Source organism: Periophthalmus magnuspinnatus, chromosome 19 (genome assembly GCF_009829125.3).
Source record: "Periophthalmus magnuspinnatus isolate fPerMag1 chromosome 19, fPerMag1.2.pri, whole genome shotgun sequence".
Classification (NCBI taxonomy): domain Eukaryota; kingdom Metazoa; phylum Chordata; class Actinopteri; order Gobiiformes; family Gobiidae; genus Periophthalmus; species Periophthalmus magnuspinnatus.
In genome coordinates, this window is record NC_047144.1 from 16,194,040 (window position 1) to 16,482,397 (window position 288,358).

General features: G+C 40.3%; 10 protein-coding genes across 10 annotated transcripts in view; 5 read left to right on the forward strand and 5 right to left on the reverse strand.

Moving 5' to 3' along the window:
* Positions 1 to 840: 840 nt before the first annotated feature.
* On the forward strand, positions 841 to 15,748 carry kcng3 (potassium voltage-gated channel, subfamily G, member 3). Its single transcript, XM_033984917.2, has 2 exons — positions 841 to 1,628; positions 14,954 to 15,748. The coding sequence occupies exons 1-2, from the start codon at positions 1,027 to 1,029 to the stop codon at positions 15,600 to 15,602; spliced, it is 1,251 nt and encodes a 416-aa protein (XP_033840808.1). The 5' UTR covers positions 841 to 1,026; the 3' UTR covers positions 15,603 to 15,748.
* Positions 15,749 to 38,108: 22,360 nt separating this feature from the next.
* Positions 38,109 to 47,586, forward strand: LOC117387207 (cytochrome c oxidase subunit 7A-related protein, mitochondrial). Its single transcript, XM_033984649.2, has 3 exons — positions 38,109 to 38,264; positions 43,217 to 43,348; positions 47,337 to 47,586. Exons 1-3 carry the CDS (start codon positions 38,193 to 38,195, stop codon positions 47,475 to 47,477), a joined length of 345 nt encoding a protein of 114 aa, XP_033840540.1. The 5' UTR covers positions 38,109 to 38,192; the 3' UTR covers positions 47,478 to 47,586.
* Positions 47,587 to 65,806: 18,220 nt separating this feature from the next.
* On the reverse strand, positions 65,807 to 70,121 carry pigf (phosphatidylinositol glycan anchor biosynthesis, class F). The gene is made up of 5 exons (XM_033984693.2): positions 69,760 to 70,121; positions 68,675 to 68,766; positions 68,473 to 68,589; positions 67,811 to 67,919; positions 65,807 to 66,089 (listed from the first exon to the last, which is right to left on the reverse strand). Exons 1-5 carry the CDS (start codon positions 69,985 to 69,987, stop codon positions 65,976 to 65,978), a joined length of 660 nt encoding a protein of 219 aa, XP_033840584.1. The 5' UTR covers positions 69,988 to 70,121; the 3' UTR covers positions 65,807 to 65,975.
* A 1,413-nt stretch (positions 70,122 to 71,534) lies between these two features.
* cript (cysteine-rich PDZ-binding protein) lies at positions 71,535 to 74,424 on the forward strand. The gene is made up of 5 exons (XM_033984825.2): positions 71,535 to 71,667; positions 71,881 to 71,946; positions 72,257 to 72,311; positions 72,407 to 72,510; positions 73,315 to 74,424. The coding sequence occupies exons 1-5, from the start codon at positions 71,652 to 71,654 to the stop codon at positions 73,377 to 73,379; spliced, it is 306 nt and encodes a 101-aa protein (XP_033840716.1). The 5' UTR covers positions 71,535 to 71,651; the 3' UTR covers positions 73,380 to 74,424.
* Positions 74,425 to 77,433: 3,009 nt separating this feature from the next.
* On the reverse strand, positions 77,434 to 84,699 carry gch2 (GTP cyclohydrolase 2). Its single transcript, XM_033984756.2, has 6 exons — positions 84,351 to 84,699; positions 82,707 to 82,816; positions 81,520 to 81,575; positions 80,469 to 80,500; positions 79,690 to 79,774; positions 77,434 to 78,602 (listed from the first exon to the last, which is right to left on the reverse strand). Exons 1-6 carry the CDS (start codon positions 84,640 to 84,642, stop codon positions 78,473 to 78,475), a joined length of 705 nt encoding a protein of 234 aa, XP_033840647.1. The 5' UTR covers positions 84,643 to 84,699; the 3' UTR covers positions 77,434 to 78,472.
* A 3,125-nt stretch (positions 84,700 to 87,824) lies between these two features.
* LOC117386884 (multidrug and toxin extrusion protein 1-like) lies at positions 87,825 to 96,838 on the forward strand. The gene is made up of 16 exons (XM_033984259.2): positions 87,825 to 87,962; positions 88,640 to 88,741; positions 89,892 to 89,960; positions 90,622 to 90,770; positions 91,089 to 91,131; positions 91,257 to 91,301; positions 91,370 to 91,467; positions 91,584 to 91,681; positions 92,490 to 92,671; positions 93,048 to 93,156; positions 93,229 to 93,304; positions 94,266 to 94,335; positions 94,397 to 94,529; positions 95,076 to 95,170; positions 95,274 to 95,334; positions 95,486 to 96,838. Exons 1-16 carry the CDS (start codon positions 87,825 to 87,827, stop codon positions 95,725 to 95,727), a joined length of 1,710 nt encoding a protein of 569 aa, XP_033840150.1. The 3' UTR covers positions 95,728 to 96,838.
* A 689-nt stretch (positions 96,839 to 97,527) lies between these two features.
* On the forward strand, positions 97,528 to 120,020 carry msh2 (mutS homolog 2 (E. coli)). The gene is made up of 16 exons (XM_033984913.2): positions 97,528 to 97,760; positions 98,572 to 98,720; positions 99,704 to 99,988; positions 101,141 to 101,287; positions 102,564 to 102,713; positions 103,129 to 103,262; positions 103,769 to 103,968; positions 105,239 to 105,348; positions 105,847 to 105,970; positions 108,124 to 108,274; positions 109,252 to 109,349; positions 110,535 to 110,783; positions 111,774 to 111,978; positions 116,192 to 116,439; positions 117,341 to 117,513; positions 119,118 to 120,020. Exons 1-16 carry the CDS (start codon positions 97,553 to 97,555, stop codon positions 119,286 to 119,288), a joined length of 2,802 nt encoding a protein of 933 aa, XP_033840804.1. The 5' UTR covers positions 97,528 to 97,552; the 3' UTR covers positions 119,289 to 120,020.
* Positions 119,992 to 146,931, reverse strand: fbxo11b (F-box protein 11b). The gene is made up of 22 exons (XM_033984216.2): positions 146,543 to 146,931; positions 143,649 to 143,812; positions 142,284 to 142,365; positions 140,454 to 140,598; positions 138,306 to 138,435; positions 136,522 to 136,605; positions 135,131 to 135,263; positions 134,922 to 135,028; positions 132,926 to 133,037; positions 131,749 to 131,855; positions 131,226 to 131,363; positions 130,321 to 130,538; positions 129,068 to 129,248; positions 126,993 to 127,115; positions 126,536 to 126,621; positions 126,027 to 126,103; positions 125,650 to 125,793; positions 122,957 to 123,067; positions 122,146 to 122,253; positions 121,953 to 122,061; positions 121,512 to 121,610; positions 119,992 to 121,047 (listed from the first exon to the last, which is right to left on the reverse strand). The coding sequence occupies exons 1-22, from the start codon at positions 146,628 to 146,630 to the stop codon at positions 120,918 to 120,920; spliced, it is 2,676 nt and encodes an 891-aa protein (XP_033840107.1). The 5' UTR covers positions 146,631 to 146,931; the 3' UTR covers positions 119,992 to 120,917.
* Positions 146,932 to 153,128: 6,197 nt separating this feature from the next.
* On the reverse strand, positions 153,129 to 182,641 carry fshr (follicle stimulating hormone receptor). Its single transcript, XM_033984260.1, has 14 exons — positions 182,478 to 182,641; positions 177,515 to 177,586; positions 175,330 to 175,404; positions 175,090 to 175,164; positions 173,633 to 173,707; positions 170,275 to 170,349; positions 167,279 to 167,359; positions 165,613 to 165,681; positions 165,450 to 165,524; positions 158,847 to 159,023; positions 157,990 to 158,201; positions 156,842 to 157,023; positions 155,138 to 155,329; positions 153,129 to 153,668 (listed from the first exon to the last, which is right to left on the reverse strand). Exons 1-14 carry the CDS (start codon positions 182,639 to 182,641, stop codon positions 153,129 to 153,131), a joined length of 2,064 nt encoding a protein of 687 aa, XP_033840151.1.
* An 8,431-nt stretch (positions 182,642 to 191,072) lies between these two features.
* nrxn1a (neurexin 1a) overlaps positions 191,073 to 288,358 on the reverse strand; it is a 155,400-nt gene continuing 58,114 nt past the window's right edge. The window contains exons 5-23 of the mRNA XM_055229329.1: positions 287,529 to 287,690; positions 280,342 to 280,413; positions 277,571 to 277,795; positions 276,906 to 277,053; positions 274,164 to 274,294; positions 272,003 to 272,255; positions 258,164 to 258,367; positions 254,607 to 254,633; positions 238,761 to 238,883; positions 237,747 to 238,128; positions 236,575 to 236,765; positions 233,326 to 233,499; positions 231,213 to 231,332; positions 228,653 to 228,834; positions 225,468 to 225,639; positions 224,628 to 224,717; positions 223,397 to 223,707; positions 199,580 to 199,658; positions 191,073 to 194,393 (exon numbers count right to left, since the gene is read on the reverse strand). Of these exons, the coding sequence (XP_055085304.1) occupies positions 194,092 to 194,393; positions 199,580 to 199,658; positions 223,397 to 223,707; positions 224,628 to 224,717; positions 225,468 to 225,639; positions 228,653 to 228,834; positions 231,213 to 231,332; positions 233,326 to 233,499; positions 236,575 to 236,765; positions 237,747 to 238,128; positions 238,761 to 238,883; positions 254,607 to 254,633; positions 258,164 to 258,367; positions 272,003 to 272,255; positions 274,164 to 274,294; positions 276,906 to 277,053; positions 277,571 to 277,795; positions 280,342 to 280,413; positions 287,529 to 287,690 (3,348 nt within the window). The 3' untranslated portion in view covers positions 191,073 to 194,091. The remainder of the gene's footprint in view (positions 194,394 to 199,579; positions 199,659 to 223,396; positions 223,708 to 224,627; positions 224,718 to 225,467; positions 225,640 to 228,652; positions 228,835 to 231,212; positions 231,333 to 233,325; positions 233,500 to 236,574; positions 236,766 to 237,746; positions 238,129 to 238,760; positions 238,884 to 254,606; positions 254,634 to 258,163; positions 258,368 to 272,002; positions 272,256 to 274,163; positions 274,295 to 276,905; positions 277,054 to 277,570; positions 277,796 to 280,341; positions 280,414 to 287,528; positions 287,691 to 288,358) is intronic.

Consider the following 288,358-nt stretch of genomic DNA (forward strand, 5'->3'; position numbering starts at 1 on the left):
TCAAATATTATGAGACTTTCTGGGTCAATTATGATCAGCAAACAGTCTTATTACAGTGTATATGTCCAACTATGATATCTCCAGGACCGATATTTGGAAGCAGCTATCGAATCCAGCAATTCTTTCAGTATGATTCAAGTTTCAGTGTAATAGATCTACACTGAAACCTGCATCCTGACCAGAATGCGTTATGAAGTTGACTGCTAAGTCATTGAGTCTTATAGTGAAAATCAATCAATAAAAAAAAAAAAAAAACTTATATGCGTCCTACATAACGAATAACTTAACGATTTTTATCTTTTTAACTTCATGCATGCCCTTATTTGTATTTATAATAGCTATGTTTCTACTTTTTATATTATTATTATTCAGAGTTTTATGTTGCACTTTATCACTGAAGAAAGTTCTTAGTTTGTGAGTTGTGTTCACTGACAATGGCAATAAAAGTCTTCTGATTCTAATTCTGATAACAGATGGGCATGTGGCATAGGGCTATTCCAAACATGACTTTCTTCCTTCAAACTGAGGCATTTTCATATAACCAGGTGCTGTAAACAATTAAGCTGTTTTCTAATGTAGACTAAATCACAACACTGAGATCCCTAATGTGTAATTGAGAGTATTAGTATCCAATAAACATCTGTGGTCCCACGGAAATCCATCATGGCGCAGCCTTCTCTCACTTTGGTAACGCTGTGCCAGGCGTGCGTAAAAAGCGCATCCCTCTCCATCAGCGCCTCTCTGCATCCGCGTGCTTGAGTGTGTTGCGTGCGCGTTAGTGACATCAGCGAGGGGCCGGGCTCGCCCTGTGTTCAGAGGGAGCCTCCTCAGACTTCAGAGGCAGAAGAGGAGTTCACATCAGCGGCAGAGAGCAGCGCGTGGACGGGTCCCGTTTGAAGCGACGAACCACACCCCGAAACACGAGTCTTAAACCCGGATTAAAACCTCTAAACTGGACCAAAGACTGAACCAAACCCAAAGATGGCTTCACGCGCGAGGGAAGAGTCTTGCTGAGCCACAGGTTGAATGATGAAGTTCGGGAAGAGCGTGTGCGTGCTGAACGTGGGGGGAACCCGTTACGCCTTCACCCGCGAAGTGATTAGGGATTTCCCTCTGAGGCGCGTGAGCCGTCTGCACGCGTGCGTCACCGAGAAAGAAGTCCTCGAGCTCTGTGATGACTACGACCGGGACCGAAACGAGTTTTTCTTTGACCGTCACGCGCAGGCTTTCGTGTTCATCATGCTGTACGTGCGCTCTGGCAAACTCCGCTTCGTCCCCGGGATCTGCGAGCTTTCCTTTTACTCCGAGATGCTCTACTGGGGACTGGAGAGCGCGCATCTGGACTCGTGCTGCCAAAAGCGCTTGGATGACCGCATGTCAGAGGTCGGACTGGACACTTTGTCTGTGTCCGGGGAAGAGCCACAGAGTCCGGGGGAGGCAGCGCTCACCGGCCGCGCCAGATGGATGGAGAAAATGCGAAAAACATTTGAAGAGCCCAACTCGTCTGTGGCGGCGCAGCTTTTGGCGACTATCTCTGTGATTTTTGTCATTATTTCTATGGTTATGCTTTGTGCCAGCACTTTACCGGACTGGGACACGGCGAAGAGGAACACCGTAGAGGAGCACAGGTAGGAAGTAAAAGCAGAAAACTGTTGTGCGTAAAAGATGTGTGGTGGTTTGTGGTTTGTGCTTCATCAAGTCAGTGGTCTTTGAATAGGATTTAGAAGATTCTGGAGAAAGTAATTTACCATCAAAACCTGAAACATCCTGAACTAAATCTGCTTTGCAAGGCAGTAGACCATACGTGGGCTTGTATCTTGTGTTTGTGCCCTAACTGTGCGCGCGCCTTGTTCATCATTATTACAGTGTGTTCCTTCCGTTTACACCAAATCCAGCATCGGGTCATTGTTATGGCAACTATTATGTCAACACTAAGTTAGCACGCTTTAGACAAGACTTAGTAAATACGCCATTCATTTCCAGTCATTCATATCACGGTGCGTAAAAGCTATCTGTTTGGACAAAAGTCTAAGGTCATGGATGAGGGAGAAGCTTATCGGGCATTCAGTGTTTTTAAAGACTTATATTTTTACATTTTACTCCCAAAAATGTCATAAAGATGTAAATTGTTTGTAAAAGGGTAGTCAAAAAGACAAAAAGTATCGAAAATCTGACACTAATCGATGTTAATACTAGTATTGGTACTGATTTATGCACGTAACGATACTAAAAAAGTCACAGAAATGAACCTTTCCTGAACAGAATGATCTTGAGCTGAGCTGTTCACAAGCATAAGACACATAGACTCGTGTACGTCCATGGACCACAATGGAGCCAACCTGGACTACTGAGGGTTTACACAGAGGCCACATATAAGGCCACAAGGGAATATAAAAGAAAGTACTACTATTTATTGACTAATCCTGGTATCAGAAACGGTATTGAGTATCGAGGATATTCCTTAGTATCGAAATTGAGTTTGAAATTTTAGTATCATGACAACACTAATTTGTAAAAGCACAAGATTTGATGATTTCAGACCATTTTAATCTCACATTTGGTGTTAAATTAATGATTTATTCAAACAAAAATCGGTGCCTATCATAATTAGTTTTTAATCAAATCACAAATCAAACCATTTCTGCCAAAAAAAATTCTCATCAGTGATAAATTATGTGAATAAAATGAAACAGAATGAGCCAAAACACATTACATGTATTTTCATCATCTGTATTAATGGCTTCAGTGCAGTGTTTAGACTCTGGTTTAGTCCTGGTCCTGGTCTAGTCCTGGTTTAGCCCTAGTCTCGGTCTGGTCCTGGTTCAGTCCTAGTTTAGTTTTGGTTCAGTCCTAGTCCAGTCCTGGTTTACCCATGATCCTGACCTGGTTTAGTCATGGTCTAGTAGTCCTGGTTCAGTCCTGGTTTAGTCCTGGTTTGGTCCGGTTCTGGCCTTGGTTTAGTCCAGTTTTAGTTTTGGTTCAGTCCTGGTCCAGTCTTGGTTTATCCTTGGTTTAGTCCAGGTGTCGCCCTGGTCTAGTCCTGGTCTAACCCTGGTCCAGCCCTGATTTAGTCCTAATATAGTCTTGATTTTGCCCTGGTTTTGACCTGGTCTAGCCCTGGTTTAGTCCTAGTCTAGCCCTGGTCTAGCCCTGGTTTAGCCCCGATATAGTCTTGACTTTGCCATGGTTTAGCCTTGGTTTACTCCTGGTCTAGGCCTGGTTTAGTCCTGGTTCAGTCCTGTTCTAGTCCTGGTTTAGTCCTGGTTTAGTTCTTGGTTTAGTTTTGGTTCAGTCCTGTTCTAGTCCTCATCCAGTCCTGATTCAGTCCTGTTCTAGTCCTATTCTAGTCCTGGTTTAGTTTTGGTTCAGTCCTGTTCTAGTCCTCATCTAGTCCTGGTTTAGTCCTGGTTATTTCTGGTTCAGCCCTGTTCTAGCCCTATTACAGTCCTGCTTTAGTCCTGGTTTAGTCCCAGCTGGAGTCCCTCTTTTGTGTACTCTGTGTGCAGTGTTATTGCCTTAAGGCGCTATTTCTACTCTGTGGTTCTGTGAGTGAATCTGAGGGGAAAAAACATGAAGTGGGATTAGTCTCATGACCAGAGCTGAACGACAGGAACATAGATCAGTGTTCTGCGTCCGCTCGTGTCTTCAATTATGCATGTGTTTGTGGGAACGCCGGGATCCATTTGGAATCTGATTTTTCTTTCTAGTTTTCCCTGTAGTGTTGGAAAATGTTAGTTTTGTTATGTGTATGTTCTAAGTGGAGTTTTAGAATGCTTTTGGTGAGTCCTGTTTAATTCTGATGTAGACTTGGTTTGGTCCGGTTCTAGTCCTGGTTTAGTCCTGGTTTAATCCTGGTTTAATCCTGGTTTAATCCTGGTTTAGTCCTGGTTTATCCATGGTCTAGTCTTGGTTTAGTCCCAGCTTGTGCGGTTTTGGCAACAACTTATATATAAAACGGAATTATATGGAGGAACAAAGTGAAGTACAGTCAGCATTCACATCACAAAAGCCAGAGGGTTGTGAGTTGGAGTCCCCAGTCTGATCTAAATGCACTTAAGGCTGCACAAGGGGTTAAATTTCTCTACGGGGACAATTAGATCTATTTTGACATGGACATTTTGTGTCTTTAAACTTCACAGCATATGCAGTGTATGTATAAATGTAAAACAGCCTATTAAATTATTCTAATGTATTTTGATTGACGGGTGATACAAATTAGGCCTACTATAAAATGAATGTCAATGGGAGAATGTTGTATTGTTTCGTATTAATTGGCTTACTCCTGTCAACCCTGATTGGAAATTTCGAATAACTTTGAGGCTTAGGCAGAAGTGATAGAAAAACATTAGCTCAGCCCTATTGTGCTTGTGTCTCTATAGTTCTCATCTCTGACACCTTTGGATCATTATGTTGTAATTTGCACATTTTAAACCACAATATTCATCTAAAACGACTTAATAAAAGAAACAAGTCCACTGTCATCCATGTTAGAAAACTGCTGTGGCCAATGAGAGCTGACGCCGCCGAAAACACCATCACAATAAAGCGCTCCCTATCAGCGCCCCCCAATGGACGACTGCACATCACAGTAGAGAGCTGCACATTTTTTAAAATTTGTATCAAAATGACTATGTGACGCTGCCAAATCCTACAAGTATTACAGATTAAGAAAATAAAACTAGAGAAGAAAATGCGTATGTCACAGTGGGCGTGTACCTATGAAGGTGACAACAGAGGAAGATCGACAAAATGGCGTTTTGAGAATAAGCAATTAAAGATTACTCAAACATGAATCACTCTAACTACAACTTCAGAGACTTAATGAGAAGAAACAACTTAAAGATGGTTAAAAGTTCTAAAAAGAACAGTTTGTAAAATAGCTCTGATTTAACAAATATTCAGTTTAACAGTCTATGTTAACATCACTGGGGCCTATCCATACAATTGATCAGCAGGGTTAAACCTAATCCGACTTAAAAGTACCCAACATCATTCATCCTTGAGTGAATTAACCCGCTTTGAGAAGAAAGACAAGTTTGAACAACAAATACAATACAATACAACAATACAATACAATACAACAATACAATACAATACAATACAATACAACAATACAATACAATACAACAATAAGAAATCCATACTGCTACCACACACGCACTGGTAATTGTTAAAGCTTCTTTTGATTTGGGGTTTCTTCACACCAGATGTTTGAAAAAGCAAGAGTGTACTGCTAAATAAGATTAAAATTATTGATTAAACAAGAACGAAATCCAATGTAAATAGGAGAATTGGGATTAAACCAGATTAGCATTAGCTGTGCCCTATGATATGTTAGTGAAGTTAGCAAGTTTTACTGATACCAAATCCAGTGTAGGTTTATTCTCATCAGAAAGGTGATTGAGCTCTTTGCTTTGGGTTGCCAGATCCTATGACTAAAGCCAGTTTGTACTAAACCCAAAATAGCTGTGATGTGGCTTTCATATTTAACAGCTAACAACACCACCGCCTTCAGTTGAATTTGTTTTGTAGTTTTAAAGGGCCCATATTACTCTATTTTCTGATCTCTGTTCTAATGTTGTTTCCTCATCTCAAACACACCTGGAGTTGTGTTTTGTTTCATTCACACACGTTTAACACACAAACCCTGCATATTTAGGCTGAGTTCTTCTCTCAAACCGCAAATACTCTGTTCTACCACTTCATGACATCACAAGGTGGAACACAGCATTTTGAGCTTTGTAGATGTAAACAGACTAATAACAAAGGGTTACTCAAACATGTGTGAATGAAATAAAACACAGTTGTAGGTATGTTTTGATGACATTAGCTCCCAATGGACACTGCACTTTAATAATGTGGAACTTGTTTCATTTTTATTAAGTTGTTTTAGATCAGACATGTCAGACTCAGGCCCGTGGGTCAAATTTGGCTCTTGATATAAATATATTTGACCCGCAAGATCATATCAAATATGTATTAGAGCTGGCCCGGCTGCTGCTTCAATATAGAGCATGCACCTTTAATACTATGAATCCCAGAATGCTTTGCAAATGTGTTGGCGCCGGGCTCCACCACTTCTGTTGACACTCATTAGTATGTGCTACCTGTCGCCTCACTCAAATTTAATCCACCCCTTCTGAAAAACATGCAGATGTTGAAAATTTTCAATAAATATTTAGTTTGGCCCGCGATTTAGCCACAGATTTAATTTTGGCCCTCTGTGAATTTGAGTTTGACACCCCTGTTTTAGATTAATGTTGCGATTTTAAAATTATGCTATTTAGAACAATGACAGAGCAGACACAAGCACAAGCGAAAATGTTTTGACGTCTTGTGAACGCAATCTATAATGCGAAATAAAATCCACAAACTTGAAACTCCCAGCTGCCCGAAGTCCCCGTCCCCGTGTTTGAGAACCACTCATATACCTCGCTCAGTTCACCTGACTGTGTAAACAACAAGGACAAACAGCCTGCCATAAACCCGGTTTCACCATCCAGCTTTGACAGTGACACAGGAAGACAAGCTAATGGAAACCAAACAGGAGCTGATCCCAAGTCCCCAGCTCCAAATCCCCAGCCCCGAGACCTCAGTACACAGCCCCAAGCCCCCAGCCCTTAGACCTGAGTACCCAGAGCCGAGCCCTCAGCCCCAAGCCCACAGCCCCGAGTCCACAACCCTTAGACCCCATTGCCCAACCCCAAGCTCTGAATGCTGATTTAAGGTTTGAAATTGGACCATTTTCAGTTTTTGGTTTATCAGCTGCTAAATAAAGATAGAGAGGAGGCTTTTGTCTTTATAAGGTGAGGTTATGGAGTATCTGGAACAGCCACAGTGGTTAGGTAATCATACTAAATGTAGCTTATAATCAAAAGGATGAAATAAAAACAACCACAGACCAAACATGTGTTTTTATCAGGAGTGGTGGAATGTAACAAAGTAAAAGTAAAGTACTGTGTTTAAGTATACATTTTAGGCATTTGTAGTTTACTTAAATGGATTTTAAAGGTATACTTTTTACTTTTCCTTCAGTACATTTGAGAGCAGTATCTGTACTTTCTACTCCACTACATTTTTTGATTGAAAATGAAAAGTATTTGTTATTATTGATTGAGACCTGCTGAAAAGGCTTGGGGTTTATTTTTAACATGTTCATAATCTGAGCAAACAAAATAAAAATCATCACATTTGAAGCTTTATTAGATCTGAAAATCTGAGTGATGTACTTTTACTTTTTAACAGTTACTTTAATAATTTTACTTAAGTAGATTTACTGTGATACTTTTACTTGAATATTTTTTTTGCTCCAGTATTTGTACTTTTATTTAACTAACAAACCTGAGTACTTCATCCGCCACTTATTATTAGCATGAAAACTGCTAGCTGAATTCACTTCATGTTAACAAACCAGCTATTGCTAACTGTAAGCTAAAGGAATGTATTTGCTAAAATGGGACTACTGAACTGTGTACATTGTGTTTTAATGGCATGCTCTACGGTTCATAGTCATTTTTGGTCATTTAAATTTTAGTCGTGTGCTGCCTCTAGTGGTCACTGTGATTTCAAGTACTATGTGACATCACACACTTCTGCTCTGATTGCAGTCAGGTGTTTGTAATCCGAAAGAACGGGGCGAAGTTTTAAGTGTGGTCACCTGATCATGGGCGCGCTTCTGGCTCTATCGACTGGCCCCAATTTGCTTTACGTTGAAAAACTGTGGCCCCTCTTTCTGTAACTGCTGCTGTCAGACTCGTCATGTTGGTATTAAAATGTTCGTATTAACCCGCTCTACATGATCCTGGTGTTTTTATTGTGTTTATAAATCAAGATATGAACATTAATAACAGATAAATCAGGCGCCTTCTTTCCCCTAGGTCGTTCTCGCTAACATTAACAATAGGTTTGATTGACTGCGTTGCTAAGCACTCGCTCAAAGCTAAACCAGCAGTGCGAGCGGGAAGAGGCGTTACGTTCAAGAACCTCACTCCAGATGACCTCTTTAGTTCTTAATAAGTAACTTGGCTCCAATTGGCCGCTATAACTGCTATCCTTGATGAGCTTCATTTGCCTGGAGCCGAACGCCGTTGGTGACGTCACACTCACTTAGTCCACTTCTTGATACAGTCTATGAGACAGAGGTGGGAAAAAATCTAGTTACCAGTTGCCTGAGACACAGCCCTAGAAACAGCATGAAACATCTGATAAGCTAACGAGCTAAACTGTTCTATCCTTAGTAAAATGTTTCTTTTTTGATGTCTGCAGCTCGTATGTCCCGAATAATCGTTTGTTTCCAATGTATCGTCTTTAAAACCCATCTTGACGTGTGTTTCTGACTAAGGTAGATCTAAAAATGTCATCATCCACCTCCAGCGCACCACTGTATTTTAAACTTGGATCATTTCTGACACCTCACCGGGAGGATAGGGGCTTTCAGCGTTCACCTCGGTAACTCCTGCTGGTTTTCAAAGTGGTGAAGCTATAAGGATTTTATATTAGGCTTTTCATTAGTAGGTTTTTGCTGAGTCACTGGGCCAGTTCACGATGGTGCAGAGGAGGGAGAGGGGACATTAAATATATGGTGCAGAGGAGGGACATTAAATATATGGTGCAGAGGAGGGACATTAAATATATGGTGCAGAGGAGGGACATTAAATATATGGTGCAGAGGAGGGACATTAAATATATGGTGCAGAGGAGGGACATTGAATATATGGTGCAGAGGAGGGATTGTGAAAATATGGGTAGAAAGATGCTAATGTTAGCACAGGAAGCCTAGAGGAAGTCCAAAGAGCAGATTTATGACGTAGTGAAAAACAACATGGAGAATGGCTTTAGAGAAACACATTTTTCACTGTGTCAAGGGAGTGGGTGTTGTAAGTGGATACTGTTGTGTCCTTGGGCAAGACACTTCAACTTCTCTGCCTATAGTACTGTGTGTGTGTGTATATATGTATGTGTGTGTGTGCGTTTGTACGTGTGTGTGTGCGTGTATGGGGGTGTGCGTGTATGTGCGAGTGTGTATGTGTGTGTAGATGTATGTGTGTATATGTGTGTGTGTTTGTATGCATGCGTTTGTGTGTGTATATGCATGTGTGTATATGTGTGTGCGTGTGTATGCGTGCATTCGTGTGCGTATATGCATGCGTGTGTGTTCGTGTGTGTGTGTATATGTGTGTGCATGCGTGTGTGTGGAACCACAGAGTGCTTCCTGTGTGTTGCTCTGAAGGCCAAACAAAGGCAGTGCTATATGTGTGTTCATTCATCACTCGTCTCTTATGTCATGTTTTTATTTTATTTATTTGTTTGTTTGTTTGTTTGTTTATCTCTGTCTACACAGGGAGACCCAATGCGAGGACTTTAGACTCTCGTTTTCATGTTTTAAAGTTATATTTTGTGCAGGATTCAGAACACTGTTGAAAACCGCAGCGTTTCACATTTTCATATATAAAATGATGTATTCAAAAAAACTAAGAGGAAGCTAGCAGTTAAATGAGGCTAAAACAATGGCTGCAAACATCAACGTTGCTTAGTAGCACAATGTACCACTTGAACTCCTGCTTGTCGCAACATTACTGCTTTGCCTATAATGTTCCACAGTATGGTATTAAACCCCTTGCATCAAATCTATTTCAGTTTTGCAAAAAAAAAAAAAAAAAAATTAATGCTATACAGTGGAACATTCCAGACAAAGTAATAACATCTACATGGAGACCTTTTTTTTTTAAGTCATATTGAGTCATATTTGTACATCTGAGACATTTCCTACAAAAACATAGACCTACTTAAAGCTGCATTATGTAACATTTCTGGAGCAGCATCCACCACTTGCTTGTCTCCCTGGAGATGTTATTGCTTTACCTGGAATGTTCCACAGTATGACATCTGAAAATCTTAAAGTTTATCCGTGAAGACAAGCAGGTGACAATGTACAGGCAAGATCTGTGGAGAGGTGATGCTGCTCAGAGTTTGTTTGTTTTTTTTATATGAGTTAAAACACCTGTAATTGAAAAAATGCAAGATGGATATGCTTAATGCCATACGGTGGAACATTTTAGACAAAGCATTTCAATTTCTATACCACATTTGAAATAATTTCAGCTGACCAAAGTGCTTCACATAAAAGTCACCAAAAAAAACAACAACAACAAATAAGCAGATACATACTGTACATAGGAAAAGAACAATAAAACATTAACATTTCCATGGAGACAAACAGGTGATGGACGCTCTACCAGAAAAGTTACATAGTACATCTTCAAAATAAACTGCCTCCAGTAGAATAACAAAGCTACAGTATATTGTACATGAGCTAGATCCATGTAGAAGCCAAAGGGTGAATCACTCCCATGAATCCAAAAATCCCAGACAGACAGAATGAGACAATCTGCCCCTCTCCCCCCTCCCCTTGCCCCTCGGGTCCTGTCTGCACCTGCTCCTGCTCCTGCTCCTGCCAGGGCGTCTGCTTCTACAGTGGCCCCTCCAGATTTCACAGTGGTGAGCCATTAGCCAAAGCTACAGCCCAATGGGAGCCAATGGGAGCTCGGACGAGTGGTCAGACACGAGGTACTGAGATGAGACAGTTTCAAATCTGGTTCATTCGATTTACCGTTTGACCATAAAACATTTATAAGTACATTAACAGAACATTGTATTTTTTTTTCTAGAATAGTGTAAATTTGTCCAAGTTCAGACCTAATTTGGTTTAATTTTCGTTCCTTTTTAGAGAGGGGGTATTTTACTTCTATGGGGTATTAAACAGGAGGTATTTCACTTATATGGGGTATTAAAGAGGGGGTATTTTACTTCTATAGGGTATTAAAGAGGGGGTATTTACTTCTATGGGGTATTAAAGAGGGGGTATTTTACTTCTATAGGGTATTAAAGAGGGGGTATTTAATTCTATGGAGTATTAAAGAGAGGGTATTTACTTCTATGGGGTATTAACTACTAACACATAACATATTTAGATCACCATGTTTCCTTTTATTGTTTTGAAAATGCGATATTCACTGCTAAGTCGCTCCTCCTTCAGAGCAATATCACAAAACAATCAGCGTGCATCGTGCTAATGAAACTACTGCACATTACACCAGGTTTGTGAAGTTGTAGTGTACAGTTTTGTATCATGTTTTTGTATATTTATGGACAATTGTCGTGTGGAAACCTGGGTGATATAGAATCTTCTAGCTAACCGTAATGGGCTTGACATACGGGGAGCGACTAACGACAGCGTGCAGCGACACTCATCACATAGGCTTTAAAATCGAACACACGGGCAGCGACAAACTGCGGCGACTAGCGGCAGCTTGTCACGTCGCGCTCTGTTCCAGAGCAGATCGCGAGCCTCCTACACGTCTGATTGGCTGTTTATTTGGAGGGAATTTTGAGGTTAATAGCGGTAGATGGGAAAAAAACGCTAAAATTAAATCTCGTAAAGTTTTGCTTCATTTGACAAAAATATTACAATTGGTTGCACTCTACAAAACAAAAAAAAGCAATCCTGGGTCCACCCTATTCTGCAGCTAATTCTGTTTAATGTAAAAACCTTAAATAAATATATTTTTTTAATGTTGAATCAGTCTTTAATCCATTTGGTTATAAGCCTCCATAAATTTATCTGAATTAACAAATTTGCGCATGTTAACTTACCTCTCATATTCACCCTGGCACCAACGAGTTCCCAGGCAGCTGCTTTTTTTGATATATCTCGGTAGTCTCTTTGAAATATGTCAAAAAGAATTGGGAAATCCGACACCGTGAGTCTCATTTTCTCCTCCATGATGTTTCTGAAGTGGACAGTGCATTGGCTCGTCAATCAAACTCTCGCTGATTGGCTGTTGTGCAGGCGACAGCGATAAAAGTACAACATTTTTCAACTTTCATTAGTCACGTCACAGGCCCACGTGTGCACGTCGACATGCACGAGCGCGAGGTTTTCACGTGCACGACTTTCGCTTGTCACGGAGGTGAGAGAGACGAGCGATTTTCGCAGTGCCGCACAGGTACCATTGAAAATAAATGGAGAGCGAGCAACGTCGCTCCCCATGTGTCGAGCCCATAAGGATGGTTCAAATAGGACCCGGGAGAGATCACTTAATTATGCAAACATGCATGGATGACATCTGAGGCCTCTTCAGGCATGTTTTTGACAAGTGAAGAACATATTACACACAGCACACACTAATTTTAGAAAAAAAATAATGCCCATTATCATGTTCTCTCGTGGGAGACAATTAACCATGTGTGTTTTGCTTGACTCTGCTAATTACTATCAGGCCAAGCTAGTAATTAAGTAGAGCTAATAATACAGGTCAATTATACCATATGTTATTGCCCCAAGTGAATATCAGATCCAGTCCACTCTGTCCATAACACAAAAGCACATGTCATACACAGACAGGGCTGGGCTTTTAATTGCATTTGTGAGCAAATAGTTTTAATTTGTTGAATGAGCAGCTTGGGGCTTTTTAAATTAGATCTATTCTGCAAACTGGACTTTTTAGAGCTTTTAACCATGTTCTAGTTGTTTCTTCTCATTGAGCCTCTGAAGTTGTATTTGGAGTGATTCATGTTTGATTAGTCTTTAATCGACTATTTTCAAGACGCCATTTTTTCGATCTACCCCTGTTTTCACCTCCACTGGTACATGCCCACTGTGACGTACGCACTTTCTTCTCCAGTTTTATTTTCTTAATCGGTGATCGTAGGATTTGGACATGTAGTCATTTAGCTATTTTGCGGCCCCTATCCATAGGGTTTGTTGTGATGACGCTTAGGACGACGTCAGCTCCCATTGGGCACTACAGTTTTCTAACACGGAAGTCAGCGGATTTGTTTCTTTTATGAAGTTGTCTTAGATGAATATTGTGTAAATTATAACATAATGATCCACAGATGTCAGAGATTAGAACTATAGAGACACAAGCGACACAGTATCTTTTAAGGTCAGATCTGTGGAGAGACAGCCTATCTATATTTTTCAAGTTGGTATTTTTTTTATCAATAGAAACACCTGTAATTCCTTTTTAATGTCACACTGTGTAACTTTCCAGTCTAAACAAGTAGGTGAAATCCAGGCAAAAGTATTATCTTGTTCATGAACCTTATTACTGATACTTTACAGTGACATCACGCTGAGTGAGTTGTACATGTATGCCTGTGGTGGAATGTTCAGCAGTTACCAGGGAGACACAATGCACACATTAGCAAACACTGTCTTCAAACTTTTCTGAAAATGCAATAAAAATACAAAGTTAATTTAATCAGCACATTTTCAAGAGTCTGTGATCAACACGAGGGTTCATGGAGAGTGGCTAACTGAAAAACTGTTGGCTAATGCTAGCTAACTGTGAGAGGGACTTGTTTAACAGCACAAATCAGCTGACTTGTTGTTTGTAGTTCAAATAAAGCCAACTGTTTCTGGTCAGATTGTGTTAAAATAAAGCTTAACTTGAGTAACACAGCTTCAGACAGAGCAGTGCCTACAGTTAGCATGACACCCACAGGGAATGTTGGTGACATCAGCTGCAAAGGAACAATTAAATGTAAAAATATGAATGCTATGTTTGTGGCAGTATTTCCTCCACCTGTATTCCTATTTATAAAAACAACAAAATAAACAAGTCTTCCTCCAGCTAGCTTCTCAAGTTCCCATTAAATTAGTAAAAATCAAGCTCTATAACGACCCATGCTTTCGCCTCTGCTCCTCGGGCGCGTTCACACATGCCTCCTGATATGATCCCATTATTACAGGCCGCGTCTATGGCTTGGCGGTGCACTCTCCTCTGATGTGATTTGGTCTAATTGTCCTGACGTTTTCCTGGGTTTGTGGTTCACACTGAGTCTTAATGTCTTCATATCTCCATCATTCACTCTGATTGCCAGATCATACGTAGACATAGTGCAGTGTAATTATGTATATGGAGTTTGGTTCACTGTTTGGTTCTCAAGCTGTGGGACGTGTACAGCTTTAAAGGTCCTATATTACACGAAATGAACTCTTGTGAACTTTAAGCCAGGTTATGATGTTGTTACCTCCTCAAAAACAGACCTGGAGTTGTGTTTTGTTTCATTCACACATGTTTAAATAACGTTTTATTATTAGAGTGTCTATATCTCCAAAGCTCAAAATGTTCTGTTCCACCTTGTGATGTCATGAAGTGGTAGTTTTCAAGTTAACTCCTTTTAACTTTTGCTTAGTAGAGATTGGCAATTCCAGGGCTGAAATTATCCAAATGATTCCAGTGAAGGTGTGTGGAGTTTAAAAACACAGTGGAGCACTTCCTGTATTACCACATGATGACATCACAAGGTGGAACAGAGTGTTTTCAGTCTGAGAGAAGAACTCCTTTTCAGCTGTTTACTACTGTTTTTATTGTCTGTTTCTAATGTAAAATACTTCTGCCGTTAACAGGACTGAAAAGTAAAAAGTACTTTTCATACGATTTGAGGGGTTATTTACCATGTTTGTGACAACATCCTGACAAATTTTTTCAAGTTCAAGCTGCGGCTTTGAACAAAACAAAAATAAATACACAAAATTCATCAAAAAAAAGTTAAGAAATGGATTCATATTGTTACTGTTGAACAAAATATGTTTCATTTTGGTCTATATCACTACATTATATACTTTAACAAAATAACAGCATTTGAGTGAAATACTTTTACTTTTTACTCTTTAAGTACATTTTTAAACAGGTACCTAAATACTTTTACTTTACTACTGATACAACAGTTTAATGCCACACTGTGAAACATTTCAGGTAGAGCATCAACATTACGTCATTGTTTAGAGCACTTACATCCTGTGTGTTCTTTGTACCTCTCATAATCTACATTCCCCTGCTTCCTTTGGCTGGTCTTACCCTTAATATTTACATAATTGCTCACTCTCTCTATCTGCAGCCACTTCCTGTCCTCATCCCTCTCTTCTCTCTCTCTCTCTCTATAGGATCGTGGAGGCCGTTTGCATCGGTTGGTTCACCGCTGAGTGCATTGTGCGGTTTCTAGTCGCTCGGAGCAAGTGGGATTTCCTTCGTCGTCCTCTGAACATCATCGATGTCATTGCTATCACCCCGTACTACGTCACCATGGCATTAGCCGGAGCGGGAATGCCAGGGGCCGGACTCGGAGTAGCCGGAATCATCTTACGAATTTTACGAATGATGCGGGTATTTTGGCTAATGAAGCTAGCTCGGCACTTCCTGGGCCTGCAAACTCTTGGGCTAACGCTACGCCGATGCTACCGGGAAATGGTGATGCTGATGGTTTTCGTGTTCGTTGCCATGGCGATTTACAGCGCGCTAGCCCAGTTGCTAGAGCACGGTCTGGACAAGGAATCACCGAATAGCGATTATGCTAGCATTCCGGCAGCGGCGTGGTGGGTGATCATCTCCATGACGACGGTTGGGTACGGGGATGTGTACCCGATAACGATTGCGGGACGGGTGCTAGGAGGGTTTTGCGTGGTTAGCGGGATAGTCCTGCTAGCATTACCCATAACATTTATCTACCACAGTTTTGTACAGTGTTACCATGAACTGAAACTTCGCTCAGCCCGATACGCTCGCAGTCTGGTTGCCGTGGAGATAACGCAGTGAGATTTTACAAACTTTACAAAGTAGAACACAATGAGGACCTCCATTTTTACCCCTGCTCTGTCCCTTTATCTGTACAGCATAAGACGACTCTACTGTGTATTCAGATAAGATGTCTGTGTAATCCCTCGGTCGTCCAGGTATGACCCATTGTAAAAGAAAATTTCAATTCTGTCAATGGGGCAAAATGTTTTTAGATTGAAGACTTCTCATCCAAGCCACTTCTTCAGTTCTGGCCGGATAGTTGATGGACACTGCCTTATATCGGTCTGAAGGGAAGAGCTAACTACACAGAAAAACTAACACACCTTCAAGGAAAACAATAGTGCTAGCCAGTATGCTAATAGTTGTGAGAGTACCCATTAGGGACTGGAACACGGACTGTTTAAAGAAGTGGACTGAGCGAGTGTGACGTCACCCACAGCTTTCGGCTCCAGTCAAATGAAGCTCATCGAAGGTAGCGGTTATAGGGGGCAATTTGGAGACGAGTCGCATATTGGAAATTCCGACCACGAGTATCATAGCAACCAAAGAGCCAATCTGGAGTGAGGCTGTTGAAGGTAACGCCCCTCCCCGCCCGCACCACTGGTTTATCAGGGAGCAGGTGCTTAGTAACGTTAGCAATTAAACCTGTTGCTAATGCTAGCGGCAGCAAGCTCAGAGAAAGAAGGCGCCTGATTTGTCTGTTATTGATGTTTATATTTAGAACTACGGATGCAATAGTGAAATAAAAACACCAGGATCACATAGAGCGGGTTAATACGAACATTTTAAGAACAAAATGACAAGTCTGACAGCAACTCTTACAGAGAGAGGGGCCACAGTTTTTTAATAGAAAGTGAATTGGAGCCAGAGTCGATGAAGCTGGAAGCTCGCACATGCTCACTTCCTGTCTGGAACGCAGCGGCTAGCAGGTTCGCTATGTCTATTTATATATACAGTCTATGGGCCTGAATGATTATGCTAAATATGACGTAGCCAACAAACAGAAACCATAAACAAACAGGTGTGTTAGCTTCAGTGTAGTTAGCTTCAGATAAATATAAGGCAGTGTAATCTGACCAGAACTGAAGAAGAGGCTTGGTTGAGCTCCTAAATGTCCTCATTCAAATAGCTTTTTGACAGAACGTTTTTTTTTTTTTCTTTTACTACCATTCAAATAAGATTTTAATGAGTAAGAATAATAATATACACAAGACTAGCTTGGCCAGTTAATGAAAGTGCTGTTATGTTCCACACAAAGAGATAAGGTTTCATTTCCTGGAGACAGCACAAATTGAAAGTAGATTAAATTAATTACACGCCACTCAATTAAACAGTTGTCTATCTTTACATTGTCCCCTTTTGTTACCCTTTGAGTTCCAGTGTAATGTAGGAGCCAATTCACAAACCAACCCGAGACAATGGTAGATTTCATTCATTTCATGGGTCAGCTTGGGTCATGTTTGGTAATTGCTAACCACTTCCTGATCTGCTGTTGCTATGCTCATGGCTGCAGGCTCTGCTACATGCGCACTGTGTGGATTATGTTTAAAATGGAAGTGGACATATTGTGCATTATTTCAGCCTTTTAATCAGGCTTTTTGTAATGCCTTTATTTAATAAGAACTCGAAACAATGTGTCAGGAAAACACACTGTATGAGCAAGTATTTCCAAGTAGTTTGATCAGGGTTAGGGGTTAATGTAGGGTTATCAGGTTAGAGTAGGGTTTTATGGTAAAATTAGCGTCAAAGGGATAGAGGTTTAGGGTTAGAGGGTTAGAGAGTTAGGGATAAAGTGTTAGGGGTTTGGGTTAGCAGGTTAGGATTTTTAGGATAGGTTAAGGGTTAGGGTTCGAGCAGGGGTGTCAAACTCATTTTCACCGAGGGCCACATCAACAAAATGGTTGCTCTCAAAGGGCCAAATAAATGTCACTATTTTTTAATCTATCTGATTAATTCATCTCTCTATTTGTTTCTATATTTATTACTTATTCAAGTTACAAATATTGCATATGGATTTGCATACGTTAAAAAAATGTCTGTTTAACTGTGTATCTCCTGATAAACTGGCATTTTGGCATACCTTTTAATTTACTTTGTCGTGGGTCACATAAAATAACTTGGCAGGCCAAATTTGGCCCATGGGCCTTGAGTTTGACACGTGGTTTAGAGGGTTAGGTTATGGAAGGATTGGGGTAAGGGTTAATGTTAGGGAGTTAGGGTAAAGGTTAGGGGGTTAGATTAATGATTAAGGTTAGAGTAGCGTTAAAGGGTGAGCGAATTAGGGTTAGGGGTTAGAGGGTTAGGGTAAGGATTACAGCCATAAAAAAACCTTTAAACCGCCAATGTTGGTTGCCATTTTGATTTTGACAGGGTGTTTGAACTATAAAAATGTGTTCTTGTGTCTGGCTGGCCAGGCTAACACATAAACACATAAAATTCCACTATAAGCACAATTATTTCTGTGTGTAAAGAATAATGTAAACAAGATCAAGCATTTATTAAATTATCATCTCAAATCTAAACACAAATACAGACTTTTTCTGCTGTTTCCACAAATGTAAAAAACACATTTCAAACCGGATTTAAAAAGGTTGGTTGTATAGATAATTTTTTACAAATGTTTTAGTGAGGGATGCTTTCAAACGCTTTGCCTTGACTCAAGTAGTCCAGTTACATCGATGATCATAATACCAGCACTCTATGGCTTTGTCTGTAGTCCCTTTCTACGGGCAACTACTTTGACGTTGTATTGTTTTGCTGTCCTCGGTGTGTGAGACTTTTGTGTTGATAAAATGTTGTAGAACCAGGGGTGGTGCCAGGGGAGGGGGCTTCAGGGGGCACTAGCCTCCCCTAGAATGGCCAGTTACCCCATAGATTTTTCCTCACTTTCATAGCACATCCAAAAATATTCAAATAGCAAAAGGTGTGAGTCTACAATAAAATGAAGAATATTAGGTTCTTAAGTCACTACATTTAAATTTCAACAGCGTGGTTAGGGGGTGTGGATACCTTTTAGATCAATCACGCTGTTCCTTACCACTCCAGACCCCGCCCCTCCTCCCCCGTCACTCATTCTAAATTTCCAAAAGTTTCCATTTTAGCATAATCTTACTTCTTATAATGAATATAACTCAAATTAAAACATAGTTAGCAATCATTATATAAAAGATTTTGCTAAAAAAAAACAAAAAAAACCCAAAAACCATAGCACCCCCTTAGCGCCTCCAACCAAAACTGTCTCCCGCCGCCCCTGTGTAGAACTATATTTTCTAATCAGCTGAATCCAAATGACCACAGTGGAATGTACAAATGTGTAAGTACCACTTTGAACGGTGTAAGGTTAACATGTTATGGTCGTTACTTGTTTCAGGTTTGTGACAATGAAAATATGTTTGTACAAAAAGTAAATAGTTCTCGTTCTGTTCTCTTGTCAGTTATGATCAATATATCAGTACGATTCATTTGATTTTAAATTCAAATATTTTCTTTCTTATGTAAAGCGTCACACATTTTGTCTCATTGAAATGCCACTTTGTCAAATAAAAGCAAAAAAAAAAAAAAAAGTAAATAAACTGAATTTCTGAATGTTGAATATGATGTTTGTTTGACAGTTTGGGGTTCGCATAAGGTCAATATGTGGGGTTATTTGTCATCCGGGGTCAGGGGTCGTGGGGGCTGCAGTCTATGCGGGGACTCCCAGACTTTCCTCACCCTAGACTCTTCCTCCAGCTCTTCGAGGGGCATTTCAAGGCATTCCCAAGCCAGCCAAGAGACAGAGGATGTGTCCGAATGTCTCCCCCAGCTCCTAACCCCTCATTCACTCCACAGGCCCTAACTAATAACTAATAATAATCATACACATTTTTGTAAAGCTGGATGTCATGTTAACAGACTGGATTCATCTGAGTGTTGTCTGAGATGTGGAAATTCTCACTCTGTTAACAACTTAAGCTAAGGTAAGACTAGCATCTTTACACAGCAAAGGTTTATTGTTTAAGAATGTTTTATTCATAATCAGGATCCACAGTGAGATAAACCAGCACCTCTGTTTGCTTCATTCAGTCGTGTTGTGTCCAGTTAATGATCTGTTGCTGTTCGCTGGTGTTTTCCAACTCCTGCAATGCATTATGGTCTATAGTGACTAGTCTAGTAACCAGCGCTGGACACTACTTTTCCAGGTACAATGTGGGAAATTTTGAGTGCACTGTTTTTTTCACTTGTTGGACTTTTGGACATCACTAAAAATTATGTGACTGATAAATAGTTCATTAAGCAGGACCGTCGAAAGAAATTTGGGGGCCTGGTGCACGAAACTTCACATGCCCCCCCTTCATCCCATATATTATAATACCGTGGACAATCGGACACAGCCGGAAACCCTCGGCGTGCCCTCGGTCTTCCCCGGGGCCTCCTCCCGACGGCACATGAGCATCTCTCCAGGGAGTCGTCTAGGAGGCATCCAGAACAGATGCTCAAGCCGCCTCAGCTGATCCTCTCAACGTGGAGGAATTATGTTCGAAACAAAAACATTACATAACTCTGCTCAATTTTTTTTAGACAAAGTATATAAAAAATGTAGAAAGTAGTAAAAATAATGAATGAGAGGGTGTGTCCAAACTGACTGGTGGTGTTTGTCCAATTCTTCTGCGTGGTTCGTGTTTACTTGTGCCTGTCTCATCTGTCGTGCATAAGATTAAAACTGACGTCGTTTGTTGATGTTTTAAGCTTGAATCCTCCTTGTGCCTATTGTGCCCCCATGTGTGTGTGAGCCGTGTGTGTGAGCCGTGTGTGAGCCGTGTGTGAGCCGTGCCCATGTGCGTTGGCTCCGCTCCAGAGTCGACGCGCTCTGCAGATGCCCTCACGGAGATGATACTGAACAAACTGGATTTTATACGGATCTGCTCTGTCCATCATTTCTGCAAGATGTTTTTACCAACATGTGAGATGTGTCTCCTTAACAACGCCACGAGAGAGAGAAAGAGGAAAGGAGGGAGACGGAGAGGGAGGAGAAAGAGTGAGAGAGAGACACAGAGAGGGGAAGGGAGGGAGAGAGAGAGAGGGAGGGGGCAGAGGGAGGAAAGACAGAGGAAGGGAGGGAGTGAGAAAGGGTGAGGTGGGGCGAAAAGAGAGGGGAGAGAGGGAAAGAGGGAGGGAGGGGGGAGGGAGAAAGAGTGAGAGAGAGAGGGAAGCAGAGGGAGGAAAGAGAGGAACGAGAGAGGGAGAGAGGGAGCGAGAAAGGGAGGGGATAGGGAGGAAAGAGAGGGGAAAGAGGGAGGAGAAAGAGTGAGAGAGAGAGGAAGGAAGGGAGAGAGCGGGAGGGAGGGTGGGAGAAAAGAGAGGGGGAGAAGGGGAGAAATAGGAAAGAGGGAGGGAGGGAGGAAGGGAGGAAGGGAGGGAGAGGAGTGTTGGAGACAGAAGGGGGGGTGAGAGGGTGAAAGAGAGAGGAAGGAGAGAAAGAGGAGAAAAAGGACAGAGAATGATAGGGAGGCTGAGAGAGAGAGGGCCAGCAGCTAGAAGGAGGGAGAAAGAGAGAAAATGAGACATAGGGAAAGAGGGAAAGTAGCAATGATTTGTTGAACCACACTCTTCCTCGTACATTTTGATTGATACTTTACAGTGCAAACACGTTGCTAGAAAAATGTTGTCAAAAACAGATTCAGTGGAAATGTCAAACCTTGACTCTCTTTTGAAGTAGTGGAAAAAATCAGAAGGACAAAGTTTAGATCTTTCCTGAACAGTTTTAAAACGCTGCCCCATCAGATCACGTTTATATTTTGTGTCAAAAATGTATTTAAAAAAAGCGATTTTCCTGATCTCAAGAACATTGTCAAATTGTCCCCCCCTCTCTCTCTACTCCTCACATTCCATCACTCTCTCTCCTTCTCAAGCTCCATCTTCCTCACTTTGTCTCAGTTCCCCCTCTCTCTCCCTCTTGCTATCGCTCTCTCTAACACCATTGCCCCCACTTTCCCCTTCTCTCCTCCCCTCTTCCCCTCTTTTTCTCCCTCTTCCTCTCTCTCTTGCTGCCCTCCTCTCACTCTTCTTTGCTCTCTTCACTCCCCACTTTCCATATCCCCCCCTCACTCCCTTTCTCTCTCCCTCCCTCTCTCTCACTCCCTTTCTCTCTCCCTCCCTCTTTCTAATGCCCCTACGCCCTGTCCCTCTTGCCCTCTTTCTAACCCCTCTCTCTCTCTTCCCCTCTTCCTCTCTCCATCTCTCTCTAATTATCACAAGAACATTGTCTGTCTGTTTATATTTACAGAAGTTACACACACTAGTTTTTTTTGTGTGTTTTTACTCATTAGATTTGGCTCATTGTCCTTTTAATAGATCTATGTGGCAGAGGATATGTCTTTTGGAGGATGTGTCCTTTGGAGGATGTGTCTTTTGGAGGATGTGTCCTTTGGAGGATGTGTCTTTTGGAGGATGTGTCTTTTGGAGGATGTGTCTTTTGGAGGATGTGTCCTTTGGAGGATGTGTCCTTTGGAGGATGTGTCTTTTGGAGGATGTGTCCTTTGGAGGATGTATCTTTTGGAGGATGTGTCCTTTGGAGGATGTGTCCTTTGGAGGATGTGTCTTTTGGAGGATGTGTCTTTTGGAGGATGTGTCCTTTGGAGGATGTGTCTTTTGGAGGATGCGTCCTTTGGAGGATGTGTCTTTTGGAGGATGTGTCCTTTGGAGGATGCAGACGGTGAATTGGGACACAGCTCTTGAGTCGTTACATCTCAAAGAACTTTCAGTGCGTCCTAATGTTAAACCAAAGAAGATTTAAAAATGCAAAACTTGTGTTTGTTCATATATTTTGTGTCATAGTGGTAAATGCGTTTAGCAGCAGTGAGCAGCAGTTTGTGGGGTTGTTTTGTTTTCATATTGTGTTTGCTAATGCGTCTCTATGGACACAGCCTGCAGCAAACATGGCCGACTTTTCCATAGTGTTTGTCTAATATCTGGAGTTTGATGCTTATATTATTCCCTTCAAACAGCTCTCACTCGTCCTCCTTCCTCCTTCCATCCTTCTCTTTTATAAAGCCTTATCAAATATGTGTCCTGCTTTTCCTCCTTTCACCCTCCTGTCATTTCTTCCTGTTTCTTTGCCCTCCCTCCATCACACAAGAGCTCTTTCTTTACATCCATTTTGCAGTCTCTCTTGTTTACTTTGTATTCCCAGACACACTCTCGCTCGCCATGTGCTCCTTTCTCTCTCCCTTGAGCTCGCTTTCTCTCACTTTCTCACCTTCTCTCTCTATCTCCTGCTTGCTCTTTCTCCCTCCCTCTCTCCTTCTCTCTTCCTTCCCTTTATCCTCTCTCACTTTTTGTTGCCCTCTAGTTCTTTTGCTTGCTTCCTCTTTTTCTCATCATCTTTTTCTCTCTTTCTTTCTTTCTTTCTTTCTTTCTTTCTAACTCTCTCATCTTTCTCCCTCTATCTCTTGCTCTCTCTCCTTCTCTCTCCACTCCCCCCTTTCCATTTCTCTCCCTCTAACTGTCCCTTTTCCTCCACCTCTCTTTCTCTCATTTCCCCCCTCTCTCCCTCTTCCTCTCTCTTCCTTCTCTCTCTCAAACCCCCTACTTCCTTCTTTCCTCTCTTCACCTTTTCTCCTCCCTCTTCATCTCCCTCCCTCCCTCCCTCCCTCCCTCTCTTCTCTCTCTCTCTGTCTAACCCACCTACCCCTCTCTCCCTTTCTCACCTCCCCTCTTCTTCTCTTCTTCTCTCTCTTCCTCTCTCTCCGCTCTTCTCTTCCTCCTCTCTACCTCTCTTTTTCTCTCACTCCCTCTCTATCTCCTTTTCTCTCTCCCTCTCTTTCCCTCTATTCCCCCCTTTTTCTCTTCCTCTTTCTCTCACTTCTCCCTTTCTCTCCCCTTCTCTCTCCCCCTCTCTCTCCTTGTCCCCCTCTTCTCTTCCTCTTTCTCTCACTTCCCCCTTTCTCTACCCTTCCCTCTCCACCCTCTCTCCTTCTCTGCCCCTCTTTCTCCCCTTCTGTTTCTCTCCTTCTCCCTCCCTCTCTCATCTTGCTTTTTTCCTCTCTTTCTCTCTCTCACCATCTCCCTCTCCCTCCGTCTCTCTCGTCTTGCTTTTTTTCTCTCCTTCTCCCTCTCCTTCTTCCTCTTTCCCGCCCTCTTGCTCCCCCTTCTCCCTCTTTATCTCTCTCATCTTGTTTTTTTCTCTCCTTCTTCCTCTCTCTCCAACCCTCTCCCTCCTTCTCTCTTGTCTTGTTTTTTCTCTCCCTCTCCCTCCCCCTCTCCCTCCCCCCTCTCGTCTTATTTTTTTCTCTCCTTCTCCCTCTCTCCCTCCCTCTCTCTCGTCTTGTTTTTTCTCTCCTTCTCCCTCTCCTTCTTCCTCTCTCCCTCTCCCTCCCCCTCTCGTCTTATTTTTTTCTCTCCTTCTCCCTCTCTCCCTCCCTCTCTCTCATCTTGTTTTTTCTCTCCTTCTCCCTCTCTCACTCTCCCTCCATCTCTCTCGTCTTGTTTTTTTCTCTCCTTCTCCCTCTCCTTCTCCCTCTCTCCCTCCCTCTCTCTCATCTTGTTTTTTCTCTCCTTCTCCCTCTCCTTCCTCTCTCCCTCTCCCTCTGTCTCTCTCTTCTTGTTTTTTTCTCTCCTTCTCTGGTTTAATATTGGCTCATATTCCAGATGGTCTAAACCGGCACAGGCCTGACATACTGTATGACCAGGTGCATTGTGGGTATAGGACAGAGGGGATAAAAGAGTGAATGGAAAAGGGCACCGATCGTAGGGGGCTTTGTTTGAAAATGGGACCCTAAGCTTTTTGTAATGAAAACTGACACAGGTCATCCATCCCTCCATTCATCCCTTTCTGTCTCTCTCTTTTCTTCTTCCTGTGTTCTTCTGTCGCTCGAAGGGGCAAAGGAGAGGTGGAGTGTTGTTGTTTCATAAGACTTGGTTCTTTTATTACTTTAGCTTCTTTCAGGAATATCCAGACGATAATGTGTTTGCTCGTTTGAAGTGGTTCAGGGAATAATTTATTCCAATTTGAGAATTCCAGTGTCTTGCCCAACGACACAACAGCAGCATTCATCTGTGGGAGCTGGAATCGCACCATCGACCTGTGGGTCGATGAATCTGACCGCTCGACCAATGATGTTGATGTCGAGAGTGGGATTCAAACCGACAACCTTCAGATCAACAGGCAAACTGAGCCACTGTCGCTGCTGGATCAGGACACCTCACACGGGTTGATTTTTGAATGTTTTCAGTTGATGTTTACATAATTTACAAGTTGGTGATTGTTCATATTTCCATTTCATTTCAGTTATCCAATCAGAATACAGAAGGAGGTGTTCACTTTAAATCAGCCCTATTCTGCAACTGGACTTTTCAGATTTTAACCATGTTCTAGAGCAATGGTTCTTATCCTTGTTGGAGGTACTGAACCCCACCAGTTTCATATGCACATTCACAGAACCCTTCTTTATTGAAAAATAAAACATGATTTTTTTCTAATTCAAGACACGTGTGTTTTACTGGTGCACAAAATGAACCATGCATTAACATCACTGTGTTCAAAGAATAAATACAATGCATGAACTCACAACAAATTACATACATACCTTTTCACAAAGACATGACCTTTTTTAATACTACCACACTGAAATGATTTTAATTTTAATGTTTTAACGTATTGTATTCATGCTATTTATTATTATTAACATTTTAACACACACCGTAACTCCACAACCAATTGTGCTCTCGTGTAAATTCAGACGACATGTCAAAGCAGAGGCATGAGGCTCTTTAAATACGTTACTGTCATTACGGTAATGTGCTTTCATGGTCCCTTGAAGATGTCCAATCAGAGCGCAATTGTCGCCGGGATCCTCCCAGTCAATGCTGGGGCATCACTCTGGCCGTGTCTCATGCTGTGTCTCAATTCACCAAAGAACGGCACATTTAAGTCGGGCGGGTACTTCGATAGGCACATCGAAGGGTGCATTTGTCAAATTGGGACACGGCCGGCTTCTGGAGACGCTCGCAGTCCGCAAATCATATGAGTCGGGTGCGTGTCTTGACCTCCACCGAACCCCTGAGGCTGACTCACCGAACCCCTAGGGTTCGATCGAACCCAAGTTAAGAACCACTGTTCTAGTTGTTTCTTCTTATTGAGCCTCTGAAGTTGTATTTGGAGTGATTCATGTTTGAGTAATCTTTACTCGACTATTATCAAGACGCCATTTTGTTGATCTACCCCTGTTTTCACCTCCACCTGGAGAAGGAAGTGACGTACGCACTTCCTTCTCCAGTTTTATTTTCTTAATCGGTGATACTCGTAGGAATCAGCAGTGTCACGTAGTCATTTTGGTACAAATGTAAAAAAAATGGGCTGCTTGCTAGTGTAACATGCAGCTATCCATAGGGGGCGCCACCAGGATGCAGCGCTTTGTTGTAATGATATTTATGGCAACGTCAGCTCCCATTGGACACTGCAGTTTGTTTGGTGGTTGAATTAATTTCTCAAATACGAACTAAAATGATATCCAAAGTCTCCTCCTTCTCCTTTACTTTTTTTTTTTAGAAATAGCAACAAAAGGACGCAAGCTTTTTAAACCTGGTTCCATCTTTTCTTCCCAATATATGTCCCAAATATGAGCTAGACATTGTTCCACCTAAAACACCTTATTTATGAGAACATTTTGAAGATATTTTGTGTAACTACCATAGACTATATATATAAATGGACATAGCTAACCTGATAGCTACTTTGTTCCAAATACAAAGTGATCATGTGCGCACTTCTGGCTCCATCAACTCTGGCTCTAATTCACTTTCTATTGAAAAACTGTGGCCCCTCTTTCCATAACTGCTGCAGTGAAGCTCATCATTTTGACCTTAAAATGTTCGTGTTAACCCGCTCTACATGATCCTGGTGTTTTTATTTCAGTATTGTGTCTGTAAATCAAAATATGAACATTAATAACAGACAGATCAGGTGCCTTCGTTCCCTGAAGTCACTCCCACTAGCGTTAGCAACAAATTTGATTGACAGTGTTGTTAAGCGCCCGCTCCCTGCTAAACCAGCGGTGGAAAGGAGCATTACCTTCAACAGCCTCGCTCTTGATTGGCTCTTTAGTTGCTATGATACTCCTGGTTAGTACTCAGCTCCAAATTGGCCCCTATAGCTGCTCTAGCCTCGATGACTTCTTTATACAGTCTGTGGTAACTACAGATTAAGTTTGAAATTGCCATCTCAAAAGACGTTTTTGCCGTTCACCTGCAGCGTCTGATCAAAATCTTGTCCTTGGGAAAAAAAAGACAAATCTACTAAGACCTAAAAGTAACGAGAGTGTGCGTGCGTCCCATATAAATAAACGTAAAAGAGGGATATAAGAGGTGAAGCCAAGTGTAAAAAGATAAAGAACGATTATGTGACCTGAGACGCCCTGGTCGAGCTGAATAAAACATGCTACAGTGATGATGAATGGAGTGAGGGTAGTGCACATACAGTAAAGTGCGTTTCCATCTGAAAATAAGGCCTCGTGCGTCACCACGGCAACCGCCTCATCCTCCAACGTCGTCAATCAAACGAGGCCGCATCTGTGGAGCGCTTCAGTCAACATCGCGGACGGGATTAGTTTGTTGTTGCTTTTCGGTCACTCGTTCTATTTTTTTCTCAGTGAACAAGAACCACATATATGTCGCAGTAAGAACAAAATCAGTTTAATGCTGTAGTGCGGAACATTACAGGTAAACTACAGGCGTGTCCATGGAAACCAAATCCACTCCACACAAAAACCTTACCACTATGAGTCTTGTTTTCATATGTTTGCTTTTATTGTAAGCTAAAGATACACTGTGTAACTTTTCTAGGATCCACCACCTGCTTGTTTCTATGGAGATGTTATTGGGTTGTCTGGAATATTCCACAGTATGACATTAAACCCATCTTGCAATTGGTCTTTTTTTTTAAATTGACTTTTGAAATATGTGGTTTTAATGCAGTGGTTCTTATCCTTGTTGGAGGTACTGAACCCCACCAGTTTCATATGCACATTCACCGAACCCTTGTTTATTGAAAAATAAAATATAATTTTTTTCAAATTCAAGCCATATGTGTGTTTTACTGGTGCACAAAATAAATCGTGCATTAACATCACTGTGTTCAAAGAATAAAACCAATACAATGTATGAACTCAAGACAAATTACCTACGTACCTTTTCACAAAGACATGACCTTTTTTAACACTACCACACTGAAATTATTTTAATTTTCTATTGTATTATGTATTCCAATAATGAACTTATTGTATTTATGCTATTTATTATTTTTAACTTTTTAACACACACCCATCACCTAATTTCCATCACACTAGAATAATAATGAATATTTACTGCAGTGTGACTTCTGCTGTTGCCTTTGAGAGACCAGTTCAGAAATGCAGAGCTTCCCCTTGGCAAGTGCCTCTCATGTCATTTTCACAGCAAAGTCTGTTCCTTTTCTTCGTTTTTATGTCGTTTTATGTTTTTATGCCATTCGAAGTGACAGTATTCAATGACCAATACACACTGAGAGGAATCTGTATCTGCACAGCTGCTCTATTACTGTACATTTACATACCATATCAAAACACAATATATAATGTGTTTTTGTAAATAAATATATTCAAAACAAGTGGTATGGGTCAAAATAAATATATATTTACAAACCACACACTGCTATTGTGTGAACAAACACACACTGGAAACTAGAAATACACTGTACATGTGACTGTGTGACTGTCATTCTGTGACAGAGGTTGGAGGATCGAGTCCCGCTCGAACCAACTATGCTAATGATTACACATAATACACATTTGACCGACAATTAAGTCAATAGCAGAATAAACCACGCATCCAGGAACAGCATCCAGTCCATCAGCACATCAGGTCCTCTGCTCCATAGTCCACCATGAGATCTTCACTCGGTTCCATGAGCCGCTCCGGGTCCAGATGCCTCTAGTTTAACTTGTACAAACATCCACAGTGTCCTCAGTCGCGTACTTCCTTTGTTTTGTCCGTTTAGTCATGTTTCAAACGCAAAACTGTTGCAAAACAGTGCGTAAAATTACGCAATTACGCGCGCGTAATTTTACGCGCGGATCTTTGCCCGAGGGCGGGCCATCGGAACTTAGAATCATCAACGAGTCTTCACTCCACATCGGCTAAAACTCTGGGAGCGGGACATGAGGAGCCTGTCAATGACGTTGATAAGCTGCACAATACGTATGTGAATCACAAAAGTGGCTGGAGCAGCTCGTCCCCGGTCACACTCTGACTCACATTGAAAAATAGCGCAGAATGAATTGTTGTGTGCTTATTTTATTGTCAACTCCGGTTCGATTTTTTTGTGCGCAGCACAGATTTTCTGTGCACGGAGACCGTGTCAGCAGTGCGCAGCTTGGAGTGAGCAGTGTTCGATAGGCACAGCAAAGGGTGCATTTGTCGAATTAGGACACGGCCAGCGTCTGGAGACGCTCGCAGTCCGCGAATCATATGAGTCTGGTGCGTGTCTTGACCTCCGCCGAACCCCTGGGACTGACTCACCGAACCCCTAGGGTTCGATCGAACCCAGGTTAAGAACCACTGTTTTAATGTGAGTGGACTCGCCTCTCCACAGATCAGATCTGTTACATGGACTGGTGGTGTTACTTGCTTGTCTCCAGACATGAGTTGAATACCACATTACAGGTGAAGTGATAACATCTCCATGGAAACTAGCAGAAAAAGTACATACTGCAGCTTTAATGAAAAAAAAAAAAAAGGTTTGTTTTTTCTCAAACCCAGTTTGGATTTGAAAAGACGGCAGAATAAACATTTGAGATAATATTAAAAACTATTTTTGAAGGTGTATTATCTAACTTTTCTGACAGGTCTGCCACATGCTTGTCTGCGTGGAGATGTTAGGGCTTGGCCTGGAATGTTCCACAAAATAGTATTAAACTTATCCATCTCCATGGAAACGAGGAGGTGACCAAGTCAGATCAATAGAGTTGTTAACTGATGATGTCACTTCTGGGTCTGATTTCTAGCATTTTTTGTTTTGTTTGTTATTTTCCCACAATGCTTCCTACTTTGAACCCAGAAGTGACATCACACTTAGCAGCTCTATACAGGTCAGATCTGTGGAGAGGCAAACTCAGTCACATATATTTTTTTCACAGTGTTTTTAACAGCAAAAACACAATCTGGTCTAGAAAACTAACACAGTGCCCCTTTAAGCTGTAAACTGTGCTTGACCTCCATATTTGTTTACTTTGTTGTACTTGTGTGTCTCAGGTGTGTCATTCATATTTTTATTTCTCTTCCAATAATGAAAGTCAAAATGTTGAAAACAGATTTTTTGTTGAATCATTTCTAGTAATTCAATTCAAATCTTCTGAAACTCAAACTACAAATAAACAAAAAAATAAACAGGACAAAAGTCACAGTACAGAAAGAAATTATCTCTGATGTTTGCATGTCTCCAGATTCACCAAAAAGATTTGATCCAAACAAACACCTCCCACACAACTCTCTCCCTCTCTCTCTCTGTCTATCTATCTCTCCGCTCCACTGCTCTCTCTCTTTGTCTCTCTCTCTCCTCTCACTCTCTCTACCGCTCCTCTCCATTGCAGTCTCTCTCTCTGTCTCTCTCTGTCTGTCTCTGTCTGTCTGTCTCTCTCTCTAGCTCTCCATTCCACTGTTTTCTCTCTTTGTCTCTCTCCTCCTCTCTCTCTATCCCTCCTCTCCATTGCAGTCTCTCGCTGTGCCTCTGTCTCTGTCTCTCTCTCTCTCTCTCTCTCTCTCTCTCTCTCTCTCTCCTTCCTCTCCATGCAGTCTCTCTCTTGCTGTCTCTCTCTCCTCTCTACTGCTCTCTCTCTCTCTGTCTGTCTCTCTCTTTCTCCTTCTCTTCCTCTATCCCTCCCTCTCCCTGTCACTCTCTCCCCTTTTTCACTTTCATTTCACTTGTCTCCTTTCCCCCTCTCTCTTTCCTCTCTTTCACCCCCTTCCCCTTCTCACTATGTTCTCTCTCTTTTCCTCTCTTTCTCATTTTTGCCTCTCTTTTGTTCCCCTTGTATTCTCTCTCTCTTTCCATTCCCCCCTCTCTCTCACTCCCCTTCTCCGTATCACCTCGCTCTCTCCCTCCACTGTCTCCCTCTCCCTTTCCCCCCTCTACCTCTCTTCCTCTTTCTCTCTCTTCCTCTTTCCCTCTCTCCCTTTCTCCTTCTCACCTCTCTCCATCTCATCCCTCCATTTGTCTCTCTTCTTCTTGACATGTAGCACATACATATCGAGATCCCCTCCCTCTCATTTCTCTCATCTCATTCCTTTGTTTCTCTCTCTTCTTCTTCTCTGTGTAGCACAGACATATTGAAATCTCTCCCCCCTCCCTCTCTTCCTCTCTCATCTCAATCCCTCCGTTTCTCTCTCTCGTCTTCATGTGTAGCACAGATAAAGTTCTCCCCCTCTCCCTCCTTCTCTCCCTCTTTCATCTTATCTCTCCGTTTCTCTCTCTTCTTCTTCTTCTTCGTCTTCTTCTTCTCCGCGTGTAGCACAGACAAATCGGGTTCTCTCCCCCTCGCTCTCTCTCGCTGTCTCTCATCTCATCCCTCTGTTTCTCTCTCTTCTTCTTCACGTGCAGCACAGACAAATCAAGTTCTCTCCCTTTCCCTCCCTCTCACCCTATCTCCCTCCCTCTCTCATCTCATCCCTCTGTTTCTCTCTCTTCTTCACGTGGAGCACAGGCAGATTGAGACCCCCCCCATCTCTCTCATCTCATCCCTCCATTTCTCTCTCTTCATCTCTGCGTGTAGCCCAGACAGATCGAGTTCTCTCCGTTCTCTGCAGAGGAAGCAGCAGAATTAATGAAGATGTTTTAAAGTGAACGCACACTCACCAAACACATAAATGCACTAAAGGAGCACTGTGGAACTTTTCCTGTGAGGTCTGTCCCCTGCTTGTCTCCATGGTCACTGGTTTACCTGGAATGTTCCACACTATGACCTTGGAAACAAGCAGGTGCCAAACCCCATACTAGAAAATCAACACAGTGCAACTTTAGGGGTAGAAAGTTCAGGACCGAGAGTGTGTGAAAAACCACTTTGTAAGAGGAGATGAAATAGACATGGAGTCAGGGGAATCGACGGGGGAGGGACAAAGGCGTCTGTTGTCCTGGGGCCCAGGGTCTTAGGGGTCCAGAATTGGACCATCTTCCTATGAATTTATATTATTGGGGTGTGAGGTTTTTGCCTCAGGTCCCCAAATTTCTGTCAACTGGTCTGGTCAGAGCTCTTGCATCGGTGCATTTTGTTCCTGTCTCGCTCTCTCTTCTTCTCCTTCTCACCCCCTCTCTCTCCCTTCTCCTTTTCCCTTCTCTCTCTATCACTCTCTCTTTCCCTCTCCCTCTATCTCTCTCACTCCCCTTCTCCACCTCTCTCTCTCTTTCCTCTCACTCCCCTTCTCCCCCTCTCTCCCTCTGTCTCCCTGTTTCTCTCACTCCCCTTTTCTTCCCCCCTCTCTCTTTCTCTCTCTCTTTTTCCCTCTCTCCCTCTCCCGCTCTCTCTCTCTCACTCCCCTTCTCCTCCCCTCTCTCTTTCTCTCTCTCTTTTTCCCTCTTTCCCTCTCCCTCTGTCTCTCTCACTCCTTCTCCTCCCCCCTCTCTTTCTCGCTCTCTTTTTCCCTCTCTCCCTCTTCCTGTCTCTCTCACTCCTCTTCTCCTTCTCCTCCCCATCTCTTTCTCTCTCTCTTTTCCCCCTGTCTCCCTGTCTCTCTCACTCCTTCTCCCCCCCCTTTCTCTCTCTCTTTTCCCCCTCTCTCCCTCTCTCCCTGTCTCTCTCACTCCTTCTCCTCCCCCCCTCTTTCTCTCTCTCTTTTCCCCCTCTCTCCCTGTCTCTCTCACTCCTTCTCCTCCCCCCTCTCTTTCTCTCTCTCTTTTCCCCCTCTCTCCCTGTCTCTCTCACTCCTTCTCCTCCCCCTCTCTTTCTCTCTCTCTTTTCCCCCTCTCTCCCTGTCTCCCTGTCTCTCTCACTCCTTCTCCTCCCCCTCTCTTTCTCTCTCTCTTTTTCCCTCTCTCTTGTATGTGTAGTACTTGTTTAAATGGTTGTATGTGTGTCATGTGTGTGTTTCGTTCTTAAAGTCCCTCTTGTCGTTCCTATATGGTTGGTGTAATGACTGTGACCGATGCGTTTGTGGAGAATGTGCAAAATGAATGTGTAATTACTTTATATTAATGACACAGGGACATGGACTTTAATGGTTTATTAATGCCTCCCATAGACTAACAGCTTTTTATAGAGAGAAGAATGAACTTATCTGAGCAGATGGTGACGTGGACCTGAGCCACAGCACTCACGCCTTATTCTTGGTGTCTGGACCTTTCTGTGTTCTCCCTGTGTCTGTGTGGAGTCTGCATGTTCTCTCTGTGTTTGTGTGGAGTCTGCATGTTCTCCCTGTGTCTGTGTGGAGTTTGCATGTTCTGCCTGTGTCTGGGTGGAGTCTGCATGTTCTCTCTGTGTCTGTGTGGAGTCTGCATGTTCTTCCTGTGTCTGTGTGCAGTTTGCTAGTTTTTCCTGTGTCTGTGTGGAGTTTGCATGTTCTGCCTGTGTCTGTGTGGAGTTTGCATGTTCTCTCTATGTCTGTGTGGAATCTGCATGTTCTCTCTGTGTCTGTGTGGAGTTTGCATGTTCTCCCTGTGTCTGTGTGCAGTTTGCTAGTTTTTCCTGTGTCTGTGTGGAGTTTGCATGTTCTCCCTATGTCCGTGTGGAGTTTGCATGTTCTCTCTGTGTTTGTGTGGAGTTTGCATGTTCTCTCTGTGTCTGTGTGGAGTTTGCATGTTCTCTCTGTGTCTGTGTGGACTTTGCATGTTCTCTCTGTGTCTGGGTGGAGTTCACATAGTCTCCCAGTGTCTCTCTGTATAACACACTTGCTGTATAATCTTTCAAAAAACACATATGTGATATTTTTACATTTTTATTTATTTTTTTACATTTTAAATTAAATTCAAGTTTATTTATATAACATATTTAAAACAATTTGAGCAGACTAAAGTGCTTCACAGAACAGTCAAAAAAAATAAATAAATAAACAAATATTCAGATAACACGAGGGTTTCAGTCTAGTCTTAAACTGCTTTAAAGACTGAGAGGATCTGACAGGCAGAGGGCGCTGTTCCATAGTCTGGGCGCTGCCACCGAAAAGGCTCCGTCACCTCTCGTCTTGAGGCGTTGGGCACAGCAGACCTCAGGGCTCTGGGTAGAGGATAGGTCTGTAGAAACTCCCTCAAATAAAGAGGACCCATAGAGCGCAGACGGGGCCCATAGAGTGGAGACATTTGAACACTTTTGTGCAATACTAGAACATTACAGGCACATTTTCCAAAGAATTATCCAAAAACAACTGAGATATTTATTTTTGTTAACATCCCCCCTGCTTATCCCAGTGCACACATGAAAAGATCCTGACTCAGTGACACACGCAGCAGTGGCAACACCCAAACATCAACTGTCTCTGCTCTCTGTGGATTATATCTCCAGCGCTGTAGTCCTCAACGCAGTCTCGAGAGCACATGTGTCAAACTCAAGGCCCACGGGCAAAATGTGGCCCACCATGTCACTTTATGTGGCCCGCGACAAGGTAAATTAAAAGATATATCATTTTATCAGGAGATATGCATATTTGTGACTTGAATAAGTAATAAATACAGAAACTGTTAATTAACAAGATTAAAAAACATTATATTAAAAAACATTACATTATTTAGTTACATTTATACTGTCTTAAATTTACATCTGGCCCTTTGAAAGCAACCATTTTGCTGATGTGGCCCTCTGTAAAAATGAGTCTGACACACCTGCTCTACAGCTTAAACAGGACGCTCTGATGTTGACAATGAGATGGTAAAATGAAATCAAACACACACAGAGCTAAAGCAGCTAAAGGAGCGCCATCTTAATCAGTGTATTTCATGTTTGGATCTCATGTTTGAAAGGCAAAAAAACAACCAAAAACAAAAAACAAAACAAAAAAATAACAAAAAAATTAAATCCAGTGTTTTATTATCTGCAGTTCAATTATTTCCTATAACTCAGAGTCATTTATATCCACATTTTGTTTTGTCTTTTGGATCAGTCATTAATTAGAACTACTATAGTGTAGTTTTAGATCTTAAACTACAACTAACTAGCAGCAGCAGAAGTAGTAGTAGTAATTTAAAGTACTTTAAACCTAGAATAATCCTGTTTTAGACCTGTCTTAGCTCTGGTGGTACTCAGAAGACCAGATAACTTGAAAGTGTCAAATGAAAACACTTCCCTACTCATTGTTTCCTCGAGTCTGCTCATGTTCTGTGCAGAGGCAACAAGACAAGAGTGTGGACCTTATTCCGCCCCGCCCACTTTTTCCATAAATGTAGCTAAATCGCACTTTCTTGTAGTAACACTTCCCATTCCTTTCGATGGAGAATTTGGGAAAATGTTTGGCGCTAAAATATTATATAAAGTAGTGTTGATTTGCGTCAAACGTTCAATGTTTATGTGCAACAAGTCACCACTGCACCGATTCTCTGGAGGCTTTAAAACGGCTCTGTCCCTTTAAAACTTATTTACTGTCAAGATCGGCAGACTCATGCATAATAATACAACCCAAATGATGATGGCGGCGCCCACTGCAACTTCTGGGATAAGGTGAATACTAAACATGTGCCAAACATCTGTAATCTGAATACTAATTTGAGTAACTGCATTCTGGTGATATTCAGAATACAGTTACTTTTACTTTTCTAAATTTAAATGAAAACATGGAGGTACTTAATCATGTCCTTTTGGCTTTAAACTTCACGGTATTAGTAAAAGAAAACACAGCTCTTGTATTGAGGCATGTACCATTTATCGTCTCTAATTCGACTTAAATTAATGTAGAACAAATTGTAATTGTGACGTTTCTTACATTATAATTTAAACGCAACTCGATACAGTCCTCTGATTGGGCCATGTAACAGAATAAGTTAAAAAAAAATACATGTTAATTGGGGTATTCAGTGTTCTGTGACTAAACACGTACAAGTTCAAAGTGTTCTTCCTGTCACTGCTCTACACTCAAGAAGATTTGGCTGTAGTTTTGTTGTGACACCTTGAGCTGATAACCGGAGATGAATAGATTTGAACAGGTTTTTGATGGAGCCTCGTCATTGCAGTTTAAATGACCCTCCGGAGCCTGAAGAGCGACAGGTATAAGCTCCTGACTCCCAGCGCACGTTTATCTTTTAGACTGACATCTTAATTACATGACAACTCTCCAGCATCTGCAAAATGTGACGCCTGACGATGCCTTTCAGAGTCTTACGTGCAAATCCTTCAGTTCACGTTTGAGTAATCTTTAATCACTTATTTTCAAGACCCTATTTTGCCGATGTACCCCCGTTTTCACCTCCACCGGTACACGGTACACTTCTGCAGTTTTATTTTCTTAATCTGTGATACTCGTAGGATTCGGCCCCATCGCTTAGTCATTTTAGTACAAATAAAAGAAAAATGGGCTGCTTGTATATAAATGATATGGGAAACTTTAAAGTGGGCTAGACAATATTATAATAATGACTTCTCAATAATAAAACACGTACACACAGCACATTCATTACACAAAGTTTTCTATTTTTAGATTATAAATAACCTTCTCCAACAGCCTATTTTCATATTGTCAACTTAACTGTCAGGTACAGATACCAGAGCAAAAAAAGACTCAAGTAAAAGTATCACTCAAGTAAAATCTACTGAAATAAAGGTATTAAAGTACCTGTTAAAAATGTTTAAATAGGTACTTTATAAAGCTTCAAATTGTCAAGATCCCAGTCTGTCCTGCCTTTTGTTGAACCATTTTCCCCCTCCCTTCTGTGTCTGAGGCTGGAGCTGGGTGAAGATTTGGGCCCCCCCCCATACACACCTGCACCTAATGAGTTAAGCTGCACCTGTGGAGGACAAAGGGAGCCAGGACCTGACACTCAGCGCCAGATTGTCTGCGTATCCACTGTGGTACAATTCTGCTTGGTTCAGTTTCATGTTTTTGCATTTTGTACTCGTTTTACGTTGGATAATTTTGCTCCTCGTGAGATTCCGCTCCCTGGCTCCTCTGTCTCTGACCCAGCTCTCCACGACTGGTACAAACCTCATATCTTCCGACGCAGCTCACCTCTACTCCTGGACCACGGCAAACAACCCCGCTCTCAACTCCCTTCATTTGCACATTTAAAACCTGTGAATAAACATTGTAAAACTTTTCCCCGAGTTCTGTCTCTTTGGTCTCCCTGTCAGTCGTTACGACATAAATGTAGTGGTTTTGATAAAGATTTGAGCTGAATTTTGTTGAACAGAAACTACAGAATCAGTCTTTTTTTATTCTAGCTGTTTGCTCAAACTGCAAAAGTGTTAAAAATAAACCCTGAGTCTTTTCAGCAGATCTCAAACAATAAGTATTACTTTTACTTTTCAGTCCTGTTCAAACATGTAGTGGAGTAGAAATTACTGATACTCAAATGTAGTAAAGGAAAAGTAAAAATGCCCAGATATCTACCATTTGTTTTACTTTATTAAATTCCACCACTGGTCCTATATAAACATTACCAGTTTCTGTGTTTTCTAGTTGTTTTGGTAGACTGATGGGGAGTCTATAGACAAATATTTTCAGAAAAATTACTTGGGCAAGTGATTTCCCAATTCCAACCATTTGTCTCGAGTACACACTAAGCTTTTTCTCACACTCCATGCTCTCCCTAGGTCAGGTAAAAGGCAAAAAAAAAAAAAAAAAACGTTTAATATTGTTTGTCTCTATTATATCGCCTTGTTTTTAGGATATTGTTGTCAAAAATCCCCCAAAACCTTAATTTTTTTAGCCTACAATTAATTTACAATTTTATTCTCAAATACTATTACATTTATTTTATTTATTTATTTATTGGTTTATTTGACAGGGACAGTGTACATTAATAGCATTGCTGCAAATGCACCAGAATTAGCCAAAAGGCTATTTTTCATCTGTTGTCCCTGGACAGACCTGTCTCCCTAAAAACAAGAGTAAAATATTATAAAGTGAAAATTACAAATAGTATAGAAAAAACATTAAAAACAGATATAACAAACACTGTAAACAAAAGTGTTCAGAAAGGACAAACAAAACACAGGCATTATACAGACAGTCCACAGCCATTCCACAACATCCAACTCAAGAGAAAACACAAGTGCTTGTCTGGTTAGTCAGGGGGGAGTCATTAGTATTGTTAATGCAGACATGTTTGATGTGTTATGAACCAGTTTTTTAAATGTTTTTTGAACAGAATATAGGTGCTTATTTCTCTGATGTTCTGAGGGACAGAGTTCCAGTCCTGTGCAGCTGTAACTGAGAAGGCACTTTGACCGAACTTAAACTTATATTGAAAGCTAAAAATCGCATAATAGGCATAAGCTACCTGTATTTATGCATTTAAGTCAACTTTACACGGTTTTTATATGTTCTAAATTCATAATCTCTATTTTCACTCAGGCGCTTCACTTAGCTCTGTGTGACGTCACTTTCCAGCGACGGTCACAGTGCGAAGACCCTTAGCGGCTGGACTTTGCTGGACGATAACACCTTTCCGCGTCCTTCAGTAACAAAATGTACTATAAATTCAGCGGATTCACACAGAAACTAACTGGAGCGGCACCGGCCACCGCCTACAGCCCGCAGGTAAGCGCCGACAGCCGGATTATGACCCAAGACCGACCCGGTAACAGATCAGGTTGACCTTCACGTTTCTCGCACAGTTACCGCAAACACCGGGAGTGGAGATCAACCAAATATATGCTACTCCCATGTTACATTATACGTTACTGAGTTAATTTAACATTACCTCGTGTCATTGTCAGCGATTTCAACCGGTTTTATAGATGTAGTGACAAAGTGATCGTAGTTTAAGACTCAGTGCTACATCCTATTAGCCCGGTGCTAATCGGGTGTCACGTTTTTGACCTAATAACTTGACGTGGAAAGTTCAGTATTATTTTAATGTTTTCTTCATTAAATGGTAAATTGTAACCCTTATATCAACTAAACAATTTAAATTAACGCACACGTAAACCGCTACCACCTCAGATGACCCTTGTCTTCTCAAGGTGCTCGAAGGTTCAACTTTACTCCACAAAAACAGCATCGAGTTTCATTTAAGGATCGTTTTAGGATGGCCTAAATGTAATTGGGGCAATGTAAATGTTAAACATGATATCGTTTTACTGTAGTCAAAATAACAGCGGATTACTTATTCCTGTTTGAGTTATGAGTTCAGTTGGGGATTGTGTTTTGTTTGTGTTTTTTTGTTATATATATATATATATATATATATATATATATATATATATATATATATATATATATATATATATATATATATATATATATATATATATAATTTATTATATTTTTTATATTTACCTTTGCCTGTTCTTCTTAGCCTTGGTCAAAACTAAAGTACTGTTTATGTAATTACTCTGAGGTTAGTTCTATGTAGATGTGTTTCAAATGAATATGATTTTGACTTATATTAATAATAGAAATAACTGGTTGTATTTACCATCTGCACCTTTGTACTTCTTCAAAGTACTTCTTTGTACTTTGAAGTACGTGAACATTTGAGCTATTATGAGTTGGGCAATGAGCATTTAAGTTTAAATATTTACAGTTTATTTTAACACATTTTCACTATTCAATTCAATTCAGATTTATTTTTATGGCAGATTTTGGTAAGTTTGTGTAGCACTATTTGTATACAAAGTAATTTGAAAATGCTTTACAGAATAAGAAAGACATAAAACTCACAATACAACAAAGCAAATCATAAATAATCATCATAAAATTAACATTAAAAGAGAATAGTGCAGAATAAAAACAAAAACCTTTCAGTCATATGCACAGCTAAACAGAACCATTTTGAGCCTGGATTTAAACATTGTAAAGTCTTGTCTCACATTTAAAACAACTTCAGCTGACCAAAAGTGCCCCCTCCCCCCAGTATACATATCACATGATACATAGCATACATAGCATAATATCACATTTGAATAATCGTGTTTTGCTTCGTGACATGTCTGCTTAGCTTCATATTAACTTTCTAACCCTCCTTTTTGAATTTGAATGAGACAGAGAACCTTCTTAGCACTGTTCGTTTTCCATTTTACAACTTAATTCCCCACTTGTACTCCTAAAGGTTATCTCCTGTCTGTGTATGTGGCCTTTGGGGAGGTTTTATCACCAGTTTGAGAAAATAGCAGCGTTTCATCGGGCACAGCACGGCCTTTACTGCGGCTTTGTCCTTTATCTCATGGCCCACTGTAGGTCAGACACCTTTTTATCATAATGGGGCTGGGGAGATTGCATGGTTTTGCAGAGAGAATAAGTAATCATGCAAGTAAGATGTTTAACTTTTTATGAGATAACTTTACATCCTTTATTTGAGTTGTTAGAATTAGACACACTTAAAGGCGCGCTATGTAACTTTTCACGTGGAAGGGTCTGCCATCAGCTTGTTTCTATGGAGATGTTACTGCTTTACCTGGAATGTTCCATAGTCTGCCATTTCACTTATCTATATCTGAAGGCACAAGCAGGCGGCGTCACCAGGTCAAGTTACGGGTTACATCTGCGGAGAGATGTCCCCCGTTTACTACGAGAATGCATGCTTTTTTTATGTGTTTTTGAGCAGCAAAAACATGTGGAATTGAATAAATGAAAGATAAGAGAAGTTTAATGCCATACTGTGGAATATTCTTGGCAAAAACAATGTCTTATAGTAACAGAATCTCCACCAGGAAAGTTACATAGTTCACCTTTAATTGATTATTTTATTTTAATTTGTTTCACTATTGTGTCCATAAATCAAGATATGAACATTAACAAGAGACAAATCAGAAGGCTTCTTTTCCTGCTAGCGTTAGCAACAGGTTTGATTGACAGCGTTGCTAAGCGCCCACTCCCTGCTAAAACTGCTATACGGGTGGATAGGGGTGTTACCTTCAACAGCCTGGCTTCGGATTGGCTCTTTGGTTCCTATGATACTCAGGGTTGGAATTCGGCTCCAAATTGGCCCACATAACTGCTCTAGCCTCGATGAGCTTCATTTGATTAGAGTCAAACGCTGTGACGTCACTTAGTCCACTTCTTTATACAAACTATGCCATCGATTAAAAATGGTTTACTGGGATTATCTTGCATTATTTTTTATTGTAAAGTAGTTTCAATATTACCGCTTATCGCCATATATCTCTTATCGTGCTTCATAATGTGTTATCGTGTCCTGCATGTGCACTCAGTCTCACTAAGTAGCTATTCCTTCAGCTTTAGGTCCTCTTGACCAAGGTCCTGGTATCTATTGTATTTATTCTATTTTCGTTTTTCCCTGTCCCTGTAGGCCTCACTCAGAGCCAGATCATTAAGGTCCGGCTCAAATTGAGTTTGAAGTGCCTCTTGACTGTGATGCGCTGATCTGGAGGAAGCTGCAGTTTAGAAATAATCACAATATTACCTTATTTTTGTGTGTGTGGAGGCAGCGAGTGGGAGCCAGTCAGAATTAAATCTGACACATCAAAACACCGGCAGAAGAGGAGCGTTTTAGATTTGCAAACTCGCCAAAAAGACATGCAAATTGAGGGTTAATGACTTGAAACGTATCTAAAACATCATTGGTTGAGCAGTCAGATACACTGACCCACAGGTTCACAGTGCAGTTCCTGCTCCGACAGATAAATACTGTCATTGTGTCCTTGGTCAAGACACTTAACCCCCCTTGCCCCCAGTGTTTGTGTACACTGGTGTGTGAATGTGTGTGTGAATAAGTAAGTGGTTTCTTGACATACAGTGCTTCGAGGTGGAAAAGCTCTATACAAAAAAATGTGACTGTTTACCATTTTTGATTAGCTTTGTTTTGGATTCAGTTCAAACTGCACATTTTAGCTGGTTGAGAACTATTTGAAATATGAGCTGTTACTAAGTCACAGGCATCAAGCTACAGGTTTATTGTTTTTTATGAATAATAATATGGAAAGTTTTCTTTGCAAATGAAATGATGCTAAGCATCTAAATTATTCCAATCTTTATGATTTGCAAATGGTGACCAATCATAGTGTGAATTTGGTGTGTTTAAGATCATGGCCCTGATGCAAGTTAAGGTTTGATTCTGAAAAATATCACACATATTGTCTGTGTAATCCCTCAGTGATCCGGTTGAGATCCGTGTGTGATCCAGGTGTGATCCGTAGCAAAAATCCAGTTGACAAATTGTAATTTTCTTTGCTGTCACACAAATTGGACCGTATTGGACCAATCCTGAGTAGTTTTAGAATTAACTAGTAATATAAGACCACACGATGAGATTCAAACTAAAACATTATAATTACTCTATGTCGTATAAAAAAGTGTGTTTTTAATTACGCTTGTGATCAAACCTTTTCCTTAGTATCAAAAGCAACTTTAAAATGTTTTGCATCATAAAAGTTTTTACTGTACAACTGGTCAGGGCAAAAGTCAAGGAGTAACACATGTTTGGGTTGAGCCACAAGCCAGCGCTCCGACTGATCTGTGGATATAGAGTTCATGTATGGACAGGCCCAGTGCGAGCCTCACACATCACAAACTAGGCCATCACTTATGATCTGCTTTGGACCAAAATATCTCCTGGGTATACAAGAGACTAGGGCTGAACGAGTTTGGGAAAATACGGAATTGTGGTTTTCCTGACAAACATTTTGATTCTATTGTGAGATACATCTTGCAGCCATACAGTAGACGAAGAATTGTGGAAAAACATAAAATTCATACTAGCATCGCAATTTAGATTTTACTTTTTTAATTAAAGGGGAACTATGAAATTGTGGTGTTTTGCCTGGAATGTGTTGACATAAAACTTTACAGTCTCCATGAAAACAAGCAAGCGACTCCACCAAAGTATTTTTTATCAATAAAATGCCTGTAATTGGATAAATGAATACCTTGGAAAACATACATTCCTAATTATGAGTGGGGATATGTGTAACTTGGGCTAATGGTACTATCTCCTTGTCTCCATGGAGATTAATACTATTGTTATCTTTGTTGTTTTTGGCTTGTGTTTTAGAGTCAGTTTAAGCTGTAAAAGTTGGAATTCATAACTTCTGTGACTCATTACAGATGCAAACTAAATGTGAAATTGTTTCATTCTGCTGTTTATTTACTGTAGCTCATGATTTATTTTTTTTTAGTATTGTAGATGTATAATAGTTTTGTGGTTTAAATCTGCTCTTGGTTTTTTTTGTCAGTGGCATAAATTTGTTTCAGTATTATCGTTTATCATCTATATTTACTTCAGCAAAATATCACACAGATGAATACTGCCATTGTGTTCTCATGGACAAGACACTTAACCCTCCTCGCCCCCAGTGTCTGTGTACACTGGTGTATGAATGTGTGTGTGAATGGATGAATGGTTCCTTGATGTAAAACGCTTTGAGTGACTTGAATGTGGAAAATTGCTGTATAAAAATGTGACCGTTTAGCATCAATGATTTGCTGTGATTGCTTTATGATTTCAGACACGCCGATTTGGGGCCCTTCACCAGAAAAGTTCCAAACTTCACATATAAAAAATATCTTTTTCGTGCGTTTTTTTGTTGCAGGGGCTGAAACCAGGTCTGCCGGAGCCTCCCACGATGATCTTTGCAACACCGACCAAAGTGGTGTCTGAGTCGGGAGCCGTGGTCGAGTATCTGGGGACCAACAAGGTGCCAGAACTGCAGAGGTTCTTCCAGGTACAAATACACAGTAGTACTAGATATTACAAATGCACCAATACCGATACTGAAACTGAAACATGAGCTGGATCGGGTACAAGGTACAAGCAGCGATCTCTTGTAATAATCTCGCATTCCAGTGCTTGTAATATTGTGAGCTCAGTAACTAGTAATGCAGCAGTTACAACAGATAAAATGTGGCTTATTTTAACATGAAAATAAATTGTAAAATTCTTCTCATTAGCATATTAAATGAGGCTGACGCAAAGAAAATTTCCATTAACGTAAATAACGTGACTGGCTACAATAATAATAACGTCTCTCTAAGTTCATTTTTAAGTATTTTATAATCCAGTGAAATAATCTAACTTAATTATACAAGTGTAAACATACAGGTGCTGCTTCTGTAGGAGTTTGATATTTAGATGCCCGTTTTATTGCATCTTTTCTAAGTTGCGTTCTCGTCTCTCGGACTGGTACCAAAATAAAAGCACAGATTTCAAAATAAAAGTCTATTATTGTATCTAAATGAACTGGAAAACACCTGAAAGGCAGAATAAGTAATGGGAAGGATACGTGACAGCTGCATAAGTCTATTGAGTCTCCTGTTTAAAACGTTAACAGCATCAGGACTGAAATCGGCTGGATCGTTGCATCAAAACTTAATAGGGCTGAACAATTTGGGGAAAAATACCTAATGATTTTTCTGACATTTTGATTGTTTTGGATTCTGTTCAAAGTTCAGATTCTAAACACGTGCACAAAAATTGACAAAAAGACTGAAATCAAGACTGATAAACTAATACAAGGAGCATTTTTCAGAACATGTTTGAACAGATCTAAACTACAGGGTTAGCAGTTTTTATGAAGAATAAGGAGATTGCAGCCTTTATGATTTGGTAATTATGTCCATTCAAATTGCTATTTAACTTTTGATTGTGGCTAATCTTGCAGCTTTAGAACCAAAAACCTTGAAAATGCTTTAAATCAGCTCTGTCTTAGCATTACTCAAAGCATTACAACAATGGATTGGGCAAGGTCATGTTGTAATTTGTTCTTTCACCTCAGAGGCCTGAATCACTCAACATTATAAAATAGACTTGCCTGGTAAATCCAGACTGATCTCTCTCTGCGCCTCAAGCCTGGTCAAACGTGATCGTCCAATCAGATGTGTTTATTTCAGGGACACATGAAACGAAGGAGCTCATTGGTCACCTGTGATTTGCAAATAAATAACATTTCTCTCACCATGATTCTACAGAAATCCATGTTTTTCAGCTTCAGTTTTTCTTGTGAGATTTTTTTCCTTTATTTTCTACGATACGGGTGGATCATGCCTGTCCCTGATTGGCTAATCCACCTGTCAGTCACGCCCATTTGAAAACAGGGAGATTCACCAGTGACCAGACTTCAGAAAGTATTGAAAATGTGTGTAATCTGGATCTGAGGCAAATAAAAGACTATACTCTACAAAGACTGTAATTTATGAGCGTAGCAGTTGGCAAGTTTGCAGTATTTTTTACCTAGACAAATTATTATTACTGCTTCTAACTTTTTATTTATTTTAATTATGTTCTGCTACATATTTATAATCTATGACACCAGAAGATATTTATTTTATATTGGCGGAATCCTACATGTATTAACAATTGAAAAAAACTAAAAACATACTGAGAACAAAGTACAGAGCAGTAAGCGTGTCTGGAAGGTCAGTGAACTCGATCATTTTTGGAGCAATGGTGTCTTCAATGCAAAGGAAAAAAATATTACTCGGACATGAATTAATCACTCTGAATACAACTTAAAAATGTGTGGACCTATTCTGCAAAAAGGACTTCTCAGATCTTTTAACCATGTTCTAGTTGTTTCTTCTCATTGAGCCTCTGTAGTTGTATTTGGAGTGTTTTGTGTTTGCGTAATCTTTCATCGCTTATTTTCAAGACGCCATTTTGCTGACCTACCCCCGTTTTCACCTTCATCAGTACACGCTCACAGTGATGTACGCACTTCACATGGATATCATATGAGTATCGCATTTGAGTTGCCAGTTTCAATGCTGAAATCCAGCTGGTTTACACCTAAACTGACTCATTCTCTGCTCTGAATCATCACTACTTAAACCCCAGCACCTGCAGCCAATCACTAACCAGTGACCGGAAACTTGGATGTGTCATATCTGCAGGTTTAATCCCATCTATTCTGCAAAAAGGACTTTTCAGAGCTTTTACCCATATTATAGTCGTTTCCCCTCAAAATTTCCCCGCAGTTGCTCGCTAGTGTGATCTGCAGCTACCCATAGGGGGCGCCGACAGCATGCGGTTCTCTGATTACACTGTCAAATCACAAGAGCACATCAAAGCTACACTTTGCAGAATAATTACTGCTGTATTAGCTTGAACGTCGTCATAGTCACCGTTTGAAACAGATTGAGTTTGAGCAAAGCAGATTAAAGATCAACATGATGTTCCATTAGTGATTTGCAGTTTGCAGACTCTTTCATTTGCGGAGAGGTCATGACCTACTCAACAGGCTTTTGATGCTTTTCAAATTGTGATAAATCCAGTCCCCACAGAATTTGGTAACAACAAATGAAAGCAAGATAGTTAATCAATTCTCTTCGCTAATGAGAGAAAAGGCAGAGCAGCAGGCAGACTCCCCAAGGAACTAACATTTCAACTTAATGTTTTTCACTGGTGTCAGAATTAATGCCTTCAAACCATAGACTTTTTAAAGAGGTGGACTGAGTGAGTGTGACGTCACCCACAGCGTTCAGCTCCTGTCAAATGAAGCTCATCGAGGCTTGAGCAGTTATAGGGGCGAATTTGGAGCTTCATATTAGGAAATACGAATGCGAGTATCATAGCGACCAGAGAACCAATCTGGAGCGAGGCTGTTGAAGATAACACTCCCGCTTAGCAACGGCTTCAATCAAACTTGTTGCTTACGCTACCGGGAGTCACGTTGGGTAAAGAACCTGAGTTATTGTTCATATCTTGATTTATGGACAAAGTAGTGAAATTAAAACATCAGGATCATGTAGAGCGGGTTAATACGAACATTTTAAGATTAGATTTTAGTTACAAAATGAAAAAAAAAACATTACAATATAATGGAGTAACCAATCATTGAACCCTGTTGTGTTGTAAGGAACGATGTCACAGTATCAAATTTTAGTGTTGGACATTTTAAATCGAAATATTAAGCTAAAATGACTTAATTAAAAAAAACAAGTCCACTGGGTTTTGTACTTGTCAAAAACCTGCTGTTGACAGAGACTAATCGTTCGTTTAAACATGTCCGGGCAGGTGGTTAATGACCTTATAACTCCCATTTCCACTGAGTGACTGAACAAGCACAAATCACAAATCGACCGGGGCCATTTTCTAATTAAAGTCTTTGCTCAACCTGCTGAGCTGCAGCCGAGAGGAGGCCCCCTGCTGTCTGTAAGAACCAATTACAAAGAATAGGAAATCCCTCTTTATAATTAAACATTGTTCGAACCTGTGAGCTGACTGTACAGACGTGTGATGTGTGAAGTGAATGTGAGACCTGGTTCCTGCTGTAACAATGTGAGATGTATAAATGAAACCTGCCAGAGGTTGTAGACAGGATTTTTAAAGGAGACAAATCATGCAAAATGTACCTTTTCTATACAAGAAATTGGCAAAAAAAGTGAATAAAATGGGCTCTAAACTTGGCAAACCCAGAGAATGAAGAGCTGGCCAAGTGTCACCTGATGGAGCTCACGTACCACAGTTTGAGAAACACCAATTTAGGGCGTTTTTTAAAGGGCTGCACTGTGTTTTTAAACTCCACACACCTTCGCTAGAATCATTTGGATGATTTCAGTCCTGGAATTGCCAATTTGTATTGAACAAAAGGTAAAAGGAGCTGTTAAAAACTACTGCTTCATGACATCACAAGGTGGAACAGAGCATTTTGAGCATTGGAGATGTAGGCAGACTAAATGGCTAGAGTTTAATACTGTTCCTTTTGTCTCTTTCAGCGGGCAGACGGCACCCCAGTCCACCTAAAAGGCGGTTATGCCGACAAACTGCTGTACCGCACCACCATGGCTCTGACAGTAGGGGGCGTGATGTACTGTTTGATGGCTCTGTACATGGCGGCGCAGCCCAAGAAAAACTAATTCGGGAACAACTGGACTTGCCTCCTCCGGTTCACTGCGTTTTTATACATTTTCATTTGTTGGGACTATTAAAATCGAACAACGGTGACCAGCATTCACTTCAGATAAATTATACCATGTTTGTTTCTGTGTAAAAAGATGTCTATGAATAAATTGTAAAAAATGGAAAATGTACTTGAAAGTATTTTGTGGTTTATTTAGTATATTTTAAGAAGACATTGCATACTTAACGGGTGGTATCTGATTTTTTTTCATGTAATAAACTCAAATTTGGCATGTCAGAAAGTAAGGCTGGTGCACTCTTAGCATGCTAGTTATTGGTTGCATTACAATGACAGTAAAACTCAGCTCTGGCCTTTGAAACAAATATCTTTATAAACCATAGATCTATAATAAGAACTGGATAAGACCCTCCGTTTATGTGCCAGTGAAAATTAAAATGGTAACTGTTATCTTTTATATTATGACCTGAAAATTCACAATTCTCGATTAACCAAATAATCAAACTGACATCTCTATTTGTAAGTCTGGATTTCAGCTTCCTGTTCTCACATCTTGAGGACTTTTTCCCCATTCAAAAGACATAATATTTTGCTTTTGAAATTGCCTATCGCTATGGCAACAGGCGTAATTTTCCCTCCTTCTGAAACCCATGGACAGCAGCTTGTCTGGTCCAGTCATGTGTCCGTCATGTTTGAGTGTTAATCCAAACGAGCGCGAGCCAGGTCCAGACGGTATGCATCACTACGCGGCTCTCCATAGAGTACTACCAAAGCCTTTTAGCAGGTGTTACCGCGGAAACCTCTATAATTATATACATCAGGTCAAATCTTATGTTACTTCTGATGTTTTTCATACAGCGGCTATTTTAAGGATGTGTTCTCTGAGTGGAAATGGACTGTTGAAAGGGCTACTGAAGCAAAGGCAGGGGTTGTTTTTGCTAACAGACTTCATACAAGTGTTTTTCAACCATTTTGAGTCATTGCTCTTTTGCTGTTAAAAATATGCTCTGGCACCTGATCCAGTAAAACATTTTCAAATTACACCAACTCAAATGTTAGCTGTGTCTGGCTCTAGTGAATTTTCAAAAGTGGTCATTTTAGCATCTTTTTTTGGTTTAGAAGTTTGCTCAAAGCACTTTAAAATGCCCAATTATTGCATTAGAAAACTTTGCAAATCCACTAACTCAAATTGGACGCTTTTTCAAGGCTCACCTGGCAACCCCTGGTACGTGAACGTTCCCTGGCACGCTGGTTGAAAATACTCTATACTCTGTACTGATTAAAAAGGCCTTGCAGTATACAATCGAATACATGCATTAAGTTTTTTATGAATAAATAAACAGGGGCTTTAATGGAGCTTAAATGGTCTCTGTTCTACTGTTGTTTCCTCGTCATAAACAGACCTGGAGTTGTGTTTTGTTTCATGCACACACGTTTAACACACAAACCCTGCATATTTAGGCTGAGTTCTCAAACTGAAAACACTCTGTTCCACCTTGTGATGTCATCATGTGGTAATACAGGAAGTGCTCCACTGTGTTTTTAAACTCCATACACCTTCACTGGAATCATTGGGACGATTTCAGCCCTGGAATTGCCAATCTCTACTGAAAAAGGTAGCTCTTAACTTGAAATCTACCACTTCATGACATCACAAGGTGGAACAGAGCATTTTGAGCTTTGTAGATGTAACAGACTAATAATAAAGTGTTACTCAAACATGTGTGAATGAAACAAAACACAACTCCAGGTCTGTTTTTGAGGAGGTAACAGTATTATAACATGACTTAAAGCTACAAGAGTCAATTTTGTGTAATATAGCACGTTTAAATGCCATATTGTGGAACTTCAAGGCAAAGCAATAACATCTATGGAGACAAGCAGGTGGTGTACTCTCTCTCTAGAACCCATTACAAGAATAACAGATCAGAACATAGTGTAACATTGGCTCTTTCACATATTTATCTTGCATCATTTAACGTTTTTATTGATCAAAAATACCTTGGAAAAACGTGCATTCTTGCTGTGAAAATCTTCCTCACAGATTCTTTCCATAGAAGTAAAAATGTTAAAATATCAAACTGTGCAGCAATATCAGCAGATCCTCTACCAGAAAAGTTACATAGTGGATCTTTAAGCACCACTCTCCCTGCACATAACCTTTACACGCATCTATTTGTGGAGTTGGCCTTAAAGCCTGTTCTTAAAAGCTCCAGTTCACTTTACATCGTGCTTTTCATTGACAGTGTTGCTAAGCGTCTGCTCCCTGTTAAACCAACGGTGGAGTTTAAAAACACAGTGGAGCACTTCCTGTATTACCACATGATGACATCACAAGGTGGAACGGAGTGTTTTCAGTATGAGAGAAGAGACTCAGCCTAAATGTGCAGGGTTTGTGTGTTAAACATGTGTGAATGAAACAAAACACAACTCCAGATCTGTTTGTGATGAGGAAACAACATAGAACAGAGATCAGAATATGACATAATATGGGCCCTTTAAAAGACATAAAAATCATCAAATGAAATGACCCAGATCTGATGTTTCTGGACGGTTCTGCAGCTTGTATCTTATGAAAGGTGGGAGTCTGGAGGTGGAGTCATTGTGTAATATTTTGTGCAGAGGTAGTACTTGTGTAGGCCAAGAACTGCAGTGGAACATGCTTTTTATAGCAGATTTTGTGATGAAGTGAATAATAATTTTGAAATAGAAAGTCTAAATTTAATTGGGGATGAAACATAAAAACAGACGGATGAGAAGATGGAAATCCTTAAAGACACTTTATGTAACTTTCTTGGTGGAGGGTCCGCTACCTGTTTGTTTCCGTGGAGATGTTATTGATTTAGCTGGGATGTTTCACCGTATGTTTTATTATCTAGGACCCAGAATCCACAGTTTAATACAAAAATGTGAGTCTAAATATTAATAAAATAAAAACAATGTAAAAATATAAATATTGCAGCTTATGGAAAAAGAAAAGAAAGAAATATCACAGGGTATTTCTTAACTCTGAGCACTTAACTGTTAATCTGAGGTGAGACAGAGGTCATTTTGTTCTAAATGGTAGATGGGAATGTATGTAGTTACAGAATATGGAATATCTGCATTAAAATGTCCAATCAGGTCCAATCAGAGTCCTGCATTCTGAATACTTCGAGTAATTTTACATTGCGTTGCATTAAAATGATAGAGTAATGACACAACTTATGATTAAAAACTGCTTTAAATTTGCTTCAGTGTTTGTTTTATGTTTCCTATCACTTATTGGAGAACTTAAAATCTCACCTGCCTCACCAAAAGTTTTATATTTCTCTCACTGATTCTGTGCAGTTTGAAGCCTAAATTGTGCAATCAAATACTGCAATAGTAAAAAAAAAAAAAAAAAAAAAGTATCTGTAACGGTGAATACCACTAAAAATTAACAGAATTGTTCATCTACAGCAGCGGTGTCAAACACATTTTCACCGAGGGCCACATCAGCAAAATGGCTGCTCTCAAAGGACCAGATGTAAAATAAATTTCAAACTAAATTTTAAACTTGTTGATTAACTATTTCTGTTTATTACAAATGTTATATATGCATTTTCCTAGATGTAAAAATATGGCTGTGTAACTGTGCATCTCCTGATAAAATGACATTTTAAGACCATCATACCTTTTTAATTTACCCTGACGAGGGCCACATAAAATGATGTGGAGGGTCACATTTGGCCCGCGGGCCTTGAGTTTGACACATGTGATCTACAGTATGTCCGTTGTATCTCTCTATTCAAATAAAAAAGAAAAAAGAAATATTAGGGGGGGGGGGGGGGGGGGGCAGGCCCCCCAAATTTCTATCGACGGGCCTGGCAACATCATCTGCTTGTTGTTCTACAGTAATGCAATGCTGTGGAATATTTTTGTTCAATCAATCAATCAGACTTTATTTATAGAGCCCTTTACGACACTCAAGATGACGAAAGTGCTTTCTGATAAAAACAAAACAAAACATGAACCAATGAAATAAAAACAAATTGTACAAAGTGTCACTGCATGAGTCTGAATAAATACATTTTGAACCTGGATTTAATCAGGCCAAAGTCTGTGACAGTGGCAAATCAGGGGACAGTTTGTGGTTGAATCTGGCTCTGGGGACTTCCAGTCAGAGTTGGCTGCTTGACCTTAATGCCTTAGTTAAAGCGATCGCAACTCCAGTGAGAAAAGCAGGTGTCTGATGGAAAACTTACACACTGAGGTAATTCCGGTCTGCCAAACGTGGTAACATTTCACGTCTTTCTGAGCAAGCAAATCAGGACCCGCGTAAACCATGGGGCGTCTTCTACTTCCTCTGAAACATACTGTAGAAAAACATTTGACGTTTCGATTGACCTGTAAATGCCCTTCGAGTTTCATCGTTCTCCAAACCACTTTATTTTTACTCTGCTCAGGCTCAAATCGAACTCAAAATCTTCGGGAATGTGCGGCTGCTATGGAAACGGATATTGTGATCTGGAATAACCTCATCGCGTCTTTAGTCCTCATTTTTACGAACAATGAGACATGACTGGAAATGTGCATCGTCTCAGTCCATAAACTTCAACGTAAGAGCGGGGGGACATAAGAGCAGGGTGATTTTTCAACCGTAGACTTCGCATAAAGAGAGGGGAGGTGGTTATTACTTTGTACAGATGTTATATAGAAGTAACAACACATAAACTGGTGGCAGAATCACCCCAAATGACCTAAATATATGGAGCTTGAAGCGATGTACTTTCCATAATGTAGAACTCATATTAGAAAATGCATTATTTCTTTATCTATTCTTAAAGCCCCACTGCGTAACACTTCCAAACAGTAAATCAACTAAAAATAAAAGAGCTTTTTCATTTCTCTAAAGTACCTTTTGAAGAACATGCATTTTCACTGAGAGCGGGCTTGCCTCTCCTCAGACCTGACTGATAATCTGATCTTCACGAGACTTAAATAAACATAAATACTCCCTTGTTTTTTTGTTCAGTGATTAGACAAATGTTTCAGAGGGTTTAACTTTTACAGAGTTCCCACACTTTGCTTGAAATCGTTTTCCAGTACTGTTCCAGGACTTTTCAAACTTTTCCAGGACATTATCACAGCATCTACAAACAGACGCCTCCATTTTTGTACGGGTTTTGTACTAAAGATGTGGTCTAAGTTTAAGGTCGTACCCCAAGGTCCCACTAAGGAGGTAAGTCAAAAGGGGGGGTTTAGGGGTCCTCCTCCAAAAAATATTGGCACAAAATAGGTGTAATTTCCTGCATTTTGGTAAATTTTTGAGGAGTTTTTAAAGACACAACAGATCTGACAGGTGACAGTGAAAGTCTCTATTAGTTTTATATACAATAAAACAGCAAAGCAAAGTGTGGAGACATTTTCAAAGAACAATTTAGCTGTTTTGCTCATTTTCCATAGGTTTTACAAGTCTAGAAAACAGAACGATTATTTTCCAGGTTTTCCAGGATGTGCGGGAAACCTGCTTTACTTACTTTTATTTCTCTTCATTGCATAATAATTAGTTCCTTGAGACAAAGTTCCTTGGGTTTTGTAACAGCTGTTTTATTACTGTTACTTGTATATGCCAGATTGTATTTATTCAAATTTACAACAATTAGGCTCTGACAGTTTTACGACTGACAAAGATGTCCCTAAATCTGGTGTTAATCTGACATAATGAGGCTCTGATTTCAACAGAAAAAGTATTGAAAATTAAGTGGCAAAATATGTTGTCAATAGATTTTAATATAATCTGCTCATTACACAAATATGGCTGCTCTAATTGCATCATCCTGAAGTAAAGGAGCTCATCTGTTCTGATTCTGAAGTGGACATTAACCTTTGACCTTGTGTCTCAAGGACTCTCCAAAACCCTCAAGTCCTTCACATCTGTTTACATTCATTACTGTCTTTTCAAACTGCACTGGAACCTTTTCTCCTTGACAACCATGCCCCCCTGTTCTATTTCTCTCTCTCTTATCTCTCTTTCTCTCTTATCTCTCTCTCTTTCTCTCTCTTCCCTCTCTTGCTTCTCTCTCTTTCTCTTGCTCTCTTCTCTCTTTTTCTCTATTATCTCTATAATAGACTATAATTGGGGTGACAGTGGCTCAGTGGTTAGAGTGTTGGTCCCCCAACCCGAAGGTCAGAGGATCGAGTCCTGCTCAGACCAAGTTCTGTCGTTGTGTCCTTAGGCAAGACACTTCACCCACATTGCCTAGTATGAAAGTGGTGTGTGCGCGAATGATAGGTGGTGGTCGGAGGGGCTGATGGCGCAGATTGGCAGCCTCGCTTCCGTCGGCTACAGTAGTAGCCTACCATCACCAAGTGTGGAAATGAATGAATAATGACTATAGTGTAGCACTTTGAGAGGCTTTGACAAGCCTGTAAAGCGCATTACAAGTGTAAGCCATTATTATTATATTTATCTCTCTCTTCTCTCTCTCTTCTCTATTTTTCTCTATCTTTCTCTCTCTTGTCTCTTTCTCTCCCGTATCTCTCTCTTTCTCTACCTTTCTTTTATTTCTCTGTTCCTCTCTCATATCTCTTTCTTTCTCTCTCCTATCTTTCTGTCTTTCTCTGTTATTTTTGTGTTCTCTCTGTCTTATCTTTCTTTTTCTCTCTCTTATCTCTCTTTCTCCCTGATGGATTCAAAATATATATTCAAGTTATATGATGTTATCTCACTGTTCATTTTAAAGGTACTGTAGGTACTGTAATGTAACTGTAGTTACTATAATCATTATATTCATTTCAACTATGTAAACTATGTAATCTGCACTAATGTTTGTTCTTGAGTCTTGCAGAAAATGTCTTTTGAAACTTGCAGGACCCCACGGGAAGAAGGTCACTCTGAAACCCTGAAACAGAAACATCTTGGGAATGACCTTTGGAAATGCAAAAACAAAATATATTTCTCTGTGAATCTCGTCATATGTTTTTACACTGCTGGCAAAGTATGTAAAGTATGTCCCCCATCCCTTGAGAACGCATTTGTAACTAGGGTCCCTAACTAAATAAAAGGAGGAGAAAGACGGTGGAGACTTCAGAAAGGAGTGAGGTTGTAAACTGAAGGTTTTGCCTCCCCGCTCTTTCTCCTCAATATTGAATCTCTTGTCTTCTCTTCTCTTTTGAACTGTAATATAGGTTAAAAAGGTGAACCTATCACTCCCCTATTCCCTTATCTCTCTTTCTCTCCCCCTCTGTATCTCTCTCTCCCTCTCTTTTATATCTCTCTTTCTCTTTCTCTTATCACTCTCTCACAAGTCTCTCGTTCTCTCTCTCTTAGCTCTTTCGCTCTCTCTTATCTCTCTCTCTTTCTCTCTCTCCTATCTCTCTCTTTCTCTCTAATTGCTCTCTCATCTCTCTTTCTCTTTCTTATCACTCTCTCATAAGTCTCTTTCTCTGTCATTTCTCTCTCTTTCTCTCTCTTATTGCTCTCTCATCTCTCTCTTTCTCTTTCTTATCGCTCTCTCATAACTCTCTCTTTCTCTCTCATATCTCTCTCTTTCTCTCTCTTATTACTCTCTCATATCTCTCTCTTTCTCTCTCTTATTGCTCTCTCATCTCTCTCTTTCTCTTTCTTATCGCTCTCTCATAACTCTCTCTTTCTCTCTCATATCTCTCTCTTTCTCTCTCTTATTACTCTCTCATATCTCTCTCTTTCTCTCTCTTATTGCTCTCTCATATCTCTCTCTTTCTCTCTCTTATTGCTCTCTCTTAACGCTCTCTTTCTCTCACTTATCGCTCTCTCATAAGTCTCTCTTTCTCTCTCTTATTGCTCTCTCATAACTCTCTCTTTCTCTCTCGCGCGCTCTTTCTCTCTCTCTTATCTCTCTCTCAAACTTTTGCTCAAGTAAGAGTACTATTACTTCAATAAAAAATAAAAAATACCATAGGGGTAAAAGTATGCAGCTCGAAAAGTACCCTGAAATGTAAAAAGTTACCGAAAAGTTACCAAGTAGCCGAGTACTACCCACCTCTGAGTCTGGTCACCGCCGCCTCCGTCGCTCCTTAAGACAGATTCAAACTGCAGCGTCCAATCAGATTTGTTTATTTTTTCAGTGATATGTGAAACGAAGGAGCTCATTGGTCACCCATCATTTTGAGCAAAATCTAACTTCTCTCACTTTAGAACAGTTTATGTTTCTCTCATCACTCACTCATTCACTCTTTTTGCAGAAATCCATGGTGTTTTTCAGTCCCCTGTGGTATTCTGTTCTTTTCTTTTTTCCTAGTAAGAAGCCATATTTATTTTGACACAGACAGACCATGCATGTCCCTGATTGGCTAATCCACCTGTCAATCACGCTCATCTGAACTCAGGAAGACTCACCGCTGACCAGACTCACACCATCATAAAAGATGGAAGAAGAAGTGGATCCCAGGCAATGTAACCACACATTTGCAGCAAGAAAAACATCTCCTTGACGTATGCTAATGAACACTCCACAGGGAGGCTAACAGGAAGTCACGCCGGTGCGAGTTTGAAAACACCAGAAGAAGAAAAGCAGAGTGTGATGGAGGTGAGAAGATGGAGCCTATATTGGGAACCTATCAATGGGGGGAGTGTGACCTAAAGTCGCTTTGATTCTTAGTACGGTGTAGATGATATAGTGGTTTGTATTTCTGCCTCACAACAAGAACGTTGCACTTTTGATTCCCGGTGTGAAAGACAACTAGATATCACACTTTTTACCTCGCATGTTCTTAATCCTGCATTTTGTTTAGTTTTTTTGGTTAATCTCATAGACTGTATATATAAATGAACATAGCTAACCTGCTAGCCGCTACGTTCCAAACAGGAAGTGAGCATGGGCACATTTTCAGCTCCATCGACTTTGTAACTGCTGCAGTGATCCTCGTCATTTTGGTCTTAAAATGTTCGTATTAACCCGCTCTACATGATCCTGGTTTTTATTTCACTATTGTGTCTGTAAATCAAGATATGAGCATTAATATCAGATAAATCAGGCGCCTTCTTTCCCCGAGGTCTCTCCTGTTAGCATTAGCATCAGGTTTAAAAATGCGTTGCTAAGTGCCTGCTCCCTGCCAAACCACCAATCTGGGCGAAAAGCGGTGTTACGTTCAACAGCCTCGCACCGGATTGGCTCTTTGGTTGCTATGATACTCACGGTCGGAATTCCAAACCTTGAACTCAGCTCCAAATCGTCCGCTATAACTGCTAGCCTCGATTAGCTTCATTTGACTGGAGCTGAACGCTGCTGTTTGACGTCACACTCACTTAGTCCACTTCTTTTTACAGTCTGTGGTTAATCCGTATCTAGGTGAGTTCGCTCTTGGCCAAATTATACCTTTATCGCACACAAAACTTTGGATCTAACTGAGTTCATAATATTCAAAATACAACATCAATATCACTTAGTTCCTTCCTATATTTTGTACGCAAACACATTCTAACCAGAGCTGACCCATTTTGTTTGCCCCTCTGACACTGCTCTGACAGATCTGGGTCGGGTCTCCTGCTAAGGCTTCAGAGGCAAGATTGATGTCAGATTTTAAAAATATAAACAGCGTGTCTGAGCTCCCTGTGTGCTCGGAATAACAATGTGGAACCCAAACTTTCATATCAAAATATTCTTTCAAATTTCCCTAGGTTTTCATTTTTACATTTGAAAGCATTGGGCAATTTACAAAAAATGACTTTCCTTCCATGTGATGACTTGCATATGTTTAATGCCAGATGCCCTTCCCAAGTCAAGTATGTTGCAACAATGGCCACTCTATGAAACTATTTGTTACATATTTTACCCATCGGTACAAATTGAGTGAATAATAGTAGTACTGTACTGCAGTATCCAACCCATAGACTGCATAAAGAAGTGGACTGAGTGAGTGTGACGTCACCCACAGCGTTCGGCTTCAGTCAAACGAAGCTCGTCGAGGCTAGAGCAGTTATAGTGGACAATTTGAAGCCAATGATCCTAACCCATCATAGCAGTGGCAGTAGTAGTGCTAGTAGTAGTTGCAGTTGTTGTAACATCTCCACAGATCTAACCTGTAACTTGGCCTTGTGGCTTGTTACCTGCTCGTGTTCGTACAGATAGATACTCGTAATCCCATACTGTGAAATATTTCCGGTAGAGCAATAACATCTCCATCTAAACAAGCAGAAAACTTCCACAGTGCACCTTTAAAAACCACAACGGTATTTTGATTTGCCTTTTTATATCGAGGTGAATGATAGTAGCGAACTTATTACTGAAAGAGTCCATTGCGTTTCCATAGCCCATATAACACAACACAGCCCTATTGTTCCTCTTATTAATAATTCAACGTAATAAATGTCCAGCTGCAAAGTTATTCCTCAGGGGGAAGACATTTCATCGAGAATTGTTTCTTTTCAGACAGGTTCAGACGACTGGAAACTCTCACACTTTGATCCTTTGAGTCTGCTTGAAATAAAATCAGTTCTAAGTATGTATATAGTACTACTGTTTTGCATGGGGAGTTGGGAGATTGTACTTGACATTAAAAGTGACAGGTTATGTTTATGTGTAGTATTGGTGGTAGATTTATCAGACAAGTGGCATTTTGTGAAGAAACTATTGACATTGGGACACAGCTTCAAAGTTTGAAATTACAGGAAGTAGAATGGAGTTATATCAGACTCTACAATGTGATAATGTCAGAAGAGCCAGATTTTCCCATTGATTACTCTGTACTTTGTCATGAAATATCCAAAAGGTAAATGCACAACCTGAACCTGATCATTTCTGAATGTATAACAACAAAAATCTGCATTTTAACAATATACATTTTAGCTGCCCCCATCTGTATTAAAAATGATTAGCCTATAGAATGTTCTGAAACCCACCAATACTCAAAATTCCATTCAAAATCCAAATTATATAATATATAAATGGACATAGTTAGTGATCACGGTCTTAAAATGTTCATATTAACCCGCTCTACATGATCCTGGTGGTTTTATTTTGTCCGTAAATCAAGATATGAACATAACAAACTCCTGGTCTTACTGTGTTTAGCCACGTTTTGTTCCTTTAAAATGCTACAAAGCCAAATCTTGTGTCAAGTTTCAAACCCACCGCACAAGTCTCAAGTATATAATCCATCAGTACTTATGGAAGGTCATTTGCATATGTTATTGCTTACAAAGTAGTGCTCGTCCTGCTGTTGACACAAAGACATTATGGGTTTTATATGAGAGATCCTTATAATAGATGCTAATGTTCCTCTGGGTTTTTTATGAACTGAAAACACCATCAGTTATGTTTTAATGGAGAAGCAACAAACCCATTTATGCTCAGGCTCTGATGCGAGTAGTATTAACACAGATGAGGTCAAAACAAGGTTGTTTTTATCTACAATTCTAGGTCACTTAGTATTTAAAAGACAAGTAACCCATTTTTCCCCATGTATTGGAGCTAATTACAGATATATTGTACAAACAGCTCTTCAGTGCTGTCTGCGTGTTTAATTATAAAGCATTGTTTTGTTCAATAATTAGAAAGGGCGTGTTAGCATGCTAGTTGTTGCCAGTGCTTATGAACTCAACGCGGTGAATAATGAGGATGCTCTGAATGCGTAAGGTAAGTGAGGAATAACTTTGGACCACTGCAAATTGTTTAAGCTAGTCTTGTTTTTCATGTTTGTAAGACTTTAAAAGCTGTGTGATAAGACTGTGGATTTTAAAATGCATTTTGTTGGATGAGAAGCAGATGGCACAGTTTGTGAGATTAACTTTTTTTTTTTTTAATAAGGTTTTAATGTTTTATGTTTGTTGGTTTTATCATTTGCATATTTTGTATTTTGTTGCATGTATTGCCTGGTTTTAGTTTAGTTCCCGTGGTTGCTTAAGTACATGAAGTAGTGGTGTTCAAACCTAAGCCTATGGTTGTTAGAGGCGTCCTCTGGGATGGTGCGTGTTGTTGGATCTTTTGTGTCCACAGCCGCTCTGGGGGAAACGCGGAGGCACTGGTGATGCTGGATGCTGTGGTGAAACGTGTGGCTCTCTTTGGGATGGCCCTAGATGGACAAAACTAAGCTGGACTGCCACACTGGTCTTATCCATAGACTGTATAAAGAAGTGGAGTGTGACGATACCCACAGTCTATTATTCATATTCATATTATGATTTACAGACACATTAGTGAAATAAAAATACCAGGATCATGTAGAGCGGGTTAATACGAACAGCAGCAGTTACAGAGAGATGGTTCATTACTAACTAACTCTTGCTTTTATTGGTACATCCACCTTTCCAGCTCTCACTCAAACATGTATTTCTCCTAGTCTCCTTACAATTTAGCTACAGCGTATTTAGCGACCTTTGGCATGAGAACTTTATAGAAGCAACTGAAAGGTACAGATTATTTTTTTGTCCAAACTGAGAAGTGGTTGGATGAGAATCATATTGAAAGAACTGTTTTAAAGATACCATTTGTAATTTGCTCAGTAGACTCAGCCCTGTTGTAATTTTCACACTTCACCACTAGATGCTATCTGCTTTATTGCTGTCTGAAAGTGTCCCAGCTTTGACCTGACAGCTTTGAGCAGGTGACTACCCCATTTGTAAGAAACTTGCAGATGGTAGCTTTTAAAGGAACTAAATGTAAAATTATTATGTGTTAAGAGTTGTTCTAACTAATATAGAACTTCTTTAAAGGGGCCGTATTACTTTATTGTCTGATCTCTGTACTAATATTTTTTCCTCATCACAAACAGTGTTTTATTTCATTCACACATGTTAAACACACAAACACTGCATATTTAGGCTGAGTTCTAAAACTTAAAACACTCTGTTCCACCTTGTGATGTCATGTGGTGATACAGGAAGTGCTCCACTGTGTTTTAAATCTCCACACACCTTCACTAGAATCATTTGGATCATTTCAGCCCTGGAATTGCCAATCGCTACTGAACTAAAGGTAAAAGGAGCTGTTAACTTGAAAACTACCACTTCGTGACATCACAAGGTGGAACAGAGCATTTTGAGCTTTGGAGATATAGACAGACTAATAATAAAGTGTTACTCAAATATGTGTGAATGAAACAGAACACAACTGCAGGTCTGTTATTGAAGCTTAATGTAACTTTAATGTACTTTTCCCACTGATAATCGATTGTGTAACTAAAATAGCACCAACACTATCTTAACAAATCTTTGCCAGATTTTGCACCCCTTTCACAATACCTTACCCACCAAAATGAACAGCTAAATGCCACATGATTTAGCCTTTAGCTAACAGCCCATTATAATTATTTAGACCCATCCATCATCTCATTTATTACCACTGAACCATAACAATGAATGCACACAACCTTTTAGCAACAGAGCAGCTGTTAGGACAAGCATCATTTATATACAGGAAGAGAGCGGCATTAGGACATCTATTATATCTATTATAACTATAGATCTATATTCATATAGCACTCAAACAACTGCAGCTGACCGAAGTGCTTCACATAAAAGTCAACAAAGCAAACTTAAAGATAACAGGAAACACGGGAACAGAACAATAAAACACCAAGATATCCTGTGTAGTATTAAATGCCAGGAAGAAGAGGTAGGTTTTCAGTCTAGTCTTAAACTGCATTAAAGACTGAGAGGATCTGACAGGCAGAGGGCGCCCATACTCTGGGTGCTGGCACAAAAAAGGCTCTGTCACCTCTGGTCTTGAGCCTGGCTTTGGGCACAGCTGACCTCTGGGTGGAGTATAGAGCAACAGTAACTTCCTCAAATAAAGAGGAGCCATACAGGCTGTGTCTCAATTCGCCAAATGCACCCTTCAAGGGTCCTTGCGAAGTACTCTTCAAAAGTGTAGTTTCAAGGTTCCGGTCGAGAATCTGCCCTCCTCAGTGTAGCCGCCATCTTGCTGAAGTGGGACAGGCCTACACCACGGACCGCACTTCCACCTCTGTCTTTGAGCGTACAAAACGTACATTACGTACGTTATTTTTAATGATTTATTATTTAATAGAAAAAAAGTCAAGATGTCGTCGTCACAGCCGTTTCTTTCTGTTTAGATTGAATATCAATAGGCAAATATAACGTTCGAGGTGATTTTTTTACTCAATTGTAGCTACTTCATAACTTAAACAAAATATACCTTGTGAAAACGTAATAACAGAGACAGAGGTAACAATATCATTTCTACATTCATAGTCTATAAACCAGAGAACACTGATTAGTTGTACATATAGTGGGATATTGCAGTTTAATAGTTCGGTATTTTGGCCAGTGGCTACACCACTTTAATAACAGTAGAGGGCGCTGTTTCCCTTCTATGCCATGCCAGTTCTTTTCATCTGATTATTATAAGGTATTTTCTAGCAGTGCAGCGCTACATCAAGCTAGTATCTTGATTTACTAACACAAAGGTAAATGACACGTGCCCACGAGGGGTGCAGACCTATGGAATGTACCGGAACTCATGAAGATTTTGTGCACGTCTCAGGACTCTCCTGTCCTTTCCTCAGAGTCCGTTGCTTCATTGTTCACATTACCTGTGTGGATCATTAAACTCTTCTGACTTTACGTTTCAGTCTCTTGGTCTTTGACGCTTACAATAGAAACAAACATTCTTACATTATTCTTATTGCAGTAATAATTTTTTATGATAAAAATGTCTCTTATTGTCTAGCAATAACTGCACATTCCTTTATTCCATGTAACTCCTTTTTAATCATCAAACACACTGTACAGATCTTTATTCAGATTTAACAGTTTCATGTCGCACTGTTGTAGATGAGGTAAACCAGTACGAACATTTGAACGTATATTGCGCAACGGACTCCATTTTCTTCTCTTTTTTGCGTAGGCGCGGTGCATGACGGGATATAGAAGTGCGTGAAGTGTGCACGGATGCAGGCTTCGGTTACGTCTGATCTCCATGGAAACGGTGCAAAGGGAAGGGCAGGTTTGTCGGCCGCATTCAGTAGGGTGGGTTGAAATGGGACAGCCCTTGTCGCGCCGGAAATTACGTCACTGCCCTTCGAACCGCCCTTCCAATGGTGATTCTAAGGCCAGGTGGGCGAATTGAGACACAGCCACTGTGTAGACAGGACCCATAGAGTGTAGACATTTAAACACAAATGAAGCAGGAGGGAGTGCAGGTCACACAGCACAGGTCTGATGTGTCTTGTCTCTTAGTTTTTGTCCCAGTCGAGCTGCAGCGTTCTAGACATTCTGTAAGTGCTGCAGCTCCACAGACAAACTATTATAATAATCCAGATGCCACATTACAAATACGTGGATTGCTTTTTCAAAATCCGCCCGTGGAGGGTAGAGCTTTACTTTAGCGAGGATGAGACTGATCGCAGCAGTTACAGAGAGAGGGGTGACAATTTCTCAATGTAAAGTGAATTGGAGCCAGAGTCGATAGAGCCTGAAGCGCACCCATGTTTACTTCCTGTTTGAAACACGGCAGCCAGCAGGATAGCTATGTAGATTTATATATACAGTCAATGACTAGGAACAAGGATAACATTGACAAGCCAGACTGAGGACAACTGTAATCATTTAAGTATAATGTTTGTTTTATATATGTCACTATATGGTGAATGGGTTTGGTTGCATAGATACCTCTGCCTCTGACAAGGCTCTGGCCCTCCGAGATAGGGCCTTGGAAGGTAAATGTATATATCTCAGAGATTTATAAATACATTTGCTCTGCCTTGAAATGACGGCTCTATAATACAGTCTTATTGTGGTTCCATTCTTGAAATTCTTGAAAAACGTGTTGGTTACATGGGGTCTATGGGATGTCGCCTCTGCAGATCTCAAGGCTCGAGATAAGAAATAAATAAAGAAGGACTGAAAAAAAGAAAAAAAGATGAAGACAATGTGGTAATAGAGGAGACAGCAGGGGGCAGAGTGAGAGAACGACTGGGGATTGGTGTTGCAAGTCCATATATAACTGTACTTCACATAAGCTTTAATAATAAATTGTTTTCATGTTCTACACCAGGATTAAGCAAGGTCTAAACCAGGTCTAAACCAGGTCTAAAACAGGTCTAAACCAGGTCTAAACCAGGTCTAAACCAGGTCTAAAACAGGTCTAAACCAGGTCTAAACCAGGTCTAAAACAGGTCTAAAACAGGTCTAAAACAGGTCTAAAACAGGTCTAAGCCAGGTCTAAACCAGGTCTAAACCATAAATGAACCAGAAGAAAGCTTAAAGGATCAAACCAGGGCATATTCAAGACATCCAAGACAACAACACTTGGATAAAACAGGTCTAAGGACTTGGAGTAAAGGTGTGTTCACACTTATCTTTGAACCCAGTTTAGTCCTGGTGTAGACTTGGCGGAGTCTTGTACTAGTAGTCCTGATCTAGTCCACTGATTTTAGTCCAAATTTTTATCTGGTGTATGTGTGAACACAGTGTGAGGCATGGCTGGGTACATAGACTGGTTCCTGGTTTAGTCCTGGTTTAGACCTGGTTTAGACCTGATTTAGCCCTGGTTTAGACCTGGTTTAGTCTTAGTTTAACCCTCTTAAGCCCTGGTACATACACAGTCTGACTGATGCTGTAAACCACACTGGACGTTGATGTCAAATTGAATCGTCCCTGGTTCTGTTTCTCCAGGCGTTTCCTTTCTCTCCTGAGTCTCTGTGGTCTAACTGTATTTTATGAGGTTTATGGAGGTGAAGACGCCTGTGCTTTGGTCCTTTGTGCCAATCCTACTCACACCTCAAGCTGTGAAACTGTTGACCTCTGAACAGGTGTAAAACATGCTCATATTCCCCTGGTGGATATGCACTGTACTGCAATAATCTCTCCAATGCAATTACTGTCAGGTTTATCTTGGGACGTTTTGTACCTTATATGTCTCGTGCATTTAACATTATGGTCCTATGGATAGCTGCACATCACACTAGCAAGTAAAAGCAAAGCAGTAAGACCATTTAGCCACCTCAGCCTCTCCATCTTCTCCTCTTATTCTCTAGAAGCTAGTTTAGTAGTTATTTCCCCTTACAAATCTTCAATACACTTTGCATATGCCTCTGTGTGCTGTGGTCAGAACACCAAAGTACATCTATTCAATGAACCATTCCCTTAGCAGTAGTAGTAGTAGTAGTAGTAGTAGTAGTAGCAGCAGCAGCAGCAGTAATAGTAGTAGTAGCAGTAGTAGTATCACTGTGGTGTGGGCCCTGAGGGGAGGGAAGAGCAGGAGACAGGGGCTGGAGACAAGGAGCTAATGAATGTCCCTAAAATAAATCCATGTTCGCTGCTCCAGGAAGTGAAACTGCAGGATACTTGGACAAATTGTTAAGCAGAGAGGAGAAGAGAGGAGGAGAGAGGAGAGAGAGGAGGAGACAGGAGGCGAAAGGAGGAGCAGAGAGGAGAAGAGAGGAGGAGAGAGGAGAGAGAGGAGGAGACAGGAGGCAAAAGGATGTGAGAGGAGGAAGGAGGAGCAGAGAGGAGCAGAGAGGAGAAGAGAGGAGGAGACAGGAGGCGAAAGGATGTGAGAGGAGGAAGGAGGAGCAGAGAGGAGAAGAGAGGAGGAGAGAGGATGAGAGAGGAGAGAGGAGCAGAGAAAAGCAGAGAGAAGGAGAGAGGAGGGAAGAGGATGAGAGAGGAGGAGAGAAGAGGAGAGAGGAAGAAAGAGGAAGAGAAAGGAGGAGAGAGAAAGAAAGAGGAGCAGAGAGGAGGAGAGAGGAGGAAGAGGAGGAGAGAAGAGCAGAGAGAAGGAGAGAGGAGGAGACCATAGACTGTACAAAGGAGAATCATACACACAGTCTGTGGACAGGACAAATACTTCAACATGATGTTAATGAAGTAAAAGGACACTAAGACTTAACTAAAAATAAATACTTAGATTTAGTAGCGGTTATTCCAACACGCTGCATATCTCACCTACTACTTCTACGGATAGTACTACTACTACTACTACTATTACAACCAATACTACTACTACTTTTACTACTACCAAGCTACTCAAGCTATTTCTCCAATATTAGTACACGCTGCCCATCTTACCCCTATCATTGCTTCTATTATGGCTACTACTACTATTGCTACTACTACTACCACCAAGCTTGTACAAGATTTATGCTGGTAATATATTTCTGCACTGCTAGCTAGTACTAGTACTCTTGTACATAAAAACATGATTATATCCAATGAATTTAAATGGCTGTTTATCGATTGGACTGGGATGCAGTTGGATTTTCAGATGAGACGAGGAATTTTCTGAGCCTTAAAAGTCATTAAATAAGTCCTGTGATACAACAGCACCACCTAGAGGTTAGAGAGAGGAGTAGCATCTGCGCAATGAAAATACAGCATGGGATTACTGTACAGGACATGCTAAAAGAAGAGTACGAAATATATACGAAAGCATTTTATTAAAGTTCTCAGAATATATTCCACCAGTTTAACATCATATTTGTTCCTATGTGATTCCAAGACTAAACACAACAGTCCCCTTTCCATTAGAAGCATCAGAGTCCCAATAAATATTAGCAAAAACAAACAGAATGTAGAAAAAGTGACTCTGCTTCACTTGCATTTGTACGTGAGCTGTTTGCGATGGTAGTGGATCCAGGTCGGAGCAGCGAACAGTCCTGTCAGAAACCCAAAGGTGGCACCAAAGCTGCAGGACACAGGCCAAACCTAAAAATAAGGGGGGGAAATGCATTTATTATTTATTTATGCAAGTTAAAGGTGGATTTTGTCACTTTTCTGCCACCAACTTGTCTCCATGGACATTTTACTGTTTTGTGCGATCTTTATTCAAATATACGAGTTTTATAGCAAAGAACTTGTATATATTCACTGTCAGTAAGTTTCCCCTCTGACCCATAATCTGCTGCTTGTCTCCATGGTGATAGATAACATAAATGCCACACTGTGGGACATTCGAGGCTAAGCAATAAGATCCCCATGGAGACAAGCAGGCGTCGGGCACTTGACCAGAAAAGTTACGAAGGACAGCTTTAATTTCACACTAAGCAAGTTTATATACAAATATTTGCCTTGTAAAACAGCAAAAATGTTCGAAATCTAAAAGTCTAAAGCAAAAAAATTTAAATTTACGAAAGCCAGATTCAAACCAGAACCAAAAACAGGACTAAAACCAGGATCAAAACCAGGACTAAAACCAGGATCAAAACTAGGACTAAAACCTGGACTAAAACCGAACATGAATTAAACCAGGACTAATCTGATTAAACTTGGACTTCTCAAGGACCGAACCACACTGCCCATATACAAGTATTTAACTAGAAGTAATGGTGGCTATAGATGCACAAAATAAAAATATTGCATCATCCAAATGACTCTAGTGAAGGCATATGGAGTTTAAAAACACAATGGAGCACACAATCTATGGATAAGACCAATGTGGCAGTCCAGCTTAGTTTTGTCCATCCAGGGCCATACCAGAGAGAGCCTCACATTTCACCACAGCATCACCAGTGCTGAGGCTCTACACAGTCTATAATATATATACACAAAATAAAAATATTGTGATAGAAATGAATGCAAAATGATTGCAGTGAACCTGAATTGAAGCCTTTAGTTAAAAAAAACGTGACTTTGATGAATGAGCTCATTATGACTGTTTACCCACTGCTTCCAGCTTTGAAATTATAATTACCCTTTTGGCCAATATTAAACTGAATCATTATAGCTTTTTAACTCAATATGTTTTAATCAAATTTCACCTCCCTGAAGTTGTGTTTGTAACTGTTTAATTATAAATGAGGAAATTAGGCCAGTGTTGAGCAATGCTTCCATTACTCAAGCAACTTAAAGGTATGAAACTTTCAAAGGCTAAAGTCATACTTTGGATCATTGATACCTTTTATGCCGTACGGCGGAAGATTATAGCCAAATGAAACATATTTCCATGGAAACAAGCAGGAAGAGGCCCTCATCCAGGCCAAATCAGAGTCAGGTTTGTGGAGATGCAAGCCTGCTCAGTGCAAGGATGCTCGTTTTTGCAAAATTTTCTGTGAATACACAATCACACAGAAAAAAAAAAAAAAAGAAATTACAAAAACTTTACACACTATGGCTTTAAATATTGAGTTTATGTTGTTTTTAGATAGCATTTTTATCTAGAATATACTGTATATATTTTATCCTGCTGTTTCTTTGGTGTGATATGTGAGCTACTGTGCACAAGCCATTTTCTTTGTCTAAGGTCACATTTTCACATGGCCTCTAGTTAGCTGGACAAGGTGCTTGGGGCAGGTGCTTGGGGCAGTGCTTGGGGCGGTGCTTGGGGCGGTGCTTGGGGCGGTGCTTGGGGCGGTGCGAAATCAACAGTCGCACTCTGGATCTTTATTTTATTTTTTTTTATTTTTTATTTTTACTAGATGTGGTCTCACCTGCCAAGGCCTGTCCCAGTCCAGAGGAATCGGAAACGCTCCTAACCAGGCGCCCACCAATGAACAGGTCACAGTGATCTGCAGACAGGTGTCCCATACAGACATTGCCCTAAAGAGTGAAAGAGAAACAAAGAGAGAGAGTGAAGACACTGGACATGTTTGCACCGCCAACCTGTGTGTCAGTGGATCTGACCCCTCAACCAAGGACATTTATGTTGTGAGCGGGATTCAAAAAAAGTGTTTGGAGGTAGGTGCCCATAAGCATTTGCTTCAGCCTATTCTTTTGGGCTCTGTATGTATTTCTTACTTTTCATACAATTTGAGGGTTTATTTTTACCATGTTTGTGGTGACTTAAGTTTTTGAGCAAACAAAAATAAATACACAAAATTCATAAGAAAGGTTAAGTCATTGATTAAAATGATGCATATTTTGGTCACAGTAACAATACGAAATCAATGTTACTATATTTAACACTTGTGTGAAAACAGGTACTTAAATACTTTTACTTAAGTAGATTTTTTCATGTGATACTTTTAATTTTACTTGACCACGTAACTTCTTACCCCTGTTGAGTACTTCTTCCATCTCTCACTACAACTACTACAACTATTACTACTGGATGAGAGTACCTCTTAAACTCAACACAGAGACACATATTTACCCATGTCGACTGAAGACTCTAATCCAGGCCTGGATGTTTGGACCCAGAACACAGAGGCATCTCAGAGTGGTCAGAGATGTTAGCAACACAGCGAGGGAGAAAGTTTCCAATGCAGAGCTGGGGAAAAAGAAAAGATTACAGTTTTGATTAAAAATCATAATTACTTCGATGTTTTAAGAAAATAAAACAGGCTAATACTCACTCAATCAGGGGCGCTCCATACAGAACCAGCACAGTGTGGAAGAAGAGGCACGACAAGAAGAAGTAGAGACATGAACGAAACAGCCGGGAAAGCTGAGGGAGAGGGGACACACAATTAACTCATAAAAAACTCCCATTTTTGAGTCTATTTTTTCTATCCATGAGTTTCAGAATGGTGAATTGTTAGGACTGTTACAATAGTAATTAGCCTAACAAATAAAAACAAAATACTATATCTTTTGGACTGTGGAAAGGCCCCAAAATGTCATATGTAACCGGAAGCTGAAACCCATGAACACTCTCCAAATGTTCTTAAATATATGGTAACTCAAAATGGGATTGTGTCAAATCAATCAATAAAATGTATAAATTGATGAGCATATACATTCTGTTAGTACACCTAGCACAAAAAGTACCATTGTAAATCCTACTTAACTACAAATAGTAGTTAAAACTGTCCGGTGTCACACTTGTCGTGGTAAGGTTTGGTACTAGTTGGAGCCCAGTTTAATTTTTATTTAGTTTGGTTCCATTTTAGTCCTGGTTTAGTCCTGGTTTAGTCCTGGTTTAGTCCTGGTTTAGTCCTGGTTTAGTCCTGGTTTAGTCCTGGTGTAGTTTGGGGTTTAGAGTGTGTTCACCTTAGTACTATCATTACATCAATATTGGGACTAAACTGGGACTACTAAAACCGGAACTAAACCTGGACTATAACAGGATTAGTACAGGACCAAACCAAATCTACACCTCGACTCAAAACTAGGACCAAAACCAGCACCACCCGAGTTTTGTCCCGATTTTTATCTGTGTGTAAAAACAGCCAAATACTAACTATATATAAACTACTATAATATGTAAAGTAAAATCATGAATGTCAGTAACAGCATCTTTCCATTAAAATATGATGGATAGATAAACAATGGTAACTCATAGATTATACTACTACTACTACTACTACTACTACTACTACTACTACTGCCACTCTAAAGGCAATTATTATTATTACCAAAAAACAACAACTCTAGTGCAGATAAGACACAAAATACAAAGAAAAAACATAAATATTGACGTGAAATCCAGTCTGTCCACCTTGTATCCGACCGTGTGCTTCTTGGCTGGAGGTGTGATCCCGAACAGCCAGAAGACGGCGGCGCTGACCCCTGTGACCGTTGCGGACACGGAGTAGATCCAGACCAGGTGAGTCCCGTACACGGAGAACCCGGGAACCAGCACCGCCGGCAGCCCCGTGGCCAGGAGGATCGAGGCGGCGAGGATGGCGTGGCACGACCCCATGACGCGGATCTCCTGGTCCCACATGATGGCGATGGTTTCTACCTACAAACCGATACTAATATATTGGCTCAAAAATGCCCTCAAACTAAATTTTAACTCAAAGAGGGAAGGTTCATTCGTCCATTGATAAGCCCTTCAATTTCCGTAAACACGATGGTACAATCATTTCCGGTAGAATTTTCACAATAAAACATTCCTTTTTTTTTTTTTTTTGCAGATACATATGGAAGCCCGTTTCCGCCATGAAAAAAAAAATAAAAGCCCCACAGAAAGTCGAAATTACGAGTTTTAAACTCGTAATTAGGAGTTTAAAACTCGTAATTATGAGTTTAAAACTCGTAATTATGAGTTTAAAACTCGTAATTATGAGTTTAAAACTCGTAATTACGAGTTTAAAACTCGTAATTAGGACTTTTAAAACTACTAATTATGAGTTTAAAACTCGTAATTATGAGTTTTAAAACTACTAATTATGAGTTTAAAACTCGTAATTAGAACTTTTAAAGTCTTAATTGAGCTTGTAGCACACTGCAACTGAGTGTACAGAGCAGAGGAGACAGGAGGAGGACTGTTATGTTTATCACCTACATACTTTTAAAAAATGAATAAATTAAGCTCCAGTAAAGTTTCTGGCGTCTTGAACAAATCAGTGGGCCCTGAGTGCTGTTCTGACCACTCATGAGCTGTGCTCTGTGTCTGTGAGCGCTCGTTTTCCTGGTCTGAGCAGAGTGCCAGCTGGTCACAACCCCGCTGGTTTATTGAGGAAATTATTAAAATACCAAATTCATTTAATCAAAATTGATAAGGTTCACTTTTTGTAAATGTTACATTCCCAAAATTACGAGTTATAAACTCATAATTCATACTTTTAAAAGTCCTAATTACGAGTTTTAAACTCATAATTAGTAGTTTTAAAAGTCCTAATTACGAGTTTTAAACTCATAATTAGTAGTTTTAAAAGTCCTAATTACGAGTTTTAAACTCGTAATTACGAGTTTTAAACTCATAATTACGAGTTTTAAACTCATAATTACGAGTTTTAAACTACTAATTACGAGTTTAAAACTCGTAATTTCGACTTTCTGTGGGGCTTTTATTTTTTTTTTCATGGCGGAAACGGGCTTCCATAGGATACATCTTAATCTTCTGTTTATATATTTATCTCTACACATAGTAAATTATTTTAATACATTTATAATTTATCTGCTTTATAATATAACTTTTTTGTGTTTTAGATTTTTTAGATTTACATTCTGTTAATTTGTAATTGAAGCTTTAAATTTGACTTTGCAAAGGCATTTTAAATGTAATGTATTTTATGTACAAACTCAAACTTTTTTTCCACTCAAATATCTAAAAGTAAAAGAATAAAAAAAAAATTCTTTATGTATAAAATGTATAACTTGAAACTAAAGCTTCAGTTTGTACTTGTTTGGATTTTTGTAATGAAATTATAAACGGAATATCTTTTGTTTACAATCTCCAACTTTACAAAAACAATTTATCCAATCACAAGGCAGTTTTTTGATTGACAATTATATTATCCAATAGTAGTTGAGAATATCTATGACGTATTTACAAGGTGGAACAAAACATACCGGAAGTTTACATATTTCATCCAGAGCTAATTTTCCAAGCTAACGTGTTCTTTTACTTTTGCACTTTTTGTAATTTGAAGAAACGTGAAGATGGTTTGCGAGAAATGTACGTACCACAACCAACAATATAATTATACTATTCAAGTTGTATTTTTGTCGCTTAGGACGAATATAAGGTTAAAAGTTAAAGAAGCTACGCAGTTGGGCTAATGCTAACTAGCTATATTGTGTTTTATCGCTGTCTAATAACACAAACGCTGCTTAGACATATATATATATATATATATATTACATTAACATATATTTTATCTGGTTATAGGTGAGAAGAAACTGGGAAAAGTAATAACACCAGATACGTGGAAAGATGGGGCCCGGAATACAACAGGTGAGACAAGAACAACGTTAGCATTTTTGTCTGCTTTCAGGTTATAAACAAAGAGCTGTTTAGGACTTCTCTAATTCAGACAGCTTGTTACTTCTGTAATATTCATATTTGTGTGGTAGAGTTAATAAGTAAAGTTAATAGTTTGGTCTTAATCTTAGAATCATCAAATTTGAATTCACTGTTTTATAAAAAGTGTTTTGCTCTTTGTAAGGGTTAGGGTTGTCATTCAACTATTTGAAAATAGATTTTGTATTTGTATTTGCATAAGTATATTCATTGTTTTATATGTTGTGTCTTTGTTTTTTATCAGAAAGTGGTGGTCGAAAACTTAATGAAAACAAACTTCTGACATCAAAGAAAGCCAGGTGAGTAGTTACAAATTATACAAAATCAAGTTCAATAAAAAAGTTGTGCTTTATTCAAATTTTACTGATTCAATATTTTGTGTCTTGTCTTGTAGATTTGACCCATACAGTAAGTCAGGCTTCGCCATCTGCCGGATCTGTAAGAGCTCCGTCCATCAGTCTGGATCACACTACTGTCAGGGCTGCGCCTACAAGAAAGGTAAATGAATAATGATAATGATGCGCCTGTTAATATACCTAAGTATTTCTCGATTGATGTACTGCTGCCATTACTAACAGAGCATAAACATGGCATAGTTGGTAAGTTTAATAAAGGTGACATTTGTTCCCCTCTAACCCCCACTGCCAAGTAATATTTTACCCCATTCTCTAAAAACAAGCAGGACTGTAAGGTTGAAGTGTATATATATATATATATATATTTAATTGCTGCTTGCATTCGTATAAACACATATACTGACTCATACAAGGCAACTTAGAAGATTCAATTGAGGCAGAAAATGACCTGAACCTTTTGGGCTGAGGGTCCACCACCTGCTTGTCTCCATGGAAACATTACTGCTTTGAAAGGCTCCACACTAAAAATTAAAGTCTTCTATGACCTTGGACATAAACATGTAGCATTACAGGTCTGTGGAGTGGTGGGCCCTGCTCACAATAAGGGTTTTTTTTTTTAGTTTTTTATTTATTTTGCAACTAATTAAATAAATCCAAGAGAGTTAACCAGACAGTGTTCCTTAAATACAATCTGTGTACTTTCGTCATGCTTTGATTTAGTCAGGTAAATATTTGATTATCTTAAATTTATAAAACTTCAAAACATTATGGTATTTTAAAAAGGATGGAGGAACCTGTGCCTACGAGTCAGGGAAAAATGTAAGTTGTTGAATTGGGTCAACAGGGTCACGCCACCAAAATGATTACACGTATTAGCTCATGCTTTATGGAAGGCAGGAATTTCTTCAGGTTTTTCAAAATTTTGATCCTCTTTGCTTCTTTTCAGGAATTTGTGCAATGTGCGGCAAGAAAGTTTTGGACACCAAGAACTACAAACAAACGTCTGTGTGAAGGAGGCGACCTGCTCGAAGTCGGTCTAGTCCAGTGAGAGGGAGAGAAACCTGTGCTTAGTCTGAATCTTTCCATTATCTGCCCTCACAATGTTGCTTTTGTTATATATTTTTTCCTCATTGCCTCTTATATGTGAAATATTTTGTTAAATTAAGTCACTGTATTTTGCTGCAGCTCCGTAAATAAGCCACAGACAAAATGTAACATCGAGTAGTGTTTAAAATAACTTATAAATCTTCATCTAGATTTGAGTATTTTTGTTAAGTTTAATTTAATTGCTCATATGGCCATTCGTCTTGTCGTCTTGTTTCATGACATTTTAGATGGGAATGCAACAAATCGATAATGATTGGATATTGGTGCCGATGTTGAAAAATTTGATGGCTATAAATTGGTGTAATAAGACGACATTGGCTCAAACTGTCTCATAATATTAAACTGATATTTTATTCTGTTGCTACTTCTAAATACTACTACTACTACTAAATGATAAATAACAGTTAGAAAACACATTTTGATTTTTACCATATACAATTTGTGTCTCTGGTCTTGCGTATCTGCCAATACCTGATACCAAGGTATTGGCAGATATCGGAACAGGAATTGGGTCATCCCTAATTTTACGCTGGTACCAAGATAATTTTGCTTGAAATTAATATGATAAAAATCTGCAAAATGGTTAGGTTCAAGTTCCTCACCCTATTCAGCAATAAAATGGCTTGAAATACAAAGCAAATATATGGAAATAATAATAAAAAAATCATGATCTGGGTGCATAAAGTCATTAAATCATAACTTCATAACTACTCAAATTTAGATAGAAATTCTGTTTTCAAGTTATATTTTATCCAAACTCTATTATCATTTTGATTTTTGCAGTGTGCTCTGAGCTGTTTCCCAGTTACTTTCACATCTTCTGAGGCCAAACCAGCCAATATAATGTGTACATTTTATAACCTTGTAAAGACCTTTTTATTTGCTTTTAAATAGTTTTCAGTTTGTAAAATAGTTCTAATTTTGAGTGAATAAACAATTATGACAACAACCTCGAGTAGTTTATATCTAAATGTAGCTGCTTACGTCAAACGATCGTCATTCACGATCCCCCTCTCTGCTTGTAACAGGTTTAGCGCTGATATAATCGTGTTTGGATATTGCACACAATCATGGCCGCCTTACTGTTCAAGATAGAGGTCAAAGTTGATGGTATTTGAAATATAAAAGGCCGGGTTTTGCCTCAGGGCTCAAGCGGTACATGCACAACACACTGGTTTTTATTATTGATTTAAAACGTCCAGGGCCAGTACAGGTGGTGATGTAAGCTACTTATTTAACAGCATGGAAAGCACAGAGGCATGCTGGGTAACTTTTTTCCTAATTAGGCTGGCACACACAGGTCATTGTGACATATTTGAACTTGGGCACATAGTGATTAAGTTGTATTTATTGATTTTCCTGGGGCCTATTTTTATGAATGAACACTCAAGTTTACATGTTTTGATTAATTTCTGTCAGGAAATATTTGGAAGAGATATACTGTGTGAAAAGGATTAGCTGAAGGCAAAATGACAGTACTACAAAATAAATTAAAAAAAACAACTGATATATATTTTCACTATTATACACATAAGGTATTAAAATAAGTTTCAAAAAATTAATATTATTTATTTTGTTGAAGTTTTTTTTTTCCTTCTTTTTTATATAATATGTAACACAAAGTTGAAAAAAATCTAACAAAAACAGTGACATCCCAGAAGACAAAACAACTTCAAAGCAAAGTCTATCCATGGGTTTTGGAATGATAAGAACTTGGACCGTTGCCATAGCGATTAACAATTTAAAATATATTACAACTTGACCACAGCTCCCTCCCCAACGCTCAAACGTCCCAGCAATATTGATCCTCATTATTAATTATGTATTTGTAATAGTTTGTCGGATTTGCAGCTATCTTAATGAAATTGGTGGTATTTTCATTTGACAATTTTCAATTTCAAGTTGATAAGTAGTTTTGTTATTCATTCATACAAATTACCCATCTTGCTTTTATTAGGTCTGTATTAAACACTTGTTGTAGTAACATCAGTTTTAACATTGAAACCAACTCAATATTTTCTTTGTACATTTTACATAATTGGGTTTATAACATTGCAATGATCTGATTAGTTCCTTTTGCTGTTCTTGTAACTGTTTATTCATTGTTAATATTACTGTTTTTTTATTGACTCTTGGTTGCTATGCCGACAAGTTGATGTGAAGATTCTATTGGCTCTGTGCACAGCCTCAGCCTCACTGTTAGCGTCACTACTTCCTGTCCAATTTTATCTCTATGAGGTTTTTGCCGATCAGCAGTGGACAGGGCGCTGCAGGTTGGGTTAGGGGTCAGAGATCAGAGGTTAGAGGTCAATGCTAACGCTAATGCTAATTTTGAAGCATAATAAATATTACAACCACACCAGAAACTGAAGTGTTCCACATTTTAAAATAGACTTTGAAATGGTTGTTTATGTTATTTTTTTCTGATTTTAATAAGTGACTGGACACCGGCTCTAGTGAGTTGACACTGCTGTTGTTAAACTATTGTTTTGTTCTGGGTTACGGACTATTCTTCTCTTTATTCAGAAAATAAACATAAGAAATTTGGCATGTCGCCTTACAACCAGATCGGTTCTTTTAAAATATCAGATCATTACAAGCTGCTATCTCTATGAACCATTTTATATTTTCAGTGTTGGCTTGAGGTTGCCCCAAATACCTGAGTAAAGTGTACCTTTACTCACCTGTAGACTCTGGCCCGTTACAGGCCCTGACCCAGTACAGGCCCTGACCCTTTACAGGCCATGACTCGTTCTAGATTCAGTCGCTGCTCTACATTATATAAGAGAAGAACACATGGACGTGGCTGTTTGCTCTGTGTAAACGCTGAAGTGATGTAGTCAAAGAAGGTTAAACTGTATCTTGTTTTTTTTAGGTAGGTAAAGTTTATGTCAATAACTGGGATTTTTCATGTTAACGTCTAGTGGTAAGTTAGAAAAATACAGTATTTAGAAGCAGACATTTCAACTATAATACAAAATGTAATCCGGCTGTTTCTCCGTACATTAACAGTTTAAGAATAAAAACACTATATATTGACTCAGCCTTAACTCAGTACTTCAGTGTTACTTATATAATTGACACTTGTTATTGTGTATAATATTGCTATAGGTGAACTGATCACTTTAAAAATACCAAAATCGGTGGTGGAATGTAACACGGTAAAAGTAGTAAAGTACTGTATTTTTAAGTATCTGTACTTTACATAAGTACATTAAGTGCATACTTTTTACTTTATTACATTTGAGAGTAGGCATCTGTACCTTCTACTCCGCTACATTTTGAACAGGACTGAAATGTAAAAGTATTGTTTGTGAAGTTTGACATATTGTTTAGAGTCTATTTACTTCAGTGACAACATTGAAACCAATTTATGCCACTCAAAAACCCTAAAGTAGAATTATCCCCTAAAACTATTTTGAATGTCGTATAGTTAAAAACATGAGCTACAATTCATAGAATTAAACCCGTTTGCATCTACAGACATCTTCAGCACAAATCTTGGAATTTGTTTTGACTAGTGATGGGACTTTTGGCTCCTTTGTCTGATCCGAATCTTTGATACTTTCAAAAGACCGGCTCCTTTACCATTTATGACAGAAGCCAATGTGAGAAATAATTTTATCTACAAACCAAAGAAATGACTAAGGCTCATTTAAAATGGTTCAGAGTGGGAGTGTTTACCCTTTATATTTTGCGCAATGCCAAATAAAATGTTTCACTACAGTAACTGGCATAATCCATGTTTTTTTTTTGTGCACAAAGCGCTCACTCGTGTCACCTGCTTCTGAGCTGATTCTTCTGTGGGTTCAGCATTAATCTGGATAAAAATGAAAGATCTGGTTCCAACCATTCAAGCTAAAGAACCGACTTGCTCGTTCAAACGTCACATCACCAGTTTGTACAAAGAAAAAGTTCTGAACAATGACTTGATATAGTAATTAACAGAAGCTGGAATAGTTTAGTTACTCATTTTAATCCAATAAAGTCCTTAAATTACATGCTAGTCTAGACATCTTTGAGTTATTTAGATTTCAGAAATAATCTTTAGTTTACATCTTAAAAATGTTGTACAGTATATTACAAAGGACCATAAAAATTGTACGCTTAAATAGTTTTGTGAAAAGAAAAAACATTTAAAACCTTTGTAAGAGCACCAGACAGTTCCCTGTGAAAACAAGGAAATGAAGATGTGAACTAAAAAAAAAAAAAAAAAAAAAAGCACTCAAAAACAAAAAGGATAGTTTTAAAAGCTGTACAATATGAATTCAAGGCACCAAATTCAGGTCACAGTGAAAAACACAATCCTCCCCACACACACATGGCTCAGAATCCTGACATGGAAAAGTCTGATGTAGTGGATAGGTGGTCAGATCCTGCATTTATGGAGCCAATTCCTTTTTTTTAAATGTCAAGGATGTTTATTAAAAAAATAAAAAAATGTTTTGTTCTGCAATTGGCCCATGAAGTGATCATACAAGTTTACCATTTATGAACCCAAAAACTAAACCATCTAGATTACATGGACAGCAACTGGTTATTTGAGCATGGATCATACCTGGACCACCAAGGAATTAGACCCATTACTCAAAATATACATGTTTTAAGTTTAGTCAAAGAAAAATGAACATCTGAAGCAGCAGCTGCTTAGATCTTCACTCAACTTTGTCCAGTTGACATAATTTTACAACCTTGAATACCATTAATGAGGTTCTAGTACTTTGGGGGTTAGTGCACTGCCCACAAAATATAGTTCATGTCCTTGGGCAAGATACTCAATGTTCATACTACGAGAATGAAGCAGTTGGCACATAATGGCAGCCAAGTATCATTTAGCCCCAGTGTAGGCATGGCTACATGTATGAAAGTACTTTTAAAAGTGTTATTGCCATTTAAAAGTAAAGTCACCCATGCAAAAACCCAAACTATGACTTTAAACAGTTACATTTTGTTTGCAGGATCTTCAGAGGTGGAGGACTGAATGCTGTGATGGAGTTTTAGAACTTCCGTGTCAGGGTCAGAAACTCCTCCCTCGTCTTGGGGTCCTCCAGGTACACACCCAACATGGCACTGGTCACTGTGCGGCTGTTCATCTTCTGCACCCCACGCATCACCATACACATGTGTCTGCAGACAACAGAAGGCATTACTTTACAAGGCCTCAGTTCAGGCATTTTGACGTCAAGAGCTGCTCATACTGCGTGTCCTGTGTGTGCAGCCAATTAGAGCTAATTATCAGACAATTAAATTCTTTCTAACTAGCATGCTAACATGATCCTGAGTTTTGTTATTAAGCTGAGTTTATAAACTCTTCACAAATCTGAATAATTAGGATGTTTTAAATGCATAAGGAAAGTGAGGAATAGCTTTGACTCCCAAGCAGTGTTTAAGTTTGCAGTGGTCCAAACACCGGACCTTCTTGCTGTGAGAAGAGTGCACTACCCACTGTGTGGCCTTTGGGTAGTTTTACTGTGGATTAAACCCCAGTCTAAACAGGAATTATTCAATACCCAACAATTACTAGGATTCAGATGGTGGCTGCTCTTGTAGCTGACTGGCAGGTACACACTGAGCAGTTTTAAAAAGTAAATTTTTTTTTAATTTTAACTTAATATTTGGAATTTGAACTGCACAACTTGCAGTTGGTGAAAAATGAGAAGTTAAGGACAACTGCATTGTGTGATTTGAGCAGTTTTTTCCCTGCAATTATGGCAACCTTGCTTGGAGTGAACTATGCTAACATGCTAGCACTGAAATGCCACACTGCAACAAACATGGCAGATGTTCTGTTTAAAAGGAAATTGCATCTCATCACCTGAAACCAAGCTGAGAGGCTTTGGTTCAGGAAAAAGGCAGTCCTCTCCTGGAAGCTGAGGGGGACACTTGTCCTGCTGCTACTCTCCTCAAACTGCCCTGACACTGGATCTGATAAACTGTTCAATCCCAAGTCTCAGGTCAAGTACATTGAGTTTTTATTGTTCAAGTAGAAAAAATGCAAACGGTTCAATCCCACCACCTGTCCCTGAAGGGCAATGGAATTTATCAATGGCAGTAGCAGTTTGGTGTGGGGAAGTGTCCCATCTTAAGCGTCACACTTCAAAAAAAAAAAAAAAAAAAGCACACTTTAACTACGGTGACTGAATTGAAAGTTGCTGGCACAGATTGGCATTGTGCCCGAGAGCAGCTGTGTAACATTAAATTAGTTTGTACTCACGTTGCCTCGATGACCACAGCCACTCCCAGCGGCTGCAGAGCCTCCGAAATCCCCACCGCGATCTGCTTGGTCAGACGCTCTTGAACTGTTTAAAAAATAAAAAAAAAATAGTTATAGCTCATTGTAGAGAAATGTATTGAGTGCAATATCAAATTTTGCGTTTCATCTGGAATCAATCATTTTGTAATAATGACAGCTAGTGTAATTTGCAGAAATCTCACTTTAACCTGGTTTGGCACTCATTTTGAATTTTAAAAAAGTTCCAGTTGCATTTTGAGAGTGATGTTTACAGACCCATTCATTCATGGCCAAAAGTATGATACATTTGGACAGTCTTTGTCACTGTCCAGAACCAACCAGCTGAAAGGTCAGTGCACATTATGGAATGGAGATAATATTGTTTATATTTACATTCTGTGAGTCCAAATGTAAATGTTTGCCTTGGAAAAACTACAGACTTTGTATATACCATTTAAAATGGCCTTTGAATCCTGACCTACAATATTTGGTGCACATTTACAGGTCATAGTTTTTATGCAATGATTGGTCTTAAGTTTTGCATGCTTGCACAGTTAATATTGCTGAGTCTTGCTGTAGATCCTTGTTCCGGGTCCAGTTTCAAACTGAGCCCAAAGCAGGACAAGTGGGAAAGATGGTATTTAAATAATTTCTCAATTCTGTATTCAATCTCATTCAGATAACGCCATATTACCATGGGGTAGAATGCAGTTTAAACATTTGTTTGGAATAAACAGTTTAACATTTAGCAGTTTACTCACCTTGAAGTCTGCGGCTGTAGATCTCCACAATTCTGGACACAAAAATAAAATTAAAGATTAATCATTACAGTGGAATTAAACACAACCTTTACAATACTCATGGTGAATTTGCCAATGTAAGCACTGTTAATAATTCACAGTGGCCTCCAAGGTTTGTCTAAAAACCCAGTGACTCCTGTGAGTTTAGGCTGATATTTTAGTGAAGAAAAGAGGAAACATTGTGATGATGGCGGTACGTTATTCCCACAGTTGTAAAGGGCTTTTCTCATGATAAAGTTTGGACTTGTTGGACTGGATCAGACCCTAAGCCTCCAGGTCAATGCACCAAAATAACAGAAGAACGCATTCGACCGGTAATAACCACACAGGCATTTTCTGCACAGAGTGAGAGCAGCTTCTAGCCTTGTGGGCGCTCTACACCAGATGCCATTCAAAAATAAATTTAAGTCCTTAAAAACCTTGCATACAGTCCCTTTTCATTTTCAGAACTAATTTTAAAGTCCATATTTACCCACCTGTGTCCCCAGTAAAGTTTATGTTCAAATAAACAACTTTTTGCATTTAATAAATCAGCATTACAATGGACCTGATGAACTGAAACAGAATTAACATAAATGGGACAAGTCTGTTTCAGCTGAAAATGTTTATCCAATCAGAATCAGCCTCACATGATTCCCTCATTTGGGTTGCCAGTTCCAATGCTGAAAGTCTGTTCAGGTCAGAGAGGTCATTTAGGTTTAAACAGTCACTGCCTAAACCCTGGCACCTGTAGCCAATCATGAAGCTGCACTAGCACTGGGAGTGAATTCTGAAGTTCTGAGCCTTCACATGAGGCATGGCCTGTCCATAAATGTTTAAAAAGGAATCGGCAACCACAGGTCAGATGAGTTTAGAATATGGTCTTATGATTTTAAAAATGCATTGCGCTGTCGGTCTATAGTGGTTTTAAATGCCTGCAATACAACTTTTCTGATGGACTTCCTCATCTCCAAGGTGCCATTTTATAAAATGCTACAGCAGTAAATTCCTGATTGTGATTTTGTGCACGTACCTGGCCAGTTTGCTGAGTCCCACCACTTTCTTGTTTGGGATGTATCCGATGTGAACCTGGAAGAGTGTAACACAAACATGAGGCGTGTGGGCCCTTGTAAATGCAGCTGTATTGATCTGATCATTGTCAAAGTCTAAACATGCAGGAGTCAGTGGCCTGTGTATTTACATTGAGGTTGTGTTTGAACAATGTGAACCAGTGACTTTCAAGAGCACTTTAAAAATCATTCACCAAGTGGGTGAAGCGTCTTGCCCAAGGACACTACTGCAGTATTCATTGCAAACCAGACGAGGTCGTTTCTCCAGTTCCTAAAAGCAAGATGGGGAATGCAAAATTGCACCCTTAACCAGTCCAGTTTGCAAAGAACATTGTGCATGTTTGTTCAACTGAAGTACATAGAATCTAATCACTATAAAGTAAACATGTTTTTATTAAAAGGGGCATTAATCAGCTTCTCTGGTGTAGGTCTGTCACCTGCTTGTGTCCATGGAGATATCGCTTTCCTGGAATGTTCCCAATCACAGTACTGCATTAAAACGCATCCATCTCCATGACATAAGCAGGTGAAGCAATAAAATCGTCCATATAAGCAGGTGGTAGACCCAACCAGATATAATTTGGTGCACATTTTAATTAATGAGATTTAAATGGAAAACGGGTGACTGGTTTATGTGAAAGTGTACGCAGAATAAAAATTTTCAGATCAACATATTACATTTGATTAATTGGCTTGGGATAAAAATTAAATGTACTTTTTTAAATACAATATTTTCATAAAACTAAGCAAAAATGACATTTAGGCTCGTCACCCACACATTTTGAAGCTATGTAAATGTAGATAAACAATAATACTGAAACCAATTTATGCCACAGACAAAAACCCAAGAGCAGATTTAATCTACAAAACTTTAAAAAAAGCCATAAACTGCAATAAATACAGCAGAATGAAACCCTAAGCCGTAAAAGTTTTAAATATGTACTAAATAACAAAATTTCCCAGTAGTGCATAGATATTTTTAGCTATAGTTTGTATCTAATGAGTCAAAGAAAATCTACACACCAAAAAAGGCAATTGTTTGTGTCAATATTTATCAATACATGCTACAGTACTACAATGACTCGGAAATGAACGTATTCATGGAACAATAAGTCCACGTTTCAAAGTGTCCAAACAAAGAGTCTTTTACCCTGCCAAAGAAAGGCACCAGGTGATGTTCGCAGAGAGAGAACATGTCTATATCCTTCACAATCACCATCTCGTTGTGGTCCTCGTCGAAAATCGCATCATTCAAAACGTCTGAAACACAAAACAAACCCATAAATCAATAGGAGAAATGAGCAGTCAGGAGCTACAGCCATGGACACTGGGATTATCAGTTAGCCGGATCAATGGAGGGTGATTCTTTCTGTCCATTCATGCTCTGGGGGAGTGGGGAGGTTTATATAATGACTTTAGCAACTGATTTTAAAATTTGCCATCTGTGTTGAACTCGAGCTTCAAATTTAAACATGTCCAGGTCTCAACTAGAAAACACTGTTCCACCTTGTGATGTCGTGTGGCAATACAGGAAGTGCGCCACTGTTTTTAAACTCCACCTACACTAGAATCATGGGGATGATTTCAGTCCTGGAATTACCAATCTCTACTGAACTAAAAAGGTAAAAGCTGATTCTAGTGAAGGTGTATGGAGTTTAAAGAGCAGAGAACTTCCTGTATTACCACATGACATCACAAGGTGGAACAGAATTTTGAGCTTTGGAGATGTAGATGGACTAATAAAAGGGTTACTCAAACATGTGAATTGATCATATGCATTTCGGAGCAGGTTTGAAGGTCTAAATTACAGGGTTAGCAGCTTTTGCACACAATATACCATGAAATCACATCAGGTTTTCTGCCCCATTATTGCTCCAGACATGGATTTATTATACTGAAAGTTTTGTGCCAAATTGACCATGTTAAAACTGTCTTGTGCCCTTTCAAAGATTGTGGAGGACATGGACATTAACTGGCAAAAAGATCTAGTCGGACATTCTGGAAAATAATTAGAATGTGATTAAATTGGCAATAAAATGTCTAAAGCGAGACTGCACAAAAAAACCCCCAAAAAACTAAAGATTAAAACAGGGCAAGCATAGCCAAATACAGTTATATGCATACAAATTCATTTGGTTAGTCATTCTAAACATTTACATTAGAAATCGTAAGACTTTGGACGTTAAGCCATGATAATCTGATTTCTAGGGTTGCAAAATTTTCAATGAAACGCTTTTCACAGCATGTTTGTACAAGTCTATAAAGAGTTTACATTTTACCAATAACACTGACATCAAGTAGAACAGGCGAACATCCATTAGCCCTACACAACCAAAGCTGCAAAATGAACTTACACAAGTCCTTCAAACACCAACATTTTTCCCTTTTCTGTGTAAAAGTTTAAAGCTCTACAAATTCTTGGATTAGTTTCAGTTCATATTTTTTGCTGATGCTTTAATATGCAGTTTAATCAGAAGCCAACTATTTAAACATGAGGATAAGACATGGCAGCGCTAAACATAGTCCCACCTGCGCTCACCTGCCTCCACCTCTGACCTGCGCCCTCCTGCTCCCCCAATCACTCACTCCTGCTCCCCCAATCACTCACTCCTGCTCCCCCAAATCACTCACTCCTGCTCCCCCAAATCACTCACTCCTGCTCCCCCAAATCACTCACTCCTGCTCCCCCAAATCACTCACTCCTGCTCCCCCCAATCACTCACTCCTGCTCCCCCCAATCACTCACTCCTGCTCCCCCCAATCACTCACTCCTGCTCCCACCCGAGTGACTCACCGTAGATGGTCTCGTGGTATCCCTTGGTGAGAAACTGCATGGCCTTGGCGGCTCTGAGCGGAGTGCGGAGGAGCCCATCTCGGTCCACGTCCTCGCCGAGCTCGCGGAGGATGCACGTGTACGCAGCCTCGATGGCCGGGAGCCGGGACTTGTCCTCCGCCTCTTTACGGGAGGTCTCGTGCTGCCGGTGCACGGGGGACTTTTTGGTGTCTATGATGAGGTCGCTGAAGCCGTTGTTGAGATGGACATCCACGCTCTCGTTGGCGTTGTTGGTGTTGCAGTGGCTGTTCATGTTGAGATAGTGCGTCTTGGCGCGCGGGCAGAGGAGGACAGGAGTCAGGTCCGGTGGCGGAGTGATCGTTCCCAGCCGCACACCAGCCTTTTATAGTCCGCCTCGTGCACGCCGGGGCCTAATTCGTCACAGCACGTGCGCGTCAAAGCCTGTCGTTTCGTCACTGTGGTAAATGTCATCAAAGCCCTGAGCGGAGCGCGCGTGGTTTAGGGGCATTTCTCGCCACTTAAGCGCGCGCCGTCCAGCATCTCCACCGCTTTAATCGTTTCTGATGAAGCTGTGGAACTGCAGACCGTGACCACTGTGTCTTTAAGCGCGTGAGCCCACGTGGAGCTCCTGTTTTACTCGCGCCTGTTACTGTACTTTTTTATGAATTGGGATCCACAGAAAGAAACAGTGCAGCATCACCAACATAAACGAGCCTATATGTGCAACCAGGCAAAGTAAAAGTAAAAGTAAACTGCAGATACCTAAAATATCTGCTTAAGTACATTTCAAACTGGATACTTTTTACTTTTACTTGACTACATTTGAGAGCAGTATCTGTACTTTCTACTCCACTACACTTTTGAACAAGGCTGAAGAGCAAAAGTATGTATTAGTTATTATTGTGTGAAACCTGCTGAAAAGGCTGAAGGTTTATTTTTAACAAGTTTATAATTTGAGCAACAAAAATATACAAATAAAAACAGAACAAAAACTACCAATTCAGGGTTTTTTTTCAAAATTCTGCACAAATCTTAGCAAAATCACCACATTTGAAGCTTTATAAGACTCTACTAAAACAATCTGTGCAAAATACCTTTACTTTTTACTCTTTAAGTACATTTTTGAACAGGTACTCTAATACTTTTACTTAAGTAGATTTTTTTTCATGTGCTACTTTTACTTTTACTTTAGTAGATTTCTGTGTAGACCCTCAGAACTGAAGAAGCAGTTTGGATGAGCAGCCAAACGTCTTCACTCCTACAATGTCTTGTCCAGTTGACAGATTTAACTTTGTTGTTTGCTATTTTACTTGAGTATTCGTGTACGGTGCTCCGATATATGTAACAAAACTGAGTACTTCTTTCACCTCTGGCCAACAGTCCCCAAGGCAAAAGTACCTCTGCAGTGATTATGTTTGCACTTGATGAACTGCAGCAGTGTTGTCTGCCCCAGAGCCACGACACTGTTTAATGCTCTAAATCTTGTTACTTGTGAAAATGACAATACAACCTTGAATCCTTGAACCATATTTAATCAGGGTTATTTACATTATTGGAACTGTGAACAATATATACTTACTTTCCTACAAAGGTGCAAAATGTTCTGTTTCCCATCATGCAGCAGTGGTCATATATCACACTGAGAAGATAATAGCTCTGTTCTGATCATTTTGGTTAAAGCCACATCTCAGTAATGTGTGACCCCTACTCTGCGACGGTTAGTAGTAGTATAAAAACAAAAATGTGTTTATTTGAATGAACCGTGAGATTTAGATTTTTAAATTCAATATAACATGAACTGTGTCCTCAGATGTCCAAATCAAATATATATTATAACAACTGTGATGTGGGTTTATTATTAATCACAAAAACAACTACAATCTGATTGTCTCCCAGATGATCAGAGGGGCCCATAATGACCAGTTTAACTTTACTCATAACTACACCAAATGTATCTGCTCTATGAATGTACACACTCTGTTGACAATAAGTCAATGAGTCTTTATGTCAGCAGACTGTTGTATTAAAGGTACACTATGGAACTTTTCTGGGAGAGGATATGCCACCTCCTCGTAGATTCATTGTTTGGCCTGGATTGTTCCACAGAAAAGCATTAAAATTATGTATTTTATTCATTCATTTGCAGGTGTTTTTAAAGATTAGAATAATAATAATAATAATTATAATTATTATAATTATTATGATTATTGTGATTATTATTGTTATTATGATTATGATTATTATTATTATTATTATTATTATTGTGCTTAAAGACTCCTTGAAAAACATGCATTCTTACTTTGAGTGGGCTTAACTTGGCCTATTTTATATCAAATAAATCTATATTACTATATTTGTATTGCTGGGATGTCTTTGGCTGTGCTCCACCCTGTTTCCATGGAGATAAACAGACACAGTACAAATTGGACACAGTTGAACTTATGCAATTTTAATATAGCCTCTGTTTTAATTAAGAAAAATAACAGAATGAAGGTGGGAACAGCTAATGTCACATAGTGGAACTTAACAGGCAAACTGATACATCTCCATGGAGACAAGGAGACGGCCCCTCCCACAGAAAAGTTACACTGTGCGCCTTTAAGGTTTACAGATGTAGGGGGACACTGAGGACACGTGCAGGGGGCTCGTAGGAGACGTGCACATCTTTTTCTCGTCCTCCTCTCCTCTTTTTCTCCTTCGCTCCCCCTTCTCATCTCCTCCTCCTCCTCTCTTTTTCCTCCCTCCCTCCTCATCTCCTCTCTCCCCCTCCTCTCCCTCCCTCCTCATCTTCTCTCTCGCCCTCCTCATCTCCTCCTCCTCTCCCTTTCCTCTCCCCTTCCTCATCCCCCCACCTCCCTTTCCTCCCTCCATCCCCATCTCCTCTCTCTCCTCCTCCTCATCTCTTCCTCCTCCTCTCCTTTTCCTCCGTCCCTCCTCATCTCCTCTCTCCCTCTCCTCCTCTTTTTCCTCCTCCTCCTCTTCCTCCTCTCTCTCCTCCTTCTCTCCCCCTCCTCATCTCCTTTTCCTCCCTCCCTCCTCATCTCCTCTCGTCCTCTTTCTCCTCCTCCTCTTTTTCCTCCTCCTCCTCTTCCCCCTCTCTCTCCTCCTCCTCTCCCCATCTCCTCCTCCTCTCCTTTTCCTCCGTCCCTCCTCATCTCCTCTCTCCCTCTCCTCCTCTTCCTCCTCTCTCTCCTCCTTCTCTCCCCCTCCTCATCTCCTTTTCCTCCCTCCCTCCTCATCTCCTCTCTCCCTCTCCTCCTCCGTTTCCTCCCTCCCTCCTCATCTCCTATCTCTCTCTCTCCTCCTCCTCCTCTCCTGGTTTGAACACCTGGCTCACCCCGCCCCTCTCAGACGCACTTGTGATCAAATCAATCCCAAATGCCTCGTGTTTGCAGCAGGTGAGGGCTGACACTGCGCATGCTCGTTTAAAAGAGCCCACCTGCATTTGGCCTATTTTTAAATTAAACTTTAACCATGTCTGAAGCAGAGCCCGCAGAGGAGCCGCGGTGTGACGCACAGACTGCGGCCTTGTGCTCCAAACTTGCGGCCTTTCGCCTCCCGGCCGTGTACCGGGATGAGCTCGTGCAGCTGCTGAAACTGGCGGGACCCATGGTGAGACGCGCCCTGCGGCTGAAACTTTACCGGGAACGAGTGATGTGACGTTTGTGAACGGGTCTGGCTCTTTTCAACGGTTCCTTAACGTGAACGATTGGAACTGGATCTCAGTTTTGAAAATAACCGAATCTTTTTCTTTCTAATTTGTATGTATTTTTTATCCTGATTAAGGCTGAACCAACACAAGACTCAGAACAGGAGCAGAGCAGGTGCCAGAGTGAGAGATTTGTGCACAAAAAAATAAATTAAAGAAATGCATAAAAAAACAACATATTTGGCATTATTATTGGCATTATTTAAAAACCCTTTATTTTGAGTAATTTCAGAGAATAAAGACACTCTGTTTCATTTCATTTCTCATTTCTCTCTGTGATTAGTTTGTAGATAAAATAAGTTCTCACTTTGGCTTCTGTCATGTAAATAAATGGTACAAGAGCCAGTATTTTGAAACACTCTTTGACATGAGCAGATCCAAAAGATTCAGATCCCATAAATGAGCCAAAAGTCCCATCACTACCACAGATGAATACTCCACGGGAGAGTATCCTGCTGATTTATCCATACAAATATAACGTGGTAGATGTAAACATGAACAGCGGGCCCAGGGCAACTTTCAGATTGAGGTGAATTATGTAAAAAATTGTATAAACCTGTTTTTTGCTTATTTTCTCTAGGTAATCTCCCAGTCCATGATCTTTTTGATTGGCTTCGTCAGTGCAGTGTTTTGTGGTCACCTTGGGAAAACAGAACTTGCCAGTGTGGCTTTGGCAACTGGGGTAATTTTTATACATTTTATTTTATTTTTTTAAGTTTCATCAGATGTCGGCTGTATAGTAACGTGATATGCAGTTTACCAATCCCTTCATGAATAATCTCAATAAATTCTTCAGTATTCCATCGTTGTAATGGGTTGGGGCGGCAAGATTAATCCGCTGAATTGAAATCACAATTTAAATGATCAAAATTGGTAAATCTCAAAGACCTGAAGTTTTCTAAGTAACATAAAATCTCCATAATCCACAAAATCTGTCTTATTCTGCATAAAAACGCCTGACTCTGTAGTTCAGCTCTGTACCAGCATGTTCTGATATGTCCCTGTGTGTCAGATGCCCTCCCTGTGTCTCCATAGAGTCTTATTCTGCATAAAAGCTGCTAACTCTGTAGTTTGGATCTCTACAAACACGCTCTGAAAAGTGATTCTTGTATTTGTTTCAGTTCACGGTTCAGTTTTTTGTCAGTTCTTCTGGAGTTTAAAATGTGAACTTTAAACATGAATTGTAAAACTATAATCCCATTTGCAAAGCTCGTCAGAAAAATTGGTTGAAAATGTTCATGATTCAGGAGGGCTTGTTGCAGCACCAGGCCTTATGCTCCTCCCATTTTATTGTATTGGCCAATCCTGTGTCTCACCTGCAGCAGCCGCCCCATTTAAGGAGATTCAGTGCACCTGCTCAGGGCTGCCGGTCTTCTGTATGTGTCTCAATTAGCCTACGAACAGAATCAAGTGACAAAATAAATCTATGTGACTTGTGATAAAACTAAGGGAGTGTCGCAGATAAAAACCTGTTTTTAATAAGCCCATGTGACCAGTTTTCCAAGGCACAAAACTTATTAGTCGTGTTATTTTTGGTTTCTTAGTTTAGGTTCTTTACGTAAATGTTTTAGTCCACTTTTGTTACTTTGCCCTTTTTACAACCCTGTGCGTTAAACTACTTGTGTTACTACTTTATTTCACCATTTTTCCATCTTGGTTTTTGTTACTTCCCTGACTCTAGATGAGCTGGGTCATAACACGCTGATTTGATTTGTCTTTGTTTGTCTTATCTCCACTTGTCGCTACTGTATATGACCGGTCACTATGTTTGTCTTGCATTAAATAAAAAAATATATATAAAAAACAAAATCCATTTGTTTTTCTGTTTTCAGGTGATCAACGTCACTGGCATTGTCATCGGCACTGGTTTGTCTCAGACCTGCGACACGCTCATATCTCAGGTAAAAACACAAAAGAACACTGGTTCTTACTAGTGAAACATGTAGTGCCCTCAATGCTGTTTTGTGCCCAGTATTTGGTGCTACACTCCTGCATACCTAGAACCAAAGTACATCGCCCACATGTTGGTGCAAAATGAACCATCTCACACTGAGGACTTCAGGGACCGGCCTCCTGCTGGTGCCCAGAGTGGGTGGGACTAAAGGGTGGGACTAAAGGGTGGGACTAAAAGGGTGGGACTAAAAGGGTGGGACTAAAAGGGTGGGACTAAAAGGGTGGGACTAAAAGGGTGGGACTAAAGGGGTGGGACTAAAGGGGTGGGACTAAAGGGGTGGGACTAAAGGGGTGGGACTAAAGGGGTGGGACTAAAGGGGTGGGACTCAAGGGTGGGACTCAAGGTTTCAGCTGCAGAAAAGTTTAGTCCCACCCGTCTGATGAGAAGATGACAGGCCGCTGCTTTGACAATGTTTAAATTGAGGCTCAAAATGGCTCTGTTTAGCTGTGCACATGACAGGGGTTTTTATTTTGCACTCTTAACATTAAGTTTGACTATTATGTTGATTTGCTGTGTGTGATTTTAATGTCTGTCTTATTCTGTAAAGTACTTTGTGTACAAATTGTGATGTACACAAACTCACCTTACCTTCCTCTTGTCCTCTATAGACCTTTGGGAGCGGTAACCTTAAACGAGCAGGTGTCATTCTACAGCGAGGCGTGCTCATCATGCTGTTAGCTTGTTTCCCTTGTTGGTCCGTACTCGTAAACACAGAGCCTCTCCTACTCCTCGTCAAGCAGACTCCAGATGTTGCCAGGTCTGATCGATATGATCTTTAATCCTTAGAGTTTTGGACAATTTCGACTTTGGATGTCACGTTTAAGCTCAACAGCTCTGTATGTGATTTATGAACCTTAAAGAATTGGTTCATTTTAAATAGTTTGCAGTGGTCCACCTGACTTTCGTTATCCATTCTGAGCTTTAAAAGGCCTGTGTTGCATGCATTATCTCATCAAAAACATGCACATTAAAAAGGTCCTACTTTACACAAAATGGACTCTTGCAAGTTTGTATTAAAAGTTAAAACATTTCATTTGCCAAACCTTAACCCATTCACTTTTGTTTTAAACTGTAGCCTTGCTCAGCTGTACATCAACGTCTTCATGCCAGCTCTGCCAGTAAGTAAATACATTTTTTTTAGTCTATATAAAGTTATACAGCACATATTTAGGCAATGAACAAAGTAGCCAAAGAACATGTTTACTTCAAAATAAGACTTAACTGTTTAATATCGATTTTCCAGGCTGCTTTTATGTACATGCTTCAAGGGAGGTTCCTACAAAACCAGGTGAGGGCCCAACGCTTTATGATATTCATTTTGTTTTACATTTATGAGTTTCTGTTTGTTGTTCACAGGGAATTATCTGGCCTCAAGTTATAACGGGAGCGATTGGCAATATCTTGAATGCAGTCATCAACTATGTGCTCCTGCACATTCTGGATATGGGCGTTATGTGAGTGTCTGAGTACATTTGTTTTAGCATTTTATTTTATATACATTTGTTTTGGATATTTGTTTGGTCAGCTGTAGTTTTCAATGTACAATATTTGTCTTTTTTTTTTTTTTCAGTGGCTCTGCAGTCGCCAATTGCATCACTCAGTATTTGCTGGCTGGTATTTTGTGTATTTACATCATTGTGAGAGGTCTCCACAGAGCAACATGGCCAGGTGGGTCAACAATATATTTAAAGAATGCATTGCAGTGATAAAAGTAGTATTATCCCTTTAAACTCCTACATGAGTAACATTATCAATTACTTCCTACAGACTCTGTGCTTAAATCATGGGTGTCAAACACATTTTCACTGAGGGCCACATCAGCTACTTTAACTTGTTAATTAACTGTTTCTGTATTTTTTTACTTATTCAAGTTACAAATATTGGATATGCGTTTGCCAAAAATATGGCTGTGTAACTATCTCCTGATGATAAAATGTCATTTTAAGATCATCCTGCCTTTCAATTTACCCTGTTAAGGGCCACATAAAATGATGTAGAGGGCCACATTTGGCCCACGGGCCTTGAGTTGGGACACAGGTGGCCTAAATGATTAAAAACAGAACTAGTTTGGGATGTTCAGAACGCTCAAGTGAGGAATAACTTTGGACCACTGCAATTGGCCACTCCTCTGATCTCAGTTGTTTCCTTCCAAACCATTGCAGAGTTTTGCAGTGATGATAAAGCTAACAACTAGCATGCTAGCGGTGCACGTCCTGATTATCAGAAATAAAATGCTGAATAACTGGATGCAGCCTGCACACAGTGAACTTATGAGGCCAAAATGTCTGTTCTGGGGTAAAACTAATTCATATCAAATCCATGGGGAAAAATCTGGTTAGTTGCACTACGAAACTTTTCTGCTCATTTCCATGGTGATGTTGCTTGGCCTGGACTTGCATATCACATTTAAAATTCCTGGTGGTTTTATTGCTTGAAAAACGTGCCGCCTTCACATGGAACCCCGTCCTCTCCTCAGGCTGGTCCCTGGCCTGTCTGCAGGAGTGGCAGCCCTTCCTTTTCTTGGCCATTCCCAGTCTGGTCATGACGTGTCTGGAATTCTGGGTGTTTGAACTTGGAGTGTTTTTGGCCGGACTCATCAGTGAAGTGGAGCTGGGCGCGCAGAGTGTCGTCTATCAGCTCATCGCCATCACTTTTGTGGTAACTTTAAATTATATTAAACATCGTGGGTCGGGAGGAGGCAGGAGCTCGAGCCGTAAAAGACAATTTCCACAAAATTGAGCTTAAACGAGGGAAATTTGTTTTGTCTGTATTGAGGCCAGTCGCAAAAAGTAGTGATAACTTTATTTTGTCATTTTATGTGCAAAGTGTGTAATCCAGTTTCATGTTATTCCACCACTGTTTGAAGGTATTATACTCGAGTACATGTTGGGCATCTATACTTGAGTAAATTGGAACATAATGAAATCTGTGTAAAAGGCCCATATTACACCATTTTTTTAAAGTTTGTTCCACACCATAACATTGGCATATTTATATATTAGCATTACATTCAAATACTCAAATCTTTCCTCAGATTCCTCTTGGACTCTCTGCTGCCGCCAGTGTTCGTGTCGGGAACGCTCTCGGTGCTGGTAACGTGGAGCAGGCAAAAGTCTCCGCCACAGTCCCCATCATTTGTGCATGTAACAGTTTGGGTATTAGACTACATGATTTAACTTTCGATTACAGATAAAGTGACTTTGCTTGGTTTTCAGCCGTTATAGGGGTTGTCGTTGGAGCTCTCATGATCATCTTGAAGCAGTACATTGGACACATCTTCACTCAAGAACGGTGAGTAGTCTTTACCACATCTCTGCTGCTGTTGTGGGCAGTTTATGGTTACTCTACCCACCTACGAAAACACAAGTAATGTTACATCAAACTGATATTCAAGTAGAAGGAATTTGCAAAAAATAAATTGCTCAGAATCTGGAGAATAAACTTGTACGAGAATCTTATTTAATCAAAATTTCAGTGTAAAATATGGAGTTGAAAGTCTAGTCAAACGTAACAAGGTAAAAGTTCACATTTTGGGTAATGAAGTACCTTTTAAAATGGATACTTCACTGCATTTGAGAGCAGGTATCTTTTGTCATAAAAATATTAAGAAAATCGACCTTTTTTTTTTCTTTTTTTTTTTTTACTGGACTAAAAAGGCAGAGGGTTTTGGCAAAAAAAAAACAACAATTCAATTTTTTTTTTTTTTTTTTTTTGCTCAGATTATGAACGTGTGAAAGCTTTTTATTTGTATGTTTATTAAAATTACTATATGTGAAGATACTGGAGCAAAAGTATTAAAAGTACCTGTTGTAGCGATTTTGATAAAGATTTAACATGCGTAAGATAAATGCACTTTTAGTGTTAAATATCAAAATCGCAACAAGGATACATTTATTTTTTTCTCTTTGTATCTACACTTTTACTTGAGTGGATTTTTTTCATGTGATAATTTTACTTGAGTAACAAAAATTGAGTTCTTATTCCACCACTGTTAAAAGAATAAGAACAAAACTATTGGAAAAAAAATTGAAATTTATCCAAAGAATATTTTTACATTCTTGCTAAATGTCTTAAGTTGCGAAATAGAGAGTAATTATTAAATCTCTTTAATCGCTCCTCGTGCTCAGTTTGGGTTTGGCCACTAGAGGCGTCTGAAATGTTTGCATTCCTACAGAGTAACGGTGTTTGTTTTTTTTTCACATTATAATCTCATTTCTAGTTCTAATCTCTTAACAACCTGCTTACTTTTAAGGGAGATAATTGAACGAGTGTCTGAAGTTTGTCTCGTTTACGGGTTCATGTTTCCGGTCGACGCTGTGGCGGTAAGACTCGTTCATTTCGTCTTGATGGGTTAGTGTGTTAAGTTTGTGTGTTTGTTGACAGGGCGTGGCCGGAGGGGTCCTCAGAGGAGTCGGAAAACAGAAGCAAGGAGCCATCTGTAACATGCTCGGATACTACGTCATTGGAGTGCCTGTTGGGGTCTCGCTCATGTTCGCAGCGAAAATGGGCATCATAGGTAAGACTCCGCCCACCCCAAAAGTGACTCGTTTAAAAAGGGGGTATTTTACTTCTAAATATGTTGTGTTAATGCCCCGTAGATCATCATGTTGCCCGTTTTTTATTGTTTTGAAAATGTTTTATTCACCGAGAACATATTCAAATATAATAGGTTTGCTTTTCTTTCTTAGCGCTTCGAAGGGGGAGTGACTTAGCACAGAGAGCAATCACAATACAAGCAGCGTGCATCCTACTAACAAATCTACTGTACATAGCGTCAAGTTTGTGAAGTTGCAGCGCATTTTTGTATCATATTTATGGAGAATTGTCGTGTGGGTGATGTAGGGTTCTTGAGGGTGGAGTCTTGTACAGAATCTTACCGCTAAACGTAAGGAGGGTTTCGAAGGCGCCCCAGAGAGATCACATTATTACTCAAACATGCATGGGTGATGTAAAACCACGTCAGGGAGTATTACGCAACTTTTTTGAGCCTTCTATCATGTTGTAACGTTGTTCCTTCATCAAAAACATGCCTATTTTACTTTTTTTTTGGGTTTATTCTCAGGACTTGGAATCGGCATCACCATCTGTGTGACATTGCAGTCCTCAGTGTTCATTGCCATTATCTACAGAGTTGACTGGCAAAAGGAGTCTACTGTGGTACGAACTTACTTCCCTAGACTGTATTTATCTAATGGATTTCGAGTAAAAGATAACATTTATAAATCTAACAAGCCCGCATTGCGCCCTCCGTCTTGTTTAGGCCCAACAGAGAGCTGGTGTTCAGACCAACGAAGACATGGAAATGTCAAACATCAGCAATGGTAAAAATCTATGTTTGTTCTAAGAGCCGTCTACAAAATTATACAGAATTTTTTAGTAGTATAGATTTATCTTTTTTTGCAAAGCCCAAAAATCACAGCAGTGTTTAATGACCATTCAACATAGTAAATGTTTTTTTTTTTCTTTTCAAAGTTGTTGTTGGTGAGTCTGTTGACCCTCCAGAGGTCGACCCTCCAGAGGTCGACCCTCCAGAGGTCGACCCTCCAGAGGTTGACCCTCCAGAGGTCAGCCCTCCGGTTCAGGTGGTCATTGTGGGCCCCACCCTGCCCCGAAACGCCCTGCTCATACGCCGTGGTTTGGCTTTGTGGTTCATGGTGGCTCTTCTGTGTGCTGCATGTGTTGGAAAAAATTACCTACTCAAACTGCTGCATTGAAAACCACTAGATCATAGTTGGGTGCGTTGATGGTCTAGGATTTGATATGATTTCAGATGGTGAGTATCTCTATGGGAGCGACTGGATTTTTAAACTTTTAATCAACCATTTTAATCATGGCTTACGGTTCTTTCAACTGATATTTGTATTTTTGACACTTTTTTTTAATCATAAAACGAATTTGGCCTTACTTTACACATGCTCATGAACACACTGAACATTGTACCAGTTTTTGTTTCATAATGGGCCCAGTAATTGGAGTAGATATTAACCATAAACCAAGTTGCCAGATCTACTTTTTATACAGTGAAAAAGCAAATTCTAACCTAAAATTGTAGAAGTTTTATAGCTAGTATCTCTGCAATTATAAGGCACATACCTATTGAGTTGCCATCATATTGTTTTAATGCTCATTTTGAACATTTGCCAGTAATGGGAGCTGGAAACTCACAACTGACATTCAGAGCCCTTAAGTCTCAAGTTTCTACGATCGCTTCATGTGAAACTCATTTATGGGCACAAAGTTCATCTTCACTATGGAATTTACTTGGCTAGTAGTGACGTTATTTAATACAGGCAGTTTTTCAGTTGGAGACGGAGTCGACAAATGAGGTTCAACATGTGTAGATTATTTTTAGTGTATTCTTAGTTCAAAATTGTCCTGCCACCGTCCATTTGAAACATAACATTACTTTAGGTTGCAGTTGGAATATTAGATTTAACATGTTTAATTTCAATTGTTTTAGGGTCTAAACTTTTTCAACACAAATGAGCCATGCTGTCTTGCCCTAATGATTTATTTATTATTTTTATCTATTTTTTAATTTTAATATTTTCTTTGTTTTTATAATCATGGAGTTGTTTCTTTTTTAACTGAATGTGCCTTGTTTTCCTTAAATTTTTATACTATTGTTTAAATTGTCTTTTTATATTTGGGTATGTTTTTTATTGTGATTGTAGAGAATGGAATGTTATGTTTTGCAATGAAATTCACTTTTTCTGTACTGTCCTCGTGTACAAGAGATTGCATTGGTGTATGATCACTGACAATGTACAATAGACAATGTGACCTGTCTTTATATATAGTGAATTAAATTTCTTGGAAACATTCAAACATGTGCTTCAATACATCCTAGAAAGCCGTGACAGTGACTTTTCCGGCAATTGCTGTAACCCTGCAATTGTACATAGTAAATATGTTTTTAAATGGCATATCCAGTCCAAATCATTGAATGATCTAATCTAATGAACTTTGGAACACTTAGTCTGACATTTGCTATTTGCTAGTATGCCATTTTTAAACCTGCATTGTGCCTGTACTAAATCTATATAAAAAAAAAAAAATCAGGCTATGGGATTTTACAGGTTTAAACATTCACTATTGAGATGCTGTGATAAATGAGCTACTTTAATCTACCTTCAACAGCCTGTTTTGCTTTTGCATAAACTAGACTTCAATTTTGTAATTGTTACTTGGTCCTATCTTATGCCATTCATTTTTTTTTATGTAAAACCATAGACTCTGTATATATAGTCTTTATGAAAGTATAAAATCTTACAGATGGTCTTCAATCTGTAAAACCATGGTTGCTATAGAAACATGACATCTTGGATCATCTTAGATATTTTGAATTTCCTTCAGGACCAAGTATGTACAAAAAGTTAAACTTATATTTTTTGTTGTTGTATAAAATCAACACCAAACTTAGTATCAACAGAATATATCAAAAGAATACATATATATTTCTCGTTGTGAGGGAAACCGGCGGAAACTCAATGCTACGTCACTTCCGGGTTACGTGCAGCAGACGCGGGAGATTGCAGCATGGCGGTGCAGCCCAAACAGAACCTGTCCATGGACAGCGCAACCGAATCTGGCTTTCTCAGCTTTTATTTCTCTATGCCCGAGAAACCAGACACGACACTCCGAGTGTTTGACCGGAACGACTACTACACCGTGCACGGAACCGACGCTACGTTTGCAGCGAAAGAAGTTTTCAAAACCAACGGAGTTCTGAAGTATCTGGGCTCAGGTACCGCGGCTAACGAGGGACAGCTAACATCCCAGCAAAGCAACATGTGACTTCCTACTGAGTGCAGACAATGACATTTTAATGCTAGTAAATCACGCGCCAATGATGATTTATCTGTGTAATACTATTGAGCCCTCAGCCCACAATCACTGCACTACACTCAAAAAAACACTAGTATCTACTGTGTACAATGTGGACGCTAGTGTAAGGTCATCAGACCTCCCTATTTACCCGGGACAGTCGCAGTTTTGAGCCCTGTGTCCTCTGTCCCAGCAGATTTGTCCAAAACCAGTGATTTGTCCCAGTTTATACTATAAATGTCCCAGGTATCCTTTTTTAATCTGTCTGATCCTTGCCAACAGTAAATGGGGGGCCTATATATTGTTAGTTGTTTAGCCAAAATACAGAAGCCCGTGCTTGATATTGACCAAAATGCATAAAATGCACCGACAGGATTTCCTCAGATTATGACTGACCTACAAGTGAGTCGAGAATTAACAATATTACATTCTTCTTTTTACCGTTTTATTTTTACCAACCATCCCAACCCTTGTGTATGCCAGTTTTTAAACTTTGAAAATCTATTCACCCTACTAATGGAAAAGTGACACATGTGGCATTTCTTGGTGTACTGTACTAAAGAGATTATTAACTGTGATCCTAAGAAAAATAAGCAAATTCGTCCCTTGTAGGCCCATTATGTAGTCTCCATAAACAAAGACAATCATGTAAAAAGAGAAAACATATTTGACCAGAGTAACGCAAACATTTTATTGATCAATTTAAATTTGATGTGTATTTTTGTTTGTAGGAAGCCGCAGACTGGAGAGTGTGGTGCTGAACAAGCTCAACTTTGAGAGTTTTGTGAAGGACCTGCTGTTGGTGAGGCAGTATCGAGTGGAAGTTTACAAGAATCAGAGCAAGAACAGCAAGGAGCAAGACTGGAGACTTGAATATAAGGTCATTTTGATAGATTTGTGTTTTGATTTGTTTAAAAAGGAGGCCTAGCTTACATATCCATTAAAAGCTGCAAATTAGTTGTGTCTTGTGAAGGAAAACCATTCATAATTATTATTAGTTCTTTGTGCAGTGACTTTGCATGTGCATGTCTTGTGTTGAAAGCTGAAACTAACTGATCTTCACACATTTGCTAGAGTAATATGGACACTGTAATTCTTATTTTCAAACTTTCTCAAAATTCATGAGGTCAACATTCAAAGCGCCATTGATTTATGACAAGATTTTGGCCTGTTGTGTCCATGAGCAAGACGTTCATCGACACAACAGGCCAAAATCTCAACAGCAGTTACCTTCCAGGGATTCACAAAATTGTTGATTTAACAGATCTAGAAAATCAAACAATGAAACACATAGGCCTGTCACGATAACACATTTTAAAGTTCGATATATAGTGCTAGTAAATATAGACGATAAATGATCAAATCTGATCATATAGCCAAAAAATAACCATAACCAGAAACTCTTCCCAGTGCAAAAAAGAGTACACTCAATAAATATTGACCTAAAAAAAATATATAGTTCCAACTTTTATATATAAAACAATAAGTTGATGTAGTGATTATTGTGACAGGCCTAGAAACAGGCAGTAAAAGAAAAACAAACAAACAACTGAAACCATCAAACTTTGACTCACAAAACAATGTCCATGCACTGATAGAAATGCAAAGGATCATCATTCAATTCAATTTTCAATTCATTTATTTTTGTAACGCCCAAAATCACAACAACAGTTGTCTCGAAGGGCGTTCATGTTTTGGTTCATGGTCAGTGTTGGACCTGGCTGCTTATTCCACTTGCATTTCACACTCAGGAACTTGTCTTTTGATCATGGAAAAATATTCACAAGTACATTTTAAAAACCTATAATATTATCGTGTTACTTTCAGTTTTCAATAAAAACTTGCTGTCCACTCTCGTCTCAGGCCTCTCCAGGGAATCTGACCCAGTTTGAGGACATATTGTTTGGAGGGGGATCTGGAGCTGAGGGCTGTGCTGGAGTGGTGGCGGTGCGATATGCCACAGCCGCAGACGGACAGCGTGTGGTGGGCGTGGGCTACGTGGACGCGGCGCAAAGAATCATGGGAGTCTGCGAATTCCCCGACAATGAGATCTTCTCCAATCTAGAGTCCCTGCTCGTCCAGATCAGCGCAAAAGAGTGTCTCCTGCCCCAAGGGGAGTGCAGCTCGGACGGGAGTAAACTCAGAGAGGTGTGTGCTTCTTTCGTTTAGGGCAGCCTCATGCAGCAAGCTGGGATACACTTTGTAGTATGGCTCCAGCACATAGACTGTAAAAAGAAGTGGACTAAGGAAGTGTGACGTCACCCATAGTGTTCAGCTCCAGTCAAGTGAAGCTTGTCGAGGCTAGAGCAGTTATAGGGGCTACTTTGGAGCTGAGTTCAATATTTGGAATTCTGACCACGATTATCCTAGCAACCAAAGAGCCAAACTGTTAAAGGTAATGCCCCCTTGTCAACGCTTCAGTGGGAGGGCTTTCTATCAACCCTGGCTTGATATCTGATAAGAAGTTAAATGTTTTGGTCCCGTTTTAACTGCAGGGGGCACTGAAGACACATTTTCAAAGCTATAACTTTAATTCACATATCACTATGCCTAGTTCATCAAAATACGCTAACACTATTTTGGATCTGTTTAAGTCAGATAATGTTTGCAAAAGTTACAGGGATTTTTATTTTCAAAATGGCTGCTTTGTTAGGAGCTCATCATGACCACACCCTGAGACTTACCGAAATGCTTTAACAGCTTTTGACCCCAGAAATGTCCTGATGATGCTGCCTCAGTTCGGAGTCAGTCGGATCAAAACCCTAGAACAAGTTTGTTGTCCCAAGTTTTGAGTATGAGGTTTAAATTTTGGACATCTCAAGTTTGACCCAATATGGCTGACTTCCACATCATTTTTTACATGTCCTGATGTGACCTATTTTTAATGCTAAGTTTCATTTGTCTATGATGATGTTTTTTTGGATCAGGCTCCCATTGGTGCAGTGTAAATCATTTTTGAGGTGGTGCTACTGAGCCGTCTTTCAGTAATTTTGAGTGAAGACTCTGAGAAAAAAATAGAGCTCACTGAACTCTAATTTTCAATACCACTTAACTGTTTATACATTATTGTCTCACACATTTATGCTCGGGCCCTGATAGATGGACAGATGAATAGATGGATAGACAGATACTTTGCAAAGAAAACTGCAGTGGACAATGGTGGAAAACATGGGTAGAATGCCAGATAAAGGAGCTTAACTGAGCTACCATTGACCTGTAAAGAAGGGGACAAATATAGTGGTCTTTGGACAAAGAGACTCAATATGCATATCACCAATACATTTTTGTTTTTTCCTTAAGGTGGTGCAACGAGGTGGAGTCCTGGTGTCTGACCGGAAAAGAGCTGATTTCAACAGCAAAGACATAGTGCAGGATCTGAACCGACTGCTCCGGGCCAAGAGAGGAGAGACTGTGGCCAGCAACACCCTCCCCGAGCTCGACAAGCAGGTGAAGCTTAGTTTGTTACATTGAATTACTATTATAGTTATATTTTCATTATTTAAAGCAATGCACATTTATTATTTCTCTTGTCTAATAATAAAATACATGCATACATGCTCTACTAGTCCACTTTGTAGTGTCTTGCCCATAGACTATATATATATTCGTCATTTTGGTCTTAAAATTTTCATATTAACCTGAATGACCCTTGTGTTTTTATTTAGTTATTGTGTCCATAAATCAAGATATGAACCTAAATAACAGACAAGACGGGCACCTTCCTTCCCTGAGGTCGAACCTGCTAGCATTAACAACAGGTTTGACTGACAGCATTGTTAAGGAAGGGATATTACCTGAAACGGCCTTGCTCCCGATTGCTTCTTTGGTTGCTATAATACTCGCTGTCGTAATTCCTAATATGCAAGGTCCAAATTCACCCCTTTAACTGCTAGCTTCGATGAGATTCATTTGACTGGACCTGAACGCTGTGGGTGACGTCACACTGACTTAGTCCACTTCTTTAAACAGTCTATGGTCTTGCTCAAGAACACAGCATTTTTGGGGCAGGCATTGAACTTCTAACTTCCAGGTTTGTGGGTTAGCAAATTAACCATTGCTGCCACTAGACCTATTAAGATCTGTTAATACAGCTCCAGAGCAGACTGGAAATATGTGTAATAAAAATATGTTTTTTGTGTGTATTAATGGTTCTATATTACACAAAATGGACTCTTGTAGCTTTAAGTCATGTTATAATGTTGTTAGCTCCTCAAAAACAGACCTGAAGTTGTTTTGTTTCATTCACACATGTTTGAGTAACACTTATCAGTCTGTCTACATCTCCAAAGCTCAAAATGCTTTGCTCCACCTTTTGATGTCATGAAGTGGTAGTTTTCAAATTAACCACTACCTTTTACCTTTTGTTCAGTAGAGATTGGCAATTCCAGGGCTGAAATCATCCAAATGATTCTAGTGAAGGTGTGTGGAGTTTAAAAATGCAATGCAGCACTTCCTGTATTACCACATGGCATCACAAGGTGGAACAGGGTATTTTCTGTGTGAGAGAAAAACTCAGCCTAAATATGCAGGTTTGTGTGTCATGAGGAAACAACATTATAAAATAGACCAGAAAATAGTGTAATATATGTGTAATATGGTTTCTTAAATCTTTGCTAATTGTGACCTTTTAAATTGCAAATTTGATTCGATTGTCATTAAGTTAACCTTTTATATAAAAATGCAAAGTATCAAGGGTTTTAAGCTCATAGTCTTGTGTTTGCAGGTCGCCATGTCCTGTCTGGCTGCTGTGGTTCGGTTTTTGGAGCTTCTTTCTGATGAGTCAAACTTTAACTCGTTCAGTCTGAGGCCTCTGGAGCTGGGACAGTACATGAGACTGGACAACGCCGCCGTCAGAGCTCTCAATCTGTTCCAAGTGAGAAACAAGGGGTGACTAGGAACCGGCGAGGGGACAAGGAAACTGAGAAGAAATACTAAGGACCTGGGGGGAAGGACTAATGTCGTAGGGGGGAGACTAGGGTCGTAGGGGGGGAGGACTAGGAACCTGGGAGGAAGGACTAGGAACCTGGGAGGAAGGACTAGGAACCTAGGAAGCAGTGAGATTAGGAACTGGCAAACTGGAAGTATGGCATTGAATCTGAAAACCAATATTGGCGATACATCTGCAGTTGCAGTAAAGTTTTTCCAGTAGAACCTCATAAAATGTTTGGTATCCAGTGTGTCATATTTAGCTGTTTTAAATATGCCAAATGCTGGAATAAAACAAGGCCACACACACACAGAGTGAAATACTTCGTAAAATATTTGGTTAAATATTTGTGTACTTCCAGGGCTCACCAGATGACACCACTGGTTCTCACTCGTTGGCTGGTCTGTTGAATAAATGCAGAACTCCTCAGGGCCAACGCCTCGTGAACCAGTGGATCAAACAGCCCCTGATGGACAAATCCAAGATAGAGGAGAGGTGACGATACAGAAACATATATATACTTATTAACACAAAATGGTTTACTTCAGTGTCCCACATGTTCTGAAACTTTAAGTGATGGTTCCTACATTCGACTTGTAAATTTAACAGTTTCGCACAGTGCTTTATAGGCCGTAGTCTGTGGTTACATGCACACAGGATTTTTATAAATACATGCTATTAAAATGACATGTAAACAACAAAATCATCATCTATTTCTGATTATGGTCGCTCTGATCCATCTCATTAGATTATATAATTTACGTCTAATTTAAATTGTCTTAAAAGTACAGAAATGTAATAATAATCAGATTTTGGTGTGCAGGTCAAAAGTTTAGGAATTCCTGATCTAGAATGTTCCACTGTATACAATTAAACTTCTGTTGGTTTTATTCATTGAGAAATTATGTTTTTAGTGCTAAAGAACAGCTTGTCTCCACTTGAAAAGTTACATGGTGCATCTTTATAAGTTTATGATAATATATGTTCTTTCCTGTCCTTAGGCTGGACTTGGTGGAGAGTTTCGTGTGCGACTCGGAGCTCAGACAGACCCTCCAGGACGACCTTTTACGGCGTGTTCCAGATCTTCACCGATTGGCCAAAAAGTTCCACCGTCACTCAGCAACGCTGCAGGACTGCTACAGGGTCTACCAGGCCGTGAGCCAAGTCCCTGGCATCATCAGCGCTCTCGAAAGGGCCTCAGGTACAGGGACGAGGGGAGGGTCCCTTCAGGGGATTCAGCTTCCTGCTACAGGCAACATTTTGGGGACTTTTTGCCATTCAGAAATGTAATGTTTTGTTTTAAATTGTTACTCCCTATGGCAACAATTCTAATTTGTCAGCATTTTGAAATCCATGGATAGAGGGCCTTTTTTCAGGCATTGTGTTTTGTTGTTTTCTGTTATTGAAATTGCCTGAAATGGACTTAAAACAAAGAAGAGAATCTGGCAGTCCTAGTCCTAGTAAACAGTTTGTTGTTATTGTTAAATCATCTGGCTGTTATTTTGAAACCTGCATGTCAAACCAGCTGTTGATGGCTTTTTTTCACCTTTCACCTTTACCACACCTCGCTAACTGCAATCTCATTCCTCAGTTTTTAGCAGCGTTTTCACACATTTCACATGTACAAGGTCAGATAATATATAAAAATGTAAAAATTGACCTGTTGGACATAAACTTTCTTAGTAGGCTCTATTATCTATACTTAGACTTGATGAGAGGCTGTTGCCATTAGGGCTGTATTGACAAATGACAAAAATCGTGATATTTTGTCAAACAAAAAATGCTAAACATACCTTATACAAAATAAATTCCAACAATAAAACCTGTAAAATCTGTCCATCTTAACTTAACCCTTTAAGGACAGTGCACAATATGGACTTAGACTTTTATTCTTTTTTTTAGCCATAAAAATCATGTTAAAGGAAATAGCAGAATTTACTGCATTTTTTTCACATAACTACCTCTATTTTACACATCCATCTGTATTTTTTCGGAGCGCTCTATCGCCGACGATAGCGTCCGACGCTGTAGGGTTAAAAGATACTTAAATGACTTTGTATACAATGCCCAGACAAAGTAATAAAACGTCTATTTCGTACTTTGCCTAAAACACCAGGGATTCTACACAATGCCTGGATGATCCACTTTACCTGTAACATTATCAGTAGCAATAGTGCAATAGTGAAATGGATTTAGCAGGGAGCAGGTACTTAGCAATGCTGTCAATCAGACCTGTTGCTAATGCTAGTGTGAGCGACCTCAGAGAAAGAAGGCGCCTGCAGCAGTTACAGAGAGAAGGCCACAGTTTTTCATTGTATAGTGACTGAAGCTGGGGACACGCCCATGCTCACTTCTATGATAAAAACACATTTTACAGTAAAATTAAAGTATATAATTAAAGTATAAGTAAAGGGTAAACATGCTGTATTAGTCACTTTCACGTTCTTGAATTTGATTTTTTTATTTTGCAGGTGGTTTTCAAGTCCTTTTGGAGGCCGTGTTTCTGACTCCATTCAAGGATCTGCAGAACGACTTCACCAAATTTCAGGAAATGATCGAAACCACTCTGGACATGAACCAGGTATGATTTTTTTTTCATTTTTTTATTTGGTCCATTTTAGTGTCAAATTCTTAATAATAATCACCTGACTGTTGAATCCTGACCAGAACCAGAAAATAAATTACAAGCTACATCATCACATGCGCTAAAGATTCATTAGTTTTACAAACATTCGTCACCAAACATCAGTAACAGTAAAAGATACAAAACAGTATCTTTTACTGTTTTGTAACACACCCCCCCCCCCCCACTACAACACCAAAATGAAGTGTTTTGAGGAACAGTGTTTTCAGTTTGAGGAAAGAACACAGTCTTAATTTGCAGGATTTGTGTGTTAAGCATATGTGAATGAAACACAACAACTCCAGGTTTTTCATGAGGAAACATTATAACAAAGATAAAAACAACTACCTCAATATGGACCCTTTAAACGGATATTATATTTGATTGAGAAATTGTAGGACTTTTCCCATCATCACAAGTGGCTTGAGTTAATGTGTAATGTTTTCTTTTTTGTAGATAGAGCATCACGAGTTCTTAGTGAAACCGTCGTTTGACCCGGTGCTGAGCGACCTGAGGGAGAAGATGGACGACCTGGAAAAGAACATGCAGAGCGTCCTGAACAGCGCCGCCAGAGAACTTGGTCAGTACATAGACTATATATACATGGATATAGTTAACCTGCTAGAGGCCGCGTTATAAATAGGAAGTGAGCATGTGCGCGCTTCCGGCTCCATCAACTCTGACTTTAATTCACTTTGTATTGAAAAGTTGTGGCCCCTCTCTCTGTAATTGCTGCTATTTCGCTAATGTGTCTGTAGATCAAAGTATGAACATTTACTCTGTAGCGTCGGATGCTATCGTCGCGGATAGAGCGCGGTTACGGACTTTCCAGTTGCGTAACTCCGCAAGCAGTCGTGCTCTCTTGTAAATTCAAACGGCATCTCAAAGCAGAGGCATGGGGCTAGTTAAATATTTTGCCATCATTACGATAATCTGCCTCTGTTGTCCCTCGAAGGTGACGAATGAGAGAGCGGGTGCCCTTAAAGGGCTAATAACGAACAAGAGAGGCGCATTCTTTCCCTGAGGTTGCTCCTGCAAGCGTTAGCAACAGGTTTGATTGATAGCGTTGCTAAAGTGCTAAACCAGTTGTGCGCCCGGAAACACTGTGGGTGACGTCACACTCACTTAGTCCAGAAAGATTCCATCGTCCATTTCTACACATTGATAAAGTTCCAGCTCCTTCTCCCATGTTTGTTTTTTATTATAATCACTCCATCACATCAGTTACAGCTTTAAGATCAGTACTCTTGTTCTACCTTAAAATCTGTATCGTTTTTCCACCTGTACTGTGACCAAATAGTTGAAACATCCATTTAACCTCGCTAGTGTCATGTGGTTTCACTTTCTTCAAAATAAAATTCAGCGAAAAGTTTAGACCGAGCAGCACTTCACATTTTTAAACATTTATAACACCATCTTATTTTCTGAAAGCTGTTCCCCAAAATGTACAAGATTTTTCCACTTACTGTATTGTTCGTTCTTTTGAATATTAATGTGTTCACTGCAACGGGATTGGCTGTAAAAACATCATCCGTCAGTCAGAAGACACCGAGCTGACGATTGTGGACTTTTTTTTTTTTTTTTTATTAATTAAAGGTGAACTAAACTTTTTTACATGTTGCCTCCATAGAGTTGTTGGTTAGCCTGGAATGTTTCACAGTGTGGCATTAAACAAAGCATTCATACTTTTTGTATTTATTCAGTAACAGCCATTTTTGCTCAAATATATATAGAAAAACACACTTACTATGAGTGGGCTCACCTCTCCACAGATCTGACCTCTTCCATGGCCTGGTGGGATATAAATGAGTGAGATGCCATACAGTGGAATATTATCTCCATGGAGACAAAAATTGGGCAGCGTTACATAGTATTTAATAGGTTGTACTGCACTGTACTGTACTCACTAAAACACTTTTTAACGCATGTGCTACTAACCTTAAATCTCCAGCAGAGGGCGATATTTTGTTTTGACCCACATGCTGCCCATAGAATCCACATTAAGCTTTAAACACTTTAATCTGTGCTGTAATCTCTTGGTATTAAACTGCTCTCCTGTAGGCAAAGGTAAAAGGGCTGTAAGTGAGTTGGTACGAAATTTAAACAGCAGTGGAAGAAGTATTGTTTTGTTAAGTAAAAGTACAGATACTGGAGCAAAAGTAAAAGTATCACATGAGAAAATCTACTTAAGTAAAACTGTTAAAGTACCTGTTTGAAAATGTACTTGGAGTAAAAAGTAAAAGTGTTTCTCACAGATTTTGAGATCTAATAAAGCTTCAAATATAGTGAGTCAGTCGTGTTTTGTCTGTTTTTATTTGTATGTTTTTGTTGGCTCAAACTGCGAATGTTAAAAATAAAACCTCAGCCTTTTCAGCAGCTCTCAAACAAAGATAAATACTTTTACCTTTCAGTCCTGTTCAAAAATGTAGTGGAGTAGAAAGCAAAATGTAGGTACTTGTACTTTACTACTTTTATGTCTTTACATTGTACTACTCTATTTAAATGACAGAAAATACAATATTGGTGTAAATAGGCAAGGCAAGTTTATTTATATAGCACCATTCGTACACAAAGTAATTCAAAATGCTTCACAATAATTTAAATCGCCCCAAAAATATCTGTTTCTCCAGATCCCAAGCCATCAATATCGACATCGGCCATGGAAAAAAACAAAACAAATTTGATCTCTATTACACATGATCTCATTTTGTGGTCACTTTGTGCCATTTTTAGGCCTTGAAGCTGGTAAAACGGTGAAGCTGGAGTCTAACGCTCTCCACGGATATTATCTCCGAGTCACATGTAAAGAGGAGAAGAGTCTGAGGAACAACAAGAAATTCACAACCCTGGACGTGCAGAAGAACGGAGTACGCTTCACAAACAGGTGAAATAATCCAACTGAAATTCTGTTTTCATCTGTGCATATTTGGAACTCCGACTGTGAGCGTCATAGCAACCAAAGAGCCAATCAGGAGGGAGGCTGTTGAAGGTAACGCCCCTTTCTGCTTGCAACACTGGTTTAGCAGGGAGCGGGCGCTGTTAATCAAACCTGTTGCTAACGCTACCTGGAGCGACCTCAAGAAAAAAAAGTGCCTCATTGTTCTGGTATTAATGTTCATATCTTGATTTATGAACAAAATTGTGAAATAAAAATATCAGAATCATGTAGAGCGGGTTAATGCGAACATTTAAGACCAAAATGACAAGTCTGACAGCAGCAGCTACAGAGAGAGGGGCCACAGTTTTACAATAAAGTGAATTGGAGCCAGAGATGGAGCCGGAAGCGCAGCCCATGCTCACTTCCTTCTTCCGGCTAGCGGGTTAGCTGTGTGCATTTATATATACAGCCTATAGCAAAAGACGAAGTTTAAATCTGTCAACTGAGCAAAAAGATGTAGGAGTGAAGATGTTCTTTTTGTTTGCTGAGGATGACAGACCTATGATTCCATCCTCAGACCCAAAGCAAACAAAAAGAACAATAGTAGGTTCATTAAAGGTTGTATAGGGTCGTTAAGGCTGAAACTATAGACAGTAGCTGTTTACTGTTTCAGTGTAGTTAGCCCCTCCCTTCAGACAGATATAAGGCAGTGTCCACCATTAAGCTGACCAGAACTGAAGAACTGGAAGAGCAGCCAAACGTCTTCACTCCTACAACGATTTGTGCAGTTGACAGATTTAAACTTCATCTTTTGCTGTGGATCAGACCTGGACAACTGAGGGATTACACAAATACACAGCCTACGTCAATGCCTTATGTCTAATCAGTACAGAAACAGTACTATTAGAGAACATATAGACTTAAAAAACTAGAGCTGGCTGATATATGGCTAAAAAAAAACATAACTTTTTTTTCACCTACAGTAAACTGAGCTCCCTGAATGAGGACTACACCAAAAACCGCGAGGAGTACGAGGAAGCCCAGAATGCCATCGTCAAGGAGATCATCAGCATCGCCTCAGGTTGGATCACATGTCCCTCACTGTCCTGCGCCCCCCGGAGGAGATGATCCACAATTACACACATGCCGTCTTATGTGACCTTTGTTTTAACCAATTGGATGCACATTCTCTCTCAGGCCTTGTGAACAGTAAAAATGCTTTTTGAGGTTATATTTTTGGCAGATGTTAATCAGATGGTATTTTTTTTATCTTTCTCATTTGGCGCCAATGATTCTGCAGAGGTCAGAAGGATACTTACTGTTAGAGGTTCACAATTAATAAGGGATTTCTATGTAGAATTTTGCAGTACTTGTGTGAGGGACAATAGTGTATAGTGATCTATGGGATAATGTTTCCTCATCACAAACAGACCTGGACTTGTGTTTCGTTTCATTCACATGTTTAACACACAAACTCTGAATATTTAGGCGGAGTTCTTCTCTCAAACTCAAAACACTCTGTTCCACCTTGTGATGTCATCATATGGTAATACAGGAAGTGCTCCACTGTGTTTTTAAACTCCACACACCTTCAGTAGAATCATCTGGAGCAATTCAGCTCTGGAATTCACAATTGCTACTGAGCTAAAGGTAAAATGAGCTGTTCACTTGAAAATTACCACTTCATGACATCACACGAGCGTTTTGAGCTTTGGAGATGTAGACAGACTAATAATAAAGTGTTACTCAAACATGTGTGAATGAAACAAAACACAACTCCTGTTTTTTGAGGAGGTAACAGCATTAGAACATGACATATATGACTAATATAGGACCTTCAAGCATTTTCAGCAGTCCGAAATCAAAACAGGATTAAAGCGAGAGTAAGAGTAAAGCAGTGAATTTTCAGACAGTAGCTCAGTTGGTAGAATGCTTGCCTACTGACCCACAGGTTGGCAGTATGAGTCCAGCTCCCACAGATTAATACTGTCTTTGGGCAAGACACTTAACCCAACTCGCCCCCAGTGTCTGTGTACACTTGTGTATGAATGTGAGTGTGAATGTGAGTGGTTTCTTGATGTAAAGAGCTTTGAGTACCTTGAAGGTGGAAAAGCGATGTATAAAAATCTGACCATTTGCTATAACGCAAGGCATATGTGAAGTGTCTTGCCCAGCGACACAACAAAACATGAGGTTGCTGGGTAAACACTTAAACCACTGAGATACCACCACCTCGGAAGTACAGAATTTTCATATCTGCCTGTAGGATACGTGGACCCCCTCCAGATCCTGAGTGACGTCATCGCTCAGTTGGACGCCGTGGTCAGTTTCGCCGCAGCCTCGGTCTCTGCTCCCATCCCCTACGTTAGGCCTCGCCTCCTGGACCAGGATGGCGTCCGGAGGTTGGAGCTGGTCCAGGCCCGACACCCGTGTATGGAGACGGACGCAGACACAGCCTTCATCCCCAACGACATCAGCTTCACACAGGGAGAGAAGAGCTTTTATATTATCACAGGTGAAAAACTACTACTACAAAGACTGCTACTACTACTACAGCTATTAGTACTCATAGTAGCAGTAGTAATGGTAGTGGGTAGAGTAGTACTACTTACATTAATGGCATTGACTTCTACATTATCACAGGGGAACTACTACTGTTACTGCTACTACTATTACTACAATTATTTTTACTGTAACTACTCCCACCTATGAGTACTACTGACACTATAGGTACTATTTAGTAATGAGATTAACTTCTACATCACAGGGGTACTACTACTACTACTACCACCCACCACCTACTACTACCTACTACTATTACCTACCACCTCTTACTACCACCTACTGCTACCACCTACTACCCACCACTACCTACCACTACCTACCACTACCTACTACTAACTACTACTACCACCCACCACTGCAACTATTACTCACTACTACTTCTACCCACCACAACTACAACAACTACTATTACCCACTACTACAACAACTACTACTACTACCCACTGCTTTATATGAGTTGGATTGACTTCAGGGCTGTAAACATTTTAAAATGAGCCCACAATGCTCCGCTGTGGACCCGGGCCTACGTCAACCCCACAGACATCTGACATCAGCCCGACCGCAGCCCAATTAGTTTATTTCATCTCAAATCTGTGTGAAATTTGGTGTAAAAAAACCCTGTACTCATTGAACTGTTTGTCTTTTATAACTAAAGGTTTAAAGAGAACACAGTATGTGACAAAATGAGCGGTGTATAGTTAAAATCTGTATAAAGAAGTGGACTGAGTGAGTGTGACGTCACCCACAGCGTTCAGCTCCAGTCAAATGAAGCTCATCAAGGCTAGAGCAGTTATATGATACTCGCAGTTGGAATTCAAAGTATAGAAACCAAAGAGCCAATCCGGAGCGAGGCCGTCTTACATTTTATTTATTTAAAATTGAAAGTTTTTAAAAATAGCAGTAACTTACTATATTAAACTTTATCTTGGTTTCCTCTCAGGTCCAAATATGGGCGGCAAGTCCACGTTCATCCGTCAGGTGGGGGTGATCGCGCTCATGGCCCAGATCGGCTGCTTCGTCCCGTGCGAGAAAGCGGAACTTAATGTGATTGACAGTGTCCTGGCTCGGGTTGGGGCGGGGGACAGTCAGGTCAAAGGAGTCTCCACCTTCATGTCGGAGATGCTTGAGACGGCGGCCATTTTACGGTAACGGTTATGATCATATGAACAAGTGTTAACATACATAATGCTATGAATATAACTTTAAAGGTCTTATACTACGCAAAACTGACTCCTGTGAGATTTAAGTCATGTTATAATGTTGTTACCCCCTCAAAAACAGACCTGGAGTTGTGTTTTGTTTCATTCACTTGTTTGAGTAACTTTATTATTACTCTGTCTACATCTTCAAAGCTCAAAATGCTCTGTTCCACCTTGTGATGTCATGGGGTGATAGTTTTCAAGCTACATTGATATTTTAAGACCCGAATGACGAGTCTGACAGCAGTAATTACAGAGAGAGGCCACAGTTTTTCAATAGAAAGTGAATTGAAGCCGATGGAGCCAGAAGCGCGCTCATGATCACTTCCTATTTGGAACACAGCGAGCTATGTCCATTTATATGTGAAGTCCCTGGCGTAAAGAAGCTGCCTTTACCTCTGTGTCATGTTGTCAGAGACTAAACCAGTTTTTCAAATAGATTATCAAAGGACTTTTCATTAATTTATCTATCTTTATTTTTACAGGGAGAGCCCAATGAGAGAAAATCTTGTTAAAATACAGAACAATACAAACAAACTAAACTGCATAGGTCCATTTAAAACATTAAAAACAAGAGCTGGTAGGCCTGCAATGATAACACATTTTGAATTACGATATATTGCTTAAGAAATTAGTCAATAAATGATAATATTTAAACCAGTGGTTCTTATCCTTGTTGGAGGTACTGAACCCCACCAGTTTCATATGCACATTCACCAAACCCTTCTTTATTGAAAAATAAAACATGAATTTTTTCAAATTCAAGACACGTGTGTTTTACTGGTGCACAAAATGAACCATGCATTAACATCACTGTGTTCAAAGAATAAATACAATGCATGAACTCACAACAAATTACATACATACCTTTTCACAAAGACATGACCTTTTTTAATACTACCACACTGAAATGATTTTAATTTTTAATCTTATGTATTCCAATAATGAACGTATTGTATTCATGCTATTTATTATTATTAACATTTTAACACACACCGTAACTCCACAACCAATTGTGCTCTCGTGTAAATTCAGACGGCATGTCAAAGCAGAGGCATGAGGCTCTTTAAATACTTAAATGCTTTCATGGTCCCTTGAAGATGTCCAATCAGAGCGCAATTGTCGCCGGGATCCTCCCAGTCAATGCTGGGGCATCACTCTGGCCGTGTCTCATGCTGTGTCTCAATTCACCAAAGTGCCCTTAAACTCTTGTTGCGTTCGAACGGCGCATTTAAGTCGGGCGGGTACTTCGATAGGCACATCGAAGGGTGCATTTGTCAAATTGGGACACGGCCGGCTTCTGGATACGCTCACAGACCGCAAATCATATGAGTCGGGTGCATGTCTAGACCTCCACCGAACCCCTGAGATTGACTCACCGAACCCCTAGGGTTCGATCGAACCCAGGTTAAGAACCACTGATTTAAACAAATTTATTCCACTGGAGCAAAAACCCAACAGCAGATTTAGGCAAGGCAAGGCAAGTTTATTTGTATAGCACAATTCATACACAAGGTAATTCAAAGTGCTTTACAGAATAAGAAAGACATTAAAATCACACAAATCAAAACATAACTAATCACCCAATCTGCAACTCTCTCACCCACTTGTTTGCACCCTTTAAAAACTCTCTCTCACACTCTTTAAACACTGTCTTGCTCAGTTTAAGAACTTTCCCATTACTTTACAAAAAACGTCCCTGTCACTTCTCAAATACTTTCCTGTCACTTTACAATGTCTAATAAAAGTCCATCAGTCCATGTTTCTTTTGTCATCATAAATTTACCATTAAAAGAGAAGAGGCAGAATAAAACCCTTTCAGTCGTATGCACAGCTAAACAGAACTGTTTTGAGCCTGGATTTAAACATTGTCAAAGTAGAGGCCTGTCTCACATCTTCAGGAAGACTGTTCCAAGTTTTAGCTGCATAAAACTTAAACGCTGATTCCCCATTTTTAGTCCTGACTCTGGGCACCAGCAGGAGGCCGGTCCCTGAAGTCCTCAAATTGCAAGATGGTTCATATGGCACTAACATGTCGGAGATGTACTTTGGACCTAGGCCATGGAGAGACTTATACACAAGCAGAGCTGCTTTAAAGTCTATTCTTTGAGCTACAGGAGCCAGAGACCTGATCACAGGACGCATGTGCTCGTACTTCCTGGTTCTAGTCAGGACCCGAGCAGCAGCGTTCTGGATGTACAGCATCTGTGTTAAGGCTCGTTTGGAGAGGCCAGTGAACAGGCCGTTACAGTCGTCTAACCTACTGGAGATAAATGCATGGATAAGTCTCTCTAAGTCTGGTTTTGACAGTAAACAGTGGCAGTGGCAGAGTGAATCCACTGGTCCATATTCACCTGCTGCAGTGAGACATAGATCTGAGTGTCATCTGCATAGTTGTGGTAAGACACATTATTGCTGCGTATTAACTGGCCTAACGGCAGCATGTAGAGATTGAACAGCAGGGGTCCCAGGATTGACCAATGGGGCACCCCACAGGTCAGGGACATTTTATCTGATATACATTTTCCAATTTCAACAAAGTACTCCCTGTTTTCTAAATAGGACTTGAACCAGTTTAGTGCCATACCAGAGATGCCCACCCAGTCCTCTAGTCTCTGTAAGAGGATCCCATGATCCACAGTGTCAAAAGCAGCACTCAGATCTAACAGGATCAAGACTGAGACTTTGCCTGCATCAGTGTTCAGGCGGGTGTCATTTGTCACCTTGATAAGAGCAGTCTCAGTGCTGTGGTGGGGTCTAAAACCTGACTGGAAAACATCGAAGGAGTTGTTCATTTCAAGGAAGTTAATAAGTTGTTGGTAAACAACTTTTTCAAGGACTTTGTCTAAAAACGGCAGATTTGAGATCGGTCGATAATTGTTCAATATTGTGGCATCAAGACTGCTCTTCTTTAGGAGAGGCTTGATAACCGCAGTTTTCAAAGTGCTTGGGAATGTTCCAGATTGAAGTGACATATTAACTATGTGAGTGAGTGGTGACAGCAAACTGTTGAGCACAGACTTTAAAAATTTAGTGGGTAACACATCGAGGCAGCATGTAGATGAACTCAGACTGGTGACAATCTCTTGGACAGTTTTGTCAGTTACAGGTGCAAAGTGAGTCAGCTCTAGGTGTCTAGGTGGGTGCTGGGTTATTTGCGTTGTGGAATTTATGGCATTTTTAATGCCCTGAACCTTGTCATTAAAGAATACTGCAAACTCTTTGCACTTAGATGTGGAAATTAGCTCTAACGGCAGTGGAGCTGGGGGGTTTGTTAATCTGTTTACCGTTGCAAACAGGACACGAGAGTTGTTACTACAACTTCCAATAATGTCAGAAAAATACCTTTGCCTTGTTCTACATAAACTGTGGTTGTACACGTGCATCTTTTCTCTGTAAATTTCATAATGAACCTGGAGCTTTGACTTGCGCCATTCCCGCTCGGCCCTCCGGCACTCCCTTTTCTGTGCCCTGACCAAGTCATCATTCCTCCATGGCGCTTTCTGCTTATCTTTAACCACTTTAGCTTCATCGGGGCAATGGTGTCCAGAACATTCAAAACACTCGAAGTTACAGAGTTCAACAAATCATCAACATTAGAACATGAGGCATTTTCAAAGTGTATAATTTCCATGAATAGTGCACCTGTTTTATCATTTATGTGTCTCCTTCGAACAACTGCAGGACCAGCTGCTGGTTTGGGAATAACAGACAGGTCAAAGAAGACACAGAAATTATCAGACAGAGCAACATCCACCACATTGACATTTGAAATATTTACTCCTTTTGTAATGAGCAGGTCCAGAGTGTGTCCTCTGATTTAAACCACAAAAACGATTCTAAATCTACAATATTGTTAAAAATCATGAGCTGCAGTAAATAAACAGTAGAATGAAAGTTTGCATCTGTAATGAGTCACAGAAGTTATAATTTCAACCTTCTATGGCTCAGATCTTACCATGTAACCAAAAAAATAACAAAAAATTTAGTTATTTGGATGTTTATTTGAAAAATGATGCATCTAATGTAGTTCAAGACCCCTGCCCTCCATCTGGATATTTCGCTCATGTTCCAGAGTTGGTTGATGTCATAATAATAAATATCTAATAAAGATCTCTGGCATGTGCTGTTCTGAATTGTTTTAAATGTCTCTTTTTAGCTCGGCGACACAGAACTCCCTGATCATTATCGACGAGTTGGGCAGAGGCACCTCCACCTACGATGGCTTTGGTCTGGCGTGGGCCATCTCCGAGCACATCTCCTCCAAGATCGACTGCTTCTGCCTGTTCGCCACGCACTTCCACGAGCTCACGGCACTCGCAAACCAACAGGCCACAGTACACAACCTGCACGTGACGGCTCTCACCTCCCATGACACGCTCACCATGCTGTACAAGGTCAAACCAGGTACGAACGGAGACGAGGCTGAGATCAGGATAATGGCAAACATAAAACACAATGGGAATATGTGGGTAGAGTCAGAATAAATTCATACTTAAGTGAGATCCGAATAAAAAGGTTGTCTTAAAGCTTCATTGTGTAACTTTTAAGCCAAATATAGACTAAAATAAATGTTGCAGCTCCACAAGCCATACTATTACTTTGCCTAGAGGAGAGCTGCCTCCTGTTTGATCATAAATCGTATCTATCTCTATGGAGCATGTTCTGAAGTATAGCTTTAACCTGCTATTTCCATGGAAACAGGCAAATGTTAGTTTTGCTTTAAAGGTCCATATTAGGCTGTTTTCTGAGCTCTATCCTAATGTTGTTTTCTCATCACAAAAAGACCTGGAGTTGTGTTTTGTTTCATTCACACATGTTTAACGCACAAACCTGCATATTTGGGTTGAGTTCTTCTCTCAAACTGAAAACACTGTGTTCCACCTTGTGACGTCATCATGTGGTAATACAGGAAGTGCTCCACTGTGTTTTTAAACTCCATACAGCTTCACTAAAATCATATTGATGATTTCAGCCCTGGAATTTCCAATCTGGACTGAACAAAAGGTAAAAGGAGCTGTTAACTTGAAAACTACCACTTCATGACATCACAAGGTGGAGCAGAGCATTTTGAGATTTGGAGATGTAGACAGACTAATAATAAAGTGTTACTCAAACATGTGTGAATCAAACAAAACACAACTGTTTTTTGAGGAGGTAACAGCATTAGAACATGGTTTACAGCTCACAAGAGTCAGTTTTGTGTCATCTAGAACCTTTAAGTAACAGTATTTTTTTTTTCATTTTTGTGCATAAATAAATATTAATAAATGCCTTAACTTGACACTGATCCTCTTGTTTGCATCAGGTGTGTGTGATCAGAGTTTTGGGATCCATGTGGCGGAGCTTGCCTGTTTCCCGGCGGCGGTGGTGGCGGCGGCTAAGGAGAAGGCGTCCGACCTGGAGGAGTTTCAGGAGCTCGCCGCAGAAGAAGAGAAAGAGGAGGAGCCAGAGAGCAAGAGGAGACGCACCGACAAACAGGTGAGTCTGACGTTTACACTTCACCCACATTGCAGTCTCCAGGGCATCTGGCTTAAAAGCTTGTATGCGAGTGATATTAATGTGCACTATTGACGAAAATGAATATATCTTTTTTTAAATATCCCATTATGTCTTATGATCTGATAATACTTTTTTTATCTGTACTAAAATTATAAGACCTGCTTGTAATATGACTGAGGTTTTTTTAATGGCTATTTTTTTTTAGCATTTTAATTGCTTTTGTATTTTTTCAGTCTCTGCTGCTTGTTACAAACTCAAGGAAAAATTACATAGCCATTTCTTTTTTTATTATGCATTTGTTTGATTCTAAATAATTCAGATTTTTTAATTTATTTTTTATTTTTTTGCATTATATTAGAAATTCTAAATAATTTATAGGTTTTTATTTATTTATATATTTTTTGCATTAAATTTAAAATTAAAAATAAATCAGATGGGTTTTTTTTTTTACATTTCATTTGACATTACGCCTATAGCCCATTTGTAATTTTTCTAGTGAGTTTTTTCCTGGAAGATGCTGGACATTTATAGTGTGAGTTCATATGATGCGAGCCGTGATGTGTCTGAAGAATACAGTACAAGTACAATACAGTGACGTCATTACACAAACAATTGCACTTAACCCCTGGAAATCGCTTGGATCCAGTCTGTGCTTGTGACTCATGTATTTCTCTGTCATGACGTGTAATGATTTGATCAAACAATTCCCCAAACTGTGTTAACTGTAATTCAGGTTATAGTTGCTACAAACTGTGCTCCCATTAATATTGTTACCACTGATGCGAAATATGGAGATCAGAAATAGTCCAACACGACAACACAAAGTTACCTGCGTCACAAGACTCACTGAACGTAATTTGATTTTCATGGGAAAAGGTTGTGGAACAGTCCTCCAGCCTGATTCTGAACATTCACTTATTATCTTAATTTTTGCTGTTGTATTGTAAAGTATTTAAAGTTAGACTGTCCAAAACAGAAAAAACACAGTAAAGAAAACACATTTAAAGCCAAGAATTTTGGTATCAATTCATACGTAACAGTGAATCACAGTGTAATATTATATACTCATATTGTGTATACATATAGATATACAAGTATTTGTTCTCTATGTTGCAATACTTATGGAGCAAACGTTCTGATCTTATAAAATGAGACATGTTTATTTTTATTTATTTATACAGGGGGACCCAATGAGAGCACTCACTTGGGCTCTTTTTTATGGGCGCCCTGTTTAAAATACAATATAAACAGAAAAAACAAATAAGTCCAGGATGACATCAAAATGCATTTTTATTGTAGAATCAGTATGTAATTTATTATCAAGCTTTTTCTAAAGAAAGTTTGAAATGTTACTCACACTAAAAGTCCTCCTTGCTGCCAGATGTCCTCCAGATTTGAAATGTGCCTCCATAAAACGAGAAACCGATGCACTGGAGGTAGGAGCCAGTGTTGAGGTTTTTTTTTTTATCAATGTAAATGTAAAAGGCGCCACTTCATAGAAAATGTTTTAATAATGATTTTGCCCCATCTCAGTTTAATATGATCATAGAGTTGAGCAAATTATTTCTTGCCCTCTGTTTCAGGTTGGTGAAGGTCTGATCATGGACTTCCTGCAGAAGGTGAGGTCACTTCCTGTCTCCAACATGGCCGACACCGAGGTGAAGTCAGAACTTCAGAGGATGAAGGAGGAACTGGCGTCTAAAAACAACAGCTACATCTCAGAGATCCTCAAAAGATGTGTTTCAGTTAAGTAATGTTTCCCAAGGCTTTACTGTAACATTAGTGTATAGAAAAAATGCGTTTTGTATGTTTTTTCAATAAAGAAAATAAGTAAATGTGTGTACTTTTCAGCTCTATCTAGTGGCCGATGAGTTAAATACATCTCGTATATTACACAAAACTGACTCCTGTGAGCTTTAACCCATGTTCTAATGTGTTTTGTTTGTGAGGTAACAACTCCAGGTCTGTTTTTGATGGGGAAACAGATCAGCGATATTGGCCCTTTAAAGGAGCCCTATGTAACCTGTGCTATTAGTTCTAACAGGATACAAGTGTCTCATTTGTGTGAACGCTCAGAACCTCCAGACTTCACTCACTGAGCTGCAGCCAATCATTAATCAGCTGCACTAGCACTTAATGATTGGCTGCAGGTGCTGGGGTTAAAGCGTCACATCAGAGTGAGGGAAGTTTTAGGTTTAAAACAACTGGATTTAGTCATAGGAACTGGCTCGGAACAACTTTTTATGTGCTAGTAAATGAGAATAAATCAGCATTACAACTTATCAGTTTACCTCGCATCTGGGGACACAGGTCACATTTATGAAATTTAAAACCAAAGTCTTACACTGTTCCTTTAGGCAGTTGTTTTTGTAGCTATATAAAAAAAAAAAATTCAATATAACTGAGTCAAGGAAACCATATAAAGTTCAATCCACACAAATGCTGACACCACACAACTTTGAACTAATAAAGTTTTATTTTCTTAGAAATGGCCAGTTTCCTGTTCTTTTTTGTCTAAGAAAGTAGACCCCTTTTTGAATTCAACTAGCATCTACATAATGGTTATTGAATACTTCACAATATATTAAGTCTAGATGTTATGATACATGCATACGATCCAGGCCGCATGAGAGCCACAGTCACCACAATACAGGGGGCGGGGCAGAGTCATCGTGTCCCAGTGAGAGGAGCTGTAGCGCCCCCTGCTGACACCTCTCCACTAAACACTGACTGCATTAACACAAATACACACAACGGTAACACACACGCACACTGTACAACTGCCTTGGCGAGGAGAGGGATAGTGTTAAACTCTTTCACAGAAAGAAGTCGACCACTGGGACCACGAGGCTCTGCGTCACTGTGAGGAAAAGGGAGGCTAACCAAAGGAAATAATATAATAATATATAATAAAATAAAAGACATTCAAATACAGTCAGCTTTTCGCTCAAAAATACAAAACTACATGAGAAAAGCATCGAAATAAAACCCATTGATCAAAACATATTTCTTAAAAAAAAGCCCAAGTGCTCCATCACACACACGACCTTTGACATTTGTCCATTTTCAGAGCCACTCCCCCTTTGCTCTGTTGCCTAGTTACGCCCGCCACGCGGCTAATGGGACGGCAGCGCCCGGAAACAGGAAGTCTCTGACAAGTTCATGAAGACGATGTGAGGGGTGACACTAGGGGGCGCTTCTCTTTTCAGACTGCAGAAATACTCTTGGAGGAATCTCTTGTGGCCACTGCTGCCCCCTGGTGGAGTGTGCCGGTACTGCAGCGCATCAGGCCCTACGGGAGCTGTCTGTCAGTCTCTGGGGCCTTTCGCTGTTGAGTTTGTTGTGAGTCGTTCTGGTTGTATTTTATGAGGGAAGTGAGGTTTTTAGTTGTGTTGTAGTGTGTTGGACTCGATAGGGGGCGCCGAGTCGTACAGAGTGTCCGTGTCGTGCGTGGGCTCTCCGGCCAAAGTGCAGGGGTTCGACAACGTCCCTGCGCCACAGTCACAAAAAAACCTGGAAACAAAATAGAAAAGAGTCAGTTAAAGTATTTTATAGAAGAACACAGAGTTTAATTTGGGGGTGGGCATTTACTGTCGAGCTCCCATTACCCCAACAAGGTTTTTGTCACATTAAAGGGTAACTTTTGTGGTGGATGGTCTGTTTCCATGGAGACATGCAGTAGTTGTTTACACTCTATAAAGTTATCAGAGCATTTCACAGAATCTTTCGTTTAAATGTGCTTTTTGAACATAAAATAGCAGTGTAGTGGATATTAATAAGCCTGTAGCTGTTGAGCTCCATACACTAAATGCACTAGCGCCCTCCAGTGGTACTACGGAAGACTAGGAGTCGTCAGTTTTTAGAGAAACGATTTCTTATCACATTTACCAAACTGAAGTGCAAATAAAGCCACTATTTCCCTCTCATTTAGAAAACTTCTAAAACCTTTCAAACCAAACCTGGTACATGTGTCTTACCTATCGTGCCGTATAAACTCTACATCGTGGCCTTGGTGACACTTTTTAATGCAGTTCACACAGATGGCGTTTCTGTCCGTCGTGTTACACGTGTGACACCTGAAACAAATCAAACATAAATATTGCTTACATGGAATTTTGAATATTATTCCAGATGCACTTTTATGAGCTGTTCACAATGTCATTTTGGTGTCCATTTCCACCTATCCCCACCCAGTTCTCTGTACTTACTTTTGAACAATAAAAACACATAAATAATAACCTGCTGCTTGTCACTGTGAAATGCCACTATGAAGAACAGGTATCAGCTCTGCCATTTTGAACAGAGTCAATGGATCGGTTTCTATTATTAAGCCATTTTTCAGCAATACTGAGGTTTGCATTTTAGTTTAAATAATCTGAGAACACATTCATTAAATTTAATAAAAACATGCGACTTACCTGTAGAAGTCGTGCATGGGGTAACTGGTGTAGCTGGAGATTTTATAGAGACACTGCCCTCGACTCACTGCCTTCTCAATGGCATCTTGGTTATTTAATATTTTATTATCTGAAACAACAAAAGGAAGGTTATAATCCACAGTGATGAAGTCTAACCTGTTAAAATCTTGTTATAATTCAAATGTATATTTACCTTTCATAGTTACATTGACTCCTGAGGCCAGAAAAAGACCTCCAAATCTGTTGTTGAAGATCTGGTTTCCTTCCAGAGTGGCGGTGGCGTGGTTTGTGATCTCGATGCCTGAATCAACAAGAAAATTACGGTGAATTCAAATTTAAGCTCAGTCTAAAAAGCCAAATAGTTTTGAATTTGAGGTGAACTAAAATGAGCCATAAAACGGGGCCAAACCAGGGCTAAACCAGAAAAGGTTTTAAAACTAATTTAAACTCAAATTAGGAATAATAGTGATAGTAGTTTTGGTGACCTTGAACTATATAAACTGAAGGCGCATAATAAAAGTTTAGATTTTGTCAATATATTTTCCAAAGACACACAAAAAAAAACACAAGAATCACCAAGAAACTAAACTAAAAATAAATGTACTACATGCATTATATACCCAGATAATTAAACGTGGACTGTCATTTTTTGGAGTGGAGAGTCCGCCGCCTGCTGTGTCTCCCAGTAATATTTCAAGTGCATACTTTTTTTTTTTCTTACAATAAAAATACTTGTAATTGAACATGTGAAAAATAGACCATTTTAATGCAGTACTGTGGAACATTCTAGGAAACGCAAAGACACCCCATAAGACAAGTAGGTGATGGACCCCTCCCCAAAAAGTAAATTTCAAAATGTTCAAAATTATGTAAGCATTTTAGTGAAAAGATTAAGACTAAGCAGTACATAGCAAGTAATTATGATATATTTTTAATATTTATTATATTTATTGATTTAAATTTTTATTAATGCGGTGTTTGTACAGACTGAGAGCAGCTCAAACCTGCAGCAAATCCATCAAAGATCCGGTTCTTTCGGAGGATGGGGTGACTGTTGGTGCTGATGAGGACTCCGGCCTGCGCGTTTCTGAAAATGTCGTTCTCTTCGAGCAAACCTGGACACAAGAGATTCAGAACCATTTTAAAAAATGCCACATTTCACATTAATGTACATAATGTTTATTTTTAGAGCAAAATAAGGCTGTGTAGTCAATGATAAAAATGTTTGATTTACGAGCACCTTTCAAAACCAAGGACACTGTGCAAGACAAGTTAAAAACTTTTAAACAGAATAAAACAAGATACAGTCACATTTTTATACAGTGTTTTCCCACCTTCAAGACTCAAAGTGCTTTACATCAAAGAACCACTCACCCATTCACACACACATTCATACACTGGTGTACACAGACACTGGGGGAGAGGTGGGTTAAGTGTCTTGCCCAAGGACACAATGATAGCATTCATCTGTGGGAGCTGGAATCGCACCGCCAACCTGTGGGTCAGTGGATCTGGCCGCTCAACCAGTGATGTTTATGTTGAGATCGGGATTCAAAATGGCAACTTTCAGATCAGCGGAAAAACGCTCTACCAAATGAGCCACTGTCGCAAATGACACAACACAAAAAATTAAACCCAAACTAACTGTCCTGTTTTCTATATAATACATTTTCTATTTATTTTTTATTTTGATTGGGGGGTGGGGAGTAATTGGAATTTTGAGATTTGGTTGTTGCTTTATGTTTAATTTTTCCCCCTTAGAAGATTTTTTTTTTTTTTTTTAAGAAAAAAAACTAAATTCGTAAAAAATTGAAATTTTGTCTTGTATTACCCTTTTTTTTTTAAAGGAAAAAAAACATTTTTTTTTTTTAATTTACTTGGTTAGTGTTGCTGTCAGAGTATGTGCATGCGCGTTTGACTTTTGCTGCCAGCTTCTCAAACGCAGCATAGCACTTCTCAACTACAGCCTAAAAAACCTCTTGCTGATCCTCAAGCCTTTTCTCGAGGTCTTTGACCTTTGAGTCTCGTTTGGTTTCATCACATCTCGCCTGGTCCAACTCGGCTTTGAACTTTGCCACTGACATCTCCAGCGACTTTGTCTGGTCCAGGAGCCTGTGGGATTTATCTTGCTCCTTTTTTGAGCTGTCCCTGAAGCAAAATCTCCTGTTCGTGCTTCAGTTGATCCTGAAGGTCTTTTACTGCGGCCGAAACTATTTCTAACTCACGGTGGAGATTGACGAGATCATCGTTTTGGACTTGACCCGCGCGATCAGTGCTCTTGGTTGGCTGCGGCTGCTCCTGACCACTGCTCCCGGTTTAAGCCTGCAGTTCTCCATATGAAGGCTCATGACCTCCTCTTTGGCCTCATTCAAGAGCTGTTGAAGCCTTTCTTCCAGTTCTTGTCGGTTCATAGTCTCGTAGGCGGTTGGAAACTCAGAAGGAATGGGTTTGTTTAGGGATGAGGAAGTGGAGCAGCCAGTGTGGGCTTGCATCTCCACAGGTTGGTGCTTCAAGGCTTGAAGGTCACATTTTAGTTTAGTTGTTTTTCCTTTGAAGCCATTCAAGTTCCTCTTCCTTCTTGTTAAACGCTCCCAGGAGTTCAGCATATTATAGGTTATCGTTTTGGACTTGACCTTGAGGCGTTTTCTGCCTGGAGTTGAGACACTTTCTCCAAAGCAGCCTCCAGTTCAGCTTGGACCTTCTTGTAAATGGGAGAATCATTTACAGAGGAAGGGACCAAATGTGTGTCTTGGGAACTGATCCGTTTCTTTCCCTTCTGCTGTGCTTTTTCCAAAGTGCCTTAAAAAAGCTATAAATAGAAAAAGTCTTAAATGCAGATGTAGAGTGTTTTTAGCTTGTTATATAAACTGCTAACTGTACAACTGATTTGAACCTGAATGATCCAAATCAACCAAATTCATTCATTCAATAATGCATTTACACTGGTCTTACTCTAGAGGTCGTTTAACCCTTTAAGGACTGAGCACATTATAGAACAGTATATCTCGCCTAGACTTTTCTTTTTTTGAGCCATAAAAAACATGTCAAAGGAAGTATCAGAATTTACTGCATTTTTTCACACAACTACCTCTATTTTACATATCCATCCATATTTTTCCTTTGACGCATTGAAAAAGTGACTGGGAAAATCCCGCAGCACCTGCGCTCTCATTCGTCATTTTTGAGGGACAACAGAGGCAGATTACTGTAATGACGTTAAAATATTTAAATACCCCCATGCCTCTGCTTTGAGATGCCGTTTGAATTTTCATGAAGCACAATTGGTTGCGGAGTTACAGTAATGGAAAGTCCGCAACCGCGCTCTATGACAATAGCATCCGCCTCTATAGGGTTAAGGTATTTTTCTCTTTCTTTCCTTCCCTTTTATTTGATTTTAAGTTTTTTTTATGACTGTCAAATTTCACATTTAGTTTGTAAAATGTGCCATATAAATAAAGTGGAGTAGGATAAAATTACATGTGATTGTGTCAGATTTTTAAAAACATGTCATTTTTGTATCAGAAGACCTTACTATTAAAAAGGACCGCCCAGACTCGCCCAATCAAACCGTGCCCACAGAACGCCAGTGTGAGTGCAATCCTGAACACGACAAGTGCCATTACATTTTACGTATGAAAACGTGAAAACCTGTCGTCTGCTTAAACTCTTCTTTAAAGTCCAGATCTGTGTCACTGACCTCGTCCTCCGTTGAAGATGCAGATGCCTCCGTCCCTCCCGTCGTGGATCTTGTTCCTCCTCAGAGTTGGATTACTGTCTGTCTTTATCCAGACTCCAGCCATGGCGTTGTCGAAAATCTCATTGTCTTCAATAAAGCCCAAACCTGGAACATTTCACATACATATATTAAAATAATATAAAGTTAATCCTCAAAACCAGTCTTGTGTGAATTTGTGCAAAATAAAACAGACATTTGGATTTTGAACCTTAATGTGAGTACTGTTTTTGTTGATTTTTTTTTAAATACATGAAACTTAAATATTGCTTTTTCTGGTTAGTGAAAAGTTGATTGAGAGTTTCATATTTCTGAAAAAAGTAGATTTATAAGATTGGTACCCGAGTTATAGACTAAAATGCCTCCGTTCTGTCCTCCCCAGATCTTGTTACGTCGTATCTTTGGGTTGCTTCCCGTTCTGTGGATAGAAACATAATTAAATTAGAAGGTAATAATTTTAAACTTTAAGATTAGGCTAAATACATAGGACATACTTATAAATGTATGTGGTAGAAAGATTAATAACATGCTATATGCTAACCAAGTTTATGTCATTTAGCTTAGCCATTTTCACCCAATTAACAACAGTTTATTCTTGCCGCATTTGTTAAAAACTACTCGCATTGTTTGGGCTAGAAAGTTCTGCAGTATGACATTCAACTTATCTATCTCCACAGGTCTGTGGAGATCCAAGCCCGCTCACAGTAAGTATTCATGTTTTTCAAGGCATTTTTGAGCATCGAAAAACAAAAATCAAATAAATGGTAAGTAATTGCGTATGTGTCAACACCCAAGAAAAGGTACACAGTGCACCTTTAACAAACACTTTATTATGAGAGTTCCTGTTTACCTTATTTGGACTCCAGAATACATGTGATTGTAGATGTCATTGTCTTCCAATACGCCATGCCCATTGTCATAGAAATAAACCCCGACCTGTGAAAAAAATAAATAAAATTGTCAGCCTTTTTTCTGATCAGTTCACTTGCTTCTACTGCATTTCAATTTCTTGACTTTTTTTGTAAAATGTACCCAATTTAAGCTTATTTGTCTAGTACAATTGGTACACAAAGTAATTCAAAGTGCTTTACAGAATAACAAAGACATAAAAATCAAAACATAAATAATCATAAAAATTAAAATTAAAAGAGGAGTGAATAATAATAATAATAATAATAATAATAATAATAAATCTTTTACAGTCATATGCACAGCTGAACAGAACCATTTGGAGCCTGGATTTAAACAATCTTAGGATGTTCAGACAGAGAGAGGGGAGACAATTTTCCAGTGTAAAGAGTTTGTACCTGTTTTCCACTGTGGATCCGGTTCTTGCGCAGGACGGGCGTGCTGCCGGTCGTCACCCACACTCCCGCTAACGTGTTACTGTAGACCTCGTTCTCCTCGATCACACCTTGGCCTTTTTCGTGCTGAAATAAAGAACAAACACAAGTATAAAAACTGTACCGTGGTTAATGTGGCTTAACCTGCCGTGTCATTGGATCTGCAGATATTTCAGGGGCTTTCGATTAATTAATGAATGTGATATTTATAAAGGTTTGGCGACTGTTTAATTACAACAGACGAGAAATTGTTATTATAATCCTATGAACAGATTTAAATTCCCAAGTACAGGATTTAAAATGCCTTACCATGGAACATTCCAAGTAAAGCAGAGATGTGCAGGACAAGCAGATGGCAGAGAGAGAAAGTGAGAGGTAGAATGAGGAAGAGAGGTAGAGTGAGGTAGAGAAAGAGGGAGAGAAAGACAGAGTTAGAGAGAGGTAGAGATATAAAGAGGTTAAGTGACAAAAAGGAAGAGTGATAAATAGGAAGAGAGAGAGGTAGAGAGAAAGAAGAGGGTGAGAGAGAAAGAAGAGGGTGACAGAGAAAGAGGGCAGAGAGAGGTAAAGAGAGATAACAAACAGAAGAGACGGAAGAGAAAGAGGGCGAGGGCGGTATACCCTCCTCCAGAAAAGTTACATAGCATACTGTGTCTTTAACTACCGTATTTTCCGCACTATAAGGCGCATCGGAATATAAGGCGCACCTTCAATGAATGGCCTATTTTAAAACAAATTTCATATATAGGGCGCACCGCATTATAAGGCGCATAGAATATAAACTACTGTAGTAGCTGGGGTTGTGTTACGCATCCACGAGATGGAGCTGCGCTGAAGGGAATGTCAACAAAACAGATAAGTCAGTCAAACTCACAAAACAAGTTAATGCATTCACAATATAGTAACTCTCGAAATAGTGCAAAGTAATATCAATAACTCAACGTTGTTCAAACGTTAATGTCCATAGTCACAATATCTCCCAGCCTTGTTTAGTTGTAAACACGTGAAAGAAACACGTAAAGCCTCACTTTTTCAGTTCATTCCTCATTCACGAATCCGTCGAGTTCTTCCTCTTCAGTGTCTGAGTTGAACAGTTGGTCGAGCTCATTCAAAGTGCACGATTCCGTCTCGTCAAAATCGCCATTATCCGTGTCGCTGCTGTTGTCTTAACAGTTCAGTGACATTTCCTGCCTTCGTGAAACTCGGACCATAGTTGAGACTGATATATCAGCCCAGGCATCCGCGATCCATTGGCAGACTGTGGCGTATGTTGCCCGGCGCTGTCTCCCCGTTATCCCTTTAGCGTCGGATCCTATCGTCGCCGTTAGACTCGCGGTTGCGGACTTTCCAGCAGCGTAACTCCGCCCAGTCGTGCTCTCATGTAAATTCAAAAGGCGTCTCAAAGCGGAGACACGGGGCTATCTAAATATTTTACCATCATTACGGTAATCTGCCTCTGTTGTCCTGAAGGTGACGAATGAGAGCGCGGTGCTGCGGGGATTTTCCCAGTCATTTATTCGACGCGTAAAAGAAAAAATACGGATGGATGTGTAAAATAGAAGTAGTTGTGTGGAAAAAATGCAGCAAATGCTGATACTTCATTTAACATGATTTTTATGGCTAAAAAATAATAAAAGTCTAGGTCTAGGTGAGCTATACTGGCCCACAGTGTGCTCAGTCCTTAAAGGGTTATTACCGCTATTACTTCAGCGACGCCTCCTGACTACGGGTGTCATAATTGACCAATATTGATCCATATATAAGGCGCATCGGATTATAAGGCGCACTGTGGGTTTTTGAGAAAATTAAAGGCTTTTAGGTGCGCCTTATAGTGCGGAAAATACGGTAACTAAACAAAGAAAGCCCTTACAGTATCGTATGGTCACTTTTAGACATCCAGACTCCGGTGAGTTTTAAGTACAAACTAATGCTATTTTTTTAAATCCTGGGCTTTTACTCGAGTAAACCTCTTCCTTCCTCGTGCGTATCACAGCTAAAGACACTATTTTAATGGACAGAGACATAAGTCCAGAACATACCACGTAGATGCCTCCATGCTGCCCGTCGTGGATCTTGTTGTGCCGGACAATGGGGCAGCTGTTGGTTCGGATCTGGATTCCCGCCAAAGCGTTGCCATAAATATCGTTACTCTCTATTAAGCCCCGCCCATCCCCAAATATGTACACGCCTCCTTGATTTCCGTTAAAAATTGCATTGGCCCTGGAAAGACAAGAAAAAAAGATTTTAAGCATCATTTTGGGTAAGATTTCAGTTTTCTTGGTCTTTTATGGTCAAATTAAATGGCAAGTTTACAGAATTCACTTCACCAATAGACATAAATCTTTAATTATGCAGGGGTCAAATCACACATAGCCTCAAAAACACAGCTGTTATTTGGCAGCAGCAAAGATTTAGCATCAAATTCATGGTTCAATAAAAGGGGAGTATATTGTCTCATTAATTAATATGTCAAACTATATTAGGCATTTGAATGTGTGTTTAGCTTGATGAACAATAAAAATAACTTTAAAGGTGCACAGTACTACTTCTTTGGTAGAGGACCCGCCGTCTCGTTATGGAAATGCTTTTCCTGAAATGTTCCACAGTATGGCATTACACATATCAAGCTAGGATTTATTCAATCACAGGTATTTTTATTTAGCCTGATAAATCGAAACTGATATCGATAATCTATAAAAAATGGAGAGGGCTCAGTCTGGTTTCCGTTGCGTCTCAAGCTCGGTCAAACAGGATCGTCCAATCAGATTTGTTTTCTTTCAGTGACATGTGAATTTATTTCTAAATCATAGATGACCAATGAGCTCTTTCGTTTCACATTTCTCTCACCTCAGATTAACAGAGTTTAGTGCGTCACTCATAGATTCTGCAGAAATCCACCATGTGAAACTTTTTTCCTTAATTTTTTGTCGATATGGATGGACCACGCTTGTCCCTGATTGGCTAATCCACCTGTCAATCACGCCCATTTGAAAAAGGAGAGGTTCACCGGTGACCAGACTCACATCTTTGCAAAGTATTGAGGAAGTGTGTGTTCTGGATCCCAGGCAGGTTTTTATTGTTAAAAAATTAATTGAAATAGAAAAATATGTATTCTTATTGTAAGCAATGCCACATCATCACAGATCTGACCAGTAACTTAGAGAAAGATGATTTAATGCCTTACTGTGGAACGTTCTCAGCAAAACAGTAACATGGAGGACAGGCAGATGGCGACCCTCCATTAGAAAAGTTATAGTGTGTCTTTAACAAACTGAACAAAGAAAGCCCTTACCGTATCGTGGGGTCACTGTTGGATGTGATCCAGACTCCAGCGAAGTTGTTGGCGTAGATTTTGTTTTCTATAAACTGGCCACGCCCCTTTTCGTGGACGTAGATGCCTCCCGTCTGCCCGTGGTGGATCTCACATCTCACGACGGTCGGGTTGGCATACGCCTTCACCTCGAAACCGGCGATCCGATTTCGGTGAATGTTACAGTTCTCAAAGTATCCCTAAGGATAGAAAGAAAAGACGATATAAATGAGTATGGAAATCTCGCTTCAAATATAGAGAAGATATTGAGAATCTAGCTCCATTGATGTTAACAATTAGCTTACGGTTAGCTTTTTCATGGGCTAAAGTAGTACTCTATTTGTACCTCCCACTAAAAAGAATGAGAAACAAAAGCAATGCCATATTATGTAACACAAAATGTTATCCTTCAAAATACTGGCCAACAAAATATTTAAAAGGAGCTGTATCCAATTGTTTTCATGTAATTAAGTAAAGTTGTCTTATTTGTCCCAGTACAGAAGCAGCTTTTAAGATCAAAATGAAACTGCTGTGTGACGTCTGCATTTAATTATAAGGCGTTCTTATAGTCCACAAACCAGTTAATAGGAACATTTTAAGAACAAAATGACAAGTCTGACAGCAGCAGTTACAGAGAAAGTGGCCACAGTTTTCCAATGAAAAGTGAACTGGAGTTGACGGAACCGAAAGCGCAGCCATGATCACTTCCACTGATCACTTCCATGATCACTATCTGGAATGTGGCGGCTAGCAGGTTAGCTATGTCCATTTATATATACAGTCTGTAAGTGTAATGGCAAACTTTGCTCTGGCCTTTCTTTTTGATGTCAGTGGGAAAAAATATGGATTTTACTTCTGAAACCCAAACACTGACACAGCAGTCTTACCATGCCGTGGTCAAACGTGAACACGCCCACATCGCGCCCGTGGTGAATGTGGTTGCGTCTAATGATGGGGTTGCCGTGGTTTTTCACCCAGATTCCAGCTAAAGCGTTGTTGCTAATTTCATTATCTTCATAAATGCCCTAAAAACAGACACAAGAACAGAAAATGGTTACTTTAGTATAAAAGTATGTAATATAGGGCTGCAGCTAATATTTATTTTAATAGTCAACTTGTCAGTGATTAAATTTAAGATGAGTTTACAAGTCAAATGATTATTTATATTGTAAAATGAGGCTTTTTAATACAATATCAACAAAATAAAGATTCAAATTAGTGATGAAAAGCAGTAATCGTTTATTTTTGACATTTTGATTGAAGATGTTTGTGTAATACTTCAGTCTTCCAGGTATGACCCATAGCAAACAAAATATTAAATTCCATCAACTGGATATAAGGTTTTAGAGTTGACTAGTCCCGCTGCAGCCCTAACTCTAATGGGATTTATAGTAAAGAATGGGTCTTTACCTGTGCGTGGTCCGTGATGTAGAGTCCTACGTTTTCACAGTCGCTGATGTTGCAGTGTTTGATGGTGGGACAGGCTCCTTGACCGCTCACGCACACCGCTGACCCCACTGGAACCACAAAATACAATATATCAGCCAACAGTTACAATATAGTCAATAAACAAGGTCCCGACTGTTTTAACTTGAAATAGTTCAATTGATTTGAATGTAGGCAAAGATATGTCCTGTGGCCTCTACTCCCACATGATCATTATCGTCTCAACCGGCCATCTTAAAAAGTCAATTCAATATTGTGCAAACTGGGCATTCACAGCGCATATGCAGGACAATAATGAACTATTTAATTCACTTTATAAATACATTTTACACAGTATTGTTAATATTAAAGGACTACTTGATAAACTGAATAGCTCACTTGTAGACAATCATGACATCTTGTATTAAAAGTTCCCATAGCAAAGTTCACATTAAAAAAAACAACTGTCCGCACTAGAACCGAAATGGGAAAAAAAGCTTTTGATTATTTTGCCTCCCATAAATGGGTGCATTAAAGTGCATTGGTGCCACTAATGCACTTTAATAAACATTTATAATCACACGTGCTCCTGTTTTTAATGTATTAAATGGATCTATGCAGTTATGTGTTTGGTTTGTTTTTGTTTGCATTGTTCTGTATTTTAACAAGGCGCCCATGAAAAAGAGAGTGGTGCTCTCAATGGGCTCCCCTGTAGAAATAAAATAAATGAGGGAAAAAAAAAGATTTGGAGACTTACTTTACCTGGAATGTTTCACATTTTGGCATTAAACCTACCCATATTGCATTTATTAAATTACATAGCGTGTACAGGAATTCTCACTGTTAACAGGATCTCCTCTCCACAGAGCAGACCTGCATCTTAGCCTGAAGAGATACAAGTTTAATGCAATACTGTGGAACTTTCCAGGCAATGTAATAACATCTCCATGGAGACAAGCAGGTGGCTGAAGCTCCATCAGAAAAGTTATGTTAAATTGGCAAGGAGGTAAAGGTGCAGTACATAAGAAAATTGTTAAATAAAAGTAAATGAGAAAAAAAAACAGATGAATCAGTTGTGTAATCTCCTGTGAGGAAAACACATTACCATGACATATGCATTTATACATTTAAACCCAACGGTAACGTGGTCCGTGTGAGTTACCTGTGCAGGTGGAGCGGATGATGCAGTGGTCTATGTTGGGGCTACAGTTTACGGTGATCTCCAGACAGTGGTGAGCGTTGTGGTGCTGTGCAGACTTATCGTCGGGGTTAAACTGTGGACACAAGGGGGCAGCACCGAGTCAGAGGCAGCGCTTTATAGAGGTTCTGATAACCTATGAAGATATGAGATTTTTCACAAACAAAATGCAAAATAAACTAAAATAATGGTACAATTTGAATAGAATTTTGTTAACTGAATAATACACGTTAAAATTATATTAAATACACATTACAGTTAAACATAAATAGCAAATAAAAATGAACTGAAAACAAAAATAAAACAAACTTTTCTTTATAAATACATTGAATAATGAATAAAATTGCACGTGTAAATAAATGCCATCTGGGACTGAATTAGAGACATTTTGAGGAACCTTCCTCTTCGGTATAGCGTATGACCAGGTTACTTAGTGAGCGAGTTAGGGACATTAAAACACGGGATAAGATAGGCTGCAGTAGGAGATAACTAGCTGGGGGAAGTATGGCAACCTGAGCACTATCCTCTGCTTTGTCCTATTTTCTCATCAGCAATGCTATTCACATGTTGTCCCCTGTCCCACTCCCCCTGTGGAGTGTAACTCTTTCAGATGCCCCGATGACAGCTGGACCCTCTCCTCCTCCCCGCCTGGCCCTCCTCCACCCGCCTCCCTCTCCTCCTCACCTGGCTCTCATCCTCCTCGCCCGGCTCTCCTTCTCCTTGCCTGGCCTTTCTCCTCCTCGCCTGGCCCTCCTCCACCCCCCTCCCTCCTTCTCGCCTGGCTGATTTTTCTTGTTTTGTCTGATCTTTCCTGTTTGATTTTCCTGTTTGTTTTTGTGTGTAGGCAGCACAGTGGCTGAGTGGCAACACTCATGCCTCACAGCAAGAAGGTTTGGTTTGATCCCCGGGTCGCCCAGGCCTTTCTGTGTGGAGTTTTGCATGTTTCTCCCCGTGTCTGGATGGGTTTCCTCCGGGTACTCCAGTTTCCCCCATCAACCAAAACATGAACGCCCGTCGAGACAACTGTTGTTGTGATTTTGGGCATTACAAAAATAAAATGAATTGAATTTTTCACCATTCAAACAATATATTTTTTTATTGTTAATTGCTACGGCATCCGTCCCAATTTTTCATCATTCTAAAACTCATAGAAAAACAACAACTACACCAATAGAGTTCCCATATAGAGAGCTGCTGCTGACGATGTAAATCCAATGTCCAGATGCCAGGGTTTAAAAGTGCAGTGGCCTCAGAGGGTCAGATTTCAATATTTACATATGTTGTTGGAGCCTAAGTAAACAGAGCAGGGAAAGAAAATACAATTTATTTTACATGAACAAACGGATATGCAAATAGTCGTCATATGAAATAGGAGTGGACAATTGTCTTCAAGTGAGATTACGCAAATGTCTTCCAGTGTTTAATGTTAAGGCTATGCACCGATCCAGCTTTTTCAGGTCTCATACCAATTCTGATACTTAAGATTTAAGGATCTGTCGATACCTGATATCAACCGACACCAGTGCAGAGGCTGAAAACAGCATTTATTTCCTTTAAAATGTTACACCTCCTGTATTACCACATGACATCACAAGGTGGAAAGGAGTATTTTTTGTTTGAGAGAAGAACTCAATTCTAATTATGCAGGGTTTGTGTGTTAAACATGTGTGAATGAAACAAAACACAATTCCAGGTGTGTTTGTGATGAGGAAATATTATAACAGATCAGAAAATAACGTAATATGGGCCCTTTAATGCTTATGTTGTTCATTAGTTTCCATACTGTTTCTACTGCTATAAAGTTGTTAAGTGTGGGTCCAACTGGCTCATTTCTAGCATTCTTTCTTTTTTTTGTTTTTTTTTTCCTCACAATACTGCCTGCCTTGGACCCAGAAATGACATGACACTTAACAGATCTATATAAACAAAGTGAACTGGGAAACGCTGCATTTTTACTCACCCTTATGGTCATATATCCCACATAAGCGTCTTCTGAGCCTTCCATAAAAACAAACGTGGAATCTCTAGTATTTTCTATTACCACTTTGTCTGCTACTTTCCCGGGTGCTAGAAAGAAAAAAATGCAGATAACGGTAAGATATTTTGAACGTTATCCATCCATATTTTGAACATTAAAACTATATTTATTTAAATGAATGTGTTTCTGACCTGCTCCTATCATTGTGATGGGAGATTCGATGTAAATCCACTCGTCGGTGTAGATTCCAGAGTGAACAAAAATCAAACCGTCAAAGTGAGCTTCCTGCACCCCTCCGAGAGCGTCCTCGATGGTGTCGTAGTACTGAAACAGAAACAAACCAAAGTACATTTATATCAATATGTCACATGATCAGCGGTGGAACATAAATTTTACAGTGGATACTTTTTTTTTTTTTACTTCACTACATTTGAAGCAGCATCTGTACTTTCTGCTCCTCTACATTTTTGAACTGAAATGAAAAGTTTAAGTATTTTTTTATTATTGTCTGAAACCCTTTAAGTAGGTTTCAGACAATAATAATAATGATAAAACAATAATACATTTTTAACATGTTAATAATTTTTAGCAAATTAAAATATACAAATAAAAACAGATAGAAAAAAAAGATTGATTCAGTTGTTTCTGTTGAACAGAATTCAGCTCAAATCAAAATCACTACAGTTGAAGCTTTATAACACTCAAAATCTGCATGAAATACTTTATTTTACATACATTTTTAAACAGGTATTTTAATACTTTTACTCGTGTCGATTTTTCATGTCATACTTTTGAGTATTTTTTGCTCCGCTATCTGTACTTTTACTTAAGTAATACAACTGAGTACTTCTTCCACCACTGAAAATTATTTACTTTAAAGCTGCCCTGTTTAACTTTTATGGTGTAGGGTCAGCCATGAAGATGATGGACACTTACTTTGCCTGGAATGTTTCACAGTATGGCATTATATATTTATCCATACTGCATTTATTAAATTACAAGTTAAATTACATAGCTCGGACATGAATGTTAATGGGATCTGCTCTCATGGATCAGACCTGTATCTCAGCCTGAAAAGATACAATGCAATCCTGTGGAACTTTCCAGGCAAAGCAATAACTCAGCTTATCTCCATAGAGACAAGCTGAAACTCCACCAGAAAAGTTATGTAATGCAGCTTTAACTCCTTGACAATTCCCTGTTTCCCGGTTTTGAAAGTAGGACGGCACAGATTCATGTTTTCATTTTACAGCCGAATTCACATCCAGACACCTTAAACATCTGAAGGAAATTAGTGGAATATTTAATTATTTACATGACCAGTCAAATGTTTTTACACACCAACCATTCAGTATTTTTTTTTCTTTATTTTTACTACTTCCGACATTTTAGATAAAACCTTAAAATATATGAAATAATATATATGGAGGATTTGAATAAAAAATTTAAATATTTAGTAGATTTAATTGATTTTTTTCTTTACTACATAATTCCATATAACTTAGTTCATATATTTGATGTCTTCTGTGTATATATGAAATGCAGAAAGTAGTAAACAGAGTAAATAAACAGCATGACTCACCAGCATGTTTTCGCGGCCCTTGTACCTCCCGGGGTTACTATAGAAGTGCTCTGCAAAGCCTGGTTTGACATGGGCTCCTTTGTACTGCAATAAACACAAAGGAGAAAAATTATATACCAGTGAAAATGTTTTATTACTAATGGAATTAATTAATGTAGACATTTTAAATCACATAAAATGACTGAATAGAATCCTACTTGCAAAACAGAGGGCACACTAAACACCTCTAGGGCATTAAAGGGACATGTTACACTGTTTTCTGATCTATAATGTTGTTTCGTCATCACAAACAGACCTGGAGTTGGGTTGTGTTTCATTCAGACATGTTTAAACGCACAAACCCTGCATATTTAGTCTGAGTTCTTCTCTCAAACAGAAAACACTCTGTTCCACCTTGTGATGTCATCATGTGGTAATACAGGAAGTGCTCCACTGTGTTTTTAAACTATTTGCCAATCTCTACTAAACAAATGCTAAAAGGAGCTGTTAACTTGAAAACTACCACTTCATGACATCAAAAGGTGGAACAGAGCATTTTGAGCTTTTGGAGATGTAGACAGACTAATAATAAAAGTGTCACTCAAACATGTGTGAATGAAACAAAACAACTCCAGGTCTGTTTTTGAGGAGGTAACAGCTTTAGAACATGACTTAAAGCTCACTTTGTGTAAATCCAGAACATGTTTGTCGACGTCAAAACTAAAAAGGTACAACAAGATTTATCCATTTATTATTTTGTTCTTTGCAGAGAACATTCTATTGTCTAAATAATTCCAATTTCGATTTGATTTGAATAGATTTGTGCATCCCGATAAGACTATTTTTATATTTTGCGAGAGGAAGGAGGAAAGCGGAAATTATACTGCTTAAATGATTGCAGCCTCCGCAATTTGATAATTTCGACTACTTACATTTCAAAACATCTGGTCGCTCTAACTCTGAGTGACAAAAAAACACAATAAACGTCTTAAAACGTCTTGTGCCTGTGGGAAGTGTTAAACCTGCAGGTGCCTCTTAATAGCAGCAGGGGGCACTTTCCAAAGCACAGACACAATGAAGGGAAAACAAAAGGCAACAAAAGTGGACCTAAGCAGCTGCTAACTAAAGCAATTACAGAGGGCAGGATTTGAACAGAAACGAAGGATGGGTCAAATGCAGAGATTCATTTCAAAATAATTTAATACCCAGGTACTAATCAAAACTAGCCTGGCCAATCCAGACTCCTATCTTTTTGTATTTTTTTTATACAGAGGGATACGAGTCTGGTCCCTCCACTTCCTCCATCGCATCTCAAGCTAGATCCAAATGGGATCATCCAATCAGATTTGTTTATTTCAGTGACGTATGTTAAACAAAGCTGCTCATTGGTCATCCCTAATTTTGAATAACATGGCATTTATTTCACCTCCTATTAAAAAGCCCATTCTTTCTGCAGAAATCCACAATGTTTTTCAGTCCCCTGTGATATTTTCCCCCCTTTTTTTCCTCGTAAGCAGCCATATTTGTTTTGATACAGACAGACCCTGATTGGCTGATCCACCTGTCAATCACATCCATCTGAACTCCGGGAACATCGATGAATCAGAACTGAGCCTAAACCACAATAGTAGAGGAATGTCACATACATTCACTATACTCTTGATTGGGAGATTACACTAGACGTTTCTGAATGTTTTAAGGTGATTTTAAAGGCAAAATATATTTAAATATCAAAACAATTATTGGAATATTCTCAACTCTGCCGCTCTAAATGGTAAATGGTATGGATAAGTCTTTTCACTCACCAGCTGCTGAAAGCTCTCCTTCCAGGGGTTTGGGTGCTCGTGCTCCTCGGGGCTGATTTGGTAAAAGCGCCCGGGCTCAGGGTGCATCATGGGACGTGTGTACTCGAATACCTCCATGTAAAGGCGCTTCCTGGAAAGACAATACAAGAGTTAGAGGTTATGAGACCAGTATAAACATTAAGGAGCAAAACTGTAGATGTAAAATGTCAGAATAGTGTAACTGAAAAGATGTATCCTGGAAATGTTCTGGTGGATTATAACTGTTACTGCCTAGAATCCACGGTATTGCATTAAACTTGTATTTTGTAATGTAACCATCTATAATTGAATAAATACAAGAAATAAACACAAATCTCCACAGATCTGACCTGTAAGTTGGTGTGGTGGAGTCCTACGCTTGTCTCCTTGGAGATAGACAAGTTTAAAGGTGCATTATGTAACTTTTCTGGTGGAGTGTCCCTATCCCTATTACCAAGAATGTTTCACGGTATGGCATTAAACTTGTATTTTGCAATAAATCCAGCTGTAAATGAATAAATTCAAAATATACTACTACAACAACAAAACAAATCTTCATCTCCACAGATCTGGCCTGTACCTTGGCGTGGAAGTGGAGTCACCCGCTTGTCTCCGTGGAGATAAGACAAATTTAATGCCATACTGTGGAATATTCCAGGCAAAGCAATAACCTCTACACATTTTTTTATATCTCGGAAAATTGCAGAACTGGCCTACATTAGCCTGACTAAAATGTTATTTAAGAGAAAGTTTATTTTCCAATTGTGTTAAAACGAAGCCTAATTTGAGTGACAGATCTTCAGATTAGAGCTGGGTTACTTGATGAAAATTTTAAAATCTGCCATTTTATAAAGCTCTATGCTCAAATACAGACACTTTTTCCCGCCTCAACAATGCTCTGAGTGAGTGACAGGTGGACTTAACCAATCCTCCTTAAGCCAATATCAAGATCCTAAATTTCACATGAATTGTTACGAAATAAAAACTATAATCTGGCTCCAAAAATCTTGTTATATTCATTTTTGGCATATCGAACATTGCAACTTCAGACTAAACAGTGCCCCAGTTAGCTTTGCACCTGCCACAAAAATAAATAGTAATGAACCTCCAAGTGTAGCCACAGAACAAAAATATAGTTTCATTTTGTCTCGACCTTGTCCAAACCACACTGACACACTACAGTCTATAAAGCTGATATCTAAATGACATTTTTATAACAAGCATTGTGATTGGATTTAAATTTATAAAGTTCACATTTTAAACATGTCCAGAATTGACAAAAAGACTGAAATATGAAATGACAAACCAAAAGAATCAAATGCATTTTGGAACATGGAAGTTTTAATTTTATGACTGGATATTCTGATGTTTGCAGAGGAAGTTATGGTTCTTCAAAAATGGCGGTCTTTGCCATCTGCTGATTGCATCTCCTCAAATTTAGACTATGATTTTATTGTGATTAATCTTGCAGCCCATAGTGTTGGTGCATTTTAAATCCGATCTATTATCCTTGTGTCTCTATAATTTAATCTCTGACACCTGTGGATCATTATGTTATAATTTTCAATTTTTAAAATCACAATATTCATCTAAAACGAATAAAATAAAAGAAACAAGTTGAGAGGAGCTAGCTGAAGTGGCTCGGGCATCTGGTCAGGATGCCTCCTGGATGCCTCCCTAGAGAGGTGTTCTGGGCATGTCCCACCAGGAGGAGGCCCCAAGGCTATCTCAGCTGGCCTGGGAATGCCTTGGGGTCCCATCGGAGGAGCTGGAGGACGTGTCTGGGGTGAGGGAACGGTCCCTGCTTAGACTGCTGCCTCCGTGACCCAGACCCGGATAAGTGGACAAAATTGGATGGAATGGATGGAAAAGGAACAAGTCTGCTGACTTCCGCGTTAGAAAACTACGAGTATCACCAATTAAGAGAATAAAAATAAAGTGCATATGTCACAATGGGCGTGTTCTGAGGTAAAAACGGGGGTAGATCGGCAAAATGGTGTCTTAAAACATGAATCACTCCAAATACAACTTCAGAAGCTCAGTGAGAAGATACAGCTAGAACATAGTTAAAATCTCTGAAAAGTCCAGTTTGCACAAAAGGTCTGCTGTAAAATTAGATAGTAGCCGTACCAGAGGATGGGGTCGTTGGCGAGTTGGCTGAACCTCTTGCAGACACAGGCGGCCTGACACAGGTCCTGCTCCAGGAGGTAAGAGAAGATCTTCAGCACCACCTCGTCTGGGAGCTTCTGCTGCAGGTACTGCTCCGCCGGGGCCACTGAGGAAACAGGAGCCAATGAGTCAATGAGAACAGAGAGAGCAAATGAGCACAGAGGGAACCTTTACTACAGAGGAGCCAGTGGAGCCATCACTGCAGTAGTTATGGGTGTGACTCAACACAGATGAATAGTAAGAATGCAATATTTAATTCCAACAATAAAACTGGGAGGTGGGGCAAAAACAATTTTTAATGATGTACATCTCTCACATGTTAGTGCCATATGGACCATCCACACTCTTCAGGGACTCCTGCTGGTGTCCAGAGTCAGAACTGAACCAGGACTGAACCAGGACTGAACCAGGACTGAACCAGGACTGAACCAGGACTGAACCAAGGGAATCAACATTTCAGGTTCTTCCGCAGCTAAAGCCTGAAACAGTCTTCCTGAAGATGTGAAACAGGCCTCTACTTAAGGTTTTTATTCTGCCTCTTCTCTTTTAATGTTAATTTTGTGATGATTATTTATGTTTTGATTTGTTTGTATTGTGATTTTAGTGTCTCTGTAAAGCACTTTGAATTGTGCTATACAAATAAACTTGCCTTGTCTTGATTTTCTTGCTCCTCGTATAGATCAATCAGGATTTACAATTAAATTTAAAGTTCGTCTTATTAAAATCTATATAATTTAGCTTTCAGTCTTAATTTTACAAGCACAAGCCGGACAAGACTTTTTATTTATGCCATTTGACAAAAACACTCTGTAGTCACTACATCGACTCATTGTTCAATATATGTTATATGGAACAATCATTTTGGGATCAGTATTTATAGTGTGTACTTTTTCTTTGCATTACTGGGGAATTTGTTGTTATTTTTTGGCTATTTGATAAGATTTGAGCCACAGTGGTTTGAATTTCACTTAAATTCTTAATTTGCCATGTAAGTTCAGAAGTTTAAGTGTTGCATTCTGCTGTTTATTTATCGCAACTCATGTTCTTTTTAACAATACTGTAGATTTAGAATAGTTTTTATTGTTTAAATCTGCACTTTGGCTCTTGCATCAGTGGCATAAATTAGTTTCAGTATTATTGTTTGTCATCTAGATTTACTTCAGCGATATATCAAACTTCAAGATGTGTTATTGTGACAGCCATATTTCACTATCCGTGTTTTTGCATGATCCTGCAAGACATAAGAAAATACACTGGGAATGATCTTTGGGAATGTTTCAGTGTAGGACAGTATGAACAAATTACTGTTACTACACACTTGAATCTTAATCTTATTATTTTTTGAAAGGAGACTGTAACATTACATCAGAAGCTTGCTGAGGCATTTTTAGAGAACAAACTGCATTTCTACATCCATTTTCTTCTGCTTATCTGGGGTTAGGTCACAGGTGCAGCAGGTTAAGCAGGGACTCCCAGACTTCCATCACCCTAGACACTTCCCCCAGCTCCTCCGGTGGGACCCCAAGGTGTTCCCAGGCCCCGAGAACACTTTCCTAAAACTTTCTTGAAAACTATAGTCCCCCAAATAAAACACATGGCACTAAACTGTGTGATTTGGATATAGTTACTTCCTCTGTATTCATGGGTTTCACAAGGGTCAAAAGAGCGTTGTCATAGCAATCAACAATTCAGAACATCTTAATTTGAGATAATCAAAATGGCGTTATCCAACAGCAGGCTCCAGCTGATAAATATAGCCTCAGATGTATTTCACAGACAGCGGGTGCTCACCTGGGAGGTCGTGGCTCTTCCCAGACACTCGCGCTCGTTTGGCTCGATGACCAAAAGCTTCTGTCGACGACGTGGAAGCTCCCTGCAACACAGATACACTGGGTTAAACAAACAAACATAGAATGCACCTGTGTGGTTTTGAAATACATTTTAGGAGCCTATTTACTGGGATGTGTTACTCTAAAATGGATATGGTCTAGATGCAATTCCAGGGCGTGTTTAACATGTGCACTTGGAACACTGACAAAGTGAAACGTGACTGTTTAACTGAAACAAGGATCACATGGATTTCACAACATGCACAGTACAGGGTTAGCAAGTTTTACATGCAAGACTTCATTTTGTCCTTAGTATAGTCTACACACTTAGCTGTTGCTAAAACTGATTTTTTTAATTAATTGTGGCAATCAAGACTCAACAGCTGTGTCCAAATGTCTCCTCCAGCCCCTGACCCCTCACTCACTCCACAGACCTTCACTCTTTAGCAGACTCTATAGAGACTTCACAGAGAGATTTGGACACACAGTTTATTACAAATCGGGTCACTTGACTCGAAAACTTGATTTCTGTCATAACTAATGATCAGACTGAACTGGCACAAGTATTTATGCAAAAACAGACTGGATTATTTTATTTTTTTTAAATCACATGTGGAACTGACAGTTCTTTTAACAGCTCAACTTAAGGTTAGCAGCTCCCGCTAGCAACTTTACACAGCAATGGTTTATTTAAGTTTTATTCATAATCAGGATCAACAGTGAGATAAAACAGTGCTTCTATATGACTCATTTAGTCGTGTCGCCGTGCTGTTGTTTTTCCAACCACTCTGCAATGGACACTAATATTCAAGGTGCATTGCGGGAAATTTTGAGTGTATTACTTTTCCACCTACTGGCCATTCAGACTAAAAATGGTGTGACCCTAAATCGTCCCCTAAGGAGGGGACAGTGTGGACAAAGTCATGGATTACAAACCTTTCATAACTAAGAAAGAACAATTTACAACTAATCTTGCAGTACCACATATAGTCCCACTTTTCTATCCTTATAGGGCTGAGGCAGGACACAATTCCCAAGAACAAGATTCTGATATAATAAATTAATAAAGAGTAAAATTCAGTTCACAAATTTTGGATTTTTAGCACTGTGTATTGCAAGAAATACAAAGTCACCAGCATTAACTTTTTTTCTCCTTCTCCAAATTAAGCATATGGGAAAAATATCACAAGATCTTTCTACTCGTGTCTGCACAATCTTGTGACAGTTTCATCTTGTGAGATCTTGTGGCCTGAGATCTTCTAACTTATTTGACAGGGACATTGCATGTCTTGATTCTTTATGATAGCTGAATGCAGAGGGGCCTGACCTCCATGGGGCCCTTGCTGGGGCAGGCAGAGGCGGTGGCAGAGGCAGCAGCGGTTCTTTTGGGCAGCAGTGTTTTCCGGCGGAGCTGGTACGGGCTGTTCTGGGCCCCGGGACCCGACTCTTCAATGGCCATTTCTGCAGCAGCGGCGGCAGGAGCCTCCTCATCTGAGCAACACAGGGACATAGAGGAAATAAGACTTAACACTCAGTAATGGAGAAGGACAGAAAGCCACATGACAGAATATTTTGTTGCTGCAACTAACAATTATTTGAGTAAATGATTATTTCTATTGTACACTGGGAATTTCCATATCAACCAAAGAACAGTTGAAATATGGTGACTGAAGGTTTATAAATAGAGAAGATTTACAAATAAAGTATTGTTCATGAAAATCAGAAATTGCTTTTTGATTTTTGACATTTTGATTTGATAATTTCACTGCTTTTGTAATTAAAAATGTCTTTTTGAAGGTATTTTGAGTCTGTATAGTCTAAGATGATCAAAATACAACCATGGCTATTTTTTCCATTGCCATATGTCCCAAATATTAACTCAACAAATACAACAGTAGTATGTATAGAGAAGCACTCTTCCCAGAGGTGATATTGTTGTTTTGAATGTATGCAGAATTTGAATTACAATTAACATGAATAACATCTATCTATGCCTCTATGCTGAGCTGGCTGCAGTGTATTCTCCCAAACAAAGGCTTACTGTACTATGTGTTATGTTTTAAGATCCATTCACTTTACATTCACTCCCTGAAATTCCACCAAGACATTTGTAGACATGTTGTAGCGAGTTGCAGATGGATTGCAAATTATTGTTATGGTGAACTCTAACTCAATATCAAGACAATATTTTTGTCAATACTACTTTCGCCTTCAGCGTTTGATTGTCACGCAAGAACCGGATTGTAAAAGTTATCTTAAAGACAAATTTCTTTTTGAAATCAAGTTGGCAGCTTTGCAAATAATTTATATTTGCAGACAGATGTTTCAAAGCAATTTACAACCATTTGTCAGAAGTGTGCAAGAAATATGGCATAGTAGCTTGTCAACTTTTGGAGGAGATATCTACACTTTCTAACGATTTAATATTTACCTATGCCAATTTAAGATGCAATAACAATCCTTGTTTATATTATGAAACTCCATGTATAACACACTGCCAAAGACAACATCTCCTTTCCCTCCAAGTCTGTCATCTGCTTTATAACATAATTATTAGCTTCTATTAGCAGCCAAATTAATGATCTTGTTTACTTTCTCTTTAATATAATGACAGAAAATCAAAACAGATGTGCATTTTATTTTTAACCACTGATTCATTACACTGGTCTGGTGCTGCTGACCTGACAAGACTTCAGTCCCTTGTTTACATCTTAGTTGCAGAAAAGATTGAACACTGAAAATGCATATAGACACAAATTGCAGGAAACCATACCCCAGCATACGTTATATATGTTTAGCTGCAAGGTATGCCATGTCGCAATTTTTTACTACACATGTATGGGCAAAAAAAAAGCATTAACAGGGGGTATGTTTTTTGACAAAGCTTGGCATTCATATCACATGCATTACAGCACTACACAAGCAAATAGACTCTGTAGAGATGCAAGACAGCCAAAAGGTTGAAATTAGCAAAGGCATTCCTTGCAAGAAATGTATAACTATGACTCAACGTGTTTCTGTTCAATAATCCATTAACATTTTGCATTTAAATCTCGTTTGATCACAGTATGGCGTGTTACATTTGCAGCTGTCATTTACAAGACCTATAAACTGATGCAATCACAGCTCCTGGCTACAAAATAGTGATGGGACTTTTGGCTCATGTATGGGATCTGAATCTTTTGGATCTGCTCATGTCAAAGATAGTTTCAAAATACTGGCTCTTTTACTATTTATTTGCATGAATCAGAAGCAAACTTATCACAGAGAAATTACCAAGATGTGTTTAAAATGGTTAACACTGAGAGTGGGAGTGTGCTTACCTTTGAAATGAGTTTAAATCATTACAATAATTACAAAAGCAACTTATTATGATGCCAAATATGGATTTTTTTGTGCACATATCTCTCACTGGTGTCACCTGCTCTGCTTCTGATCTGATTCTTGTGTTGGATCAGCAGGATAAAAATGCATTAAAAATAGACAGTAAAAGACTCTCTTTTCAAAACTGACATCCAGTTCCAACCGTTTACGTTAAGGAGCCGTTGAAAAGAGCCAGACTCGTTCACAAACGTCACATCACTACTACAAACTCAACTGCGTAGTAAAGTCAATCTGCGGTGTAAACAAATGAGGCTAGATGCTAATTTTGGTTGCAAACAAGACGCGGGTTGAAAGCGTAGACGTTTAGCATAGTAATAGCATTGTAACCGAGGCATAACGACACACACGGGGCTAAATAAAAGGCACAACAGCTGATTCACGGAGCTAGTAAAAGCCGGGGGAGCTAGTTAGCAGTTAGCCGTTAGCATCGCTCCCGACTGCGGCTAATGTTTTTGTTACACCCCAAAAATGGCAGTAGAAATACGCCGCAGATGTACACCCTCGTAGTCAATAGTGACAGCTGGGAATGCAAGGCCGGGGAGCGTGGAAAACACCGGATAAACTGCATTAAAACCAACTTATCACACCGGAGTAACATTAATACGAGCCAATTAAGTGTTAGCTGCATTACATTACGCGAAGACAACCCCCAACCGTACACCAAAGCAAGCCGAACAAAGCGCGGCCTGTGGGGCAAGAAGCCTCGGGTTTTCCTGCAACTCGTGCGCTTTTATGAGGAGATTATAAACTAAAATGGGGGTTAGTGTGTTATGCAAGGTGTTGTTAAGCCTGACACCAATCGGGTATGTGACATTAGCCATCCGGGGCCTTGCTTACCTCTCTCCCCGTTGTTTCGTTCGGGCTGCACCGGGCGCGGCCTCGACACTCGCCTGGGTCTCCTGTTGGTGGCTCTCAGAGAGTTCATCTGGCGAGCTGGTTTGTTAGGGGAGAAAATGCGTTGCTGTCCTGCCGGAATCAACCCCGAGACCTAAACTACGAGTCGGGTAGCCCTTTTACCCACTCGATCACGCCGGTATTCGGGGTTTTACAGCCGTTTTGTACGTGCTAGCGATGTTACAGCTCCCCCCGAATCGCCTCTCGCTGCCAACTCCGTTTCAGACTGTAGCAGGAGGAGCCATTAACCCACACGGGAAACAATCGCGAGAAAAAAATAAGCACTGAAGGCATTTCGACCAATCGCGTTCGCCATTTTGGAATTCTGCTCATTCTCGACCAATCATATGCGCCGTTGTATAATTAACTACAACCTCCACCAATCAGAAGCGTCGTAGCAGGCGGCCATGACAACCTTCCCTGTTGTGATACAAATCGGGTAGGGGTAGCCGCAGAATGGTAAATAAAACAATAATAGCTAAAATCACGGAATATAACACGCACCGACCATACTGCAGATATCAGTTGGTTTACATTAACGCTACAAATAAAAACTATGCCTTATAAAAACATTGCGCGAGTGGTCTTTCGGTTCATGACTTATTCATTTGCCTGTCACTGTACCTGCCTGATTTGCCTCATTTCATTCATTTCGCATCATTTATTTGTAGTGTGGCTTTGTTCTCTTTAAGTGGATATGCGTGTTTTTTACAGTTTATTTAATTGTAAATATTTGTTCTTATTCTTTTACATATTTTAAGCATTTTAATTGAGTTCATATTGTAATGATCTGATATTTTGTGTTTAGTTCATGATAACGGTTTATGTATTGGGGTTAATATAACTGATTTTGTATGTGACGCTTGGTTGCTATGCCAACAAGTTAAAGTGAAGGTTCTATTCCTCAGTTACTGGTCAGTTTGGAGATCGGCTCTGGTAAATTGAGACTAGGCATGGGACGACAAACAATATCGTTTATTGTGATAAAGGGGTACACAATAATTGTTCATGGGACATTTTATATAATTTTAATAATCACCATTATATCTCCAGAATGTGCAGAAAAAGTTACTTATCCATAGGAGTGTTGACAGGGGGGACAAAGAGGTCTGTTGTCCCAGGCCCCAGTGTCTTAGGGGGCAGAGAACTGTGAGGCTTCTTGACCCGGGCCCCAAATTTATGTCGATGGCCCTGCTTTTTTGTAATATTCTCCGCTAGATGTAGTTGTTGTAGTTGTTCACTGATAGCAGAGTACAATTATATGAGTTGTTTAAATACGGAACTTATAAAGAACATTAAAATTATAATTATTCATAGACATCATATTTTTTAGACTATCAGCAACTTTAATCGTTATCGTGATATAATCGTTAACCGCAATTACTTTGGCTGTGATCATTGTGACACAAAATTTCACTATCGTGCCACACCTAGTCGAGACTGTTGTTGTTTTGCTCTTGTTTTGGCCTGGGTTATGGCCCTCAGTAGCCCTTGTGTTTAGAAAATAAACAACCAGAAGAAATGCATGTTTCCATTCACCAAAATGCTACAATACTTAGCTTTGTTCTGTTAATCAGTCATCTGTAAGCTAACCATACAAATCCTATAATTACACAAAGGCCTAATTAAACACTAGATGGCACTCTCCTATAAGATTTTAATATGACAGATGTCAGGAAATTGTTTTAGGTGATGGCTCAATTTTCAATAATTTTAAACTAGCCTGAATGATCCTGAATATAGCCTAGTCTGTATCTCATCACAAACAGACCTGGAGTTGTGTTTTATTTAATTCACACATGTTTAACACAGAAACCCTGCATATTTAGGCTGCATTCTTCTTTCAAAAGGAAACCACCTTTTGATGTCATGTGGTAATACAGGAAGTGCTCAACTGTCTTTTTAAACTTCATACACTTTCACTGGCATAATTTGAATGATTTCAGACTGGGATTTGCCTATTTCTACTGAACAAAAGGTAAAATGTAGCAGTCAACTTGAAAAAATACTAGGCCTACATGACATCACAAGGTGGAACAGAGCATTTTGAGCTTTGGAGATGTAGACAGACGAATAATAAAGGGTTAGTCAAACATGTGTGAATGAAAAAAAAACAAACGCAGGTATGTTTTCGATGAACTAACAACATTATAACAAGGCTAAAAGCTTGATTTGGTCTAATATAGGACCTTTAAAGTAGTAAACGCAACTGTAAGAAAAATCCTACATAACATTCTAACCAGACCGGCCTAATTACAAATGTTCTGTAACCTCAGCTTTAGCTTTGTCTTCAAACAATCCTAATTTTAAAATGTCAAATAGCCCAGTCACCCCGACCCTGCAGCTTTGCCCCCATGTGGGTCAAAAGATTCTCCACATCTAATAAAACTGGAAAAAACAGGTTCACCAACGTAGAAAAAAGCTGGGAAGCAGTGAAATAACCAGATCTATTGAAATAACCCACTGCAGAGGTTTTGCAGCGCATCAGCTCCATCTAGTGGCTCAAATGTTCAACAGCATGCATTTATTTTCATCTACTGCCATTAAGAGGCGCTGTGTTCATACAGTACTAACAACCAGTCCTGTATTTGCCACAGTCACAGCCTTGAAATCCCCTGAAAGAGCCTGTGTGTTGTGTTGTGTTCGCCGGACTCCTGAATTGGGGCTAAAGCAGCTGCGGCCTCCTCTCTGCACCTTTGTAAACAGCGCTGAGGTGGGCCGCCCCGTCTGTCCTTGAGCTTTTGGATGCTGTGAAGGACACTTTTTTTTTTTTTCCAGATAATACAAGTCCAGAGTTCTGCAAAATAAAACATGCACATTTTACAGATCATTGGCTTTAAAACATTCAAATCATTCAGAATCTCACAATAGGGATGTTACATGAATATCTGGCAACGGGAATGAATGGACGGATAAGTCGATGTCCCAATTCGTTTGTATATTCCCTTTAATTGTCCCAAACCAAAAAAAGGGAAGGGCATCAGGTAAAATTGTCACAGTAGTAGGCAGCTGAAACATCAAACTCAATTGTTTCATTCACACATGTTAAACACACAAACCCTGCTTATTTAAAGTTCACCACACCTGAGTTCAAACACTCTGTTCCACCTTGTGATGTCATAACGTAATACAGGAAGTGCTCCACTGTGTTTTTAAACTCTATACACCTTCACTAGAATCATTTGGATTATTTTAGCTGTGGAATTCTCTACTGAACTAAAGATAAAAGGAGGTGTTAACTTGAAAACTACCACTTCATGACATCACAAGGTGGAACAGAGCGTTTTGAGGTTTGGAAATGTGACAGACTAATAATAAAGTGTTACTCAAACATGTGTGAATGAAACAAAACACAACTCCAGGTCTGTTTTTGAGGAGGGAACAGCATTAGAACATGGCTTAAAGCTCACAAGAGTCCATTTTTGTGCAATGTAGGCCCCAGTTTAGTTCTGATGTAAACCTGGATGATCCATTTGTTTAGCCCTGGTTCAGTCCTGGTTCAATCCTGATCAAGTCCAGGTTTAGTCCCAGTTTGGTTCTGATGTGGTGTGTGTGTAAGACAACGTGAGCGGGAGGTCCAATTTTGTCCTATTAATGTGATGGTTTACTTTGATTACCACAGAGAGAGTGAAAGGCTTCCTGCGGCGCCATCCCCAAAGCTTGTCATGCTTGTTACCATGGTAATTATACAGACATAAAAAAAATAGTACATCTGATGTTAAAAGTCTACACAACGCCTACACATTCACCGAGGTCGTTTTTACCAATCTCATCGGAATAAAATAAATAAACAATGTAAGTGAATATACCACCATCTTGACTTTTGCGGTAATATCAATTCTGTTAAAGGTGCAATACGGAACTTTTCTGGTATAGGGTCCAGCACGGAGATGTTGTTTCTTTGCTTCAAACGTCCCACAGCTTGAAATTAAACTTACTTATCTCCATGGCGACAAGAAAGTGCACCACCAGGTCATGTTGCAGGAGTAAGTACAAGATAGATGTGTTTAATGTCACACTGTGGAACATGAACATCACCAACGATGACTTTAATACACTTGTTCCTGTTTCTCTCGCTGGTTTATTTTGAACCTCTGCTTTGCATATTCACCCCTCTGTGTTCCCGGGGCCCATGACAGATCTGGGACAGCTCTTTGACCCAGATCGAGGAGCCATAGGTGGGCTCAGGATGTCGTCTGAGCCTGGAGACACCCCCCAGTGTTTTCGATGGTCCAAACGCACAAGGCCAAACAACAGGTGGTGAAGGGTTGTTTTTACTTAAGTTATAATCCAAGTAATCCAAGTAATCCAAGAAATACACTCACAATGGGGAAGAATACGAAATAGAAACTTGTGATAAGAAGTAGCCTACGTTTAGATTTATATGGCAGGAAAACACCGTCAACTCTCAAAAAATGATTTGGACACAACATAAGGCAGAATAAGTAAATAACTGTTTAGGTGACTTAATAAAAGCTTCACTAAGTAACTTTTCACTATGTAACTGTTGAACATTCCAGGAAAACTAATCACCTCCATGGAGACAAAAAGTTTGGCAAACCGGTCCACTAGAAAACGTACATAGTGTGCCTTTAAATACATGATCCATCAGCGATATAGGGATGTTAGTAGTACTCCAGTCTCACCACAAGAGGGCGCCTGGTCAAGACATTTAGGGGCTTAATTTGTGTAGTTTGCATGTTCTGTCTGTGTCTAGGTGGGTTTCCAGTTGGTGATGTGGTTTCGGAGTGATAATAGCTCAGTTGGTGGAGTGTTTGTCCAATGATCTGAAGGTCGGCAGTTCAAATCCCGTTTCCAGCTCCATTGACTCTGGCTCCAATTCACTTTCTATTGAAAAACTGTGGCTCCTCTCTCTGTAACTGCTGCTGTCAGACTGGTCATTTTGGTCTTAAAATGTTCGTATTCTAAGTCCACTATTTTATACAGACTATAGTTAAGACCAAGATATTAACTGGCTCAAGGTCTGGTGAAGTATTTTTTATTTTTTTTGTGAATGGGTCAAACGGAGCAAACATTTGGATATCATAAATAAAAGTAATGTTATTTGAAAACCCACAAATCTAATCCAGTCTTTTTTGTTTAGTGTTGGTTTTATGAAATTTGAAAAAAAAACATTGAGGGCTTTCAGATGAAGTCATCGCGGGTCAGACATCTCTTTAGTATTCTCCTCCGTCTCCTCGCTCTGCAGCTCCACGGGTTTATAGCCAAAATCCATCGATAAACAACAAAGTTCAAACACTGATTTTGCAGCAACAAATAGTGAGAAATACAACTTGATTTGAAAACTTTATTTTCTCTCAGTATTGGTAAAAACACAAAATGGAAAGTCAGTCTACAAAAGGAAAAACATACTCACTTATATACAGGTTTATATACAGTTTATAAAGTAATTTAAGTTCGACAATTTTACAGAAAGATGCTACATACAAACTGTAAAACACAAGACAGAAGGCAAAAGTGGATTTTTGATTTTGCAGTTTAAACATGATTTTGTATTTCAACCATAGACTATATATATAAATGGACATAGCTAACCCGCTAACCGCTGCGTTCCAAACAGGAAGTGATCATGGTTGCGCTTCCAGCTCCATCGACTGGCTCCAATTCACTTTCTATTGAAAAACTGTGGCCCCTCTCTCTGTAACTGCTGCTGACAGACTCGTCATTTTGGTCTTAAAATGTCCGTCTTTACCCGCTCTACGTGATCCTGGGGTTTTTATTTCACTATTTTGTACCAAACTCTGTGGGTGACGTCACACTCACTTAGTCCACTTCTTTATACAGTCTATGGTTTCAATCAGAGCTTATTGAACAGTTGTAGTTCTTTCTTATAGTACATAAATCTAAAAACTGGGGTTGGTAAGAAGAGGAGGAAATGAAGAGGCTGAGGAGGCTGTTTATACTTGCATTCATTAAAGGTCCACTATGTAAATTTTCTGGTGGAGGGTATGCTACCTGCTACCTGCTTGTGTCCCCTGAGATGTTAAGGCTTTGTCTGGAATGTTCCACAGTGTGAATATAGCTATCTCCAAGCAAAGTGACAACACAAGGCCACGTTACTAGTGAGATCTGTGGAGAGACAACCCCATTAAGTTTGAATGCATGTTTTTCTAAGATTTGTGAGCAAAAATATAAACCTAATATTGAATAAATGCAAGATAGACACATTTAATGCCACACTCAGGAACACTCTAGACAAAGCAATGCTATTTTTTTATTCAAACTGATGGGTTTCAGCTTCCTGTTTTATACGCAACATTTTGAGGACTTTGTACCATTCAAATAATATGATAGCTTGTTTTAAATTGTTAATTGCTATGGAAACGTTCCTCATTTTACATCATACTGAAGCCCAAAGATAGAGAAAACATCACCACGAAGACGCTCCACTAGAAACGTTATAGCGTACCATTCAAATCTTCAAAGTTTTTTTTCTATTTTGCCCTCCCAGTCTTCATAATGAGAACGTTGTGCTATTAGCTAACATATATTTTTAGCATCTCCTCTATCAGAAGTCTTGTTTACTATCGATACTATGCAGGGTGTTAGCCAGGGAGTATAGCATTATGTGGCTACTTTTGGGAGACGTCCAAGCTGGTTGCTGACACGAGGACGTCTCTGTTCTATAGATCTGCGCTCTCGTTTTGCACACCCCAAACCGCGCCGCCATTACAAAAAAATCCCTCCTAAACGTGCGTGTGCAAAAAGCATATAAAAACGGATTTGAGCAGGAATTAATTGGATAAAACAGGACTAAAAGAAACTTGGCGTCTGTAACTGTGATGAGTGGCAGCTTTAAGGCAGCGGACAAGGCAAAGAAAGAGATCGGAGCCATGCAGAGGAAGTCGGTGAAGATGAGGAGCGCCATTCGTTTAGCTATGCGTGTGTCGGCGTGCGCGTGGGCGGAGCTTGGGTTTCGGATGGTCAGGTAGATGCTCAGGTAGCAGGCGCAGACGCACAAAAACGCCAAAACGTTTAAGAGGAGCAGGGAGACGACGTAGATCTGAGCCAAGATGGACTCAACATCCATCGGGAGACAGATGCTCACCTGGAAGAGACAAGAAAGAGAGAATACGGAGATAAGTGTGAAGCAGAGGAGTCAGCAGGGGGGGACAAAGGGGTCTGTTGTCCCAGGCCAGGGGTTTTAGGAGCTCAGAATTAGACCTTCATCCTATGCATTTATATTAGAGGGGGGCCCATGTGAGGATTCTTACTCCGGCCTCCAAATTTCTGTTGACAGACCTGGTTAGTAACAAGCATCATAACAATGCTTAACATATCGTGAAAAACAGATCTTGGTTTTTAGCTTTTGGGCTTTTTTCCCTTTTTTGTTTATTTTTAGTAATTTCTAGGTTATTTTGAACATATGTGGGTTTGCAATTCATAAAACACCTTATAATTAGATTAGCACAGCAGTTTTGACTATAACATGCTTGTAGCTACTTGTTGACTTCTGTGTAAAGCATTTTGAGCAGCTGAAGTTGTACTTAAATGTGACATATAAATACAAATGAACTGAATTTAAATAAAAATACAGTTTTAAAGAAGAATTTCAAATCATTCAAGGACACTGTACAAAACAATGAACAAATGCAATTTAAAAATACTGATGGGGACATGAGATTTAAAATGTTGCTCTAAACAAAAAGTGGACTGCTGTTCGGATCCTGACTAGAACTAGGACGTCTGAACACATTTGTCCTGTGCTCACGTCTCTGCACTGGCTCCTGTGGCTCAGAGACTTTAAAGCAGCTCTGCAGTCTCTCCATGGCCTTGCATCTCCCACATGTTAGTGCCAAATGAACCATCTCACACTCTGAGGACTTCAGGGACTGGCCTCCTGCTGGTGCCCAGAGTCAGAACTAAACTAGAACTAAAGCAGGACTAAACCGGGACTAAACCGGGACTAAATTAAGACTAAACCAAGACTAAACCAGGAGTAAACATGGACTAAACCAGAACCAAACCAGAACTAAACATGGACTAAACCAAGACTACACCAGGACTATGGAGTGTGCATGTTTTCCCTGTGTCTGAGTGGGTTTCCTCCTGGCACTCCGATTCACCCCATCAACCAAAAACATGCACCATAGGTCAAGTCCTCCAGCTAAGCTAGTCCTGACCAAGGCTAGCAACATGAACACGGCGATAGGTCCTGAGGAGATGCCCCAGAGAGGAGATGCAAAGGACAAATTTCCTTAGTACCTTGATTTTTAGTTCTGCATAAAAATGGCAAAAATGTAATATTAGGCTTTTATAATAGCGCCTCATACAATTTCGTGATATTCACTCAATACTGGTAAATAGTGAAACCACAACTGCAAAGAGACAAACAGATTATTAATGAATTCCATCACTTTTCAGTCAGGATTGCATTTGGACATATTTTAACATGCTGGAGTCGTCTGCCTTAAAACGCATTACAAAACACATTCACCATCACATTACTGACCCTTTAAAACTGCCTCATTGTAACTCGCTCCACTAATGGACCAGATCCCGTCACTAAATCCTCACCTTGCCGTAGCTGCTGACCCCTAGTGTTGGGAGGAGGGCAGCGATGAGAGCGAAGACCCAGCCCCCTGTCATCACAAAGCAGGCGTGCCGGAGGCGGAGCTTCCTGTCCAGGCGAAGTGCGTGTGTGATCGTGTGCCAGCGCTCCAGAGTGATGGCTGTCAACGTGAACACCGACAGCTCGCTTGCAAAAACCTGGAATATATATAGAACATGAGGTAATGGGAAATAGAACCAGGATCAACTAGAACCAAACCAAGGCAAGTTTATTTGTACAGCACAATTCATACACAAAGTAATTCAAAGTGCTTTACAGAATAAGAAAATAATAAAACATAAATAATCCTCATAAAATTAACATTAAAAGAGCAGAGTGCAGAATAAAACCCTTTCAGTCATAATCACAGCAGAACAGAACAGTTTGGAGCCTGGATTTAAACATTGTCAAAGTAGAGTCCTGTTTCACATCTTCAGAAAGACTGTTCCAGGTTTTAGCTGCATAAAACTGAACTGCTGATTCCCCATGTTTAGGCCTGGTTTAGTCCTAGTTTAGTCCTAGTTTAGTCTTGGTTTAGTCCTGGTTTAGTCCTGGTTTAATCCCAGTTTAGGCTTGGTTTGGTCTTGGTTTAGTCTTGGTCTAGTCCTGATTTAACCCTGGTTTAGTTCTGGTTTGGTCCTGGTTTAATTTTTGTTTATTTCTGGTTTAGTCCTGGTTTAGTCTTGGTTTAGTCTTGGTCATTGTTTAGGCCTGGTTTAATCTTGGTTTAGCTTTGGTTTAGTCCTGGCTTAGTCCTGACTCTGCGCACCATCAGGAGGTCCTCATTGTGTGAGATGGTCCATTATTGGAGATGTATGGACTAAACCAGAGCATTTGCAAAAACCTGAAATACAGACTATTCATGGGATAATGGGAATAGAACCAGGACCAACTTGAAACAACTAGAACTTGGACCAGAACAAACTAGGTCTATCGCAGAACTAGTTTCAGTCAATTTAGTTGTGGTTTAGCCTTGGCATAGGTCCTGGTTTACCCTGGATGAGATTCAACCCTGGAATTGCCAATCTCTACTGAACTAAAGGTAAAATGTATCTGTTATTACTAATTTCCACTTCATGACATCACAAGGTGGAACATAGCATTTTGAGCTTTGGAGATATAGACAGAATAATGATGCTGGATTACTCAAACATGTGTGAATGAAACAAAACACAACTCCAGGTCTGTTTTTGAGGAGGTAAAAGCATTATAACGTGGTTTAAAGTTCACAAGAGTCAGTTTTGTGTAATACAGGACTTTTAAGTTTCTCCTTAATCTTTGACCTTTTAGACATTTCATGTTTCCAGATGTAATAATATTACCTTACACTTGTAATGCGCTTTACAGGCTTGTCAAAGCGCTACACTATCATTATTCATTCATTTCCACACTTGGTGATGGTAAGCTACTATTGTAGCCACAGCTGCCCTGGGGAGACTGACGGAAGCGAGGCTGCCAATCTGCGCCATCAGTCCCTCCCACCACCACCTATCATTCGAGCACACACCACTTTCATACTAGGCAATGTGGGTGAAGTGTCTTGCCTAAGGACACAACGACAGAACTTGGTCCGAGCAGGACTCGATTCTCCGACCTTCGGGTTGGGGGACCAACACTCTAACCACTGAGCCACTGTCGCCCCGACAGATGTGTTTTGAGTCTACACTCACAGTGAAGAAGCCCGCAGCACTGCAGCCCAGTCCGGTCTGCCAGTCGATAGCGTAGTTGTAGTATTTCCCTCGTGTAAACATGTCCACTGTCGCTATGACGACCAGGTACACGCCCATACACAGATCAGCGAAGGCCAAGTGACACATCAGGAACCGCGGGACTGTCAACTTGGCTCTGGTACCTGGAGATGATAGTAAAGCTTAATCCAGGTCTAAACCAGGACTAAACAGGCCTAACCAGGACTAAACAAGTCTAAACCAGAACTAAACAGGTCTAAACCAGAACTAAACCAGGACTAAACCTGGACTAAACAGGACTAAACAAGTCTAAACTATGACTAAACCAGGACTAAACTAGGATTAAACCAGGTCTAAACCAGGTCTAAACCAGGTCTAAACCAGAACTAAAACTGTTCAAAAGCTGAATAAAACTGTTGGTGGTTGTCTGATTTGATAAATGGATTCCCAATGATGTTCGTGTCGGTCATGTTTAATGCAGCAGAGACATCACTGCAGTGGTTTAATTTATGAAACAAAAGCCTCAAGAGACTCTTACATTATTAAAAGTGTAAACAGCAGAATTTTCACATTTCCTACACTTTGAAATATATCGTCTTCTTGCTCGGCAGATTCAGCGGTAGAAGACCCTACTAGAAACTGAGATGATCATTTGCAGGGACACTTTATGAGCTAGGCATGCACTTTTCAGTTTAAACATTGATTTTAATTTTATTTGTCATATCATAACAATTGTGCAATTTAGACATGTTTTGGGCCTTATTTGTACTATGGTTACTAGGTGACAGTTATGGCATTACCTCTACGGTTGTCATATCTGGTGCCCGTGTCCAATCAGGAAGTAAAATGATAAAAGCTACCAACATTTTAAAATTAAAATCTTGAATATAATGATGTCAACTTCTGTTTTTTATTGCTAATTTGTAGGACTATAGTTGAAATTTTGACCGCGAGTATCATAGCAACCAAAGAGCCAATCCCGCAGTTACAGAGAGAGGGGTTTTTAGTCACATGGTGTTTTCTGATAATGAGCGCCATTTGTAGGACTGGCGAAATGCTAATTGCTATCCGCTAACAACAGTGCTAAATGTGTACATGTTGAGACCCATAGATGTGGCCTACTTACATACCTAACAGAACCAGCAGTACTGCAGTGTTCCCAAGCAGAGCCAGGACAGAAATGACCCAGATGAGCACCCGTAGGGAGACAGTGGTCATGATGTCCTCACAGGGGTTGAATGCGTCGGGGATGGGGAAGCAGGTGGAGTTGCTTAGACAGACCCTGACAAAGTGAGGGTCTGTGTGGACCTGGTCATGGGAACAAAGCGGATGCTTCTTGGACCTGAAAAACAGAAATGATACTAGATTTAGATTCAATTCCAGTTTGGAGAACAAGCTTTCAGGTTTTTCAGTTTTCAGTTTATAGACATCATTTTGAGGACTCTTGAGGAATTTTCAAATTAAAAAGATATAATATTATGTTTTGAATTGGTCATTATTAATGGTGCTTTTTCCATCACTTAAAAACACATGGATAGAAATGAAGAGTTGAATAATTGATCAGCAACAGCCATTTTCACTGGCTCCCATTGTCTTGCACCTGATTTGTCTGTTATTAAGAACCAGGTAGAATCATGTAGAGCGGGTTAATACAAACATTTTAAGACCAAAATAACAAGTTTGACAGCAGCAGTTACAGAGAGAAGGGCCACAGTTTTTCAATAGAAAGTGAACTGGAGCCAGAGTCAATGGAGCCGGAAGCGCGCACATGGTCACTTCCTATTTGGAACGCAGCATCTAGCAGGTTAGCTATGTCCAATTATATATACAGTCTATGGGCGTAACATGTTTTAAAGTCCAAAACGTGCACAACATGCACAAGACCAAAATTGCGAGTCTATGCATCTCCAGATCTTGAGCTAATCTTGGTCAGGACTACCTTAGCTGGAGGATTTGAATTATAATTTGAGCATGCATACATATTTACCTGTTGTTGATCATTTTGTCGAAGGAGCAGCAGTGGGAGGGGTAGGTGAGCTCGGCGTGGGCCAGTCTGGTGAAGGCGGGGAGCTGTCGTAGGTTTATGGCCGATTTGGCGATGATCTTCTGGAGGCTGTTGAGGATGGAGCTGGGAACGGAGCTCAGGGCTGTATGAGAGATGTTCCTGTGGCAAAAACACTCTGGATTAATGTCACGAACGCCTAGACTGGTTCAAAAATATTCGGGTTTAAGTTCATGATACTTGGGTTATATTCATGGAGACTTAAATTTGAGAGCGTGCTAAAAATATGCACTGATAAAATAATACAAGAATCCTGTACATTTTGGACCATGTTTCTAAGGTGTAAACTACAAGGTTTGTGGGATCTAAACATAATAATAAGAGCCTTTGTATGTATGTGTGTGTTCTTGCTGTGAGCGGGCTTGCATCTCCCCAAACCTGACTTTTAATTGGCTTGGAGGAGCGCCTCCACCTGCTTGTTATTCCTTTGGCATAAAACTAAAACTATCTATATTTAGAATGTTCTGGAGTATGGTTTTAACTGTCTGTTTCCATGGAATGATGCAGGTGACTTTCCGCCAGAAATGTTACACAATGTTCGATGCTTTTACTGCTCGGAAAAACATGCGATCTTTCTGTGAGCGGGCTTGCCTCTCCACAAACCTGACTTTCAACTGGCATGGAGGAGCGCCTTTACCTGCTTGTTGTTCCTTTGGCTATATTATTGCACAGTATGCCATAAAACTATCGATATTTAGAATTTTCCAGATGAGAGCATGTTTTTAACTGTCTGTTTCCATGGAATTATGCAGGTGACTTGGCAGCAGAAAGGTTACGCAGTGTTGCTTTAAACCAGGGGTGCTCAAAGTGGGGTTTAATTCATGTCAGTATTCATTTTGAGGAAAGGAATCGAAGCCCTTTCCAGTCAAAACACAATGTAATCTTTGCAGACAAACTTTATGTGGAAAAACCTTCGGAAGTTTGTCCCTTGGCGCCAGTATGTTTTCAGTTTGGCCCTCGATGAAAACAGTTTGGGAGCTTTACGTCATTTCCATTTTTATTTGCTCATCGGGACCATTCAAAACTCTTTCGTTCCTCATTATGCTCACTCGTTATATTCTGAGTGACTGTTATAAAATGCTGAACATTTGGAGGTGTGATCATAGATTGTATATATAAATGGACATAGCTAACCTGCTAGCCACCACGTTCAAATAGGAACAGGACGCGCTTCTGGCTCCAATTCACTTTCTATTGAAAAACTATGGCTTCTCTCTCTGTAACTGCTGCTGTCAGACTCGTCATTGTGGTCTTAAAATGTTCGTATTAACCCGTTCTACATGATCCTGTTTTTATTTAGCTATTTTGTCTGTAAATTTGGCCCCTATAACTTCATTTGACTGGAGCCGAACGCTGTGGGTGACGTCACGCTCACTTAAACCACTTCTTTATATAGTGTATGGTCTGAAACATGAACCTACGCATGGGTTTGAAACACTGGCACCGTCGTCTCCACCAGATCAAATGAACAAACACGGAAAGAGTTCTTCACAATGGCGTCAAATGAAGGTATTATTCAATCAAACGAGTGCGACTGTTGAAAGCGACAGAACAATAAGAACATGATTAAAAAGTGAGGGACAAAGTGGATCCAATCTCACACAAAAAGACCAGATGACACTCACTTTCTTTATAAAATTACACATTACACAGGTCTAGATCTGAAAGGTGACTTCTCTTTCAGTATATGTGAGATGGAACAAGATTTTTTGGGGGTCATTATTTATCCTGTGAACATTTTACTGGGAGATTTTGGGTTATTTTTTGTCCTGTTTATGTCATTTTCTTCAGTATCCCATTAATCTAGTTCTGAGCATTAATTATGATCTGGTTTTACTCATTTTCTTGAACAATCCTCTCACAGTCAATTAATCATATTGTACCGATGTTTCTAACGCTGCTGTATTGTTTACAACACATAACTGACCTGTGCACCTTCTCTCTCTTTCTCTCTCCTTTTCTCTCCTTCCCTCTTCCTCACCCTCTCTTTCTTTCTCTTGTCCCTCTTCCTCACTCTCTTTCTCCCCTTTCCTTTCGCTTTACCCCCTCTCCCTCTCACCTTCTTTCTTAACCTCTAACCCTGACCCTCTTTCTTCTCCTCTCCCTTTTTATCTCTCTCTCTATATATATCTGTCTCTTCCCTCCCTATCTCTCTCTCTCTGAGAAACCTCCCTCTCTCACTCTCCATCCCTTTCTCTTTACCCTTCTCCTCCACCTTCCCAACCTTCTCACCCTCTTTTTTCCCTTTCTCTCTACCCCTCCCTCTCTTTCTCCCTATTTTCCTCTCTCTCACCTTCTTTCTCTCTTGCTCCCTCTCTTTTACCGTTTCTTACTCTCTCACTTTCTCCCTCATCTCTCTTAACTTCTCCCTCTCATCATCTCTCTCGCCCTCACCTTCTCTCTCGCACTTCCTCACCCTTTCTCTCTTTCTGTCTCTCTCCCTCTCCCCTTCCCTCTTCCTCACCCTACCTCTCTCTTTCTCTTTTACCCTCTCCCTCTCTCACCCTTCCTTACGCTCTCTCTCCCTCACCTTCCCTCTCCCTTGCTCTCACACACTCTCTCTTTCCTTCTCTCTTCCTCACCCTCCCTCTTCCTCTCACCTTCCCTCTCATGCTTCCTTACCCTCCCTCTTTCTTTCTCATACACTCTTTCTCCTTCTCTCTTCCTCACCCTCCCTCTCTCCCACACACTCTCCCTGTCTCTCTCTCTCTTCCTCACCCTCCCTCTCTTTCTTTCTCACACACTCTTTCTCCTTCTCTCTTCCTCACCCTCCCTCTCTCCCTCACCTTCCCTCTCGTTCTCCCTCAACTTTCCTCTCACTCTCCCTCACCCTCCCTCTCTCTCACACACTCTCCTTCCCTCTCTCTCTTCCTCATCCTCCTCTTCTCCCTCACTTTCCCTCTCACGCTTCCTCCTCCTCCCCCTCCCTCTCCCTCCCCCTCTCTCTTCCCCTCTCTTTGTTTCTCCTCCGTTTAACCGCAGTCGTCTTCATTAAATCTCTTCATAATGGAGTGGTATGTGACAGCAGTAGCCTTGACTCCTCGCGCCTCATATTTTTACAGTTGCGGGCGTTTGGGAACACATTTATAGAAGAACTCTGCCGTCTCCATGGAAACGCCATTCACTACATTCTATCAGATTCAGACAGTGTTTGGATTCTGGTAGAAAATAAGGGCAGACATTTTATTATATGGTTTTAAATGAGATAAATTATCGAGGTCAGAGTGCCAGCGCAGGTTTGGATATAAACATATGGGCGAGACACAGCAGGTGAATGTGGAGAAGACGTATCAATTTGAAACTTTTTCTGTACTTCACTTATATAAATGTGAAAACAACATAGGTCTGTTAAAATGCCATGTAATGTTTTCATATACTGGTGCTTAAAGTCTAGAATGAGATAACGTCATACTCCCAGATGGGGACAAGAGTCAGTTTTCTCCAAGACTGTGTAGGGAAGTAAATAAAGATGATAAACGATAATACTGAAACGAATTCATGCCACTGATACAAAAACCCAAGAGCAGCTTTAAACCACAAAAACAATTAGAAATCTATTTATTGCAGCGCATGTTTTTATTTCAACAATATTGTAAACAACAGAAAGAACACTTTTGTACTTAGTTTGAATGTGTAATGAGAACAGGCTCGTGAAAAAAATGAGTTTGCCGTCATCCAGAGAGGAGTTCTTCAATAGAAAGTGAATTGGAGCCAGAGTCGATGGAGCCAGAAATGCGCTCATGATCATTTTCTATTTGGAACACGGTGGCTAGCAGGTTAGCTATGTCCATTTATATACACAGTCTATGGTTTAAATTCACAAATGGACTCTCTGTATTACAACAGAACTCTGCATTTGAACAATATTCATTTTAGCTGCCCACATCTGTGTTAAATATTATTGGCCTAAAGAACGTTGTGATGTCACCTGAAACCCAGCCATGAGGTATTTTATGTAAAAATGACCAAAACTGCACCAATTTGGTACAAAACGGATTGCGGCCAGATTTGCATTTCTCGTGTAATGTTGTTTACATATTAAATAAACAGACGGAAATTATAATCTTTTTCTGAAATTTTAAGCATGTTGTATTGTTGTTTTCCTAAAAAAAACATACCTTAAGTAGCATTTTGTCTCATTTACCATCACGTTCAGTCTGTTCCCCTCTCAGAGCTCAAAACATTTCACTATGCAGCTAGAAAACTTCCAAACCAGCAGCTCTTGTTGTTAATTACACTGTGTTATTCCTAAGTGCACCAGCAGGGGGAGTCATTGTTTCTACCTACCCACTATTTAAGTCATAAAACATGAAATATCTATGCTAATGTGTCTAATCAAGTCTGTTTGTATGATAACTGAGGCACTGCCAAGAATAGCGAAGTGTTCTTCCTCTAATTCAAAGGTTGTTGGTTCAAATTCCCACTCCCACAGATGAACACTGTAGTTGTGTCCTTGTACAAGACACTTAACCCTCTTTTTACAGTGTAGAGAAGCGGACAGGGGGGTGTAATATGTCTATGCAGATATATTTATTTAGTGAAGTCATCAAAACACTTTTTTTTTTTATCAGAAAACCACAAATTATTTTTAGTGTGCACGTACAACAACATTCCATAAGGGAACGTTATGATCCGTACTCAGTGTTCAGACGCCAAACTGTATTGAATTTTGAACTGGTGTGTGCTTCTGTTTTGGTAAATATTGACTTTTGTTCTTCATATTTTCACAACAGCTGTGATCCGGGGAATATTTCACAGTTTGACAAGCGCATTACATTACAATTATTAATATGTTTGTGGGGCTCGCAGTGAGGCAGGTGGTAATGTTTTGTCAGTTGTCATCACTCAAAGACCCATTATTCATTTAAATGTTTATTGTAATGTAAGACTTAGGACATCCTGACTTCCCGATCCGTTCTAAAAAGATCCACAGTCTTTTTCATTTCAAATCATCAGCTTCCAGACAGTCTGAAAACATCTCAATCAAAAACAAATCTTAGTCAAGTTACATAATCAGCTCTGTCTGTGTTTGTAATATTCGCTTGTGTTTCTTTGCTAAAGTTAAATCAGTCCTATTGTGTTTGTGTCTCTATGGTTCTCATCTGTGACACCTGCGGATCATCATGTTATAATTTACACATATCTATACACCGATTAAGAAAATAAAACTGGAGAAGAAGTGCGTACGTCACATGTGTACCAATGGAGGTGAAAACGGAGGTAGATCGATAAAATGACGTCTTTAAAATAGTCGATTAAAGATTACTCAAACATGAATCACTCCAAATACAACTTCAGAGGCTCAATGAGAAGAAACGACTTGAACATGGTTAAAGATCTGAAAAGTATTTGAAGGTAAGTGCCATGTAATGCAAATGGTCAAAGGTGTATTTCTAGACCCCTTTACGACACTGAAGGAGACCAAAGTGCTTTCCAATCAAACCAACACAATTTAAAAACCAGCAGAACATTAAAAGGTGAAATAAAACTGTGCAAAGTGTCTCTGTATTACTGAGTGTTAAAGCCAGTCTGAATAAAAAAGTTTTGAGCCAGGATTTAAGCCAAAGTCTGTGATAGTGCAGAGAGAAAGCCACAGAAAGCCCCATCACCCCAGTGTTTGAGTCTGACCCCGGGGACTCCCGCAGAATCTGGTTGGTCGAACTTAAGGTCACATTTTTATATAGCACTTTTCCACCTTTAAGGCACTCAAAGCACTTTACATCAAGAAACCACTCACCCATTCGCACGCACATTCATACACCGGTGTACACAGACACTGAGGACGATGCCCAAGGACACAATGACAATATTCATCCATGGGAGTTGGAATCGCACTGTCAGGCTTTGGGTTAGTGGATCTGATCACTTTACTTATAATGTTGATGTTCTATAGAGGTCGTTTAGAGTCTGTGCTAAGGTTTGGAAGAGTCAGCGGGTTTGGAAACGTGGCTGTCGAGTATAAACGTCAGATTGTTCGACCGGTCAAACTGGCTGTAACCTCATGGGTGTGTTTAATCTGACTGGACCACACACCAGGGTTCTTTTATTTAAAAATAAAAGGTCTAAAAAGTTGTTGGTGCTCCAATTCATAAAACTGACTAACAACACGGACTGATTTTGCAGATGTGTGAAGCCTGAGTGATTCCCTACTGTCCATTTGTTTTGTGTTGTTTGTTATGTCATGTCATGTGTATATGTTAATGCTAATGACTCCTGCTCTCAGTCAAATTTCTCCAAAGCTCCAAACTGTGCTCCATCTACACCTGGGAGAGTGTTGTATCTAAATCTTGTACAGATCAGGTCCCTGTACATAGTCCCCAACAAATAAAGCATAAATTTATTGAGGATACAACATTAAAACATGCTTAAAACCTCTCAATCTGGCAAAACACACTCCCAAAACCTATATTTTCTCTACAAATCTGATCTCTAAATTGATCTGGTTGTGTTCCCTGCTTCTTGTCGCCATGGAGACAGACATGTTTAATGCCATAATGCGTGCTTGTATGAGTTTCTGTGCATGCTTACAGTACCACCAACTGACTGGATCCAGCAAAGGCGTCGGGGCTGAAGTGAGTAAGGCCGGTGTTGCCGCCTAGAAACCTGCAAACGCCACAAATGCACAAGTTTAAATATACACACATACACTTTGATTTTTGCATATTTTGTGTTTACAGAGCACGTGACTCACAATCTGCGCATCCGGGTGCCGTTGAAGGCGTCTCTTGCCACCCGCTCAATGCTGTTTCTGCTCAGGCGTCTGTTATTTCAAAACAAGAGCCAAAAGTAAAGAGACATGTGGTGATGGAAGGAACAAGAACAGATACCACACAATAAGGGATGATTTGGAACGGAAGAAAACATGCTATTTTTGTCATGATTTCATGGTCAAGGTCAGGTTTATTTATAAAGCACATTTTAAAAAAAAAAACAAAAACTGCCATCACTCCCCCAAAATGCTGTACAAGATCACTGACAATAAATCACTCATAATAAATACACTGTAATGAAGTTCTATGCTCAAACATAAGTGCTTTTCCCCGCCCACTTCTCCTATTGGTCAGTCTGAGTGAGTGACAGGTGGATTTGACCAATCACAGTGAAGCGTGTGAACTTTAAAGAGCCCATATTACACTATTTTCTGGTCTGTTATCATGTTGTTTCCTCATCACAAACAGACCTGGAGTTGTGTTTTGTTTCATTCACACATGAAAACATTCTGTTCCACCTTGTGATGTCATCATGTGATAATACAGGAAGTGCTCCACTGTGTTTTTAAACTCTGTACAGCTTCACTTGAATCATTTGGATGATTTCTGCTCTGGAATTGCCAATCTCTATTGAACTAAAGGTAAAAGGAGCTGTTAACTTGATAACTACCACTTCATGACATCACAAGGTGGAGCTTTGGAGATGTAGACAGACTAATAATAAAGAGTTACGCAAATGTGTGAATGAAACAAAACACAACTCCAGGTCTGTTTTTGAGGAAGTAACATCATTTTAACATGGCTTAAAGCTACAAGAGTCAGTTTTGTAGTAGTAGTAGTAGTTGTAGTAGTTATAATGTATATTTGCAGTATAGCGGTCATGGTAGCAGTTGTTGCAGTAGCTGTTATAGTAGTTGTAGTATATAGTAGCAGTATGGTGGTCACAGTAGCAGTTGTCATAGTAGTAGTTGCAGTAGTTGTCGTAGTAGTAGTATGTAGTAGCACTATGGCAGTCACAGTAGCAGTTGTCAAAGTAGTAGTAGTAGTTGTAGTATATAGTAGCAGTATGGCGATCACAGTAGCTTTTGTCGCAGTAGTAGTAGTAGTTGTAGTAGTGATTGTAGTAGTAGTATTTTGTAGCAGTATTGCGGTCATGGTAGCTGTTGACGCAGTAGTAGTTGTAGTATCTAGTATATAGTAGCACTATGGCAGTCACAGTAGCAGTCGTCAAAATAGTAGTAATAGTAGTAGTAGTAGTAGTAGTTGTTGTAGTATATAGCAGCAGTATGGCACTTATCGCAGTAGCAGTAGTAGTAGTAGTTGTAGTATCTAGTATATAGTAGCACTATGGCAGTCACAGTAGCAGTCGTCAAAATAGTAGTAATAGTAGTAGTAGTAGTTGTAGTATATAGCAGCAGTATGGCACCTATCGCAGTAGCAGTAGTAGTAGTAGTTGTAGTAGTGGTCATGGTAGTAGTATTTTGTAGCAGTATGGCAGTCATGGTAAGAGTTGTTGCAGTAGTAGTAGTAGTAGTAGTTGTAACATCTCGTATATAGTAGCAGTATGGCGGTCACAGTAGTCGTCGCAATAGCAGTAGTAGTAGTTGTAGTTGAGGTAGTTGTGGTATATTTAGGTGTCACTCTTACATCTCGGTGATGGTTTGGGAGCACAGGCCTCTGAAGGCGTTGGGAGGGACTTCTGTGATGTAACTGTTGTCATGGAACTCACTGAGAAGAAACAGGAAATAAATATTACGATTTAGGACTTTAAACTGAATTATTGAGTTGTTTTAACCAGAGGAGAATGTGATGAGTCCAGTGAAGTGATGAAAAATAGGGCTTTAGACCTCAGCAGGTAGAGACAGAGCAGACACAGCAGTAGAAGAAGACGCTGTAAAACTCTAAGCACTTTTTGCCCGTCTTTAAAATGCACAAGACAAGTTCTTTATTAATAAAATATAACTTCCCGCTGGTTTGATTTGAAAGTCAAAGGCACATTCAGACTGTGTTCATGTTTTATTAGCACATTATTATTAAAATTCTGCAAAAGATCGTCTCAGCTCTTACAACTTTCTACAGTCGTCATTTAACCTCACAGTAAAGATAGACTGTATAAAAAAGTGGATTAAGTGAGTATGACGTCAGCCACAGCGTTCGGCTCCAGTCAAATGAAGCTCATGGAGTCAACTTCCATATTTGGAATTCTGACCGCGAGTATCATAGCAACCAAAGAGCCAATCAAGAGCGAGTGTGTTTATGGTAACGCCTCACTGGTTTGACAGGGGATGGGCACTTAGCAACGCTGTCAATCAAAGCTGTTGTTAACGCTAGGAGGAGCGACTTCGGTAAAAGATGGCGCCTGATTTGTCTGTTATTAATGTTTATATTTTGATTTCTGGGTAACACTTTAAAATACGGTCCGGGACTTACCAGTACTTACGGTGGTAGTTAGTAGATACTTGACTGGTAGTTACGGTGGTACTTACAGTGGTAGTTTGTGGTACTTACAGTGGTACCTATAGTGGTACTTACAGTGGTACTTACAGTGGTACTTACAGTGGTACTTACAGTGGTAGTTTGTGGTACTTACAGCGGTACTTATAGTGGTACTTACAGTGGTACTTACAGTGGTACTTATAGTGGTACCAGAAGTGATACTTAGACTAATAACTACTGGTACTAGTACTGGTACTTACTGCAAAATCATATGAAGTGAATGGTATTAAAGAATATGGTGTTATTAGGCATATGAATCTTTGATTTCATTATACGTTCATAGAAAATACACAAGACAAAACACTGTGAAAACACAAACACTTTATTATGACAAATTTCACATTAATACGACAATCAGATTTAAAAGAAATTTCCAATAATGACAATAACAAATAAATGACACGTTTTAAATGAACATGACAGTGATACATACTGTAAAATATCAATACTTTAACTGCTATTTTAAAGCGAGACATTATGGTACTTGCACTATTAATTACTGGTACTTACTGTAGTTTATACTGGTAATTACTAGTACTTTCCGTGGTACTTACTGCTGTATGTTCTGGTAATTACCATAGTAACTATTATGGTAATTACCAGTACATACAGCAGTAAGTACCACGGAAAGTACTAGTAATTACCAGTATAAATAGTATTACTAGTACTTTCCGTGGTACTTACTGCTGTATGTACTGGTAATTACCATAGTAACTATTATGGTAATTACCAGTACATACAGCAGTAAGTACCACGGAAAGTACTAGTAATTACCAGTATAAACTACAGTAAGTACCAGTAATTAATAGTGCAAGTACCATAATGTCTCGCTTTAAAATAGCAGTTAAAGTATTGATATTTTACAGTATGTATCACTGTCATGTTCATTTAAAACGTGTCATTTATTTGTTATTGTCATTATTGGAAATTTCTTTTAAATCTGATTGTCGTATTAATGTGAAATTTGTCATAATAAAGTGTTTGTGTTTTCACAGTGTTTTGTCTTGTGTATTTTCTATGAACGTATAATGAAATCAAAGATTCATATGCCTAATAACACCATATTCTTTAATACCATTCACTTCATATGATTTTGCAGTAAGTACCAGTACTAGTACCAGTAGTTATTAGTCTAAGTATCACTTCTGGTACCACTATAAGTACCACTGTAAGTACCACTGTAAGTACCGCTGTAAGTACCACAAACTACCACTGTAAGTACCACTATAAGTACCACTGTAAGTACCACTATAAGTACCACTGTAAGTACCACAAACTACCACTGTAAGTACCACCGTAACTACCAGTCAAGTATCTACTAACTACCACCGTAAGTCCCGGACCGTATTTTAAAGTGTTACCGATTTCTGTATAAAATAGTGAAATAAAAACTCCAGGATCATGTAGAGCGGGTTAATACGAACACTTTATGACCAAAATGACGAGTCTGACAGCAGCAGTTACAGAGAGAGAGGCCACAGGTTTTCAGTAGAAAGTGAATTGGAGCCAGAGTCGATGGAGCCGGAAGCACGCCCATGATCACTTCCTGTTTGGAACACGGCGGCTAGCAAGTTAGCTATGTCCATTTACATATATAGTCTACGGCAGTATCCCATCAAACATAGTTGAATGCACTTTAAGAACGACAATCCTGCGTTAGCCCTTTAGCATAGCATCATTGCTCTAGTACAGGGGTCTCAAACTCAAATTATCTGCGGGCCACAAGAGGCAGAGTCTAGGTGAAGTTGGGCCGCATCAGGTTTTCCACAAAAAAAGCTTTGTTAAAATCTTCTGAAACGTCATCGCTGTTTTCAACATACATGAGGAAATACGCCAATTCTTGTGGATTTTATGGACATACATCGTTATTTCTTGGATCTTTTGTGATGGGAGTACAAAGAGTCGACCACAGCGCGAGTGACACGTGAGTTTGGGGTTTACAGATTTGGAGGAACCTTCTACACACGCTACATTAAACTTTCAAATTGTCCCGCGGGCCACAAAATATCGTCTTGCGGGCCGCAATTGGTACCCGGGCCGTAAGTTTGAGATTCCCGCTCTAATATGTTTGCATAGCCGCCAAATTATATCAGACACCAACAGAATCTTAAATAATAAATGGTTTTAAATGGAGTTTGGCTACATACAAGATGAAGTCTCTTGCGGCGGAGTGGATGTGTCCGAGGTCTGGGAACATGTTCAGACCGGTGTTGGCGATGAGTCTGTGAAATGAAACACAGTTAGAAAATCAAATCTACCTCCAAAAACAGCCCACGGAACTAAAGCTAAAACAAAAACAAGGAATCTACTGCAGATAATGAGAATGTAATGGAAGTATTTGTGATTTCAGTTTCCTTGGTGAATAATTTAGAAAGGAAGTAATATTATGAAGTAGTAGTAGATAGTTGTGGTATATGAAATGCATAGAGGTGAGAAAGGAACAGTATAAGCTAAAAGTTGTAGTACTAATATTAAAAGGCTCATATTACACTGTTTTCTGATCTATGTTGTAATGTTGTTGTTATGAGTTCTTCTCTCAAACTGAAAACACTCTGTTCCACCTTGTGATGTCATCAAGTGGTAATACAGGAAGTGCTTCACGGTGTTTTTAAACTTCACACACCTTCACTAGAATCAATTGGATGATTTCCACTCTGGAATTGTCAATCTCTAATAAACTAAAGGTAAAAGGAGCTGTTAACATGAAAACTACCACTTCATGACATCACAAGGTGGAACAGAGCATTTTGAGCTTTGGAGATGTAGACAGACTAATAATAAAGTGTTACTCAAACATGTGTAAATGAAACAAAACACAACTCCAGGTATGTTTTTGAGGAGGTACAAGGACAGGACAGGACAACATTAGAATATGACTTAAATAGACTTTAAATAGTATTAATATAGTAAGATTTAGTCAACAAAAAATATAAGTCTTTAAGAGAGTTCTAGAAGTTGTAGTAGTAGTAGTACTCGTAGTAGTAGTAACAGTAGGATTAGTAGCAGTAATAACAGCCATAGTCAACCATAGCAGTAATAGCAGTAGTAGCAACAGGCAGTAGCTTGTAAGACGTATTGAAGTAATAGTTGGAGTAGATTAGTGGAAATTGTCCTTCAAAATGAAACAATCAGTTACACTGTCAGAGCCCAGAAGAAGAAGAAGTAACACCAGACGGATTAGTAACAACAGACTGAAAGAAACTGTCCTTGAAAATGAAACACCATCACATCCCAGTCCAACAGCAGCTGCACAGGACTAGTGGGAGTAGTAGTAGTAGTAGTAGTAGTAGTATTAATATTAGTAGTAGTAATAGTAGCAGTAGTAGTAGTAGGAGTAGTAGTAGTAGTAGTAGCAGTAGTTATAGTACTAGTAGTTATAGTTGTAGTAGTAGTTATAGCAGTAACAGTAGCAGTTGTTATAGTAGTAGTAGAGTTATAGTAGTAGTGCTAGTTAGTAGACGTAGTAGTAGTAGTAGTAGTAGTAGTAGTAGTAGTAGTAGTAGTAGTAGTAGTAGTAGCAGTAGTTATAGAATTAGTAGTTACAGTTGTAGTAGTAGTTATAGTAGTAATAGTAGCAGTAGTTATAGTAGTAGTAGAGTTATAGTAGTAGTACTAGTTAGTAGAAGTAGTAGTAGTAGTAGTAGTAGTAGTAGTAGTAGTAGTAGTTATAGTTGTAGTAGTTATAGTAGTAATAGAGTTATAGTAGTAGTGCTAGTTAGTAGAAGTAGCAGTAGTAGTAGTAGTAGTAGTAGTAGTAGTAGTAGTAGTAGCAGTAGTTATAGAATTAGTAGTTACAGTTGTAGTAGTAGTTATAGTGGTAATAGTAGCAGTAGTTACAGTAGTAGTAGAGTTATAGTAGTAGTGCTAGTTAGTAGAAGTAGTAGTAGTAGCAGTAGTAGTAGTAGTAGTGGCAGTAGTTATAGTTGTAGTAGTTATAGTAGTAATAGTAGCAGTAGTAGTAGGAGTATTATTATTAGTAGTAGTGGCAGTAGTAGTTGTAGTAGTTATAGTATTAGTAGTTAGTTAGTTGTAGTAGTAGTTTAGTAGTAATAACAGTAGTAGTTGTAGTAGTGGTAATAGTAGTAGTAGTAGCAGTAGTTACAGTAGCAATAGTAGTAGCAGTAATTCCGCAGAGTCCGGGTAAGTAAATACAGTAGAAGTATTAGCAGCAGTAAACTGGTGGAGATTGTTCTCCAGATTGAAACAGTTTGTTACATGATCACAGCCTTGTCCAAAATCAGCCCACAGCCTCAGAGTGAGTCCAGATCAGACAATGGAGCATTGAACCAAACAGAGCGTCAGCAGAGCCAGAGCCGCCATCACAACACGTCCCAAAAGTGCAACAGTATCAGGTTTATACAGACAGATCCCAGAGACTTATATAAGAACACAGAGACCAGCGAACAGGGGCTAGGCTGGAGTTTTACCACTGATTTCAACATTTGTCTTGTACCATAGACTGTACATATAAATGGACATGGCTAAACTGCCTGCCGCCACATTTCAAACAGGAAGTGATCATGGGCGCACTTCTGGCTCCATCGACTCTGGCTCCAATTCACTTTCTATTGAAAAACAATGGCCCCTTTCTCTGTAACTGCTGCTGTCAGACTCGCTCTACATGATCCTGGTGTTTTTGTTTCGCTGTTGGGTCCGTAAATCAAGATATGAACATTAATACGAGACATCTGAATCTAATTATAAAGCATTGTACAGTTAGCATGCTAGTTGTGTTGCCAAAACTCCGCTCTGGTCTCTGAAAATTTTGAAAAGCGCTCATCGTGGTGAATACTTAGGATGTTCAGAATGCAAACGGTAAGTGAGGAATAACTTTGGACCACTGCATATTGTTTAAAATCAGGTACATTCATGACATCACAGGGTGGAACAGAGCATTTAGAGCTTTTGAGATGTAGACAGACTAATAAAGTAATAATAAAGTGTTACTCAAACATGTGTGAATGAAACAAAACACAACTCTAGGTGTGTTTTTGAGGAGGTAACAGCATTAGAACATGACTTAAAGCTGAATTTTGTGTAATATAGGACCTTTAACTATGGCAAGAATGTAATTATATGAAGTACATCTACAAGCCTAAGTACATCAATGAAAAAGTATGTGCCCAATCAGCATAAATACTACATAAGCACATGTAAAAGAATCATAAACAGTTCCAAATATGTGGGCCAAGAAACTCAATATTAAAAACTGGATGATTCACTACAAACTAACCCAGCGCGATGTTTTATTTATGTTTCTGTCTATGCTTCTGTCTATTTTCAGGCTTAAATCCACTCTCTTTGGAAGTGCTCCGAGCCGATGGAGAGCAAACTTTTGACACTTTCTGCCTTTTTCTTTTTGAGGAAATCATCCTAATTAAAAAATGATGCAGGAGAGGCTCAGAAATAGTCCTGTTGCCCATGACCCAATTTGGACTCTTCTGGTACAACTGGATTGAAAGATCTGTTCCCTGCTCTGCACAGCGTGTTCTCTGAGATACTCACAGATAGCGCAGTTTCGGGATGTTCTTGAATGCACCGCGGTCCATCTGCTGCAAGTGTTTGGCGTTAGTTATGTGTCTGAAAGAGAGACGGTACAGGTGGTGGGAATGAATCCTCAAATTGTAAACAGGTTTACGATAGAAACAAGGGAACGCTCTGGGGGTTGTGAAAATCCAGAAACAAGTGCAAAGAATGAAGATATGTTTCAGGAAGGAGATCTAGTATAAAATCAACCTGGACAGTACTTATATAAACCATTTTTAATCAGACAGATATGGGACAGATAATGGGATATGCTCACATTTTTATATATCACTTTTCCACCTTCAAAGCTCAAAGCGTTTGACATCAAGCAACAACCCATACACACACACACACACACACACAGATTCATACACCAGCGTACACACACACACTGGCGGCGAGGTGGGTTAAGTGTCTTGCCCAAGGACACAACAACAGTATTCCTCTTTGGGAGCTAGACTGTGGATCTGCTCAACCAATGATGTTTATGTCGAAAGTGGGATTTGAACCGGCAACCTTCACATCAGCGGACAGCGCTTTACCAAATTAACCACTGTCGCCCCGTGCACAGTTAAAGGTCAAGAATAACAGTACGTAAACGGCATATGGAGGACACGTACATGTTTTTCTCAGTTTATGGCCTGATGTGAAAGTGAAGAACCTCCAGAATTCGTTCCCTGAGCTGCAGATGCTGCACTAGCTCTGATTAACACTGGGGTTTAGGCAGTGACCGTTAAGATCAGAGACAGCCCATTTAGGTTTAACTACACTGAAACTCAAAGCACATATTGGATCCAGTTTCTGTTCATAGTCTAGGTCTATTGTGCTGCTCTACGTGTGCACTGTGCCTGAGTCCTGCTTAGTATAGTCATTCATTCACTGAGTAATTTCACACCTATTAGCATCTTTGGCTATTTAGGGGCTTGAATGACTATGAAGAGTAGGACGCAGCCTACAAATAAAACTATAAACAACAGGTGTGATAGTTTCAGTGTAGTTAGTGTAGTCCTCCCTTCAGACAGATATCAGGCAGTGTCCAGCAGTAATCTGACCAGAACTGAGTAAGCGGCTTGGATGAGCAGCAAAACATCTTCACTCCTACGACGTTTTGTCCAGTTGACAGATTTTCTTTTTCTTTTGCTATGGATCAGAGCTGGACGTCTGAGGGATTACACAGATATTTTGCTTACATAAAAAAAAAAATATGTAAAAAATGCAGGAAAAAAGTTACAGTCAGCTGGATCAGGTGCAGAGAAGTGTAAATAAAATATATAAACTAGATAAAAGATATATTGTGCATAAGTCATTTTGAGGAATACTATGCAAAAACTGATTTGCATGTTTTTGGTGACAGATTTAAAGTGGGAGTCTGTGGGCGCCGGTCCAAAACTCGGTCATGTGCACCATCCTGGCGCCATTGTGTGCTTTATACTTACATTTCAGTGAGCTCGGGGAGATTAAAGAAAGCAAGCGCTCCCATTTTCTTTAGCGCTGCATTTCCAGAGACGAATCTATGAGGAAAAAACAGGAAGTATTTCAAAACCTGGTTCAGAGACGCTGCTTTGATCCATAAACGCTCACTTATTTGGCGTATGGTGGAACAGCTGAGCGTCCCCGGTGTGTTCCACTGCTTTTGTTTTCTATATCAAAGGCTAAACAAAACAGAGTAAACTCACACGGAGGAGAGGCGAGGGAGGTTTGCGAAAGCGTAGGGTTCAATGCTCTCCAGCTGTTCGTTGTGTTGTATGGTTCTGCAAAAACAAAGAGGAACGCAACGCTGTGGTTAACTTAAAGGCTCCATATTACACTGTTTCTGATCTGTTCTAATGTTGTTTCCTCCTCACAAACAGACCTGGAGTTGTGTTTTGTTTCATTCACACATGTTTAACACACAAACCTGCATATTTAGGTGGAGGTCTTGTCTCAGACTGAAAACCCTTTGTTCCACCTTGTGATGTCATCATGTGGTAATACAGGAAGTGCTCCAGTGTGTTTTTAAACTCCATATATCTTCACTAGAAACACTGGGACTATTTCAGTTCTGGAGTTGCCAGTCTCTACTAAATACAAGGTAAAAGGAGCTGTTAACTTGAAAACTACCACTTCATGACATCACGAGGTGGAACAGAGCATTTCAAACATGTGTGAATGAAACAAAACACAACTCCAGGTATGTTTTAATGAGTTAACATCATTAGAACATGACTTAAAGCTCACAAGAGTCAATTTTGCATAATAGTTTTGTCCGCCACCTGCTCGTCTCCATGGAGGTGTTATTGCTTTGCCTGTAATGTTCCACAGTATGGCATTAAACATATGTCTATCAATGTTGACTGCTAGATAACGCCAGCAGTTCAAGGTACAGGTCAAATCTGTGGAGAGGTGACGTCATACACAGTAATAATGCATGTTTTTCAAGGTATTTTTGAGCTATAAAAACACTGGCAAATGAATAAATAATGTTTAATGCCATACTGTGGAACATTGCAGGGAACTTCGGAAACAAGGAAGTCGTGTACCCGTCTAAAAACACATAGTGCCCCTATCAAATTAACAATAATAATAATAATACATTGGATTAATATGGCACTTTACAAGGTTGACAAGCTACATAACCAAGCTGGGTGGAGTGTTTTGCTCGTAGGCACAACAGTAGTGTGGTGTTGTCATGGTACTAAAATACTAAGGAACAGGCTTGACTCTCGATACCGATTTCGATACCACATTAATATAAAAACACATTCGGATACAGCTCAAGATCATTGGAAAACTGTTTGAGAAAGGCCATTTTGTCGGACTTATGTGATATTTGTTAGTTTTGATACTTGTTCCAATGAATAAGTTTTGATACTAAGTTGAAAAAACTGAGGCACTCAAAAAGTACAACATAATTAAAAGCCTTTATTACAACATGGCAGAAAAAAAAAAACACATCAACACATTTCGGCCCTTCTGCCTTCATCATTTTGCACAATCTCTGCACATCCAATTAGCTCGTTTCTGTATCTTTTTGCCATGTTTTGATACTAGTTTTGGCAGTCGATTAGTACATAGACATATATGTTAACGCTTCATTCATTGCTATTGACAAGATCCCAGTCTGCCTTGTGTTTTGTGCTGTTTTCTCCCTTCTGTGTCAGAGCCTGGAGCTGGGCGGAGATTCTGACTCCTCCCATGCATTTGCTACTCTTTTCTAAGTTGGATGTTTTTTGCTCCTCATCAGATCCCATTCCCTGGACCCGCTCAGCTCCTCTGTCTCCGACCCAGCTCTCCACGACCGGTACAAAAACCTCACGCCCTCCGACCCAGCTCACCTCGTCTCTGACCCCACTGCCCATGATCTACTCCAGGACTAGTGCAAACAACCCGGCTCTCAACCATCTGATCAATCTACCGTCATTTGCACATTTCAAACTGTAAATAAACATTGTTAAACTCTTCCCTGAGTTCTGTATCTTTGGTCCCCATGTCAAAACGTGGAAACACACCAAGGTTACTCTTCATCACCTCTTCTTTTTATTCTTTTCTGGAGTTTTGACCTGTTTGGATCTTTTGATATCGCAATGATAATAGAAAAAACACGCTATTTCAGATACAGCTTAAGATCATTGTAATTTTTGTCTTATGTGATTTTTCTTTCTTTTTTTCTTTAAGTATTTTTGGTAGTCGATTAGTACTGTATATTTTTGACACATGTAACACTTCCACACGCATTCATTGCTCTAAATTACCTCAAAATACATGTGAAACTAAAACAAAGAAACATGGCAAGGTCACCCTTCATCACCTCTTCTCTCTTTTCTTGTGTTTTGACCTGCTCGGATCTTTATGTTCTCAATCAAAACGTCAACAGTCGCTCACATTTTTTGGAGTTGCTGCAGGCTGGAGAAGACGCCCCCGGGAATCGTTCCAATGAGAGTCTGCTTCACTTCCCTGCAGCAAAAAAACAAAACAAAAAAAAACTAAACAAAAAACCAAAAATATCATCAGGTTTTCACGGATCTGACAATTCAAACATGAGCTCATTAAATAGAACAGTCTATAAATACGACGCATAATCAGATCAAGTTAAAGGTGTGCTGTGTCAGTTTTTGCATGGAGGGTACGCACGTGCTTTTCTCCATGGGGATGTTAGTGTGTTGAGTAGAATGTTCCACAGTATGGCATTAAATGAATCTATATAAATCTCTATATCTAAGAAGGTTTTACTCCACTATGTCTGTTTTTATTGCTCAAAAAAAGCGTGAAACTACTTGTACATGGATTCTATTGTGAATGAGCTCATCCCTCCACTGATCTGACCTGTAACTTGGTCTTATTGGTGCCACATGCTTGTCTCCATGGAGATAGATGTGGACTTTCTAAAATAATATGTCCATAGAGACGAGCAGGAGGGCATCTCACTTATATACATGTTTCTCAAGGTATTTTTGAGCAAGAAAAACACTTTGAATAAACCCAAGACAGATTAATGCCATACTGTGGAGCATTCCAAGCAAAGCAATTACAACTCTAAGAAGACAAGAAGACGTGCACTCCTTCAAAAAAGTTACATAGGTCAGTTTTAAGCAGGAAAATTATCTATGAATTATTATTACAATTTGGGAAGTCTATTCTCCCACATAAAAATATCACATAGAATTTGTACAAGATGGAGCTCATCAGTGACGGCCCCCAGAACCAAATTTCCCGTTCAAAGCTAACAAAGCTCGCTCGGCGCTAATCAGCTATGTGGAAACTGATGACAAGACCCATAAATTATTTAAAATCTGTTTCTGACACTTTATAAAACATGAAGTTATTAAAACATTTTGCAGAATCTTGTGTTTTAAATGGCCTTTTTGGACCTAAAACAACCGAGTTATGGACATTAGTTAGCATGTAGCTAGCATAGACTGAATAAAGAAGTGGACTCAGTGAGTTTGACGTCACCCACAGCGAAATGAAGCTCATCAAGGCTAGAGCTGTCCTGGAGTTACACCTGGTTTATATAGTGTGGATTTCACTTCATTTCTTCAGCGACTCCAGCAGAGCCTCTGTGTTGGCTGAACTTGTAAATACCACACTGTCTTTAGCCTTGACCTGCTGTACTCCAGACCAGAACACACACATCGCTGCATCTCAAACACTGCATCTGGAGAATTTCAGATGTTTTGCTGTCTGCTTCTCATACTTGTCTCATATTTGTTGGATATATGCTACTGTTGTTCTGAAAAACAGACCTGGAGTTGTGTTTTGTTTCATTCACACATGTTTGAGTAACACTTTATTATCAGTCTGTCTACATCTCCAAAGCTCAAAATGCTCTGTTCCACCTTGTGATGTCATGAAGTGGTAGTTTTCATGTTAACAGCTCCTTTTACCTTTAGTTCAGTAGAGATTGACAATTCCAGGGCTGAAATTATCCAAATTATTCTAGTGAAGGTGTGTGGAGTTTAAAAACACAGTGGAGCACTTCCTGTATTACCAAATGATGACATCACAAGGTGGAACAGAGTGTTTTCAGTTTGAGAGAAGAACTAAATATGCAGGTGTGTGTGTTAAACATGTGTGAATGAAACAAAACATTAAAAACCATTAAGTTACTATAAAGTTACAAATGAGCCTCTAAAACAAACATTCACCAGTTAAGGTCAGAGGAAATTAAACATAAAGATATCTCGATTATCTCGTATTTTGATTTTATTTGCAAAATCATAACTATCGTGTGACTTTGTTGTGGTTTGGTCCTTGTTATAGTTGCTGTGTAGTTGTGTAGATGTAATATTAAGTCACATCTCTATTCATGTCTAATCAGGAAGTGAATTTTAAAATTGTAAACACGATTCTCACTATAGGCGAGATCATTCGTGGGTAGGATATATATATGTATATGTCGAAGGGCTCTAACTTGAACAAACGTGTCATATTTGAGTGTTTTTTTTCCTCGTCTCTGCGTCTCACTGTCAACCTTGAAATTCCTCTAAAAATGTCTCAGCTGCAAAAACAACAGGTTAGATTCTGTTTACCAAAATGCCACAAAAAACACACCGTTTCGCCTCAACGTGTCAATTCTGAAGAAAAAATAAGCTTTTGGAGAAGTCAGTGAAGTCAGTGAATACATTGTGCAGCGATTTGAGGAAGATGTTTACAGCAGATGCCCGACCTGACAGACCAAATTTTTAATGCTGGGCTCATGTTATAGAGATCTTGGTAGTGCAATTTCAAATACATCAAAGCAGAAAATGTACATGTTTTATCCATAGACTGTATAAAGAAGTGGACTAAGTGAGTGCGACGTCACCCACAGCGTTCGGCAGTTAAATGAAACTCGAGGCTAAAAGTTATAGAGGCCAATTTGGAGCTTAAGTCCATATTTGGAATTCTGACCATGAGTATCATAGCAATGCTAACAGGGAAAGAAGGCGCCTGATTTGTCTGTTATTAATGTTCATATCTTGATTTACAGACACAATAGAGAAACAAAAACCCTTGGATCAAGTAAAGTGGGTTAATACGAACATTATAAGACCAAAATGACATTTCTGACAGCAGCAGTTACAGAGAGAGGGGCCACAGTTTTTCAATAGAAAGTGAATTGGAGAGCGCTCATGCTCACTTCCTTTTTGGAAGACAGCAGCTGGTGGGTTAGGTATGTCCATTTATATATACAGTCTATGGTATTATCTTTGTTTGAGATTAGGTCTAACATCTTTCCATATTCACCTGCTTGTCTCTATGCGGATGTTCTGTCTGGAATGTTCCACAGTATGGCATTAAACTTATCTTGCATTTATTCAATTACAGACGTATTTTAAAGGTCCTATATTAAGCAAAACTGACTCTTGTGATCTTTAAGTCATGTTATAATACTGTTACCTCCTCAAAAACAGACCTGGAGTTGTGTTTTGTTTCATTCACACATGTTTGAGTGACACTTTATTATTCATCTGTTTACATCTCCAAAGCTCAAAATGCTCTGTTCCACCTTGTGATGTCATGAAGTGATAGTTTTCAAGTCCACAGCTCCTTTTACCTTTAGTTCAGTACAGATTGGCAATTCCAGGTCTGTAATTATCCAAATTATTCTAGTGAAGGTGTGTGGAGTTTAAAAACACAGTGGAGCACTTCCTGTATTACCACTTCATGATATCACAAGGTGGAACAGAGTGTTTTCAGTTTTAGAAAAGAACTCAGCCTAAATATACAGGGTTTGTGTGTTAAACGTGTGAATGAAACAAAACACAACTCCAGGTCTGTTTGTGATGAGGAAACAACATTAGGACAGAGAGAATAGTGTAACATGGACCCTTTAGAAAACACGCATTCTTTTCTACATGGAGATATATAAGTTGAATGCCAGACTGTGGAACATTACACTAAGCAATAGCATCTCAATAGAAACCTGCAGGTGTCAGAACTCAGAACCCCTCACCAGAAAAGTGATAGAGTGCAACTTTAAATCCTTTCAGCTGACAATTTTCATTCATTTTGATAATAAAGAACCCAACTCAAACTCCTCATCATTGTGTACAAGCTCCTCCATAAACCTGACCCCCACCTTCCTCTGAGCTGCTCCACCCCCAAACCCCCCACCTCACACCCCCCACCCACCCGTGCTCCCGTACGCTGATGCCAACCTCCTGTCTCACCCCATCAGGACTAAACATAAGACCTGGGGGGACAGGGCCTTATGCTGCTTCCGCCCCCATCCTCTGGACTGACTCATGTGAGCTTTAAGTCATGTTCTAATGCTGTTACCTCCTCAAAAACATACCTGGAGTTGTGTTTTGTTTCATTCGCACATGTTTGAGTAACACTTTATTATTAGTCTGTCTACATCTCCAAAGCTCAAAATGCTCTGTTCCACCTTGTGATGTCATGGGGTGGTTGTTTTCAAGCTAACAGATGTTAGCTTTAGTTCAGCAAAGATTAACAATTCCAGAGCTGAAATTATCCAAATGATTCTAGTGAAGGTGTGTAGAGTTTAAAAACACAGTGGACCACTTCCTGTGTTACCACATGATGACATCACAAGGTGGAACAGAGAATGTTCTATTTGAGAGAAGAACTCAAAAACAAAAACACAACTCCAGGTCTGTTTGTCATGAGGAAACAATATTATAACATAGATAAGATAATACATTAATATGGAGCCTTTAAAGCTGCACTATGTAACTTATCTCGTGTGGGGGCATGTCACCTGCTTGTCTTCTGAAAATGTTATGGCTAGAATGTTCTGCAATATGGCATTAAAAGTAATTAAAAGTAATTAAGTAATTTATTCGAGGCATTCCCCTCACCGTTCACCTGCTCGTTTCCATGGAGACTGCTAAGTTTTATTACATTCTGAGGAACATCACAGACAAAACAACAACATCTCCATTGAAAGAAGAAGGTTTCGGACCCTCCACCTATAAACATGCACAGCGCCCCCTTAAGACACATTTTAATATTACAAAATGTAGATAACAAATTAGTGTGTATATAAAATAGATGCCAAATTAAATTACAATATTAAAAGTGTACTATGTAACTTTTCTGGTTTATAGCTGGTTCACCACCTGCTTGTCTCTATGCAGATGTTACAGCTTTGCTCTCTGGAATGTTCCACAATATGGCATTAAACATGTCTAACGGATTTACTCAATTACAAGTGTTTTATTTGGGTTCTTTCTAAGCGCGGGGTTGTTTCTCCACAGATCTAACCTATAACTTAACATACCAAGGTCTATTTTAAGCAAAGAAATAACACCTGGAGACAAGCAGGTGGCAGCCCCATCTCTAGAAAAGTTCCATAGTGCGGTTTTAACTGAAGCTGGATAATAGATTTGAATGCACTTACAGGTGTTTGGTGTTGATGGAGATATTTGTAGGAATCTGCTTCACGTCTGGTCCTTTAAGTTCACAGTTCGAATCCTTCTGCCCCCATCTGGCCAAGAACATCTCAAGCCCACAGGTCTGCCCCATCTGGACCATGATCGTCCCCATCACCAAAACCCCAAACATCTTCACGACCTGCATGAGAACTCCGACAGTGACTCGTATTAAACATTGAAATATTAGTCCAGATGTGGGTCGGCTGGAGGTGTGTCCCGCTGTAGTGAGCCGGGGGCGTGTGAAGGGCTTTTATGTGGGATGATCACAGAGGAGGAGGAGGAGGTCCCTGCGACATTTGGGTTATTCACATTTTGTTTGTATTTGAATAAAAGGGATGTTATATTGTAGAGCAGATAAATGTACATTTTTTTGGGCTCTGTCTAGACCTGGAATAGTTCTCTTATAGTCCTGGTTTAGTCTTGATTTAGTGTTGGTTTAGTCTTGGTTTGGTCTTGGTTTACTCCTGGTTTACTCCTGATTTAATCTTGGTTTGGTCTTGTTTTGGTCTTGGTTAGGTCTTGGTTAGGTCTTGGTTAGGTCTTGGTTTAGTCCTGGTTTTGGTCTTGGTTAGGTCTTGGTTAGGTCTTGGTTTAGTCTTGGTTTGGTCTTGGTTAGGTCCCAGTTTGGTCTTGGTTTAGTCCTGGTTTAGTCTTAGTTTGGTCTTGGTTTAGTCCTGGTTTAATCTTAGTTTGGTCTTGGTTTAGTCCTGGTTTAGTCTTGGTTTGGCCTTAGTTTAGTCCTGGTTTGGTCTTGGTTTGGCCCCAGTTAAAGGTGTTGTATCTGATATATATATGTATGTATATAATAATATAGAGAGATGGTGTTTATGTTTTATTCGGATCAGTGATACGATACTTTAAGGCTCTGTTTTGTCACTGACAATATCACACTGTTCTACTGTTGTTTCCTCATCACAAACAGACCTGGAGTTGTGTTTTGTTTCATTCACATGTTTAACACACAAACCTGCATATTTAGGCTGAGTTCTTCTCTCAAACTGAAAACACTCTGTTCCACCTTGTGATGTCATGTGGTAATACAGGAAGTGCTCCATTGTATTTTTAAACTCCACACACCGTCACTAGAATCATTAGGATAATTTCAGACCTGGAATTGCCAAACTCTACTGAACTAAAGATAAAAGGAGCTGTTAACTTGAAAACTACCACTTCATGACATCACAAGGTGGAACGCATTTTGAGATTTGGAAAGCGACTTAATAATAAGGCTTATGTGTGAATGAAACAAAACACAACTCCAGGTCTGTTTTTGAGGAGGTAACAGCATTAGAACATAAACTTCACAAGAGTCCATGTGCCAAAGAAACGGCTGCTGTTTCTCTATGAAGATACTGAATTCTCCGCAGTATGGCATTAAGCTCCAAAGAGCAGGTGACACAACCAAGCCAAGTTACAAGCCAGATCTGTGGATAGGCGACCCCGCTGTTTGTATGTATATTTATAGATGCATATTTATGTTTAAGCATTTTAAACATAAAAACACATGTCACTGGATAAATGCCATAAAAATGTAAAGCTACACTGTGAAATATTCCAAGCAAAGGATTCACCTTTCCATGGAGACAGCAAATTTATTCCTCATTAAGGTCAATGCATATTTATCTTTGTTGAAAGTACATTATCTGCCAGTGAAGTCCCTGTATTTCTTGCCATGTAATGTAATGTAATGTAAATGACTGAAAAAAAGCATTACTAGGGAATATTTTTGTGTTTAGTCTCCTTAAGTGTTGTATTTGTGTAAAGATGTGAGCACACTGCGATAGGGGTCGACACAATGTTCTTAAAGGTCCCACACAAGGCTGCCAGATTCACACAGGTCCTCCCAAGCCCCGTTTCTATCGACCACGCTGCTGAAAAATAATATAAAGTGAAAGATACTAAAATAAAATTAATTTGCTTTGAGATTTTAGAAAGAAAAATGAAGAAATAACAACCCAGCAACCTTGAGCTTTGATAAGTCCTGATTTAGTCCAGGTCTAGTCCTGGTTTAGTCCCAGCGTAGTTCTAGTGTAGACCTGGTTTAATCCTGATTTATTCCTGGTCTAGTCCTGGTTTAGTTCTGGTTTAGGCCTGGTTTAATCCTGGTCTAGTCCTTGTGTAGTCCTGGTTTAATCCTGATTTAGTTCTATTTTAGTCCTGGTCTGGTCCTGGTTTAGTCCCAGTTTGGTCCTGGTTTAGTCCCAGTCTGGTCCTGGTTTAGTCCCAGTTTGGTCCTGGTTTAGTCCCAGTCTGGTCCTGGTTTAGTCCCAGTTTGGTCCCGGTCTAGTCCCGGTTTAGTCCCAGTTTGGTCCTGGTTTAGTCCCAGTTTGGTCCTGGTTTAGTCCCAGTCTGGTCCTGGTTTAGTCCCAGTTTGGTCCTGGTCTAGTCCCGGTTTAGTCCCAGTTTGGTCCTGGTTTAGACCCAGTTTGGTCCTGGTTTAGTCCCAGTTTGGTCCTGGTTTAGTCCCAGTTTGGTCCTGGTTTAGACCCAGTTTGGTCCTGGTTTAGTCCCAGTTTGGTCCTGGTTTAGACCCAGTTTGGTCCTGGTTTAGTCCCTGCAGCCTTGAGCGTTTGCTTGTCCCACACACACAGGAGACGTGTGTTTGCTCCAGCACTCGGGGCAGGAGGCTGGTGGTGGTGCAGACAGATACGGCAGGTGCAGATAGAGGTGGCAGGTGCTCGGAGGAGTGACACGCTGGAGAAATACAGTTTTATGTAATGTTTTTGGGCGGGATAAGTTTTTGCAGACTCATTTTTTGCCCGTTGCTCCGGCTGAGACAGGGTGTGTGACACAGCTGTCTAATCAGGAGATAAGACGTCATACAAATGTGGTGTTGTTTTTGTGAATGAGCTCGTGTTGTGTTTGTGATGTTTTTAAAAAAAGGGAAAATGCAAAAGATATTAGAAAAAAAAGTCATTGTAAATAATAATTTAAAGGGACAATATGTAACTTTTCTGGTGGGGGGTATACGCAGGGCCTTTATGATGTAGACTATTAGTCCCAGTTTGGTATTGATGTGCACCTGGTTACATTCTAGTCCTGGTTTAGTCCTGGTTTAGTCCTAGTTTAAATTTGCTTGTTTCCACAGAAATAGATGCATTTAAAATCATGCTGTGGAACATAGACAAAGCAATACCACCTCCATGAAGACAAACAGGAGACAGCTGTCTATTCAGAGATAAGACAAGTCATGTATAAAGTGGAGTTGTTTTTATGAATGAGCTCATGTTATGTTTATGTTATGGTTTAAAAAAAAATGTGGGAAAAATAAAGAAAAAACCTAAAATGTGCATAGACAAAATACATAATATAAAAATAAAACTGGAACAAAATGAAATGGAATAAATAAATCAAACTTTACACAGATCCTCATTTTAACACGTTTTGTCCTGAATGAGCTGTTGTTCAGGGAGGTTTTATAGCTTTGCCTCAAGGGTTCCACAGTATGGCATTACATTTTTGCAGTAAATGTAATTTTCAGACGAGTATAACTGTTTTAACTGAAGCCTGTGGACAACAGGTTCAGGAAATATTAAAATAAACATTTAAAATGTTTGTGTTTTAACAGTGTACTCAGGACTCCATTGAAAATAAGATTATGTCTCATTTTCAAGGGAGTTTTGATTTTCAAGAATGTTATCTTCCTGATAAATAAAATAAATAACTTGGTGTTTTTCCATTCATCCATTTTTTTCAGCTTATTCGGGGCCATGTCGGGGGGGTAGCAGTCTAAGCAGGGACTCCCATACTTCCCTACGTTGTTGAAATTGGAAAATGTATATCAGATAAAATGTCCCTGACCTGTGGGGTGCCCCAGGGGTCAATCCTGGGACCCCTGCTGTTCAATCTCTACATGCTGCCGTTAGGCCAGTTAATACGCAGCAATAATGTGTCTTACCACAACTATGCAGATGACACTCAGATCTATGTCTCACTGCAGCAGGTGAATATGGACCAGTGGATTCACTCTGTCACTGCATCCAGCAGATCAGTGTGTGGATGCAAAACAATTTTCTTCTGCTAAACTCAGACAAGACTGAAGTCATCATCTTTGGCCCACAGAAACATAGAGAAAGTGTCAGCAGTCACCTCCAGTCTCTCTCTCTAAAACCTTCAAATCAGGCTAGAAAGGGGTAATAATGGACTCAGACTTGAACTGTAACAGCCACATCAAATCAATAACATCTGCAGCTTTTTACCACCTAAAAAACATTGCAAAAATCAAAGGTTTACTGTCAAAACCAGACTTAGAGAGACTTATCCATGCATTTATCTCCAGTAGGTTAGACTACTGTAACGGCCTGTTCACTGGCCTCTTCAAACGAGCCTTAACACAGCTGCAGTACATCCAGAACGCTGCTGCTCGGGTCCTGACTAGAACCAGGAAGTACGAGCACATAAGTCCTGTGCTCAAGTCTCTGCACTGGCTTCCTGTAGCTCAAAGAATAGACTTTAAAGCAGCTCTGCTTGTGTATAAGTCTCTCCATGGCCTAGTTCCAAAGTATATCTCCCACATGTTAGTGCCATATGAACCATCTCACACTCTGAGGACTTCAGGGACCGGCCTCCTGTTGCCCAGAGTCAGGACTAAACATGTGGAATCAGCGTTTCAGTTTTATGCAGCTAAAACCTGGAACAGTCTTCCTGAAGATGTGAGACAGGCCTCTACTTTGACAATGTTTAAATCCAGGCTCAAAACGGTTCTGTTTTGCTGTGCATACGACTGAAAGGGTTTTATTCTGCCTCTTCTCCTTTAATGGTAATTTTATGATGACAAAAGAAACATGGACTGATGGACTTTTATTAGTAAAGTGACAGGAAAGTATTTGAGAAGTGACAGGAAAGTTTTGATGTGAAAGTTCTTAAACTGAGCAAGACAGTCTTTAAAGAGTGCGAGAGAGAGTTTTTAAAGGGTGCAAACGAGTGGGTGAGAGAGTTGCAGATTGGGTGATTATTTATGTTTTGATTTGTGTGATTTTAATGTCTTTCTTATTCTGTAAAGCACTTTGAATTACCTTGTGTATGAATTGTGCTATACAAATAAACTTGCCTTGCCTTGCCTTCCCTCACCCCAGACACGTCCTTAGCAAAGGACCCTGGACCCCATACTCCCGAAGCACCACCTGAAGGGTACCGTGAGGGACATAGTCGAAAGCCTTCTCCTAATCCACAAAACACATGTGGACTGGTTGTGCAAACTTGCATGAACCCTCGAGGACCCGATGGAGAGTATAGGGACGAAAACCACACTGCTCCTCCTGAATCCAAGGTTCGACTATCAGTTGGATTCTCCTCTCCACCTTGGAATAGACCTTACCGTCAAGGCTGAGGAGTGTGATTCCCCTGTAATTGGAACACACCCTCCCGTCCCCCAGTCTGCCAGTCCAGTGGTACTGTCCCTAACCGCCACGTGATGTTGCAGAGACGTGTCAGCCAAGACAGCTCTGCCAGACATTCTCAACAGACCCTTGCTTGGGCCTGCCAGGTCTGTTCAGCTTCCTCCTCCGCCAGTGGAACCAACTCACCAGATGGTGATCGGTTGACAGCTCTATCCCTGTCTTCACCCAAGTGTCCAAAACACGCAACCAGAGGTCAGATGACACGACAACAAAGTTGATCACTGAACTCCATCCTAAGGTGTCCTGGTGCCATGTGCACTCAGGACACCCTTGTGCTTGAACATAGTTTTTGTTATGGACAAGCTGTGACTAACACAGAAGTCCAATGACAGAACACCACTTGGGTTCAGATCAGGGAGGCTGTTCATCCCGATCACGCCCCTCCAGTTGTCACTGTCGTTGCCCACGTGGACATTGAAGTCCTCCAGTAGAACAATGGAGTCGTAGTACTCCTCCCAGGGACTCAAGAAGGCCGGGTACTCTGCACTGCTGTTCGGCCCGTAGGCCGACACAACAGTGAGCGACATGTCCCTGACCCGAACGTGCATGGACGTGACCCTTTCATTCACCGGGGTGAACTCCAACACGAGGCGGCTGAGCTGTGGGGCAATAAGCAAGCCCAGACCAGCTCGCCACCTCTCCCCCAATGCCAGAGAAATGGAGAGTCCAGCCTCTCTCAAGGAGTTGGGCTCAAGAGCTCGCGCTATGTGTGCAGGTGAGGCTGACTATATCTAGTCGGTAATGCTCAACCTCGGATCCTCCTGCAGGTGATGGGTCCAAGAGAGGATGAACCCATGTAGCTCCTTCGAGCTGTGCCCAATTTGACCCCGTGGGGAAAGGCCCAGCCACCAGGTGCTCGCTGTCAAGCACCCACCCCAGGCCTGGCTTCAGGGTAGGGCCCCAGTAACACTGGTCCGGGCGATGTAATTGGCCTCGCTATTGAACTGAAAAATACATAGAAAAACATGCATTCTCACTATGAACAGGGGCGCCTCTCCACAGATCTGACCGGGCTTGGTCGCATACCACCTGCTTGTGCTATCCTGTGGAACATTTTGGGCAAAACAATAAAATCTCCATATAGACAAGCAGATGGCGCTATCACAGTGTGGGGCTAGAGTTTTAGAGCAGGAAAATGTTAAAATCTCAGAATGTTTAAAGTTGTATTATGTAACTTTTCTCATGGAAGGTCGGCCACCTGCTTGTCTCCATGGAGATGTATGGCATTAAACTTATGAAGACGATCATGTGATGCCACTGGGGCAAGTTACAGGTCAGATCTGTGGAGAGGCGACTTCACTCCCAGTAAGATTGCATATTTTTCAAAGTATTTTTAGCATCTTTGGAAGTCGATCCGAAAGAACCAAACCTTTGAAAAGATCCAAACTGTCAATCACTGTGATTCAGTATGAAAGTTACTAAAGTGTTACTAAAATAAAAAAAAAACAAAAAACAATAATGCTAAATCATTTTAACACCTTGAAACATCACAGGTAAAAGCAGGCGGACAACAAAAATGTTACATAGTGCAGCTTCAAAAGTAATATTGTTTCTATTCCACCATGACAACCAATTTAAAAGGTATTTCCTACTTGCCCCATCTCCTGTTTGTATATTTTTATATATTTTTTTAAGAATCTGGTGAAGGACGCGACACAGCGGCAGACGGCTTCTCTTTTCTGGAGTTTGAACTCAAAAACCCCCAAACATTCAAAATGGCGGCCGTGTTGCACCTGAGGAACTTTGTGCAGACTCAGGGATTTTTTTTCTTTTGATCCCAGAAAAAACCTGAAGCCCTACAGAGACTGGGAGCATTGAGTCGTGCTTCAAATAACTCTTCAATCAAACTCTGAGTCTTGTGGCCCAGTTTAAACAAGTTGAAGTGAACAGGGAAGTATAGTGGCTGTCTCTGCCTGGAACTGGCAACAACTGAAAGATAGTGATTGGCAGTTTGGCTTTTTTAAAGATTTGGGTCTTTTGGATCGGCTCCCAAAAACTCCCAAACACCTCTCTATCTGTCATCATGTTGCCGTACCTGCTTGCCTTTTTTAGTCTCAGTTTAGTACTGGTTTAGTCCTGGTTTAGCTCCAGTTTAGACCTGGTTTAGTCCTGGGGTAGTCCTAGTCTAATCCAAGTTTAGTTGTGGTATAGTCCTGGTCTAGTCCTGGTTTAGTCACAGTTTTGTCCTTGTTTAGTCCTGGTTTAGCCCCAGTTTAGACCTGGTGTAGTTCTGGTTCAATCACAGTTTCGTCCTTGTTTAGTCCTGGTCTAGTCCTAGTTTACTCCTGGATTAGTCTTGGATTAGTCCTGCCTGTAACTTTCATACTGAATCATAGTGATTGGCAGTTTGGTTCTTTTCAAAGATTTGGCTCTTTTTGATGGGCTCCCAGAGACTCCCAAACGGCTCTCTGTTTGTCATCATGTTGACGTAGCTGCATGTGAATGACTGATGTTGTCAGAGCTCAGAGGAGAAGCGGGTCGGGCCTGGCCAGTACTTGGATGGGAGACCACTGGGGCTAGAGTGGGTCAGCAGAGGCTCTAGTGTCAACTCTTGTGTCCTTAGGCAAGACACTTCACGCACCTTGTATGAATGTGGTGGTTGGAAGGGCTGATGGCACAAATTGGCAGCCTTTCTTCTGTCAGTCTGCCTCAGGACAGCTATAACTACAGTAATAACTAACCAACTCCAAATACAGATCAAATGCATTGTTATTATCAGTTAGCATTTTATGAATGTAAAAAAGTAGTGTGTAGATTAAGTAAACTTTTGTGTTGTTAAAAGCTAATATCTATACTTAGACTGGCCAACCTGCCCCTGTTGTATTCTCATAAGTCACCACTAGATGCTAGCTACATTACTGCAGTTTGATAGTGTGACTGCTTTGGTCTGACAGAAGATCACAGAGCACAGGTGAGACCATAGACTGTATATATAAACGGACATAGCTAACCTGCTAGAAGTCACGTTCCAAACAGGAAGTGATCATGGGCACGTTTCCAGCTCCGTCGACTCCAACAACGGCCAGGTGAGGGCCTTTGTTCAGTCAAATATACTTACAGATCGTAGCTTAACATATGGGGCTTTAAATGCTGTTCTCATTAGTCCCACACTAGCTCCCCCCTCAGTTCTGTGGAGCTGAAGTGACCGACGCAGGGCTCACTTGGGTAATATTTTATTTACTCAGTAATCTTCAAAACTATTTTTCATAATAAATTTCCACTTTATGTTCATCAAAGAACCGTAACAATAAAAATAAAAGGAAATACTGTAGAAAAATTGTACATATAGAAAATAAACATGGTTAATGAAAAACACCTATAGATGTAAAACTTCCATTTGTTCCAACACAAGAGAAAGAATTCCAGAGGGCGACATTTAGGGAAAAGGAAGTCCGAAAACGGGAATAAGTTTTGTATTTCATGACGTTAAAGTTTGAAAATCTCACTCGCAGCAGTCCCTTGTAGAGGCAGGTCTCTTCGATCCCGTTCCGCATGCATTCCATTGGTTTTGTCGCTTGGAAGAACCAAAAATGGGGGCTTCTCTCAAGTCATGGCACAGTTTTTGTATTGATTAGTTATTTATGCAGCTACAATTAGCAAGAGTCAACACTTTCAAAAATGTCCGAGGAACAACAGAAAAACGAAGCCCATAGGAAAACCATACGTGTCGTCCGCAAACATGTCGATAAAGTTTGAAATATTGAACTCAGAGCAACTCAGGTTTATAGCCAAGTTTTCACCTCCGCCGTTTCACATTTAAAGACACATTTTTATCATTTTATTTCACTTCTTTAGGCCTTGTTCAAAATATCGAGCTTGGAGTGATTGATCGGGTTTATTCATGGGTTTCAACTTTGTTCTACGCAACGTTTTGAGGATTTTTCTCCATTCAAAAGATAGGATATTTTGTTAATTACCATGGCAATGGTCGTCATTTTTCATAATTCTTTCTGAAACCCATGGATAGGCTAAGGTTGTGTTCACACTTGTCCTGGTTTGATCATGGTTAGTCCAGGTATAGTCTTGCGTTAGTCCGAGTTTAGTCTAGGGTTAGACTGGGTCTAGTCCTGGGTTAGTCCAGGTTTAGTCTAGGGTTAGTCTGGGTCTAGTCTTGGATTTATTCTGGGTCTAGTCCTGGTTTAGTCCTGAACTAGTCCTGGGTTAATCCTGATCTAGTACTGGGTTCGTCCGGGTCTAGTCTTGGGTTAGTCTTGATCTAGTATGGGTTAGTCCAGGTTTAGTCTTGGGTTACTCCGGGTCTAGTCTTGGGTTTGTTCTGAGTGTAATCTTGGGTTTGTTCCGGGTCTAGTCTTGGTTTAGTCCTCATCTAGTCCTGGGTTAGTCCAGGTTTAGTCTTGGTTTAGTCCGGGTCTAGTCTTGGGTTAGTCCTGATCTAGTAATGGGTTAATCTGGGTCTAGTCCTGGCTTACTTCTGATCTAGTACTGGGTTAGTCCAGGTCTAGTCTTCGGTTAGTCCGGGTCTAGTCCTGGTTTAGTTCCAGTTTAGTCCCAGTTTTGAGCGTGAACACAGCCTTGAAACTTTAAAATCTGACTCAACCTTTAGTTCGCTCTGCGCTAGAACGAGGCCAAGAGGTTAATGAGGAGAACACACCGTCATTAGCTGAAGCGTCACTCGGCTCGTCTGCTCTTAATGACACACAAAGGTTAACGAGAATTTGAGTTTTTAATCAAATCTTGGGCAGTTTACGAATTTGTAAGCTAATGAAATTCCTTGTACTAAACCAAAAACATTGCCACAATCAAACCCCAATTTCTTTAAGCTTTCCAATTTGGGACATTTAAGAAAATTAGCAAAGAACTTGAGTAAAAGTCCAAATTTCATTGACTTGTTGTGAAGAGATTTGGCTAACGATTACTTCAGTGAGACTATGAGCCATTAATCGTACATGAAGATATTTGAATTCATTTATTTAGTAGTATTATAAGATATTCACGCTTTCAACTTACTGTTTTTTGCAATAGTTTGAGGACTTTTCATGAAATTGTTAATCGGTACGGCAACGGTCATATTGTTTCGTCATTCTGAAACCTATGGATAGTTATCTAGAAGGCAACTCACTTCAAGTCAATTGAAATAGGACTTTCTCTTTTTGTAAAACATTAGCTAGATCTAATTTTGCATATAAGATATTTCTAAATTTTGAATCCATAATCTGTTATTTCCTTTTGGTTTTAGTAGATTACATTGTTAATTATACCCAGTGTTCCAGTTTTGTGTGTCTTGTTATCTTTAGTCTTTTGATTTGCTCTTAGCACAGGGCTACATCACATTACATCATTCGTTCAACTCAATTTCACCTTTTTGTCCCTCTCCTCTGCGCAGACCCATACTTCCTTCACACTCTGCTCTTCCACTACAATTTAAACCATTTTAACACTTGATTCACTCCATTTTTCACCTCCATTGGCTACAAACCAGGTCAAGTTGTTCGGGAGAAGCCAAAGTATTGTAACGTTTTTTGTATAAACCACACGAATAAGATAATTCACGTGCATTGGACCCCTCCCTCCCCAAGTTCTTCAATGTATTTTGCCATAACAACTAAATGGTCTTTTCCACCATTTTGCCATCCTCTTCTCGTAGAGTCCCCAAAGTCCGAAGTTGGCAAGTCTGAGTCTCTTCAAACCGCCGCAAGTTTCCGTTGATTGTTTTATTTTAACATTAACGATATGTGGTGTATGCGTGTGCTTGGTGTCTGTAGGTAGCATAAGAAGTCTTTTTCACGTTCCTATTTTGTCCTTTTTGTAAGTTTTATCTCCACCTGTGCTTTTTTGTCACGTTCAAACCGTTATTTTAGGTGCAAACAAACTCGGAAGTCTACCAAATTGTCCAGAAGTCCGACTACATCGAGGAGAATGGCGTCTTGTGTGGTTGGCCACCGTTCCTTCGCAGCCGATTTTGGTGCTTTTGAAACTGGAATGAAATAATTATAATAAAACTGATCTCTAGTCTTGTACGTAGAGATTCCTCATTGGTAGATACTGTACAGTTGTCCTCGCCCCTTCAGGCTTTGAATGTGTTTATGTGTGCTTCTGTGTAATGCGTTTTGACGTGTGCTTGAGCGATGTTTGTGCTTGCGGTTCCGAGTAAACATTGTGTAGTTCCGTGTATGTTTGGATATATCTATTTATATACATTAATATATAAATCTTCCAGTCTTCAAACGTAGTACTCCTTATCCTTGTTTTTCTTGTTTTTGGATATTTTGGCGATTCCCAGTGGTTTGTCCTTGGCGCTACCGTTGGGCTGGGTGGCAGAGTTGCTTATGTAATTGCGGCTCTCGTCGACGTGGTAGGAGCCTTCGTCGCGGTTGCGGTACTTGTACATGGCGTAGAGGAGGATGAGGATGCAGAGGGCGGCCGCGGCGACGATCCCGACAACCATTCCCGTTGTGCTGCTGCTCTCCCGCACCTCGCCGACCGGACCCGTGAAGACTTTGACCTCAGGAAGCGGCGGGCGGGCTGTGGGGACAAAGAGAGGAAGGTAGTAATTGGGCATGTTTCTTTTGGCTGTTTTTGTTAGTTTTGTTATGTTGTCATTTTAATTTCAGTACCATCTACGCTACCAGTCAAAAGTTTAGACACAACTAGTAAAAATAAAGAAAAATAAACACTGAATGAGAGGGTGTGTCCAAACGTTTGACTGGTAGTGTATTTTTCTGCTCTTTGTTATATTATACTGTGAGCTACAGCACCCCCTTGTCTACTCATACTAAAACTGAAATGACTTAGCAAGTAGATTCTCATTTGAACAAGAATGAATCCTGAAAAACACACACATGGACAGGACCTTTAACCTTTTCGAATAGTTTAAGAATAGGCTTGATCTATAGCAGAATGAAGACCACATAATACACAAAGTTGGAAGAAGTACTCAATTTTGTTGCTTAAGTACAGTATAAAGGAGCAAAAAATACTCAAGTAAAAGTAAAAGTATCACATGAAAAATCTACTTAAGTAAAAGTACTAAAACACCTGTCTAAAAATGTACTTGAAGAGTAAAAAGTACAAGTATTTTGCGCAGATTTTGAGATCTTATAAGGCTTCAAATGTAGGTCGCTGCTCCTGCTAGCGTTAGCAACAGGTTTAACAGCATTGCTAAGTGCCCGTTCCTTGCTAAACCAGCGGTGCGTACGGGAAGGGGCTTTACCTTCAATAGCCTCGCTCCGGATTGGCTCTTTGGTTGCTATGATACTCGTGATCGCAATTCCAAATATGAAACTCGGCTCTAAATTTGCCGCTATAACTGCTCTAGCCTCGATTAGCTTCATTTGACTGGAGTCAAACGCTGTGGGTGACTTCACACTCACTTCTTTATATGTTTGAGACACGGAGGGCTAGCCGTTTCACTCCTAATGAGAGTTTGGCGACAGAGTTGATCTCGATGTCTGCTTCGGAGACATTTTTGTGAGCTCTCCGTCTTGGACACTGAGTGCGTGTGTTTTCTGTAGCGCGGAGGAAACTATGCAGAAGGCCAAACAACACCGAAAAGAGACTCCACCAAAATACCACCTCCTACACTTGGACCGGCTGTAACAGAGTCAGCGCCCATACAAAAACACTGTCACAGGCTCACAGGGATATTCTTAGGCAAATTGGAGAAAAATAGAAAGGGGCGAAATGCAAAAATAATTAACTGGCATCTTGTACTGGATATTTTCTTAAAGGAGCACTATGGCACATCTGACAGAGGTTATACCCATAGACAAGTGGACTAAGTGAGTGTGACATCATCCATAGCGTTCGGCTGCAGTCAAATGAAGCTCATCAATGCTAACAGTTACAGGGGCCAATTTGGAGTTTCGAATTAGTAATGCTGCCAATGAAACCTGTGGCTAACGCTAGTGGGCGCGACCTCGGGAAAAAAAGCCGCCTGATTTGTCTGTTATCTTGAATTACGGACACAGCAGTGAAATAAAAAACACAAGAATCATGTAGAGCGGGTTAATACGAACATTTTAAAACCAAAATGAAGAGTCTGACAGCAGCAGTTACAGAGAGAGAGGACACAGTTTTTCAATGTAAAGTGAATTGGAGCCAGAGTCAATGGAGCGGGAAGCCCATTCTCACCTCTTATTCGAAACGCAGAAGTGCGCCCATGATCGCTTCCTATTTGGAACATGGCTGCTAGCATTAGCTATGTCCATTTATATATGCAGTCTATGGTTACACCACCTGCTCGTCTCCATGGAAATGTTAGTACTTTGCCTGGAATGTTTTTATGTGAAGCGCTCTGGGCAGCTGAAGTTGTATTTAAATGTGATATAAATAGAATAGAATTGAACCGAATGTTCCACAGAATGGCATTAAACTCGTCAATCTCTCAGTGAAGACAAATGTGTAATGCTACCAGGCCAAGTTACAGGTCAGATCTATGAATCGACAAGCCGGGTCACAGTAAGAATGCATGTTTTTTTACAAGGCAATTAAAACACCTGTTATTGAACTAATGAATCAGAATGTTACGCAGCGCAACTTTAGACTGGTAATAAACAATCTCACAACTAAGTGGGTTTTGCTAGCTAAACAAGATCAGATCATAACTGAAATATGAAATCATAAAAACATCAAGTTATGGTCTGAGTTACTTAAACTGTCCTGGAAACTAAAATAATAATTAAAAAAAACTTGCATAAGAACGATTTTGGCAAGTTTAACCCAGGTCTAAACCAGGTCTAAACCAGGTCTAAACCAGGACTAAACTAAGTCTAAACCAGGAACACGTGAAATCTAAAGAACCTCTTATAGATCCTGCAGTTTTGGTGCAATTTTATAAACGCTCCAGTTAAACTTAAAATCCTAAGCCATATTTCCTGTTCCATTCATCCTTTTATATTTCTTTTATTACTACTGTTTGTACAAGTACTATCACTCCACTTTGAATCTCTCCATCCTCTCTCTCGAGAAACAAGAGTGGCCATATTTCCCCAGTGCAATGCTTCATCACTGTCATTTAAATAACATCTAAATGTCATCTGAGCCTCAGCCTGTGCAAAGTAATGAGGCAACGAACAGCAACTGGTCTCACAGTTTTGTATTCAGTGACCATTCCATCACTTAAAGACACACTATGGACGTTTTCTGTTGGAGTGTCTGCCACCTGCTTGTCCTCATGGAGATGTTATTGCTTTTCCTGCATGTTCCACAGTATAGCTTTAACTGTACCTATTTTGCATTTATTCAATCAGGTGTTTTATTCCAAAGAAATACAGTGAAAAACTAGCATTGTGCATACTGTCAGTGGGCTCACTCCTCCACAGATCTGAACTGTAACCTGGCATGGTGAAAATAAATGAGTTTAATGTCATACTGTGGAATATTCTAGGTGAAAAAATGAAATCTACATGGACGCAAGCAGGCGGCAGTCGCTTTACCAGAAAAGTGACATAGTACAGTGAAGTAAATACAAATGTTTTTTATTATCACAACGTTCCCACAATCCTTTTCCAGGATTTTTTCAGGACTTATGTAATCTCAGCATCTACAAACATCTTATTTTTTATGATAAAGATGCAGTCCATGTCTATATATAAATTCATTCTAAGACAAACACACTAACCAAACGTATTTTCTGATGGTAATTCAGACACATCAAATCCATTTATAACAAACGAGAAAGTGCATGACTCATTCTCCACAAGTGAATGGGACTTTGTGAGTCTAGTGTTTCTCAGGAGAAAAGAAACATCTATATATGGTGCCAAAGTCCTGCTAAGGAGGTAAAATACAGAGATGTAGGGGTGTTTGGGGGTTCTCTCCCAAGAAATTTAGTACAAAATAAGTGTAATTTCCTGCATTATGGTGAATTATAGAGGGTTTTTTAAAAACACAACAGCTCTGACAGGTGACAGTAAAAGTCTCTATTAATCTGATATCCAATAAAACAGCAAAGTGTGGAGACATTTTCCAGGAGATTTGGCCTTTTTCCCCCTCATTTTCCATGGGTTCTCCATGTCTCCAGGTTTTCCAGACTTTCCAGGACTCGTGAGAACCCTGTATCGTTATGGTATCAAAATCAGTATCAAGTGTTTTTTCCTTAGCAGAAAAAGTCAGAAATTTGATTCATGACATCATTAGTGACACTTGCAAATACGACATCAAAATTGGACCAAACTCGGACTAAACCTGAACTAGATCGGGACTAGACCAGGACTGGAACAGAACCAAACCAAGTCTACATCAGGACTAAACCCCTGGACAACACCTGGAATAGACCAGGACTAAACCAAGACTAAACCAGGACTAAACCAGGACTAGAACAAGACTGAACCAAGGACTAAACCCCTGGATGAAACCTGAACTAGACCTGAGCTAGACCGGGACTAGACCAGGACTAAACAAGGACTAGACCAGGACTAGAACAGGACTGAAGCAGGTCAATATCAGGACTAAACCCCTGGACGAAACCTGTACTAGATCGGGACTAGACGAGGACTACCCTAGGACTAAAACAGGCGGAAACAAGTCTACATCAGATCTAAGCTCGTTCCCCACATTTGTTTTTCTGTGCATTCTCCTCCTTTTTCTCCACTAATGACATTCGCAGTGTTCTAGCCTTGAACGCCTGTTATTAATTGCAGTGGCACATGGAGGGAGTGGGCGGGGAGCGGCTGGGCCCAAACACAATACATCATCATGACAAACGGTTTGACATGTACTTTCTTGGTTTAATGCGACAAGCTGCAGAGAGTGGGATGTCGCTCGGGGCTACGGCTGTTTGCGAATCACCACATTAAAAGATTATATTTTCACGAGCCAAGAGAGGAGGGAGCGAGCGGAGAGCGAGCCAAGGTACAGGGAGCGTTTATCAATTTTTATTAGCGGTATCTGACACTTCATGACAACAAACTACAAGCCGAGCAGAGGTGTGGAGAATTATGGCGTTGTTAAACCGTTGTGGGTACAGGAATTAGCACGGGGCTAACAAGGTGTAGCAAGCAAGGAGGGGAAACAAATAAAAGATATGCTAAATACGAGGATGTGCGCAGAGCTAGCATAATATTATAACCACCTGCCAAATGTGTAAGGCTAGAGACGAGACATTAGCCTTTAAAGAGCCCGTATTACACTATTTCATGATCTCTGTTCTAATGTTGTTTCCTCATCATGTCATGGTCATGGTGACAATGAGGTACGATGACTCGGGCCAGTTACAGGTCAGTTCTGTGGCGAGGCGACCCAGCTCTCAGTAAGAATGCATTTTTCAAGGTATTGCTTTATAAACCTAAATTAAATGTGAGACACTGTAGATAAGTTTAATTCCATAGTGTGGGACATTTTAAGCAAAGCGATAACATCTCCATGGCGACTAGAATTTTGACGGACAGCCCCAACCAGGAAAGCGACTTTAACTGATCCATACACTTTGGGAAACTTTGGGATATTAGAACAAAAATACTGGTTTCATTTATTTGACCAGTTAAAATAACGTGTTTAAATACCCAAAGGTTTACTACAAAGTTAGTAAAAAGTGAGCAGGTAAAAACTTTAATATAATTTGGACATTACTCTTAAAAGATCCACCATTTTTCTTGCTTGTGTAAATATTTCGTTCCACTCTTCGAGCCATTACACTGACTTTTATCGTCTTTGTTCTCTGCCCTTCTGATCTGTGAGGTTTATTTATAGAAAGGTGCTTTTGGTTTTACCTGAGCTCGGGTCACACGGGTCAATGTCCTCATCATCGCTGGGACACTCGGCCGACGCCACCAAGAGGTCGTCTGTAGACTGCAACCACAAAAGAGGAAAAAAACAAACGGGTCAGCATTTAAGGCATTATAATGTACAGCAGCTGAGTACTCCCATATATCGTGTGATGGAGTTTTTTGACTACGTAGCAGTAACAAAGTACTAAAGCACATCTTATGGATACAGCAGGTCTGACTCAGTTAAACTTAAAATCGTAGCCCGTTTATTCCCGTTTCGAGCACAATACCACAATATTAACTTAGCCCAGTTTGTTCCAGCCACAAGTAGCGGCCATTTTGAGGACTTTATGATGTCACAGTGGTGTTTTGTTCACATTAAAACGTTATATACAGTGTCATATGTTCTGGAGCTACGGAGATGTTATTCCTATGTCTGGAATGTTCCACAATATGGCACTAAACTAATCTCCGTGGACACAAGCAAGTGACCCAACCAGACCAAATTACAGGTCAGATCTGCGGAGAGCGACCCTCTGCACAGCAAGAATGCAAATATCATGTAATAGTGTTTTATTTTCACTACAAAGCCAATAAAAAACAATTCTATTTTCTTGTTTTGATTATATTTACGTCAAAATGATCCGACAGAAACACTTTAAACCATTTATTACTAAAAACTTTTGAAACTTAAATACTTTTGAGCTCCATCTTTCCTTTAAATTTGAAATCATTGAAATTTTATGTCACTGTTATCATTGTCAAAACCTTTGCGATTAACGATTATATCACGATAACGATTAAAGTTGTTATGGATATGAATAATTATAACTTTAACAGAGAATATTATGGATGAACAGGGCCGTCAATGGAAATTTGGGGGCCGGGGCAATAAGCCTCACATGGGCCCCCCAAATATTAATTACAAAAAGTGCAGTTATTTGATTATATAATGTTCTGTAAAATATTGCCCATTGTCATTTTACACACAAAACCTGCAAACCTGCCATCTTAGACCTTTACCAACATGTTCTGAAACGCATGAGATTTTTGTTTAAGTTTTCCGGTTCAAGTCCTTTGCGTATGGAAGTTACACTCACATTTTTCAGCAAAACTGGTTCTCCATCTGGGAGTGTTACATCACATTTAAAAACTAAAAAACATCCAATAGATCTGCTAAAAATGTGTGAAATAATTGTCAAATTGTGAGTCTCGTGTTATGTGATGTCACTCCGCTCCAGTTAAAAGGCCCAACTTGAAAACTACCACTTCATGACATCACAAGGTGGAACAGAGCATTTTGAGCTTTGTAGATGTAGACAGACTAATAATAAAGTGTTACTCAAACATGTGTGAATGAAACAAAACACAACTCCAGGTCTGTTTTTGACGAGGAAACAACATTATAACGTGGTTTAAAGCTCACAAGAGTCAAGTTTTTGAAATATAAGGCCTTTAAAGTACAAATATCTTCCTTCTCTTTTTCTCAAGCTCAAGTGACGCCAACATTTTGAATATTTTTGTTTATTTCTCCCATATGTGAGCAGATCGCACTCCTCACCATCGCCCACCCACTTCTCCACTTTGTCACAAACATGTCCGCCTGTTAGCAACGGGAAAAGAGCCAAAACGAGAGCAAAGATCTGAGACAGAGGAGGAGGAGGAGCTTGATGAAGATGCACACGCGGCTTTACACTGTCAATATGAGCAGAGTGTGAACTGTGTGGAATCAAACACAAGGATTAAGGTTTGAATGGAAAATACAACATCTAATACTTTTATAAACAAATAGAAGAAATTATAAGGTTTAGATCGAGTATAGAGAGACTTGTTTTAGACCTGATTTTGTCTGGGGAGTTTTTCCTGGTTGAGTCTTGGCTTAGTCTTGGTTTAGTCCTGGTTTAGTCCTGGTTTAGTCCTGGTTTAGTCCTGGTTTAGTCCTGGTTTAGTCCTGGATAAGTCTTGGATAAGTCTTGGATAAGTCTTGGATAAGTCTTGGCTTAGTCTTGGCTTAGTCTTGGCTTAGTCTTGGTTTAGTCCTGGTTTAGTCCTGGATAAGTCTTGGATAAGTCTTGGATAAGTCTTGGTTTAGTCTTGGTTTAGTCTTGGCTTAGTCTTGGCTTAGTCCTGGTTTAGTCCTGGTTTATTTCTCTTTTCGTGTTTACACCTTATTTTAGTTCAGTTCTTGTTCAGTTCTAGTTTGGCCTTGTTTTCAACTAGAAAATCTTTTCCTCTCTCTCTCCCCCCTCCTCTTCCTCTTTTTCTCTCTTTCCGGTCCTCCACCTCCTGCTCCACTTTCTTTCTTCCTCTCATTTTCTCTCCCCTTCCCTCTGTCTTCCTCATTTCTTTCTTCATCTACTTGCTCCTCACATCCTCTCCTCCTATTTCTCTCTCCTCCTCTCCCCTCCTTCCGCTTTATCCTCTCCTCCTGTTTCTCTCTCCCTCTGTCTCTCCCCTCCCTCCTAATCTCTCTCTCCTCCTCTTTCTCCTACTCTTCTTTCTCTCCCCTCCAGCCTCTTCTCTCTCTCTCCTTCTCCTCTTTCTCTCCCCTCCCTCCTCTCTCTCCCTCCTCCCCCTCTCCTCCTCTTCCTCCCCTCCCCCTCATCTTTTTTCGATTCTTCACACTCTCATTAGTCGTTCGTTTTGCTCAGTGAGTCTCACATTAATAAATGAAACGACATTTCCCAAAGCTTTCATTAGGAATTCCGCTCCATTCCAATCTCCTGTTATTCCGCCTCCGGTCGATCCCGCGCTCGCCACTGGAACAATCCCACATCCACAGCGTCTCAAACTGGGGTTCAGGGACAGCGTTTTATTGTAGTACTTTTGAACTGCTTTAGAATAAACTCAGAGGTTTGAGGAGATAACTACATAAAATCAAACTTTGATGTGTGTCGTTTGGAGAAAGCCACAGTAAATCTACTCTAAACATAGACTGTATTTATAAATGGACATAGCTAACCTGCTAGCCACCGCGCTACAAACAGGAAGTGATCACGGTCGCGCTTCTGGCTTCATCGACTCTGACTCCAATTCACTTTCTATTGAAAAACTGTGGCCCCTCTCTCTGTAACTGCTGCTGTCAGACTCGTCATTTTGGATTCTCAAAAGAAACCGATGTAGTTTTGATTTATATTACTGTGCTGAGTCAATTTAAAGCTATTTTATAAACGGCTATGGATTTTAATAAAACAGAATTATGCTAAACTGTGTTGTTTTTGCCATAGCAGACACCCTTAAAAATAAAAACACATACACTTTATACTTTCATACCATTTCCAAGTTCAACTAAAAACTTTGTATGAGATCAGGCTGCTCAGAGTAAACTATTTAAAACATTAGATTTTTCAGATTAATGCAAAATGTTGTGTAATAATAATAAATTTAAAGGTGGGAGAGGTGTCTTGCCCAACGACACAACAACAGTATTCATCTGTGGGAGCTGGAATCGCACCGCCAACCTGTGGGTCAGTGGATCAGATGCTCAACCAATGATGTTTATGTCAAAAGCCACTGAGAACAGTCTGCTTTTCGTTCACTTTTTGAATCGATAAACTTCTCCTTCTTACACAACTCTGTTCATTTCATAACTGAACCTGGGATGAGCCAGAAAAACACTGTTCCTATGGAAATGTGGTTGCTATGGCGACACATAAACTATAACTAAAGAGAGAGAAAACAGAGAGGAGAGGGAGAAGAGGGAGGAGCAAGAGATGAATGGAGAGAGGGCATAGAGAGAGAGAGAGAGGGAGGAGCAATGGAGAGAAAGAAGGGAGGGAGGAGAAAGAGAATGGAGAGAGAAAGACAGAAAGAGGAGGAGAGGGAGAAGAGGGAGGAGCAAGAGAAAGGGAATGAGAGAGGGAAAGAGAGAGAGAAAGAGGGAAGAGAGAGGGAGGAGCAAGAAATGGAATGCAGAGAGAAAAAATAAAGAGAATGGAGAGAGGGAGGAGAAGGAGGAGCAAAAGAAAGGGAATGGAGAGAGGGAAGAGAGAGCGAGAACAGAGAGAGAGAAAGAGACTGGAGAGGGGGAAGAGAGAGAGAACAGAGAGAGAGAGGGAGGAGAGAGAGAAAGAGAATGGAGAGGAGGAAGAGAGAGGGAGGAGAGAAAGAGAGAGAGAATGAGAGAGGGAAGAGAGAGAGAAAGAGACTGGAGAGGGGGAAGGGAGAGAGAACAGAGAGAGAGAGGGAGGAGAGAGAGAAAGAGAATGGAGAGGGGGGAAGAGAGAGGGAGGAGAGAACGAGAGAGAAAATGGAGAGAGGGAAGAGAGAGAGAGAGCAGAGAGAGATATATAAACCTTAGTTACATTAAATCAAATAAAACCCAAATAAATGAACAGAATCCCATCCTTTTCCTCTATCCCTGTTCTCTCTCTCTCTCTTTTTTCTTCCCTCTCTTTCCATCCCTGCTCCTCCTGTTGCCATGGTAACACTAAGTTCAGAGCCATGGCTGATAAAAAATGCCTGGGAATAAAAAAGAAAGGAAAAAAAAAAATAGAACATAGAAGGGAGTGTGTGGAATCTATGGGGACCAACAGCACATTGATTTGCGGCTCTGGTTTGTGTTTAGTTCAGGGGTAAGAAGAGAGGGATTGGACAAAAGACAAGAGTAAGATGGAGGGATGGTTTTAAGAAAAGAAAGAGGTTTTTGTGAACATGTTGCTAATGGTGGACCTGTGTAGAATCCTGTCTGATCGTGAGGACACTGGGGCGTTTGGGCTGGAGCCTCGTGCAGATAAATTAAAACTGGATTATGATGCACTGCAGAGGAGAAGAAGACAAATGTGTAAAGAGAGGTGGACGGAGAGAAAGAGGAGAGAAGAGAGAGAGAGAGGGAGCAAAGAGAGAAAGACAGAAAGATAGAAGAGAGAGAGAACAGAGAAAATGAACAGAGGGAGGAGAGAGATAAACAGAAAAAGAAAGGAGAGGGAGAAGAGAGAGAATGGAGTGAGGGAGGAGAGAGATAGACAGAGAAAGATGAGAGGGAGGAGAAAGATAGCTAGAGGTGAGGAGAGGAGAGAGAGAAGAGAGATAGATAGACAGAAAGAGAGAGGAGAGGGAGAGAGATAGAAGAGAGATAGGCAGAAAAAGAGAGGAGAGGGAGAAAAGAGAGAATGGAAAGAGGGAGGAGAGAAATAGACAAAAAAGTGAGAGGAGCGGGAGAAGAGGGAAGAGCAAAAGAAAGGGAATGGAGAGAGGGAAGAGAGAGAGAATGGAAAGAGGGAGGAGCAAGGGAAAGAGAATGGAAAGGGAAGAGAGAGAAAATGGAGAGAGAGAGGGAGAGAATGGAGAGGAGGAGAAAAAGAGAGAAAAGAGTGATAGTATAGAGAGCAAGAACAGAGAGGGGGATGAGAGAGAGAATGGAGGAGAGAGAGAGAGAGGCCAGAGAGAATGGAGAGGAAGAGAGAAAGAAAGAAAATGGAGAGAATAGAGCGATAGTATAGAGAGTGACAATGGAGAGGGGGAAGAGAGAGAATGGAGAGGGGGAAGGGAGAGAGAGAACTGAAAGAGGGGGGAATTAGAGACTACAGAGAGAGTGGAGAGGGAGAGATGAGAGAAAGAATGGAGGAGAGAGACAACAGAGAGAGGGAGGAAAGAAAGGAGATAGAGAGAATGGAGAGAGGGAGAAGAGAGAGAGAATGTAGGAGAGAGACTGAATGGAAAGAGGGGAAAGCGAGAAAGAACGGAGAGAACGGGGAGAGAGTGAGTACAGCAGCTGAGATCTAAATCACAATCAGAGCGTGAAGAGTCTGTAGTGACACAGACGAATGTGTCAAACCAGAAAAAAACACTTTTTGTTTTAATAAAGAAAAATGAACCTCAGCTTTGTCTAAATGAGTCTGGATTTAAACAGAGTCGGAAGAAACAGTCTGTGTCTTTATGGTTCTCATCTCTGACCCTGTGCATCATCATGTTATAATTTACACATTTTAAATCACAATATTCATCTAAAACGACTGAATAAAAGCTGCAGAATCCTACGACTATCACCGATTAAGAAAATAAAACTGAAGAAGGAAGTGCGTACGTCACAGTGGGCGTGTCCAGGTGGAGGTGAAAACGGGGGTAGATCGACAAAATGGCGTCTTGAGAATAAGAAATTAAAGATTACTCAAACATGAATCACTCCAAATACAACTTCAAATGAGACGAAACAACTAGAACACGGTTAAATGTGACCTCACAGAACAATCCAAGTCAAACAAACATAACAGTAGCGGAGAACAGCTGTGTGCTAAACAAGTCCCTAAATCACAATGATAAAAATAAGCATAAAACTCACAAACTAAGTCGTATTTATCCAGCGTTGTGTTCATAAGTTGTATTCCTCGTTTATTATTAATGTGTTTTGAATTTTAAAGTGCACTATTTTGTTTTAACGAGTAGTGGAAGAATACATTTATATGCAGAACTGTGTGCGCTAACTGGTCTATTTTTGGCATTACAAAGACAAGCTAACTTTGTCGTAGCCTTGTTTTGTATTCACACAATTTTTTATATTATTTATTAGAACGGGCTATTATCCAAGCAGCTACTGTGCTCTTTAAAGGGGCGCTGTGGAACATTTCTGGTTTAAAACGGGGGGGGGAGGGGATTCTGCCATCTGCTTGCCATCGATTTGAGGTAATATGTTTGTGCCAGGTTATAGCAAGATGTCGCCGTCGCCTGAAATGTTCCACAGTACTGCATTAAAGAAGACAAGCAAGTAATGCCGGTAGGCCGAGTTAGAGGTCAGATCTGTGGAGAGGCGAGCCCACTCATAGTAAGACTGCATGTGTTTCAAGTTGTTTTTCTTTAGCATTTAAAAAAAACAACAAAAACGTCTATAGTTGAAAAGATAGAAAATGCCGTATTGGTGAAACATTCCTGGCAAAGCAATAGCATCTCTCATATCTCATGTAGAAATGTTACATAGTGCGTCTTTAAGCAACATAGATACTACAGTTAAAGGAGAGACAGCAGTGTAACGAAAAGCACTGAAACCATAATCCACCGATACGTTTTTAATACTTTTCAATATTATGTAAGTCGGGAAAGCGCTGATACCGACCGATACTGACCGATACTGACCGATACCAGCCGATACCAGTGTAGTGACTGAAAAAAGCATTTATTTCCTTAAAACTAAAATAAAATAAGTAACGACAGAACAACTTTGCATAAAAAAACTTAAACATTATGAGACTTTCTGGGTCTTATTAAAATCAGAGTAACAGCTGAACCGATATCTGAAATCCGATATCTGATCCAGAAGTACTTAGCGCTTCTCTTTACATAAGTACTTTTGTCCGCCCCAGCTAGCGTTGTCTCAGTGCACACAAACATTCCCAGGCTTTTGTAGTGGCTCTGCTGTGCTCCGAACAACACGCTCCCTCTGTGACACGCATTTGATTTAAACCGCTCCTCTTCGTCCTCTCCCTCAGATGACTCCTGCCAACTCGCCTGTCAAAAAAACCGTCAGGGGCGAACGTAGCCGCTGGAAACAAACGCGTCGATAATCCCACGTCACGCAGCGTTTGGGCCAGCTTCTAAATTGCATCGGACAACGCTCTGGTTATACAGTAGAAGAGACAAACGGTGACAACACGAGTCCGGCGGCCATGTTGGATTATCGATCGAAAACGCACCTATACATGAACGGAATTAGCAAACAAGCCCCGCCCACTGACCTGTGACATCACCGTGTCAGCTGACCATGCCACCTGCTCGGTTCGTTTTCAATGGGACCCTTGATTAACGTATATGATGTTAGACGATAGTGTAGCTGGAAGAATGCTAACAAAATGCTAATTACGCTTAACGTTTAGTTCATATATGGAAACTTTTAAAGGGCTCGTATTACGCTATTTTCTGATTTCTATTTTCTCTGTTCTAATGTTGTTTCCTCATCACAAACAGACCTGGAGTTGTGTTCTTTTGTTCATTCACACATGTTTAACACACAAACCCTGCATATTTAGGCTGAGTTCTTCTCTCAAACTGAAAACACTCTGTTCCACCTTGTGATGTCATCGTGTGGTGATACAGGAAGTGCTCCACTGTGTTTTTAAACTCCACACACCTTCACTAGAATCATTTGGATGATCTCAGCCCTGGAATTACCAATGTCCACTGAACTGGAGCTAAAAGGTAGGTGTTAACTTGAAAACTTCCACTTCATGACATCACAAGGTGGAACAGAGCATTTTGAGCTTTGGTGATGTAGACAGACTAATAATAAAGTGTTACTCAAACGTGTGTGAATGAATATTTTTGAGGAGGGAACGTCATTATAACCTCACAAAAGTCCATTTTTTTGCGTAATATAGCACCTTTAAAATGCGTTCTACTGTTACTCGTTCTCATTTGCGTATTCAAACACATGCAAAAATTAAAATGAATCTAGCGCAAATTGTTATAAATTATACATTTTGGCATGCGGAAATTTTCAAAACATGTACCTGTGCAGCAGTACAATGCCAGCGTCCATCAATACCGCCCTGACCGCCTATTTCACACATGTTAGCACCTTCAAAGCTAGCACTATGAAAAAAAATATGTTTAAAAACTACAAAAATGTTCAGTGTAAAGCTCCATAGGTCTACTTTCTACTGACACGCATCTACTACGCCGAGCCGGAGCTGAAGTTGCAGAGATGAAGAGATGCGAGGAAAAAAAGAGGAGAGGAGAGTGAAGCCAGCTCCACTTCGCAGATGGTGAGATAGAGAGATACAGCGCCTGCATTAACAGCCTATCAGTGCAGGGTGGGAGGAGGGAGGGAGGAGGAGAGAGGGAGCGGGAGGAGGGAGGGGAAGAAAGGAGTGAGCAGGAGAGTAAATATGGAAAAGATATGGAACGGGAGATAGGAAAGATGGATGGATAGGAGGCTATAGGGACAACAAAGAGATGAGAGTTATATTGAATAGTACGGCTGCAGATAACGAGTGGGATTCTCAAGGGGGGCTGGGCAAAGAGGGGGATGTAATAGTGATTCTTCAGGCAAGTAATCCAAAAATAATTCCATTTGCGGATTTAGTGTATGTTTTAAGTATGGATAGACATGTGAACCGCTAAGCTAACGCAAGAATCAACTGCATTTCAGAACAGATCACATTTTTGCAGAGCGATTTTACACTTTCAAGTCACTCAAAGCGCTTTACATCAGAGGAAACACTCACGTATTCACAGAGAAACCTGGGGGGAGGTGGTGTGAAGTGTTTTGCCCAAGGATACAACGACAGTGTTCATCTACGGGAGCTGGAATCGCGCTGTCAACCAGGGGCGGCGCCAGATATTTTTGGTTGGAGGAGCTATGGACGGAGGGGGCTAAGTTTTTCAATGTATTTATAGTGGTTTATAAAAATTCTATTGGTTTTTTTTTTAATTGTAGCTTCATTTTGAACTCTCTGGTTGCCATTTGAACTTTTTTTTTTTTTTTTTTTATTGTGGATGTGCTTTCAAAGTGAGGGAAAAAATCTTTGGGGAACCATTGGCAATTATAGGGGAGGCTAGGGCCCCCTCAAGCCCCCCTCTTGGCGCCACCTCTGTCACCAGCTAATGATGTTTACGTTGAGAGTGGGATTCCAACCGTCAACGCTCGGATCAATGGGCAAGCGCTCTACCAACTGAGCTACTGGCAGTTGGTGGAGCGTAAAGGTCTGAACCAGAAGATTAGCGAAAGTGAAAATGGCATCTGGATGGGAGCTGAAACGTCCTGGAACACACCGGACGAGATCAGCCTTTTTCTTTCCTTAACGAGGCTATTTTTATGTGTTGTTGCTCGCAGAGGACATCATGTTATTTTGATAATAGCAGCCTTTGCTAATTGCTAACTGTGGCCACTCAAATTTGGATTCAAAAGTGAGGTTGTGTCTTAAAATGTGCGAAAATCACAGACAGATCCAAAACTAGATGCAAAAGTCAAATTCTGCCAATGTTTATATTTTATTTTAAGATAACGTTGCTATATGTAAGCTGACAATGCTATATGTAAGCTAACAGTGCTATATGTAAGCAACTTGTGTGATATGTAAGCTGACGGTGCTATACGTAAGCTAACAGTGCTATATGTAAGCTAACTGTGTGATATGTAAGCTAACAGTGCTATATGTAAGCTAACAGTGCTATATGTAAGCTAACAGTGCTATATGTAGTCTGACGGTGCTATATATAAACTAACAGTGCTATATGTAAATTAACAGTGCTATATGTAAGCTAATGGTGCTATATGTAAGCTGACAATGCTATATGTAAGCTAACAGTGCTATATGTAAGCAACTTGTGTGATATGTAAGCTGACGGTGCTATACGTAAGCTAACAGTGCTATATGTAAGCTAATGGTGCTATATGTAAGCTGACAATGCTATATGTAAGCTAACAGTGCTATATGTAAGCAACTTGTGTGATATGTAAGCTGACGGTGCTATACGTAAGCTAACAGTGCTATATGTAAGCTAACTGTGTGATATGTAAGCTAACACTGCCATATGTAAGCTAACAGTGCTATATGTAAACTGACGATGCTATATGTAAGCTAACAGTGCTATATGTAAGCTAACAGTGCTATATGTAAGCTAACAGGGCTATATATAAACTAACAGTGCTATATGTAAATTAACAGTGCTATATGTAAGAATGTCAACATAATCACTATATCAACTTCTATATATGAAAGATTAAACAACCATTTTTGGGGGATTAGTAGCTTAGTTGGTTGAGTTATTACCCACTGATCAGAAGGTTTGCGGTTGGAATCCTGCTTGCAACATAAACATATACAACTAGGATAGGTATTTACAACAGTTACAGCTACTACCCATCAAAAGTAAGTCATAGTTTAATTAGAAAAAACATGAAAAGCTGCATATGCATTTTAAATATTTATTCTTTCACCAAGTATTATTAGAAAAAACATTGAGACAGATGAACGCTGTCATTGTGTCCTTGGGCAAGACACTTAATCCACCTCGCCTCCAGTGTCTGCGCACACTGGTGTATGAATGTGTGTGTGTGAATGGGTTCTATTCCCAAGTCAATATTGCTTTTCTTCAAGGATTGCATTAACTAAAGTTATATGGAAAAGCTATAGGGAGAGAGGACAACGCAATATAAGCTGGCAGTGGGAGATGGATCGCAGGGTTTAAAGACAAGAAGGAATAAGAAATGATATTGAAAAGGAAGCCTGCAGGAGACAAAGGGCGGTCTGCTGAAGGTCATGTTCTCCACTATATGAAACGCTGGTATTTCGAGATCTGAGCTGTTAATGCAGAAGTGCCTTGAAAAACACGATGTAAGCAGCGCTGCATTTGGATTTCATGTTTAAATATTGTGAAGCAAAGTTCTTTTTGTAAACCAGAACACACAATGCAATGCTATTTCTAACAGCATAAAAGGAACATGTTTAAATCATGGGTAAAAAAAAAAAGAAAAAAAGGCGTCTTGAAAATAGTCGATTAAAGATTACTCAAACATGAATCACTCCAAATACAACTTCAGAGGCTCAATGAGAAGAAACAACTAGAACATGGTTAAAAACTCTGAAAAGTCCAGTTTGCAGAATAGGTTTAGATTTAACTAAAAGAAAACAGCTTAAAGGTACACTATGTAACTTTTCTAGTGGAGATGTTGTTGCTCTGCCTTGGAATGTTCCACAGTATGGCATAAAACCTATCAATCTTGCATTTATTCTACTGCATGTGTCTTTATTACCAAATATTACTATGACAAACATGTTTTTTTAATGTGAGCAGGCTTGCCTCTCCACTGATCTGACCTGTAGCTCGGCCTACAACTTGACCGGCTGGTTGTCTCCATGCAGTTAAGCCACACTGAGGAATATTTAAAGCAATAACATGACCACGAAGAGTGCAGACAAGCAAAAAATGACATAGTGCGGCTGTAAGTTAGCTCCTCAACTTCAAGCCAAGATTACCTCTATTTAAAGAGCTAAACTGGGCCATGTGGTATCAGATAAAGTCATGTAAGACTATGTTCCTTCCTCCAGCCTCTTACTTCACTAAATGTAAAGCTTCAACTTCAAAAACGTAAAAATCTGGCTCTTTTGTGCGTCAGAGCTGCTCCGAGCATCAACACACTCTTTTCACTCGCTCAGCGCTGGGATCGTGCATTATTAACTCTCCACTTCCATCCAACGCTCACAGATTTCAGGAGAGTGGCCTTGTTCAGACAAAAAGAACCCTATGAGTTAAAATGACATGAATGCAAAATATTACTCTATTTAAGTAGTCTGAACTCACTTAGATGAGTTTAGCAGAAGGAGATTTGGGTTTTTGAGACGAGTTTTAGCTCATTTTGACCTTATTTCAAGAAAAAGATGTGGTGTATAGAGATCAGGATTGTGTCATTTCTAAACGTCTAATAGTATTCTATTTATAAACTAGTGTAATAATAAAACAGACGACTTTTTTTTACCTCCCCTCACCTGGCCCCTTCTTCCCTCACCTGGCCCCTCCCCTCACCTGGCCCCTCCCCTCACCTGGCCCCTCCTCCCGTCACCTGGCCCCTCCTCTCCTCAACTGGCCCCTCTGAGTCTAGTGTTGAACTTTAACACAAGAAAATAAGGGATGCCTATAGGACACCAAGGTTTTGCGAAGCCTCCCTCCAAAATTTTGTACAAAATAGTTGTAACTTCTTGCTTTTTTGTGTATTTTAGAGGAGTTTTTTTTATAAACACAACAGCTCTGAAAAGTGACAGTTAAAGTCTCTATTATCTTGATATCCAATAAAACAACAGCAAAGCATTTTTCAAGGACAGAATATGTATTTTCCAGGGCATTTGGCCTTTTTTCTCATTTTCAGTGCGTTTTCGAATATGGAAAACAGGCCAATTATTTTCTAGGTTTTCCAGGATTTCAAGGATGAATAGGGACCCTGATCTATTTACTGTTAGCTTTAATTCAAACATATTCTGATTAAGGATGTGAAAAACCACTATAAAAACCAAAAAAATATTTATAAATGTGAATTTTAGAAGCTAAATTTCAATTAGATCCAAACTATTCCAAATAACTACTAAGTGTTTTTATGTCCATTTACGTCGCTTTAACTTGCACCACCAGAAAGTTCAAGCCTTCTCTTTACTTTTATAACAGTTTTTCCCAATGCTAACTGCCACTGCCCTCCTGTCTGTTCGCAACAAAAATGGCGGCTTTTGCCAATACAACAGCTTTGGATTTATGACAGCAGATCTCTATGGCACAGCACATGGCTTCTGCTGCACAAAACACTTCAAGAAAACCACGCGGGGGCCAGAAATCAGCCGTAAAAAACGTCTGAGGTCGGATGTTGTCTCTGGCGGGTACCTCCTCTGATGCAATGTGCAGCAATTCAAAGCTATTGTTCTGCCTCCACCTGTGCCTTCTGCGCGGCTCGATGCTAGCGCTGGTTAAGGCCAAAGCTGGTTGCCAGGTAACAGTAGACAGCCCGGCGATGGATGAGCGGTGGAGTCATCTTAAACAAGACAAACATAGCAGCGCTGCTTTAGGGGGCCGCTGGGACCAGACTGATTTCACACAAACCGCAGGGAAGAGGCAGAGACACACAGACCGGGCTTTACCAGAGATATGATTTAAAGGTCCTATATTACACAAAATGGACTCTTGTGAGCTTTAAGTCATGTTCTAATGCTGTTACCTCCTCAAAAACACAGCTGGAATTGTGTTTTGCTTCATTCACATATGTTTGAGAAACACTTTATTATTAGTCTGTCTGTATCGCCAAAGCTCAAAATGCTCTGTTCCACCTTGTGATGTCATGAAGTGGTAGTTTTCAAGTTACCAGCTCCTTTTACCTTTAATTCAGTAGAGATTAGCAATTCCAGGAGCCTGAAATCATTGAAATGATTCTAGTGAAGGAGTTTAAAAACACTGTGGAGCACATCCTGTGTTACCACATGATGACATCACAAGGTGAAACAGAGTGTTTTCAGTTTGAGAGAAGAACTCTTAAACCTAAATATACAGAGTTTGTGTGTTAAACATGTGTGAATGAAACAAAACACAACTCCAGGTCTGTTTTGTGATCAGAAAACAACATTTGAACAGAAATCAGAAATAAAGTAATATGAACCCTTTAAAGGTGTACTGTGGAAATTTTCAGCCGTCTGCTTTTTTCCAACCGAGATGTTGTGGCTTTACTTTGTTTCATAGTGTGGCATTAAACATAATCTGTCATAATAAATTAATTACAGGATGTTTTTAGTGCTCGAAAACACATTGAAAAACATGCATTCTTACTGTGAGCGAGGTCGCCTTTTTACAGATCTGACCTGTAAACTGGCCTGGTGACGCTACTTCGTATTTGATTACACACTGTGGAACAATCTCCATGGAGACAAGCAGGTAGCAGACCCTCCACCAGATATTAGATATGGTCACAATAATCATAATATAACTCTAAACAACAACAGCGAAATTACATTTAACCTTAATGCCGTACTGTGAAACATTCCAGGCAAAACATTAACATCTCCAATCAGAAAACAGAAGAGTTACACACTGCACCTTTACTATTCTATCTTTTGTATATCCGAAGTTTTCAAAATGGCGCCCAGTCCATAAAAAATACATAAGTCTGAAACCTATGAATACGCTAAGCAGCAGAGGGGTGGCGTTCAGCATCGAGAGTCAGTACCACGGCTCCGTACACTTCGAAAAGTACTGCTCCTGACTTCTTGTGTTTTCATCCATCACTTTTCTGTCCGTCCATGATCCTCCAGTCAATTATTCTCCACACTCTGCTACCAGTGAATTCTGAATAGTAATTTTAGCTGTTCCCCGGCTCCTCCTTCCCCCCCTCTGCTCCCTCCCCTCCCTCCCTCTGCTGCTGCGGCGGCTCGTTGTTAGTCTGACCTAGTTCCCATACAGAGATATCGACTCCAGCTCACTACGGCTGCATAACGCATGGAAGTATAAGGTACACTGACTGTATTTGAATGTGTTTAAACGAGAAGGACCTGTGTTTAATTATGACGATTATGTTTTGGTTTTGGTTCACTAAATGTTGAAGTAGTTTTTGAATTATACGACCAGTCAAAAGTTTGGACACACCCTCTTATTCAGTTTTTTTCTTTATTTTTATTACTTTCTAGGTTTTATTTACACACAGAAGACATCAAATATATGAGGTCAGATGTATAGAATAGTATGTTTATGTATAGAATAATGTATAGAAAAACAACTTAAAAAACCTCGACTTCTTCAGAACAGTATCCCAGGTGTGTGAGAGTAAAAAGGCCCCCCCGTCCTTAGTTATAGTCCCGTAGGTAGGAAGACAGCGCCACCGTTACCTGTTTAAATCAGCTGACCGGAGATGTCACAGCATCACGTGGCCACTCTGAGGCGCTAGTGAGCAGCCCACACTCTCATGATCATGTTCTGTTTGGATTGCGGCAGTTTTCCCATGTATCGTGTTATCGGTATATTTGTTTTTTGTGGACTTTTATGTCAAGCACTTTGCTCAGCTCAAGTTGTTTTAAATTTGCTGTAGAAATAAACTTAAATTTAACTGAATCCTGTGACTTGAATAACCACAGTGCCTAAAGCTTTGTATGATGCTGGAGGAACAGAATAACCTTCACGACCTCATGTTTTATAGTAAACATACTGCATAAGACCTGGAGGTGAGATATCGAGTTACCAGGGTGATAACCCACATCAGGGTGAGCTGACGTCAGTGTGAAGTGTCATCAGGGTGAGGTGTTGTCAAGGTGAGGTGTCGTCGGGATGAAGTGTCATTAGGATGAGATGTTGTTGGAGTGAGGTGTTGTCAGGATGAGGTGATGTCAGGTTGAGGTGTCGTCTTGCTGAGGTGTCATTGGGGTGATGTGTCGTCGGGGTGATGTGTCGTCAGGTTGAGGTGTCGTCAGGGTGAGGTATCGTGGGGATGACGTGTAGTCGGAGGGAGGTGTCGTCAGTGTGAAGTGTCATCAGGGTGAGGTGCTGTCGGGGTGGGGTGGAGTCAGAGTGAGGTGTTGTCGAGGTGAGGTGTCGTCGGGATGAGGTGTCATTAGGATGAGATGTTGTTGGAGTGAGGTGTTGTCAGGTTGAGGCGTCGTCCTGCTGAGGTGTCATTGGGGTGATGTGTCGTCGGGGTGATGTGTTGTCAGGGTGAGGTGTCGTCAGGGTGACGTGTGATTGGGATAAAGTGTGGTCAGGTTGAGGTGTCATTGGGGTGAAGTGTCATCAGGTTAAGGTGTCGTCAGGGTGAGGTATCGTGGGGATGAGGTGAAGTCGGAGGGAGGTGTCGTCAGTGTGAAGTGTCATCAGGGTGAGGTGCTGTCGGGGTAGGGTGGAGTCAGAGTGAGGTGTCGTCGAGGTGAGGTTTTGTCGGGATGAGATGTCATCAGGGTGAGATGTCATTAGGATGAGATGTCATCGGAGTGAGGTGTTGTCAGGATGAGGTGTCGTCAGGTTGAGTTGTCGTCCTGGTGAGGTGTCATTGGGGTGAGGTGTCGTCAGGTTGAGGTGTCGTCAGGGTGACGTATCATCAGGGTGAGGTGTCGTGGGGATGAGGTGTCGTCGGAGGGAGATGTCGTCAGTGTGAAGTGTCATTAGGATGAGATGTCGTCGGAGTGAGGTGTTGTCAGGATGAGGTGTCGTCAGGTTGAGGTGTCGTAGGGGTGAGGCGTCATTGGGGTGATGTGTCATCAGGGTGAGGTGTCATTGGGGTGAAATGTCATCAGGGTGAGGTGTCATCAGGATAAAGTGTCATCAGGGTGAGGTGTCGTGGGGACGAGGTGTCGTCGGAATGAGGTGTCGTCAGGGTGAGGTATCATCAGGGTGAGGCGTCGTCAGGATGAAGTGCTGTCGGGGTGAGGTGTCATCGGGATGAGGTCTCGACAGAGTGAGGCGTCGTCAGGGTGAGGTGTCGTCAGGTTGAGGTGTCACTGGGGTGAAGCGTCGTCAGGGTGAGGTGTGAAGGGAGAGCCTGGATCCAGAGTTCTGCATTTATTATTGATGCCTGAGGCTTAGCTCACAGCTCTGTGCTCTATTATTCATGTCTGAAACAGCTGCCACTGCATCCACAGTGGAGCCGCTCGTGAGGGAGAGAGGGAGTCCGGATGAGAGGGAGGGAACGAGAGAGGGGGAGAGGGGTTTGCATGGATAAGAGGGGGAGAGAGAGGAAAAGGGGTGAAAAAAGAGAGTAGGAAAGAGGAAGGGAAAGAGAGGGGAGTTGCATGGATAAGAGGGGGAGAGAAAGGGGGGAAAGGGGTGAAAAAGAGAGGAAAAAAGGAAGGGAAAGAGGGGGAGAGGGGTTGTGTGGATGAGAGGGTGAGAGAGAGGGAGGGAAAGGGGTGAAAAAGAAGGGGAAAGAGGAAGGGAAAGAGAGCGCGGGAAATGGGTGTGCATGGATGAAATTGGGAGAGAAAGGGGGGAAAGGGGGAAAAAAGAGAGGGAAAGAGGAAGAGAAAGATGGGTTTGTATGGATGAGAGGGGTAGAGGTGGAAAGGGGTGAAAAGAGAGAGGGAAAGAGGGAGATAGGGAACAAGAAAAAGAAGGAGAGAATGAGGGTGTTGGGATGGAGAGGGAGCAGAGAAATTATTGAGGAAGGAGAGAGAAAAAGGAGAGGGGAAGAGAGTAGAGAGTAAGGAGAATAACAAAGAGAGGGAGGTATAGAAAGAGAGAGAGAGAGCTGGAGGCTGTAAAAGAGGATGGGAGAGGGAGCTCAGAAAGAGGATAGAGAAAAGAGAGGTGGAAAGAGAGTGGCAGATAAAAGGGAGAATATGACAGAGGGAGGTGGCGGCAGAAAAGGAAGCGAGAGAGAGAAAGAGAAAAGAGAGAAAGATAAGAGCCAAAGAGATGGAGGTACAGAAGGAAGAGATAGATCGAGGGTGAGGGAGAGGGAGCATAGAGACGAGAGAAAAGAGAGAGAGCGAAAAATGGGCAGATTAAAGAGAGAATACGAGGTGAAGGTAGAGAAGGCAGAGAGCGAAGAGGAGACTAGAAATAAAAAAGTCAGAATAAGAAGGAGAGAAAGCAATAGAAAAAGTTTGCTATCTCCATGGAAACAAATATAATTCTTGAAATAAATCAAATCTTTGCAAACTGCAGCAGGCGGCTTTTATTACACTGGGATTTATGTTTATCTCCTGAATCATCACTGAACAAACCACCAGTGTGTCTAATGTGTCTGTTTATCTGCTACATGTTCACTACAAAACACAGAGGGGCATCTAAGATCTCCTGTAGACCAGACCAGACCAATCCAGACCAGACCAATCCAGACTAGACCAGACCAGACCAATCCAGACTAGACCAGACCAGACCAATCCAGACTAGACCAGACTAGACCAGACCAGACCAATCCAGACTAGACCAGACCAGACCAATCTGGACCAGACCAGACCAATCCAGACTAGACCAGACCAGACCAATCCAGACCAGACCAGCGCTTAAGGTCAGCGGTGGAAGAAGTACTCAATTACGTTATTTAAAGGTCCTATATTACACAAAATTGACTCTTGTAGCTTTAAGTCATGTTCTAATGCTGTTTCCTCCTCAAAAACAGACCTGGAGTTGTGTTTTGTTTCATTCACACATGTTTGAGTAACTCTTTATTATTAGTCTGTCTACATCTCCAAAGCTCAAAATGCTCTGTTCCACCGTGTGATGTCATGAAGTGGTATTTTTCAAGTTAACAGCTCCTTTTAACTTAAATTCAGTAGAGATTAGTGATTCCAGGGCTGAAATCATCCAAATGATTCTAGTGAATCTGTATAGAGTTTAAAAACACAGTGGAGCACGTCCTGAATCACCACATGATGACATCACAAGGTGGAACAGAGTGTTTTTTGTTTCAGAGAAGAACTCAGAGTAAATATGCAGGGTTTGTGTGCTAAACATGTGTGAATGAAACAAAACAGGCAGGCATGTTTGTGATGAGGAAACAACATTAGAACAGATCAGAAAACAGCATCATATGGCACTTTAAGTAAAAGTACAGATACAGTGGTATAGAGTTACTGAAGTAAAAGTATCACATGAAAAAATGCAAGGACCTGTTTAAAAATCTATTTCCAACCTTCACCAATTGCTCGCTTACAGATTCACTAAAGCAGACTAAGTGGGTTAAGTGTCTTGCTCAATGACACAAAGCCAGCATACGTTTGTCAAAGCTGAGATTGAACCCTGCAGAGCCAATGCTGCTCTGTTCATCTTTCAATCAAAGCAAAACTATTTGAGTTCAAATCAGTCCTATTGTGCTTGTGTCTCTATAGTTCTCATCTCTGACCCCTGTGGATCATTATGTTTTAATTTACACATTTGAAATCACAATATTCAAAGTCGCTGCATGCTCTTGGCGCCCCCTATGGATAGCTGCACATTACACTAGCGAGTAGCCCTGTTTTGTTTATTTGTACCAAAACTACGCAACGCGGCCCAATCCTACGAGTATCACCGATTAAGAAAATAAAACTGGAGAAGGAAGTGCGTACGTCACAGTGGGCGTATAAATCACAGTGGGCGTGTACCTATGGGGGAGGTGAAAACAGAAGTAGATCGACAAAATGGCATCTTGAGAATAGTCGATTAAAGATTACTCAAACATGAATCACTCCAAATACAACTTCAGAGGCTCAGTGAGAAGAAACGACTAGAACATGGTTAAAAGATCTGAGAAGTCAATTTTAGAATAGTTCCTCTCTAATATAATTATCTTTCACAATTCAATCTCGCATAAATTATAGGCAATAGCGGAACTTTCTATTCTATGTTCCCTCTAGGAGCCATTCTTCCTAGTCCCGATGCTAGCGTCTCCTCGTACTCTCATCTGCTCTAATAACAGTTTTGTTTCTATTGCTACGTCCCCATTGCATCGTATTAGGCTAAAGCTATTAAGACCTCCATTAACCCAAACATAACTCTCCCTGTTATTGTCAAGAAGGGACCCACATAAGCTAACGCTACGCCGTATGAGTGCGTTTAGCTCCGTTTGATGACAGGCTAAATTTAAACTAAAAGCACAAAGAGCCGTTAGCATCTCTCAAATCTGTTTAGATCTAAACGATTTAAAACAAAGTGTTTATTTTGGGATTTTAGTGTAGTGGAAGCAGTGATGGACAAAAGAGGTGTTTTATCTTTTAAGGCATACTTTTCTTTAGTAAACTCTTTGATTGATACTTTTAATAGTACTGGTAGTAATATTGGTGGTAATAATAGGAGGAGGAGGAGTTATAGTTATGATACTCATTACAGAAAAAGAAAACTGTATTCGTAGTAGTGTTAGTAGTAATGGTTGTAGCAGTAGTAGCAGCAGTAGTAGTAGTAGTAGTAATGGTTGTAGTAGTAGCAGTAGTAGCAGCAGCAGTAGATGTAGTGGTTGTAGTAGTAGTAGTAGCAGGAGTAGCAGTAGAAGCAGTGGTAGTAGTAGTGGTTGTAGTAGTAGTAGCAGCAGCAGAAGTTGTAGTAGTGGTTGTAGTAGCAAAAGTAGCAGTCGTAGTAGTAGTAGTAGCAGGAGTAGTAGTAGTAGTAGTAGCAGTAGTAGTAGCAGTAGTAGCAGTAGTAGTAGCAGGAGTAGTAGTAGTAGTAGTAGTAGCAGGAGTAGCAGGAGTAGTAGTAGTAGTAGTAGCAGGAGTAGTAGTAGTAGTAGTAGTAGTAGTAGTAGTAGTAGTAGTAGCAGGAGTAGCAGGAGTAGTAGTAGTAGTAGTAGTAGTAGTAGTAGTAGTAGCAGGAGTAGTAGTAGTAGTAGTAGCAGGAGTAGCAGTAGTAGTAGTAGTAGTAGTAGTAGTAGTAGTAGCAGCAGTAACAATAGCAACAGTGACTCATCATCACTATTCACAAGTATTTGTTTGTACTACTACTACTACTGAGATCAGAATGTGTTTCTCCACTTTGGTTTAAACACAATGATTTTTTTTTTTAACTTTCCGAGTTGTTGGAGCAGATCCTCAACAGGGAATTTAAACGGGGCTGCACTGAAAAAAATTCCCATCTCAAGTTTGGAGCGGAAATATAAGGATCTAAGGTTCAAGGATGTAGTTTTAAATGAGTCTATGGGAAAAAGTAAACACAGAACACAGTGTAAACATAAATGGCTGTAATAATAGTAGCAGTAGTAGTAGTAGTAGTAGTAGCAGCAGTAGTAGTAGTAAATATAATGGAAAATATAATGGAAAAAAAGGTTCTAAGGTTCAAGGATGTAGTTTAAAATGACAGCTAAAAAGTCTCAAAGACCAAATTGATAAACATGTAATAATAGTAGTAATGGTTGTAATAGTAGTAGTGGTTAGTAGTAGTAGTACCTGTTATATTCCATAAACCCAGAGGAGAGTGTTGTTTTGCACGTGCTCAGTGCGTTTGCTCAGGTGATGTTTGCAGCACTATTTCAAAAACAGTTACCAAATGTGGAGCCATTTTCAAAACAAAGACTCATTTGCATTAACACGTTTTAAACCTTGTAGTAAAATGAGTCTTATTCAGATGTTTTCACAACTTTCAAATCACAAAATGAAGAAAAATGTTCAGTTTTTTATTTTTATTATTATAAACTTGACCAAACCAAACATTGGCTAAGGCTGTGTCCAAATGTGTTCCTGAATTTTTGTCTGAGACGTGGAAATTATCTTTTTTTTTTAACAGCGGCTAACGTTAGCAACTTTACTCAGCAACAGTTTATTTAACAGTTTTATTCATAATCAGGATCAACAGCAAGATAAACCAGAGCTTCTATCTTTCTACCTGTCGTTTTCCAATTCTTGCAGTTCATTGAGGTAAATTTTGAGTTTTCAACAACTGGTGTAAAAATGGGGTAGCTCCTAAACAGTGCCCCCTGTAGGAAGGAGTGTGGACATCTGCACACAGCCTAATTCACTTTCTAAACATATCTTAATTTTACATTTTATTATTCGATCTTGCAGAAAAAGTTCCCTAAACTCTGCAGCTGTTCTGTGGTTCTTCATTAGTGCTAATCCCATAATCCCCCATGTAAAAGGTGCTATAATTGTCCTGGATAAGTGCGATATGTATCAGTAGAATTACACACACGGAGCCAAAGAGGATTTCATTATGGTTAAAAGGCTTACCTCCAGAACCACAGATAACATGAAGCCTACTGGTCACTTTCACACGAGCTCGTTCACGATAACAGGGTTTAGGAGGATTACAACAAAAGCCGCCATTTTGGTATCAAATACTGTTTTTCTGATAAGCTTTTTAATTGTTACTGTAATATAATTAAGCCTGAACGCGTAAGATTAATGAGAAAAGTCTGAATTTCAAAGTGCGTAGAAAAGGTTAGATTAGACATTTTAAAGGGCCAGTGTCACATTATTTTCTGATCTCTGTTCTAATGTTGTTTTATCGTCACAAACAGACCTGGAATTGTGTTTTGGTTCATTCACACATGTTTAACGCACAAACGCTGCATCTTTAGGCTGAGTTCTTCTTTCAAACTGAAAACAAAATGCTCCGTTCCACCTTGTGATGTCATCATGTGGTGATACAGGAAGTGCTCCATTGTGTTTTTAAGGCTCCACACACCTTCACTGGAATCATTTGGATCATTTCAGACCTGGAATTGCCAATGTCTTCTGAACTAAAGGTGAAAGGAGCTGTTAACTTGATAACTACCACTTCATGACATCACAAGGTGGAACAGAGTGTTTTGAGCTTTGGAGATGTAGACAGACTAATAATAAAGTGTTACTCAAACATGTGTGAATGAAACAAAACACAACACCAGGTCTGTTTTTGAGGAGGGAACAGCATTAGAACATGACTTTGAGCTCACAAGAGTCAATTTTGGGACCTTTAATACAAAAAAAAAATATATATAACACCTTTGTTTTTTTCAAATACATGTTTAAAATGTCTAAAACTCATATTCTCTGTAATTGTCCCAGTTTGAATGTAATCTTGTGTATTGATAGTAAAGATAGAGCGATTCCTTTTAACTGGTAAATTGTCACATTTTTATTCAACTGTCACTTGGCTGATGTAAAACTATAGCGAATATTTACCACAGACACTTTATGCTACATTTGTTTAGAATCCAGAGAAGCTGAAGGGTAGGTCCGATTTTATTTTGCCGAAATATGGTAATTAAATTCACTACAAAAACCCTTTTATTACCATGAACCTTTAAGAGAGCCGTTTTGTCCAGTGTCCTCTTCGCATTAGAGCGTTCAAATAAATCTGTATTTGCATTCTATAGGCAGCAGGTCGGCCATGACTAAATATCGGTCTGTGCTGGAGATTTAAGACCGATAGCTGATACACTTAAAGGAGCGATTATCGGTTCAATATATCGGCCAACCCGTTCCTCTAACCTTGCGTATGATCTGAACCTGCCTGAAAGGTGATCAAAGATTGTTCAAAGGTGAAAGGGGAAAGATGAAATCAAGATAAATAAAACTGAATTCAAGCCTGAACGTGTAGCCGTCGTCAGGACATGTCGTGTGTAACCTAGCAACACAAGGGAAGAAATGACCATAGACTGTATTTATAAATGGACGTAGCCACCGCGTTCCTAATAGAAAGTGAACATGGGCGGACTTCCAGCTCCATCGACTCTGGCTCCAATTCACTTTCTATTGAAAAACTGTGGCTCCTCTCTCTGTAACTGCTGCTGTCAGACTCATCATTTTGGTCTTAAAATGTTCCTATTAACCCGCTCTACATGATCCTGGGGTTTTTATCTCTCTTTTTTTTCTGTAAATCAAGATATGCACATTAACATTCCAAATTTGCTGATATAACTGCTAGCGTCGATGAGCTTAATTTGATTAGAGCTGAACTTTTTTCACTTAGTCCACTTCTTTAAACAATCTATGGTAATGAAAGACAGAACCACACTCTCCATCTTGTACGAAAACCAGCACCGACCTGTTGCGTGGCGCCCTGCTTCCTGTTTGTCGCCGTGGTGGTGGTGATGTCACTGATTGAGGGGGCGGAGTCGGAGCGATTCCCCCCGGCGGCCGCGCTGGACTGTGGCGTCATGGAGGAGGACGGCATATCGCCCACCAGCCGAGCGCTGCCCTCCACCCTGATGTGCGGATGTCCCTCGGCGGCCATATTGAGAATCCTTAGACCGTTGTAATACAGACCCGAGAGCTGGCCCTGGAACATGGCGGCTCCTTGCTCGCCGCCGCCCACCCGCACCGTTGTTTGGCTGTTGAAAATGGTCAACTGACGACCTAGGGCGACGCACACACACAAATCAAACGCACCCAAGGGAGACAGAAAGAGAGGGGGAGAGGGGGAGAGAAAGAGAGGGGGGAGAGAGACACGAAACACAAGTACCAGCGGTCAGAACCAGGCATAAAATACAATGTTTTATTTACGCATTAAATAGTTCCACCCCAAAGCCATGGTAAGAGTATGGGACAGATTGAGCATGGCAGAGCGAATCGTGGAAAGAACCGTGGAGGGAATGTAGAGAAATACATAAGAAACAACAAAAAGCATTGGAGAGGAGAGGAAGAGGAGGAGGGATTGATCGGGAGGAGGGAGGAGGGAGAGGAGGATGAAACAGCAGCAGATGAGAGAGGTCAGAAAAGGGTTGGTGGAGAATTCAAAATGGCCGACAGAGTTGTTATGGAGTTTGTAGACAAGCAGAGACAGAGATCTGAGCGGTACAGCCCTATGAAACATGCACAGGTTTAAGCTAGCATTGTGTTAAAGGGACTAGAGGCTAATTTAAGGCTTTATAAAGTTTAAGACAGGAACTTTTTGTTGTCGTTACATTTTTGTTCAATAAAAAGCTCTATTTCAAATGTACTTAAATATGTTTGGATTTTACTTTGACCATGTTTAGTGAATGCTTTATTGTTTACAATGTGATGATAGAATTATGACGTCTTAATAAAGCATTTTTTTTTATCAGTGTTTCTATTTTTTTGATTTAGTCACATTTATTTTCTCCTTCGTCCCTTTAACCTGTCATTAAAAACAATACGTCCACAGGCACTACAGTTTACACAGGATTACACACTACAGCTGCCATTTTAAACACCTGGTTATGATTTAAGTAGTTTTTAGATCGTTAGTTGATGATAAACTTCCTACATTTCTATTTTAAACTGAAACTTTTAATGAATTTTAATCATGTTTTTACCTTTGTCGAGTAGCCAATCGTCAACTACTCGACCGAGCCGATAGGGGATTCGCTGTCTGGCGATGGCCAGGCGCTCGTTATCATTGTTGCCTTTAATTTAGAGATGAAAAGAGAGTAGTAATTACATCCAAACGTTACAGGAGCTGGATACAAACAGAAGAGCCATGAAAAGGAAGCAATGGTCCACTCATAAACAGGAGAATTCTGATGTGTTTTAATGGGAGCGGACTCACTGCTCTCTGTTCACTGGCTTTAGTTTAAAACAGTTCATTTTAACATAAGCACATCCTGTTACAGTTTAGAGCTACATACACACACACCTCACAACAGTTAGCATTTAGCATTTTAGCTACGGGCTAACCCTCGTCGTGTTATTACCTACTATTACCACTTTATGTCCAAACAACATGAGAAACAAAACAGACCCGTTTGACTCTTTTACTTATTTTGACTCTAGTTAAACATCGACATCTTTTTAAATTATTAAAGTTTGACCAAATGCACCATCTCTTATTATTGACTTTTAAAACACAACCTGCTCCTCTATTTTCATCATTACCTTTATCTCTATTTAACAGCATAACAGAACTGACTAAAGTACATGGAACTATTAACCTAACTCACATTTTAAGGTTTAAAAAGTCATTTTCATATAAGCTCACACATATTTCATTTCCAACACAGTAAACAAAACAAAAGCTACAATATTTGATTCAAAAATAACATTAATAGGAACAATAACCAGGGAGGGTTTGAACTGAAAGTGTGTTGTGTTGTTTGAAGTGTGGGTGGGGGCGGGGCATAAGTGGGAGGGGCTAGAGTGGGCGTGGCTAGGGTTACCTGAGGGGTAGCGTTCGATGACGGGTAAGTCGTCGAGCTGGAGAGTGGCGTTCCCTCCGCTCCGAGTGAACCGCACGATGTGGTACTTCCCGTCGTTCACGAACTTGGAGCTCTCCTCGATGTTGATGTCGTCTGTGCCAACGTTGAACACCACACGGATGTTCCCTTTGTCCTAAAACAGACAGAACGCCATTAAAACGCCCCGTACCTGATGACAGAAGTGCGTATTAGCATGCTAACTCTGCAGTAAGTTGTGGCCGCTCTCAGTGTAATGCATAATAAAAGTGAGGAATAACTTTGGACCGCTGCAAAGGAGCTAATTCTGTTTTTCGTGTTTTTCTTGAGGCTGTAAAATCAGGTACAGCGACTTTAATAACAGGATTTTAATAATAAAACTGTCACTGAGATAGAGTTAGAATTAGGCACTATATCGTCTACAGCCTTGGTTCTCGACTGGAAACCCCACGGAGATTTAAAATTATATCAGGGTGAAAATAGAAACTGTATGCACGAATACTAAACAAGGCTCGACTCCCTGTGGATTTCTATTTGTTGAGCTGCAAAACCACTTTATCGAGGTGTGTGTCCTGGAAATAAAACCAATCATTAGACAGAAGGATAGTTTAACAATTTGGGGGTGTATGTTGTTGTGCTTGGGGGTCGCGGTTATGAGAAGTCAAAGGTCAAAGGTCGTTATTATGGCGGTCGAATCTATGGATGCACCGTTCCAGCGCTATGGCTCTAAGTAACAGGTCACATTTTTATATAGCTCTTTTCCACCTTCAAGAAACTCACATTCACATTGGGTTAAGTATCTTGCCCAACGACACAACTGTGGGAGCTGGAATCGCACCGCCAACCTGTGGGTCAGTGGGCAAACGCTCTACCAACTGAGCCACTGTCGCCCTAATGCCAGAGCAGAGGTTGAAAACGGCCCTTATTTCCTTTAAAATAAAATAAAATAGGTGAAATCTGATCCAAATGTGTTAAGTAACTGATACTTTTCTCTCAAGTAATGACAGAACAACTTTGTATGAATAAAAGTTCAAACATTATGTGACTTTTTGGACCAGTTATGACCAGTGAAGAGTCTTATTATTTAAATTTAAATGTCCAACCAGGATATCGACTGAACAATATTTCAAAGTTGATATCTGAGTCAGCAAATTTTTCAATATCGGGAGCCAAAACTGATCCACAGGTCATCAAATACATGTTTTATCGCCTACTGCTATTTCCCTGTTTTACTATGAAGATTTTGTGCAACTTAACCTGATAAATATCAAACATGAGAAACACATGATTTAAAACTAAGGCTATGTGAGACGGCTAACAAATTTTTAAATGTTGATTTTTTTCCCCCTGTAAATTTAACTTATCAGTTCATAGCACAGAGTGATTGCATATATAAATGGACATAGCTAACCTGCTAGCCGCCACGTTCCAAACAAGAAATGATCATGGCTGCGATCAAGATATGAATATTAATAACAGACAAATCAGACGTTAAATTGTGCGCTATAACTGCTCCAGCCTCGATGAGCTTCATTTGGGTGGAGCCGGACGCTGTGGGTGACATCACACTCACTTAGTCCACTTCTTTACACAGTCTAAGGTTCATACACAACCAAACCCTGTCCAAAAACGAACAGCATTCTGCTGTTTCATTACAAAATCTTGTCAAAACATCGACTCCAGCCTCATTAGTGCATACACGTTTACATTATGATGGATGCCTCGTGTTGCATTACGAATTTTTGCCTTCAGCTAAAACTGTGAGTTGTTTTTTTTTTCTTTCTATTCCTTGTGCCGTTGCCCTGAGACTATTACTGAACAGAACACTGCCTCAGCAATATTAAAACACACTGTCATCAACATGCAAAGAGGCAAAGAGGCAAAGAGGCAAAGAGGCTGCATTCTGCTTTCTAAAAATACAACCTTATAATGGTGTTTCATACAGTGAGTGGAGGAGACAGGCTCTATTTACAGAGATAGGGAGCAAAATGTCAGATTTACAACACATTACTGTCATGGCCGCTCGTGTCTGGGTCCAATTCTAATCATTTTGTGCAGTTAAAAATATATACTGTATTTTTTATGTATTTATTTTATTTTTTTATTATACAGGGAGATGCAATGAGACTCAGACTCTCAATTTCACTGAAGTTCTGTTCAAAATATAGAATAAATACAAACTAATAACGTATATAAACAAGTATATAGGTCTTTAAAACATTAAAAACAGGAGCAGGTGTGAGTTTACATGATGAAACCAGATTATTAAATTGCATTTGTGGCATTTTAAAGCCCAAATCCAGCTCTTGATGTAAAGTTTCCAGCTCCCACAGATGAATGCTGTCATTGTGTCCTTGGGCAAGACACTTAACCCTCCTCGTCCCCAGTGTCTGTGTTACACTGGTGTATGAATGTGTGTGTGAATAGGTGAGTAGTTCCTTCATGTAATGCGCTTTGAGTCTTGAAGGTGGAAAAGTGCTGCTTAAATGTGACCGTTGACCTTCCAGCGGGCTTAAAGGGTCCGATCTGCTACAAACTCTTTACTAAGGCTCATTTAAGTGTAGTTCGTTGTTATAAGTGTTACCAACATTTAATTAGATTCTCTTTACGATAGTCTCTGTGCACAGCAGCGCCCTCTACCTCACTGTTAGCGTCACTACTTCCTGTCCAGTTTTATCTCTATGAAATTTTTGCAGAGTCACGCTAAAATGAATAACTATTAAAAGATCACACAATGGACAGGGAGCTGTGGATGGGTTAGAGGTCAGGGGTCAGAGGTTGGGATCAGGCAGTGAACAGGGAGCTGCAGCTGGGTTAGGGGTCAGGGGTCAGACAGTGGACAGGGAGCTGCAGGTCGATGCCACTGACAACATGTTACACATTACACAAATAAAATGAATACTTCAGAGGACGCTTCTGTGTTTAAAAAGAATGGTAATGCTAATACTAACACTAATGCTAAGGCTAATTTTGAGGCATAATAAGTATTAAAACAGCACAAACTGAAGTATTCTATATATGCAAAATACCACGTAGTCTTTTTTTTTAAATTATGGCGTTTATTTTATATTTTAGTTAGTTTTGAGACGCAGTGAGCTAGCTAGCATGCTACTGTGCACAGGGCCTTTTTCGTAACAATCATTCCAACAGTGCTCAGATGAAGCCCTTACTATCTGAAGCTGTAGGTAGTCCCCGAGCCCCGAGGCGCTGTCCACCCGGAGGAGGATGGCGTGCTTCTGTTGGGTGCTGAAGCCCAGAGCCAGGCGGTCGGCTCGGGTACTCGGGCGCTCGTTCGGGGGCCAGGTGTAGATCACCACACCCCCGTCCCGTCCGAAGATGTACGTGGTCCCAGCTGGAGAGACAAATACAAGCATTTAGTACAAAAGAATCGAAAATCAGATACTCATTTGAGCGAGTATCGATATTAAAAATTCCTCCTCATTCACAAAATAGAAATGAACCTTTCCCGAATATGTGGAGCTGTATCTTTCACAAGTATAAGACACATAGACTAATATACGCCCATGGACCACTATCAAACCTACCTCGACCACTGAGCACTTTTCTCTCTCCTTTCACTTTCCTCTCTTTCCCTCCTCTCTGTCTTTTTTCACTCCCTACCTTCCATCACATTCTTTATTTCCTCCCCTTTTCCTCAGCTTCCCTCTGGTCCTCCTCTTTCCTCTCCCTCCCTCCTCTCTCTTTCTTCTTATTCTTTTCCTTCCTCCCACTATCCCTCTCCTCATCTCCCCTCTATTCCTCCTCTTTCCTCCTTTCTCTCCCTCTCTCCTCCTTCCTCATGGTATCAGATTTGAACAGGGCTGAAAACTAAAAAAGTACTTTTCACATGATTTGACGGGTTATTTTTTACCCCTGACTAAAGTTTTCGAGTTGAAGCTTCGGCTTTGAGCAAACAAAAATAAACACACAAAATTAATAAGAAAAATAAGTAATGGATTCGTATTGTTACTGTGACCAAAATATGTCTCATTTTTAACAAATTAACAACACCTGTGTGAAATACTTTTACATTTTTAGGTACCTAAATACTTTAATAGATTTTTTCATCCGATACTTAACTTTTGTAACTTTTTACCTCTGTATCTGTACTTTTATTTAAGTAACAAAATTGAGTACTTTATCCACCACTGTCTTATAGTACTACTTCTACAACTACTACTACTACTACTACTACACATACTCCTATTTTTGGTATAACAGCAGCGACCACACTCCCTTTACCAGTACAATCTTTACGTAACTTAAACCTGCTTCTAATGTTTGAATATAAATAAGTATAAGTGTAAGTGTAAGTATAAATATAAGTATGAGTATAAGTATAAGTACAGAGCGTGTGTGTTCTATTGCCCTTGTGTGTGTTGTTCCTTTTGCTTGTCAGACTCGACAGATGCCAGCGCCCTCCGGTGGCAGCTTCGGATAAATACACTGACGTTGATTGATGGGAACTGGAGTCTGCTTCCTGGAACTCTTTTTATTTCAGGCTATGGTGTAATAAGTATGTCATTGTCCAAACTTAAAGTGGACCTATTGTGCTTGTGTCTCTATAGTTATAATCTCTGACACACGTGGATCTTTATGTTATAATTTGCACATTTTAAATCACAATATTCATCTAAAACGACTTAATAAAAGAAACAATTCCGCTGACATTCATGTTAGAAAACTGTGGTGTCCAATGGGAGCTGAAGTCGCCGTAAACGTCATCACAACAAAGCGCCGCATGCTGTTGGCGCCCCCTATGGATAGCTGCACATCACACTAGCGAGCAGCACATTTTCATTTTCATTTGTACAAAAATGACTGCGCGACACTTCCAAATCCTACGCGCATCACCCATAAAGAAAATAAAACTGGAGAAGGAAGTGTGTACCTCTCAGTGGGTGTGTAGAGGTGGAGTTGTGTTTTGTTTCATTCACACATGTAACTCTTTATTATTAGTCTGTCTACATCTACAAAGCTCAAAATGCTCTGTTCCACCTTGTGATGTCATGAAGTGGTAGTTTTCAAGTTAACAGCTCCTTTTCCCTTAGGTTCAGTCCAGATCGGCAATTCCAGGACTGAAATTATCCAAATGATTCTAGTGAAGGTGTGTGGAGTTTAAAAACACAGTGGAGCACTTCCTGTATTACCAAATGACATCACAAGGTGGAACAGAGTGTTTTCTGTTCCGCGTAAATATGCAGGGTTTGTGGGTTAAACGTGTGAATGAAATAAAACACAACTCCAGGTCCGTTTCTGACAAGGAAACAACATTATAACAGAGAACAGAAAATAGCGTATACTACTTTAAAGTGGAAACTTTAAAGTAGTATTCGATTTTTCCCCATGTATTTGACCAAAATGGGCCTCATGCCAGTACAGATACATTATAAACACAGACACAGCTCTTGACGTCAAAATAAGTCTCCTGTGTACTGTCTGCATCTAATTAGAAAGATTTTTTGTCATCAGGAAGTGCACATTGGCATGCTAGCTGTTCAAATTGTTGTCTTCTGTATGTATATATTATAGAATGTAGAAAAAGTTGAAATAACAAAAACACTGAATGAGAGGGTGTGTCCAAACTTTTGACTGGTAGTTTATGTCTACCAATGCACTACTACAACTACTACTACTACTACTACTACCTTAATACAAGAACTACTTCAACCCTCTACAACTCAAAAAAAAAAAAATAAAATAAAAATACAAGAACTGTAATAAACTCACCATCATTACAGAGCGGTCCGGCGTATGATGTCATGCTGCAGTCACAGGTAAACCCCTCCCACTGCTGCAAACACACGCCCTGATTGGAGCACGAGTCCTCCTGACATGTGGTACTGGGACCTGCAGGGGGCAGAAGAGAGCAGAGGTAAGAAATGCACCAGTTTAAGCCACATAAAATGGGATATTTTCAATTTGTTCAGAGCTCAGATATGTCAGGACAAGATGAGACATACATGGCCATTCACACAAACAGTGACTCCCTCTTTTCCTTTTGAGGAGAGAGTCAGGCTAAATTATGGACTTAAAGTAACCTAAAAAAATGGATGGTTCAATTCCTGATTGATGTTGTGTATTGTTGTGTCCATGAGCAAAGCATTTATCTAGAGTCCCTCCTTCATGTACCTCCTCTGCACCATCACTGTGTCTCCTCTATACCATTACCAATCCTCCTCTATACCATCCCTGTCCGTCCTCTGTACCATCACTGTTCCTCCTCTGCACCATATATTCACTTTCCCTTCTCTATACCATGACTGTCCCTCCTCTGCACTATATACTCACTATCCCTCCTCTGTACCACATATATAAATACACTCCTCCTCCTCTGTACCATATATTCACTGTCCCTCCTCTGTACCATTACTGTGCCTCCTCTGTACCATCACTCTCCCTCCTCTATACCATGACTGTCCCTCCTCTGCACTATATACTCCCTATCCCTCCTCTGTACTATATATTCACTGTCCCTCCTCTATATCATTATTGTTCCTCCTCTATACCACATATATAAATACACTCCTCCTCTGCACCATATATTCACTGTCCCTCCTCTATACCATAACTGACCTAAATTTCATCCATCTTCAAACTGTTTATATTTTCATACAGTATTTCATCAGAAGACCTTTAAACAAGAAGTTATGAGGATTTTAAACTGCAAAAAAAAAAAAGCCAAAAGTTAAAAAACATGCAGGTGAAGTTTAATGAATGGGTTAGGAACAAGAAAAAAAAAACTTAAAATAAACAAACCATTTTCAAGTTATATCTAAAATATTATTATTATCTCAATACTCCAATACCAATCTCTATTTCTTGTGTCAATACAACACACAAACACAAGGCTAAAGTATTGAGTATTGAGTTTCACTACAGGATCACGCAAAACATGCTAGCATTCAAATCAGGGCTATGCTAGCGTCACTACGGTGGCTGGGAGAGGACATTTCACCTCAGATATTTGGGTTTTGATTACTGAAATCCACACAACACGTAAATAAACAGATATTCAGGGGTTTTAGGCACGTTTTGGAACTTTTTCTCATGCAAAGATCTACCTTGCAAGTCAGCTTTCATCAATGAAACTTTAGCCAGCCAACGAAAAGCAAACAAGCCGGTTAGCTGGTTAGTGAGTGAGAAAAGACGGAACAGACAGAGCGACACAGAGGACGAATACAGCAAAATAAAACTACAAAATAAAAGACTGTAAGAAGTTAGTGAGTTAATTTCAAAATAAAAGCATGGGTTGAATGGATAAAACAGCCATGAATATGTTGATAAGTTTTGATAGTGTGTAAATTTGTGTAAGAAGAACACATTAAAGATGGCAGACCTAATCCAAGGCACTGGTCTGACCTTGCAATGGTGAAAAACTGACTAAACCAAGAGTAAATTGTGTCTAAATAGAACTAAACCAGGACTAGACCAAGACTAAATTGGGACTAAAGCAGGACTGAATGAGCGCTGTATCAGGAATAAAACAGGTCTAAAACAGGACTAAAGCAGAACTAAAGCAGGACTAAAGCAGGGCTAAAAGCAGGACTAAATCAGAACAAAATCAGAAGTAAATCAGGACTAAATCAGGACTAAATCAGGACTAAATCAGGATTAAAGCAGGGCTAAAACAGGGCTAAAGCAGGACTAAAGCAGAACTAAATCAGGACTAAATCAGGCCTAAATCAGGCCTAAATCAGGCCTAAATCAGGACTAAAGCAGGACTAAAGCAGGAATAAAGCAGGACTGTCCTCCACCTCTGTTTTAAACTATAGGGATTCTAGAGAGTTGTGTTATTATCACGTGAACCAAACCTGTTATTTGCATGTGCAGTATATCGTACCTTCACAGCCCCTCTCCACTTGTCCCATGGTTGCTAAGGCATCGGCGAGCAGGTCCGGCAGACGCCCGTTCAGGTCGACGGTGGCGAGGCAGCCCTGGAAGCCCTCCCGAGAGTGCACCAGTTTGGGCAGGTCCCGGTACATTTCCTTGGAAACGCCTCCGATGTACAAATCACCTGTGGAACAAAAAAAAGGCAGCGTTATTGATACTTGCAGTGACGTTACGCTAGGGGGTTCTACATGTATGTCTATGGCGGAATGTTCAGTAGCAACCACGTGACAAGATCTGAAAACTGAAGACAAAATGCAGATTGGATTTAAACAGCACATTTTCAGGAGTCTTTGATCAACACGAGTGTTCATGGCTCTGTTTAGGAGTTTGATTTTACATAAAAAGGGGAGAGTGACTAACTGAAAAAATTGTTGGCTAATGCTAGCTAGCTTCTGAGTGTGTGCTATTTGAGATGGACTTATTTAAGCGCACATATCATCTCAAGTAAGCTCTTTCTGGTCAGTTAAAATAAAGTTCCCATTAAGTCTAACTTGAGTAACAAAGCTTCAGACAGAGTAGTGCTTTCTGTTAGCATCACACCCCCAGGTAGTATCAATACTAAAAGCATAAAAGGTGGATTATGTAACTTTTTAGTGGACGGTCCGCCACCAAAATGTATGTATTTAAACCTCCTTTGGATTATTGACCCTATTAAATGTATCTATCTCCATGGAGAATCTAGGCCAAGTTACGGGTCAGGTCTATGGAGAGCCAAGCCCGCTCACAGTAAGAATGCATGTTTTTCAAAGTAATTTTTAGAAGCAAATTAATAAATGGAAGAGAGAACAGTTTAATGCCATACTTTGGAACATTCCAGATGAAGAAATAACATCTCCAAAAAGAAAGGAGGTCACAAAAGAGCAGAATTAATATAAGTTCTAATTTTAAGGTCATGATCTTTATTGGGGGCGACGGTGGCTCAGTTGGTAGAGCGTTTGTCCTATGATCTGAAGGTTATGCATTTGTCTGTGAACCACAAGGTAACTGGTTCAATACATGCCCAAGAAGATACCAGGCTAAACATGCTAACATACTTCCATTGCTAACTCAAAGTACAATGGCATAAATTGTATAATGTGAAAACTTAAGAATGAAAGAGTAATTTTAAAAAAATGAAATAAATAAACAACATTTTAAACTCTAAATACAGAACTGTCCTATTGGCTCTGCACTAAACGGTTTGCCAACGTCTGGAGCAAGTAAAATACTTTCTTAAGCTACAAATAAGAATGAAATGGTTCATTGGATTTTTTGATTTTTTGAATATTATAAGAAAATGTAACAGAACCGAGACTTATTTCATTTAAACAAATGTACTTTTTTCTATATTTTTCTTCTGCATAATCGATTTGGGACTCTTGGTCATTTTCTCACTGAACGACTTAAAGATTAACTTCCTGCTCATGATCAAAGACGCTGCGGAGCGAGGCGGCCATTTTGTCAGCCCCTAATGCCCACTGTCACTATTGATCATCTCAGTGATTAGTTTCTCTGTTAATCAATTATTCATTTGGCTGAAGTGTCAGAGGAGTTCATGTGAGAAATAACTCCGCAAATGCAAACCAAAGCCATTTTACACTTACATAATGTGGGATACTATCAGCGGTGGAAGAAGTACTGCATTTTGTTACTTAAGTACAAGCACAGATAGACGTAAAAAGAGACTCGAGTAAAAGTAAAAGCATCACATGAAAAAGCAACACTCCCTCTTTAAACTGTCCGAAGTTTAATCAAGGTAGTTTATTTCAGTTTTTCACCATTGCAAGGTCAGACCAGTGCCTTGGATTAGGTCTGCCATCTTTAATGTGTTCTTCTTACACAAATTTACATATTATCAAAACTTATCAACATATTCATGGCTGTTTTACCCATTCAACCCATGCTTTTATTTTGAAATTAACTCACTAACTGCTCCAGATTTGGACGTCATAGCGACCAAAGAGCCAATCCGGAGCGAGGTTGTTGAAGGTAACACCCCTTCCTGCCCACGCCGCTGGTTTATCAATCAAACCTAACCTAAAGCTCGCGGTTATTAATGTTCATATTTCAATTTACATTAACCTGATAGTGAAATAAAAACACCGGGATCATGTTCGGGTTAATACGAACATTTTAAGACCGAAACGACGAGTCTGATAGCAGCAGTTACAGAGAGAGGGGCCACAGTTTTTCAATAAAAGTGAATTGGAGTCAGAGTCGATGGAGCTGGAAGCGCGCAGGTTAGCTATGTGTATTTATATATACAGTCTATGAACACGTCCATTACACCAGTTCAAAAAGCACACTTCGAAACACACTTTAGACATGAATAATTGATATATAATGTTTAATGTGTAGCCGTTTGCACAGAGCACTCTCCCACTCTGCTCTGTGCTTAACCATGACCTACTTAATAATGACCCACTCAGAGCTTAACACACCGCCACCAAAGTGTAATCACAGCTCTGAAGATAACTACACTTAGGATACAGATTTGAGCTGTTTTTAAGCAGATTTTGGTTGGTAAAGTCTTCCTTTGCCTAAAATGTTTCACAGTACAGCATTAAACATATCCATCTGCCAGTCATTTCTTTATATTTCATTTTATTGCTCAAAAATGCCTCGGAAAATACACATTATTATCATGAGCGGGCCTGAGGAGTTTAATGCCATACTAAGGAGCATTCTAGACAAAGTATTAACATCTCCATGGAAACAAACAGCTGGTTCCCTGCACCAAAAAAGTTTCGTAATAGTGTTTTGGGTTTATAAACTACTTTGGGGAACCAGGCCTTTCAAAATCAAAGGTTACTATAATATTTTAAACCTTTTGACGCATATACATTTGTTTAGTTTATTTATTTATTGCAATATGCAAACTAGATAAACTTTCACTAGTTAAAGGTGCACAGTGGAACTTTTTCATGTCGGGGACCCATCAGTGCTTGTTTCCATAGAGATAGAACTGCTTTTTTTCACTGAGATATAATAACTTTGCCTGAAATGTTTCACTACTAAATAAAAAAAGCTGATCAAAACAAAGAAACAAACAAAAATATTCTGATATTTATTCTGAATTTGACTATTTTACTTTGAATTTTCACTTTTAAATTGTCTGACTGGCGTTAGCGTCTTGAGCCCCATCTTAAAAAGGCATAAACCATCATTTGCAAGCTAATTAGACCGAGAATAAAACATGTTCCATATATTTCCCGTTTACCTTTGAGGTCCAGGTTCTTGGCGCCCATGGTGGTCTGAGTGGTGACTTTGGTGTCGATCTTCACCACGTGCAGGTTGTTCGTGTCTCTGGAGATGTGGACGTTGTGCCAGTGGTTGTCGTTCAGGGGAGAGTTTGAGTTTCCTTTGATTAAATGAGCCCCGTTCCCCAGGTCTGAGATGTAATGCAGGTAACTGGAGAGAAGAGAGGACGAAGACAAAAGAGACGTCACACTAGGGTAAAGAAACGGTGAAAGTAATTGATATAGACTGTTTAAAGAAGTGGACTAAGTGAGTGTGACGTCACCCACAGCGTTCGGCTCCAGTCAAATTAAGCTCATCGAGGCTAGCAATTTGGAACCGAGTTTTGCATTTGGAAATCCGACCACGAGTATCATAGCAACCAAAGAGCCAATCTGGAGCGAGGCTGTTGAAAGTAACGCTCCTTCCCACCTGCAACCCTGGTTTAGCCGCGGGGGTTAGCATTGCTGTCAATCAAACCTGTTGCTAATGCTAACGGGATCAACCATGGGGAAAGTAGGCAGCTGATTTGTCTGTTATTAATGTCCATATCTTGATTTACAGACACAATAGTGAAATAAAAACCCCAGGATCATGTAGAGCGGGTTAATACAAACATTTTACGACCAAAATGATGAGTCTGACAGCAGCAGTTACAGAGACAGGCCACAGATTTTCAATAGAAAGTGAACTGGAGCCAGAGTCAATGGAGCGGGAAGCCCATTCTCACTTCTTATTCGAAACGCAGCAGCTAGCATGTTAGCTATGTCCATTTATATATACAGACTATGTAGACGAGGGGGACAAACGACTTCGTTGCCCGTGATCTTAGGGGCCTAGAAATGGACCTTCTTCTTGTTAATTCATATCAGAGGGGGGGCCCATGTGAGGTCTCTTACCCCAGGCCCCCAAATATCTGTCAACGGGCCTGACTGCAAGCATATGCATTTTTCCATCCCGTATTTTATAGAGCTTCTGTTTTGAGTTGAGTTTTATATAACGAACGCTAAATTTGAAATGACATTTAATGAACGTTATGGACTAATTCGGTTGCCTTGTATATTTTTTGTATCCTGTTCTTTTTGTAACGATGAACAGAATAATATTTGTGTCTGAAATAAATAATAAATAAAATAAATACTATTACAAACTCACCCTTTAACCAGCTCCACCACAATGAAGTCGTTCCCATCTCCTCTGTTGAAAAGTATGAGTCCGTCCGGTGAGGTGGTCTTGAACTGCATGAACAGGTGCATGGAGTAATAGGCCTGCAGAGTGGGGAGGGTCACAAAACTGGACCGGGACCTGAACGTGACCGGGTCTGCCACGATGCTTTTGTAACCGATCACGGCGTTCAGCTCGCAGTAGTCGATGTCCCCGTTCTTACACAGGTCGATATAGGGCATGCCGTTGAGGGTGAGGCCTTGGAGGTGACCGATGAAGTTGGAGGGTACGGCGGGCATGAAGCGCTTTTCCGTCACGATGCCAGTCTCCACGTTGTGAAACTCCAGCTGGGTGTGGTCGCCCGCCATTTGACCTGGGTAAACTCAACATGTGAGGGCTAGGGACAAACTTAAACGCATCGCAAAACACAGTAAACATAGTAAATATAGCAGTAGAGGATAAGAGTAGTAGAGGCCACAGTTTTTTAATAGAAAGTGAATTGGAGCCAGAGTTGATGGAACTGATGATCACTTCCTATTTGGACCACAGCGGTTAGCAGGTTAGCTATGTCCATTTATATACAGTCTATGATTTAAATAGATTAAGCAACAGATGTTCTGCCTCATTTGAAATTAATAATTCAACAAAACGCTGGGCTATATTTTAGAAAATCTCATGTATATAAAACTATTAAATAATAAATATCTACTTCAACTTCTACATTTGTGCAACGTAGGTGAAAATAAACTTTTGTATAAACTGAAAACCATTATGTAGTGTGTATTTTGTGTGTTTTGAGTTGTGTGTGTTGTGTCGTTTGTGTTATGTTTTATGCGTTACCTTTTGACAGGCGGCAGGTCGTCCACTGTGTTTGTGTGTGCTGTGTGTTGCGTGTGTGTTGTGCGTTGTATTTTGTGCGTTACCTTCGACAGGCTGCAGGTCGTCCACTGTGAGCTTGTGTTGTGTGTTTTGTCTGTGTGTTGTGCGTTGTATTTTGTGCGTTACCTTCGACAGGCTGCAGGTCGTCCACTGTGAGCTTCAGGCTCTTTCCTCGCCGAACGACTCTCACCGTGTGCCATTCGTTATCATTGAGGGCAGAACCAGCAAAGATGGTCTCTGGACCTTTACCTACACATATAGTCCAGGAGAACATTAACCACAAGCACGAGGAAACGCCAGGATAGACAGAACACTGAGCAGAGAGAGAGGAGAAAGAAAAAAGGGAGAAAGAAAGAGACAGATCGAGAAAGAAGGAAGGAACGAAAGAGAGGGACACTGCAAAAAACAAAATATACATACATGGGTTAAAAACGCTGGAATTCTGAATAATAATCTGGATTTGTTGACTATTTAAAGGTGTACAACGTCGCTTTACACTTGTCTACGTGAAGATAGAATTGCATTGCCTGAAATGTTCCACAGTACGGCATTAAACATTCAATTACAGGTGTCTTATTGCTTGAAAGCATCACGTGTTCTGATGGTGAGTGGCGTCGCCTCTCCACAGATCTGACCTGTATCTAGGCCGGGCGATGTCACTTGCTTCTTTCCATGGAGACCTAACTGCGTTGCCTGAAATGTTCCATAGTACGGCATTAAACGTGTCTTGCATTCATTCAATTAGAGGTGTTGCATTGCTCCAAAGCGTCTGATAAAACATGCTTCCTGATGGTGAGTGGCGTCGCCTCACCACAGATCTGACCTGTAGCTAGGCCTGGTGATGTCACTTGCTTCTTTCCATGGAGATTAAATAACTGCTTTGTCTGCAATGTTTCACAATACAGCATTAAATGTTCACTCAATCCCATGTGTTTTGTTGCTCGATAGTATCTCATAAAACATGCATTCTGACGGTGAGCAGTGTCACCTCTCCACAGATCTGACCTGTAGCTAGGCCGGGCAATGTCACTTGATGGTTTCTATGGAGATATAATTGTGTTGCGTGAAATGCTCCACGGTATGGCATTAAACTTATTTTGCATTCATTCAGTCATTGGTGTTTTACTGCTTGAAAGCATCTGACCTGCAGCTAGGCAATGGTGATGTCACTTGCTTGTTGCCATGGAGATATAACTGTTTAATGCCATACTATGGAACACTCCAGGTATAGCAATGTAGGAGATATATATATATATATATATATATATATATATATATATATATATATATATATATATATATATATCCTACATTGCTATACCTGGAGTGTTCCACAGTATGGCATTAAACAGTTATATATATTAATATCTTTCTGTGGAATAACATGTTTGTTTGTTTTTCATATTTAGTTGAAAAATTATGACTTATGAGACTTTTTCATGGCAATTTGACAAATCCAGTTTACAAAATAGTCAAAAATAGTCCAACTAGTGCAACAAACTGAACAAAAAGTACTAAACTAAACTATATAGAATTAATATTCTGAATTCCAGCCATTTTAAACCATGCAGATGTTTGTTTTTTGCAGTAAAGAAGCCGGGGAGTTTAATGTAAAGGACAAAATTGGTCAGATTGGGAGAAGAGTGAAGAGAAGGGAAAGAGGAACGGAAGGGAGAGAGGGAGAGAGGAAGGGAGGAAGGACAGGCACTCACTCAATCAGACACATATTTGAAGAGGAGACAGAGATGGACAGATAAAGTGAGGCTATAATGGAGGATGACGTGGGTCTCCAAAATGGCGCCCACGTGGTACGACCCAAGTGGGAATGAACCAAAATGATGAGCAGCTACTTCCCACACAATAGAGAAATGACTTTACCATTTGCATGTAAATACACAGGGATTCACTACTGCACTGCTGGAATACTGGATTACTGTTCACTTTATTTTGAGATTAAATGATCATATTAAGATTATAGATTAAACGTCCTATATTACACAAAACTGACTCTTGTAGCTTTAAGTTATGATATAATGCTGATACCTCCTCAAAAACAGACCTGGCGTTGTGTTTTGTTACATTCACACATGTTTGAGTAACACTTAGTATATTAGTCTGTTACATCTCCAAAGCACAAAATGCTCTGTTCCACCTTGTGATGTCATGAAGTGGTAGTTTTCAAGTTAACAGCTCCTTTTACCTTTAGTTCAGTAGAGATTGGCAATTCCAGCTTTGAAAACATCCAAATGATTCTAGTGAAGGTGTGTGGAGTTTAAAAACACAGTGGAGCACTTCCTGTATCACCACATGACATCACAAGGTGGAACAGAGTGTTTTCAGTTTGAGAGAAGAACTCAGCCTAAATATTACATTAGAACAGAGATCAGAAATGGCATCAAACAGGCTCTTTAAGCTGGGTCCTGCTTTAAGATTAAACAAATTAAAACAAGGAAAAAAAAAAAAAAAAAAAGAAGTTTTATGTATAGGACTTAAAAACATATGTGAGACAGACTGAACACCAGTTTCAGGCTTTGTTAAAAAAGTTATTTGGTATACATGAGAATACCAAGAAATAAAAATATAAAATAAAAAAATATAAATAAATAAATAAATAAATAAATAAATAAATAATGATAGGTGATAGGGTGAGGAGCTCGGTCACACGGGAGGAGCTCGGAGTAGAGCCGCTGCTCCTACACGTTGAGAGGAACCAGCTGAGATGGCTCGGGCATCTGCTCAGGATGCCTCCTGGACACCTCCCTAGGGAGGTGTTCTGGGCTTGTCCCACCGGGAGGAGGCCCTGGGGAAGACCCAGGACACGCTGGAGGGACTATGTCTCTCGGCTGGCCTGGGAACGCCTTGGGGTCCCACCGGAGGAGCTGGAGGACGTGTCTGGGGTGAGGGAAGTCTGGGAGTCCCTGCTTAGATTGATGCCCCCACGACCCGGCCCCGTATAAGCGAAGAAAATGGATGGATGGATAAATAAATAAATAAAAATATAAAAAAAATAAAATAAATAAGCCAATGATTATTAATAATAATAATAATAATAATAATAATAATAATAATAATAACTGTCACATTCAGTCTCCCTCCTCTGTACTTGCCCAAATGATCTCTAAACATCTTCTCTAATCCTTATTTTATTTTTCACATAATACAAAATAAATAAATAAAAATAAAGATAATAATAATAATAATGTACATACCACATATGAATTCACTCTCTCTCCTCTGCACTTGCCCAAACCACCTAACCCTTTGTTCTTTTCCGATCCTTCCTCTCCCAATACGTCATTCACAAATTCCTGTCATAAACGGGATAACAGGAGTGTGGTGGGCTGCTTATAATTGCTTTATGTGTACATTTCATGGCTGGCGTGTTCATACGTGTTGATAATCTGTAAGGAGGAGGCAGAAACGATTAAGCTCCCCTGCTGAAATCACCCACTCGTTTTTACATAAATCATGTGCTGTCTCTCTGGAGCGCAGTGCGTCCCACAGCCTCTTGGTGGCACTGTTGCTACACGACACACAGGGGGAGCTATCCAAGGTGCTGACGTGTAAGGAATGAAATATATAAATAAAAAAACGCTAGTAGCTGTCCTTTTATGATGTCTCTCTCTACCGGCTACCCGTCTAACCTCTTCCTATCTGCTTAGAGCTGGTTGCACACACTTGACAGGCCGACAGCAGTTTAAAATCGTGATATTTTTTTCTTGGTGGGTAAAAACGAGGCAAGCTAACCAGCCAGAGCACCACGAGCATGGAGGTATGAGGGATTGCAACCGTAATGGGGTCCAGAAACATCTGAATTTGAAATGGTTTCGCCAAAAATATACATAATTTAGAGGCGAAGGCACCGTCCCAAAATCCTGCTGTACTTTCCAAGATGCTGCAATATAGCGCAGGCTTGGGACAGCAAAAATAATAAGAGCGGACGTCTGGAAACTGGATTTGACATCAAAGTTTACGAGTTGGATAAAAATGGGAACCCAAAAGAAACCAATTTATATCAGATTTACTGCGATATCATGTGCTATGTATCGTATTTTGGTGTTTTGGTTCAAGATGATCAATCAAGACGATCCAATCAGGAAGCAGAATTAACAGGACTCACTCTGATCTGAATCCTCATTACCTAAACTACGGATGCACCGATCCAGGGTTTTCAATTCTGATACCGATTTTGATACTACAGCTTTAAGTATCGGCTGATCCCTGATATCAACTGATACCACACAAATATTAATAACACAATTTTTTCCTTTAAATCAAAATTAAATAAGACTAAACCAATCCAAATATGTTATGTAGCTGTTATCTTTCTCTCAAGTAATGACAAAATAACACTATGAGACTTTCTGCCAATCCGGAGCGAGGCTGTTTACGGTAACGCTCCTTCCTGCTTAGCAATGCTGTCAATCAAACCTGTTGCTAACACGAGCAGGAGTGACCTCGGGGAAAAAAGGTGCCTGATTTGTCTGTTATTAATGTTCATATCTTGATTTAGGGATACAATAGGATCATGTACAGCAAGTTAATACGAACATTTAAGACCAAAATGACGAGTCTGACAGCAGCAGTTAAAGAGAGAGGGGCCACAGTTTTTCAATAGAAAGTGAATTGGAGCCAGAGTTGCTTCCTATTTTGATTGCGGTGGCTAGCAGGTTAGCTATGTCCATTTATATATACAGTCTATGTATGGTCCAACCAGAATATCAGCTGAACAGCAATCGATGGTAATATTATTAATAAAAAACTATGTGTGCTCCATCTGCAGGTTTAGGCGTTCGCTCCATTGTTCAGTCACGCTCCCGTTCCCTTTGAGACATTTTAGACCCATTCCATTTCCATAAAGCAAATCGTTCTTACTGGAATACTGGCTCAAATACACGAACTGGAGTTTTTCTGCTGGCCTAAGCTCCGTTGGTTTTGGGAGTGCGGCCGGTGACCTATACGGAGGTAATGGCATCGAGGAGCAAACTGACCCGAACCAATTCTGCTGTACAAAATGTCAAGGCTCAAGGCTGCCCCCATCAGTCAGAGGAGCACACAAGCACGAAATCAGACCGGGAAATACCGAGGGAGAGAGGGAAAAACGATTCAAATTATCAGGGAATGTGAATAGGAATGTTATTACTGTGTACCATATATCAAAGCACAAGCAGATATATAAAAACACAATATAATATGAAGCTAGTACTATTACTGCTACTACTGCTTATACCCCTACCACTGCTACTACTACTACTACTACTACTATTACTACTACTACTACTAGAAATACAGCTTTTGAAACAACTATTGCGACTACAGCTAAAAGTAAACCAAAAAATATCACAACAGAAGCGACGGTGTGATGCAAACAAGTGAGTGAGTCTATGTGTTTTTAAAGATAAAAGAGGGTTTGAGAGCGGGCAGGGCGGGCGGAGCAGGCGGAGGGGGCAGAGCGGGCGGAGGGTCCCCTGAGGAGACTCAGCTGTGCTCTGGGCACGAGTACCCATCCTGTTACCATGGATCACTGCCTGCTGTGGAGAGAGAGACGAGAGGAGAGAGAAAGAGGGAAAGAGAGAGAAAGAGACAGTGGAGAGGGAGGGAAAGAGAGGGGGGAAGGTTAGGGAGAGAGGGGGGGTGAGAGTACCCATCCTGTTAACATGGATCACTGCCTGCTGTGGAGAGAAAGAGAGACAAGAGGAGAGAGGGAAAGAGAGAGAGGAGAGGGAGAGAAGAGAGAGAGGAGAGGGAGAGAAGAGAGGAGAGAATGGGGGGAGGTGAGAGTACCAATCCTGCTAACATGGATCACTGCCTGCTGTGGAGAGAGAGAGGAGAGGAGAGAGAAAAAGAGAGGAGAGGGAGAGAGAGAGGAGAGGGAAAGAGAGAGAAACAAATAGAGAGAGAGGGAGAGAGAAAGAGAAAGAGGTCGGGGGGATCACTGCCTGCTGTGGAGAGACAGAGACAAAAGGAGAGAAGGGAAGAGAGAGGGGAGGGTAAGAGAGAGCGGGGTGAGGAAAAGAGAGAGAGGGAGACAGAGTGAGAAAGGGGAGAGGGTTAGGGAGAGAAGGGAGGGGGGAGAGGGAGGGAAAGAGAGAAGGAGGGAAAACAAAAGAGGGGGAGAGGGTTGGGGGAGTGGGAGAGAGAATTAGAAGGAGGGACAGAGAGGGAAAGAGAGAGGTGGATGGAGAAAATAGAGAGAGAGGGAGGGGGGCTAGGAGAGAGAGAGTGGAAAAGAGGGAAGATGGAAGGTGGATAAAGAAAAACAGAGTAAATGAGCAGGGGAGAGAGCTGGATGGAGGTAGAGAGAAAAGGAGGGAGGGATGAAAGAGGAGGGATGGAAGAGGGGAGTCTGAGAGAAGAGGAGAGGGAAAGAATGTGAGCGAGAGGGAGGGAGCGAGCAAGGGGGACAGAGACAGAAAAAGAGAGTGCGAGAGATGGAGAGAATGAGGAGGGTACAGCTAGCGAGAAAGTGTCAGCTAGATAGGGAGAGAGGGTAAAGAAACAGAGAGAGGGAGAGGGAAAAAAAAGAGAGAGAGATGTGCCAACCGAGAGCGTAGACGACAGAACAGATGGACACAGGCTCAAAAATATATATTATAATTACTGCGTTTAACACTGTCACATTGTATTGACCAATCATATTTAATACAGATGACATCACCACATTGTATCGGCCAATCACATTTCAGACAGACGGAGCAGATAAAATGAACGCAGATTTGTGTTGTAATACAGTGAGTTCTTGGCTCTGGTCTCTAATCGACATGATCTGGAAAAAGAATCAAATGCAGAGGACAAAATTCTCAACGGAGACAATGAAATGAACTTTGACCTTAAATTAGACCTATTTTACAAACTGTTCTTTTCAGATCTTTAACCATGCGCTAGTCGTTTCTTCTCATTTCGCTCTCAAGTTGTATTTGGGGTGATTCATGTTTGCGTAATCTTTAATCGCTTATTTTCAAGACGCCATTTTGCAGATCTACCCCCGTTTTCACCTCCACCTGTACACGCCCACTGTTACCCATTTTAACAGGTTAAACTATTTAACTCCCTAAAAACGTCCCATTCCAACATGGCTGCCCCTTTTGGTTAGCTAGCACACACGCTAACGCCCATTGGAAGCGCACAGCCTTAAGCTCCCTAATGTCTTTAATCACTTACTTTTACGAGCGCATCCAACGAGGGATTCACTGGCAAAGACCCAAAACCCAAACACGAGACAAGACAAAGAAAGAGGAAGCTGTTCGCAAATATATATTCCAGATCACCATAACCAAAGCTAACACAGATTATAAACAGAGGGATAACAGGAACGACAAAAAGCTTTTCATCTTTCATTAGCTCCAAATATGAAGTGTTTTTTCTGTCGGATAAGCCGGGAATCGCTCTGATGCTGTGGGTTTTATGCAACTGCTGAGTGTGCGATCTGGCTCCGCGCCGGGCTTTTAAAGACATTTTTCACTACCGTATGCCCCCCATCGCCTCCTCCTGACTCCTCCCTCCTCCTCTCTCCTCCCTTCTCCTCCCTCTACCTCCTTCTTCTTTCTCTCCCTTTTCTCCCCTTCTGCCTCCTCCACCTCCCTCCTTCCTCCTTCCCCTCTCCACCTCCCCCCTCCTCCATCTTGAATATCAAATGTATAATTCATTTTATGCACACGCAGGGAAACAGGGAGAGTGCTCTACTAAAATGTTCATTGAGACGAGCCGTGTTTAGAAAATGAACTTTGTGTGTTACAGAGAGTGAGACTTTTGGGGTTTATTTTGGTGTTTAAAGGGCCCATATTACAGTATTTTCTGATCTGTTATAATGTTGTTTCCTCCTCAAAAACAGACCTGGAGTTGTGTTTTGTTTCATTCGCACATATTTGAGTAACACTTTATTATTAGTCTGTCTATATCTCCAAAGCTCAAAATGCTCTGTTCCACCTTGTGATGTCATGAAGTGGTAGTTTTAAAGTAACAGCTACAGATTTGAATTTTTCATTTATTATAACAAAGAATGGCAATTTTAGGGTTGAAAATACACTTAACCAGCTAGCTCCTCAGTCCTAGCTTCTCAGTCCTAGCTCATAAGTCGTGTCTTGTAACTCCTAGCTCCTACATTCTAGCTCGTAAGTCCTAGCTCGTAAGTCCTAGCTCGTGAGACCTAGCTTGTAACTCCTAGCTTATAAGTCCTAGCTTATAAGTCCTAGTTTGTAAGTCCTAGCTCATAAGTAATAGCTCCTAAGTCCTATCTCCTAAGTCCTAGCTTCTAAGTTCTAGCTCCTAAGTCCTAGCTCCTCTCTGCATGATGAAGGAATATAAAGTAATTAGCAATGCATGTTTTTCAATGTATTTTTGATTAGCACATATCGCCTGTAATTAAATAAATCCAAGGTAGATACATTTAATGCCATACTCTGGAACATACCAGGAAAAGTAGCAATACTTTTATGGAGACAAGCATGTGGCAGACTGTACTACAAAAGTTCAAATGATTCTAGTGAAGATGGAGCACTTCCTGTATCACCACATGACATCACAAGGTGGAACAGAGTGTTTTCAGTTTGAGAGAAGGACTCTGTGTAAATCTGCAGGGTTAATGTGTTAAACATGCGTGAATGAAACAAAACACAACTCCAGGTCTGTTTGTGATGAGAAAACAACATTATGACAGACATAATATGGGCCCTTTAAACTCGGACTGAAACACGACTAAACCACGACTCTACCTTTTCCTTGTAAATAAATATATATAAACAAAACATGACTAAATATTCTTTTTAACTAAACTCCAGCCTGCGCACATCCCCCGTTATTCAAATGCACATCTGAAACGGGCTTGTCAGACTCGTAGCAGAGATAGCAGCGGCTGTGATATCCTTGCCTTTGCTTCGGTGTGTGTGGCTAGCTAACACCGTTTCTATGGCAACTGGAGTCGTCCATTTCACCACCTCTTTGCCGTCACCGAGCACTTTTTTTTAATTCTCTCCCCCCTTCCATTTTTATTTTTTTTTCCTCAATGCTGTCGTCGTGACAACAGAGCCACAAGAGGGTTTTAACAAATCCACGTCGTTATGAAGGGATCCGGGAGGTAACAGGGTGAAAATGAGAGAGAAGAAATACGTTAGGAATTACATGTGTAGGCTACTAGCAGCGGGGGAGACCCTGTGAATGCACCATATAACATCTTTAATTTTAATCAAATATTAAAGGTGCTATATTACACAAAATTGAGTCTTGTAGCTTTAAGTCATGTTATAATGCTGTTACGTACTCAAAAACACACCTGGAGTTGTGTTTTGTTTCATTCACACATGTTTGAGTAACACTTTATTATCAGTCCTGCTCCTAAGTCCTGGCTCCTACATCCTAGCTCCTACAGCCTAGCTCCTACAGCCTAGCTCCTACAGCCTAGCTCCTACGTCCTAGCTCCTATGTTCTAACTCCTACATCCTAGCTCATAAGCCCTAGCTCGTGTGCTATGTCCTAACACTCCTGTATGTCACATGAAGAAGGAATATCCCGAGTCCACTTAAACCAGCTAGCTCCTAAGTCCTAGCTCCTAAGTCCTAGCTCCTAAGTCTTAGCTCCTACAACTTAGCTCCTACGTCCTAGCTCGTGTCTGCCACATGAAGGAGAAGTAATTAAAAACATCCGGAGTGCACATAACCAGCTAGCTCTCCTAAGTCCTAGCTCCTAAGTCCAGAAAAGTGACATAGTGCATCTTTACATATGAATGGATATAAAAACGAGACAGCCTTTTGAATGTCGCTTTGAAATAAACTAATCTTAAGGATTTGCATAAAAGAGGTGAAAACTCCCTCACTCCTAGCTCCTTCTTCCTATCTCCTCATTCCTATCTCCTCATTCCTAGGTCCTCATTCCTAGCTCCTCTCTAGTTTATGAAGGTTGTAAAAACTATAAATGTATTAAAATAAACAGTAGTCCAGAGGCAAGTCTTGTTCTCTTAAACCGATTAACAAAAAATATTAAAAGATGTACAAGTTCCTATGTATTAGCAGTATTTAGAGTAATACAAATAGTTATGAATTTGAAATAGTGGTGTGGCTCCAGTAAAAAATATAATAAAAGGGATATATCACAAAAAAATTATAATGCGTTTAAGCTCTGTACAAACCAGGATGTCAAACAGATGCGCTAACAGCAAACTGCTATTAGCACATTCTGAGATTCATCTTTGCTATAGCCAAAAATGTACTTCAATTTCTGAATATTTGGAAAAAAACAACAACAACCAAAATGGAGCCAATAGGACCCATGTATTACCAGAGCACAGCCTAATCATCCCAGAATGCAACACTGTCACCAAAATCCCTCATGTGAAGTTTGTCAAGAATCAAAACAACAAATGCATAAATCCGCTCCACAGCTGCTGGGATAAAGGTGCAGCAGACGGGAGCGAGAGAACGCCTGCCTCATGAAGGAGAGGAATATTTAACCACCTAGCTCCTACGTCCTAGCTCCTCCATCCTAGCTCCTGTCTGCTTCATGAAGGAGGAGAGGAACATTTAACCACCTAGCTCCTGTGTCCTATCTCCTATGTCCTAACTCCTGTCTGCCTCATGAAGGAGGAGCAGAATATTTAACCACCTAGCTCCTATGTCCTAGCTCCTGTGTCCTAGCTCCTATGTCCTAGCTCCTATGTCCTACCTCCTACCCCCTAGCTCATAAGTCCTAGCTCCTGTGCTATGTCCTAACACTCCTGTCTGTCACATGGAGAAGGAATATACCGAGGGCCAGCTAGCTCGTAAGTCCTAGCTCCTACGTTCCTAGCTCCTGTGTCCTAGCTTCTATGTCCTAACTCCTAGCTCCTACCTCCTGCGTCCTAGCTCCTGCGTCCTAGCTCCTGCGTCCTAGCTCCTGCGTCCTAGCTCCTGCGTCCTAGCTCCTGCGTCCTAGCTCCTGCGTACTAGCTCCTGCGTACTAGCTCCAAGGTACTAGCTCCTATCTGCCTCATGAAGGAGTAAGGAATTAAAGAATTAATTATTCAGAGTACACTTAACCACCTAGCTCTCCTACGTCCTAGCTTCCAAGTCCAGAAACGTTACATAATGCATTAGAACTGATATAAAAACGAGACAGCCTTTTGAAATAAACTCATCATAAGGATTTGCATTTGCATAAAGCAGGTGAAAACTCCCGCACTCCTAGTTCCTTTCTCTCTTTGTCAATTAGGTTGTAATTTCCCACAGCCGGCACTTCACCTGAACACCTCATTCTCGGCTCCTGCCCCAAAGCGCCGTTAAAAATCTACTCAAATCTTTCAAAATCTTAAGAGCCCTGGGTGTAATTAAATCAGACCTGTTCTGCAAACTGGACTGAACTGAGTTATAGTTGTTTCCTTCTCATTTATTCTGTTGAAGTTGTTTTTGGATTGATTCATGTTTGAATAATCTTTAATCGACTATTTTCAAGACGCCATTTCGCACTTCCTTCTCCAGTTTTATTTTCTTAATCGGTGATACTCGTAGGATTCAGCAGCGTCGCGTCATCATTTTGGTACAAATGAAAAAAAATGTGCTGCTCGTAAATGTGATGTGCAGCTATCCATAGGGGGCGCCAACAGCATGCGGTGCTTTGTTGTGATGACGTTTACGGCGACGTCAGCTCCCATTGGACACCACCGTTTTCTAACACAGGACTCAGCGGATTTGCTTCTTTTATTAAGTCATTTTAGATTTTAATATTGTGATTTAAAATAGGACTGATTTAAAATGAGATCTCTAATTCTTGCCGTGTCAAGGATTAGAGATGGCGACATTGCGGAAATGGGATGGCACAGTGGTTAGCGCACCTGCCGTTTAGCGAAGAGTTTGTGGGTTAGATTCTCGGACCAGGCTTTCTATTATTCCAGTCACACTAGGGCTGCTGATTCATCAAAATCACTATTTGAATGAATGAAATGATCAATATTGTGTCAGATGCCCTCCCTGCGTCTTACTCTCATAAAAACTGCTAACCCTGTAGTTTAGATCTGTGCAAACATGTTCTGAAATGTGCCTTTGTCAGTTCTTCTTGTTTAAAATGTGAACTTTAAACAGAATCCTATTTTGAAAAACATAAATCGCTAATCTAATCATTTAATTCCCAATTCAAAAATTCAGAACATTCCCAGTTAGACAGTTTTCCCAGTTTGTTCACACATTATTACTGGGATAAGCTTCAACTATAAAGTCATGTGCAGTATTTTAAAAAGACGGAAATGGCTCAATCCATAAATCATCAAAAACATAACTGCTGCTTTGAGTTAAACGTTTTAAAATAATTACTTTGCAAAATGTGATGTATTAGTAGCGATCCATTCCTCCAAAACTTATAATTAAAATCAAATTGTAGAAACTGAAAATTTCTAATATGCAAAACCGCTTTAATCACTTGGTATTATCTATGAAACAGCCATTTGGGGAGAATGGCTTTTCACAGTTTTCATAATAAATCAAAATATGCAACTTTTTTTTTTGAAACTGCAGATGTAAATATGGTTTATTTTCACTGAGTTGTGGCGAAATATTAAGCATTGTGGTTATTATTTTTATTATTATTGTTTCTTTTCAAAAAGCACAGGACGCAGAAGGATCCGAGACAGCGTTTGCGGTGCCTGATTCATCTGTTGTTAATGTTCATATCTTGATTTACAGACAAAATAGTGAAATAAAAACCCCAGGATCATGTAGAGCGGATTAATACGAACATTTTAAGACCAAAATGACGAGTCTGACAGCAGCAGTTACAGAGAGAGGGGACACAGTTTTTCAATAGAAAGTGAATTGAAGCCAGAATTGATGGAGCCGGAAGTGCGCCCATGATCACTTCCTATTTGGAATGTGGTGACTAGCAGGTTAGCGATGTCCAATTTATATATATACAATCAACAATTAACAAATTAATCTAAAGTACAATTAAAAGCTGCACTATGTAACCTTCCTGGTAAGCCATCTGTTTGTCTCCATGGAGATGACAGAGCTTTGCCTGAAATGATCCTCAGTATGGATGGCATGTATTCATTCAATTACTGACATTCACTCTTCACAGATCTGACCCGTAACTTTGTCTGACGACGGCACGTGCTTGTCTCCGTGGCGATAGATAAGTACAAAGCCATACTGTGGAACCTTCTCGGCAAAGCTAGAACATCTCCATGGAGACAAGTGGAAAAGCTACACACTGTACCAGTAATTTTGTATTTCTAGTTTTTATCCTTTATACATTTCGTTCCTTTTGTCCTAAAAGTGGAGCCGTAGAATCAATCAGGAACAAAAATCGGATATTTAAGTAACTTTTCCTCCACAAAAATAAAATAGTCGTTAGAAAAAACTCATTTGCTGTTTCCCAAAAGGCCCAGTCCGACCTTAAAGCTTCGTCCTCTTCTCCCTGTGTTTTGTCCTGGTCTTATCTTCTGTTTGTGTCTTGGCTCTGTTTTCCATTTATCAGATTTGCTCAGAGCAGATAAAACACTTCAACATTTGTCATTTTGAGATGTTTAAAAACGCAGAGACCAACTTCTGCCATAGACCACATTCAGAATAACACTACACCTCCGCTCTCCTCCTCTCCACACCTCCATCTACGGGCTTATTCTTCATTTCTTTCCAGACCTATTCTTCAAACTGTTCTTTTAATTCTACGCAGGGTGGAGAGTCTTGCCAAAGGACACAACAACAGTATCAAACTACACTGTAAGCGGCCTCAAAAACATCATTTCCTTTTGAGCTCTTCTTTGTGTATTCTTAAAGTGACAGTGCGTAACTTTCTAGAGGTAGAAAGTCAACTGCGTGTTTGCATGGAAATAGAAAGTTAAAGCCACTCTTCGGAACATTTTTCATGGAGATAGATGACATACTGTAGAAGATTATACCCAAAGGAACAACACTGCCATGGAAACAAGGCCAAATAAGAGTCAGGTTTGTGGAGATGCGAGCCCGCTGTGTTTTTTACTGCAATAAAAACATCCATAATGAATAAAAAACTAAAAAAACACAACTCATTTTTATTTTGGTCTATTTCTGGACGGAAAGTTATACACTATGGCTTTAATTTACCCTTCTTTCAATCCATCCTTCTTGTATCTTTTTAATTAAATTCATCCCTCCATCCCTCCCTTATATAATTTACTTTCTGTCTTCTTTTCCATCACTCTCTTTCCTCTCTCCCTCCCTTTCCCACGTCCAGCTCCATCACTCTGTCCTCTCTCTCTTTCCTTCCTCTCTTTCGTACATCCAGGTCCATCTTTCTTTCCTGTCTCTCTCTCTCCTTCCTCTCTTTCTCACATCCAGGTCCATCTTTCTTTCCTTTAATGCGTTCTCGAGTCCCCTCTCTGTCCTCACCTCTGCTCCTCTCCTGTCCATCACTCTTTCCTCCCTCTCTTTCTCCTCCCTCTTTCTCCTCTCTCTCTCTCTCAAGTCCAGCTCCATCACTCTTTCCTCCCTCTCCCTCTCTCGCTCATGTCCAGCTCCATCTTTCTTTCCTTTAATGCGTTCTCGAGTCCCCTCTCTGTCCTCCCCTCTGCTCCTCTTCTGTCCATCACTCTTCACTAAAATGGCTGCCCTGGAAAACCCTGGCCCTCAGCAAAAACCTCTCCACTCGTGTGGCGCACAGAGATCAGCTCTCTCCATCCTCCCTTCCCTCTCTCTCTTTCTCGAATCCCTTCCCTCTTCCTTTCTCCCTCCTCCCTTCCCTCTCTCTCCCACCCACCCCTCTTTTTCCTCTATCTTTTCTTCTTCCACCCTCCTCTCTCCCCTTTTAGAACTTTCATCTTTCTATCTTTCACTCTCTCCTCTATTTCCCCCCTCCTCCCCCTTCTCTCCCTCCTCCTCTCTCCCGCCCCCCCATCTTTTCACCTTTCTCTCTCCTCTCCCTCTTTCCACTCCTCTCCTTCTCTCTCTTCTCCCCCTCCTCTTATCCTCTCTCTCCTCTCCTCTTGCTTCTCTCCCTGTTCTCTCTCTCCTTCCTCTCTCCCTCTTTTTTCTCCCTTCTCTTCGCTCCCTCTCGCTCCTCCTCCTCTCTCTCCCCCTCCTCTTTCTTCCTCTTTCCCTCTCTTTTCTCCCTCTCTTCCTGAAGCTAAACCTCACACTTAAATGCTCAGACATGTAGGCCCCTCCTCCTCTCTCCCTGTCCCCCTCTCCCTCTCTCTTCTCTCCTTCCTCTTCTCTTCTCTCTAAACCTCACTCCTAAACGCTCTTCTCTCCCTCTTCTTCTCTCTTTCCCTCCCTTCTCTCTAAACCTCGCTCCTAAACGCTCAGATGCTCACATGTGTAGACTTGGGGCTTAAAGGCTTTCCAAGTTGAGTTTTTTTTTTTTCAGATTTAAAAGCAGAAAAACATTTGAATTCTATTTAAATTCAGTGTAAGAAACGATATGAAAGACGATGATGTAACGCTCAAATGTAACAGGAAAAAGTATTTTAGCTTTTTTATGGTTTTGTACAGCTAAAGATTAAACGCAGACGAGCTGTGAGTTTTACTGTTTGACCACAGCTATGACCAGTGCACAAGTCAGCGGATTTGTTTCTTTTATTCAGTCATTTTAGATGAATATTGTGATTTAAAATGTGTAAATTAAAACATAATGATCCACGAGTGTCACAGATTATAACTATAGAGACACAACCTCAATAAGTCTTTAAAACACACACAAAACAAAAATATTGAGTTTATAAAAAGTAAACATTTGAAGCTTGATCGGAAACCTAACCCAATTATTTTTTATTTCCATGGTAACCCCAGCTAAGGTTTTCCAAATATGATGTTTTGTTTTTCAGTACAGATTCTGGAGTGAGCAGGTCTGTGGGTAGCGTAGCTTTAAAAATCCACAATATGTCGACAGTAAAAATAGCCATAGACCAACACGCGCACACGAAACCCACTCATTCACACACAGAGAACAGAGAGAAGAGGGGAGGGAGGAGGAAGAGGAGGAGGAGAGAGAGAGAGAGAGAGAGAAGGGGGTGAGGGGAGGTGAAGGGTCACTTACTGGCGGTACAGTTAATCCTGATACAGTCTGGAGGAAGAGCAGAGCAGAGGGTTAGAGCTGCCCACAGAACAGAGCCCACGCCTGGGGACGCTCCCAACGACACACCCCTGTTTACCCCCAGGCACCGGGCCACACTGGAACCAACACTCCAATGAAATCCACATTATTTTTAGAGTGTGATTTTCCACATTAATTTGTAGTACTTTGTTTTCTATTACCATGTGGTTTTATATCTACTCTCTTATACTTGTGAAAGATACAGCTCAAGATCATTCTAAACATGTTCAGGACTTTTTGCAGGATTTTTTTTTTAGTATTGATACTTCTTCAAATGAGTATCTAGTTTAGATACTAGTTTTGGTATCGATTAGGAACCCTACAGCTGATAGATTATAAAATGTTTGCTAATTCAAATTCAATATTGTGCAGGGTTTAGGTGTTAGGGGTTAGGGTTACAGGCTAGGGCTAGGGGCTAGGGTTAGGTGTTAGGTGTTAGACGCTAGGGGAAGAAGTTGGGGGCTAGGGTTGGAGGTTCAGGTTAGGTGTTAGGGGTTAAGGGATAGGGTTGGGGGTTAGGGGCTGGGGTAAATTGTTAGGGGCTAGGGTAAGGTGTTGGGGGCTAGGGTTAGGTGTTAGGGTTAGGGGTTAGGGGCAAGGGTTAGGTATTTGTTAGGGGTTAGGGGCTAGGGGCTAAAGTTGGGGTTAGGGGTTACAGGCTAGGGGCTAGGGTTAGGTGTTACGAGTTAGGGACTAGGGTTAGGTGTTAGGGGCTAGGATTAGGGGTTAGGGGCTAGGGTTAGTGGTTAAGGACTAGGGTTAGGTGTTAGGGGCTAGGATTAGGGGTTAGGGGCTAGGGTTAGGGGTTAGGGGCTAGAGTTGCATAATATGTAGCTGTCGTGCTATACCATATATTTTCTGGGAGAGTTTTAGGTCCCAGTGTTCTCCCGGTGCCTATTGGCTGCTTTGGTTTGAGTGACATTTCCAGCCTCCAATCAGAATCCTCCAGAGACTGAGATGGGCCAATGGCGTCAGAGTCTACGCTGAGGTCCGACGCGCCCCCTCTGATGCTGTCGCTCATCCAAAGCACAAATCTCCCCCAAACATGGGAGATTTGAAAACATTTTGGCTATTTAAAGGTTTTACCCAGAATGCCTTGGTGTGTCGTGAGGCGTCAACCACAGAGAGGCGTGGCTGCAAACAACCAGAGACCAAAACAGAACCAAAAATGAACCGCAGATGTATTTATATGTGTGCCTAATGAAATACATACGTCTAAAATATATGGAGAACTCACACTGATGCTAAAGATTTGGAATAGTTTTAAAATTCATGATTCAATTTGAAATTCATGGGTTTCAGATTTCTGTTTATAGGCGCCATTTTGAATTTTTGGCCATTCAAAAGTTAAAATACTTTGTTTAATATTGTTACTATTGTTAATTACTATTGCAACGGCGCTAATTTACTCTTTTAACACCTCAAATCTTGCAAAATACTTTTACTTTTTACTCTTTAAGTACATGTTTAAACAGGAACTTTAATACTTTTATTCAACTAGATTTTTCCATGTGATACATTTACTTTTACTCAAGTATTCTTTTGCACTGGTATCTGTACTTTTACTCCAAAATTGAGTACGTCTTCCACCATTGCCTATACATCATGCAAAACTACGCTGGAGAACTGTCGTAACTGTATTTTGTAAGTTTATTTTTTCTTTTGCGACCCAACTACACATTCTCCAGTCACATGACCTGACCTGTCATGGGCGCCATTTTGAGGACTACACCGGTGGAATCATATACAGTTATTTTCCTCATATTTGAACACTCTGAAACCCATGGACACACCCAAACAGCTAAACTTAACAGCTAAAAACCTCCTCTAGTGTTAGCGTACTTGCTAGCATACATCATTTAAACCGTATTATTGCGTTTGTGTGATTGTGGTTGTCATGGTGACCGGGTGCAGAGGTCTCCTGGCAGTGAGCAGAGAATGCGGCTGAAGCGTCACCCTCTGTTCAACAACAAAACAAAAAATGCTACGACCAACGCTAAAAAAACTGGAAAAATACTGCAAAACTCACATATTATAGATATTTTAACTTTCGCACAAGGTAAGGCTGGACAATATGGAATTATGTGCACATTTATTTACGCTAAGCTAGCTCTAAATATAGTAAAAATCTACAGCTGTGACTAACTAAAGTAAGTACAGTACATAAGTTTAAGTAAAATGAAGTTTTAAGTCTTGAAACTATGCGATGGAACGATGGCTATAATTGGTTAATATGTGTTGTATTTACATTATATTCTTCTGTGTGTATATAAAACATAAAAAGAAAAATAAAAAAATAAAAAAATAAATAAATAAATAAAAACTCTGAATGAGAGGCTGGAGCCAAACTTTCTGAATAAACCCATGTCGTGTTTTTTAAAATATATTTTCCAGGGTCAAATTTCCAAAATTGTTCAAATTCCAAGGACAATCATATCTCATTTCCTGAGATACAAACCTATAAGAAAAGGAATATTTTTTTCAACTTCATAAGGTAATTCAAAGTGTTTTTATACCCAAACTAAGCACTGGCATAAAACTTTCCAATGTTTTTCCAAATCCAAGTACGTAACTCAGAATGTCAAACTGAGGGAGACGTTCCCAGTTCATTCTATTCTATTTACTAACCAAAATACTGTCCAGCCTTACACTGCACCAAACATATGAATAAATAGTGATCTTAAAGGCAGACACTACAGGCAAAACTTTTTGTCCGTTTGGTCTCTTAGCAACAAGCTTTCATGAGGAAAAATGACAAAATGTTCCACTCTGCATAGGAAGATTTTTTATATTTCATTCAATCAACCTGCCTCCATAGAGTTATATGGAAAATGTGTTTTCCTCCATAGGGAAGAAGGGACCAGCCCTTAAAGTAGCACCCACGCACGGAAAACTTTACAGACTTGGACCTAACAAGATTTTGACGAAAAGCACAGAAGGATTTTTTATGTCTAACTCCAAATCTGACTTTTTCAAGTTTTAAGTCCAAAAAATGAGGCGAAATTAGAATTTTTAGGCAAATTTTCAGTCAGATCTAGTTTACTCAAATACTAAATAAGATATCCAAAACCCCCTCTGTATACTTTTTAGGATCTAATATGTACAAAAAAAATGAAGCAATAAATGTAAATCTGGCTCCATGTATTTTTGAGATTCAAACGTCCCAAATATGGTGATTTGTGGCTGTTTTTACACATAAAATGCCTTATTTTTATATGAGAACATGAACTGATAAAAAACATGTAATACATTTTTTTCTTACATTTATATAAGTAAAGTACAGAAGAAGTTTCAAAATGATATCTATAATTTGAAGATTTTTTCCTATTCACCTGCAGTGTCTCCCTTTAAGTGCACTATTTAAACTTAGCAGCACTTAATCTCCCATAAAATCCACTAAAGCTAAAAGTTATTCTCATTACAACTACTATTATCTAAGTTACTTCAAAACTCTTATATTTGAAGTACTATCCATCCATTACATAGTACATAGTGCGTACCCAGGTTGACGGTGAGTCGGACACGCCCCCCGTCCAGCTCCAGCCTCAGCGTATCGGCAGAGTTTCGGGAGGTGGTCGCCATGAGGATTCCGTAGGCTCGCTGAGACCTGAACCGGAGAGACACATCCTCCGCCTCCGTGTGCATCGCCACGGGCAACTGCACCTTCATGAATTTACTGCCGTCGTACGAGAGGATGGTGGCGTCTGGGGAGAGGGAAGAGAGGGAGAAGGAATATATGAAATCCTTAACAAAGTGCTGCAAAAGTGTAGAATGTTATGGAAATGTTGACCAAAACTAGTTAATTTTGTCATTAAACTAGAGTATTAAAGCTCCACTATGGAACTTTTAAGTGTGCCCTATCAGCTGGTCTCCATGGAGATGTAGCTGCCTCCACTGGAATTTTTTACGGTGTGGCATTAAGCATATAAATCACACAGGATACAAGGAAGTGATGCCACCAGGGTAAAACAGGTCAGCTCTGTGTAAAGGCGAGCACGCTGACAGTAGTTGAACAGATGTAGTTGAATAAATACAAAACAGACAGATTTAATGACATATACTGGAACATTCTGAAGCAACTGGGCTAAGAAAGTGGTGGAGACTCAAACAGCAAAGAGTGTAATGCAAAGCTCGGTTGCCACAGCTGCCCTGGGGTAGATTGACAGACGTATGACTGCCAATCTGCACCATCGACCCGAACCACTGCAGGCAAGAGGGGTGTCTGCCGAGAGACTGTATATATAAGTGGACATAGCTAACCTGCTAGCCGCCGCGTTTCAATTCGCTCCAATTCACTTTTTATTGAAAAACTGTGGTCCCTCTCTCTGTAACTGCTGCTGTCAAACTCGTCATTTTGGTCTTAAAATGTGCGCATTAACCTGCTCTACATGATCCTGGAGTTTTTATTTCACTATTGTGTCTGTAAATCAAGATATGAACATTAATAACAGACAAACCAGGCGCCTTTTTCCCCAGAGGTCACTCCCGCAGCGTTAGCAACAGGCTTGATTGACAGCGTTGCAAAGTGCTCTCTGCTAAACCAGCGGTGCAGGCAGGAATTGGCGTTACCTTCAACAGCCTCACTCCGGATTGGTTTTTGGTTGCTATGATACCCGCAGTCAGAATTCCAAATATTGAACACGGCTCCAAATTCGCCGCTATAACTGCTAGCCTTGATGCTAGCTTCATTTGACTGGAGCCGAACGCTGTGGGTGACGTCACACTCTCTACTACTTCTACTTCTTTATAGTCTATGGCTCATTCTGGAGTCGCTGGAGCAGTGAGCGAACCCCTGTTGACTTCCTATTTGGAACCCTGTGGCTAGCAGGTTAGCTGTGTCCATTTATATATACAGTCCATGGAACTTTTTCATACAGTGCTACGTAGAAACAGCAGAAACCTCCATACTATTGCAATACAAATATGCACATAATAAATACTGACCCTCAAAAGTGTATATATGGAAGCAGGTCTAAGTCTAACTACATCTAACCGAGACGGAGCAGTGATTTTCCCGTATATTTGAATTCCTCGCCATAGCGTCCTCTTCTTGCATAGACAGTGTAGAGTGATGGTTCAGTGGGCAGGGGCATTGTCAGCTGTGAGTGGCAGTTTGACAGCTCCAGGCCTGAGCAGACAAAGCCGTTCTGAATCAGCTTTATATATGACATGGGTGTTGTTCGCTCCTCTGCTCCCTCTGCCACGAAATCTCTCAAAATCACAGACGAAAAACTTTCAAATCCGTCAATCTCTTCCTGTAGTCTCCATTTTGGTTCTTTATAGCCCTACACCACAAGAATGTATAAGTCCACACGAGCACATCAGGTTAAATGTGTTGAGTTGAGAATTTTAGTAAGAGTTTAAAGGTGGACTGTGTAACTTTTCTGGAAGGACGTCCGTCAACCGCTTGTCTCCATGGAGATGTTATAGCTTTGCCTGGGATGTTCCACAGTATTGCATTTAAAGGCTCTGGATGAGATTTTTACTATTTTTAAAAGCGAGAAAACAGAAGAAGTTCATTTAAAGTTCAGTCTGCAGTTATTCCTCACTTATCTTATGCATTCTGAACATCCTAACTACTCACCACAATGAGTTCATAAGCACGTTCGGTCAATGGTCACATTTTTATGCAGCGTTTTTCCACCTTCAAGGCACTCTACATCAATAAAGCACTCTCCCATTCACACATACATTCACACACCAGTATACACAGACACTGGGGGGGCGAGGTGGGTTAAGTGTCTTGCCCAAGGACACAACCGTGGCAACTGGAGTCTGTGGCAGCTGTGTGGAACAGCGATGATAAAGTTAGCAATAATTGGCATGTTAGCAGCGCACTTCCTGATTAACCTTAAAATACATAAAACCACCAACAACCATCAGTATTATTCACTGAAGTAGATGATTTGCAGTGTGTCTGTGTGTGTGTGCATGTGTGTGTCTGTGTGTGTCTGTGTGTGTGCGCATCTGTGTGTGCGTCTGTATGTGCGTCTGTATGTGTGCGTGTGCATCTGTGTTTGTGCGCACTTGCATGTATCTCTGTATGTGTGTGTGTGTGTCTCTGTATGTGTGCGCACGTCTGTGTCTGTATGTCTGGGTATGTGTGTGTGTGTGCACTTGCATGTATCTCTGTATGTGTGTGTGCATCTGTGTGTGTTCATGTGTGTGTGCACTTGCATGTATCTCTGTATGTGTGCGTGCATCTGTGTGTGTGCTTGCATGTATCGCTGTATGTGTGTTCATGTGTGTGTGTGCACTTGAATGTATCTCTGTATGTGTCTGTGCATCTGTGTGTATTCATGTGTGTGTGCGCTTGCATGTATCTCTATATGTGTGTGTGTTCATGTGTGTGTGCGCTTGCATGTATCTCTGTATGTGTGTGCGTCTGTGTGTGTGTTGATGTGTGCGCGCCTCTGTGTGTTCGTGTGTGTGTGCGCTTGCATGTATCTCTGTATGTGTGTGTGCGTCTGTGTGTGTGTTGATGTGTGCGCTGATGTGTGCGCGCCTCTGTGTGTGCATGTGTGTGTGCGTCTGTGTGTGTGCGTGCATGCATGTAGAAACAGTCCCAGATGGTCGGCTGGTCTGATTATACGCTGAATCCAAACACATATATCTCTGTGTGTTGCCACCTCTCCTGACATCCTGGACCCTGGAGTCAAATGTAACAAGCTCAGGTGATCCTCTGTTTCACGTATTTGCATACTCACTTGCATACTCATTTGCATATTCATGACCTCATCTTTGGCACTAGCTGGCCCCGGAGCTGTACCTTTGAGGCTTTTATTGCACAATCACACAGAAATAGGTGCTTCGGTAGCGAAACTGACAAAATGAATATCTTTGTATCTGTTTTGTTTTCTCTGATAATAATAATCACAGGACAATTTTGTAGAAATGTGCTAAAATCTGCTTGTAAACATTTTGTCTGAGGTTCAAGTTTTGCACAAAAAAAAGAATGGATAGTAAAATTAAAGTTGCACTATGTATTTTTCTGACGGAGGGTCCTTTATCTGCTTGTCTAAACTGAGATGTTTTGTCTGAAATGTTCCACAGTATGGCATTAAACTTGCTGAAGTTGACTCCACCAGGCCAAGTTACAGGTCAAATCTGTGGAGTGGCGACCCTGCTCACAGTAAGAATCAGACTGTATAAAGAAGTCGACTAAGTGAGTGTGACGTTACTCGCAGTGGTAGAATTCATGTTTTTCAAGGTATTTTTAGCAACAAAAATAGCTGTAATTGAATAAATACAAGCTAATTTAATGCCAAACTGCAGAACATTGCAGGAAACGTAATTCTTCATGATAAGTATGTAGCAGAGCTTTCACCAGAAAAGTTGCATAGTGTACCTTTACCCACACCACATAAAGGCAGCTCTTTAAATATTTCTTTCTATAGACAACACCCCGACTTTAAAACATCAATTTAAACATTATGGTTCAGAAAATATCGGCTTTTCTTTCAGTTCAATCCATTTTGGCTGTTTTTGATCACTGTTACCGTGGGAGACGATTTGAGCCCGGGAACAGGAAGTAAGTGAGGGTTCTTGCATACAGATGAGCGAGTGGATTTTAGAGAGAAAAGAAAAAGAAAAGGATTTTGGTAAAAGGAGACAGAAAGTGAAAGACACAAAAGGCTCTTGGCTAAAATGCAAATCCGCTCTCATTAAGTTAAAGAGGAGAAAGAGCGGGACGTGGTTGGCCTGTTAGAGCTCAGATAACATAACTAACACGTGCACGCTCGTAGTCTCGTGCACGCTCGCGGCCTCGTGCACGCTCGCAGTCTCGTGCACGCTCGCGGCCTCGTGCACGCTCGGCTCTGATAAAAATTGACAGAGACAGCTCTACACACTGCACAAAAGAATATTCAGTGTATGAGTTAAAAGGGCTTAAATACAGGATTACTTTTAAAGGTCCTATATTACACAAAATGGACTCTTGAGAGCTTTAGACCATGGTATCCTATATGTTATCTCCTCAGAAACATACCTGGAGTGTTTTGTTTCATTCACACATGTTTGAGTAACACTTTATTATTAGTCTGTTTACATCTCCAAAGCTCAAAATGCTCTGCTCCACCTTATGATGTCATGAATTGGTAGTTTTCATGTCCACAGCTCCTTTTACCTTTAGTTCAGTAGAGATCAGCAATTCCAGGACTGAAATTATCCACATGATTCTAGTGAAGGTGTGTGGAGTTTGAAAACACAGTGAAGCACTTCCTGTAATACCACATGATGACATCACAAGGGGGAACAGGGTGTTTGTGTGTTAAACATGTGTGAATGAAACAAAACACAATTCCAGGTCTGTTTGTGATGAGGAAACATCATTATAACAGAGAACAGAAAATAAATTATATGATTATATGATCATATAATAAATGTATGTGATTTAAACTGTCACATTTAACTAAACCTTTGGAGTCCCGGTTTAGTCCTGTTCTAGTCCAGGTTTTGTCCCTGTTTAGTCTCAGTTCCAGTGTAGTTTATGCATAAGTTTGAGTGCAGCCATCTGAGTTCATGTGATGTTAACTCCCACGTTTTGGTAAACTTCTGCAGTGTGCTTCTTCACCCCGGGCTGGACTCTTCAAAGATAGACTCAAAATCAGGCGAGGCTCAGCTGTGGCACTGAGCGTTTTAGTTCCTGGCAATGTTACAAAGGGTTCTGGGTAAATCAAAAGTTTGAGAAAAGTGAGAATAAAAGCACAGAATGACCCAGAGCTATACAATCTACTGCCAAACGTTTAGCATTACTCCTACTGCGATTTTTCAGGCGTGGTTAGCGTAGCGCACATTAGCATTTCTTTGTTGTTTTTATTTAAAGGGCCCATATGACGTTGTTTTGTGATCTCTGTTCTAGTGTTGTTTCCTCATCACAAACAGACCTGGAGTTGTGTTTTGTTTGTTTCATTCACACATGTTTACCACACAATCTCTTCTCTCAAACAGAAAACACTCTGTTCCACCTTGTGATGTCATCATGTGGTAAAGCAGGAAGTGCTCCACTGTGTTTTCAAACTCCATACACCTTCACTAACACCATTTGAATGATTTCAGCCCTGAAATTCAAATCTCTACTGAACTAAAAGTAAACGGTAGCTGTTAACTTGAAAACTACCACTTCATGACATCACAAGGTGGAACAGAGCATTTTGAGCTTTGGAGATGTAGACAGACTAATAATAAAGTGTTACTCTAACCTGTGTGAGTGAAAAAAACACAACTCCAGGTATGTTTATGATTAGGAAACAACATTGAAACATAGATCACAAATAGCGTAACATGAGCCCTTTAAACTAGGGCCCTATTAAAATAATAATAATAACAAAAACATTAGTATTAGACCTGATACGACCTGTACAATGTTATGTAATAATATAGAGCTATGTCCAGAATCTATTAAGAAGAAGAATATGGGGCTCTTGGACAGGCAGTTTGGGCGGAGGTGAGTTTGTAAAGCCAGAAGCACTCCGGGTGTTTGAATTAAAATGTATTACGTTCATCTTGTTCATGAGCCCATAAAGTTTTTAATGTTTGTACCTTTAAGTTATGATTTATTTCTTTAAAAAAAAGAGCGATCCTAAAACAAGGGACCCACTTTTATATTGGCTACAGAGCTGAGAGATTTACAGCTTATAAAGACGGAGAAATATTACCTTTAGAACGGGGGCAGTGTGAGGACGAGGGCAGAGTATTATAAAGCTATCAGGAGGCACCACGAGAGCCAAACTATGAGACTGTATTAAACAGAACAGGTTTTTATATATATATTTTTTAGTGTTTTGCAGACAAAAACAAAAAGCAATACAGCACAGGGCATATGTGTGACAACAGCATGGGGGGGTTGCTCTTTATATGCAAACATTAGCCTTGTGGTTAGCTAAAATGACACACATCTTGTAATCGGAGATAGGTAGTCCTCAGTTCCCACTATCTACTAGCTTTTTAAAGGAATTGTACTTTTCAGAGTTTTCAGAGTTAATAACAGCATACTTTTACTATCTCTCAATCCATTTTTTTCCATTTATCAGGGGCAGCAGTGTAAGAAGAGACTCTCAGACTTCCCTCACCCCAGACACGTACTCCAGCTCCTCGTGTGGGACCCCAAGGTGTTCCCAGGCCAGCCGAGAGACATAGTCCATTCAGTGTGTCCTGGGTCTTCCCTGGGGCCTCCTCTCCGGTGGGACACCTCCCCAGAGAGGCATCCAGGAGGCATCAGGGACAAATGCACGAGTTCAGCTGCTCCTCTAGACGTGGAGGAGCAGCAGCTCTCTTCCGAGCTCCTCCCATGTGACAGAGCTCCTCACTCTCTCGCTAAGGATATCTGCCATCTTGTCCTTTTGTTCGTTACCCAAAGCTCATAAGCAAAGGTGAGAGTAGGAACAGAGATCTAAACCAGGACTAAAACAGGACTAAAACAGTCTGTACCTTCACTTAAAGGTCAGATATTACACAAAAGTGAATCTCGTGAGCTTTAAGTCATGTTCTAATGCTGTTCCCTCCTCACAAACAGACCTGGATTTGTGTTTTGTTTCATTCACACATGTTTGAGTAACACTTTATTATTAGTCTGTCTACATCTCCAAAGCTCAAAATGCTCTGTTCCACCTTGTGATGTCATAAAGTACAGTAGTAGCTTTAAAATTAGCATCTACCTTTTACCTTTAGTCCACTAGAGTCGGCCAATTCCCGGGCTGAAAACATCTGGATGATTCTAGTGAAGGTGTATGAAGTTTAAAAACACAGTGGAGCACTTCCTGTATTACCACTTCATGACATCACAAGGTGGAACAGAGCGTTTTCTGTTTGAGAGAAGAACTCAGCGTAAATATGCAGGGTTTGTGTGTTCGTGTGAATGAAACAAAACACAATTCCACGCATATTTGTGATGAGGAAACAACATTAGAACAGAAATCAGATAATAGTGTAATATGGGCCTTTTAAGTTACTTTTACTCGAGTAAAGTTCTTCCATCACTGTTTAAATTGGAAAACACTATTGAAAAGAACATTACTATCCCAAAGCAGCTTGTTAGCAGTAATCCTCCAGTCTATTTGAACACAGCGTCAACTGAACAGACCCTCTCTCCTGAGCCTATACACGGCTATAGGTAATCAATTATGTTATTAGTTTGCAGGGAGCACAGGTGTCTGCGCTTGTCGAAAACGCTTTATTTTGGTACAAAGCAGGTGTAAATGTGGGGAGGGGGACATTTTACAGGTTGTAAGTTGCCAGATGAAAGCGATAATCAGCGTTTTCTCATCCGACTCCCTCTCTCTCCCCTTTCTTCTGTCTGTGGAGAAACACTTTGTTCAGATTGGCACCAATTTCCACAGCAAAAATCGATCTATTTTAAGGTTTTCAGGAAGAAAGAAGAAGAATCAGAGTGGGAAATGCAACCCAGATTTGCGGGTTTGGTCCGATCCAGTGACCCACAGATTGACGGTGCGATTCCAGCTCCTACAGATGAGTTGTTGTGTCCTTGGGCAAGACACTTATTCCAAAGCAGAGCCATTCTTTATACCAAAAAAGCCATGTGAATTGAAATAAGTGTGAGAAATTATTCTTTTGGTGTTACCGTGGCAACAGTATTGTATTAACTGAACTGTGAAATTTTTAGTAGCACGAAATAATCATTGGAAAAATCAATATTTGAATTTAATATCTCGCCGCTATCTCAAATACTGTAAACTGGGTTGCGTGAGAAGGTCAAAGTCAAGAAGTAAAGGTGCACTATGGAACTTTTCTGGTGGATGGTATGGCATCAATCTCCATGCAGATGCCAAGTAACAGCTCAGATCTGTAGAGAGATACAACCAATATCCCTAAAGATATGAAGGGCTGATTTGTTGTTAGCGTCACCGTTAGCGTTCGGCTCCAGTCAAATGAAGCTCATCGAGGCTAGCAGTTATAGCGGCTAAATTGGAGCCCAGTTTGAAATTCTTAACTCGAGTATCATAACAACCAAACAGCCAATCTGGAGAGAGGCTGTTGAAGGCAACGCCCCTTTCCACCTACTTCCTGCTAAACCGAAGGTGCGGGCGACGGGGCTTAGCAACGCCTTCAATCAAACCTGTTGCTAACGCTAGTGGGAGCGACTTTGGGGGAAGGACGGCACCTGATTGGTCTGTCTAATGTTTACATCTTGATTTACCAACAAAACAGCGAAATACAACGTAGAGCGTGGCAATACGAACATTTTAAGACCGAAATGACGAGTCTGACAGCAGCAGTTACAGAGAGATGGGCCACAGTTTTTCAATAGAAAGAGAATTGGAGCCAGAGCCGATGGGTTAGCTATGTCCATTTATATATACAGTCTATGGTTCAAACACTGCCAAACGCCTTTAGTCTGGTGGTCAGTCGAAACAACATATCGACATCGGTGACACAAACGAATTCAATCTCTCTGTACTTTTTAGCGATACACGATTTACACAGAAACGCCAATGGGACCGAAGCGCTAGCACACAGGAGACGGCCACAAGCTGATAGAAGATTATGTTGATGAAGACTACAAAAAGTGGTTGTAAGGTACGAGGGTGTGTGCACTGAACTGGAACCCCCAAAGCTCTGTGAAATCAGGAACAGAGAGAAAAACGAAATGGGAAAAAAGGCTTTGAGATTGGCAGAGAGGGAACTGATAGGGCGCCAGTGTAGAGGCATTCAAGATGGACGCCGACAAGAGGGAGAGAAGAGGAGAAAGAGGAGAGGAGGAGGATTTTTTTTTTTTGTGGCATTGACGCGTTTCGAGAAGTGATTGTACCATCAGAGAACACGAACGAACACTCTCAGAGATATGAAAGTGTTGTCATCGGTTTCGAGAGGTGTGCTTAGGGTAAACACAGTGGAGGAAAGAGGAATCTGAGGTCAGTGTTGTTTATAGAGTTTAAGTACTTCAGAAATATACAACAAGAAGTAAATGTTGTTTTTTATATACACACAGAAGACATCAGATATATGAAGTATGATAGAAGGAATTATGTAGTAAAGAAAAAAAAGGTAAACAACTCGACCTCCCCTCTCTCTCCTGCTCCTCCCTCGCTCTCGTGTTCCCTACCTCCTTCATCTTCTCTCCTCTCCTCTTCCTTCTCTCCCTCGTGTTCCCTCCCTTGCTCTCGTGTTCCCTCCCTCTTTCCTCTTTCTCTCCCTTGCTTTCATGTTCCCTCTCTCCTCTTCTCCCAATCTCCTCCCTCCCTCCCTCCCTCCCTCCCTCTCGTGCTCCCTCCCTCTCTCCTCTCCTCCTCCCTCTCTCCACTTCTCTCTCTCTCTCATAGTCCCTCCCTCTCTCCTCTCCCCCTCTCTCTCCCTCGCTCTTGTGTTCCCTCCCTCTCTCCTTTCCTCCTTACTCTCTTCCTCACTCTCGTGTTCCCTCTCACCTCTGCTCCCCCTCTCCTCCCTCCCTCGCTGTCGTGTTCCCAGCCTCTCTCCTCTCCTCCTCCCTCTCTCCCTCACTCTCATGTTCCCTCGCTCCTCTTCTCGCTCACTCTCATGTTCCCTCCCTCCTCTCCTCCTCCCTCTCTCCTTCCCCCCTCTCCTCCTCCCTCCCTCACTCTCATGTTCCCTCCCTCCTCTCCTCCTCCCTCTCTCCTTCCCCCCTCTCCTCCCTCCCTCACTCTCATGTTCCCTCTCTCCTCTCTCTCACTCTCATGTTCCCTCTCTCCTCTTCTCCCACTCTCCTCCCTTGCCCTCATGTTCCCTCCCTCCTCCTCCTCCTCCTCCTCCTCCTCCTCTCCCTCTCTCCCATGTTCCCGTGTGCACTGTGGGGTCACTAAGTGTTGGTTGGTTGGATTTAAAGGAAGCACAGATGGAGGAGCAGATGGAGCTGGTGATTGGACGTGTTCTCTCCTTCTACCTGCAGTTTCTCTCCTTTTCTGTATCCCTTCTTTCTCTTCTCTTCCTCTTCTCATCGCCCTGTCCCTTCCTCTCCTCCCCTCACCATCTCTCTCACACACACACGCAGATACTTTACATTTTCACTTACATATTGACCCCCTCTCTCTTTCCCTCTCTCTTCTCCCTTTTCTCTATCTCCATCTCTCTCACACACCCATCTCACCTGATTTCTTTCTATATCCCTTTATCTGTCTCTCCTCTTCTCTTTCTCTCCCTATCATCTCTACTTCTCCCTCTTTGACTCCTTCTCCCTAACTCCCTCTCTCACCCCTCCCTCTGATTCTTTCTATGAACATACCTTTCGCTCCCCTCTTTCCATCTCTCTCTCCCTCTCTCATCACACCTTCCCTCGCTCCCCTTCTCTTCCTCTCTCCATCACACCTCCCTCCCTCTCTTTCTCACACAAATCTTTCACTTGTTCTTTGTCTATCCTTTTGATCCTCTCATTTCTCCCTCCCCCTCTCTCATCCTCCCTCTCTTTCTCACACACACCTTTCATTTCTTATTTGTCTCTCCTCCTGATCCTCTCATTTTTCCCTCTCCCTTTCTGTCTCTCTCTCCACCCTCACTCCTTCCATCACATCCTCCCTTTCTCCTCCTCCTCTCTCTATCTCCCTCCCCCTCACCATCACACCTCCCTCCCTTTCTCACACACAGTTCACTTGTTCTTTGTCTCTCCTCCTAATCCTCTCATTTCTCCCTCCCCCTCTCTGTCTCTCTCTCTCCTCCTCCCTCCCATCCTCCATCACACCCTCACTCTCTCTTCCTCTCTGTCTCAATCTCCTCCTCCCTCCATCTCTCCATCACACCTCCCCTCCATCTCTTTCTCACACACTGTTCACTACTTCTTCTTTGTCTCACCTGATCCAAAATGGCGTCCGTGCTGGTCCATAGTGGCTCTGTTTCGTGTGTTGTTTTCACACTTTGTTGGTCTCTGGCCTCGTGTTCAGTTTGTCCTATTTCCCCCGATCACTGTGTCAGAGACTATTAATACTCCACTGCTACTACTACTATTTATCAGGGGCGCACCAATGCATAATCAATATCCCATTTTGGTGTATAAATTCTTCAAATAAGACAATTTACGGGTCAATGTTAATGATAGTATTTTTACAAAGCTGTTCTCTAGCTACAAAACATATTTGGATCATTTTTTACCTCATGCTGTTTGTATTTAAAGTAAACACTCTGTTGATGTCGGGGATCGGCAGATACAACTGCTATTCCTACTACTACTACTTCTGCCAGCACTACCAGCATTAAACTTATTAAGGTAACATAACACTGCAACAACTATGTTTGCATTTTCTTATATCACAAACTGGTACCGCTACTACTGCTACTACTGCTACTACAACTACTACAACTACTACTAATTTTAACATTTTAGACAAGTACAACAAGCAGTAACTACAACCCATATTATAACTACCACCGCAACTACTACTACTACTAGTATAATGATTCTTTGATGCTATAATCCACCCAAAACAGCCCACGATATACTTGAAATACTCGTTACTACTTTTACTTTTTGTCCTACATTTATTGGTGTCTAAATTCAACAACTACTAATACTAGTAGTACTACTACTACTACTACTACTACTACTACTACTACTACTACTACTACTACTACTACTACTACTACTACTACTACTACTACTACTACTACTACAACAATTACTCCTACAACTACTAGTCTTACTACTGCAAGTATAATTACTTTATTTAATATATCATTTCTACTCAGTTAATCCTTTCATATTTAACCTTAGCTTACTTGTACTACTTGTTTTTGCTCTACTTAATATATTCAAATAGCTACTACTGCTACTAATACTACTATTACTGCTAGGCTACAATTACTACTCCTACTGCTACTACTACTACTACTTCAAGTACAATGATTGTTTGATGCTATAAGCCACCAATATGACCAATATGAATATACTAATAATACTACAACAACAACTTCTACTAGTACTACTACTGCTAGTATAATTACTCTATTTTGGTAAATAATTTTTAATTTCTGCTACAAATACCACCACCACCACCACTTGTTCTACTTAGTATATCGGAACAGCTACTATTACTACTATTACTACTACTACTACTACTACTACTGACTGCACCATCGTCACTACACCCTGACTTTATGCAGTACTATTACTACTTCTCCCTGTACTCTCTCTCTCTCTCCTCTCATTGTTGTGACTCATGCTCCGCGGGCTCTCGTTTCACAGAGGTGTTTTTAGACCGAAGCTACGTCCATCGCTGTCAAAACAGGCTCACTCCTCCCACAAACCCACAAACCCCAACACCATTGTTTTTTAATTTTGTGTAAAGTCTTGACCTCCTCTGAGTTTATTACAGAAGCTTTGGCTCATTAGGTGAATCCAAGGACCATTTGAACACATCTGAGTGAGTGATGAAATTTGATCAGATACGTTTTAAAAGTTTGAGGAACAGCGAGACCTTTTGTTATTTATACTGACAGAGACGACGTTGAGCTTTCTGCCAGTTTTTGTTTCATGTGGATGCGCCTAGTAATTACAGAGATATTATCAATAAACTAGGTCAAAACATCTGCAGTTTGAGAGTTAAAGGACCCATTTTACGTTATTTTCTGATCTATCTACATCTCCAAACCTCAAAATGCTCTGTTCCACCTTGTGATGTCATGAAGTGGCAGTTTTCAGCTTAACATCTACCTTTTACCTTTACTTCTGTAGAGATTGACACTTCCTGGGCTGAAATCATCCAAATGATTCTACTGAAGGTGTGTGGAGTTTAAAAACACACTGGAGCACTTCCTGTATTACCACTTCATGACATCACAAGGTGGAACAGAGTGTTTTCTCAACTCCACGTATATAACACAACCCTGTATTACCACTAGGGATGGGACAACAAACAATTACATCGTTTATCGTGATAAAAAAAAGTTGACAATAATCGTTCGTGGGACATTTTATATATCATGATAATCGCCAACAAAGATAATCGCCATTATATCACCAGAATATGCAGAAAAAAACCAACTTATCCACAGGGGATTCAACAGGGGGGACAAAGGGGTCTGTTGTCCGGGGCACTAGAATCTTAGGGGCCCAGAATTAGGCCCTCTTCCAATTCATTTGTATTACAGGGGGGCCCATGAGAGACTTATTGCCCCGGGCCCCCAAATTTCAGTTGACGGCCCTGCTCGTCCTTAATATTGTCTGTTAACCTTATAATTATTCATATCCATTACAATTTGTGTGTTAAACATGTGTGAAGGAAAAAAAAAACAACAACTCTAGGTCTGTCTGTGATGAGGAAACAACATTAGAACAGAGAATAGCGTAATATGGGCCAAGTTTAACATCGTCTCTGTCGGCATAAACAACACAACATCCTCACAGCTCACTTTGACATTTACAAACATCATTTTCTTACCTCTCTCACAAGATCGGCCCAGATAGCCGGTCCCGGAGCAGTCGCACACGTATCTGTTCCATCCCTCTCTGCAGATGCCGTTGTGTTGGCAGGGGTTACTCAGGCACTGCTTCGGGGGCTCTCTGGAGCAGGACGGTTTGACCCCCACCGCCCTCTGCGCCTCGGCCAGTCTGCGGATGTCTTTGCTCTGCCCGTCCACGAACAGGTCCCGGATACAGCCCACGTAACCGTAGTTCAACAGAGCGGTCCACACCTGAGAAAAGAGACGGAGAAGAGGTCCAAGATCGTCCATGTTTGTTTGGATCATAGACTAATCGAGCTAGCAGTTATAGCGACGAATTTGCTGCAGAGTTCCTTATTTGGAATTCCGACCTTGAGTATCATAGCAACCAAAGAGCCAATCCGGAGCGAGGCTGTTGAAAGTAACGCCCCTTCCCTCCCGCAACACTGTCAATCAAATCTGTTGCTAAAGCTACATAAAGTGACGTTTCATGTAAGGGTCCTGCCACCTGCTTGTCTCCATGGAGATGTTCTAGCGTTACCTGGAATGTTCCGCAGTACAGCATTTATTCTATTATATCTATGTTTAATTTGCCTTGAAAAACATTGTTACTGCATGCAGGGTTGAGATTTAAATATGTTTTATGCAACACTGTGGAACATTTCAGGCATATTCACGGAAACCTCCAACAGAAAGGTTCCGTAGTGCTCCTTTTAAGCTAATATAATACAACAGAGACAGTAGAAAAGAATAAACAATACGTAATTAGCTTTGACCCTTCACAAAAGAAACAATCAGAAATAATTAAAGCCGCAGTCACAGAAATGCGTTTTTGAAAATGAAGTGATGTAAAATGGGACATTCCAATCAGGTCTGTTATAGAGGGACATAAAGGGCAGACTTCAGTGCTGAGTTAGTTCCATTGTCTTATTCAAAATCTGAAGAATAGATGGAAATACAGTGTGCGTTCTGGTCTTTTGTGAAATAATGAAACATATGAAGTGAAATGTTTGCGTCGTTTTCCACTCCATTAAAGCATCGTCTCTACACAGTGTTTCAGACCCACTGTTACAAAGCCAATGTGCTGTGAACGAAATATACAAATCAAATGTAAAATTTCAAGCTCTGTTACACAAATGAGTGAAGTTTTTAAAGGTGTACTCTGTAACTTTTTTAGTGGAGGTTCAGCCCATAGACGTATAAAGAAGTGGGCTAACGAGAGAGGGACCACAGTTTTTCAATAAAGTGAATTGGAGCTGGAAGTGCTCCATCGATTATTTGTAACACAGCGGCTAGCAGGTTAGCTGTTTAGATACACAGTCTATAGCCGTGTCCCAATTCAACGGCTGCACACTTCAAAAGGCCCGGCTGATGAAGTGTGCTTCTTCGTGTAGCCTCCATGGACCGCAAAGAGCATCTCGAAATGGGACAGGCCTACACCACAGAGCGTACGTCAACCGCTCTCTGTGGGCTTACGTTATGTGGCCTAGCGACAGTAATGGCTGCTGACTCCATTTTCTCCTATAGAAGAAGTGACGCACGGTGTATGATGGCATATAGAAGTGCGCAAAGTCTGCTCGGATGCACCATTTGTTCATGGCCGATCTCCATGGAAACACAGGGCACATTTGTCGGCCGCATTTGTTGGGTGCATGAAATGGGACAGGCCTTGTCACGGCGAAAGTGACGTAAGTGCCCTTCAAATGCAGGCGACGAAGTGTGCAACCATTCAGTCGGGACATGGCAAATGGTTTAGTCATTTGTCACCATGGCGATTAGACATATCTACCTTGTACTTAATTGAATACAGATGTTTTATTATTATTACTCAAACATACATGCATTGCTACTATGAGCTGGCTACACTCCCCACAGACCTGACCTGTAATTTGGCCTGGTGGTGGTGACATCTGCATCGGTGTCTCCAGAGATAGAAAAGCTTAATGCCATACTGTGAAACATTCCTGGCAAAGTAGTAAAATCTCCAAAGAGACAAGCAGGCGAGGGGCCATACCAAAAAGTTACACAGAGTACTTTAATGTCTCAGTCCACTCTTCAGCTTGAGGACTTTTTCCCATTCAAATGACAAAATATGTAGTTTTGAATTGTTTATCACTATGACAACGTCTTTAAATCCATAGAAAGGGGGTAGTTTTTTACCTCAGTGGGGAAAATGAGGCCAGCGCGGTCTTCAGGAAGTCCCCCGAGGTAAAGAGTGTCATCCAAATCCAAGATCTCACTGTCTCCTGGAGCCGTGTACGCCGTTCGGACGCTGTTCACAGAGATCGTACCTACAACACAAGAAACATTTTATTTCACCTTTATTTATGCATGAAAAACTGATTGTGAATTTAATCTGAGCACAGGGCGGTAGTGGAAAAGCTTGTCTGACAGATCCCAGCTGCAAACTAAACTGCTGTTGTGCTCTTGGGCAAGACACTTCCCCCAAACTGCTTATGTATGTATGAATGTGTGAGTAACTGATGGTGGATGCAGTTTACCTCCACTGCACCAATTATCTCATTGCCAATTAACTGAATGGGTGTTGGTTTGATTCTTGGTCCTACAGTGTGTCGTGTTCATGAGCAAGACACTCAACCAACCTTGTCTAATCTAACCAGAACAGGCATCAGGTTTAATCTTTTGCCAAACTACATAGAATACTGGTAGCACCGTTGTTTGAAAGCATGGGGTACTGTAGGGTCATAGTAATACTAACAGTAGCAGTAGTATTAGTAGTAGTAGTAATTTTGCTGTTTACTTTAGTTGCATTTTAATGACAATATTGTGGATAAATAGTGTGTTTTATGGAGTGGATTTAAAAACAAACATAACTACGGCTCTGTAATTAATAGGATTTTAACTGAGATCGTGTTTCGTTGTGGCTCAGTTTGTAGAGCGTTTGTTCATTGTTCTGGAGGTTGGCAGTTCAAATCCCAGTCTCAACGTAAACATCATTGGTCGAGCGGTCACATCCACTGACCCACAGGTTGGCGATGAAAGCTGCTGTTGTTGTGTTGTTGAGTTCATTAAAAGTAAAATGATTACTTTTGAATATGACGTAACAAAACCAAAAATTACACTTTACCAAAATGAAATATGCCGATGGGGTTTTGTCATAACTACAACCCCACAATATTATAATATAAACCCATTTGATCCATACGCCCTTTTATTGTTACAGCTCCCAGTCTCTGGCGGCCGTCCCCGTGGCCCTCGCAGCTGTACTCCTGACTCATGCCTTACTCATCACTTTGTGCTGATTCAAATTCGCATTATTTTCCACTGGCTCAAGGTAAAAATGTTTTGTCAAGTACAGGCCACGTTTACAATAACAAGACAATGCAACACAGCGCACAAACAATAGGCCCCTGTATCCCTCATGAATCATCTCATGTATGCTCTGACCGCAAAACAACTATTTGAGTTGGTAGAAAGGTGAAGGATGGGGTAAACAGGGTTGTATTCAGGAGGTATTTGGTTAGACAATATCGATTAGTTGGTGTTAATTTACCTGCCTTGCCCAAGTGTCTTGCCCAAGGACACAACAACAGCATTGATCTGTGGGAGCTGGAATCGCACCGCCAACTTGTGAGTCAGTGGATCAGACTGTTCAACCAATGATGTTTAAGTCAGGAGTGGGATTTGAACCGCCAACCTTTGTATCACTTGACAAATAATCTGCCAACTGTCTCCTCGGCAACACAAAATGAATTAGCAGAGGAGTTTTTCAGCTTAATTAATTTATTTGCACAACAACACATACTGTAGGTCCCCTTTAGACCTGGTGTAGTTCTTGTTAAGTCCTCAAGAAGTCATAGTTCAGACCTGGTTTAGAACTCAAATAGTCCCACTTTAGATTTGGTTTAGTCCTTGAATAGCCCTGCTCTTGCCCTGACCCCAGTTTAGACTTGCTTTGGTTCTGTTCTAGTCGTGGTCTAGTTCTGGTTTAGTTCTGGGTACGGTGCCAGATTCGTAACTTAACCATGAAGTGTCATCTAGTCTAGTTTAGACCTGGTTAAGTCCCGAAATAGTATTAGTTTAAACCTGGTTTAGTCCTGGAATAGTCCTAGTTTTGACCTGTCACTCCCATATACTCCTAGTTTAGACCAGGTTTAGTTCTTGGTCTTGGTTTAAATCTGGTTTAGTTCTTCTTAAGAAATGGCTTAGAATCAGTTGAAGAATCTCCCATTGAATATTTCATTACCTGATCGGCGAACCCTCTGGAAGTCCTAGTTTAGACCTGTCGCCCACAGATAGTCCTAGTCTAGACCTAGTTTAGTACCCAAATCCTAGTTTAGACCAGGTTTAGTTCTTGGTCTTGGTTTAAATCTGGCTTAGTCCTTGAATAGTCCCAGTTTAGACCTGTCGCCCCAGATAGTCCTAGTCTAGACTCAGGACAGTACCCAAATCCTAGTTTAGACCAGGTTTAGTTCTTGGTCTTGGTTTAGATCTGGTCTAGTCCTTCGTAAGAAATTATTTAGAAGAATTTCCCATAGAGTAATGCCTAATAAAACCATTCTGTAGTCTCTTACCTGATTGGCCATCTTTCTGGAAGTGCTAGTTTAGACCTGCAGCCCCCAGATAGTCCTAGTCTAGACCTGGTTTAGTACTCAAATCCTAGTTTAGATCAGGTTTAGTTCTTGATTTAGATCTGGTTTAGTCCTTAAGAAACCATTCTGTAGTCTTTTACCTGATCGACCTGATCTCACTGGAAGTCCTAGTTTAGCCTTGTCGCCCCGAGATTGTCCTAGTCTAGACCTGGTTTAGTACCCAAATCCTAGTTTAGACCAGGTTTAGTTCTCAGTCTTGCTTGTTTACTTCTTCTTAAGATATGGTTTTGAATCAGCTGAAGAATATCCCTTCCTAATTTCCTAATAAAACCATTTTGCAGCCTCTTACCTGAGCGGCCATCTCTCTGGAAGTCGACGTGGTACCACTCTCCATCGTTGACTTTGCGATCAATGGCTTTGGTTTTGGTGGTCCCTGAGCCCATGTCCAGTAACAGATACAGATGCCCGTCCAACATCTCAATGGCAAAGAAGTCCACCTGTCAATCAAAGTATAAACATCATCAAACTTTAACATAACAACATCGAAACCACCATGAGCTCCCATATAATGCTATAGCAACGTTTTTGAGATTTTAACCATGTTCCGTGTTTTTTCCCAATTGTACTGAGAAGCTGTAGTATCCTATTATAGGGAATAGCCAATTAGAAGTGTATCCAGTTAGTCAGAATATTTATATTTCATTATTCAGATGTTCATCAAATTTCCCTATTAGACAGATGTACTTTATTGTTAGCTTTTGTATATTTTTGATGCTAGCTTCTATAGGAAAGTTTTATCGGTTTCGGACGTTGTTCTTGGCGTAAATCAGACTTAGCATGTAACGGGTTGTCAAAAGTCGCAAAAATCAGATGCTAATCGATGCTAAAACAAGTATCGAAACTAGACACTCATTTGAGCAGGTATCCATATTAAAAAAAGGAGCGCAAGATAAAAACATGGTAGGAAGCTCAAAAACGCCATTAAAATACCCTTAAACTCACTGATAGGTCTACCTTGACGGTGGGCGGCGTGCGTGGGTCCTTGCGTGCCTGCGTTTTGGGTTTGCCGTGGCTGAAAAGCATTAACCCGTTCGGCTCTGTGGTTCTGAAGTCAAAGGAGATGGAACCAGCCTTCTTTGCCGTCCATTTGCTCAGAGATACAAAAGACTCGGGAGTGTCGAATGTTACCGGGTCCAGAGTTGCTACACTTTCACATTTAAATGAAACCACTCCGCTAACCTACGGAGGGAGGACGGAGGACAAAATTAGTGGATTAGACAAGAGAGATTTACCACAGGGATGAAGTCATGTTAATAGAGTAGTCATAATTATCCCATATTATACACTGCCACACTTCAGAAACTATTTTCATTTGGGTTAATAGCAGATGAGATTCCTATTCTGAATTATGTAGTTAGCTCCTCCTTCAGAAAGATATAAGGCAGAGTCCAGGAGTAATCTGACCAGAACTGAAGAAGCGGCTTGGATGAGCAGTCACTCCTACATTTTGCCCAGTTGTAATTTTACTATAGTATCTGTGTAATCTCTCAGTCGTCCAGGTCTGATCCATAATAAAAGCCAAAAGTAAAATCTGTCAACTGGACAAACAGTTGTAGGAGTGAACTTCACTGTTAGCGTCACTACTTCCTGTCCAGTTTTAACCCTATGATGTTTTTGCAGAGTCACGGTAAAGTGAATAAATATTTAAAGATGAGGAACTGGACAGGGATCTGTGGGTAGGTTAGGGGTCAGGGGTCAAAGGTTAGGGTTAGGCAGTGGACAGGGAGCTGTAGGTGGGTTAGAGGTCAGGGGTCAGAGGTTATGGGGTCAGGGTTAGACTGTGGACAGGGACCAGCGGGTGGGTTAGGGGTCAGAGGTTACGGGGTTAGGCTGGGGACAGGGAGCTGTGGGTGGGTTAGGGGTCAGAGGTTACGGGGTTAGGCTGGGGACAGGGAGCTGTGGGTGGATGCCACTGACAACATGTTAAAACTGCACTATGTAACTTTTGCTCGTCTCCATGGACACTTTAAGGCTTTGCAGAATAGAATAGAATTTTTCATAATACCACAATACACATATGGAACAAGAAAGCAAATTGACAAGTCAGATCTGTGAACATAGATACAAGATATTTTTGAGTGATAAAAATTGGAATTGAATAAATACAAGATAGATCATTTTAATGACATACTGCAGAAGATTCCAAGTTTAGTAGTAACATCTCTATGGAGACAAGCAATTCCACTGCGGATCCTCAACCAGGAAAGTTACATAGTGAAACTTTAAACACTACACAAATAAAATGAAAACTTTGTTTGTGTCTCAATGCTAATGCTAAATTTGAGGCACAATAAATATTAAAACAACGCCACAAACTGAAGTATTCTACAAATTAAAAACAATCATGTAGTCTTTATTTTAACTAATCTGAATTTTAATAGGTTGTTTTTTATGTTTTCCAATCTTAATAAAAGTGACTGTTAGCTTTGAGACGCCGTCAGGTAGCTAGCGTGCTACAGAGCACAGCGCCTATTAGGACCACTGTCTCAGCAGTTGTTATGTAAAAAAAGATAACCCTAACACTAGTTCTATTGTTATTGGTAAAGTAATACAGACATTCACCCTCCAACCTTAGAGTTAGTAGTTCAATCCCTGCATGGACTGTATAATCTCAGATTACATTCATTAGGCAAGGCACTTTTGCACATCTTGTCTGTGTAATTAAAATAAAATAGAATAGGTCAAATCTTGTATTCCTTTGGTAGTAAATGGAGGTGAGAAAAGCACATTAATTGAAAAAAAAAGTGTGAATAAACAAATGTGTATTTAAGTACATAACAATAGCCTATACTGTATATATATATATATATATATATATATATATATATATATATATATATATATATATATATATATATATATATATATATATTTTAATATATCCATTGAAAGTAACACACATTTTTCATCAAAATAACACCTTAAGTCCTTTTGTTTTTACAGAAGCCTTTGACTGGAAGAATAAAAAAAACACAGCACTCTCTGAGAAACATAATCCAATTCCAGTGAGTCAATAGTTTTAATCCCATAGGACGTCTCTGTGAACACGGTGTGACCAGCTGGAGAACGCAAATGTGTCAGGAGATGGAAGATGATGCAACGCTGGAAACAGCCATGGATGAAGTGCCCAATTTTGTTACTTAAGTAAAAGTACCGAGACAGTGGTTAAAAATTACTCAAGTAAAAGTATCACATGAAAAATTCTAGCCAAGTAAAGGAACAGATACAGAGGAAAAATGTTACTCGAGTAAAAGTATCACATTGCTTAATTTTTCTTATGAATTTTGTGCATTTATTTTTGTAGGCTCAAAGCTAAAGATTAACTCAAAAATTTTAGTCTGGGGTAAAAATACTTTCTTTTACTTTTACTCAAGTAACTTTTTCCTCTGTATCTGTACTTTTACTTAAATAGATTTTTTCATGTGATAGATTTACTTGAGTAAGTTTTTACCTCTGTATCTGTACTTTTACTAAGTATATTTAAGTAAAAGTACAGATACTGCTCTCAAATGTAGTGAAGTAAAAGTAAAAAGTATCCACTGTAAAATGTACTCAATTAAAATACACATACCTAAAAATTATACTCAAATACAGTACTTTTACTACTTGTACTTGGTTACCTTCCACCACTGGACTAAAGTGATCATTTACCTGCATATTAATAGTGATACTTGGAGTAATCTGCTTATGGAGGCACAGGTACTTCACAGTAAATCCAAACATACCTTCATCTTTGGGTCTCCTTGCTTGGCCAGCCTCGACAGTTCTAACCGCACATCGTTGTTCTTGTACACAACCTAATTAGAGGCAAAGATAACAACAATATGTTCACTTCAAACTCAGAAAACAGTACTTTGTTTGGAGTTTAATACTGTAAAAGTTGCATTTGTTGTATAGATGTGTCGTACAGAACAAAATGGCAGCGTGTATCCCTGTAGGAAATATCCAATTATGTTTGCTTTTTCTCTAAATCAAAAATAACCTCTGTTGCAGAACTCACAATGTCTTCACTGTGTTTGTAAGTTCCTCTGCTTGGCTTAATGAAAGATTATATGTACTGCTGAGATAATACAAGAATCCCATGCATATCGAGGTCTAAACTACAGAACTTGTATTTGTTTTGCAATAAGCCTTTGCTCAGACCTTTATTGTTAAAAGTGCTGCTCAAATCTGCAAAAAGTAAACACAAAAATGCTGCTGCTGGATCAACAGACGAGCACGCTACCAACTGAGCCACTGTATCAATATATTGCCTGAAGTATTTTTTTTATGTTTTACACAATTATTTTCTGAAAGTGCAACAAATTTTGTTGCTTGGTTAGAAACAGCGACGTGTTTGTTTATTCACATTTGACATATTCACTGGTTAGACGCTTAAAGGTCCTACATAAAGTCATGTTATAGTGTTGCCTCCTCAAAAACACACCTGGAGTTGTGTTTTGTTTCATTCACACATGTTTGAGTAACACTTTATTATTAGTCTGTCTACATCTCCAAAGCTCAAAATGCTCTGTTCCACCTTGTGATGTAGTTTTCATGTGAGCAGCTCCTTTTACCTTTAATTCAGTAGAGATTGGCAATTCCAGGGCTGAAATCCAATCAAAATGATTCTAGTGAAGGTGTATGGAGTTTAAAAACACAGTGGAGCACTTCCTGTATTACCACATGATGACATCACAAGGTGGAACAGAGTGTTTTCTGTTTGAGAGAAAAACTCAGCCCTTTAAAATGGGTGTATGTCATATCAACCTAATTAAGAAATGCTATATCGCAAAATATATACCGCAAAAACATTGTATCATGAACGTAGACTGTATATATACATGGACGTAGCTAACCTGCTAGCCGCTGCATTTCAGATAGGAAGTGATCATGGGCGCACTTCCGGCTCCATCGACTCTGGCTCCAATTCACTTTCTATTGAAAAACTGTGTCCCCTCTCTCTGTAACTGCTGCTGTCAGACTCGTCATTTTGCTCTTAAATGTTCGTAATAACCCGCTCTACATGATCCTGGGGTTTTTATTTCACTATAGTGTCTGTTAATCAAGATATGAACATTAATAACAGACAAATCAGTCGCCTTCTTTCCCAGAGGTCACTCCCGCTAGCCTTAGCAACAGGTTTGATTGACAGCGTTGTAAGTAGCCGCTCCCTCTTAAAGCAAAAGCAGTAGTGCAGGTGGGAAGGGGCATTACTTTCCACAGATTGGCTCTTTGGTTGCTATGATACTCGCGGTCAGAGTTCTAAATATGGAACTCAGCTCCAAATTGTCTGCTATAACCGCTCTAGCCTCGATGAGCTTCATTTGACTGGGGCCAAACGCTGTGGGTGACGTCAAATTCACTCAGTCCACTTCTTTATACAGTCTATGAACGTGAGCCATGTCCCGCATCATGAGAGACCCTGTGATTCCCAGCTCTTCTTTGAAAGAGTCTATAAAACACTGACACTTTAAAATAGCGTTCCGAAGAGCCTTTCCCAGCTCGTATGTGTGACACAGTGAGGTCTCTGAGTGAGCGGGGATAGTGCGGAGGAGGAGACAGTTTGTGCAGTGCATTCTGATGTGTGCAAACAGGCGACGCTTTATTAAGAGTTTTTTTATGAGCCCGCAGCAGCAGCAAACTAAAAAGACGCCTTTACTGCAGCTATTTTTCAAACTGAGCATAAGTTATAGCGAGCGAAATGCTAACGGCGGTTTGCATCAGTGTTAGAATTGTAGATGAGAGCGTGGACAGTATGGGCTAGTTTGACATTTCAGTATTTAAAGGGCCCATATTAAACTATTTTCTGATCTATGTAGTTATAACGTTGTTTCCTCATCATAAACAGACCTGGAGTTGTGTTTTGTTTCATTCTCACATGTTTAACACACAAACCCTGCAGATTTAGGCTGAGTTCTTCTCTCAAACTGAAACCACACTGTTCCACCTTGTGATGTCATGAGGTGATACAGGAAGTGCTCCACTGTGTTTTTAAACTCCATACACCTTCACTAGAATCATTTGGATCATTTCAGACCTGGAATTGCTAATCTCTACTAAACTAAAGATGAAAGGAGCTGTTAATTTGAAAACTACCACTGTATGACATCACAAGGTGGAACAGAGCATTTTGAGGTTTGGAGATGTAGACAGACTAATAATAAAGTGTTACTCAAACATGTGAATGAAACAAACAAAAAAACAAAACACAACTCCAGGTCATAATATCATAAATATTTAAATATTTATTACAAAAATATGTCCAGGGTAGAAATATCAGTTAATTTAAATACAGTTTTCCAGCCTAAAAACATCTGAGCTTTAGAAAAATATAATCTGTGTATTTTTGTAGCAATGCAGTATTACCTAAATTCAAAGTTTGGGTGAAAAATGTTGGACTTAAGCTACACTGTGCAACTTTTCTGGTGGAAAACTCATCACTTTTGTGTTATGGTGATGCCTAAAATGTTCCACAGACCAAACTGAAACACTCTGTTCCACGTTGTGATGTGTGAAGTGCTCTGTTGGGTTTTTAAACTCCACACACCTTCACTAGAATCATTTGAATAATCTCAGCTCTGGAATTGCTAATCTCTACTGAACTAAAGGAAAAAGGAGCTATTAACTTGAAAACTACCACTTCATGACATCACAGAGTGCACTGGTGTATGAATGTGTGTGTGAATAGATGAGTGGTTCATTGATGTGAATCCTTGAAGTTGGAAAAGCGCTATATAAAAATGTGTATTTGCATATTTCCCTGCCAAAATAATTTAACCTAGAACATTTTTGCTAATTGGCTAAAACGCTAAACCTTTACAAAGACTTACAAAGCATTTACTGCACTGTCTAAATGCAAATTAGAATGGCAGCATGTTTTGACCTAGGTTAAAAAGTAGCCGGTCTCCATGGCAACGAGGTTAATTGAAGTACACCGTTTAAAGCTGTATACTGAATTATTAACATGAGTTCACACGAGCTACATGAAAGTCTTTACACTTTTATGCTCCTCTTTGTTCTGCCCGCCGTTCATTCGTTTACCCTTTACATTATGCATTTGTGTGTGTGTGTGTGTGTGTGTAGGTTCGATCAAAACGGTTCCCTGGCATCTTAGTGGGCGTGAGTGTAGGAGGCCAACAGCCAATCAGGGCTCAAGCGTGTGATTCGTTACATAAGTCTTAATTTCGCTCCCCTGGTTTATCATATCATCGTATTAAGTATGTAAATGTGGCGTGCAGAGGAGGGTTGACTTTGAGGTTGGTTTAAACTGGATCAAATGGAGTCCTTGAAGAAGCCCTCCCCCTGCTGGTCATGGAGACGTCTCTGTGTGGAACCTGCTTATTCAGAGGTTTCAGATACAGCCTGTTGTGCGCCATATTTTGACTTTTTCCTCTATTCAAAAGATAATATATTTTGCTTTAAATTGGCTCTGTGCACAGCTGCGTCCGGCAACCTCACTGTTAGCGTCACTGCTTGTCCTGTCCAGTTTTATCTCTGTGAGGTTTTAGCCGAGTCACGCTAAAATGAATAAATATTTAAAGATGAGGCAGTGGACAGGGAGGTGTGGGTGGATGTCACAACATGTTAAAAAGTACGTAAATAAAATTAATACTTCACCAGAGACACTTCTGTTTTTAGAAAGAGATATGTTTGTGTCTCAATGCTAATGCTAATTTTGAGGCATAACAAATCTTAAAACAGCACAAACTTAAGTATTCTACATGTAAAAACAACTGGGTGGTCTGTCCAAATAGGGAATGAGCATAGGCGTGTTTCCGGCTCCATCAACTCTGGCTCCAATTCACTTTCTCTTGAAAAACCGTCGCCCCTCTCTCTATGTAACTGCTGCTGTCAGACTCGTCATTTTGGTCTTAAAATGTTCGTATTAACCCACGCTACATGATCCTGGGTTTTTTATTTCACTATTGTGTCTGTAACTCAAGATATGAACATTAATAACAGACAAATCAGGCACCCTGAGGTCACTCCCAGTAACATTAGCTACAGGTTTGATTGACAGCGTTGCTAAGTGCCTACTCCCTGCCAAACCAGTGATGCGGGCGAAAAGGGGCATTACTTTCAACAGCCTCGCTTCTGATTGGCTCTTTGGTTGCTATGATACTCGTGGTCGGAATTTCTAACATGGAATTGGTCTCCAAATTCCCCGCTATAACTGCTAGCCACGATGAGCTTCATTTGACTGGAACCGAATGCTGTGGGCGACATTACACTCACTTAGTCCACTTCTTTATACCGTCTCTGATGTTAATACGTTGTTTATTTTATATTTTACACTAAAATAAAAGTTCACATAAGCCTTGAGCTAGTGTGCTGCTGTGTACAGAGACAATAGTTAAGCAGCTTTAAATACAAAAGACTGCAGTAAAATCTTCTTATAATCTGACGAGATCAGGGGAGAGACTGGCCATTATTGTAATTCTGGTGTTTAAAGCTCCACTCTGTAGCTTTTCTTTTCCAGGCAAAGCAGTAACATCTCCATAGAGACAAGCAGCTGGCAAACCCTATCAGAAGTTACATCATGTACTTTTACATCGTGTCAAGTTTGTGAAGTTGTAGTGTGCAGTTTTATATCTTGTTTTTGTATATTTATGTGTGGGGGCATGGGCGAGGTTGGCTGGTGGGTGGAGCCTTGTACCAGCTCGTACAGCTAACCGTAAGATGGGTTAGAATAGGAGAGATCACTAAATTACTCAAACATGCATGGATGACATCTGAAAGCGCTTCAGACATGTTTTTCATGAGGGAACAAAGTTGTAACATGGGAAAAAGCTAAAAGTTACATAATGTACCTTTACATTGCATCAGGTTTGTGAAGTTGTAGTGTATAGTTTTGTATCATGTTTTTGTATATTTATGAAGAATTATTGTATGGGAGCATGGGCGGAGGAGACTTGTGGGCGGAGCCTTTTATCAGCTCATACAGCTAACCGTAAGGAGGGATCGAATAGGGCCCAGGAGAGATCACTAAATTACTCAAACATGCACGGACGACATCTGAAACCTCTTCAAGCATGTTTTTGATGAGGGAACAACGTTATATCATGGGAGAATGCTAAAAGTTACATAGTTTAGCTTTAAACCCAAAACAGCTGTTATTTCTCTGTATAAACAACTGCATTATCCAGTGTGGTGTAGTTCAGCCCGGCTCACTGCTCGTCGCTCACTTCCCTGTTTGTTTATATCTCTCTGTGAGCACTAGCTTACTCCACACTCGTATTGTCTAAACTGCTGTGCGTTCATATGTTCATTTCCCTTCTTTCTGCCTGCATTAGTTAGCCGTTATTTACACTCTTGCCGCGTGTGTATCGTTTGTTTATCGCCGTGCCGTTGCCGTAGCGATGTGGCCCATTTCGAGCACAGCGGCTCTCTGTGGCGTAGCTAATTAGCATGTTAGCGCTTAGTGCAGTCTCCACTCCCTCAACAGCACTCATCACTGATTCTGTCTGATGCTGCTGTGCGTTTGTGTATCTGCCTTTGCCAAATGGAAGTACTTCTATTTTTTTATATACTAATTTTTATTTTTTTTCTTGTTTAATTGGGGTTGTGTGCGCTTTTGGAGATAATGTGAGTGAAATGGGAGCGTGACTAAACGCTACGAGGAGAAAGTGGTGCGTTAAATAATCGATTTTTAATGTTGTAAAAATAGCAGGGCAATGGACCGTGACTTGGGACGTATTTTGTATTCAGAGAGAAGGTTTTGGTGGACACTTTAAATTATTAGACTTGAACGTGCCCTTTGAGAGTTTGATAGCAACTGTAGAAACTGTAGAAATGTCTTTTAGTCTTGATATAGATTCTGTTCAATCTGGTTTTAGACCGGTTTTAGATTTGGCCTGGTGGCAGTTTAATAATTTGGTAACAACATCTATATTCACAGCTGCACATGTTTTTTATGTTTTAATAGACTTTTGGTTGTCTTGTTCTGTATTTTTGTTAATGATGGTTGGATCAATATCAAAGTATCAAAACATTGAGACTGACAAGATATTACAAAGTATTGATTCTAATGTGAGACACTGATACATTTTATATTTTTTAATCAAATTGTAATAATGTTTTGTTTATCTGCCTTAAAAAGGAGGTATTTTACTTCTACGGGGTATTAAATAGGAGATACTTCTATGAGTATTACAGACGAGGTATTTTACTTCTATGGGTATTAAAGTGGGGGTATTTTACTTCTATGGGGTATTAACTGTAACAACTCACATATTTAGATTTCCATGTTTCCATTATTGTTTTGAAAATGCTATATTCCCACAAAACAACATATTAACATGTTTTATAAGATTCACTTTCATTTTTGAGTCTCATTTTTGAGTCTCCCCTCACTTTGCTCTCTGCACTAAGTCACCCCCCCTTCAGAGCGCTATCACGACATACTCAGCGTGTGTCCTGCTAATGACACTACTGCACATTACATCAGGTTTGTGAAGTTGTTGCGTATAGTTTTGTGTAATGATTTTGTATATTTACGGAGAATTGTCGAGTGGGTGCGTGGGCGATGTAGGGAGAGTTCGAATAGGGAACAGGAAAGATCACTATATTACTCAAACATGCGTGGTTGACAACTAAAACCTCTTCAGGCATGTTTTTGAGGAGGGAACATGATAAACAGTGCCGAAACAATACATTTAGCAGAATACGCCGTCTTTAAATAGCGCCTTTTCAAACCAGCTGAAGTCTAGATTAATATTATAAATGGGATTCCTTATATTAACTCATATACTGATTTTGCCTTATTTTAAGTCACATCGATGTCCTTTTTGTCCTTGCACCCTGCTTTGTATAGCCACATTTATAACTCTGACCTACATACGTTGTACACTTAGACTATAGGAACAACTCTAATAAATCAAAAACACCCTAACATGGCCTGCTTTCTGATCACTACACTTTATATCTTTACCTCTTTCAAACAGCCCATGAAGTTATTGCTGACGGGAGATCCGGGGAGGTCGGCCGTGCTCGGACTCCCACCCACGTAGAAGAAGTCGTCGGACCCCAGCATAGTGTAGTCTTCTTGGGTGTAGCCGGTAGTGGTCAGGATCCCGTCCACAGAAATCGTCACCTACACAACAAAGCACAGGGAAAGGACACGCTATATACTCACACCAAAGGCAGCGCGCTAGGCTAACTAAAGCTAGGCGCTGACCAGCCAAATTAGCCCCAATGCTAATATGTGTCTGCGTGTGTGGGGGTGTGTGTGGGGGTGTGGGGGTGTGTGTGTGATTGGATTGGAGCTGTTGGGGACTTTTAATTGGTATGAATGGATCAAGTGTGTGGTGCAAAGTGGTGCATTTGTAGTAATTACAGGCATTCACTCTTGCTAAATGTCACCGTTAGCTTAGAGGCTAGGTCCAACCGCAACTTTCAATGAGCAGTCTTCACCAATTAACTACAAGTTCCATTACCTGTGAGGCTAACGGCTAAAAGCTAAACCTTGCCTACATTTTATCATTAGAAGGCTTAAATTCTTGCTAAGTTTTGTTATTAATTGTGTTAATTAAGCCTACAGATGTTTGCTTTTTTAAATTTGTCTCAACCTTAAGCTAAACGATTTCTTTTAGGCTAACTGGAAGTAGGCTACATGCTAAAAACACATACGCTACCATATACGTTTAGTTTTAGTCAGTTTTAACAGGAAATACTTGAACGTTTTATTTTATTACTATGCAGTGCAATATTTTATCTGGGGAATTGTACCTTTTTTCATATTTCACTTGCAGTTTTGTCTTA

What these genes read in the sequence shown, in the direction of transcription:
- msh2 (XM_033984913.2), top strand. Translation starts at nt 97,553, where the DNA reads ATGGCGGTGCAGCCCAAACAGAACCTGTCCATGGACAGCGCAACCGAA. An exon ending in CGCTCTCGAAAGGGCCTCAG is followed by an intron (nt 103,969 to 105,238) that starts GTACAGGGACGA and finishes TTTATTTTGCAG; the next exon opens with GTGGTTTTCAAGTCCTTTTG. An exon ending in GGAGTACGCTTCACAAACAG is followed by an intron (nt 108,275 to 109,251) that starts GTGAAATAATCC and finishes TTTCACCTACAG; the next exon opens with TAAACTGAGCTCCCTGAATG.
- fshr (XM_033984260.1), bottom strand. Translation starts at nt 182,641, where the DNA reads ATGTTTGGGGTTTTGGTGATGGGGACGATCATGGTCCAGATGGGGCAG. An exon ending in ATCCCGAAACTGCGCTATCT is followed by an intron (nt 170,350 to 173,632) that starts GTGAGTATCTCA and finishes TTCATTTCACAG; the next exon opens with ACTCATCGCCAACACCGGTC. An exon ending in GTGCTGCGGGCTTCTTCACT is followed by an intron (nt 155,330 to 156,841) that starts GTGAGTGTAGAC and finishes TATATATTCCAG; the next exon opens with GTTTTTGCAAGCGAGCTGTC.
- cript (XM_033984825.2), top strand. An exon ending in TGGGGCCCGGAATACAACAG is followed by an intron (nt 71,947 to 72,256) that starts GTGAGACAAGAA and finishes GTTTTTTATCAG; the next exon opens with AAAGTGGTGGTCGAAAACTT. An exon ending in GGGCTGCGCCTACAAGAAAG is followed by an intron (nt 72,511 to 73,314) that starts GTAAATGAATAA and finishes GCTTCTTTTCAG; the next exon opens with GAATTTGTGCAATGTGCGGC.
- LOC117386884 (XM_033984259.2), top strand. Translation starts at nt 87,825, where the DNA reads ATGTCTGAAGCAGAGCCCGCAGAGGAGCCGCGGTGTGACGCACAGACT. An exon ending in GCGACACGCTCATATCTCAG is followed by an intron (nt 89,961 to 90,621) that starts GTAAAAACACAA and finishes TGTCCTCTATAG; the next exon opens with ACCTTTGGGAGCGGTAACCT. An exon ending in CACATCTTCACTCAAGAACG is followed by an intron (nt 93,305 to 94,265) that starts GTGAGTAGTCTT and finishes CTTACTTTTAAG; the next exon opens with GGAGATAATTGAACGAGTGT.
- gch2 (XM_033984756.2), bottom strand. Translation starts at nt 84,642, where the DNA reads ATGAACAGCCACTGCAACACCAACAACGCCAACGAGAGCGTGGATGTC. An exon ending in GGACTCAGCAAACTGGCCAG is followed by an intron (nt 80,501 to 81,519) that starts GTACGTGCACAA and finishes TTTTGTGTCCAG; the next exon opens with AATTGTGGAGATCTACAGCC. An exon ending in CTACAGCCGCAGACTTCAAG is followed by an intron (nt 79,775 to 80,468) that starts GTGAGTAAACTG and finishes TTTTTTAAACAG; the next exon opens with TTCAAGAGCGTCTGACCAAG.
- pigf (XM_033984693.2), bottom strand. Translation starts at nt 69,987, where the DNA reads ATGTGGGACCAGGAGATCCGCGTCATGGGGTCGTGCCACGCCATCCTC. An exon ending in TATGGAGCGCCCCTGATTGA is followed by an intron (nt 68,590 to 68,674) that starts GTGAGTATTAGC and finishes CTTTTTCCCCAG; the next exon opens with CTCTGCATTGGAAACTTTCT. An exon ending in ACTGGGACAGGCCTTGGCAG is followed by an intron (nt 66,090 to 67,810) that starts GTGAGACCACAT and finishes CCTTATTTTTAG; the next exon opens with GTTTGGCCTGTGTCCTGCAG.
- fbxo11b (XM_033984216.2), bottom strand. Translation starts at nt 146,630, where the DNA reads ATGAACTCTCTGAGAGCCACCAACAGGAGACCCAGGCGAGTGTCGAGG. An exon ending in AGGAGAGCTTTCAGCAGCTG is followed by an intron (nt 136,606 to 138,305) that starts GTGAGTGAAAAG and finishes TGTTTATTGCAG; the next exon opens with TACAAAGGAGCCCATGTCAA. An exon ending in AGGGCCGCGAAAACATGCTG is followed by an intron (nt 135,264 to 136,521) that starts GTGAGTCATGCT and finishes TTTCTGTTTCAG; the next exon opens with TACTACGACACCATCGAGGA.
- LOC117387207 (XM_033984649.2), top strand. Translation starts at nt 38,193, where the DNA reads ATGTACTATAAATTCAGCGGATTCACACAGAAACTAACTGGAGCGGCA. An exon ending in CCACCGCCTACAGCCCGCAG is followed by an intron (nt 38,265 to 43,216) that starts GTAAGCGCCGAC and finishes TTTTTGTTGCAG; the next exon opens with GGGCTGAAACCAGGTCTGCC. An exon ending in AACTGCAGAGGTTCTTCCAG is followed by an intron (nt 43,349 to 47,336) that starts GTACAAATACAC and finishes TGTCTCTTTCAG; the next exon opens with CGGGCAGACGGCACCCCAGT.
- kcng3 (XM_033984917.2), top strand. Translation starts at nt 1,027, where the DNA reads ATGATGAAGTTCGGGAAGAGCGTGTGCGTGCTGAACGTGGGGGGAACC. An exon ending in AACACCGTAGAGGAGCACAG is followed by an intron (nt 1,629 to 14,953) that starts GTAGGAAGTAAA and finishes CTCTCTCTATAG; the next exon opens with GATCGTGGAGGCCGTTTGCA.